This window comes from Columba livia, chromosome 2, assembly GCF_036013475.1.
Source record: "Columba livia isolate bColLiv1 breed racing homer chromosome 2, bColLiv1.pat.W.v2, whole genome shotgun sequence".
NCBI lineage: Eukaryota > Metazoa > Chordata > Aves > Columbiformes > Columbidae > Columba > Columba livia.
In genome coordinates, this window is record NC_088603.1 from 63,319,289 (window position 1) to 63,522,222 (window position 202,934).

Genomic DNA, 202,934 nt, shown 5'->3' on the forward strand with positions numbered 1-202,934 from the left:
CAAGTGAATGTAATTTCATGCACAAAGTGATATAGAATTATGTGTTGTGATGTGATGTGATGTGATGTGATGTGATGTGATGTGATGTGATCTAGGGGAAAGTTAGCTGGCAAATAATTTTAAAAAAATTTGTTTCAGGGGACAGCATACTAAAATATTTATCTTTATGGATTACGATTGCTACTGTTTCTGAACAAATAAGTGTGACAGGAAACCTAGGTAACAGCACCACCTATTTAAAGATATGCTACCTATAGCTGGAATTCTTCATGCAAGATCATGATACTGAAATGAAGGACAGCCCAAATTGAACTTTTCACTCACCTCCAAGTAAGGGCATATCCAATATGTCTTTTGGATATGTCTTTTGGAATCTAGTCGGAATTTTTGTCAAAGATGTTATTAGAAGTAGAATTGGGCCCTAAAAAGGAATAAGGAGAATATTATGGGATTTTACAGGTTAGCCTCTGTGAGTGATGGCAAATCCCCATAGTATAAAGACTCTACTATCAGTTGTGTACAATTTCACTAATAATCAAAGACATCCACCATGGAGAATGGTGAGGAGGTGGGATTTATTTGCTTGCTCATTGCAAAAACATTTCTGTTGCTTCTAAAAATGAGATTAGGGAAAACATATCACTTCACCCATATTAATTCTGAGTAGAGCTTTTTCACTGAGATGTTCTTATGTCTTCATGGTTAGGAACAGGAACTTGAGGCTTGACATGGCACTGCATCATTGTCTTTCAGGGATGTGATTTTTGTCATTCTTGCACATTAACTACGCAGATGTGGCCCCCTTACAAGTCTTTAGAAAATATCAGTCTCCACATGCTCTGCACAGTTGTTAGGCTGGCTGCTCCATTCATGGAAGGGCATGTTTGCAATGAATGTGCACTAGCCTTTTCCAGATGTTCTTCCTGACTCCTGTGGTACTGGAAATGGGATGAGACACATCCCATCTTGCCATTTCATGGCCTCCCATGTACAAAGGAGAAAGATGGCTGAGAGGAATAGGAGGGACTAAGAATGAGGATGTTAAAGAGGAAAAAAAATGGGTTAAGGATATGAAAGGCTAAACTGGCAGGTCTTGGTGTTGACTTTGATTGAAAGAGTAGGGGAATCTGCAATTCAGACTAAGGACAGGGAGGATGCCTGAGACTTAATTAATTCAGGGGCATGATCAAGGAAAGCATCCCATCCACATAACTTAAAAGACTAGAACTGGTGCATCAGAGGTGAAGTTTAGCACAGAATGAAAGGTATGGAGAGCCTAACAGAGTTGCCTGATGTTAGCTAAGTCAGTAGTTTTAAGAAAAAATAGTCTGTGTTCAATGTAGCTAAATGACATCATAAAATATATAGAGCTGCACTAAGACTGTGTGGGTTTGGATGTCAAACAATTATGTTATTTTTGTCTTGCTAAACTAGACTAACAGAGAAATTATGGGCTTTGTTGTGTTTGTTTGTTTTTTCTTTGTGCAAATTTGAATTTTTTTTTTTTTTTTTCCTGACAAGCATAAAAAATTCCTGCTCCTCAAAGTGCAAGCATTTATGAAAACTCATGGAAAGCAAGAGCCTGAAAAGCCTAGGAACACCTACAGTGCTTGCCTTGGAGCATGTGTTACACGCTACATGATACTAAGCATCTAGAGGACTCGTGTACCACAGCACATGCAGTGACACCCTGCAGTGTGGTCGCTTCTGATATATATGCAGCCTAGAAAACACAGAGACTCAAGGGAGAAATGATCACAGAATACAAATACTTTCTGGTAGAATAAGGAGCAATGGCCTGAAACTAAGAGAGGAAACATTTAGACTTGCTGTTAGAAAAATGTCCTTAGTGGGAAAAGCAATTGGGCAGAAGAGCAGATTACAAATAGAAAAGATCAAGGAACTGCTGCTATTTTAGACAGCATTAAGTTGAGAACAGCAAAAGCCAACATTAGCTGTGGTAGTTCACTTTAAGTGTTTCATACTTGTAAAGGGTAGGATCCCTTTATTACCATATACAGTAATTAAGGAATTTCTTTTCTCTTAATTATTTTTCAAAGCAGTAGGTATCATACTTAATGATTGCAACCAAAGGAAAATGGATGGGAAGAAAACCATAGGAAACTGAAAAAGTGACTGAAAAGGTTCTGCAAATTCCTCACCAGAACGAAGATACAGAACATATACCCATGGTATTTTTTCGTTACCACCTCTGGAACATTCTACAGCAATGTTAAGTACCATGAACTGAACTACCTGGGAGAGCTGAGCTAGTTGTGACAGGAGGGATGTGTTCTGCAGTATCCAAATCCTGTGCAGTCTTACTCTTCCACTAGTCTGAAGCTTTGCAACTCCGAGAACTGTCTGATTAGTCATGCTGGATACTCAGAGGAGTAGCCATATGGCAAAAAAAGACTAGATGTGTCATAGCACCAAAGAGTGTGTTCAACAACTGTGCCATTTAAGCAAGGCATACCTCAAAAATCTTTGTAATGTTAATAGGTTTTCTCTTATTTGTGTGTAGCTTATGCCTTTTGCATACAGCTTTATATAGAGTCAGATTCTCAGTCATGCACTAACATTAAATTATGACAGTAGTAATAATAAAAATACTACATAGTTACATAGTTTTGGCTTACATTATGACTTTATATCAGAGAACTAATTACATTCTTTGAAACAAAGAGAGGCAAGCATAATATCCAGTGCAAGATGTTGTAGACATAAAATAATAAACTAATAATGTTGCTTTGTTTATGATTTTTAATAGCAGGCAACATCTGGAATAAATATTATCTAGTTTCATGAAACATTGGAAAAGCTACATACCAAACTCTTTCGCAATTGAAAATAATGAATTCCTGTGGAAATACTTTTGAGCTATGACAGAAATAAAATTTGTATTGTTCTTAGCTACTCATTTACACTATGATTATGAAAATTAAATCCATCTTTGCACAAAGTCTGTGAACCAAAAATAAATAATCACTGACTGAAATATCACTGATGATAACTTCCTGATGCAAATGGTGGATGAGCCAACTAGAAGAGGAGTGCTGCTGGATCTCATCCTCACTAACAAGGAGGGTTTAGTTGAAGTGGTAAAGGTTGAGGGCTGCTTTGGCTGCAGCAGCCATGAGATGGTGGAGTTTGGGATCTCATGTGGCAGGAACAGAATATCAAGCAGAACCACAACCCTGGACTTCAGTAGGGCAAACTTTAGCCTTTTCAAGCAATTGCTAGGGGAAATCCCGTGGGAAAGGGTACTTGAAGGTAAAGGGGCCCAAGATAGTTGGTTAGTGTTCAGGAACTGCTTCTACCAGGCTCAAGATCAGAGCATCCTGACACGTAGGAAGTCAAGGAAGGGAGCCAGGAGACCTGCTTGGTTAAACAGGGAACTGCTGGGCAAACTCAGGTGGAAGAGGAGAGTTTACAGATCATGGAAAGAGGGGCTGGCCACTTGGGGAGAATATAAGGTTGTTGTCAGAGGATGTAGGGAGGCAACTAGGAAAGCTAATTCCTCCTTAGAATTTAACCTAGTGAGAGGGGTCAAGGACAACCCAAAGAGCTTTTTCAAATACATGGCAGATAAAACTAACACTAGAAGCAATGCAGGCCCACTGATGAACGAGGTGGGTGCCCTGGTGACAGAAGGTACAGAGAAGGCAGAGTTACTGAATATCTTGTTTGTCTCTGTCTACACTGCCGGAGGCTGTTCTGAGGAGCCCTGTATCCCTGAGGCCCCAGAGGAAGACAGGACAATAGAGGAGTCTGCCTTGGTTGATGAGAACTGGGTTAAGGACCAACTAAGCAATCTGGACATCCATAAATCCATGGGTTCAGATGGGATACACCCACAGGTGCTGAGGGAGCTGGCTGAGGTAATTGCTGGACCACTCTCCATCATCTTTGCCAAGTCTTGGGAAATGGGAGAGGTGCCTGAGGACTGAAGGAAAGCAAATGTCACTCCAGTCTTCAAAAAGGGCAAGAAGGAGGACCTGGGTAACTATAGACCTGTCAGCCTCACCTCCATCCCCGGAGGGTGTTGGAACAACTTATCCTTGGTGCCATCTCAAGGGATATCAAAGATAAGAGTCATTAAGGGCAGTCAACATGGCTTCACCAAGGGGAAGGCATGTTTAACCAGCCTCGTAGCCTTCTATGAGGATATAACCAGGTGGACAGATGATGACAAAGCAGTGCATGTGGTCTATCTTGATTTCAGTAAAACATTTAACACAGTTTCCCACAGTATCCTCACAGCTAAACTGAGGAAGTGTGGTCTGGATGATCAGGTAGTGAGGTGGACTGCGAACTGGCTGAAGGAAAGAAGCCAGAGAGTTGTGGTCAATGGGGCAGAGTCTAGTTGGAGGCCTGTATCTAGTGGAGTCCCTCAAGGGTCAGTACTGGGACCAATATTATTCAATATGTTCATCAGCGACTTGGATGAGGGAATAGAGCACACTGTCAGCAAGCTTGCTGATGACACCAAGCTGGGAGGGGTGGCTGACACGCCAGAAGGCTATGCTGCCATCCAGCGAGACCTGGACAGGCTGGAGAGTTGGGCGGGGAAAAATTTAACGAAATATAATAAGGGAGAGTGTAGAATCTTGCATCTGAGCAGGAACAACCCCAGGTTCCAGTATAAGTTGGGGAACGACCTGTTGGAGAGCAGTGTAGGGGAAGGGGATCTGAGGGTCCTGGTGGACAGCAGGATGACCATGAGCCAGCACTGTGCCCTCGTGGCCAAGAAGGCCAATGGCATCCTGGGGTGTATTAGAAGGGGTGTGGTTAGCAGGTCAAGAGGGGTTCTCCTCCCTCTCTACTCTGTCTTGGTGAGAGCACATCTGGAATATTGTGTCCAGTTCTGGGCCCCTCAGTTCAAGAAGGACAGGGAACTGCTGGAGAGAGCCTAGTGCAGAGCTGCAAAGATGATTAAGGGAGTGGAGCATCTCCCTTATGAGGAAAGGCTGAGGGAGCTGGGTCTCTTTAGCATGGAGGAGACTGAGGGGCAACCTCATTAGCGTTTATAAATAGGTAAAGGGTGAGTGTCATGAGGATGGAGCCAGGCTCTTCTCAGTGTCAACCAATAAGACAAGGGACAATGGGTGCAAACTGGAACACAGGAGGTTCCACTTAAATATGAGAAGAAACATCTTCACAGTGAGAGTGACAGAACACTGGAACAGGCTGCCCAAGGGGGTTGTGGAGTCTCCTTCTCTGGAGACATTCAAAACCCACCTGGACACCTTCCTGTGTAACCTCATCTAGGTGTTCCTGCTCTGGCAGGGGGATTGGACTAGATGATATTTTGAAGTCCCTTCCAATCCCTAACATTCTGTAATTCTGTGTAAATAAAGTGGTGACTGATTAAATATAACAGGTGATAGTGGTATCGGGATGCTTCAAAGCCGCAACAGAATTTATGGTTTAAAGAGGATGTTCATAAAAATACATATCTAGATATTCTTTACAAAGTAATTGTGCTTTTAACAAGCAACTTAAGTCAATTAACACCCTTTACAAGAATGACAAGTAAAAAGTACCTATGGAAGTTAATAAGCTGCAAAGGTAGTTCTTGTGCTCAGAATGTATTTTCTCAAGACTAATGTTTCACTTTAGATGTGATGATCCAAAGCGCCTTATCTGCTTTTCCTTACATGAAATAGATGATGTTGCAGGCATTTCAACTGTGTGTCACAACAAGCACAGAAGAACTTTATTCAACCTCCATCATCCCTTGATTACCTGCCATGCATTCTGTGGCCTGAGCTGAACTATTTCTTTTTATGATTTAAAAATATACTTAGGGCACACATTTTAAACAAGATTTTGTTGTTGCTGAGATTGTATGTTTAACTATGCAGTCACAACTAATTGAGCAAAATCAATGAGGATTTCATCATCATCACAGAAAAATAAGCTTATTCCTCTGTCATGTACTCCTGGAAGCTTAAATGATGAAAGTAGCAAAATTAATTTGTTCTTATCTAGATTGTCCATATTTTTATGGTGAGGAGTAGGGTTTTTTTAAACGTCATTTAAAAGTTCTGCTACGTTACACTGTGGCTTTGTAATAAAATCTCAGTGTGGGGAAGAGGAACAACTGTGCTATCTCAGAAGCATCTTAGTGACCCTAGAATTTCCTCACTCAGATTTTTTTTCTTTGTCAGAAACTTTGATAATGTGGCTGAAAGCAGATGGATTTTTCTTTTAGTTTTCTCAAAGCTCTTTCCTTTTATCTATGAGAAAAATTTTTCAAAATATGTATTTAATTGAGAATCTATTTTTCCATCAAAACAATTTTGTCTATATGTTTTTGATCAACGTAGCTTAGAACCGCAAATCATATTTTGCTTGCTGCAGAAGGGGGCTAAGGTAGTATTTCCATTTGCAGATGCTGAACTGTGCTGGCAAAAGGAGTAAAACCTTTCTTCCAGCTTTTCCTTCTTGCTTTTGCTTTATGTACTAGTCAAACAGGGAACTTAGAATCTGTATGCAGTAGTGGTCTGTGTATACTGTGCGCAGGGAGTAAGATACTTTGGTTTGCTCCCTTACGCAAACACATATGCAAAAATTGGTCAATTAGCATCTTGTATTTTGATTCCTTCTTCATTAATAAGCATCCTTACCCCTCAAAGGTAAGGTTTAATCAGCTTAACATGTGCATATAGAAGGTGGGTGAGAGTTCTGGAAGAAGCACTAATCCTGCATAGCTCTTAGAAGAGAGTAGGTGAGAAGCAGACTTGCAAAGAAAGCAAACAGGTCCACAAAATGTGCCAAATCACAGGTCTGCAGGGTAGGTTTTGTGGACAGATACAAGGTCACAGACTAGCTAACATCTGCCTTAACTCTTGAATGTGAAACACTGGGAATGTCCATCAGTGAGATGAGCTGAATCATATTGGCTCTGCTCAACCTACACAGAGCAAGGAGGGGTGTCTTGTCTACTCATATGGTGGAAGAGTGTAACATTGTGCTCTGCAGACTTGTGTATAGCATAAGAATTATTTAGCCAAACACAAACCATAAGAAAAACAAATTTCTAGCAAAACATTCAGTGACTTCAGTATGGCAGGACTGCAACTGTGTACAAGAAGGGCATGGTTCACAGTGGCTTGTGAATGATAGCTGCATGTTATATTGAATAAGATATTTTTAAAAACTTTCCTTAGTTCATTCACAGGGAAAATATAAGAATATAAGCAAATGCCTGCAGTATACTGAAGCTCTAAAAATAATAATAGTACAATATTCAGCACTGCAAAGCTGTTTCCTGCCTCCTGGGACCCAGACACTGGATAACCGCTGATTGTCAGATCTGTACAGCAACACGATGAGACTGGCAGTTTGTGGCTATGTCTCTTTGCTGAATTGCATTAAAAAGAACAAGGGTTCTTTTGGTCATGTAGAGCAATCTTTTTTTTGCATGGCTTTGTAAGAATAAGCTTAACACTGAGACAGGCTCTATGGATATGTTTATTATTACTATCATAAAAAATAGTTCAGAAATATGCAGTTTATAAAAACCTTTTTTTTTGTCCACTTCTGTTATGTTTTCCCATTGATTTGGAAAAAAATATCTACTCATATAAAAATAAAGCCATAGCTTACAAAAGTGTGAGATGTTTACACTTCGCGGAAGAAATCTGCGTTTAACATCTTAAAGGTTTTCCTTAGTGACAGGGAGAAACTTCTGCCAATTAAATGCAGAAGATTTTTTCAGTCACGGGTCCTCAGAGAAGACAGACTTCGCAAGAACAGCATTCTTAATTTCTTTTCTTAAATCAGTGAGAAGGCTGAGAATCTTCAAGGAAGACCTCAGCACTGTACAGACACAGACATGAAGGCAGAACAATTTACCCAATATATTTGTGCTCTTCCTACTTTTTGCTATTTATTTAATGCATGTTCTTGTGATCTATACTTCCATTCGGGTCCTCACAGGAAAAAGAGATGTGATGCCACCATCATAAATGTTTTGTGAGATTTATTCTATGTCAAATCATCAGTTGCTTGGAACCTCTTAAGAGATGGGATTGCATGAATAGAAAGAAGGCTAGATCCCTCTCATCTTCTCTGCCTTCTTCAAGAGGGTGTAGCCCTGCAGTATTCTAATCTATTAATAGGTCCCACTTACCCTGAATGTACAGCACACTTACTCCAGATCATGATTTCTAGACTCTTATCCTTTGGTCAATCAGTAGTGCAGCATTTCTAGTCTTGTGGCTGACCAGACAAGCTAAATCACTTGAGTCTACCTCAGTCTTAACTATTTGTTAAGGGATGGAAGTATGGATGATTTTTCCTGTTTGTTACTTCTCCAATGCAATACAGGACGGAGGTTATCTATTCTAATGCGCTCCATGAATCTGAAGCATGAAATAAATGGAAATACCATAATCTCCCATTTGTAAATGAAGAAAGATTTAGACAGAATAATTACTGAAGCTGGAATTTAGTCAGGATGCCAAGGCTGAACACACTTCCTGCTGCAAATACTACCACGGATCCTTTCCTGACTGCTTGTGGCCAGGACCTAATTTTTTGTATGCATTATATCGATCTGCCATCTACTTTCAGTCTTGTCCTAAATTAAGAATGACATATTACATCGAAATCATAGACCTGCATTATCAACAGCTCATGGAACAGTCTTCAGCACAATCAGTGTAAGTAATCTACCAGACAAAAGAATGTTAATAGCAAGTACAGTATAATTTATGTGGACACAAATAGTACCTATCTTTCAGAGGAAGAAAGGCGCTGCTGTGCACAAAGAGTGGATCAAGAGCAAGGTCAAGTGTAAGCACTTCTGTTTAACATGCACAGCCTGAAAACAGCAGGCGGAACTTTCAAAGACTGATGGAAATTATACAAAATAAAGTTATTATAAATAATTGCTGTTTTTTCTCTCCTAGTGGGTTTGATATGGGAGAGGCAGTTATAAATGGAAGACCTATTCATTAGAAGGCACTTGATGAAGACCTTCTAGTTTCATCAAGTTAGAGTTGAAAGTTTACAACTTGCAACACTAGAAAGAAATAGTCACTTTAGTTAGCTAAGTTTCTTCCCTAGCACATGCGCTAGCACGTGAAACACAGTTACAAGAGATTTTGTTCATGGTTCTTGCGTATCACTTATATATGTCCTGAATGCAAATACAGGTGAAATTTTGTGTTTGGATTTAAAGAGCATCTTCTCTTTCTGAAAGTATCAGTGCTTATTACATACTAGGAATGGGCTAGATTGTGAAAAGCAAGTATTTTCTTGATGTGTACCAGGGCTTGGGATTTGTTAGCTGCACAAAAGATTACATTTTGCCTAGATATTTTTTCTCTTTCCTCTTTAAAACTTCATCTCAAAAGTAGAAAGATTGAAATAAAACATTCAGAACTACCATGCTGTATCTTTATAGTATCTAACCACAAAGCTTCCCCTTCTCAAAGAACCTGCTCTTTGCAACATGAGGGCTTGTCGAAATCTAGCTCCTCAGCAAGGGAAGAATCCTCAGGCTCTTCACTTGGTGATGGAATATGGACTTTCTGACGCATAGGAGAAAATGGCACTTTACTAACTGGCTTTCAGAAGCCTGCTTGAGCCAGATACACTTTGTAATTGATATGATATGGAGAATCAAGTGTTGAAACTGTTCTCTGTGTTGTAGGGAGATCACCCCAAAAATGTGTTGTCTAACATTCTGAAAATGCTCATGCTTCAGAGATCAGCAATACAATGTGGTGAATAGAGGCCAATTTCTGCCTTAGGATGCTCCATGTTTTCAGCAAGGTAAGCCTGGAACAAGTTGTCACACATTATTTTCTGGACAAGATGCAAGACGAAGACTGAGGCAAAGTGGGTTTTGTCACAGAATTCCCCCACATATCTTCTCAGTGTTCATTACTGTTCAGTTCTGTTCTGCTTTTACTGCTGTAGACAACTTCCAGCTCTATCCCTAAATTCACTTGGGAAAAGCAGAGAATGAATGAAGCCAGATGTGTCACACTGATACTACCTTGTCAGCGTATTTAAGTTCCCTTAACTTGCTTCTAGGTATGTACTAATTTTCACTCCCTTATCTTCACTTTCTTGAGTCAACTCTGTGTCCAACCCCTTGTGTCTCGGGAGTTTTGCACAGCTTGTAAAATATCTCATGTAGTAAATTCTCCAGTACGAAGAATTTGGATTTCCCCTAAGTATATATAGACTTTCAGTCATGCTCTGAGCAATAGTGATGGTGAAGTGGTCCTAACAGGCAGGTGAATAGTAAGAGATGTAAGCACTCTGCAGCAATCATAATTATTGTAACTCTCCTGACCCCAGAAATACTGCTAGTAATACAGGGGCACTTAAGCTGATTTCTTCTTTTTGAAGTACATGCCACAGCATGCAACAAAGAAAAACCTTCCAAACCTCATAGATGGAACAGAAATACCAGTCACAGTACCTCAGACATATTTATAAACATATCTATATATATACATACATACTGAAAAAGGGTAACTGAATTAAAGTGAGCCTTCCACAAGTCCCCTTAGAGGTTGGTCACACTAAAGGCCCCATTTCTCACCATCCTCAACTGTGTTCCTGCCTGAGCTCTCTGCCAAAATCCTTTCATGCTGTATCTGCTGCAAGGGAGTGAAGACATTAGCACAAAGGCTCCTTGCTGTAAGGAGGCAAGGAGCTGACCAGGATGACTGAGGAGAAATTCAATTTCAAATCACCCATATGAACTCCATTCACCTCATAGGTATTTTTCTCTCTTTCCATAGTTTATTCTCTCTGGTAGCACTGAGGGAAAAATAAGTGTTGACATTTTAGAGAGCCTAGTGGGGTTGAGATATCTGCTGAATGCTTTGTTGAAATGAAGGCTAAGGCCACAGGCCCATTCCGAACTCCATCTTTTGTGTACAACCGCACCCAAATTGTTCATTGTTCAGAGAGGGCCCAAGGGTACTTTTATTCTTCCTATCAATGATGCTTTCATCTCAGCCCAGACTGAGCCCAGCTCAGTCCTCAAAGGGAAATCTTCTAATAACATCAGTTTTCTCTTCCGATAGAGGCCATGTTGCACGTAACTAGTACAAAGGGAAATGAACTGTAACACAACATTTCTTTTTTTCCAGAAGAAAAGTCTTCTGCCTTAAAGTTAAGTTACCTTTATTTTCTAAAATGTCATATAAATCTGCTAGTGGGCAGATCATTTTAATCTGTGTTGCCATACTGTGAAATTATTTTCAAGCACCTCTGTTACGGAGTGAAAACTGGCCAATCATGTCCTTACTTGTTTTAAATGGAATTTGTAGAAAGGCAAAAAAAAAAAAATCAAGAAGCTAGAAAAAAGCAACTTGAAGCCATTTCCTCTTACCCTATCGCTTGCTACTTGGGAGAAGAGACCAACACCCTCCATGCTACAACCTCCTTTCAGGTAGTTGTAAAGAATTATAAGGTCTCCCCTCAGCCTCCTTTTCTCCAGGCTAAACAGCCCCAGTTTCCTCAGCTGCTCCTCATCAGACTTGTGCTCCAGACCCCTCACCAGCTTCCTTGTCCTTCTTGGAACTGTCTCCCACACCTCAATGTCTTTCTTGTCGTGGGGGGCCCAAAACTGAACACAGGATTCAAGTGCCCAGTACAGTAGAATGATCACTTCCCTATTCCTGCTGGCCAGAGTTTCTGATACAAGCCAGGATGCTGATGGCCTTCTTGGCCACCTCGGTACACTGCTGGCTCATGTTCAGCCAGCTGTTGACCAACACCCCCAGGTCTTCTTCTGCCAGGCAGCTTTCCAGCCACTCTTCCCTGAGCCTGTAGCGGTGCCTGGGGTTGTTGTGACCCAAGTGCACCATCCAGGACTTGCACTTGTTATACCTCATACAGTTGGTCTCAGCCCAATGATCCAATCAGTCCAGATCCCTCTGTATGGCCTTCCTACCCTCCAGTAGATCAACACTCCTGCCCAACTTAGTGTCATCTGCAGACTTACTGAGGGTGCACTTGATCCCCTCATCCAGATTGTTGACAGACATTAAACAGAACTGGCCCCAATATTGAGCCCTGGGGAACAGCACTTGTGACCAGCAAACAACTGGATTTGTCTCTGTTCACCACAAGTTCCTGGGCCCAGCCACCCAGCCAGCTTTTTACCCAGCATTGAATACACCTGTCTAAGCCATAAACAGCCTGTTTCTCCAGGAGAACACTGTGGGGTACAGTGTCAAAGGCTTTACTGAAGTCCAGGTAGACAACATCCACAGCCTTTCCCTCATCCACTAAGTGGGTTACCTTGTTGTAGAAGGAGATCAGGTTAGTCAAGCAGGATCTGCCTTTCACAAACCCATCCTTACAGCTGTACATACGGTCTACAAAAGAAATTCATGCAACATGTTTTAGTTCTCTTCCCTTAGCTGTCTGTTTCAATCTTGTTGCATCTGGTACTTATTTAATAATTTTGATTATATCATCACTTTCACCAACATCATGGACTATGACTCCATGCCTCTGTAGTCCAAGAAATTTGATCCTGATGACTTCAGTCTCTATGTATTTCAGACTTTATGTATTATTTCTAACCAATGCTCTAAAAATAGGTATGATCACTGACAGTTTTTGTGAATAACCTATTTTGTCTGCTATATGAAGCACATATTCCACCTCAGTCTTAAGGCTCTTCACAACAACATTATGTACTTTCACAAACAGTGTGTTTGGTTACCAATTCTTCCAGATATAAATAAGTTAGAACCCGTTAACAATAGTGCAAGCTGCAGGTAACTTGTCTTTGTAGAGTGATCAGTCTTTATCCTGGTACTCTGCCTGGATGCCACAACTGATGTTCTTCATCCAGTGTTATTGAGGGCAACCTCGGTTTCAGTTTGCATTGTGAAAGAAGCTGACCCTTCCTAGTTCTGAAAAAGACCAATGAACCCAATTTTTTCCACTTATGGAGAATTTGTCAAGGAATGGGAAAAAACATTTGCAAATTATACAAGTAGGCAAAAAGCAGTCAAATTGTCTGTTGATTAATGATGGGAAACAATCTCTAAGTGAGAAATAATGAGTTGAGTGGGAACAGATTGCTACCTCTGCAATACTGGGGAAGACGCTAGAGGAAGGGCATAGAAAGAAACAAAACATTGAAAGTGATGAGCTGGGAAAATTATCTTTTCAGCTGATGCCAAGTTGACCTGAGAGTAGCTGCTATTCTCAATACCAGAAAAGGGGTGTGGTAGCAGTCATGAGGCTAAGAATGTGTAAAATTACATTTCCGATATGGATAAGGGATGCTAAACAGGGACAAATCTGTAAGATTCAAACTGCTGCTTGGAGTGAAATCAGTAAACAAAGAGGTAACGTCTACGTTTTAAGAGGAGACAGATCTGACTGGCTAGAATGACTGAGAGAAAAGGGCTTTCAGAAGCAGGTCTGAGGCAAATAAGAAACCTTTTAGCTACAAGCCTGGGCTGATGGCTGGGACAAACATAAAGAGATATCGGAGAAAGAGGAGATTTTAAGTAATTTCTGACTTTTGGAGGATATGCTATGCATGACACTAAGTATTTTGTTACTTACCATCTGGGAACCTTTTTCTTCATCTACTTCTGTATAGATCTCCAGACAAAAACCCCTTAATCCCAGTTGAAGCTTTCAGTCAGTGTTGTAACAGAAACTGCAAAAGGAAATCAGATCCAGTGAGTCTGATACCAGCAATCACAACTGGATATTCAAGTTTACACTTGGGCGTTGTTTGTCCTTCCATGACCTTTCCAGTAGCTCTGAAACAACACAAAATTCGTAATTGATTCATGGGTGCTTTTTTTGTTTCAGCTTCAAGGAGTAGTTAAAGCAGCCGTATTTATTTATTTGAAAGATCAACAGCGCGGAATTTGTTAAACTAAACCCACTGAGAACACTCACAAAAATGGTGTCCTTTCAAAGTGCTGGTGTGCTTTGCTGTTGATTTTGCACCACAGATCATGGAAATATTTTATTTGATATGCTCTGGTTTTAAAAGATCAGAAGTTGGTGATCCAGCTCAAAATTTTGAGTCCACAAGCTTTTTTCTCCAATTACAAATAAAAATGTTGCATTGAATTTAGATACATTAAAAGGATGAGAAAGTATCTCAGAAACTAGAAACTAAAAAGCACAGGATTTTTAAACGTACATTAAAGCAATTTTAACTTGGAGTTTAACATAACTGAAGAGTTACTCTGAATGATTACTGGATGCTTCTCACTGAAGGGTCATTGTGAAAGCTCACTGACATAATAAGTGTTGTATTTTTAATTTTCTCCTTTCATTTATCCACAGTCAACAATTAATAGCTTAAATGAAGGCAGGACTGATATTTGTATCGGAAGTCACCAAAGTGTACTTTTATTTCCAAACTAATTTGATTTACGTACTTTAGGATTTGCTTGGATATTTTTGCCTCATTTGTTGCCTTTTCAGACAGAGTGTTATTGGCTAGAAGATGTAACCCTAGCAAAATCCAAAATACAACATATACATTATTTTGCTGATTTAATTGGAGAAGAAATTTCTGGTATTTTATTCTGAAAGAAAGTTTGGGTGAGGGTGGCACACAGCTGGTGTGACACTGGCGGTGCAGGAACTACAATTTGGACTATAAAACGAGGAGCAGAGATTTAGCAGTCCATAAATCCTCCAGAGCTGCAGAGAGTCGTCATTTATCAAAGAGAAGACCTTGAAGGAAGGTCTGAAAGAAATGTAACAGCTGGGAGCACAATTAATTGACAAACATTGAATGCTATGAATATTAAAAATAAAATGTGTAGAAATAGAAATTTCCTTCTTGAACTTACGTAGACAACGTAATTTTTTTTTTTAGTATGCAATTAGTATTTTGTTTCCAGTACCTACTGCATTCCAGTTGGAATTTATATTATAGTAATATTTTATATGACTATTTTTACTTCTTGTTGGTGTTTTTAAACTCAGTGATTTTGGTGTATAACTGAACTACATGCAGCTTCATTGTCTGAAGTAACCTTTTAAAACAAGGACGCTCTCAGAGAAAACAGGTTCTCCAATTTTGTTCTTTCCCAGATGAAGTTTTGTTACATCCTACTGACATGGACTGAAGATATGAAGGCACTGCTATTAGAATTATTTAAACTCATAATTGTAGCCATTTCATTAATACCTTCCTCTATTTTGTATTTGTTCTGCTCCCTCACTCTGGCATTGTAAGAACTTGTGGGGTTTACGTGGTTTAGTCTTCCTTGCTGCCTTCAGCTCTTCCCATAAAGACAACAGGATGCTTTTTGTGTTGTTGTGCTCAGGTTTTGCCGTGATTTTTTTTTTTTTTTTTTTTTTTTTTTTTTTTTTTTTTTGTTAAGCCTCTAGGTGTCTTGGACTGATTTTCCATTTGCTGAAAATTTGAAGACAGATACTAAGCTGGTTCATCACTGATGAAAACAGTTCCACAATTAAAATGGAAATGCAAGGTGGTTTGAAGGATGAGGTGAGAAAATACCTAGTATAAAAGTAATGTAAATTTTGGATCATGTAACATTATGTGAGGCTTATTGAAAATAATTTCTTTTGTTTTATATTCAACTGATTTTAGTATCACTTCCACAGATTTACTCCAGTAGAACTGATTTTATAATTTGGCTCCAAGAAGGATAGCGAAGAATCAATTATCTTCAAACTGTCTTTCATTTCCTCCCCTTACTCTAGCCCAAACTGGATACATAAATAGGATTAGGAGGGAGGGAGCACTTAACCTTGAGCATTTACAGCAGAAGTAGAATGGTAGCAAAAGTATAAATTATTATAATATGCCCTCTGGGGACATCAGGCAGAACTAGTTACAGATAGGTTCTGCACCTGTAGCAGAGATATGCAAAAATGCAAAACAATTTCCATGCCAGCGCATTCCTAGTTAAATCAAGATTTCACAAGATCCATAAATCATAGATTCTGGAACTCTGCCACTTGTTATAAATGCAAAAACATGCAAAAAAGAAACACGGAAAGGATGATACAGAAAGTTTATTTCAGAATGGTAGTATATTTACTTATTATCATAAATGTATGTTATAATGATATTTAAGTAACAAATGCTATTTAGCCAGTACTTAATATTGAATGCAAAAATATATCTTTCCTGAAATGAAAAGCTTTTTTCATACAGCAGAATAACACCTGCCCAAGATGCCTGACTAGCAAAATCTGAATCAAAAGCAAGTTTATTCTTTGACCTTTCAAGATTTCTAAATTGAAAAGGAAATATTGTTTTCAAAATGCAGGCACATTTGCTACAGGCATCTTGAAAAGTCCTTAAGTACCATATGCCAAAGCCTCACTTTTAAATTAAAAAACTTTTATAAATTTAAATATTTTTCTTTTAAAAAACATAAAACAGGATTACATCATAATCTGGAGGCAGAACTGAATGATAGATGCCACACAAAGTCCCCACCCTGAAGCTTTTACCATTTTATGAAAACACTGATGCAAAAAGGCAATTAGATCAAGAAGCTGAGATCATTATAGATGTCCAGCAACGGACTTAACTGCAAGTTTTAAACATACATTTGAAGTAAGAAAAACTGCATGCATTTAAAATGATAACTACGTCATTTTTGCAATTCTCTTGGCCACTCTCATTTTCCTCTTCCTAGAAGGCTTTCTGGTTCAAAGCCTCTCTGCACACAGGTAATAGTGAAGTTTTTATCTTCAAAAACCTTAAACTAGTAATAAATAAAATACTAATTTACAGAATACACCAGTTATCAGTAAGAAATCAAGACGCTAAAGGCATTTATGGTTCCTAATGATTATCCCATGCTGAGGCATTTACAAGTCTGCAAAATAAACCTTTTATTATATGCACTAGGTCATGTATTTGTCTATACATACGGAATTTACAAACACATACACACAATTGACTAAAATTAGAGATGTTAGGCCAAATAATATGGTAATAACCAGAAATACAAACAAATAACCAGAACCAAAGTTCTGCAGAGGCAAGAAGATTAGTCTTAGGCTGCTAACTTGTGAATTAAGTGTTTTCTGTTTTGTTCAAAAACTGCTCTGTCGCAGGCTTGAATCAAACGGAAAACTCAAAGAAATCACTTTAATTCTCTTGGCCTCAGTGACCTGCAGGATTTCAGTAGCCACATGACGGTTCTGAATATATAGCTGTTAATATTAAAGTTGCGAGATGCACAGAATTGTAATAACAAGGGCCTTGGAAGCACCTGGGAGTTACATAATTGTTATATTGAAATTTTTCTGGGTTATGTTTGATTGTTCAAAACACATAAAATACAGCCATCATTGCAGAGCAGGCAGGAGGCAGGCAGTACCTACCACACCATAACCTGCTACACTGCACATGAGACAGCAACATGTCCTTGCAGCAGAGTCAGTCACCCACACCCTGGGCAGTACTAGTAAACATGTAGCCAGCAGATTCAAGAGGGAAAGGATCCTTCCTCTCTGTTTGGCCCTTGTAAGTCTGTATTTGGACCCTTAAGACTGTATCCATTCCCAGTTTTTAGATGGAGGTAAACTTTTCTCAGAGGTGCACGGTTATTGAATGGGAAACAACAGAAACAAAACTGGAACATGTGAAAGTCTGATTACTTATTAGCATTTTTTTTAATCACAAAATAAACACTGCAACAGGTGACCCAGAGAAGTTGTGGAGACACTGTGCTGGAGGGCTGGAGAACCTGCTCTGAGGAAAGACTGAAGGAGGCCTTTTTTCTCCCTGGAGATGAGAAGGCTCAGGAGGACCTCACCACAGTATTTCAGTACCTAAAAAGTGTCTACAAAGGAGATGGCAGCTCTCTCATCACAAGGAGCCACATGGAAAAGACATGGGGAAATGCGTACAAGTTGCACTGGGAGAGTTTTCATCTCTATATAAGAAAGGAATTCTTACAGTGAGAACAATCACTGGAACAATCTCATCAAGGACACAGTTGAGTCACCATCACTACAGTTTTTTGAGACGCTATTGGACAGGGTGCTAGATAATTTAATCTAGACTTCATTTCCTGTGAAAGGTCCCGAGCAGCAATATCCCACTCCAGCCAGCTACCCCTGTTCATAAACTGAGCATGACATCATATGGTGTTGAATATCCCTTGGGCTAGTTTGGGTCAACTGTCCTGGCTATGTCCCCTCCCAGCTTCCTGTGAAAATTAACTCTATCCCAGCTGAACCCAGGACATTGTTTTTGATTGTCGGTGTTCCCATTACCACACCACACTTTTCAGGTCACAATCCAGCAGACCAAGGGTTTTGCCTGTACCATGAACATCATGAACATGTTCTTGGTGACCACGTATGTATTGGCTGACATCCAACACAGGTGACAGCTAGTCCTTGCCATCCAAGAGGTGAAAGGGGAGCCTACCTAGACCAACTTAAAAACCAGAAGGCCTCTGCAGGCTGAGGACAACCACTTTGGGGTTTGTCTCGTGCAACTCCTGTCCATGCCCCGAACGCTCGGTTTCCCGTGAAATGCCTGTGTTCCCTGTGCCGCCAGGCCTGCGCAGCCTCTGCCTTTTCCTCGTCTTCCTCCTCGTGGCTCACCCGTGTGACGCTTCAGAAGCCGAACTACTAAACTTCACCAGCCTTAGCGAAGGCTCGAATGAGTCCACCCCGCAGGCGCCCAAACCGCCACCAACGGCCACCAACCGCCCCGTGCAAGCCTCCCGCAGTGCCAATCCCCACCCCGCCCTCTCCACGAAGCGCTCGGCGGGCCTCCCGCCCGGCCCCGCGCTGCCGCCACGCCCCCTCCCTGGGCCCCCGCCCCCTTGTTTACCCCGAGGCCCCGCCCCACCGGCGCTTCCTTCCTGGCGGTGGCCGTGACGTCAGGGGTCCCGGAGGCAGCGCGAGGGCGGCGGGGGTGTGGCGGAGCGGAGCTGTGACGAGCGGGGAGGAGGGGAAGAGAACGGGCGCGAGGCGGCGGGGGTCGCCCCCAAGATGGCGGACCAGATTCCGCTGCACCCGGTGCCGCGTAGCACCCAGCGGAGAGCGGCCTATTACACCAGCGCCGCTACGGCGCAGAGACACAACAGGTACGAGCAGGGGAGGCACGGCGGCTTCCCCCTTTTTCTTCCCCCCATCGTCTCGAACGGCGGGCAGGGCGGCCTGTGCCCTTCGCCCAGCCCCGTTGCCCTGTGGGGCTTCGGGACCGCCTACTTGGTCCGTGGGGAGGCCCCGCTGTAGGCCGAGAAGCGGGGTGTCCGCAGCCCATGGCTCTTCCAGGCCTCCGCAGTCCTGGCCGCCCTCTCGGCCCCCGTAGGGGAGCGCATCTCGTTCTCCCCGTGGCCCGGCGGCGGGGCGGGGAGCCGGGACAGGCCGTGGTGGTGGCGGCGGTTGATGCTGCAGGGCCAAGCGGGAGGATGCGCAGGGCGCCGTCTGCTCTACCGCTCCTGCCGCCCACCCCGCGCACACCCGTGCGGCCTGCGCTCCCTCGGCCCCCTGGGGCGCCCGCAGCTCCGCGGAACTCGGGCCGCTGGCCGGTAGTTTACTTATGAGCCGGATGCTCTCGGTGGGTGGCTTCTTTAGGCGTCGATAGTAAATATGTGAGGTAGTTATTGTGTATTAGCACGGTGAACGTTGTTGAATGTAGGAATTACAATAATGTTACCTGAAAAGTACTATGTCGGTGGTTACAGCAATTTGAAGAAGCCAGTTTAAAGGTCTGACGTCAAATTAAGTTTTCAGGCAAAGACTGAATGTTTCTTTATTTCCCATTATTCTGAATAATTTCTGGGTGTACTATTATGAGCAAGGAAGAAATTTGCTCCATTACTTTGGTTTGTCCATTGGACAGCACTTTTGCTGGGCAGGATATATGATTATAGGTAGTTGTTTAAGCTTTGTGTTTTTTTCCCTTGTTTTTTGTAGAACGCTGGTTGTGGACACAAGAACTGAAGGGATCAGCTGTAGGATCTGAAATAAATGGACTTTCTAAAAACACAGTAGTTGGTGCTGTTGTTTGAATTCAAGCCCAGTGATAAATCTGTTTGGTCATGAATACGGTGTATTTACGTCTTTGTCTGAAAAGAGTAACTAACACAAAAGGTAGTTTCAAACTATGCAAAATATGTTAGGCTTAAATTATGTTGTGTTGATTCTTAAACTAGATAAAAATATTTTCATGAATGTTCATGACCTTGTAGGACAGTCTGCCATAGTTGTAGTTTTCCCCATCTCACTAATACTGGAATGTCCGATAATTTGTAGTAGGTTTGTCCTCTGTTTTGAGGTAGTGTTGTAATAATCACTGTTCCTCAGAGAATTGAACCAGGGGAAGCTCTTGCTGGAGTCTGTGAGCTTCTCAGTAGATGTTGTGCTTTGGAAGTAAAAGGGAAAAGGGAAGATTAGGTTGGCAAAAACTTAGTGCAGACCATGAAAGGTATCAGGTGGTTCTATTGTAGCTTACCCAGGAGTGTTTTGGTGATTTGAAAAATGCTATTGATATGACAGGTTGAGTTCATAAATCAGGTAGATGCACAGGTTTACTGAAGGTATGTCTGCAGGCAGTAATTACAGTTATATATACATACTGTTTAAACCTCGCTTGATAAGCAGATTTGGCAAGCTCTAAGATCTAGCAAGGAACTGCTATTTGTTGTGGATCTGCTTCTTCCCCTCTATCTTGTCTGATCAATATCATCCTCCAAAGATTGTGGATTAAATTATTTTGGTTTAGATTACATTTTTTACAATTACAGTCTTTCATAATCTATGTTTTTTTCAAGTGATGGTGACATGTATTTCATTTACTGATCTGCCACACAAATGATTATCTATGATTCTCATTACTTATGTTTAACTAGTTGTAGATTTATAAGACCTTTGACATTTGACAGGTGTTTTATTATGTTTCTTTATTTTGATCACTTGATTAAAAACATTGCTTTTTTGAGCTCTGAGGATTAGAAGAGATATATAAGCCTTTTCACTCACTTTAATTCTTTATATTTTTCTTAAGATGAGTTGAGTAGGCTGGTAATTCTACTTGAAGAATACTGTACCCTGGATTTGTGAGAGCACCTGTCATGTACTTTGGAAGGTGTTCTATGGACCTGTAACAAAAGCATGGGAATGCTTATGTAGATTCTGCTGCAAGTGTCTTGTGTAAAGTCAAAGAGGAAGTTCAGCAGTGCAGAGAGTTGAACTACAACTTGTAAGTCTTACAACTCTAAGCTAGTAATTGAACTACAGTTCGTATGTCTTTATGAATGATTCATCCTGCTTTTCTAATCTTTATCTTCAGCACAGACTTCGATGAAGCCTTGCATTCCTGTGGAAACTGCAGCAAAGGTCCCAATGTTGCAGAAACTTTTAAGAATGGTGAAGTCACTGAGGTCCCTGATATGCATAAAGTTATCACATGCATATATACAGGCAGATTTTGCCTAAAAGAGCGTAATTCATACTTCTGAAGATGTCTAGAAACAAACACCAATTAAAATATAATAGAGTTGGTATCTCAGTACTGCGTTTTGGGGTCCCGCAAGAGTCTCTGACTTGCTGTGATTTATTTCTTCAGCGAAGAACTTAGTCTTTTGAAAGTCTTACACGCAGATCCTTAACTTGATTGTGGTAGTGTTTTTAACTCATATTGATTGCCCTGCTACTGTGCAGCATCAGTTAATACAGCTCATCTGTTGCTGACCTTTAGTGGCCTCAAAGCTAGTTTGTGGGATGATTTTTTTTGCTTGAGCTAAGCAGTCTGCAGGAGTCTTTGCCAGTGCTGCTGTAGTTTGCTTTGTAGTGAGGATAAGGACTTTCTCATTCAGTGCTTGTTGCTAATGTGCTTTGTGCTTATTTTGACATACTGATAGCTTGTATTTTAAAACTAGAGTATGTTTTTCCTCACACACCTAAAGAAATTTTGATACATACCTGAGACTGAGACCTTCTGTATAAAATTGTAGTCAGTTAAGAACCATGAAATGTCCAAGGATGTACTTAATGATTGAATATGACAAGATTAATGTGTTTTTATATATTCATTTTGTATATATTAAGACCTGTTTGAATAAAAATTACAAATACATATTAAATGTTACCTGTGGTTCAGTGAACACATGCATCCTTTTTTGCTTTTATTTCTGGTGTTTAAGGGCAACTTATTCCTTTTGCAGTAGAAATTCAGGTTTTTTATCTTCTGCCATCTCAGATGGATGGAGAGCACTTGTTTCAGCACTTTGTCCTTCAGCATGAAGGATCTGCTATCTACAGGAAAAATAGCTGCTGCTTGGTGTTTACAGTGTGAAGGGAAAAGAGGACCAAAAAACATCCAGCCTCACCTTAATGTGCAATGAGACTTAATATACTTGTTCTCCTGTGTTTGACTTTTATTTGTCATCATCAGCCCCAGAGTAATCAACTGCTAAACACAGGGAGGAAATTAAGTGTGCAGTTCCTGTTTTGTCATGTGAAGTCAATGGAAGGAAAACAAGAAAAAGTAGACAACCCTCATTTATCCATAAGCAAAATACCTGGTTTGCTCAGGTATCTTGCACTTGCTGTTGTCCGTGTATGCTCATATTCAGCTTAATAGGGCTAAGGTGTGAGGTGATGCAAGTCCTGAGCTGGTACCAAAAAATCAGGTCTTAATAGCTGTGTCCAATATTACATAAATTCACTTGCACTCTGGGTATTCACGAAGGTAATGTAATGAAAAACACTAGCTCGCTGGAAGGAATCCTCTTACATGCTTATTCATCATATGGATCACAGTATCATACTTACAAATCACCGCAGTAGATATATTAGGTGGTTGCAGTAGGGCAAATTGTGGAACAGATCAGCTGCTGTCGCTTGTTTCTGTGGTTTGATCACTGATAGAGCCACTCTGTTTTAATGCAACTGGCTATACTGTTACTTTTGATTTCTCATTCTTTTATGTCATTAGTGAAAAAGAAAATTACACAAGAAGGAAAAAAGAACAAAGTAATAGGATAATATGTCCTTTGTCCAGGTAAACACAGGATATTTGTTGCTTAACAACTGGTGGATTCTAGCTTTTTTCCTGTTATACATATTTCACATAAAATAAAAAAAATCCAGGCAAAATGGAATGGAAGTCTGCAGAACTCAGAGTTTGCTGAGAATTCACGTGCTTCCCTGATAGTTACAAATGTCAGATTTTAATATTTTGAAGAAAGTAAGCTGATTTGATATAGTGATTACTGTTCTAATGCTTTTCTTTTGAATAAAAGCTGTTCCAAGTGATTGTGTAGTTCTTCTGGTTATGATTTCTGAAGGTCTTTGACTAGGCTTCACAGATATACAAATGCCAACAGATAATACTAGGTGCATGTAGAGTAATTTTGTGATTTCTTTTAATTTCTAATGTTATGAAGTGAGCTTTGTTAAAATACTTCGATACCTAGTGCCCGCCTTCAGTTATTAGAAGTGCATGTCCTAGTTCTGAACTACAGTGTGATTTTTCATAGTTCAGATGTTATTCTTCATATTCCACTGGCAAATGATATGCAAGGTTTTTTATATCTGAAATGTAAGAATTAAGAATAAAAACTTCCTCAAATAACTCAACGTTATTTACTGAGATCAGGTAACAGTCAGAGCTAATAGGACCTAACAGCTCGTGTAGAATGGTGTTCACAGAAAGCTCATAACTTCTTTTGCCATTACTGTGGGTCTGGAAAGTCTTGCAAAATGTCCATAATTGTTAAAAATAACCTAACTTTGATACGTATCAGTAGATTTTATCTGTAGCATGGGATCTATGCAATGATACTGGGTATCTCTTGCAGCTTTTCTAAAATGTTGCTAGTTCATACAAATCTCCGTGCTTCTGAGTGTTAAGAACAAAAGTTCTTACAATATTTGGGCAAAGTTTTACAGGTTTTATTTAAATCTGCGCTTCCCCTCCACCCCCAATTGAATGGCTGTACATATTTCACCCTGAAAATGAGTTTGAAAATGGTGGATGAATCTGAAGGATTGACGATATTGATATTAATTCTGAAGATGGAACTGAATTTACTTTTGAACATTTGCTTTAAAACCGCTGTTGCAAAGTGATAGTAACTTCTTCAAACATTTGTTGTTTGACTAGAAGCAGTAAATTGTTTAGTCCAGGGACACAAACTGTAAATATTTGTTCCTTTTTTTTGGTAGAAATAGCATTGTTAATGCTATTCATCCTACTGCTCAGGATATGGTCACAGAAACTCCTGAAAGTTAAGCAGCTGTGGGAGTGTGGAGGACTGGGTACTGCTTGTTGATTGTCTGCATGTGTACTGGCACACTTGCACTTGCTCTTGGAGAAAGCTCATAACATCATCCTCATTCCTATCTTGTGATGCTTTGTTTAAATCAGAGCCCCTCTCTTGCGTTGTTTATTATTTCCATGACGCACCCCCTCAGCCTCTTCTGTGACACATGTACAGAACTGGCAACTGAGCGGATGCACTATTACAGATTAGTCTAACCCACTTCTCTGTAGGACAGAGATTTCTTTACTGGAGGTAGCAACCTTCAGTAAGGGGATGTATTGATTATTACCATGATACCAAAAATAGCAGATGCGACAGGTTCAGCTCATACTTGCTGGAAGTGTCGTGAGCTCTGAACCGAAAGTGGTATTTCTGATAAGTGTTTTACATTACAGTTACTAAAATAGGGATGTTGAAGTGTATTGGAAATAAGAACACGTTAAAATACAAAGCTGTATGTTATGCTGATATATTCAAATGTTCATTAAAATATGCCTCTGTCATTTGTTTCAGCATATGGAGGAATGGATCAAATGCGACGCAAAGAAATCTCTGTAGAATTGTAGCTAGAAAAATTCTCTATACCGTTATGCCATTTTCAATGCCATTCTTAAAAAGCAGATCAGTTCCCTTTTACAGGATCATTATCACACTCCTGTCTTTTACTGACTTCAGCTGAAATTCAAATTGTTTCTCTGTTTTGCAAAGAAAAATTACTTTTCATTTAAAAAGAAATAAAAATCAATGTCACTGTCTTGGACAGAGATTCAGAGTTGTTGTTTAGAACTACATCACTGAGTAATTTTTAGTCTGAATCTGAGATGCCATCTCTTAATTCTGATTCTTCCAGCAGAGTTGATTGCATGGCACCTTTGTACTTGGGATGTTGTATTTGTATAACAGTGGTCGGGTCTCTGTTTTCAAGACTCTCTCAAATTTTGTACCACTAGTTTTTAGAAAAATAAGGTAGCAGTGTTTGTGTTTGCCTTTTTTTTTTTTTTTTTTAATGTATGTTCTGTGCCCATTGTTCACATATTCAGTTTCCTGGATAGCATATTGCTTTGTTTGCTGAGGCCTTTACTCATAGGTTAGCATTGCTTGTTGAATCTGGCACCTGATTTGGGATAGGTGTAGATTCTGAGATTATTTTTTTTTGCCTGGGACAAAGGTCAAAGATAATAACTTTTGAAAGATGGCCTTGCCATGTGTTAATGTTTTCAGAATTTTAATGCAGTCTGTGTTGTCATTATTTTAGTTTTTGTGACTTTTGCTTTTCAGAGCAATTTTTGATTTAATGGTGCAGGTAATAATATTTCATGCATATAGAGCTGTTCACAAAAGCAACTGTAAAATATTTTTATATACAATGACACTTTCATTGGTGTCATACCTGAGAAGCAGTTTAATATTTTGCAGATATAAATTTTGATGGCAAAGGACCTTTAAATGATTTTAGTAATTAATTGCAGTTCTTCGACTTAAAATTACTTAGAACTGTGTACTTGGAAAAAGTTCTCCTTATGTTTGTTTGTTTGGTTTTTTTTTGCCCTAGTAATACTCTTTCACGCCAAGATAGGTTTATAGACAGTCATAATAATTAGCATGAATCTTCTTAGAGTGATTATTCTGATCTGAAACATTTTAATCACTGGGCAAAAAATGTTTGAGAACTTCAAATTGCTATTGCAGATGATGCTGTCTTTTGCAATGAGCACACGTGACTGAGTGTGCAGTGGAACAAACTTTGTCAACATATTTCCAAGGTTGTTCATGTTTAAACTATTGGTTTTGTCCTATACTTGCATGCCTCCCTGATTTGTATGTGTAGTATCTAAATACAGAGATTTGTGGTGCTTGAGCAGGCATTTAGATTGCAAAGAACAGGGAGAGAAAACAATTGATGGGGCTACAATGTCAATAACAATACCCAGTGACAGTTATAAAATGGTCCCGTTGTTGGGATCAATATTGTACCCTACTAATTAAAAATAGGGTTCTAGTGAATGTAAATGATGTTTACTCAGGTTCTGCTGTGTATTTAGGTATTTCTGGTACCTGTTTGTTAAATGCAGAGACTTGCTCATCTTGTCACGGGTAGAAAAAGATCTTATATTAGTGCTTTGTAACATAAACAATGGGGAGTAACGAAGGGTGCCTTTTTTTCGTTAGGGCTTTATTATGCAGATCTGAATTTGCTGCATCTTTATACAACTCTGGTCAGAAAGTGTTAGCTAGGAGAGAGAAGGCAAATAGCATTTAGAATATTTCCTTTATGTAAGTGTCTGGTGGAACCTGTAGTTTTTAGTACCTATGATTTAGCAATTTTTGGTAAGCTACTAATGAAAGGAAGCTGCCTTGGTTATAACTGTAGTCTGCTTTTAGATCTTTATCTCAACAGCTATAAGGGTTTTTCCCTCAGCTCTGCATGGCAAAAGCTACCAGCTTTTTTTTTTTTTTTTTTTTTCATTTTTTTAAAATTGTACTAGTTGATCAAAGGTGCTGCCTTGTATTTTTCCAGAACGTCTCTCTGCATCATTTGTAAAAGGCTGGGGGCAACTTGATTTATTTGGTCTTATTGTAGTAAATATTATTAATCTCAGTGACATGGTCAGTAGTAAACTTGCTTGCATACAGTAGAAGTAGTTTTTCCTTCTGTCTATTTTGTCATCCAATGGGTAAATATGCACTGTGATGGGAGTGTTGTAACAGGCTTTTAAAGATCCTGTTATGCTAGGACACAAAAGCACTGTTGAAACTAGATATAGATGTTCAGCTTTACAGATCTTCAGCTTCCTTAAAAGCTGTCTAAATGTGTGTTTGGTGGTGTTTGTTGTTTTTTTACGTTTGTTTTTTGTTTTGGTTTGGTTTTGTGTGTTTTGTTTTTGTTTTTTTTTGTTATAACTGTTGGATTAATGTGGTTAGTGTCATCTTCCATGTAGACATCTCTGACACATCTGTCTCTAATAATGCATATAAATTTTTAATAGGTTTATTTTGTGTGTATGGATTTTTTTTAGGCCAGGACTTGGAGTCAGAGACTTAGAAGTAATGCTAATTAGGGGTGCACTTGCATTAGAGGCACAACTGAAACTGTATAGAGACAAATAGTGGCAAGCTCTAATCAGTTCTAAAAACTTCTGAAAGAGTTTTTTTGTGTTTTGTGTTTCTTTCAATTTCATGCATTTACCTGTAGAAGGTTTTTCCATTTTCTGCTTCTGTTGTAATCTAGGAACAACATGATTGTTTTGTAATTTAACTGAATTTACTGCTGTGTAAATCATAGAGGTGTTTGAAATTATAGGGTAAAAGTAACTTACAGTCTTGAGAAATGAGAAGAATATTTGCAAAAGTAAGTGTCATTTGATTTTTCTCAGGTTGCTTATAGCAAAGCAATCTGTTTTATGGAGACACTGGATATTTGAATAAGAGGAGCAGTTCAATGAAAATGCATTATATACTTATAAGCCTGGTTACGGATGAACCTACATTTCTTAATAATTTTTTTTTGTGCTGTTGTGCAGTTTCCTAGGATTTTTTTCCTTGTTATAGATTAGGGTCTGAACAGTTATGACAGTGATACAGGCAACCTACAGCAGCTGCTGCTTTGGTGGTTTGTCCTTTAAGAAACAATTCTTGCTCTTTCTATAAATATGCCTGTCCCTTTCATCGTTATTCCTATTGCATCTCTACAATTTGTCAATCTCCTTTATCCTCAGACTGGGAAGGTGTTAATCTGGTTAACCCTTGGAGGAATCATTGGAGGTAGAGCAGGACATGCCTCAGACACATTGTGCTGCCTACTCCCTGTCGTGGTTTAACTGCAGCTGGCAACCAAGCACTGCACAGCTGCTTGCTCTGCTCCACCCCCTCACCCCCCCCACCCCCACCCCCCGCCAACAGTGAGATTGGAGATAGAGTGGAGAAAAAAGTAAAACTCCTGGGTTGAGATCAAGACAGCTTAATAGGATAGCAAAGTAAGAAAAACAATAATAGTAACGATAAAAGAATATACAAAATTAGTTACACACAATGCAGTTGCTTATCACCTGGTAATCAGTGTTCAGCCTGTCCCCAGGCAGCAGTTCCCCTGGGCAGCTTCCCCCAAAATATATGCTGAGCGTGACATCATATTGAATATTCGTTTGGCCAGTTTGGGTCAGCTGTCCCAGATGTGCCCTCTCCCAATTTCCCATGCACCTGGCGTGGCACAAGAAGCTGAAAAGTCCTTCACTACTCAGCAGCAACTAAAACATCAGTGTGTTATCAACTTTATTCGCATTGTAAATCCAAAATACAGCACTATAACAGTTACTAGGAAGAAAATTAACTCTATCCCATCTGAAAGTGGGATGCTGCCTCAGTCTTTCCTCTGTCCATGGCCAGTGCTTGGTGGGATGGGCATGGTCATACTGGGAAGCAGTGTAGCTCAGCTGCCAGTAACTTTCTCAGCTTTTCTACTCAGGTGCCCAGGTACTTCCCCTGCTGCTTCTCTTCCGTGCTACTCTGCATCCCACAGCCATCTATGTCCAGTTCTTGTGTAGACTCATGGCTGCACATTCCTTTTCCTTCCCTCACTAGGTTTGAGAAATACTGCTTTAAGAAATCAGCTTTGTTTTTCCTTCTTGTGAATTATGGTATATAGCGCAAGTGGTAGGTGGCAAAGAAACAATATTTATGCAGTATCTGACAGTGCTTCTATCCTACCTGGGTTTTTTGAGCAGGCAGGTAGAAAAATCCGTAATAGATACTGCTTCTGCTTTTGTTGAGTAAAACCAGAAAATCAGGCAGTCATGATTGCCCTGCGCTTCACACCTTTCTGCTGCACCCTTGAATATTGCTCTTTTAGAACAGTGGAAGGCTGGCAGAAAATACAGAAATAATTATGGATCCAAATAGGTAGCCAGATTAAATTTAAATTAATTAAAATTGTTTTCATTACCAGTTATGGAACCCATGGAACTTAGCAACTGCATCTAATTTGGCAAACAGCTATCGAAGTGGAATGATGGTGATACAGGTAACTTGAGGCATCGTTTTCATAGCAGGGTTTTGATTTTAAAATGTTTATTTTACATCGTTTCTTTTCACTTTAATCTGTTAAATGATATTCCTAACAGTAGTCAGATTTTGTTGAAAGTTGTTTAATATTAATGTTCTTTTTTTTCTTGGGAAACCAAGATTTTTGTCAAGATAGTTGTCTTCATACCTGACTTAGCACTCATGCTGAGAGTTTTGATGTATTCACTCTGGCTTCTTTATTCATTTTGCTTTCAGTGCTTCCCTATTTTAATAAAAGTTTCTAGGATTATACTTAATTGATTTGTCACTCAAGGAAAATCAGCACTTCAAGCAATTAAGTGCAGAAAAATACTAGGTAACAAAGGCATAAAGATTTTTGTCCTCATCCTGGTTATGAAAAATCCATTATTCATTATCTTATTGTTTTTAAATACTGAAGTACAATTTTCCAACACAATAGCAAAATTGCTTTTGAAACAGAATAAATTGCTTGCTAGTTCAGAGGCTGTATTTTGAAGTCAGGATTACTAAACATGATGGTGCTTATGTACATTATCTTCACTACTTGGTGAAGCTCCATATTTAAAAGTGCAAATCTAGATACTGATTGTGGGAAAAAAACCCATTTGTTTATAATATAATGGAAAAAAAAACCTAAAGGAATTACGGTATGAATGTACTCTGCAAATATTACCACACTTACAAAAGTGGATTTAAATATTATGTATGTCTGTGAGTGTATTTCTCAGCCAAGTCTCTCTCCCACAATTCTCTTGCATTAGCATGTTCCTTTAAGAGAGACTTTAACCATGTTTGCTGTGTTACCTTTGTGTAGAAAAAATACTATTTTCTGAATCGGACACTTGTTAACTTTGTACAGAAGTCAAAGGGATCTCTTAGATATTACAAAGTATCTCTAGTACAGCTAGCAGATTGTGATTTCACTGGATGGTGTTACAAATACATTATTAATTGTTTGGATGTCTAAAAGCAAAACACAATGCAACAGAAAGCTCTGTATTAAAACTGATAATGTAGTTTTCAGATTTAACCAGGAGAGATTATATTGGGTTTCTCTATCAAGATTTTGGGCTGAATACTGCTCAGAGTGCTGTTCTGTGTCAGCAGAACTTCCCCCTGTTCAAGTGGGGCCACCTGGAGCTGGTTGCCCAGGATCATGTCCAGACAGCTTCTAAAGATCTTAACGGATGGAGATGCCACAACCCTTGCTGATGCTTAGTCATCCTCACAGTAAAAAAGTGTTTCCTGGTGTTCAGACAGCACCTCTTGTGTTGCAGTTTGTGCCTATTGCCTCTTGTCCTATGACTGGGCACCAGTGAAGAGAGCCTGACTTTGTCTTCTTTGCAGCCTCTCTTCAGGTATTTGTCGATGTTAATAAGATCCTGCCCATGCCTTGTATTTTCCAGGCTGAACAGTCCAAGCTCACTCAGCCCTTCCTCATAGGAGAGATGTTCGAGTCCCTTAATCATCTCCATGGCCCCTCATTGGACTCTTTCCAGCATGTCCATGTCTTCCTTGTATGGAGGAACCCAGAACTGGATGCAGGAGTTCGGTGTGTGGCCTCACTAGTGCTGAGCAGAGCGGGAGGGTCTCCTGCCTTGACTTGATAGCAATATTTTGCCTAACACAGCCCAGGGTACCAGTAGCTTTCTTTGTGGTAAGGGCACATCACTGGCTTATGTTCAACCTGGTGTCCACCAGGGTCCCTAGGTTCTTTTCTGACAAGCTCCTTTCAAGCTGGGTTGCCCCCAGCACATACTGGTGTGTGGGGTTGTTCCTCACCAGGTGCAGAACTTTGCACTTGCTGAGCTTCCTGAGGTTCTTGTCAATCCATTTTTCCAGCCTGTCGAGTTTGTGCTAAATGGTGGTACAACCATCTGACCTGTCAAACACTCCTTCCGGTTTTGTGATCTGCAAACTTACTGAGGGTGCACTCTGACCCACCATCCAGATTGCTAATGAAGATGTCAAATGGGACTGGACCAGTACTGACCCCTGGGATTTACTGCTAGTTATTATCTAGTCCAGCTAGGCTTTGTACCAGTGGGAGATTGGACTAGATGATCTTTTGAGGTACCTTCCAATCCCAAACATACTGTGATACTGTGATCACCACTCTCTGAGCGTGGCTGTTCAGCTGGTTTTCAGTCCAGCTCGCTGTCTGCTCATCCAGCCCCTGCCACAGCTTGTCTATGAAGATTTTATGGGAGACAGTATCAGAGACCTTACTGAAGTCCACGTGGACACTATCCACTGCTGTCCTTTCATCTACCAGGCCAGTTATTTCATCCTAGAAGTTTATCGTGTTGGTCAAATATAACTTCCCCTTGGCGAAGCCATGCTGACTATTCCTGAGGATTTTCTTGTCCTTAATATGCCTGGAAATGGTTTCCAGGATGAGCTCCCCCATGTCTTTCCTAAGGATTGTGGTAAGACTGACAGGCCTGTAGTTCCCTCAGTCCTCCTTCTTGCCCTCCTGAAAGCCAGTCTTGCTAGTAAAGAGTGAGGCAAAGAAAGCATTCAGTACCTCAGCCTTTTCCATGTCCTGTATAACACTCTCATTCAGCAGTGAGCCCACATTTTCCCTAGTCTGTCTTTTGTCACCTATGTGCTTACAGGCTTGTCTTTGCCATCCTTGTGCAGATTCAATTCCATTTGGGTTATGGCTTTCCTAGCTTTGTCCATGGATGATTGGACAATGGTTTTTTGTTTTTGTTTTTGTTTTTTTTTTAATTCCTCCCAGGTTACTCATCCTTACTTCTACCCTAGCTGTGCTTCCTTTTTTGTGTCTGAGTTTAGACAGGAGGTTCTCGTTCATCCAGTCAGGCCTCTTGACACTTTTGCCCAACTTCCTATTCATTGGGATGGAAATCTTTTGAGCTTGGAGGAGCTGTTCCTTGAATACTAACCAGCTTTTTTGGGCCTTTTGTTCCTTCCAGGGCCTTATCCCATGGGAACTCTTCCAAGCAGTTCTTGAAAAGGCCAGATATGTTCTACTGATGTCCAGGGTTGTGAGCTTGCTTGCCAACCTCCTTTCTGCCCTAAAGATCTTGAGCTCCATCATCTCATGGTCACTGCAGCCAAGGCTGTGTTAAGCCTTCACATCTCCATTGACCCCCTCTTTGCTTGGTGAGTACAAGGTCCAGCAGAGCACCTCTCCCTCATTGGCTTCTCTAATTACTTGAAGGAGGAAATTATTGTCAAAGCACTTCAGGACCCTCCAGGATTGCTTATGTCCTTTTGTGTTGTGCCTCCAGTAAGTATCAGGGTGGTGAAAGTACCCATGAAGACTAGGGCTTGCAAATGTGAGGCTGCTCCTGTCTGTTCGTAAAGGGCCTTATTGCTTGTCCTTCCTGTTCTGGTGGTCTGTAGCAGACACCCACTAATGTCACCTGTCCCTGCCCGCCCGTTAATTCTAACCCAGAAACTCTCAGTTGGCTCCCCAGGCAGAGCTCCACACACTCCCAACTGCTCTGTCACTTAAAGGGAATGGATTTTTGCTTTTGTTAATTACTATTTATATATGGATTGTTTTGAGGCTGCTGTGAGGAAAATGGGACAGTCCCAGGACACACATTGTAAGAGATGATTATACAATACAGCTTCATAAAAGTCCAACTTACTGATACTGTGCCAAACACTTTTTTGTGTGTGACTCAGTCCTTTTCTTTTGGAGTTTTTTTGCTTGTTTGTTTTCTCTGAGCTCTAGGAATTATTATTCACTATTCCCAGTGCAAGAATAATTTCAAGGTAGATAAATTGCATATTACACAAATAATTGATGATAGTCTACTAGTCTCCCGAACTGTAAAGTATTTGAGAAATTCTAAAAATACATATGCAGAACATATGTTGATTTATTCTGGTCAGATACTTTCTTCATCAGCTCTTTGAATTTACATACTGCTTAACTACCATTACCAATAGTGTCAGGTAATATTTTTTCCTATTTAAAAGCTTTTGCTTTTGTGTTCAGTTTGATGTGTTCTTTGTGTGTTTCGTAAGCATTTATGCAGCCAGTTTTTCTGAGCATATGTTCTTCTTTATGGTGCATTTTTATTGATTAGGTTTGTTGAATGTGTTAGAGCATAAACATAGATGATCTTTGCTTGACTATAATGCTAAATTATTTTTTTTTCTAATTAATATCCTTATTAGCCATTTTAATAGTCTGTGAAAGGAAACCTAATAGTGCTATTTCTTTCAGTCATTTTCCCAATTATATAAAAATATGAACTGAGTAAGTTACTCAATTCAGATGCACTTAGGGGAATTTTCATATCAAATATTCCAGTGTTTCGTCTTGGCATAAAAAGCATTCCAGAAATGTAAAACTGAAGCGGAGAATAGTTTCTGGAGAGGAAAGGACTTTCCTTAGCTTGGTGTTGTTTCCATAGGTCATACAGGCGAATCTGTTTTGACTTGCTGAATGTTTTTGTGCAGAATTAAAAAAATAACTATAATGTTTAAGTAGTTAAAACTAAGATACCAATGAGTTGTGTAAAAGTGTGACTCATGTAGAGGGTTGTGCACACAGAACTAGGTATCAGGAAAGCAAGCTAAAGAAGCTCAGTAGAAATCTAGTCTGTAGTTCCATGAAAACTCAGTCATTTGCATCTGTTACAAACTATGCCAAGTAAATTCTGTGTAACAAAATCTTACAAGGAATCCTTTGAAAAGTATGAAGCTACAGCTCTGTATGTACAAATTACGTAAGAAACAAGAATTTCTCTAGAGTGATATATACTATGATTGACAATGATTGCAGGCCTTTTTGCTGTATCACACGTTTTTAACTCAAATTGGAATTTCTTGTTGATGTGTTAGCATCAGTACCTGAGCTATTTAGATGAAAATATCTCTCTAATAAAGTTCTATATAGCTAAAAATAAGTTTTTTACTTCAGGAGATTTCTAGTAATAAAAAATTACGTATTGGCTATTTACTTAGTATCTTTATTTCATTTTGCCAGGTACCAAGTGGAAGATGAGTCCTCTCATTTGGATGAAATGCCGCTAATGATGTCAGAAGAAGGCTTTGAAAATGATGAGAGTGATTACCATACTCTACCAAGAGCTAGAATTTCTCAGAGAAGAAGAGGCTTAGAATGGTTTATCTGCGGTGGCTGGAAGTTTCTTTGCACTAGGTTTGTTACATACCAGTATTTTTAATGAAACTATTAAATGAATTAAGTAAATAGTAACTGTGTGTTGTGCAATATGTACAGAGTACCAGAACACAATAATTTGCTTGTCACACACCTTTTTGATTATTTTGCCTCCATTTTCCCTACTACGATGTTACCAGCTATTAAAAAAAGAAGTTCTTAAGAGCTGCTGCTGTGTACTTCTCCTGTCTGCTTCACTGACTTGCAAGAGAGGCTTTTAAGAGAGGTCATGTGCTGAACTTGTACTAGTCTGAGATCCATAATATGGCATATAAACCTGGTCCTCCCTTCTACTCAAAACTACATCAGGGTATAGGGGTTGAACTTTATTTTGCTTTTGATGGCATTAGTGTTTTAAGTTGACTATATATTTTTTTTGTGATGCCACTGAAAAGAAAAAGCAAATTCATTAACTGATGATTAGTTGACGCTTCAACTTTAAAGGTTAAAGGATATGCGTAACTTGTGGCCTTGGAGTGAATTACAGCCGGAATTGGCTCTTGTGATTTGGTTCTTATTTAGAAGCTTTTGTACTAAACCCTGCTGCATGCAGTTGCATTGGAATAGTAACTTTCTAATGAATTGATAGAAAATGTCTAAATACAGAAATTGCTATTAGGATAATTGAGATACATGAGATTTTATCTCACATGTTAAAATCTGAGAATCAGTCAAATGAGTGAAAAGAATAGCAGATGATTTTAGAATTGATTTAGATAGAAGTCTTCACAGGTGGTTTTTATGGCTCTTAATAAATTCCAAGAGACCTGATACTATTTTTTTAACTTAAACAAAGCTGTATTTGTGCACTTAGATAAGTAGTTTTGTTATATGGGGTTTTTTTTAATATGGTTTTACTGTTGGCAGAAAAATAAAATCATTGTAGAAGAAGTAGTCACCACAGATTAAACAAACTTATCTGTTATTAATTTTATTATAGGGAATAAGTGTTGGGAAAGTAACAGAAAGGAAGTAAGGTAGCAAAGTTCACAAAAGTAGTGCCTGTATGTGCAAATGATTTTTGGAAGCAATGTTTCTGTTAGAACTACTGTTGTTTAAATGAAAAAATAAACCAAACCAAAAAACACAATACATTTTTAAGTTTTTAAAGAGGCTGTTAATCTTTCAGGCATATGCAATACCTTTCAAACAATACACTTCAGGTGAGTTTAGCTCTTAAAGTATTAGCTACTGTGGTTAGATTCCTGTAAGTTTCATGAAAATAGGTAGACCAGTAAAGACTGCACCCTGTAGCTCCCCCAACAGAAAGTTTACAGTGTTTTGATAGAAATGGGCAATTGCAAGATGAGTTTATGGTGGAACGAATTAACAATCATAAGAGAATGTCACAAGAAAGTGACATGGATACCGAGGATTGAAAAATTCCATGTTCACAGAATTACAGAATGGTTGGGGTTGGAAGTGACCTCTGGAGATCATCTAGTCCAACCCACATGCTAAAGCAGGTACACCTAGAGCAGATTGCACAGGAATGTTTCCAGGTGGGTCTTGAATGTCTCCAGAGAAGGAGACTTCACAACTTCTCTGGGCAGCCTGTTCCAGTGTAAAATAAAGAAGTTTCTCCTTGTATTCAGATGGAACCTCCTATGCTTCAGTCTGTGCCTGTTGCCCATCATCCTATTGGTGGGCACCACTGAAAAGAATCTAGTCCCATCCTCTTGATATTCACCCTTCAGATATTTATAAGCATAAATAAGGTCTCCCCTCTCAGCTTTCCCTTCTCCGTGCTGAACAGACCCAGCGCTCTGTCTCTCATCGTAAGAAAGTTGCTTGCTTTTTAAAATTGATAGGTAGATCTCAGCTTTAAGTGTACCTCAAGCCTGGAAACTTTCAAAGTTATTCAACTTATTAAATAGAACTTGAGTTGTATTTCTGATGGATTTTTGAGAATAAAATGAACAAGGAAATTGCATTATGGATTCATTATTTTGCCACATGTTTTACATATGTTACTGCTAATGTAGGTGTGTGTAAAAGAAAAGACCTCACTAAGACAAAGGCCTTAGAAGAATATGACTTCTGCTTCACTGGTTTCCTCAACTGAATTTGGATACAGTCAAGAGTCTATTCAGCCTTGGATTTATACCTAGAGGCATTTAATCACATTAATGTTTTCTATAACAGAACATCATAGCAGATAATTTTAATTCCTAGCAGAAGCTTGAAATTTCAGTAGGATGTTAGCAGCCAGAAGATACTTCCACAAGAAAGGTGCAGTTATCTGCTTAGATAGGATGGGGAAAATTAGCTCAAAGGAAGGTGAATCACATGACATCTTATGTATTGGTCCAGTCAGGCTCGATAAGAACCTCATTTTGGGTGACCACATCTGAGTGAGTATAGTGAGTCTCTAAATACCTGTCACGGTGATAGGGATGTTTCTTCTGGGCTGAGAGCACCATTGAGGCTTTGTTACTGGTGGAATTCAGGGATGTGCAGTCAGTGTTACGTTATTCTTTTTGATGGTTTCTTGTTATAATAGATCTTCTGAAGTTTTGCTGGACCCCATACAGTACCAAAATTTTTGAAATGCCTGTTTTGCAGTTCGTAAAGTTGCCTAGGGTCATGCCAAAGATCATACAGAAAACCTGAAGGCTACTGTATTGTCATACATCCAGTTATTGCTTACACTGTGTAGTAGGAGGAGTTACGATGTTTTTAAGTGGTGTGAAGTATCAGTTTGGGATAGAATTGGGTGTTGATTCCTTCACACTTGAAATGGAGAGGAACGTGTGAGAAAACAATTTTCATTTGTGTTGATGGTGGATTATTCATGTCATGCAAACAACTGAAACTTATTTCCAGAATGCAAACTGCGTTCTTTTAAGTGTAATGTGAGATTAAATACAGCGTAGCAGTCTGAAACATGTTCAGCTGAACAGAATTTAAAATTTCACTCTCTTTTTATGAAAACCACTATCTCATACCTGAAACAGGGCAAGGTTGAAATCTCAACTTCCCCATCCAGAATTTAGTTTTGTTCTTTAAACTAAATAGTAAATTTTTCTAAGCTGCAACAGAAAGATGAACACAATAAAAGACTGGGCATTTGTCCAGCTCAGGGGCCCCCGATTTCTGTTGGGTTCTCAGTGAAAGTCTTGTGTTTGTGTTCAGAATCACTTGTTGCAAACAAACAAAACCATACCCTGTAGGGTTTTTTTTTTTTGTCTGTCTTGCATTGCTAGGATTAATTGCATTTTTGTGAGAGGAAGTTTTCCACCCTTTTACTTTGTGGCTTCAGAATTTTATATTCTATAGATTTTTGTTGCTGCATCGCAAACTGCTACTGTTTAGTTGAAAAGGTTTCACTCTTCTGGCAGGAGCAAAAACTGAAGATCTTACAAAGTTCACTATACTTTATAATTGATTTTGTTAAAATCCTTTGTTTGGCTTTTAACTTCTGTTTAGACAATAGACTGATTGATTGAAGTTGTAGTGGCATGAACTTTATTTGTAAATCTGCAGCTCTTTAAACAGTTTTTTACATTTACAAGAAAAAATAATAATTAATTAAATATTTTCTTTGAGTTTGAACAAACTGAAGACTTAATTCAACCAATATAGCTTTTAACTTCAGGAACTTATTATTTCTTGCTTTCATAGAACAGTTAAAATAAAACTTTGTTATAAAGGGGGGCTGTTTGGGGGCTGTAATCATTTCACCTTTAACTTACAAATTCTCTTCAAGCTTGTGAAATTATAGTGCACATAGATCAATACTCCGGAGTTCTTTTGGCTGGATTGATTTCTTTCTCATGAGATTTACATTCCACTTGTTATCAAAAAACACTTTGTCCCTATGAAAATGGTGCCATTGAATGGCATTTCCATATGAAGTGAAGGGGATATCAAATGCTCGGATTAATTTAGGCTCTAAGATGGCCTGTACGCTTTCAATTAATCTGCAATGCATTTGTTATGCAGAAGCATGGGAAAATGCTGATCTTTTAAGAATGACATGACCACTGTGTTGCTTTTGGCCTGATTACTGAAGCTACCTGTTGAGTACAATAATTACAGTATGTTTTCTTTGCAGAACTAGTTTCTGCTACTTAAAGCCTAATAAGGAAAAGCTGACCCTTGCAGACAATATAGAGCTTTTGTGCTATCTTTCCATTCTGATGAAAATGCTGTTTTGTGAAAGATACTGGCAGTTAAGCTTGTAGGATAAAAGTAATGAAAAGAGAAAATAAAAAAAGCCTTTATGATTAGAGCTGTAGAGTCAGTCAAGGCTTTTACTTTAGCTTTTGACTTGGAAAGATACTCTCTATTTATGAAAACGTTAAGTGTCCTTATTTAACAATTACTCCAGGCTTTTTTTGTTGTTGTTTAATATGGCATCAGTTACTAATACGAAGACTGTGGTTATTGTTCCTTCAAATAAAAAAAAAAGTGCGTTAGGAATCAGGTTGGTAAAAAGCCATTTAGTAGATATTTCTTAAAGTTGTTTTATGAATTAGTTCATTTCTTCATATATGTAATCTGTTGGATTGATACAGGCAACATGGCTTGTAGGTAGCTTAAGAAAAAAAGCTTTCTGTGCATGTGCTGAGTTTTCTAGGCAATGACATTTGAAATAAATGCATAAATCAATGTGATTTTTTTTAATTGCTGAATCCACAGCATAAGGTGTAGTTTTTACATTAAAGATTTCGGAAAAATCTGCTGCTACATTATGTTTTTAGGATATTTTAGCTATTCTGATTTATCTGCTGATGATTGTTTCGTGCAAATTTAATAGGTAAAAGAAGCCTATTACAGGGTCCATAGCCTTGCACAAAAATAGTTTCTATATTGGGGAATGTTAATTTGCAAACAGATTAAGTGTGTGTTGGTATTGATAATCTGAGTTTCAAAAATAGTGGGTAGACTTTGTTCTTAAAAATCTACATTAATTTAAATTTATTAGGATTTCTGAGGCCAGCACGTCTGTCTCTTATTCTTCTTGTGATATAACAGTGATTACTGCTGAGACTGTAGAGTCTGGTTTTTTACTTTTAAGGTAGTAAAACTCATCTAAACCATTACAATACTGATTTCAGCATAACCTGTAATATTTCCATCATCTGACGTTTCCTTGTGTCTGAGAACTTGAGTGTTGTCAGCTCTGTGTCAATCAGATCCCTTTTATCAAAGATACGACATTTGTTTTCTAGTCAGACATCATTCTTGTCTTTGTAGTTTTTGTTATTTGCTAAAGTGATGGTCATTATGGCATCTGTTTCAGCTTCTCTGTCAATCTGTAATGGAAAAAGTCTTTTCAAGAAGGGGAAACTCCATGGCAAGGAAGGCAGTAGAGTTCAGTTGCTTTAGTCAAATGTGTAATTTTAGCAATAGAGAAGTCCTCAGTGTCTGAGGAAACTCTTCTGCAGAAGAGACTGTGCCTAGTCACGTGTTGAGTCTATTTACAATTTAAATTCAAAAACTGATTTAAGCAATGCCAGATTTTAGAGGCTGTCAGGAAATTTCTGCCTGTGGCCTTGTAGACAGAAGCTGTCATGCTTGTTCATTTTTCTGGGAAAAAAAAATATTTTCCTTGGAACTTTCTTGCTATGTTTCTGTTTCAACACTTCTTATTATACAGCTGAGCTGTCTTTTCTGTTTGTATTGTCCTTTCCACCCCCCTGCCCTGGAAGCTAATACATTTAAAGCTTCACTTCATGAGCAGTTTTATCAAGTGTAAATCTGAGCTGACACTGAGTGGAATCATTCCACCTTTTCCTGAAAGCACATAGCCTGTGTTGTTTCAGGTATTTTTACAGTTTGATAGATTCTCAAGATTAGGAGGGATCTAACCGAAAATACTTGCCCTTTTTATTGTGTGTTAGTTTACAGCTGGATGCAGTTGCATGAGTATTTGAGTCAGCACAAGGGAAGGGGCAAGAATTCACACCTTTGTTGTAGGAAGAGGGGGGTACTGACCACTGCAGCAGGATAGGGTCGCAGCCATTAAACTGATCGTGGAACTGTGACGTAGAAAGACTGCTGTTCATTTTGTTTTAAGTAATGATCCAAGTAATTTGATTTTTCTGACTTGTATGTTACTAAAAAAACAGAACTGAATTTTGAATGTTGAACTAATATTGTTACAATTTTTACAATAGAATAATTCTTGGTTTCTCTTTGAAAAGGATGGGGAAAGTTGCTGAATGGTTTTATATTTGTAAAAAATAAAATGCCAGTTTACATGCTATCAAACCAAATTGATGTCCATCCCATAGTGAAAATTTCAGGGAAGAAATCTTAGGAATCCAGCATTTAAGAATGAAGTGTTTTAAATGTCAACTTGTGTGTATTGGTCTAGTGACATTTCCATAACAAAGTGAATGTTGCTTTGAATTATTTTATTTATTGCATAACTTATAGTTTTCTTTAAAAAGAGCCTGGAACTTGGAATTCAATTTGTTCTTGGCAAAATTAGTTTTTAATTGGCCTGTAATAATGTAGGCTACAGACAAGAACATTTTGAGCGGGACTGTGGCGAAGCTATCAGCCTTCCTTCCTTGCGTATTTGTGTGTACCATGATTCTATAATTGTGGAAAAACAATGGGAAAGGACCTTAAGAGTTCATCCAGTCGATCCGTTGCCTGCACAGGATGAATTACATCTGTCACTTATGTCTGATCTAGCCAGATCTTAGAGACCTGCAGCGGTGGCAATTCCAGCCTCGATAAGTCTTTCTTTCCACCCTAGTTGTTAAAAACATTTATTCACACCACCCTCCCCTTTATTTATGTGCCACAGTTGAAGTCTGTCATTACTTAATCATGGTGAACCTAAAAAATAATTGTCCTTTTGCTCTTTCTTTGCTGTTTCTTACATACCTGAAACTGTATAACGTCCACACTCAGCTTTCTGTGCTCCACTCAGCTTTCTGTGCTCAACTCTGTTTCTTCTGGTGTATCTAGTAGGCAAGCCTGCCTTGCTTTCTAGACATGTAGTAGTTCTGTTGCTCTTTTGTGTGGTCTTTGTTTCCCCAGTAGGCCTGTTACTTGAAATTGAGTATTCCAAATGCTACTGTAAACCAACTGACATCTTGCTAACACTGGATTGAGAAGAAGAAATATACTCATGATTTGCTAGCAGTGTGCCTGTCCATCCTGACCAGATATATGGTGTGTGTTTTTTTTTTTTTTTTTTTTTCCATTTCATGCAGAAACTGAGTCCTTTTCTTCTGGGCAGTCATCTACTAGCTCTTTTTCAATTCTGTATTTGCGTAGTTTATTATTTCTGTGTAAACGTACTATGTTGCTGTTTTGCCTTTTTAACTGTGTTCTATCTCTTCGAAGTAGTTTTTCTAGTCTGTCATGACAGCTAATCTCCTCTTTGCATGTATTCCTGTCTCTTCGAGCTTTTTGTTGTCTGAAAAATGAAATATTTGATAGTCTAGTAAGTAAGTTCTGGATCAGTAAGTTCTAGATAGAGCTTTGCAGAATTTTACTGAAATTATTTTGGTTTATAACAAGCTATTCTGCAATTATGACTTTTCCAACTGTGTCAGTTCCAAGAGCATGTTCCTTACTTTGCTGATGAGAAATATCTTGACAGCTAAGTTTTATTAGAGACATAGAATCATAGAATGATTTGGGTTGGAAGGTACCTTAAAAGGTCATCTAGTCCAACCTCCCCAGCCATGGGCAGGGACATCTTTCACTAGGTCAGGGTGCTCAAAGCCTCAGGATTAAAGAGAGGACATGTACTCTTGAGCAGTAATGCACCTGGTTCTTCTCAAAGGGAAATTAGTTCCATTTCAGAGGTTGCTCTTGACACGTCAGTCAAATGCATTGACTATACCAAATTCATTCAGGAAAAAATGGTGAGGTGACTAGATTGTAATTTTCCTCTCCTGTTCTCAGTAAAATCTGTTACGTTGGTTGAATACAACTGGTAAAAGATTCCTAATGTTTACTTTTTTTTTTCTTCTGCATCAAAAACATTATCAGTATACTCAAAAACCTCAGTAGAAAATGTGTCACTTGTCTTTACCTTCAACTTCACCTGCTGATGTGGCTGAAATCCATTGTGACTAGCGAAGTCTGTGCTTCATCTGCAGCAGGTGCTCGCAGAAGGTCTGTCTGATCAGTCTTCCTGATTTACTTGCCTAAAACAGACTCCTAGCATGATTAGGACACCTTCCACCAATATTAAAAAATACAGGTAAATTCTTCTGTAGCATATGGGATTGTATAACAAGCATATACAATATTCACCATTGCAGAGATCATAGAGTCACAGAATATCCTGAGTTGGAAGGGACCCACAAGGATCGAGTCCAACTCCTGTCCATGCACAGGACAACCCCACAGTTCACACCATGTGTCTGAGGTCATTGGCCAGTCTCTTCTTGAACACTGTCAGGCTTGGGGCTGTTACACCTCCCTGGGGAGTCTGTTCCAGTGGTCCAGTTTTGCGCCCTGTGTTTACATAGTTGGTTTTTTTTCATAGAATCATAGAATCATTTTGGTTGGAAGAGACCCTCAGGATCATTGAGTCCAATCATAACCTAACTCTGGCACTAAACCATGTCCCTAAGAACCTCATCTAAATACCTTTTAAACACCTCTAGGGATGGTGACTCCACCACTTGCCTGGGCAGCCTGTTCCAATGCCTGACAACCCTTTCCATTAAGATTTTCCTCTTGTCCTATCACTTGCTACATGGGAGACCAATCCCCTCCATGCTACAGCCTGCTTTCAAGTTGTAGACAGTGATAAGGTCTCCCCTCAGCCTCCTTTTCTCCAGGCTAAACAGCCCCAGTTCCCTCAGCTGCTCCTCGACAGACTTGTGCTCCAGACCCCTCACCAGCTTTGTTCTTCTCTGAACTCTCTCTACTACCTCAGTGTCTTTCTTATGATGAAACATGCTTGAAGATGGTTGACTGTGACATTAGGTATGCTTCCCTGTTACGTCTGCTATAGGCAGCCCTATGGAAGAAATTAAGATTTACAAATTATGTGGTAATTGTATACAAAGGTAACAGAAGCCTTATTTCCTCTGCAATCATTAGAATAATTTGAGTGTCAGTAATAAAAGGTAAAGAGTTTAGCCAAAGGGCTGTAAGGTATGATGGATGAATTAATTATTCAACAGTGGGAGAATTTAGTTACTACTAATGTAGTTTTGTATTAACTAGATTTTTTTGAACCTCTGTCAGGGCAAGGTGTAGTGAAACTTGTTATTATGTTATTGGGATTTCCTGTAAACTGTGTGCAAGCGTTTATATATATGTCTGAATGAGTTGAGTACGGTGTGATTGCCCTAACTATTACAAGTCAATGTATCCTGCTTACTTATTTAGATGTGGAAAAAAAAAAATTAAACCTGGTATTTTCTTTTAGGGTTCCAGGTTTCTAAACAGTGATCACACGTAGTAAATTTTTAGTTTTAAAGTGAACAATTGTTTTTCTTTTCAGTTGTTCTGATTGGCTCATAAACGTTTGCCGAAGAAAGAAAGAGCTGAAGGCTCGCACAGTGTGGCTTGGGTGTCCTGAAAAATGTGAAGAAAAATACCCCAAAAATGCTATAAAAAATCAAAAATACAACGTCTTTACCTTTATACCTGGGGTAAGGCTATTAACCATTTTTTGGTGTTGGGCTGACTGTATGTTCGGTAGTGATTTTTGGTACCTCTGCAAAAAGATAATTTTATTTGCCCAGATTCTTCTTTTTCTTTTTACATTTATCTCCATGTCTTCAATTAAAATTGACAGTTGAGAGCAAGGCTGCCTTTTTCTTAATTATTTTCTTTTCAAAGGGACATTTACTAAAGAATTGCCGTGTGTATGATTGAGTGATTGAAATTCAGTGAAGCTTTAAAAATTAGAGATGGGTTTCCTTGCACTTTTCTGTTAATCATCATACTTTAAAAAAAAAAACGAAACCAAAACAGAAGCACTTCCACATCATCAGTTGTGAAACTGCTACAAAGCACTGACTTCAGTTGAGAAATAGTTGAAAATCACAAGTACTCCCATACATATTTTTTCATATTCCCTGCCATTGAAAGCATAATAAATAAGTATTCTGAACCAGGCAAATCCTTAAAGGACAAAAACCCAGCCAACCACAAGGAAGACCTAGTTTAGTAAACCAGTACTTTTCAGAGTTAGTGCAGTTTTAGAAAAAGTGATGTCTTTTTAGTTTTTAGTGCAGTTTTTCAGGCAATACTTTTGTTGTGGAATGGACATTTTTTTTACACACTTTATTCTAAGAAGCCATATTGCATCTAAATTTCGTTTTTTTGCCTGTAATGTTCATAGTATATATGAGGACTTAATACTTTTTAAGAAAAATGGTTATAATAAAATGAAAATAGAGAAGACAAATTTTGAAGCTTCAGTAGTTAAGACTGTGATATTGCTGCTGTGATATTGTAAATTTTACTAATACACTTCTAGTTATACTTCACTAATACCGTTCGAGAGTCCTGTGTCCTATTGCAAAAAACTAAATGTTTTCTACATTTGAATACAGACATACTTTGTCTTAAATTTTTTATTTAAATGATCATGCTGGTTTATAACAGTATTGATTCTATTATTCTGGTGTCTTTGGTCCAATGACTGGCAAGTGCTTTCTAATACATTTCTTTATTAAAACAAAAAAAAAAATGACTTTGTAATTAAAACTGATCTCCTGTCAAAGAAAGAAAATGTCACTTACCACAGGTGGATAAAATATTCTCATCTCTATTGAACAAAGTAAATGTTTTCTTTCAAAGTTTAAATTATTAAATACACTGAAATTGGTTAAGCAACATATGCTTTCCTAAAGGTCACAAAATTCATTAAGCGTAGAGTAAGCCATTGATTATTGTGACTAGAAATCTGCAGTGTAGATTACAAATCTTAAACTAGACTCATGTTTCCTATAGGGAGCAGCCACAGCTTGCAACTACCTGTTGAGAAAGAGAATGTTCTTTTTTGATCTCTTGAAAATCTTGGTTTTTTGCAGTACAGGCAGAATCAGATTTTTATTTTGGTGGTAGTATTTGGAAACTCAGTAGTAACTTCAAAATGAAGTGAGAACCAAAACATAAAGTCCAATAGTTGGTGAAAATAAAATGTTTCTAAATTTTAATATTAGACATAAAGCTTTTCACTGATTAGAAATACTGTGTAGCTATCTGTGTGGTAGGGGTTTTTTTTGTTTGTTTTATTTTTTTTCTTATGCTGTTCCACTAGAAGTAATTTGTAGGGAACATAGTTGTATTAGTTCAAAACTCCTAAATGTGACTAAGTCATAAATATTGCCTCCAATTATTGACTCTGGTTGAAATTTTCAATGTGAAATTTTGTCTTCTGTTTAGAGTTGTATCTTTTTTAATATTGCAGCTGGCAATGAGTAATATTCAATGTTTTCATATAAAAATACAAGCTTAAAATAATGTTTTACTTAATGGCTAAAAGTGCTGTAACATTTCGAAAATAGAATCTAATTTCCTTGCTTATTTATAAAATACAGTTTCTGCCTTTACATCAGTTTGTTCAATTTCATTCATATTTCATATACATCTTGGTACAGCTGCTCAGGAATTTTGTGTAAATTTCCATGAAGAATATCTTCTATAATGGCATTTTTTTTTTAAGATACCCCTCTTGAACTTCGAAGCAGTAGTTTATTTAATCAGTTTTGTGTAACTGGAGACTTTTCAATGTGCTTAACTAGACTGAAGTGTTTAGCTTTGTATTGAATGGACTGTCAGTGGTCTACTAGGGTTCAAAAATTTGTAGGAAGGTGCTTTTTAACTCCCACCTTCTCCTGCAAGATGGGTGTTCTTGCAGATCTGCACTTCCCAAAGTACTCTGTGGATTTGTCTTTGACCTGGTTTGTCAAGTCATTGTAAACAGTTAACATACTGTTAGGAATGAGTATATGAGCTTCATCAGTATTAACATAAAGTAGAGGTTCAAGCTGAATTAATTGCATTTTGGAAGAATGCTCCGACGTTCCCCGCAACTTCAAATTTGACTTTTGTGGTTGTAGCATTTTGTTGGTACATAGTGGAAGAGAGTTCTATGCTTTTGACAAATTATTTGGATTTCAGGCTGCTTCGGTAGCTTTTAGCTGAAAGTAATATAGCATTCTTGCAAGAAACTGTCAATTTTAACATACTGCTACTTTGTTGTGCCTGCCAGAAAGACACTTTGAAATGAACTTTACTGAATATTTTCTCCTAGGGCATAGGTTTTTCATAATTGAATAATAATGTTGGACTGATAAGAGCAATAGGTAACTGACCAATAACTTTGATTTTTTTCATGGAGAAGTCATTGTAATATTAATGGAATTAGGAGACTAAAAGATGGATACACTCTTTAAATGTGGCTTTTTGATTTATTGAGTTTTTTAGCTAGACACTTTTTATTGAGTTTTTTTAGTAGACACTTCTGATCATCCTGCTGGAGATGCCATGTTATCCTGGCCTACTAAAGAAGCATGTGAAGTCTTTGAAGATTCAGAATTCTATAAAATTAAAAACATTTTTAGCATTGTAATTATAACTGAAATGTTGTTGAGAACATGCTTTTAATTACTGAAGGAATCTCTGCATCTGTCATTCCTTTAGAATATGGGGCAATGTATTCTGTGATAAAGTTACAATGTCATAAACTGATTTATTAATAAACATATATTATGTACCAATATTTATAGCAAAGTAATATTTTAAGAAATTTAATGCTGAGCATTTCTTCTAGGTTACCTCAAATGCTGATTTTATTCTTTAACAATTTTTTTGGTAGTTTAAACAACTACTGTTGTGTTTGTAAAAAGCTTCTCTTGCTATGGAAACTGAAGAATACTGCCTTATTCTGAGATTTCCACATGATAGCCATTTGGAAAGAGCAGTGTCACACTTACTCACTAGATCTTTTCTGTAGTGTTTGTTTTGTCTTCCTAAACAACATTCTTGGATGTTGGGTAGTTTCGCTGTTTTTAAGAACAGTGAGAAGGGTAATTTTGAAGGAGTGTGCCTGACTTGAAGGTAGCTCTCTGAGAGCCAAAGGACTTCACAAAGAAGGCAGGTGAGTTGTAGAGCTTCCATCTCTGCAAGAGGAGCAACTGCAGGGCGCGTGTTGAGGAGAGAGTGTTCTGAAGGAATGCAGGGAACAAAAGTAATGAGGAGTTCATGTCTAGTGTTTTCTGTAGGTGCTGCAGGCAGGGCTGGAGTTTTAGGGTATTATCATAGAGATGCAGAGTAGTATGATAGAGCCTACTCAGTTTTGTTACTCTGTAGAAGTTCAAATGACAAAGACTAGGGTGTTTTTGTAAATGGTTTCAGTTCATTTGATGCCAATGATTTATTTATTTATTATTATTAAGGCCTTAATATGAACATTTTTATGACAAAAAGACATTGTGAGACCAATAAAACACAATTTAAGTATTGGTACTTCAGGAAAAATTAAGATTTACTTTTAATGCTGTATTTTTAGGAAGAAAAGGTTTAGAAGTTAAAAATGAAAACTTAATTTAAACAATAAGTTCAGACACTCACAAACTTATTTTGCTTTTTTTGATACTGTACAAATGATCTTCAAATATTGTTTCAACTCATAAACATAAAGGTAACTATTGTGGCTATAAAATTATTGCAAGATGCTTCTACAACCATCTGAATTCTGTTTATTGTTAAAACTTCAGAATTTGCACAGGGACTTTAATGTATATTTAATGTTTGTAAAGATTGAGCTCACATAGTCCAGGTTTGAAAATATCAAAATTTTTGCAAATTGCTTTTTCAGAGTGAAAAGAGGCGTTGATGTCAAAGAATTTTTCTGAACAAAAATAGCAGTATAATATTAAAATAACTTAGAGTGTATGCAGTAGTTTGTGTTGATATATAGCATATTGTGCTAGATTGTATTATAAAGCACATTGTGCTAATAGTACTATAATAGTACCATATGTAATAGTATGCCATATAATGGTTTTAAATCTACTGTCATGAAAAAGTGAATTTTATGTATGTTATGGGTACAAATTTTAAGGCATTTATCTATTTTTGTGTTTTTCATTTTAGGTTTTATATGAACAGTTCAAGTTTTTCTTGAACCTCTATTTTCTCATCGTGTCCTGCTCACAGTTTGTACCAGCATTGAAAATAGGCTACCTGTACACATACTGGGCTCCTCTGGTAAACAGAAAAATATTATTAACTGGAAGTTTTGTGGTTTTTAACTTCAGATGAAAAGTTCATGTATGCATACATTCCATAACTACGATTTGGTAAACTACAGTGATCAAAGTATGTAACAGAAGTAAAATGACTATTTGAACTGACAGTATTTTACAGCATATACTCCAGAAGGTGTTGTTTGATGGCCCTCCCTTCTACCTGCCTACCATACTCCTGCTCTGCAGGCTGGAGATAATTTTTGTTAACCACCTAGTCTGAGTTAACTGGCTGCTGCTCACTGGAGAGGTTTAAAAAAAAAAAAAAAAAAAAAAAAGAAAACAAAACACCACAAACACACACAAAAAAAGCAGACAAACAAAAACAAACACAAACAAAAATAACAAAAGAAAAACAACAACAACAAACCACCAAAAACCCAACCATCCAACAAAAAACAACCAAAAAAACAACAACAAAACCAAAAAAATCCACCAGCTAGTGGTGAACCTTATTTGGTAACATAGGTAATTTGTGTGTTAAATTTCATTCAGTTTATTGTGATTTGCTCACTATTTTATGTTTTCAGGCTAGGTCAGGGTTGAAATAATACATTTTTTTGCATTCCTTCTCTATCAGTTTTGATCATGTCCTTTTATTAACGAAGTTGAAATAAAAGATTTTAAGCCGTGGATAAAGCAGGAGAAAACTGCGTCTTGAAAATAAGTTACTCATTAAACATGCTTTTCCTAATTTATTGCCCTGCCAGTAGCACTGTCTTTCTTTCAGTATGTCTTTTTATTATTGAGCCCTCTGCAGTATTTTCTTGGGAAACTGTTCAAACCAGTTGCTTCGGACTCAGATTTCTTAAGGTTTGAAAGTTTTATTCTCTTCAGAGGAGGTCCTTTTGGTAGTCTGCCAGCTATATTCCTATAATTTGGAATTCTTTTCTTGTTTATGACTAGATCATTACCTTCTCTTTCATCTTCCTTCCAGCCTGGGTTTAAAAGCAAGTCAGGAAGAACAAATGCTATATTTTCTAAATTGAAAAAAAAAAAAAGGTATTTTTCAGTAGCATTTATTCTCAGTGGAATTCAAGAGGAACAGTGACATGCTGATTTCTTGAGTAAAGGTCATTCTTAACAAGTCAACAGAGTAAATAGTCTGGATTGATCTTATTGTTTTAATTGTTGCAACATGTGTCCTTTTAAGTATTGATACATGGAGGGACTATCCTGATGGTTCTTCACACTTTTTTTTCCAGACAACTTCTGGCTTCTGCAACAAAAAACACTTAAAAGACAGAAAGCTTGTTCAACAGTGGGATTTGAAATGGATATTTACCAAGGCTTTTGTCAGTGACCCAATAAGAAAAGACAGAAGTCAGCCTTGTCTGGAAGTTGGTCTCTTTCCAGTGAAGTGCTGTGTATGGTTCTATACATTAGTGGGGCAGTAAGGAAAAAATCATTTGGCGTCTTGGCCCATCTCATCCCTGCCCAAAGAAGGGAAAAAATACTTTATATTGCGAATACCAGTAATCTGTTCCATATAGATGCATTTGTCTTAATGAAGGATATTTTGAATTATGTTTCCCAGTTTTCACATACAGCTTTAAAATACAACATCATCTCAGTGGTAGTGGTACCCTTTTTCTGAAAAACTCACTTGTTTCTACTTGAATAGCTTTTCTACTAATGATTAACCTCCAGGTAAAAGAGATTAATTGGATGGTCAGTAAGGCTCCATATGTATGATGAAAATACGAAACATTTAAGTCACACACATTGGGCCTTGTTGCTTAAGAGATAAGTTTGTTTTTCTTGGAAGAACCTGTAACTGCTGATAGATTTTTTTTTTTTTTTTTTTTTTTTTTTCCGGTAATAATCAGAGGAGTAGCTATGACTTGGCTTATATTTTCTCTCAAGATTTTAAAGGAAAAGAAAAGTTGTTCAGCTTAATAATTTAAAACCGACTGGACAGAAGTTGACTGCTAAAAGGTTTATAGTTGTGGGTTGTGGTTCTTTGTTTTGTTTTGTTTGGGGTTTTTTTTTGTTGTTTTTTGGTATGTGGGGGTTTTGGGGAGTGTGGAGGTTTTTTTTTTCTTTAATGTTTTGATTTTTTTTTTAATTTCAACAGTTTTTACAACTTAGATCACACACTGGAGTTCTTCAAGACTGTGTTTTACTGGTTTACCATTTGCACAGTAGGGAACAGACTTCCCATTTCGTGTCCAACATACAAAGGATGCAAAGCATACAAGTTTGATTGTAAGCAGTATGCTAAAGAAATTTAAATGCTTACAGTTAAATAAAGTTACAGATTTTATTGTAAGACTGGCTTCAGAGTTTCAGCTCCCCTTTGGAAGAGTATGAAGTTTCTCTGAGCAAATGACCAAAAAGGGAAATGTCTTTCTTAAATTGTTTCTTATAGTCACAGTCAACTGTACTGAGCTGCATGACAAGGTATGGTGGCTAGGGGAAACTCTTGCAATTAACACCTCGCATTCTGTGCTTTGATTATTGTGTAGTTGATGAGATGTGTGCAAATGGGGGATATATTTGAAGGCTTCAGAAAAGGGGAAGGTCCTGTTGCTCATTCAGTTATACCCTAGGAGTGAAAAGGAGTGCATTTTGCAAAGGCACTTTTTTGTCCTATGTAGTTCTAATACAAGCTAATGTAAGCTTCAACAAACAAGATGGTTTTGAACTATAAGTTTGCAACAGAGTCGGTCTTGGAATTTTGGGCTGGAACTGCAAATCAGCCCTTGCTACTGAAAAGGAGAATTTTAGTCAAGACTCCTTTAGGGGAACTCTATACCTTCACTCCTTTCTTTTTGCTGTGAGGTTAGGGGAAGGTTGGCAAACTGTTAGTCTTCTGCAAGAAAAGAACTGTAATGGTATAAATTTTTTTCTGTAGAAGGAAAATATTGTTGGGTGTCTGAAGCTAGATAGATAATCTAGAACCTTATCTGTTGGAGGATTTTTGAATATTTGAATTTTTTAGACATCTTAATGTAACCATAAGATGCCTTCACTATCGAAAATTTTATTTCTCTTTCACTGATGGAGAAAGACTAACCACTTGAGTTTAAGAAGACAGAAGAACATAGCTGAGGGGGCTTAGAAGGGGAAAGAGGAAACTCTTACGTGCTTATCCCTGAATTGTTCTGTATGCTTTTCAGCTTACCATCTTTTGTTGCCAGAGACCATCTTGGTTGCATGCAGCACACTCTGCGCTTGCAGCAGAAGTTGCAAGTGGCACTATCCTGTGAAAGCAGCAGCCAAAGCATTTAGATACTTGTTTTTTAAGAACAAGCCCCATTTTTCTTTTTTAATATTTGTGATGTATTGATAAATAAATACATTTAAGATGGCAAAATTAATTAAACTAGCCATCCACTTACCATTTCATTTCTGTCTGTTAGGAAAAAGGCAGTGAACTCAGAATTGGAGACTTCTGAAATGTTTCTGGTAAAACCCTAAAATTTGCAGGAGATCAGGAGATATGCTTATTGAACTATAAAGTCTGTCCAAAGCATTTTAATTTTTCGAATTTCGCATCATGTATATTTGGAGATGTAGTTATTTTAATTAGATTTGTACAATGTAAAAGTATGATTTTACTTTTTTTTTGGACTAAACCAAGATATTATTTTAATATTGAAGAGAATGCTAAAATCCAAATGAAGGGGAAAAAATCTAAATGTTCTAAGCACTTGTTCTTACCCCGTCTAGTATTCCTACTCATGTATTTCTATTCTAGCAATTTGAGAATTCTGAATTGCGTAATTATATCTTTAACAGGGATTTGTTTTGACGGTCACGGTGGTACGGGAAGCTGTTGATGAATTTCGACGTTACAAGAGAGACAAGGAAATGAACTCACAGTTATATAGCAAGCTGACAGTACGAGGTTAGCAAGACATAAAAATATTTCATTTTTTTCTTATTTCTACATTACAGATTTTCAGTTCAAAGACATTTCTGTAGTATTAAGCTGTACTAATCAAAATGAAGCTGATACTGAACTAAATGAAGTGCTTGATTTCCCTCAGATAAATGTGACTGTTAAACCTGTTCTATTTACAAAGTATTGTAAATCTTTTCGTTTGAAAAGCAAAGTTGTATGTATATACTTGTATATATTTCTGAAACATTCTGCTGTTGAGTACTATTACTTCAAAGTGCAGTTCTCCTCTGAAATTGATACTGAACAGGAACTCAGTAACACCGTCAGCGATGTATCAAGCGTATACAGGAAATAAGGGATCAGTAACTAAGAAATATGATCTAATTAAAATTCACTAGAGCCTTTCAGACTTGTTGGATATATTTGTGCTTAAGAAAAGGGATATGTATTGTGAGACATCTTCAGTATCAAAAATATTTATTTCAGTTTTTGCCAATAATTTTAAATCTATATGATCATGCAGTTGGAACAGCCAGTTTTCTTTCCAGAAATAATTAATAGGAGAAATCACAGACTTTTTGTGGACTCAAAACCTTTGACAGTTTTTCATGAAGACTTTTAAGGAAATGAAGCACTTCAGCTGTGAAGTGACAATTAAATTTGGTAGGATATTGTAAATTTTAAGTGTAGGCATAAGAAAAAAAAACTATGCGCTCCTCTCCACTTTTATGTTGCTTGACACATCTTACTGTTTAGATTCACAGCAGACTGCGATATAGAAAGGTGCCAAAAATGATGAATAACTTATTATCAAGTTGAACTGTAATGAATAACCTTACAAAACAATATGACCTCACTATTACTTTTCAAAGTTATTTTGCTACAATATTCTAGAAAGTCTCTGTTAAAGATTTTCCTTGGCATAGAAGTTCTACAAAGTGGGAGGTTAAGGAATGTGAGCTAGCATCTCAAGCAGTTAGGGTATATGGCATACATTGTGCCAAGTGTCAGTTCTGTTCACTAATTCCCAACGTCCATTTCACTGCACTTTTTACTATATATTTGCGTGTATCTTCTGAGAGTCAGTGGGAAGAGTAACCTCACTAGATCTGCGAGTTTTAATTAGAAACTAAACTCTTGGACTAGCTCTGGATAACTTTCTCTCCAGAAAAATGGATTAAAAGGTCATAAGGTAACACCAAGTATGTTCTGTCTGAATATTTTTAAAAGTAATTGGAAGGTAAATAAACAGGCAGCAGCCTCAGTAGGGATGATATAACCTAGCAGCTGAAAGGAATTTCCACTGCTTCCTCACTTTATGGAGACTTGCATTGTTTTCTGGAGTTTGCATACAGAAGGGAGCAACTGTAGGGCATATTTGCCTTTGGTTCTTGCCTCCTTGTCAGCCTGAAATGGTTTAATCAACATTTAAACATACCACTGTGGAAATTTGCAAATGGGACAGCTAGCATTTGTTTAATACAAGTGGTTGCATTGCTGGCCTCCAGATCTTTACAGACTTTAATACAATCTGTAAAGAAACTGACTCTTAATGGCTTTTCTTTCCAAGTTGTAATTTAACCTGCTGGTTGGTTTATTCATTTTTTAGATCTGTTATGGTAGGCCACTGAACACTTACCTTTGAAACAGATAGTACAACCCTGTCTTATTCGCAGTAGTGTCAGTAATCTGAAATTCTTAGTTTTGGAAGCACATGTATTGTTTATAGTTACCAGTGTGATGTAAAAGTCAAGACCGATGTTTGCTGTTTTAAGAGCTAAGTTTTCTGCCTTTTGTGCTTCTTTTTTTCACTTAACTTGTTTAGAGTTAATATTGGAGTTTCTGGTAAATTTCTAGGTATTTAAGCAGCATTTAAGTAAAAGTTTTAGACTCTTGATTTCCTCTTTCCCGGCTCATGAAATATTTCATGAGGTCTGTGTGTGTTTGAGAAACTTTTCCTTTAGTAGCTTCTTCTAGAAATAAGAAAGCTGTAAAATTAAAATTGGATTGGGTTACCTTGACACAGCTGTTTTCTACATAGAGAAGAGAGATTTAAAAACAGTATACAATAGTATACAGGTAAAGCCAAGCAGTTTCATCAGGAACTGACACGTAGAGAGCAATGACCTGTTCAAAAGAAGTTTTAAAAATGACATTTTTAAAAAAGGATATCAGCTTTTACCCACAAACATGTATGTCTATTTTGACTTCCAGGTTTTGGTGTTGGTGCCATCATGAGTTCATACTTGCTTTCTCTTCTGTTTTGTGTGATGGTTTTTTGTTTGTTTGTTTGTTTGTTTGTTTTTTTAAGATCATGATATTCTACGGAAGATTCAAGATCTCTTTTTACAATGATCTCTGAATCCTATGTTGACTATGGTGTGATTGAGCTAAGAATGTTTTGGGTTGTGGTAAATTTTAAGAACGAAGACATTGCAGTCCCCTCTCAAAGTTAAGTTGTATTAATAATTGCCACAAACACATAAATAAAATAATGAATAGATGATAAATTGCACCTTTGTCATAATATAGGATTATTTCATAATAAGGCATTCTGAAATGGACAGGTATCATTTCGAGGCAAAAAATGGGACTTTCTGCTATGATAAAATTAGACCAAGATTTTTTGCAGATTTTGAGAAGGATCAAAGTATTTATCTGTTTAAATTTATAAAGTACTACACATCTGCAAACTATTTTTATAAATAACTTTCAATACAATCTACCTAACTTTTAATATTGGCAGTACTCTTCAAATGGAAAAATTCACTTAGGCTTACTATACTAACCTACAGGTTAATGGCTTGGAGAAAGAAGGCTTTGTTACTTGTGAATGAACAAACTTGATACTGATTTAATTGAAAGTCTGAAAATCGATGCTACTCTTAAGAGTCACTTTTCAGAGTGGAACTGCACTGCTGCACTGCTGTTCTCCCACCCTTCCCCCAACAGCCCCATAATGTTATGACTTGTATAGGTTTTACAGTCTTTTATTTGAAATAGTTTGTTGTTTTTTTTTCATCTCAAAGATGGAGAAGCTGACATAGAGAGGTTAAGCAGGTTGCCTTTGCTCAAATTGGACAGTAGGAAGACTTAAAGTTAGCAAGGTACAGCGTTGGCCTTGGTTGAACTGTACCATTTATGGAAGATAACAATTGTTTGTTTACTCTAGGGAAACATACATATTTGTAGCAAGAGAAGCTACTGGGATTTGAATTGTGATTAATTACTTGTATAAAGTTAATGTGATTAGGCTGATTTGTAATTTAAAATCTTTTCACGCAGTATTGTAATAGATTAAAATCAGGATGTCTTTGACTACCTAGCAGTGTTGACTTTCTGTGGAGTCATTCTTAGGCTCAGGAACCCCTAAACAGATAAAATGTGAATGTCATCTTATGACTTGTGTGTTGCTGTGTAGGAAGTACCAGCTTTTTGAAGATGGTAGATTCACATTAGTGACTCATGAAGACTTAAAACTTCTTTTTAGTGATTCAAGACCTGGTATAAGTATTTGTTCTAATCAGTAAGTCTTAGCTTTTTGAATAATAATGAGCTGTTCTGAGCAGGTAATCAAGAGAGAATGGGACATCTGTTTTAAGCGTTACTTAGTTGTACTTAGGCAGCAATGGACAGCTTTATGTCCATAGGCTAATTCTGAGCCATGAGATATCCAGTGTTACGCCATTTTCTATTTGTAATGTAACATGGCAAAGTTCAGTCTTCAGTCATCCCTTGGTGAATTTGCTGTAAGTAACTTTGCACTTGTCAAGAAAGTGAACCTGCTACATGTGAAGTATGAATGGCTTCTGCTTTTGCAACCCTTTGTGGCAAATGCTGAAACATGAAAATCAGTAAGTATATTGAATTTTTTGTGAGCAAGTCAATTAAGTATACCTGTCTCCATGTCTTTCATGTGAATCTTCTCCTTTGTATGCTTTCATAGATTACGATGCTCAGTCTCTTAAGTTGTTCAGTTTATGATGCATTCTGCTGTCTTAATCTTTTTGCTAAGGTGTTTTGTTGCAAAATCTACTTTCCTTTTTTTATATATCAATGTCTGCAAATCTTTAACAGGCAGTTTCAGTCAGTATGCAAGTTTAAGTTGGAGGGAGGATCTGCAGGTAGAATTGAAATTATCTTGCTATTGAAGTTCCTGTCAATTGCCTTTTTCTGCTTCAGAGCACCTCACTTGCTTATCCTTTTGTAGAGCAAAAAGTGCAATGGAAAAAATTTAGTCCTGTACATGCTGTTTTGGGAGGACTGGATTGGGTGGTCCCTAAGGGACCATTATACTTTTGGGGCAGCTCCCTGTCTCTTGCACTTCAGTATGACTATGAAAAAATGCTTCTCTTCTGCAGAAGAATCGCCTCAAGTTCATAAACAGGCCATTATCTCTTTCATTAAGCTGCCAGAAGTCAATTAGATAATAATATTGTGAAACAATTTTGACTTCTTCCCTTCACAGTGTTGAAGTTGGCAGTCCTGCCCTAAACCCTTCCTAGTTAGCATTGCCCATGAAGCATTACTGAAGTTTTGAAGAAAAAATATCAAGAATAATTAACTATAATAGTCACAACAGTGAGTTGCAGAAGAGGCATGCGTCTATCACTTGATCTCCAGATGTTTAATATGATTTTTGGAAGGGTTGCAGAACTCTCATTTTACAGTTTGCAAAGCAAAAGGAAATATGAATGTCAGGATAGATTAATCAAATAATTCTGTGCAGGCTTCAAATGTGAAAAACTTATGTCTTTGCTCAATCCTTAAAGGGTGTTTAAGAATGTAGTGAAGTTGAAAATACATGGCAATACTGTGTGAAACTGAGAAAACAACAATCACTGCTATATATAAGAAGAGAGCAAAATGTGAAAGCTATTATGTTTCCTTTAAAATCAGAGAATTAATAAGTTGGTTTTTGAGAGCTATAGTGGTGGTTTTTTGTTTATTTTTTTGAACTTAGGTTTATGCAGTGTGAGCTGCTCTGTTCCTAAAATGCCACATTACTGAGTTTGTATCTCAATTGACCTTTGTTACAGTTGCAAAATGGTCTCTGTCAAGAGGCAGTGGTTTTTAATCATTCATACCTAGTTTATCTGAAACTTTAAAGTAAGATGTTTGTCAGAATGTCTTGATTATTGTAATATTATTCTTTTGCAGTTATTTGAAATCTGTATTGAAACCTCTTATTCAAATTTCACCTCTTCAAGAGCAGGTCATCCTTCTGCTCTTTAAAAAGCCACTGCATTAAAACAAGTATCATTATTTCTGCATCTAGAGGTACAAAATTAGTTTTTTATTGCTTGCGATATTTCACACCTACCATCAACTTTATTCCTGGTACTTGGACCGTTTGGAACAGATATATTTTTAAAGAATTGTATTAATTTAATCTAGCTGATTAGGGGAAGTAGTAAGCAACAGCAGAAACATAACATGGAATTTTTATGCAAGAAAATTCAAAAAGAGACTGGAAGAAATGTCCGGGGAACTGTTTTCTTCCACATTTTTTCAGCATCCAGGAGATTGGATAAGAAATAATGAAGGCTTCCCATTTTGCCAAAAAGGAGATAGTATGCAGAGGAGCTAGGAAGCTTCTCTCCAGGGTTTTATATTGGTGGTTAAAGACTAACCTCCAGTCACTTTTTGTAAGATGGAATTTGAAAGAAGGACCTGAGGACAACGTTTCCACTGAAAGATCAGCATCCTCACTTTGGCCTCACTGTAGCTTTAAGCTTTCCCCTGCTGCCCCACCCAGCTCCCCATTATATTATGTATACTCTAATTATGCTGACAACTCAGGCTAATAGATGCCAGGTAAAACTGTCATATGGCATGTGGTCTGTATTTGACTCCTTTAATTCAAAAGTTTTATATTTATGGGTTAGAGACAAGCTTTCTTACCAACTCTAGAAGCAGTGCTTCAGACAGTACTCAAGGTACCATGAGTAAGATGTGATAGCAAATTAAAAAGAATCTGAAAATGCTATCAGGATTTCTATCAGGAGTAGCTTGCACACAGGTAGTAGAGACACTTTCTAATAAAAAGATACGATGTCGTTTCTGATATAGCATATACCCACATTTTGTTTACTTCATTTCTTAAATTTTTATGTGAAGTACTGGTTAGCACGTATGAGATATTTATTAGTTTTTCAAATCATTGCAATTCATTTCAAAAGGCTTGGGAGTATAATGAATTACTACAGACACATTTCAGTGTTCCAGTTCTGCATAATTCTATATGTTGCTTTAGGCGAAAGTCTTGCGCTATGGTGGACTATAAAGTCTGGATGCACAGCTACTTCTCACAGCTTTGGACTTTTTATCGATAATTACACAGATGGTGAAGGGTGTTTAGCTACGGAGATGTTTTTAGAGAAGAAATAGTTTGCAAAAATAATTTATGCAGTGAATAAAATTCAGTGTCTTTTTTCTAAGTGCATCTTCACTAAGATGTAGTATTGCATTATTTTAGTGTTCTCTGAAATGGTATCTAATGATTCTCATTTTTGCTAGTCTAAAGGAAAGTGTTATTTGTTGACTTCTTAAAATTTAACCCACTTTTTGAGTTACAGCCACATTTTCCATTTAATTTCTAATAGAATATGCCCTGCCATTGGCTTGGATGCCGCAGGCCACTTCTTTATGTGTGGGGATATACAGGATGCTCTAACAAGACATGTTAGTGTGTAATAAAGACAGTACTCTGCAGTATTAGATTACACCAACTAGAAAACAGTCTGATAAGGAAACTTCAATACCCAATGTGAGATTTCCAGGATTGCTACACTGCGTACAAGCAAAGGTGCAGTGTGGGCTCCTGTTGGTTTACTCAGCACCAGGGGTCATTGCTTTTTGTCTGCCCTACATCATGTTGCAAATGTATGTTCTACCTTCTCTTATCCTCTGAGGCTTACTGTTGTTTGATCTTTACTATAGATGCTGTTAGAACAGCACTGTGGAAAATTCAATTGTTTAAGTTGGTAAAATTGCTAGTAGTTGCATTTGATTACTATCTCTCAGTGGTTTCAGTTGTACATGACTGAGTAGGTAGCATAGATCTAAGACTTAACACAGCTGGTACTGGTATTTTTGTGAGTTGATTGACTAGATTATCACACTGATAAACGGATGAAAATTGGTAGTGGAGGAATTGAAAACAAGATAGGAAATACTGTCCTTTTGGTAAAGCTAGCAGACTTGGAAAGCAAGTAAACCTTATGATGTTTTTCTGGTATATACTATTCACTTCTAGTCAAAACTTGAGAATTTATGAAGAGAATTCACAGGCTCAAGTAGTTAGGCAGACTAAGTGTGTTGATTTGGTATCAGACTGTTCTTTTAGTGGTTGAGCTTTATTATTAGTTACTTTAGCTGAAAAAAAAGAAAGTTATTGAGAGATTGACACTAACTTAATTTCCATAGGTATTTTGGGACTCCTGTAGAGAGCTGCTAGTGTTTCTTTCTACAGCTTCTTGTACCTTGGTCTTCTGCTACTCCCTTTGCCCTCACAAATGTGTTATGGCAGAGTTAGGAGTCAGACTGAATTTGAAGCTGGGAGGGTGAAAAATTGAACTGGTATGAAAGATCATTATCAATAACAAAGACTGGCTTTCAGAAATAACTTTGCAGACAGGCCAGACAAAAGTTCTGATTTTCCTCTGGCATTATACATTTTAGAAGTGCTAATATAATGGAAAAGGTATTTAAAAATTAGCTATAGGAACACATTGTTGACCAAATTAAATATAAACCAACTGTTACTTTTGCATGAAGCGCAATTTTAAAGAGCAAGTACTGAAAATAATTACTCATAACATGAATCTTAACTACCTTAAAGTAAATACACATATAAGTAGGTCTAAGGAGTTTTTGAGGTTAACTACCTGAGGGTTATGATGGGGAGGTCTCATGGATTTGGAACCCATATTAGTTTTTGTTTTATGCTTTGAGGGATGATATAATGCACATTGACAGATCTCGTATTGATAATGCTATTGATTAAACTCCAAACTGATTGACACTCATCCTATGCTTTTGGTGGTCTCCTATTCCAGTTTGCTTCAGTCTGATTTTTATTTAGAACCCTAACACCTTAGCATGTTTTGACATACTTGTCATCTAATACCTGCTGATCAGACACCTGCTGCTTGGAATCATGATAGTGTTTCTGATGGGAAAAGATATTTCGTATAGGTATGTGTTTCAGCTTCTCAGGCTGTGTAAATATGTATGTGTTTATATCCTGAGTTAACAGGTTCTGAATTTGTCACCTGTTATATCTTGGAAAGGGATATTCCTATGTCATCATGACTTATTTGTCTATAAGGGGGTTTTGTTGTTGTTTTTAACCCAAGGAAGCAAATGTTTCTACGGTTGTAGCAAGGACCTGGGCCTAGAACTCTTGAATTCTAATGAAGTAAAAAATAACTCGTTTTGGGAAGTAGCTTAACCTCTCTGTCTCAGTTTTTCAGTCCTTCAAATAAGAATGTTAACTCTTAAGTCTTACAAATATTAAAACACTACAGAACATACAGAAATTAGATTTGTATGTGTGCTGTGTATAGTTTTGAATGAGTTGTTCACAGCAGTTACTGAATGGGCAGCTCTAGAGAATGAAAATGCTCTATTTCAGCTTTTGATATTTCGCTTTTCTAAAATGAAATCTTCAGGCGTTCTTCTGACTCAGGAGACCTCTTTTCCGCTAAAATTGCCAACAAATGTCAGACAATGCCAATGACACGAGTAACTTCTGTGGCCCAGCAAAGCTACCTGTTGGTAACAGGGCTGTGACAAACAACTCGTACGTGTGAGAATGAATGCTCCATGACTGTAAGCCTGACAACTCTTGACTTGTCAGAAATAGCAGCACTGTCTGGTAGCAGTTGTAAAAGACTCCTTTTTCCAATTTTAAAACTTCACTATTGATACTATGGATGAGACCTGAGCACCTCCTGTACATTTTTTTTTTTTTCCTCTGATACTTCTACAGTAGCTAACTGGTTATAAAACTGTAAACTTTTTAAACCAGTGAATGACTTATTCAAACAGATGAAATCTATTTATTAATGTGTTCATCAGAGATCCATTTTGTATAAATTGTAACATTTTCACCGAACAGTAACATCTTTAACTTTTATTCTTGGATTTATATTCTTGTGACTCTTTATTAATGTCTGCCTAAGTTGATTACATTTCTTCTTTTTTTTAAGGTAAAGTGCAAGTTAAGAGTTCAGACATACAAGTTGGAGACCTCATCATAGTGGAAAAGGTTGATACTTTTTAAATATATTTTAGAGACTAAAAATTATTAACATGCTAATTATCTTCTGAAGAAAAGTATGTTGAGGTACTTATCTGTGAAGTACTAACTAGCTACTATTTTAATTCAAGTCTTATTTGAGAATCTTCAAGGAAGTCTGGTTTTGGATTAATTATAAGCTTAATTGAATGTAAGCATTTTTATTTTACAAGTTGGTATATGTTTAAATTTATCTAGTAGAAGGAAATACAGTTACTGAATTAAATTCTCTGGCTTGTGCTCTGGTGAATGTTCTAAGCTGTCTAATTATTGATATCTTCCTTCTGTTGCTCAAATCAGTGTTTTTCTATGTCTGAAACCTTCAAGGATAACTTTATTATTATATTATATTATATTATATTATATTATATTATATTATATTATATTATATTATATTATATTATATTATATTATATTATATTATATTATATTATATTATATTATATTATATTATATTATATTATATTATATTATATTATATTATATTATATCTAAATAATACAGAAGTATATATATATCTATTTTTTTAAAAGGAGAATAACCTTTACAGTTTGATTGCAAATGGTGAGTGAGAGCTATGAACTTCTTTCCTGTCTATGTTAGTATTATAATAAAGGCAGTGTTGCTTATTTCAGATGGCTTTCTGGGATGTTAAGAAGTTATTGTGACCTTGGAAGTCAACATAATCTTCTTGTCAGAGCAAACTATTTTACTTAAATTCATTCTGGAAAGGTGAATCACTTTGTGGGTGCCAGCAAGTGATTCTCATCATGCTTTGTATCAGAGAGCTGATCCTTGGAGATGCTGGAATGAGGCACCTCAAGCTGAGGCTTGTATCTACAGCTTTTTTTGAAGTGTTGTATGCCCAGCTTGGCAGAAGAATCTTTAGTTGGACTCAGTGACTAGACTTTTCTAAACTTCTCAGTGGTTTTGTGCCTATGTAGTGGAGTAAATGTTTTTATAATAAAACAAAATCCTTCGGCAAATATGCCCTCCTGATACCTTTTTTTTTTTTTTTTTTCCCTTTCTTGTTGGTAACTACTCCTTTTACTTTAAGAACTCAAATTATTACTGGATAGAGATTACTTTCTTTTTTCAGCCCTACATTTGTTTTGGAAAATGTCTGTTTCCTTCCTTTCTGTTTCTTCTATAGTCCAAATAAAGAACAATACAAATGAGTCTCATTTAGTTTCTTGCTCTCAGTTTAAAATATATCTATTTTCATGTAGTTTGTACTATTTCTTGCTTTTTTCTTTTCTCTCTTTTGTCTGCTATCTGTACCCAATATCTTTTTGGGCCTGTCTGAGCAGCATATACTAGTGTAGACAAGATTAGCACTAATGTTATTAGATCATATATTGTGAGTACCTGAAGTCTCTAATGAAAAAAAGTAATGTTTAAGGATTTAGGGAAATAATTACTAGAGTTCTTTTGATGAAGATTTTACTTGGGTATTTCAGTAAGATGCACATAATTGTTTGAATGTTGTATTTCAGTTTCAAGCTCCCTCCTGCGCCAGCAGAGCTTGCTTTACTTTCGGCGTAGCTGGGAATGCCTTCAGACTAATGAAATTAAATGTTTTCTGGTTCTATTGAAAAGTGTATTTTGTTGGAGCAAGCAGTTTTCAATTTCAGAGTATGACTGCTAAGCCAAAGAACCAGTCAGGAGTGAAATGTTCAATTGCTCACTCTAATGGCAAAGAAACAAGTTAACATTGTATTTGACTGGAAGATGCATCAACAGCATTTCTGCAGTGAAATTAATGACTCATTTGAGCTAAAGATCCATATGTTAACTAGTGACTGCATCACAAATACTAACAATTTAAGTGAAAGGCTTTTCTATATTTAAGCCTTGAATATCCTTCAATTATTTTCCTTTTTTTAATAGGCCTGATTAATTTCAAAGCAGCTCTAAACAACTGCACTGTGCTTAAAACAGTTTTGTTCCAAGTAATATATCTATTGTTTCAGCTTAAAAATTTGTAATGTGCTAATGCTAGGGCATGAGGAGGCCTGAACAGAAGAAAATATTGCCTGTTTTTAAAAGCTAGAAGACATTTGTTCATGTTAGCTGGAAAACAGTCTCTTGCCTCAAGCAGACAGGCTACTTCCTAGATGTTCTACTTGGCTTGTGTTAAGATATATTTTTAGTTTCCAATAGGAGCACGGGTGTGCACAGTGTTCCTAAAAAACACAGTTGAAGAGTTGAGTTGATGAGTTCAGATATTGTTATTTAGACACAGTACCTTATTGACGTGTAGCTTATTGACAGTTTGGAATACATTTTGGAGATGTGAAAAGGGCATGAAATTTTATAACACATTCAATTAACAACATGTAGTTAATAACATTTAATAATACATCATAATATTTTTAAACATGTGGACAGTAATGCCTTATCTGAAAACTGAGAGCTTCTCTTGGAGCTGTAAAGGGACATAATTGTTTTTTATTAATCTCAGGTGTAAAGTGAAATTAATTCAGTATTTGTAAAGATTGCAGTTAATGCTAGCATGCAGCATTGCACAGCATGAAGATGCAAGAAAACAACTGGGAAGTCCCTCTTCTCTTTATAACTCAGAAGCAAGCAGGTATATTTTAGTCAATGAGAAAAGTACCTTGGAGAAGAAAGGACAGTAAATGCAAAATTCTGAGGGTCTGTAGCTATGGGCAGTTGTAGGGGAATCGAAAGACTGACTGGGAGCTGAAGCAGCTTATGTAAATAACAATTTCATTATAGTAGCCTGAAAAAAATGAAAAGTAATTTCAAGGCTATTAGAACTGGTATTTTTCAAGTGAATATTGTAGCCTGTGTTGCAGGGAAGTAGAGGTGAGTTTGTGCGTAGTTTTCCAATCTGGCTGGTATTCTTGGATGTCATGGAGTTCACCTGAGATCCCAGAAGCTGGGGAAACATTTACCTCATGTTGAGCATTGTCTTGCCGTAGTTAGATCTCTATAAATTAATCTCTAAGTCCGTGGCATAGATAAACACTGAGAGAAATACAAGCTCTCCTTTCCTTGAGCTCTGATTCTGCCCAGACTTAAGCAAAACAATGTATTCAAATCATTTTCATGACTTATTCAAATTTCAGTGTATATCAGTAAAGATTTCTAGCTTCATCTCCGTGGTAATTGAGATTACATAGTTTCTTCATGGGTTTCTGAATGCTTGAAGTTGTATGTGTTGTCATTTTAACTTGTTCCAATTTGATAAATATGACATGAGAGGGCTAACATGATTGACATATTGCTGCTGTTTGTCTGTGATAATGTACAACAGAACTTAATTTTCTCCATAATGAGGTGTTAAAGATTTTTGTAGCATGCTTGCCATCTGTTTCTGCATTGTCACTCTTTTTTAGTGACTAGGTATGTCTTTGGAGGGGGATCTTTGCTCTCCAGTGTTAGAAGTAATAGTGACAACGTTTTTTGATATCTCAATACTTCTCTAGTACAGTTCTGCCCACTTCCAATATTTGGAAATCCTGATGAAAAATGAGATAAATAAATACTGTTGTCTTTTTGGCTTCTATTTTTTTTTTCCTGAGGCATGAAGTACCAACAAGACAGTCTCTGGCTTTCCCTACATGGAAGGATACATTCAGATATGTTGATGCAGAAGAGCTTATGTTGTTTTACAGAAAAGCAAAAAAAACAGGGAACACATTAAAAAGACATCAAATCAAGATCCATTTCTTTCTGTTAAAATGTGAAAATTATGACATAACTAATTTGATTGCGGTCTGCCACTTCCTCAAGGGGGCCGATCGCCTCTCTCTGGTGACCAGCAACAGTACACAAGGAAGTGGAATGAAGCTGCATCAGGGGAAGTACAGGCTGGATATTAGGAAAAGGTTCTTCACTGAGGTGTTTGGTCACTGGAACAGGCTCCCCAGGGAAGTGGCCACAGCACCGAGCCTGTCAGAGTTCAAGGAGCATCTGGATGACACTCTTCATCAAATAGTTTATTTTTAGGTAGTCCTGCAAGGAGCAGGGAATTGGACTTGATGATCCTTGTGGGTCCTTTCCACCTTGAGATATTCTACTCATTTTTTTCAGGCCTAAAGTCTTGAACATTGGATAGCAAGTACCAAATAAATGTTTAACTTTCCCAACGTGAAACATGCATTCACCATGGAAGCTGGCAATCGTTTCTAAAAACCCGATGCCTCATTTGGATTAGTATTAGAAATTCTATTTAATGCAGTACTAGATGACTTGACCGCTATTTTTGCAAAATTTTTGGCTGTTGGTCAAGTGTTTTTGCTTGTTTACAAGTAATTGAAAGTTTGTAGGCATGAAGCCAGTAACCTGAAACTTACGTAATGGATTTATGTCAGAGCTGTTAGGGAAGCTGCAAAAATGTATGGCTAATCTATATGAAGACTGGATATCTGTTTAATTGCTATTGTCATTTAAGGATAGATTTATTTAATTTTCAAGCTGCATTTTTCCCTTCTTCTTTTTTCTTTCCTCTAATGGGTACACAATAATATATATATATATATTAAGGTTAATGTTTTTACTGCATTTTTTTTCCAAACCTGAATATAACATTTCTGGTTGAATCATGGATAATACATTTCATTACATGTTTAATTGTTTTCTATTATAAGACAAGATTCCAAAAAATGCTGTACTAGCTGTAGCTGCAGGTGAGCAGCCCCTTTGAAGGTGACTACTGTTGACAGACAGGCACATTCATTTTTAGCTCTTTGTGCTTTTATAAATAAGCAACAATTGGTGCAAATCAGGAAGTATCCATGCATGAAAATGCATAATTTTGAGGTATGCATAGGGGTTTTTCCCAATCACATAGGATTTTTAGGTAAACCAGAACATGCATATATTTTCCAGTGTTTCCAAACTTGCTTGTTTTTCAAGTGTCTTGTTTACTTGATATAGTACCATCCCTGTAGCACTTCCTGGCACCTCTATATGGAACTTCCCATCAGCAGAGTACACAGTTACAGTTGCTACCAGTCCCACTTCTGAATCTGAGTCCTTGAGAGTAGGTTATAGAGAGTGGACAACAGATACCTGCCTCCCAGAGATTTGAAGAGCTTACGTCATCTTATTTTAAAAGCTGAGCCCATAAAACTCAGATTCTGGCAGTTGGCTCTGGCAGATCTATTCAGATCACACTATTCTCAATGGCACTGTTGTGGCTGCATGTTGGTCTGGGAAAGCAATGGAAAAGTTAGGAGTAATGGAAAAGTTTGACTGCAGTATCCTGGATATTTTGTGGTCAGATACAATATTGCTATATGAGTATTGTTTCTCAAGAACTAAGGCAAATGTTAGAGTACGGCATTATATGCAGGGGAAAAGCACCAGCTTCTTCAGTGTTGTTTTCTGGTGTAAATACACATTCTCCATTACAAATGAGACTGTGAAATTTTTCACTCTCTGAACTGATTTTTATGGATAGTAAGGCATACTAGTTTGAAGGTCCCACATGCTAGGTGTCTGTCATATCCATCAGATAAAACACTGCTTTGTATATTTTTAGCTGTTTTATTGGAAGGGACTATGAGTGTATGTCGTTCTAAGATTTTGTTGTTGTTTGATGTGCAGTGATGAAGTGGAAGTGCTGTCTTCAAAAATTTAAAAGGTGGAGGGTTAAAAATGAGAAACTACATGTCTGGTTTCAAATCAAACCAGCCTGAGGATGCTAGGTTTCTTTCTGTTTGTACCAGTGTTGTGTCCTTAAATGTTGAGAGTCAGACTGGCTTGACTCAAATGAACAAAAATACCCCTCTGTGTTTGCGTTGATTCTTCTAGGAGGGTTTTGAATGTGTTTGCTGTGGTCTGGACTATTACCTAGCTTACTGTTTAAGTACATTCAGAGCTGCTACATGCTGAACACACTTGAATTTCTTGTAAAGATCATTTCAAACCCATTAAATTTTTCTTTGATAGTTACATCGTTATAATAACACGCAGAGTTTGTGTCTTCTGCTTTGGTATGGTGGATCAAAGTATTATGACTAGGATTACCCTTATAAAATTTATAGGCGGGGTTCTATGCCACTTTCAGTATGTGAGATGTTCCGTTGCTTAATGTCTTGAAGTTGTCAGAATAGCTTGACCCCACATTCGTTGTTGTTTCTTCTAAATAAAGTAACTAATCGGTTTTCTATAGCTGGTAGTTTACGCACAAAATAGAGCCACAATTGAATTATTATTTCTGTATTAATTTTGCAATTTGATGATAACTGAAGCGTGAAATGGGAAGCGTGTAGCTCTGAAATGCTTATATACTGACATGCTTCTTAACTTTTTGTGTTGAGTAAATTCAGCTAAGTTATAAGGCTGAAATGTATGAAGTTTGTGTGTGCCACATTTATTTTCTTTTCCCCTTAGACAGTTGAGCTCTTAAAAAAATAAAGTATATCCTTAGCTATTCACTGCCTTTCACAGTAATATCAACCAAGTATAACAGGAAAACCTGAAATTTATTCTCTAACGGAGTTACTTTCTATGTGAAAAATATCTATGTTATATCCTCTTAACAAGTAAACTGAGAAATATTTTAGCATGAAACTAGTAAAACCATTGCTAATAATCCACTGAGGCAAATGAACTGCAAACTCTGTGTTTAGCTTCAGTATCAAACAGTACAACCTGTCATACTGGACGTAAGATGTGATGGAAGAAACTGCAATTCAATATGGTGTCTTTTCTCATTGTTCTGTCCACTGTTCACTCTGGTCCCTGTCAGCTTAGTCAGTTGCCTTTTTTCAAGTCCTGTATCTCTTTCAGGTTTTGACATGTTACTTATTTTTACTTCCTTCAGTTTTTCATTCTTAAACATTCTGTTGGCAAGGTATAACTGGTGCTGGTAGATCCCTTGTTAACAAGTGATGGGAGAACCAAGGATTTGGGTAGTCATGTAGCAGACAGGGTGTGGGTGGGAGAGTGGGATTGTTCATTTTGTTTAATATGCAAAAGCTTAATTGCCTTTTCTGTGGTCAACAAAAAATGATTTGATACAGATAGTTTTGTGCTTGAAAGGGAGTAGGCAGAACAGGTGTGCAGATGTACCTGAGTCTGCATATGGCTCTATGCCTAGGTACAGATGAAGAAATTTTATTAATTTTTGTCTTTGAAAATGAAAGGTTTATAGGTATGTGAACTAGGATAATGCTGTTCCCTGATTTGTTGTTTTCTCTGGGAATGTATGTGTGTCTTGGGAGAGAGAATACTTGGTATATACATAATGTTTGCAATTAGAGCACCAAGACACATGTTTTAAATTTCTTTGTTTCTTCTATTATGTATGCTGAGTGTCAGAGTTCTGCTCTGTGAAGTTATTTAAGATGTTTCAATTAGATATTTATATTCTTGAAGTATTGTTTTCAGTCAAGGAAATGTAAATCTGTTGTAGTTCTTCAGGTATTTATAATTCATTTATAAAGAACATCTGAAAGGATTAGCCGTTGTCTGCTTATTGTATAATTTTTCTAAAATATTGATTTCTGAATTGCAAATGTTGAATGTAAAGTGCTGTTAGAAATCCTATTTTAATTGAGTTTCAATCCAAGTGTGACCTTTCAGTGACAGATCTTACTGGACATTTGATTGGAATTCACTTTTTTTTCCTACTTAAAAAAATACCTATTTTTCCTTTCCTGTTCTCCTCAGAATCAACGAGTCCCATCTGACATGGTGTTTCTCAGAACATCGGAAAAAACTGGTATGTTGTAATAATTCAGATTGGTTACATGATAAAGTTTGTGATTGTGGTAAACCTTTAGAGTGTGCATTGTGACGAATTTGAAGTGGTCAAATAGATTGATGGTAGATCTACCACCTTCAGATTAATGGGAGAAGGTCTATATGTAAGAAATATAGTATGCTTGGACTATAAAACAAGAGAAATCTTACTGCAAGTGTGCAACCTTTATAGATATGTGCCTCTAAATAGATGATTTTTATAAATTGTTACAACAAAATGTTTAGATTAAGCAAATATTAAGACACTTTATATTAAAAAGACTGTACTTGTTTAATATGACTTGACAGTATTTTAAATTATTTATGACTAATCTTTATCTTGCAACACACATATAATCTGACTGCATGTCAGCTACTGAATTGAAAAGAACTGAAATCTGAATCTACTAGTATGTGATTAAAACATTTTTTAAAAATATTACAAGGATATAAAAACCTGAAATAAATTATTTTTTAAAAACTTAGAAATAATACTTCCTTTTTGGTCAGTCAAAAAAAGAATCTTGAGTAAGAGAAAGATAAGTACTTCTCATTAACACTGGTTTTTTTCACATGGTGACAGGGTTAATCTTTGAGAAACAAACATCTCCTTTATAGGAACCCTGTAAATTATAGCTTTTTTAATTAAAGTTTAGAAATTGCTGTTGGATGCCCCCAGTATAATGCATAGGAGTTTCCCTCCTTTATGTTTACTATTTCTCTTCATATCCTGAAGAACTGTCTGATATTTGTCAGACAGCACTAAATTTCATGAAGCTAATAGCTGCGATATTGGTAAAGCCTGGATTAGTGGCACTTGCTATTTCACTGTGGCACTAGCGTACTGTATTTCAGATAAAAAGCTAAATTTGCAGAGATGATTTGCAAGAGAAGACAGAAATATTTCTGACAACCTACAGAAAAATACTAGAGCTATATATCTGCTAAAAGAAAAAGAAATTACTGTATAGTTACTGTGTTTTGCTAATGACTTCCAAATGCTGATTAGATGCACTGGTCTGAACTGAAAAACTTTTGTAATAGTTGTTGGGAAGGAGTGAGTGAGGGTCCTGCTTGCTGTAGAGCAGTGTTTAGATCACTTAAAGAAAAGTGTGACTTGAGTTGGATGCAAGGTTGCCTCTATTACTTACTGCATGGAGGAAATATGCCAAGCAGAATCAGCTATGAGTTGGTTTAGAATGATTATGATATGGGACAGGAGATGTGAAAGGGTAGAGAGAGGCACTCCCATCGAGTGACAAGGTTCAGAATGGGCCCCCTTGCTTTTTAAACTCCTCAGAGAGTGGTTTAGGTGTGGCTGGATCCAAACTTAGCCCCAGACTTGATCAACAGTTCGTGTCTAAGAGACATAGAGGGTAAGGGAAAATAGGTAAGGGATTATGTATATTTAAGGCCAAATTATTATATGTGCACACCCAATTCTTTATATTGTTTGGCTAGGATTTCAAAGTTTTGTCATTCTTCATCTCAATCTCCTTGCCTCCTTTTGTAGGGGGCCTGGTGTCAGTTCACTCCAAAGTCTGGTCCCAGGTCCCTTGAAGCAAGCTCTCAAGCATCGAAGTTCATTGACAATGAGGATGGGATCTCAGGTCTCTCCAAGCAAACTCTTCAGGCATCAGAGTTCGCAGAAATAAATAATTTAATGGACTAGTACAGCAGCAGGGTGGGCTTGAGCTGGGTGCCTTCGCAGAGGTCACAGCCAAGCATAGAAATGCCTGGGCTTTTATACCTTTACAGACTATTTACCTGCCTCTCGCACCATGATTCAGTCCAGTAGTAATATTTGAGTCTGGGGTCTTGCTTCTCACTGGATCATTTTCCTTGACCTCAGACAGCCCCTTGTTTTGTTTAGCTGTAGATATTGTTTACAGTCCATATCCACTTTGTGCCTACCTTGCAGGTGTTTTTTTATCTGAATGAATCCTGTTATGCTCAGCAAAGTGCAAAACAGGTGTTATAGTGCAGGTGCCCATGATGGTCTGTAGCTTCATGCTTGCTTTGAAAGCGTTTTTTTGCCTGAGAAAATTCTGTTCTCAGTAGAGTGCAAAACAGGCCTTATCTTGCACGCGGTTGTGATGGTGTGTAGCTTCTTTGTGTTCATTAAGTACATACAAATTGAGTGAATGTGAGTGGAACTTTACAACATACAGTTCAAGATGTCAGCAAATTTAGCTTACTAACATGAAGCAGGCAGTATATTAAAAATCACGTGACCATATAATTCTGTTTAAAACCATTTACTTAAGCTAAATAATTAATATTAAACTTAAATTTGGCTCATCCAGTGATCTGTGAGTAGTAAAAGATCATTGCCACACAGCCAGCCTGTTTAGCAGAGGGAGCTCACTGTAGCTCACCCAGGTTGTCATATTTATGGAATAAAGCATTTGGCTTGTAGTCAAATTGCACACAGTGGGAAAGGTCTTCACGAGGCTCCCTGCACCCACCACTGATCAGTGTTCAGTGCTGTTCTGCTTCTTTGTGGCTTTCCTAAAAGGAGTTCTTGGCCCAGGCCCAGCTGCAGCTCAGGCCTTTATCTGAACAAGACAAGTTCTTAAATTACATATTTTGCATATATGCGCTACAGCATGTTTTCCTCCCTGTTAATTCCTAAGTTCCTGGTTTCTGTTTGTGAGCTTATAAAACACTGTAGTCTCCCTTCCCTGTAGTACTATTAGTTGAAGGATGGATCACAGGTATGGTTGTCAATGAACAATACAGGCCAGAAATGCATTTGCACAGGATACCTCCATGTCTTGACTGGAGTATATATGAACAGTAAATCTTGAAGGACCACAATTGATGTAAGTTAAACTAGCTCTTTGTCAAGATATAGATGGGGGAAGAAGATCAGAAAAGTGTATAGAAAAACATTTTTGAAAGTAAAATTCAGCAAGTCTACTTCAGTGTGTAAATCTATTTCAGTCAGCTTTCTTAGAACCTCACAATTATATTTTTCCTGCAAGAAGCTCCATTAATTTGCTATTTAGAAAATAAAGCTACTTATTTTAAAACTGTATCAGGTTGTAACAGTAGGCTTTCTGTAATTCATTAAAAAAAAGCTTGTGAGCACTTTTGAAAGAGTTGTGTACCTACTAGGTAAACGTTGAGTATAATGTGAAGTGAGTAAATTGAGTGAAATCTTCCCAGAATTCTGATATAAATTATTTTATATACATTTATGCTGCACATGGAATGTGATTTTTAACATTGAAAATGCACTTTCTATAGGCATGCAGCAGTTAAGTAGTTATATTAGTGTTGCACTTCTTTAAAAGCAAAACAAAGAAACAAACAAAAACCACAAGAAAAAATCCCCCGAACTTCAAGCATATGGCAGTAATTGCTTTTTGACTGAAGAGTGAACACTTACATCTGTAATTGTTTCTTCCTAAATGTTGCTGTTTTGACTGATTTATGGTTTAATTTATAGCTGGCACTTTAAGTACTTTGTAAAACACATTAGTTTTTGTATGGGTTTATCTTCTGTATGTAATTTTGTTTTATCTTCTGTGCAATAAAACAGTTTAACTATAACTAGTTAGTATAAACTATAAAGAACAGAGCAAACAGTTTGAGCAAATCTTAAAATCCAACCTACCCTGTAAGCTTCTTCTGGGGCAAAGTACTGTTTTCCAACTCCAATATTTACACTATATATTAATGTAGTCTGAAGTACTGCAATATCCTATAGCTTCAGTTAAAAAGAAGCAGTTTGAGTTATAAATGGGTAGTTTACAAAGTTCAGCCGAAAACTATTCTGGCTTCTTTTCATACAAGTGTGGCACCATTGAAGAAATGAGGCAGTGGTGTGTGCTTGTTTTTTTTCCCCTTGCATTTCCCACCCACCCCTCCGAATTCACTTTGGGTTTTTCAGATACTTTAAACTCTACATAGGAGAAGCTGAATTTCAGGGAATCGAGCTTATTTTTATAAAACTGTGGGGGGTTTTTTGTTTGTTTGTTTTACTTTGTCAAGTACACTGCCTTTTATCTAGAATGATACCCTCATATAATCTGATAAAACGACGCCAATTGTGTTCATTTATGTAGTTTCTCTAGTTTCTAAGACTCCCATGGATTTTTTTAACTAGACTTTTGTCAAAGTTGGTCTAAGGACTAATGTAGGTGGGTCTTTATTTCATATTCATGTTTGACAGTCTGTAACATTGATATTCCTCTCTTTCATGAATGGAAGCATCTAGATGGCTGTTTGAATTTGGAGTTAAGATTACTTCCTGGGGGATGGAGCAGGTAGAAATCACTTCTCAGATGTGAAATTCTTTGCTGCTGTGCATCTCCTCATATAAGATGGATTTCAACAAGATCATCATTGGCTTCCAAAAAAAAATTATTAAGAACAAAACCTCTGGAATAATATATTTGTTTTACATATATTTTAAAAGGAAGTGGGGGGAAGATTAAGGCTGAATCCTGGTTTTGCTCATTATTTATGGCAGAGATGACAAGCAGCTTGGAAGCTTTGTCCCATTTATCAGCCTTCCACCAGATTAAAGGAAATGTTTATGCTGAGCTGGCTGCAGAAAATGGTTTAAGCAGACATCATTCTAAAAACAACTCACTACCTTAGTGGAAAGCTGTTACGCAAATGCAGGAAAGATCTCTGTTAAACCATCAGAAAACTCTCTTACTGAAATTAAGCTAGATCCTAAGTGGCCTTGTCAGCCCTTTGTTCCAGCTTGTCAGGGTCCCACTGGACATCCCCCATTGCATAGGTCAGTTTCTTGGATTTCACTTATGAAACTCCTTAAAAATGGTGTATTTAATCAGGCATAAATTACTAGTTGCAAACATGTTTATATTTTTCAGAATTGTATTGTGAAGAGCAATCTCACATTAAAACTTGTATTTAAGGGTTTTCACATTTTCAAGTTTTTACTTTAATAACAATGGTATCAGTAAGATGTGGGAACAAAATCAGAAAGTAATTTTTATTTTATTTATTTTGAAGCTTTCTAGCAATTCATTTCTGTAGCAATATAATGGCCTCAGATGTGATATTTTTCAAAAATTTTAACTGTTTTACTAGCATAAACAATGCAATGCAAGTACAGGCTAAGTCATTCATGTAGCTTGATTTGCTCTTGGAAGGAGCTCTGAGTAAACTTGTAAAGCCTTAATCCAGAGCGTGCTTTTTCAAAGGACTTAATTTGAAAAGGGTGAATCCTTAAGCATTTCTCCACAGAAAGAGAGTTTTGTGCTGGCAAGTATGTTTTACTTGTTTAGAAGGTCTAGGTTTGTAGATCTCAAAAAGCAATTATTAGTAGAACATTTGTATATTTATACAACACGCCCAACTCACTGCAAGTAAAAATATAATAAAGGCGATGCAAGCAGTATCTATTTATTTACAAACAGTTAGGACTAAGTGATCTACTAACAGCTTAATTGTCTGAGCCCCAGCCTGTTCTGGAACTTCAGATATTTGAAAATCAAACTAGAGGAAAAAATGTCAGTTTGGAGTTCAGTTGTGCGACTGATGTCACTTTCTATATCTTCATAAAACCAACTACTGCAGAATAATACGGCTGAAGGAGTTACATTTGTCACACGTCTGGAATTCTCTATGTTTAGAAAACAAGCCTTATAATACCTACCTGTCTGGGAACTAAAACGCTTTGAGAATCTATTGCTATGGAGAGTGATAAATGACTAAGCTTAGTTTTGCACATACGGCCAGATAAAAGTTTATCTTCAGGGCATGAGTAGCTGCCAACAATCTGTCCAAACTACTTTAATCTCTTTCTATACTTCAACTCCTATTCTGTTTTTAACATTTGATTTAACTCAGGCTTGAAATGTTTTGGTATCTGCTTTAGGCTACTGAGTAATACTGATTCGATGTGATCAGCTACTTGTTTAAGGTATAGTCAGATAGTATGAGTGTTATGTAGTGGAAGGAGGAGGCCTTGGCAGGCTCCTAATTCTCTCTGTCATTGATGTAAAATTAGTCAGTAAAATTTAATTAGAAGACATTATTATGTATTTCATCCCCTAATTATTTTATTTTCTGTGTGTACTTTTATGACTAGCACAAGGCATGTGCTTAATTAGATTTGCAGCAAAATAATCAGTAACAGAAATATTTTACGATTTTTTTTTTGTAGAAGAAAAAATACTAGTAAGAGTTGAAAAATTTGATCTGTAAGGAGGTTGTGTATTGTGTCAGACCTAAGTTTGCCTGTTCCCACTTTCTAGTTGTACTTCCCCAGAATTTCAGAGCGATTGATGGCTTGGCTGGAGTAGCAGTTTGAATATTTTGCAATCCCATTCAATTCCCCCAGTTTTGGGAAACAGCATAGGAAAGCTGAAGGTGAGAATCATCAAAGCAGATCTCAGAGGCAGGGCAAGTCAAGCAAACAAACTATGTATGCTTATAAGTGAGAGACTGTGGATATGTTGTCAAAGGCTTTGAAAATAAAAGACAATTAATTACCTGTGCAGAAATTAGGCTCAAGAATTCTTTGTGTAGCACCAGTTTATAATATGTTTCCTATAAACTATCTGTTCATAAGGCTGATGCTTTGTTATGGTTTCTTAGGGATATTGTCATCTTTACTTTCTGTTAGATTGTTTTTGGGTTTTTCTGTTACTTGAAGGCTTTACTAGGCAAGCTGTTAATGTTAACTTGCTAATTCTTTGAAACAACTGGAAAACGTCTCTTGGTGATCCTCATCTTTATTATGAAAAAGAAATTTCTGCATGGCCTCTGAAGTCCTGATTATCAGGTCTAAAGAGGAGTGATTTTTTGCAGTAGTTTTAGAGTTGTCTCACTAAAAATTTAGAAACTATCTTCAGATCAGTCTTAATGTATTCATACAGAAAGGTTGGCTCGCACATGTGGATCTGATTCTGACTTTCATATGGGGCTTGAGGTGTGTGGGTGGCAGGAGTTGGGATGGAAGCTTGTGTAGACTTAAATTGCTTTAGTCTAGTGACTCTCCTTCCAATGGTAGACAACCTAAGGTGGAACAACCTGCCTTGTGAGGTGTAGGCAGCTGAGGAGGGCACTGAGTTCTCCTGCACATTTTTTTTATATGAAAAGTGAAGGGAGAAGTTTTTCAGTGTTCTAAGCATGCTGTATGGCAGAGTTTTTGATTCGGTCATTAAACTGAAGATGTAAATAATTCCCATTATCTTTTTTCTATATCACTGGATTTCTTCATAAAGAGAAGAATAATGAAGCAAAGTGGTGCATCACATTCCATTAAACAGAAAAGATAAAGTAATGCTTTTGAGTATCCTTCTGTTTATCTCAAAATAATATCCATCACTATGTTAGAATTTGATAATTTGAATATGAATATAGATGCTTGTGGCTTTTTTGTTCTTTTGTGTGTGCTTGTGTGGGTTTTGTTTGGTTTTTTTTTGGTGTTTTTTTGGGTTTGTTTTGTTTTTTTTAACATGGAACATTGTTTGCTATATATAAGAGAATTCCGTTATGTGTTTAATAAAAGTAAATATAAAAATTCCTAAAGCGTACTGAATCAATATAGCAATTCAAAAAAGATGCAGTGTGATCAAGTTTGGATTTAAAAGCGTCTGTGTACTTGTCAATAAGGAACTGTGATGAGTTTGGGGGTATCATATTGACTGCGTATTAATACATGGTATCCTATAAGACCATCAGCTGATTGTTTAGAATGTAAATGAATCTGTTGATGGATCCAGTGACTGATGGCTTAAATTCCAATTAATCAATTGCTTCATCGGTTTCTTAATTCAGATCAAATATCTCAAGTACACACAGTTCTTTCATGGTCTTAAGAGAAATTAATGCTTTAAAACTAATTTAATCAGTCTTGTATAAATGCCACTACATTTTTTGATGTTGTCCTATGTGATGGCACTGTAGCTTAAATGTTTCAGGTGTCTTGGGTTCTTATTCTCCTTAAAAGCTGTCATAATTGAAAACATCTTGTTATATTGATAAATGAAACTCTGTACTCCAACATGTCATCATGGTGCTGCTATTCATCTTGTCATCAGTTTAAAATTTTCATGCACATAGTCACTTAAGTGATATAAATGATTTAAAAATTAAGTTGTTCGTAAATGATCTGCTGTTAGGTGTGCGAACTCAAGGTCCATTTTTCTTTTCTTGGGTGTATTCTAGTAACCCATCTCTTTCAGTGCTTTCGACTTAAAGCAGGAAGGCCAGTAATATTACCAGGCAAGATACAGCTTTTTATGACACCATGGTTCCCTGTGGCCTATTTCCCAGTGACCTATCAATTAATTCATCAACACTTGACACAGACTCTTCACTGTGACACTTACACCAGTTGATCTTAATTTGATTGCCGTTAAAACCTTCCTTTCCTGACAACTGTTGTCAATTATACAAAATAAAATCAAGTATTCATAAGTAGGCTGTAATAGGATATAGGCAGACAGATTTAATAATTCAGTTTTGCTGAGCCTTGAAAGGCATTTGTTGTAGCTGTTGTTCTCATTTGTAAAAAATTCATTGGATAGAGCTCTTGAGAGAGAAGGCACATATAGTTTTATTTATTTGGATTTGACTGAGAGGAGCCCAGACGTGGAGTGGTGGTTTAGCATTATCTCTGATTAAGAATAACTGACATGAATTCTTATCAGTTACATGTTATAGAAAGTAAATGTAATTTAATTTTATGATTTTTTTTTTTTTTTAGACTAATTTAAGTGCACACGCTCTACGATTGTTTTTCAATGGTATCTCTGTAATGTAGTGTGGAATTCAACCCTGCGTTTATGCAGGCAAAACAATACCTTTTCAAGACTGGAGTGCTTGGTCTTGAATATGCTTGTAAAATTTGCATATTCCAGCACATCTGCTATATACAGAGTGTTTCAAAAAGATGGAGCCACTTTCAAAGCACTATACTTTGAAAGTGGCTCCATCTTTTTGAAACACTCTATACAATTAAATTATACTTGTTTCCCTTTGATGCATCTTTAGCACAGTATAACGTTAAAATGTATTCTATGGCATATTTGAATTATACCTAGAAGTTCTCTTTAGTGCTTAGTGGCAAGTCTCTTTTTTTAAGCTTGCTGATATTTGGCAAAAAAAATGCAAGCAGAAATCTTTTAACTGTGATGTTCTTCAAGAGAAAGTTAAATATGGTTTTCTGAACTTCTGTGTTGTTAATTGGCTTCTTATATACTATTCTTTACTGTGTATACTGATATTTGTAACAAATACTGTGAGTAGGTTGCCTGTTAAAGCTCTGTGGAACAGATTTGAATGTACTTGTGAAATCTAAAAATGGAAATACTTCTAATCAGCATTTTACAAGTGAAATTATTTTTTAAATAGGTGTAATTGAAGAGATCATCTGCTGTGAGTGATTCCTCACAGCAAGAGCAGAAAAGTGAAGGACAAAAGTGTGGAATTATTTTTATAATTATGTCATTCATCACCCTCCTTTGCACTCTCTCTAGGACTTCAATGTCCTTCTTATGATGAAGGCCCAAAACTGAACACAGTATTCAAGGTGGGGCCTTCTTGATCATGAAGTCTACTGTTTTGGGTTTTTTTTAAAAAAAAGAGAAGATGGGAAAGCACTTGTTTTCCAGGACTGGCCAGGTTTTTTGGCTAATAGCAATATGAAAAATTAAGATGGTTCACCTCAGATGGATAGGTGAACACAAAAAATAGATTGTAGACCTAGGAAATCCCTAAGCTTATAAGTTTCATAGATATCAACTGAAATGGTTTAAAAATCAGTTTTGTTGCCCTTGGGCAGCACCTTGCATGGACATGCTCTAAATTGATAGATGCCTGTCTCCAATTGATTAGGCTAAATGAATATTACATGCTTGTAAATTAGTTTAAATGTGCTCATGTTAAGTTTGCACCACTTTTGATAAATGATTAAGCTCTTTAAGTATAATTCCATTAAATTAACCCTTAAATTCTAATTCATATGATTCCATAAAAATTAACATGCCATGTTCTAAATGCTAGCCAGAATAAGTTATTCCTCAGGGCTTTTTCCTCTGAATTTGGAATTCTCTCTCTTCCATTTCATCTTTCTTCTTGGCTGGGAACTGGGCGTAGGGAAATGAAAATTAAGTTCTGCATACAGGACAAGTAGGATAGTTTAGTTTCTTACAGTAAGAAAACCATCTTAATTTTTCATATTGCTATTAGTCAAAAAACCTGGCCAGTCCTGGAAAACAAGTGCTTTCCCACCTTCTCTTTTTTTTTTTTTAAAAAAAAAAAACAAAACGGTAGACTTCATGATCAAGAAGGCGCCACCTTGAATATTGTGTTCAGTTTTGGGCCTATCATCATAAGAAGGACATTGAAGTACTAGAGAGAGTGCAGAGGAGGGTGATGAAGCTGGTGAGGGGTCTGGAGCACAAGTCTGATGAGGAGCAGCTGAAGGAACTGGGGCTGTTTAGCCTGGAGAAAAGGAGAATGAGGGGAGACCTGATCGCTGTCTGCAGCTACCTGAAAGGAGGTTGCAGCATGGAGGGTGTTGGTCTCTTCTCCCAAGTAGCAAGTGATAGGACAAGAGGAAATGGCCTCAAGTTGCACCAAGGGAGGTTCAGATTGAATATTAGAAAAAAATTCTTCATGGAAAGCGTTGTCAGGCATTGGAACAGCCTGCCCAGAGAAGTGGTGGAGTCACCATCCCTGGAGTGGTTTAAAAAGCATTTAGATGAGGTTCTTAGGGACATGGTTTAGTGCTAGAGTTAGGTTATGGTTGGACTCAATGATTGTGAGGGTCTCTTCCAACCAAAATGATTCTATGAATCAGGGGGGAAGCTCTGTCTTTTCATGATGCCATTCTACCTACATTTTTCCTTGCCATTTTCAGAATCTGATTTGCAGGGAATTGAGGTATTTGGATTCAGTTCTTCAGTTCTGGATTATTGAAGAATATTATTCCCTTACAAAGAACATGAGGCCATACTTGTGTAACTAGTAGGATATTTTGCTTTTGTCTGATTATTTTAAGACACTATTAGGCTACTAAGAAAAGCCCTGTTGCAGTCTCCTGCTAAAAAGCACAACCTGTATTTAGGTTGAAAATGTTCGTTCAGAGCCTTTTTCTTCAGGATTTCTAGAGGTAGGCAGGCCCACAAAAGTGGTTACTGATGCACATGTAAATATAAACCATTCCCAGCCACATTTGACATGTACACGTATGTTCTGAATAAAGGTGTAAGTCTAGCACACACTGAGTAAGTAGGATTCTTCCTGTATTCAGTACATAGCTTTGTTTAATAAATCTAGGCCAGGCATATCATGGCCCTAAATTAGAGCCTTCATATATGAGCTTCTGTACCTCTTTTTCAAAACACCATAAAATCTATTGAAATAACCATAAACAGGAAGTCTCTTAATAGTTAGCAATGAATCCTTACATTTTAATGTTATGTACTTGCTTCAGGTTCTTAAAATGGTTTTCATAATTTGTATTGCAGGTGTTGCTTTTCCACAGAATTTCTGGACAGGCCTCAGATGGATAGGTGAACACAAAAAATAGATTGTAGACCTAGGACTTCCCTAAGCTTATAAGTTTCATAGATATCAACTGAAATGGTTTAAAAATCAGTTTTGTTGCCCTTGGGCAGCACCTTGCATGGACATGCTCTAAATTGATAGATGCCTGTCTCCAATTGATTAGGCTAAATGAATATTACATGCTTGTAAATTAGTTTAAATGTGCTCATGTTAAGTTTGCACCACTTTTGATAAATGATTAAGCTCTTTAAATATAATTCCATTAAATCAACCCTTAAATTCTAATTCATATTATTCCAAAATATTAATCATAAAATCGGAAATAAGTCAGACATGTTCCCAAAGTTCACCTTTGTCCACGAATGTTGAATGACTGTGTATTGTTATGGGAAAAGTCCATCTGAGTGCCCTCACTGTATAAAGCTAAAAGTTTAATTTTATTCGTTCTCCTTTATATGTAGCCTTATGAAAAAATATTTATATCCTCTTAGAAATTTTTTATCTTCAGTATGGATGTTTTTTAAAAAAGCTGTGATTTGGTAAATATTTAAAATACTTCATGACTTGTCCTGTAAGCAGCACAGAACTTAAAAAAAAGAACTCTGATTCTTTATGTGCTGTGAAATAATTGTCAAGTTCAAGAATTATCACTGAGTTCCGAGGGAATGGCAATTCCTGATGTTTGTATGGATTTTATTTTTTCTTTGCAATTCATATTCAGCTTAGAAATGTAAGAGATTTTAACACTGATCTAAAACATTCTGTTGACGTACAGTTAAAAAGTAGTAAAAAATTGTGTGGTTGGTTTTTTTTTAAATTTTTGTGAATGGGAGAGGGAGGGAGCAATGCTTCCATGCGTTTCAAAACAGAGCAGTCACAGTACTTATTTTTTTAGATGACTTTGATTTTTAGAAGTTTTATGTACTGCTGATTCAAATACCTTCAAAAGGTAAAGTATGTGTGATTTCCACACACTGCACAGTGTTGGAATATCTAGGTTTTTATGGGTCCAAGAGCTTGGTAGGGGTGAAGAGTTGTTTTTATACATTTCTAATTAAATGTTTAATCTCTCATGTTTATAACTTATTTAAGACAGGTTTAAAATCAGTATCTCATAGTATAAGTTACGTAGTCAAATCTGCTGAAGTATTTGAGGTGGAGATGAGGATTGTATTGCTTCAGGTTCGCTGTTGTGATCACTATTGGAAGCTGACTTGGCAGAAAGCAGTCCGTTTTTCTGGATAAAAGGGAAACAGGCTATGAGATAAGTTATTGATGAAATTAACTGCTGAAGTGGAGAGGAAATGCAGTTGGCCAATACATGTCATAGTGTGAGCTCTATTAAATGAATATATGTGCAGTCAACCATTCACAGGAGCCACACTGGTCTTGAACTGCATTGATCTATAGTATAATTCCAAATTAAGTTGATGGAAGAGAGCAGCTATTGACAGGAAGGGTAAAGAGAACCATGAAATGTCTTGTACAGGAAAAGTATGATGGAAAGTAGGCTCATCTATGCTATGGATAGAACATGCAGTGAAATGGTGGTATTTCTAGGTGTTCCTAGGTAACTCGCCTTTAATTATAATGCAGTGTATGTCATTGGACTCTTCAAAAAGTGCTTTATAGTATTCTATTTTTAGAAGGAAACCCATAAAGAATCCTGTCAACAACTTAGAATCAGCTTTTCAAGAACTTTAGATACAGCTTTGCAGCTTGTAGCTCTGAGCTTTCGGTGAAATTTAGTTGTGATAGTGTGTTCTGAGATCTGTTTACATTAACATTTAAAGATTTGTTTACTTAGTATGCACTTAATTTAAATACAGCTGTTACATGAAGGCTTGCAAGCTTTTCAGGACCGTTATACAAAAATGCTACTTTGTAGTCAGATATAATGCTACCTTCTAGTCACATAAAATTTCAGGTGGCTTCTTTCTCAGGCATGTGCTTTCAGACCGTTAGCTCATTAAACTGCTTAATTTACAGACCTTGATGAATAAAACATCAAGTTGTGTTAGATTTTGCCCACAACAGGGTCCATGTGTCCTATAAAAGAAGCTGTCTTTTAATTTTTTGTTCACTTATAAGTGCTGTTTATATATTGCCTGTTAGATTCAAAGCTTCTAGCACATTGTCCTGTTGTCTGTGTAAGAAGACTCAAACCTGGATAAACTCATTTGCCAGTGTTTTTTTCAGTTTAATTGTTACTATATCACTTCTAGTGATGAAACTACTTTGTTAGTTTTTATTGGACTGGTTGAAATTTAGAAGGAATGATGGGTATCTATACATCTATGTCTATACACATCGTTTAAAGTTTACAAATAACTTGAAAAAAAATCTATTTTTATTTTACACTCATAGCACACAGTAACAGTAGTGTATACAGTTGTTAGGCTATAGTGTAATGGAAGCTGTAATTATTACCTAAGAAATATTTAAGCTTGCTTTAGTGTAGCAATTGTGAAGCGTATTGCTAAAATTTTACCACCTTTTTTTAAAGCCTTCCAGCTAGATGGAAATTGTAGCTAATTGTAAATGTTTTAATAGGCTTACAATGTTTGTATGCAGTTTTTTTTAAATCTGGCATTAGTGACCTATGTAATATTCCAGATTTGGTCATATCCATCAAACTACTTACTGGGGCAGGAGGAGGCTCTGCAGTGGTCTTGATTTTCTATTTCTTGAATACTGGTCTTCTACCTGTCCAGCATACTGATTCTCTTCAGTATGTGTTAGTCTTTACCTTGAGCTTCCCTTGTATCTTAAGTACAGTGCATGTGTTGTCAGGTTTTTTTAGCCATGCATCCTTGTCAATTACAGTTGATTCAAAATTATTTAAATATAATACATTTGGACCCATATTGTTTTGAATGGTATCCATGTTAAGGATTCATTTAAAAAAAAAAAAAATAAAAAAAAAAAAAATCAGAGAAGCCAGGAGACTGTCAGCAGTGCAAGCTGTGATGGGTCATACCAGCAAAGAGACAAAAATCACAGGCATCAGTTCATTGTTCTGTTGTGTTGGAATTGTACAAGTGACACAATTTCATCAAGAAAAATAAAATTAAACCTGTTTCAACTTCAGCCAGTGAAGCTGTATCTCTTGCTGATAACATTTGGAAACCTGTTTAGAAAATGTTAAGAAACTTGTGAAGTAGGATTTCCCCTCCTGTCCATAAACAGGCATATTGTTAATTTTATTAGAAAAATTGTGCTATCATGAAATCTGGAGCATTCCTAGAAGAAAGCACACAGACATTGCAAAATATAAATCTTTTTATATGTAGCACATTTATTTAGAAATGGTTGTGAATTGCTTTATTTTCACTCTTCTAAATTTTTTAACTCAAACTGAATTTTTTGAGATCTAAAAAATTGGTTTTTATCCCTCTATAACTTCAAGGGTCATGTTTCATTCGAACTGACCAGCTCGATGGAGAAACAGACTGGAAACTGAAGGTTGCTGTCAGTTGCACACAAAGATTGCCAGCTTTGGGGGTAAGCATTTTTATCTGTTTGCTTTTAAAATATCTTCCACGTTTGCATATATGTCTCATATATGTAATAATAATTGTCATAATACTGGAAAATATCTGCTACCACAGTCTTAGTTTTTGCAAGAGATATTTCACTGAATGCTGAATGAGAAGTTGGTTGTGCAAATATTCTTGGTTTTGCATTGAAAAGAAACTGAGACAGTACTGGATTTTTATCTTTCAACTTGGTGGTTCTCATTGTGGTCCCCACTGAGATCCACATTCTGCAGAAGTCTATCACAGTTGTAGTGTTTTCAGCCAAGTGTTACACTGCAAGTGCAAGCCATTCTTGTCTCAGGAACTGTTGCTTTCATCACAAACTTACAAGCCTGGGAAACAGCAGTCTCCTCTTGGAAGGTAAAGTACCATTTGTTTTCAAGATGCTTTCTGATCTGACCAGGTGCAGTGTGCAAGTTCTTGCAAGGGGCCTCTCTAGGAGTTGCCGGAATGTGGGTATTTTGAGTGCGTATATGTCACGTAATGCTGTTAAAATTGTGAAAAAGGACACACGAATGTGCGTGTATATATGTATACATTCGAAATAGACACTTATCTACAAAAATGTATGTAGAATTGCAAAATATCTCCTCATGAGAAGCTAAATTCTGTCCATTGTGCTGAGGAAGCTTGTAATTTTACAGGAGAGCTGGCTTGGTAATAAGAGACTTCTCTGAAAACATACTGAAGTTACAAGCTTGTGGAAATCTACCTGTACAGAATTTCTGATGTTTTGACACTAAATCTTTTAGGTGTTTTATTAAAGGCAAACATACCTTAAGAGGACTATTTGTATGCCGTCTCAATAGAAAAAAGTGCTAGATTATATGCCAGATAATCTTAGCAGATTTTCTGCAGTTATTCTTCCAGAATTACAGTTTTGAAATTAGCAAAAAGGAGAAGTTTGGGGTTTTTTTTTTTTGTGTTGTGTCTTGTTTGTGTTTTGTTTTTGTTTGTTTGTTTTTCCTGTATTCATAGTGCTTTGGCTACTAGCTTTACCTGTGACAGGAGAAGGAAAAAATAGTTAGGTTTGAATTTAGAGGATAGGGCACAAGGGATGGAACTAAAGGTTGGTCATGGTAGACAGAGTACCAAGTCGGGCTCTAAGACAGGAGTTCTGGTGCAAGAGCAGACTTCGAGTATTCTGTAACCTGCAGATGAAATTACTATTCGTAATAGTGCCTTTCCTGTAGGTTGCTACCATTTAATCATTGGCCTATCTTGCTTTCTGATGAAAAAAAAAAAAAAAAATAAAATCATGTCCACATTTGAGACAGAGGGATACATTTAATTAAAATCAAGTCAGTTTCTATCTTGCTTTGATTTTTTAAAAATTAATTAGTGCTTTTCAGATAGTTAAAACTGTGTCCAGCTTAGCTATCAGTTTTTATTTCTTTTTGGGTTTGGAAGCATCACTGACTGCACTTGGCAAATGCAACTCTTGATGCAGAGCACTGTTTCTTTGAATTCTGTTTGATGGTTACACATTCAGTGTTTTGAGCTTGGAAATTTCAGTGTTCTGAGACTGGACTAAATTTACAATGCAAAGGTTTTTCTACACTCTTTTGGAAAATAAAAAAAAAGTTTTACATTCTGGGTGTGTGTTTGGTTTGGGTGTTGTGGTTTTGTTTGTTTGTGGTGGTTTAAAAACAAAACAAACAAGCCCAACACGCAAATCCAGGTCTGAAGACTTCCCTCCTTGCTAGGTAGAAATAGACCTAGTAGAGCAGCAAATTATGTTCTTAAAAAAAATGAAAGAAACAAAAAACCAAAACAAAACAAACCAGTTTTCAATAGATTTGACAAACAAATTGTTAAGATGCTATGAAGATAGTATAAAATTATGGTTAAACCTGTGCATTAGATTTGAAAGAAATAAACGTTTTTAGTTGTTTACAGTGGAAATAAGTCAGAGATGGTTAAATTGGGGAGTCTGCATTTGAATTGTAGGACTTACAACATAAGCTTTCCCTAGAAGTGGAAGTTTTGCTTCAGGTGGTGGTTCTTTAAGGCATGTAGGGGAGGGAAAGGCAAAGTATCACCAAGAAATTATTCATGTGTCTTGGCAAGAGTATACAAGAGTCAACTGTACAACACAGTAACCATTCCTTGCTCACTTGTTTCCACTTACTGCTATAAACCTACCTCTGACAGATCTGTGCTGCTTGCAAAATTTGTATATTCTCCCTCTTCTGGAGCTGCAGGTGACAGACAACCTGTGTTGTGTCATCAGCTGTGGTTAATCAAGGAGCTATGTACACTTAACAAACCTTCCCTGGCTATCAGCAGCAAATGGAAACCACTGAGCTGTTGATGTGGCACTGCCCTGTCTTGCATCACGCAGCTATTGGTTGTTAACTGTGCTCACCAAGACTTTGTCTGCATTAAGCTGACATGTCATCTTGAAGTAACTGACCCTGAGTATAATACCTCCTGTCAACTAAACTGTCTGTCAGCTAAACAATTCTGTCAGGGATAATAAAAAGTCCTTCTTCAAATATGTTGATAACAAAAGGAGGGGCAAGGAAAACCTCCATTCTCTGTTGGACTTTGAGGGAAATATAGTTAACAAAGAGGAGGAGAAAGCTGAGGTACTTAATACCTACTTTGCCTCAGTTTTTACCAGTAAGACAGGTGGCCCTCAGGACAACTCATCTCTGGAGGTGGTTGACAGAGATAGGAAGCCAAATAGGCCCCTTGTATTCCAGGAGGAAATAGTTGGTGATTTACTGAGCCATCTGGATCCTCACAAGTCTATGGGACCAGATGGGATCCATCCTAGGGTTATGAGGGAGCTAGCAGAAGAACTTGCCAAGCCGCTCTCCATCATCTTCCAACAGTCCTGGCTCACTGGGGAGGTCCCATATGATTGGAAATTGGCCAATGTTACCCCAGTCCACAAAAAGGGCTGCAGAGCTGACCCTGGCAACTACAGGCCTGTCAGCCTGACCTCAATGCCTGGCAAGGTTATGGAGCAGATCATCCTGAATGGAATCACACAGCACCTTCAGGATGGACAAGGGATCAGACCCAGCCAGCATGGGTTTAGGAGAGGCAGGTCCTGTCTGACCAACCTGATCTCCTTTTATGATCAGGTGACCCAGCTGGTGAATGAGGGGAAAGCCGTGGATGTGGTCTATCTGGACTTCAGCAAGGCCTTAGACACTGTCTCCCATAATATACTCTTGCAAAAGCTGGTAGCCCATGGCTTGGACAAGCGTACTCTACGCTGGGTTAAGAACTGGCTGGAGGGCTGGGCCCAGAGAGTGCTGGTGAATGGGGCTGCATCCAGCTGGCGGCCAGTCACTAGTGGTGTTCCCCAGGGGTCACTGTTGGGTCCAGTCCTGTTTACCATCTTTATTGACGATTTAGATGAGGGGATTGAGACCATCATCAGCAAATTTGCTGATGACACCAAGTTGGGAGGGAGTGTCGACCTGCTGGAAGGCAGGAGGGCTCTGCAGAGGGATCTGGATAGACTGGAAAAATGGGATGATTCCAATGGGATGAAGTTCAATAAGGCCAAGTGCCAGGTGCTGCACTTTGGTCACAACAACCCCCTGCAGTGCTACAGGCTGGGCGCAGAGTGGCTGGAGAGCAGTCAGACAGAAAGGGACCTGGGGGTACTAATTGACAGGAAGCTCAACATGAGCCAACAGTGTGCCCAGGTGGCCAAGAAGGCCAACGGTATCCTGTCCTATATCAAAAACAGCGTGGTCAGCAGGACAAGGGAAGTGATCCTTCCCCTGTACTCTGCATTGGTGAGGCCACACCTGGAGTATTGTGTTCAGTTCTGGGCCCCTCAGTTCAGGAAAGACATTGAAGTGCTGGAGCGGGTCCAGAGAAGAGCAACAGGACTGGTGAAGGGACTTGAACATAAGACCTATGGGGAGAGGCTGAGGGAGCTGGGGTTGTTTAGTCTAGAGAAGAGGAGGCTTAGAGGTGACCTCATCACTCTCTATAACTACCTGAAGGGAAGTTATAGCCAGGTGGGGATTGGTCTCTTCTCCCAGGCAGTTGGCAATAGGACAAGGGGGCATGGGCTTAAACTCTGCCAAGGGAAATTTAGGCTGGATATTAGAAAGAAATTCTTTACAGAGAGAGTGGTCAGGCATTGGAATGGCCTGCCCATGGAGGTGGTGGGTTTTTTAACTGAGGAGGTTTTTAAACTGAGATTGGACATGGCACTTAGTGCCATGATCTAGTAAACGGACTAGAGTTGGACCAAGGGTTGGACTCGATGATCTCCGAGGTCTTTTCCAACCCAGTCGATTCTGTGATTCTGTGATCTCCCAGTTTTCTGTACTGTGTGGTTGGGTCACACCATTGATGCTTGGTGTTTTTTTTTTAATGACATCACTTTAAGTGGCTCCTTCCTGGCTCGTCTTAGACTATTTGCAACGGTCATGTCATATGTTGGCTTCACTCCTAAGCCCTGTCTAAAATTATTTTGGGGGAATGGTAGCCTAATGCACCCAAATGTAAACGCTTTTGATGGGATCTCCACATCCTTCACAGAAGGTAATGCTCAGTGCACATCCCAGAAGGTGGTTTTCATTCCTGTGGGAAGCACATTGATACTTCTTTAACTTCTGCCAAGACATTTTTACCTTTTCTGGAATGGCAGTAATATATAAGAGTATCAGCCATCTAAAGAAACTCTGTGGCTGGACAACATCATAAGATTAGTATGAAGTTCTAAGCAAGCTGTGAATTTCAAACTAGTATTATGGAATTATTTTATTATAAGCCTAGTTTTTGTAGTTGCTGATTGTGCAACCTATCTTATTTACAGCTTATGGCTCTTTTTTTAAGTTAAATTAGAATGTAGTGGGCAGAATTACTTTGTTATAGTTACAGTGAAAATAATAGTTTTGGAAAAAAGTTAAGAGTAAAAATAGGATACATGCTTTAAACATGCTGTGATAGTGTTTGGCATCCTTTGAAACCTGACACTCACCTTAAAAGGGATGCTTAAAAAATATAGTTGTGCTTTTGTCAGCAAACAGTATTCAAGCCCTCTTGTACATGCAGTGGGGAAAAGAATTGAAGCAACTTGGTTAAAAAGGATCATTTGAGAAACCCATTTCAAGTAGACTTTTTATCACTTGAGATTTCTACTGTATCCTCTGATGAAAACTTTTTATTAAAACTGAAAAAAAACAGGCAATTTGCTTTCCAAATATTAATTTGAAAACATCTGTTGTTTTGTGAAATGTCCCTCTGCTTGATGTTCCTAGCTTGAAAAATCACTATTTTACAGCAATTATCTCACTAACTTTTGCAGTGTGTAATAGGGACATATGCTTTTTGATAGGCTTAAAATTACTTTTGCAGAAACTTGTTGGGGTTTGAAGCAGTCTGGCAAAGGACTGAGCTTTGTGCTCCACTCTGGGATCAGCTTTGGTTTCCTTTCCTCTACAAAATGTGAGGAGAATGGGGCCGTGATCCTTCCTTCTGCTAAAAGGAATCACTGGGATGTGATCCTCCTGTCATTTTGTTTGCATTATGTGCTGTGCAAGGTGAGCACCACATCGTATTTGCCTCCAAAATAACTGATGTGGAGAAAATACAGCATTTTGGGGAACACCTGTCTAAATGTTTTGCATTTCTTTTTTTTAAACCAAGCCATTAACAAAAACTATTTTGCTTTAAGGAATGTTGGAAAATAAACCTTTCCGAATGCCAGCTCACTCACGCCTGTTAAGGGCCAGTTTGTATCCATTCTGTGTAATACTCTCAAACACCACCGCCATTTCCATAGGCAGTACACTACTGAAATTCTTCTCATGTGCCCGTTTTCTTGTACACGGGGCGGTACCGCACGCACCGGTTAGCAGCGGGCAGGCCGAGCGCCCGGGCCGGGCGGCGCTCCCCGCTTGCCACCTGCTGGACGGCCGCCGGCGCAGCGGCGGGAAGGCGGGGCCCCGCCCCTCGCACCCTGCTGAGGACAGGTCCCGTCTGAGTGAGCAGTCGTGTCACGGGTGTTTTTTCGGATAATTCGCAAAATTAGTGTGGGATTGGTTGAAAGACACGGTAGAGAAAATGGGTAGAGCACGGTTTATTCTGTGCCTTCGAAGAACTAGGGAGAGAACTCGAAGCTGGGTTGGGCTTGTCCGTTTGCAAGAGACGGAGCTTGTGTTTTGAGTGCTGCCTTTAAACGGGATGGGAGATTCACGTTTGCGTGGGCGGCTACAGAACTGGGTGAGGCTTCCCAGGTTGAGTTTGTGGGTGTGCAGGGGATGCGGCCGCACCTCTGAGGCCAGCGTTTGGCTCTTGCAGTCTCTGGGCTGGCAGACCTTACACGGGTGTTAGTTGCAATGGATCAAATCCTTGCAGCCAACTTGCTGTCTGTTCATTTCCATAGTGTTTTTCCTGAATTCCAAGGACTCTCCAAACGTAAAAGCAACACCTGCTACAGTGTCTTCTGCATGTGTTTGTGGAACACTTTCAAAGCTGATGCTTACAGTTAATATTTACATATTAAACCACATTTTTTAATAATTTAAGAGAATTGTGCAAGTACAGCGTAAAATAGATTCTAAACAATTTGATCGTGTGTTTGACAGAACATACTCTCCATAATTGTCACTCATTTTGATTTCTTTAGTTATGTGCTGTAAAGGCGAGAAGTTTCTTGTGTTGGCATGAGCTGTCTGCTGCATCAACAGAGCAGCACTGTAACCCAACCCTCTGTGACACCCAGAATAAACAAACCTGCAGACCTTCAGGGATTTTCTTAAAGAACAGATGACACCACCAAGATCTGTACAGATTTTATTGTCTTTCTGAAGCACTTAATGTGATCAGAAAATTAAAATTTCAAGAAGTCATTTAATGATGGCTGAGCTGCAAATATTGTGACACCTAGATTAGGTTTCTTGTGCTTTTGTAGCTATAGGTGGGGCAGTTCTGGTGATACGTGTGTTCTGAGGCATTCTTCTCTAGCTTGTGTGACCACCTAAATTTATTAACAGCAATGAGGTCACTGTAATTTTCAATAAATGGAGACTTGCTGATTTATATCAGAAGATCCATACAGCAGTAAACAATACCATTTACATTTAATTAGTTTTATTGAACCAAAGGCAATTTTATTTGTAATGAACTACATGTTATGATTAAGAATGTATTTTAATGATCTTTAAGTAAGGTGAACAAATGTTGCCCTTGACCTAATAGAGGAGATTTTTCTGTTATTGATAACTTTATGGTGATTTTTAAATTGTGAAATGCAAAAGATAACATTTTCTTTTTTGTACCATCATCAAATCATTTCCTGACCTTCAGCGTAGAAGGCTGAAATGCATTCTTCTGAATGATTATTTTAAAGTATAATTAAATGCATATCAAGTTTTTTTAAAATCTTATCTACTATTGTATAAAAGTGATTTTTATTGCTGGAGATTCAACTCACTCATACAGTTTCTTTAATCTATAACTGTTAAAATCCCCCTACCCGAGTGTTTATTTTTCCTTGAGTAAGAAAATAACTGAGGTAATTTGCTATCACTGTTTCCTAAAAGCCATGTAATTTTCGATGCAGAATACTGTTTCTGTTGAACATATCGATAGAACCATTGGCGTCAGTAAACCAGCAGTTTAATGCTTTTAGTATGAAAATAGTTCTTTACTGAAGCTAAATTTCACAAAGATCAAGTCCCTAATTAGTTAAATCATTAGTAAAAAATAGTTGTCTTAAAAAATATATATATGCGCGTATATATATATATATATATATAAAGTTAAATCCTTTAAGGTAATCTCCTGTCTCCCTGCTTTTATATAGGGGGAAGCAATGACATAACCTAACCAGTTAAATTTTTCTTGCTCAGTGAGCAGAAGCTATATTGATGTGTAGTGTTGTGTAGAAATCTTGATGTCTCCTTGTTAAATTCACCATCACTTCTTTGAAGACATTGAGATGAGAAATGCATAGCTTCTACTACTGGGTGAAGGAACATCTTTATACCCTTATAGTAAGCTTTATTGTTGAATGCAGTTCATATGTAATCAGTCTCCTATAAATGTATAATTCTTTGGATTTGTCTTTCCCTTGTATTATAAAATGTCAGCTGCTGTGTTTTATTGGTCTGGGAATGATGTCCATTTGGAGTACAAAGCATTGGACTACGGAAGAAAAATGTCTGTATCCCTTTTCTTTTACTTAATAATGAAAAAATACTTTAGAAAGCTACTGAGCACATGTAATATGTTTGTATGTCTTTTCTTTTAGCTTCTCATGAATGAAATACCAATGATGAAATACCATCCAGGATTTCTCTGAGTGTAGGTTTTTCTTAGATTTTTTTTAGTCTTAGGAAAAAAACATGCACTTTTGGAATACTCTGCTAGCTCTACTTCGTGGTATTCCAGAGTAATGCCACAAATGTGTAGAGCATGTTCAGATCTCAGTTTTTCAGAAAGTTAAGTGAGTTTGTTTCAGAGTTGAATTTCAAAAGAAGAAAAAAAAGGAACACATGAAAGCTTAGGTGTTAAGTCAGGAATACAAAAGGAGAACTAAAACATCAAACAAAAGACACCAAAGGAATGTGGTAGAGATTTTTACATTTAAAATGTAACAAAGGAGAACATCACAGTATAAGACAACAGAAAGATTAGAAAACAGGAAAATATGTTACTGTACAAATGCCAATATACTGGGTATTTCTGTTTCCTTTTGTTCTAATGTTGCTTCCCACTAAGGCATTCTTTGAAAAGAGAGTTGTTCTTCGTTGACCCATTTCACTAGCAGTTTTTATTGTGTATATGAGTATGTGTGTGGTATTGGTTTTCTGCTGTGCTCTCCACTACTGAGAGACTCTTTATTTTTATTTGCATAATAAAACACATAATAGCCTGGATTAGCTAAATTGTAGGTGATAACAGATTGGAAAGAAGTGAATGATGAAGATATAGTACACCACATGTGTATTAGTTTCATATTAATTATTTCTCATGAACCTGATGAAAGTAGGTTGGAATAACAAGAATGCAATGAATGAACTTTGTGTGAAAGACCAATGGTTTAAGAAAAAGATAATTTGTGAGAGTTTCTATTTGATTCATTTTTTTAAAAACATACAAAATAGAAAGTCTGTGTGTTTTTGCAAGATATGAAGTGAGAGATTTCCTGTCTGCAGACTATAAATAGAAAAACAAATTCATTACTTAGAGAGCTATACATTTTGAAACAGAAGTCAAACATGTTTGATAAGTATAAAACAGATTTTTAAAAAACATCCATTTTGATCTGGAAAAGCAAAAAAATAATATTCAAAAATCTGTAGCAATTTTATTTTAGAAACAAAAGGATACAAATGTGTCAGATTTTAAGATGTTAACACAGGTTAATTGCACCCTTAGTTAATTTTTGTAATGTTCGAATTATGTAGTATTCAAATGTAGTTATTTCTTCTTATATTCAAAATTATGAACAATACATAACTGTATGCTTTTAAAAATAGCTATGTTTGAACCAATGTGTCATTACACATCTATTAAAGGGGCTGTAAAGTTAATTCTGCTTTTGAAGACAGCACGTTCTGGCTAGCTTGAACAGGGTATTGTAGCCATGTAATCTACTCCCTAGAAGTGGTGTCTGATCAGCCTTTTTACAAGATTCATTCAGTTAATAAAGGATGGAGGTAACCCAAATAGGCACTGTGTATAGGGAGAAGGTAGATGCTCCTGCATTCTATCAGAGGTTATGATTCTTTGGTCAACTGGAATTTGTTAGCAAGCATCTGTTCCTCTCCAGAGTAGAAATTGGAGTGTGGGTCCATGCATGACCAATTAGTCTCTGGTATTCTGTCTGTAGGAGGTGAATGTTTCAGAACCATTTCCTGATTAAATAATTGTTTCAGAATTTTAGGTGATCCTCTCTTGGCCTCTCGGGACAGCTCACAAGATCTAACAATCATCAGATTGTTGTGTTTTGGTGTTTTTTTTTCCTTTCCCCTTTTTATACCATACTGCCATCTATTTGTAGAACCTGTTACTGTAGTATCCAAGAGTCTCTTCTTAATTTTGGGGTAGGAGTGTTCACGGGTTGTTTGCTGTCATGAGTACTAGTGTCATCTATATTAGACCAAATTTTATCATACTAGTTTAGCATATTCCTGACTCTAAGCATTTGAGTAATCCTGTTGATATATCCAGGCTTTCTTGAAGCTGATGGTGTTTTCTGGTGGGTTGACTGCAGATTTGCTTGAGCATTTAAGAGACCTTGAATCAATTTCAGTGTTTTTCATTGTATTTGGTTGGCTTTGTCTTTGCTGAAGAAGCATTTTGTTTCCAGTTTCATTAAAAAACAAAACAAAACAACAAAACCAAACCAACCAACCAAAATCTTTATTTTTAAACAAAAAAATATATGGAAAACATTTTAAGATTACACTATTATAAATTAAAATGGGGCTGCTAAGAGAAAATAAATTAAATGACATTTCTAACTCATGGTAATGTAAAACAGTTTAGTATTTGAACTATCAACAAACTTGGAATATATTATTGAATCTGGTTTCTTTATAGTAAGGTGTACTGAAAAAACAGCATGTTTCTTAGTTGGGTAAAAATTGCATGTACGTGGAGTAGGGTGGTGGGGGTCATAAACTGCAGTCTTCACTACTAAAAAGTTCTTAAAAATATGTGATCAAATTTAATTTTAATAATAGCGAGTACATTAATCTGTTTTACAGGATCTCTTTTCAATGAACGCTTATGTTTACGCTCAGAAGCCACAGCTGGATATTCACAGTTTTGAGGGCACCTTCACACGGGTAAGTAGTGTATGTAAATACGGTTCTACTTCTCTCTTCCCTTTCTCAAAGTAAGCGAAACCTATACGTGGTGTCAATGTTGTATCAGATCTTTTCTTAAGTTTACAGCAGTATTTTTTTCCATGTTCCTGCCATGGCAGTACTTCATATAAAAGATATCCTGGTAAGCGTGTGTTGCAGAAAGCTAATACAAAAAGTATGTCTGAAAAAAAGAGCAAAACCAACCAACCAAAAAACCCCAGAATCCAATAACTGCATATTTGTTGACATTGCTATAATATTTTTATGTGAAACAATTTGTATAGTATTATATATTGTTTTTCTCTAGGCATCTAATGTGTTGTTCATATGTGTCAAAAAAAATGGCATGTTGAATATAAACGGTAGCCTGAGAATGCAACTGTTAGTTTATGAGCAATTAAAAGGTGCTGTCTTTTACAGCATTTCTGTTCAAGAGAAAGCTACTACTTTCACAATTCAGTTGTATCAAAAAGTAAAACTAAAAGCTACTTATGAGTGCTTTATTAAATCTTTTTTCCAGCTGTAATTATATCCGAAACCAAATAAGATAATAACAGTGCCATATCTTCTGCAACTTTGTTATTTTCAAAAGGTGGCCTGCTAAAGTTAACGCTTTAAAACAGAGTGTCCTACTTGGTAGTATTTTTTTTAATCGCTATACAGATTTCTATAATTATATTAGCAGATATAGTGATTGTTTTGTTTGTTTTAGCCAAACTCAGTGTTAGTAGACTCATTCCTCTTGATAGTTTGTTTCTAAAATAATTTGAGAGAATGAATTACTATTGAGGTAGACGGGTTTTTTACCCAAGTGACTCAAATTGGTAATAGATTTTTTTCAGTAATTGGAATTCCACTTCACAATTCCAAGTACTCTGATGAATGTGATATTGCAGTTGTTGGCTCTCAAAGACCAATTTATACCAGTTATATAGTTCATGCTGCCTACAAAGCAAACGTCATTTTCCCACACCTTCTAAAGCTGTAAGCAACAATGTTTACTTAAACCTTTTATTGACCAATTGTCCAAATGAAACTTCTGTTAACATCTGTAAAATTCATGTTATTCCTGTCCCAATAGCTAAGCATGTACTTTTTTAAATATAAATTGAATTCTTTAGAGCCTTTTAGCAACCCTGGTAAGTGTAATTGAGACATTGGGAAATCATCACTAAACAGTTACTCCCTGTTGTGGGTTCTGTTCACACATGTAGTAAGAGCTGTATGATTCAAGCATCCATGATATGTGTAAATAATCATGATGCAATTTATGCTTTCAGGTTTGCATATGTATTGTTTTGACCACTTCAGTGGAAGGGCAGTTTACACTGATCTGGTGTGTGCATGCTTTTGAGGGCAGTGCCCTCAAATTTGGCTCACAGTGGATTACGGTGCAGATGTTTTTAGAAGTTTGTTGTGTGGTTTTTTGTTTTTGTGTTTTTTGTTTTTTTTTTTTAAACTGTGTATCTTCTGCATAGTAAAATGTTGGTTTAGGACACTTATTTACTACGTTTGCATGTAATTTCTATTTTATGTTAAAGTAAGAAAAAATAGTGCGTTTAGTGATGCTAATGCATACATTTTTCCTACTTGAGCATTGACGTTCAAAGAATTCTTGCAAGGGTTGGTTGACAGGGTAATAGCACATTGATTTTTCTTTTCTTTTTTCTCCCATTATGAAGACAGAGTACTACCAATGTGGAAGACAAACTTAGATAATTTCAAAAAGTGCACAACCATAAAACAAAACAGAACCCTAGATGCACAGCTCTGGAGTTTTTATGAGGGAACAGCTTCTCTTAAGTACTTCCTTGTGAGAAATGTATCCACACCAAACCTGGTAGCTGACAGAAGATCTGTTTTGCAGTATACCTGCATAACGGTGTCAGGAGGAGTTAAAGCTCTTCTGTACTCTGTTGATGTCTGCCAGCTTCATGTGGAGTCATTTTCCATTGTCCTCCACGAATTGTGGTGCTTCATGTGCAGTCAGTACATGAAGTGAGTGTGTGTCATTGCATGGTCATGCAGGAAGTATCATGTATGGCCTGTAAAGAATGGCATAAGTTAATTCCTCTCCTTCTCTACCCACTTCCAGACATTCTACCGAAAAACAATAGATGACCCAAATCAGTGTTCAGTGAAAATGTGCAAGATGGTTTTATTTGTTCTCAGGGCATTATCCATGCCTTGGCTGAGCTTATTTTGAAATAGTGATACACAGAGCAGGGATTTACACAGATGCAACTACTAGAGTTTCTCTTCTGTCTGATGTAGGCATGATGAATTAGGAACCTGTTTCATCGGTTCTGAAAAAGCATGAGAAAAACATGTCTATAGAAAGAGGGTAAAAGGTAGCCATACCTCTTAACCCAGCTTTTACCAGCTGGAACCCAAAGAGTACTATAAAGCATTACATCAATGTGTACTGGCATGACCAGTATCATTTCCCTTTTGCTTACAGCTTCTGTACAGAATCATGGGAATAATCTCTTCTGCTTTTGATCTTTGCTGTTTTTTGTTTAAATTTGATTCCTTCTTCCATCATTCCCTTTAGAATCTTTTTCTTTAATTTTTCCTATATGACCACTCTGTGCTGTCAACTAAGTCTCTACATTTACTTTGGGAATCTCTCTCTCTCTCTCTCTCTATATATATATATGTATATTTATTTTTTTTTTTTCCAGTAGAAATCTCAGATCACTGATTCCTTTGAGTTTAGTTTATCTACTGTAATAAACTTTTTTCTCCTATGATACAGGACTATTTGGTAGCATTTTTTTCAGTATAGTACCTTGTAATGGAACTTCCTGAGTCAGAGCTGGTTTCTGTAAGTAACCTGCAATGAATTTTCCTTCTTTAAACTTACCCAGGCTCCCTTGAACCTGGTTCATGACATATTTTTATGAAGAGCAATTGCCTGTTGTTTTAATTTTGCTAGGTTTATTTATGACTTCTTTTTTCTTTGCTAAGAGATAGCAGGATCTGTCCTCACTTTCTAGGTGGCAATTTTATAGTTGTCTGTCATGTTCCTCATTAAAAAGTTCAGGTTTATTTAGTCATATCTAGTATGGAAGCTATGGTCACCACCCTTGTTGCCTTTCTTAAACATTTTTCAGTTATTTTTATCATTTATTATTTATTTACTCTCTGGAATAAGGGGAAGAGAGAAAGGATTTAGAACTACATACTTAATTTGGGCAAACAGTGGATTTCTTTATAGTGGTGTTATTTTTGTTCTTTATAGTGGTGTTATTTTTGTGTTTTGTTATTCCTCTGGAAAAACTAGTATTCTTGGATAATTTCTACTTAGCCTTACATGTCTATAAACTGCTTAGTTAGGCTTTCAGATGGCCAAAATAATCACAGATTAATAGTCCAAATAACGAAGGAACAGTCATAAATCAAACCAGGAATCTAAGCATTATGAAGTTAGGAAAAATTATCAAAAAGTTTAGGCTATGCATGAACCCTCTCTAAGGCACTAATCTCAGAAGGAAGTTCTTGAATGTTACAAAGGTAATAGATAATTGCCACAAATGATACTTTTTTGAGCTATATTTGAATACTCTTCTTGTATTTAATTTTTCAGTGATCAAGACTTTATTTGTTACTGCCAATAATTTTGAATATTGCCATAGATGCTAAACCTTTTTTACCCTAAGAGATATATTTTCAGTTCTTTACAGCTGAATATTCCTTGGCCTGTCACTGTCAGGTACTACTTCTGTTATGTAGCAGCATCTTGGAATTCACTTCTGCTCTTTATCATGCTTCCCAACTACTGAAAATTTCTATGTGCTACCATATTACTCCATTACAGTGGGCCTGCCGTTGCTATTGTTTCAAACCTATATATATTTTAATTGTTAGATGTATGGCAAATAATTCTTGCAGTATTAATTCTTTAGGTAAGAATTAAAAAAAAAATAATTAAATCAATGGCTATTCTCATAGAACACAGATGATTCTTGACAGAGTATTTATTTCTTGTATGAGTCTTGATTCAAAACTTGTATTGTGGTTGTGGTTTTGTGTGGATTTTTTTTTCCTTTATAGCTAATTCCATATTCTCAGTCTCTTCCCGTCTATTTTTGACAGAATGGTTTTCAATGGCTTTTAAACTTAAGAGAATAAGAGCTGTAGTTTCCTTGCTATGTTGGGATCTTTTGAAGTACACACAAAAATTTATCTGCTTAGTTTGAGATTTTTCTTTTTTAGGAACAGAGATTTCTAAGTAGCTCATCCTGTGCTTGGTGGTGGTTTCAAAGTAGAGATGAAAAACTGGCATAGGTTTTGATTATTGACGTTATGTAGAATTTATTTTTCCAGAACATTTTTCCTGCAAAATGTTTAGCACAATCTGTAATTTGATCAAATACGCTTGATTATCCTACCTCCTAAAGTTTCCTTCAGTTGTAAACAGCACATTTCACAGCTGCTAATGAGTAAAAAATCCGTGCATGCTTCAAATTGATTATGAGAGATTAAGTCTGTTTACAATCTGTGGACCATTATTGCTTGGGAGGAGAGAGGGAAGGAAAAAAAGGAAAGTTTTAAATATTAATCATGGAAGCAATTGTCTACTGGAAGTATTTTTCAGTTGGATATGCATTTTATAAGTATGTGGAAGGACAAGTGTGCAGTTATTTTTAAAAGTCTAAATATTTCCTATAGTTGATATGATGTCACTTGAGTTGAAAAATGATGACAACTGTAATTTAATATATGAATTACAGATTATTTGAATTGTCATAGATAACATGGTATGAATTTTTGGTGGTTAGTGTTCATAACTCACTTTGCTTGATATAGCAAACTGTTCTGCAGTTAGATACATCTGTGGAATAGTGTATGTTCCTTTTAAAACACTATTGACTTCTTTGAAGATAATTTGGTTTAAGTAATATGAACTTCAATCAGTATTTCACTTTTTGGAAAGTTATTTTTTTGTGTGTATGCAGACAAATAAAGTACATGCAATTAATACTATTATGCAGTAATTGGTACAAGGACCAGACATCCTATGAAAGTTATTCAGATGGTTTGGTGTTGTTCTTAAGTATGACTGTCTGTGATGTCAATCTACTTACTAGCTGTTTGTATTTTTAACAGGAGGACAGTGATCCAGCAGTTCATGAAAGCCTAAGCATAGAAAATACATTATGGGCAAGCACTGTTGTTGCTTCAGGTAAGTGTTGCAATATCAAAGCTGATAATGTATCTAAGAACTTTTGTGGAGTGTATATTTTTACAATGTGGAATATTAATGGCTTTTGAAAACCTTTTGTTTTCCAGGCTATTAATCTCTTACTTCTTTGTTGTCTGCCTTCCCATTGGTTTCATCATGCTACTCAAGATTTTTTCATACCTTTTTAATCCTCCTTAATAGTTTACTTGCTTTTTGTGTGTGGTTTTGTTTTGGTTTTTTTTCCTGTTTTGTTTGGGGTTTTTTGTTTGTGTGTTTTTGATTTTTTTTGTTTTGTTTTGTTTTTTGTTTTTTTTTGCTTAAGTTTTGCTTTTCCAGTAGTGCTGTCCCTTGTACCCCACTAAAGTCACTGACCTCTTTGTTGTGATTAAAACTTCAGGATGTAAAATGCTGTGTTCAGCTCACTGTGGGTAGGGCCTTGCTGAAAAGCAAGGGAGGTTTTACATGTGTTAGGAGTTTTATGTATACTCCATGCTGTAGATAGTTTGCTTAAGATATTTGTTCAGCCAAAATCTTTATCAGAAAGTATATATTAGCTATACAGTTATGTAATTTTAAAACAATGGTGTCTAAATACTAGTAATGTTTCATATATGCCTCAGATATTATAAGGACTAGCTAGATACTGCATTCAGAATTTAAGCAATTCTAACTTTTAAGAGCAGAAAACTAGTTTCTTCCATTTCTTGCTCTATGTAAGAAAAGTAAAAAGGACTGCAGAAAAAAGGGCTGTGCTTATTTTTCTGCACGAAAAGAATGAGAGTAAGGAGTAAGGAGAGTGTGATTTCTGAAAAGGGTCAAGGATTCAACGGGAATTGGAACAGTAGGAAACACAAGCCAGGAGGAGGATGGATGTGGAGAGAGGGGAAGAAAGTAAAAAAAGGTCTCCACCTGGCTTGTAAAGTTGTTCCCTAAAGTGAAGGCTTCTTACATCAGTGAGGGGCCCGCTGGAGCTTGGTGGGGAAGAGATCGAGTTTGAGGCGGTGGCAGAGGAGTCTGTGACTGAGTGCTCCTTTCTAGAGCCTGAAAAGATTGTTGTTTTCTTTGGTGCTCAGTGTTTGATTTGATTGCAGTGAGAAACTGTTCTCTCTAAAACTGCTTGGTCAAATGAATGATGCTTAAAACTGATGTCAGTTAGGCTGTTAACTTGAGTAGTGAAGATCTTGAGTAGCGAAGAACTGTGTGTAAAAAAGATGCTGCTCATGAATTAGATATTTCAATACTGTAAATTCATTTTTAGTTTGCTTTTCCCCCAGATTTATATACAGGGGAAAACTACATTATCAAAGTCAGTAATTCTGAATCAGTAATTTTGAATTTTAATTGAAAAGTGTTCATGTTTTCATTTCCATGGTAGGTGACTTGATTTTGTTTAGAAGTGTAGTTAATGTCTGAGGCCTCTTATCTACCATCTAAACTTGGCACCCAAATTAATGGTAACAGCGCTCCTTAAAATTTATGCCTTGGCATGTGTTTGGACTTCTTTATTTCTTAGGGGTCTTGTGAAGGTTTAGTTATTTATGAAGGACTTGAGTTCATTATTAATGATGGCAGTAGAAAAACAGGAGAAGATAATTCTCTTGTTGGAGTGTGGTGGTGAATAGTGAAATAAGACTCCAAGGGAGACTCAGAGCAACTCATTGAATGATACAAAGTAAAAATATTGAATGGCTCTTGGAAACTGCATCCGCTTCTGAAGGGAAAAATGACTCGATCAAGTAATTAAAACGGTAGCATGATGTGCATACAGACCTTGGTTGAGCTAAGGTAGCAGAGAGAAATAATTACCTTCAGTAACTGATTTTGTGACACTGTATCTTCTTAATCTAAACTTTTACATGTCATTCATTTTGCTTATGTTATCTCATATTAACTACAATATAATACTGTGATAACGTATCCCTTTCATGTAAGTACTGCAGTTATCAAGCTTGTAAGATTTCTCTTTGGATATTTGCTTGTTCTCTATGGCATCATAAATCCAGATTTTAAGAATTACTCAGCACCTTTGGGGAGGTAGTTTTAGCATTTGATGGGATTAGGCTTTTAAGAAAGAGGAGGATATTGTTGCCTTCTGTCTGTTGCTCATTTAATGTATAAGATCTTCTAGGTGCACTGTGCATATAGTCATGAAGAACATTATAAGGCAAAACAATTAACAGATAGTTAAAACTAAGATGTTCTAGATTTGATTGATAACTGATGTATCATTCAGTTGTTGTCATCTCACTTCCAAGTCACGTTGTCATCTCACTTCTAAGCCAAGCAAGTCACGTATACATAGCTAAGTTACGTACTTGATGCTAAGCTAGTTAAATTTGAATTTTTATAGTGTTTTTTTTATTTTTTTTTATTAGTCTTCATAATTGAATTTCCAAGATTTGTGAAAAATGAAAATCTTGTTAATAAAAACACTGGTCACTGACTGCATTATAAGCACATATAAACTGCCTTGCTTAAAGCCTGCCATGGCAGAATGTCAGAGGTGGACTCTGCTTCCAGAAGTTTGCAGGCACCTCTATGTCCCCTCCACTACCATGGCCTGTCACAGTCCTTGATGATATCTGAAAAAATTAGTGGAAGGTTGCGCTTGCCCACAACCTCTGCGGATGAGTGCCACTCGGATTCCATGAGGAGAGAATAAACAGCCTGTAGCATGTGAAAGTCTGTACTGTTTCTCTAGTTTGTAGGTAGCTACCTTACCTCAACCATACTTGTATCTTATTTCAGTCTGTTACATGCAGGTATTTTTCACCCAAAAGTATATGACGTCTATAAGCAAGCCTGATCTTCTGTTACTTTGCCACTTTGATTCAAGAAAGTGTGTCTGTAGCCTGTGCCCAGATGGTCGGGGTGCAGTTCTGCCTTGCAGCGTCGTCTGGACATCTTTCCACTTCCCTGAAGTAGGGTAGTCTGGAAGGCATCCTAGCCTAGAAGGCTGTTGCCTCGAATACTCTTTAAGCAGCCTGAACATCATCTTTTTCTAAGCCAAGCAAATATGTGATCTGTTGCTCTTGTGACTATATAATACCTTTGTCAGCCCCTTGAAGGTTGTTAAAAAGCATTTTGTCTCAATCTGCACTATTATCTTGATGTAAAACTGACCAATGCTGTCGGTCTCGGGGATGGAAATAGGGAGCTGAATCACTGACACCAAGGAAAGGAATATGTAGCCGAGTTGCAGGTACAAAGCCTTATTTAATTTTTAAAAAGGTTTTGCATAGGACATGCAGGACAATTGTTGGGTGAAGGGGTTCTTTCCATTTTCTTCCTTTCAGTGATTAAATATTTGCTGAATATCCTGATATTCCCTTTGTCATATGACATAAACTACATTGTATCGGCTAGGAGAGTCCACTATCTCTAAGACACTTGCTGTTGCTATTTGTCAAGGTGAGGCAGAAGGTCAAGGTCAGGCCAGGAAAAGTGTTTGGGGAATTATGTGAGGAATACCTCAGAAAACTTGATCTCTGGTTGCTGATGTCCTAACAATTTCAGAGGAGAGAGACCATAAATCAATCATCTTGCAGATCAGTAACAGTAAATGTAAGTCTGTAAAGGTTTCAAAGAATTCTATCAACTATGTGTTGAATGCAGATTGCCAAAGCTCATGAAAACATCATGATAACTACAATAGTGGATTCTACAGGAAAAAAAAGCACCTGTTGCTAGATCTGTACAAGTGACAAAAATATTTGTTATAATTTAAGACTTTTTATTTTCTTTTTGAATTTTGGAACCCAAAATTTGGTTCAACAAAATCATGTAGTTTCAACTCAAGAATAAACAATTCCACAGCCTTTTTATATCAACAAATAAAGTTCAGGAGAGAAAGATTCCTCAAATTTGTACATTTTGAAGGTGTTTATATTCCTTGGATTCAGTGCGTCTCCTTACTTGTTAGAATAGCAATAAGCAAAATGTGTGTGGGGGGGGAAATGACCCACCTAATATGTATTATATACCTATATGTTGTTGTCTCAAAATTGATAAGTTTAGATATCTAAATGGAGATTCCTACTGCTACCATACCACATCTGAAGTGTTTTCTGTACCTTGCTGTAAAGCCCTGACAGAGATCTGGTTACTTTGTGTATGATGTTTATCATAACTACAGAAAGTATAAAGACTGATTTGCCAAGATCACACCAGAAGCTGCTGTCTAGAATGGCAATCAAACCCCCTCTCTCAAGTCCAAAGCATGTAGCTATCCTTTTGCTATTCTTTAATAAGTGAGATAGGAAAAAATATTCTGACTTACAGGCAACATCACACTGAGTTTCAAAAAAGGTACAGAATATGTGTCATTCTTAATATCTCTTATTACTGTGGAATTTTTACTTGAGACATGGTTTATTTCTTACAGTGTATGTATATTATATGATTGAAATATCTGGGGAATTCTGGAAAGGATTTTTGACTTGTTTTTTGGATACTGCTGTTCCACACTTCAAGGCATCTTTAAAATAATTGAATTTTCCCTTTGCTTGTTACAGGTTATTCCCTTTGTTTTAATAATAGTGCTTGAAGGAAAGGAAGTTTTGGTTAGTGGAAACTTGAAAAACTGCTATTGCTGAAGAAACAACTTTAAATATAACCAAATAATTTAAACTACTGAGTACTTAGGTTATTTTTAATAAAATTACTTATTTTTCAAATCATTTGTATTCCTGACATCGCCGACTGTGGTGTTTGTGTTTATTGAAAGCTTTGGCAGATTTCCTTTTGGAAAGGGAGAGAGGAAAGTCAGCAGTTAAATTTTAAAAAGGTCCACTACAGTATGGACTTTTTGCACTCCAATTACTGTAATGATCAGTGTGGTTCAAACTCTAAACAAGATAATACAGTTTTCTGAGAGACCTGCTGAGATATCTATTAAGAGGAGTTTTGTATTAATGGAATTCTGTGATCATTTGGGCAGGTGTCTAAAGTGATTGCAAAATCACTTTAGATAAAATCAGAACAATTTGTATAACTGCACAGCTGTAAAAAGCACTATTTGTGCCAAGTCCTACACACAATTTCAATTAATTTGAGCACTCTCTTCGTTTTATATGGTTCATGTAGTGCTTGGGAGATACCAAAAATTATATAATTACACACTGGATTTCGGAGTATGACTATTTGTGTGTGTTAATTCTGCACAAGTCCTCTTTTATCTCTTTTCCGGGTCCACATGTTTATTCTTGTGGTATCTCTTGCAACTCCGCTCTCCTTCGTTAACTACTCTGCCCTTACAAATTGGTCATTGCCCGATGCACATGAGAACCAGTTTGCATAGAGGCCCATACATAGAAATACTTGAATCATTGCTTTTAATAAGCCCAGGCTTGTAGTACAGCTGTGCTTCCAGGGATCCTGAATTGGATTCAGTTCTTTCTCTTGTGGGCCAGGGTGGAGTTCAGTGCACGAATGAATCTTTCTTTGCAGCTGGTACTAAGCTTAGATTTGCTGAAGATAATGAGAGAGGATAGTGGGTAAAAAACCAACCAACCAACCAAACAAAAAGCGTCTAGAACACCAAAAGTGTCCCAGTGCAGCCACTGTGGGACAACACCAAAATTAGGCTTGGAGTTCCCTACACTGATGTAATTCAGGTCTAAGGAATCCTAGATTTACCAGTGATAATGTGCTAGTAACTTAACAGCCTCAAAAACCTAAAATCAAAACTCAATGCCTCATCTGGATTTAGCCAAAATTATGCCCAAAATTTAGTAGTCAAAATGGATTTTATGTGACTTTCACCTTTGAAACTGTCTTTTCAAGGAACAAAATAAGAAATGAGTAGGAGAGATTGTGTTCCCAATCTGCAGCAGCTTAGTCAGGTGAAATACACTGGCAAGGGGTGTCACCTGGAAGAGAGGTGTCCTCCCCAGCTTTTGGAGAGCTGAGGAGCTGCAAAAGCAGAGCTTGGTGGGGTGTGTAGGAGGCAGTTCCCCACAGGGTGTCCTCCAGTATGTTGTGACCATGGGTCGGAGGTCAGCTCAAGGGATCACTCCAAAATCAAGTGCTCCAAAGTGACATGGGCATTGGTTGAAGACCAGTAGAAAGAGTTCAGAAATTATGGATCAATGACTCTTACAAAATTCAGGAGGAATTTTGGGGGTGTGCTGCCTATATACTAATGTGCAGATTTGTACACAGAACTGTCAGCAGAGGCAAACTAGCTCTGTTATTTTATGTCCTGCCAAGAGAAGTCTTAAGAAAAAGGTTTACTATGGAGAAGAACATAATAGAACTAATTTTTAATTGTCCAGAAGATGTAATGTATCACCCTGTTGATTTAGAGTTTTCCCGTATGTTCTCATTTTTGAGTAAATGAAACTTCCGTTCTTTAATGACATCGTTAACTGTCATCTTTTTTCCTTTGTATATTCTTTCAATTTTTTATGACCCTGTTACGCTGCAAGAGTAGTGATAGCAGATCTTGCATGTGGTGCTGATTGCCAAAGAATAATTAAGTTACTTAACATTAGACAAATGTGTAATCCTGCAACAATTTTTAAGGTTTTCTGAGCAGGGTGTTTCTGACAAGTTATGTTAGTTATTTCTTTATCGCATAAAGACAGCAAAAAAAATCACATTATTGGTTGTACTGCCATAAAGCCATTTCAGGTAATTCAAAAAAGTAATAGAAATAAGGTTTCTGTTTTGTGCTAGAAAGTGTGATACTGGCATATTAATAAAAACCTACATTTTTATTTAATGTTTTAGTGATGCTGAAGCCAAGTTTTCCTGTAGTATCCAGCAAAAAATGACTAAAAGATAATTGGAGCTGGGGAATCATTTTTAGAAGTTAATGAACAGGAGAATATTTTTATATGGGATTCTATCAAAATAATGCATTGGGTGAGCTAGATTTTACATCATTATAGATGGCAGAGCTAGCAGGCAATTTGTGCATGGTGTGTTCAGCACCATTGTACTCGTGTTTGTATTCCTTGTGAAAGGCAGTTATTTATGCTGCGTGTTAACTAATGAAAACAGGTGGAGACAATTTTAAGTTTAAACGTAAGCTTTTAACCAGTTACATTGAAAGTATTTTTTCTGTTAAAAAGAAGGAAACCATGTTGCCTCCTTCATGGATATTAATTAAAGAAGTTATAATGATCCTTCATAGTCGATTCTGAAAAACAACATTCACGATACTATGTACATTCAATAAATGTTTGGGCTTTTTCATACAATTGATTTGTTTGAGGAAGTGTAAATTACTGCAAGTTATAACCCAGACAAATTTTCTTTTAACTATTTGACACCATTTGTTTTTCAGGAACTGTAATTGGCGTTGTCATTTACACGGGCAAGGAAACTCGAAGTGTAATGAACACATCCAATCCGAAAAATAAGGTGAGTTAACCTTATGGTGGCATTTCTTACTTCTGTTTTTATAAAACTTAAAAATAGATGTACCTAAACCCAAAGGTTGTTACTCCGATGTATTTCCTGTGTGCTGGACTGATTTAAACTTTGGTATGAGAAGTGAATTTGACCTTGGTCTCGTTTTGGAAGTAAAATTGTTCTTCCTTGAGCTAGGAGCGTTACAGGTACTAATGGAAACATTTGTCTTCGAAGTATAAATGCACTTCTTCAGACTTTCATACTTCTATCTTATAGCTAAATATTCATTCTCACTTCGCTTCTCTCAGATTATTTTACTGTAAAATATTTGGTCGAAACTACATGGTAGTTCTAAGGAATGTTTATAACAGACTACTAAAATTTATTCAGGCTCCCAGTGGAAGTAGAGCAAGATCACTGAGGTTCCAGTCAGTACCCAGAACTCTCTTCCAGGGATTTTTTTAAGCAATGAAAGCATTGTCAAGAGATTTGTCTGTTCAAAAGATACCAGAAGTTTGAGTGCTTCTGTCTACAAGGTTCTTTCAGTTCAGAACAAAGCAAATAGCTTTTTCATTTCATCAGTAATGTTTCTAATGTGAATTGAGGAGGGGCCTCAATTATAAAGAAATGACACTTCAGTTATAGGCTGTATCTTGCAACCTAGACCTGTGTTTAGTAAGAAGTTACTTAATTACATTAAGAAAAGAAAAAATTCTTGCAAGAGGTTTAGAAAAAATCAATTGTGACAGGTTGCCATTTTCACGCTGTTCATAATAAGTTGCTCTGAGTAGGAATATCAAGAATGAAATGATAATACAAATTGCTTGAAGCAGTTATTGCAGTCCCCTGAGTATATTGATTTGTGTCTAATAAAGAGATGCTTTTAAATGTCTCATTGACAGAGACAGGTGATATGTACCATTACATGGATTAAGGTGGCCTTTTATTATTTTAATCTTTGTAACATACATTTTAAAGTAATGTAAAATGGAGTAAAATGGAACCAGAATTTTTATCGTGCGTAATTATTTCCTATTCCATCTGATACAAAGATGAGCCCTTTAGCAACAGAATCTTTCTCTAAGAATTCTGAACAACTTTTGACTAATAAATAATTCTCAGGGGTGTTTAAATTAGTCCCCTGTCAATTCACTATATTAAATACACATAAATGTTATATGCTTTAGCCAAATTCAGCAGATTTTGGCAGTATATTAGATTCTCAGTAAATGTTTGTTAAAACTTTTTAGTACATTAATATTTTGCACAGAAAACTATGACGACAGGTAAAAGGTTTTGTGCTTAAAATTTCCCTGATGTTTTGAAAATGACTATTGAAATAGTTGCTCCAAATTTTCATCAGCACAAGATGAAGTAGCAGATAAACCTACTGAAAAAAGATCCAGCAGCATGTTGACAAGCTGCAGCATGGTTTTTACTATTATTTCAATGCATGGACCACCTTTGCTTGCATAATACTTTAATGTTGTAGCTGCTAACACTTAAATGTTTTGTTCTTTCATCTACAGTGGGGAACCTAAATAAACTTAGAATTTTCATGAAGCACTAAGAAGAAAAACACGTGTACACATACACACATGTGCACATACACAAACTAAGCCAAGTCCTAGTAATAATATCTGACATATATTACACTATCAGTATATGAACACTATCTAGAATAATTAGCTTAGGAACAACTCTTGAGAGGTTTGGCCTTGACACGAGGAGGCATTTCTTTACCTGAGAGGGTGCTCAAACCCTGGAACAGGCTTCCTAGAGAGGTGGTCGATGCCCCAAGCCTGTCGGTGTTTAAGAGGTATCTGGACAATGGCCTCACTAACATGCCTTAACTTTTGGTCAGCCCTGAATTGGTCACGCGGTTGGATTAGATGATCGTTGTAGGTCCCTTCCAACTGAGATAGTCTATTCTAATCAGAAATCATGCTTTTAAATAGCATTTTATCTGCCACTGATAAAACAGGTGATGCTTGTGTAACTAAACTGTGCTCATTAGTTCCCAGGCCTTTCAAGGAGTTATTGACCAATTAAGATGTTCACTACTACAAATATGTATATTCATTTATTCCTTGGAGGTGCTTAGTTCTTTGCACCATAGTTAGCTGATAGGAATCTACTAAATGTGAAGACTGAGGCTTAGTATAGTGTATGTAAAATTACCTGCTCTAAATGTCTCTGCCTTGTTAGTTGTGCTAATAGAATATTGCAAAAATTTAAAGATTAATCTTGTACTGAACAGGTGAAGACTTTCTCTAGAGCCTATTTTCTACATCAACTCTGCATCGTTGTTCAAAATACTCTGTAAATGTGTAAATGAGTCTTGTGTGTACCAGTTGCTCATCAGTAATATTGGTGTGGGGGTTTTCTGTCCTTGGAGTGACCATTCTTGTTTAAAGCAGTAGCCTACAAGTAACATGACAAGTAAGGATGGATTTGGGAACTGAAAACAGTTAAGTAAGTGATGAAATGCAGCACTTGTAAAAATATCATTGGCAATGTTTTTTAACTTGTAGTTTTAACTCTGCCTTTCTGTGGAGTTATCTTACTGTCTCTGTGTCTTTTATTTGCGACTTCAGGGTTTTTATTATAATACGATGGCTTGAGGTAGGTTTGCATACTTCTATAAGATTACATCATTTGCTGCCCAGAGGTGATACTGGGTGCTAGATAGCCTTGCAGCAGGTAGACAGCAGCAGTCAGTTCATTCCTCTGTTGTGTATTTGGGTGGGAGTATCTCCTGTGTTTTCTCAAGCTTGACAATAAAGATGACATGTTGGTTAAGGATAAGTAGCATTAGAAGCCAAAAGGAGGGCAAAGTGAGTCTTAAATAGGTTTTGAGATTAGAAGATGCATTACAGCTGAAAGATTAAAGATGCAAACATTAAAATAAATAAATATGCACCAAATTCTTAATGAAACAAAATTTAAATTAAGTTGATCAATTGTGATATTGCTGCAAACTGAAGAGGAAGTAAGTCTGTCCCTTCTTCTGCTTTAGAGAACAAGTGTTACAAATACTATTTAGAAGTGCTTTGAAATGGCAGATGTCACTCTGCTGCTACTTAAAAACAAATAAAAATAATATTTTAGAGATTTTCCAGTAAAATGTGTTGATATGGTCTTGTTGGGAATGTATTTCAGTGAGGCTTGTATCATCTGGCTTAGGAAGAAAGCAAACACTGAGATCTATGATTCTGAATTTACACTGTCAAACTGAAACTTCTAGGTCAAGAAATAAGCAAGAAATACATGGGCTAAACTCTTGTAATTCCTCTCATCATTGAAATACACATAGATGCTTCAGTTGTATTTCTTGCTGGAGTATATAACATTACTTCTGTACTTAGGACTATTAACTTGGTATTTCTAATACCAAATTTTTAGTTTTCCTGCTTAAGGGTAGATGCTTTTTGACTAAAACAAAATTTAGAGATGCATACCTGTTCTATAAATGCTGAGTCAAAGACTGAAACTGAAATAAGTTTAAGCAAAATTGCATATGAAAAACAGTGACATGTATGTACCTGTTCAAGCATGTCACTTATCTGTACATTAAACTTAGAAGGATTTATTGTGTTTGCTGAAGTATTTAGTCATTTAACCAACAATTTTCTTAAAGTCAACACTTTGTTGTTTTATTACAATTATAAAAATTGTTTCATTGCCTAAGGATGCAGACACGGTCTGAAAAACACAAAGATAGAAGAGAATTTTCTTAATGGATCAATTCAATATGCTTTTAATTCCAAACAGTATAAAGAAAAAATATATCTGACAAGGTTTAATTTCAGTCTAAAATGATATATGTTTTGTGCTTTAAATAAATGCAGAAATGGTAACATTATTATGGTGTAATGGTGTAATTCTCTCTGCATTTTACCTCATTGGCAGTCACATCAGCTTACTTAGGAATGCAGTTCCAGCCTTAAAAAAAAAAATCAGATTGAATTGTGCTCCTCACAATACAGTAATCAGTAATCAATCCTATTTGGATAGATATTCTTAAACCTTGGCTTTCTGGATGAAGTTGAACTTGTCAATGCTAAAGGTCATTTATAGGTGTTAATTAGCCAAGGGGGAAATTAACAAACTAAGGTTATTTATTTATTGTCTGGCATTTTGCAGTATTCTCATTCTTGCGTATTTAAAGTGCATAATAGGGTTTTGTTATCTAAATTTAGAATTGCTTTCTCAGTTTTGATCTCCATAGAGCACAAGATTGCTAGCACAGCCCTTCTGGAAATGTGACCGGTTTCAATCAGTGGCAGCAGATTTTGGGGGTAAAGTTAAAAAAACCCACAATATATTGGAGGGAGATGGAAATGAATTAAAGGGAATATATTTTGTGTACTAAGACTGAAACACTAAAATTACTTGGACTGTGCAGTCTATCTATCTACACTCAGAATGTACACAGTAATGCGTCAAAATGAGTAGAAATTATCTTCAATAGAACTGAGAAATCAGTAGCCTCTGTAAAGGAGCTACAGCATGTAATCTGCCTAGTTTGCTTCAGATCAGTACAAAAATAGTGTTTATATTGCTAATCCTTACTAGCAGCATTCAAAATAATATTTTTTTTTTGCCTTGTATTATGGAATTCTACATCTGCTGTTATGCTTTGACATCAGAAGTAAAGCTTCATAGTAACTATTCTGTGTTCATCAAAATAGTGATAATATTTTTTTTTTCTCTAATCCTTAGCTAGCCTGTAAGCTAAATACCATGTCTTGTGGTTGATGCTTTGCTGATTTTATAAATGTTGATTGTTTGGGGTTTTTTTGTTTAAACAGATGCAAATCTGAGAACTGGTATTGGTTTTGTGTGTGTGTTGCCCTTGGTTATTTGAAAATGGCCTCACTGTGGTGAGCCTTGAAGTAATAAAAAAGTTTTTATTTTCTGGCAAACTGAGGAAAAGTCACATTGCCTCTCACTCTTCCGTCCCACAAAACTGCACTTCCAAGTATTTTGTGACCAAATTTACTTCTCCACATAGAAAAGGCTTCCGTATGCTTGCCCTTCTCTCTCCCCCATTCTGTGAGAATTCTTAAAAAATACTTCCTGAAAAAGAACACTCCTCCCACCCTCACTTCTTTATTTAGAGTGAAATAGAGTGGCTGAAGCAGATTAATGTGTTATGAGAAACTGATACCAATTTACCCATTCAGCACAGCATTTTCAGTACTCAAAATACATGCTTCTCTTGCCTTGATGCACTTTTTTGAACATCCATAAATTCGGTTGTCCAGCATCTTGTAGTTCATTAATAAGCCATTCTTACCTGTTCTGCCTCAAAGGCTGACATTTGTGAGTCCAACTGGCATTTCTGTTCATGAGTACCTGTGTCAGCAGTAGTAGCTCTTCTGTACTATGCCAGCAGTCTTCCCAGAACAGTAGAATCAGATCATGAATCTTGCATGTTCGTGTAGACAGAGGGAAGAAAATGCCCCATGAAATCCCCTGTCAGATAACAAAACGAAGAATTTGCTGCTACGTAAAGACCTTCAGAAGGGCCTTAGAAATGCATTTACTTTATCCTGCTGCTGTACTCTTGTGCAAGGGCCAGTAACTTGACTTGCCTGTTTTTCTTATTGAATCAATCATCGATGTTCATAGTCTATTTGAGAAGAATGTCCTTCTGTGGCTGTATGCCTGGAAGGCCTAGGATAAAAGCAAAACCTTGAAAACTGTTTTGTGGCTCTTAATGACAAATTTCAAGGATTTATAAGAAGAAAGGGGTTTATGCAGCACTTTTTATTGGAGTATGGTCTGCTGTGCTTAATTCTCCTAAAAACTCCTCTTGGTATGGGATTAAATTGATAGAGTTGTCACCGGCAGGTAGTAAGTAGTCCCCAATCTCAGTTTGTCCCCTGTAACCAGAGCTTCTGTCTGAGAATGTGCTTAACCACCAGCTTCCCTTGAAGTATGAGAATCCCTCTTTCGGTGTACAGGAGAATTGTTGGGATCAGGCCGTGAGTAAATACACGTAGTACTGGTGCTTCTCTCTGTGTCCTCTTTCATCTCTGAGCAAAGGAATGAAAGTAGCAAAAGCCAGAAAACAGAGCATCCCCTCTCAAAGTCTAGAGTGTGTCGGTGAGATGGATGGAACAGTGTGAGATGAGAACAAAAGACATCTTTCCTGAAAAGTTTGGAAGGAAAAGGCTGAATGGCAGAGCAGCTACCCTTGTCCTTCTGAAACTGGATGAGAACATTGATGCTTGGAAATGATCAGCAGTGTTTTGGCAAACCAAAAGCAAAGTTTTTTGTGTCCTTCACTCTGAGCCAGAAAGCATGTCTACCTGCTATCATTACTAGTAACTCCATTACCTGAAATAGCAAAAGTGTGGTAGTGGAGTTTTCAATCCTCAGATGACTAGTATGGAAAATATGTAAATGAACTGATGTTTTTAATTTTTCTTTCATATATAGGAAACCGGAAGAATACTAGATTTATACCACTATATTAAAGCAATAAGAGAACAAGACTGAAAGTCTTGATTGACTTCTTTGAGTGTGTATGTGGACAGAATTTACTAAATGCAAACTAGTACATCGTGCCAGGTTTTTTTTTCTATGCTCCTGTATTTACCTACAGCACACTCTATAACTTTGTAATTGCTTCTTCTCAGAGACATAGTAGGGCATTTTTATGCACATTACCAGGGCTTCTCAAATAGCAGTGTAATTTTTTTTGTACTCTTCTTTATATTCTTCTTTCCAAAAGTAATAACATGGTAACTGTACAAATGGGAAACTGGAACACAAGAGATTGGTAGAAGAACAGGAACCACAAAACCCAACCAAACAAAAACCCAGAAAACCCACAAACAAATAACAACAGCAACAAAAAACACACACACACACACAAAAAAAAAAAAAACAAAACAACCACAAACCACAAACACCCCCCCCCCCCAAATAACCGAGAGTGGATTGGACTTCACTTCTCATACAACTTTGTGTTTCATAGTACTGTTATCTCAAATACTGCTAATGTTGGGTTTGCATGCACATGATGTCTGTAGCCTTGGAGCAAATTTGTTCCTAATGCATTTTCTTTAGCATCTTGAAAATAATATTATATCATTACTTATCTACTTCTCTGTTACATCCCTGGGCTATAGAGTAAGTTCTTCCATGCTGTATCCTGCTATCAATTCACAAGCTAATGTCTCAGAATAACCTCTGCCCTGACTTCTAATTTGTTCTGAAAGCAACAAATTAAACATATTACGCAATTGAAATACCAAGTCATGTGATAGGTCTTTTCTGGCTACATGTAATTTAGTGTGGGGCGCTGTGTTGCTGTACAGTGTCTGAGTCACCCAGCCTGACGGCTGCTGAAGTACAGAACTGAACAGATCATCTTCCGTACTGTGTTACGGTACTGTGCTGCTTGGGACATGAACGTTGAATCAACATTTCTATTTCACCTGATACCACTTTCTATTTACAAGCCTACTGCAAAGCAAAGTATGTGCAACAATATGTGATTTAGTTCTAAACAAAGTAATTGCAGTACAAGAACATACAAAACAAGCAAGGGAATGGCTCTTCAATAGTGAGAAAATTCTCACTGCACTCTGGGTAAATTTCTGGGTATACTATGTATTTTAGAGTTAGTGGCAAACTCTTCCATTGGTTTCACTAAGCTCAAGACTTTTTTTCAGAGCTGTATAATTCCTGCAATGTTAAATCCATTCTGTATTATAACAATATAGGAGGATAAAAATTGATATATTCCAGAATGTGAATGACTAGCCATAAGCCGAATGGTTAGCCATAAGCCATGTCTAACTCATAGTCCTACATTTTTGTTTTTGTCATCACTGGGAATTTTACTTGATGATGTTCTCAGATCACTTCCCATTTTGGAGACTCCCATTAAAAGCTTTTTGGATTTTGTTCCCTTTTAGTATGTTTTAAATGTGAATGTGTTAGAATTTGGCTCAGCAGCTCAATGTCATTTCATACCAGTGTTTGAGGAAGGATCAGTGGTGGAGTACACGATAGTCCCTAAAGCAGATTAATCTCACAAAACAGTCTAAGCAATTCTACAATAGATCAAGTACAGAATAGTAACAACTTTTTGCATATTCACCAGAAATAGTGTATTTTACCTGTAGTGAGCTAGGCTAAAATGAATGAGTTGTGGTAAAATGTGGAAACCATTTGAAATTTTTCCATTCTACAGAAGACAATGCAAAAGGGAGATTCCTTGTGTAGTTGGCTTGCATTGGGTATCCCAGTGAGCTGTTACAAGAGGCAGTCCCTGATGGCTGTTTCCTCTCAGATGCTGTCTCCACTGCTGCTCATTAGTTGCAGGAGTTTGCTTGTTTACTTGTGTTGTTGCCATTGGCAAAAAGCAGCTTCTGGGAGGTGGAGAGGGTAGGGGCAAAGGGCACTGCCCTCAGATGATAATTACAACCTCATCTGGTGCCCTGGAACTGTCCCACCTTCCTAATGTGCTTCTGGCGGGGCTGTGCTGGCAGCCTGCAAGACAAAGTGCTGGGAACCACAATATTGACAGTGTGGAAATAGATCCTTACATGGTTTTGGATATTAGAGTTATGCTGAGTGTTTGTTAATAAGAGCAATGTACCACCGTTGGCACTGATTTTCTTCTGCGTGTGTACTCTTACTGGGTGTGTTTTACTGGAAATCTGAAACCTCTAACTTAATTGTGGAACTGTGCTATATGCTTTTCTTTGTAAAGATGCATGCACGCATTCCTGAAACTCATGGTTCTAAAATCTCTAGACTGCAACTGTGTAGAAAGTCAAATGTGCCTCATAACTTTATTTAATAACTCTAGCAACTGTTAGAAAAGTGTATATTTTTTTTTTGCATAATTTTCCATAATTAGTACAGTTATTTTAATATTTTTCTGAATTTCCTCAATTGTTTCCAATATGGAAAGGAATTACATAGGAGAAATAGATTAGTTTTTACAGTGAGTATATTCAAAGTATGTTAATTTTTTTTAATTATGAATGAAGGATGTCAGAAATTAGGATCTTTCAGAGACTTACAAAGCATTCTTGAAACAGACACTCATCTCATGGTTATGTCTTTTATTCGGATGCCTTGCAGGCATTATTTAGCTGGCTACCTTTCTTTTTATGTAGATCAAGTACAGAAAAACAGATCATCTGTGTGTCTTCATTTTTGAGACTTCTCAATTTATACATCTGAAGTCTGATGTTTTTCCTGAAGTACTGGAGGCTCAGTAACCATCATGATTCACATTACTTTAAATCTTAGTTTACAGTGATGAATATCTAGAGGGAGAGGAAAGTACAATACATATCAGGACATAATATTTTTTTTATATAGGCTGAACATAGCGATCATAACTTAAATACTTATTTCTGTTCGCACCCTTAAAGTAACAAACTTGTCATGTTCTTAACAAATACGATCTTTGCCCTTCTGTTTTACCTCAGCTCACAGTGCAAACCTGTGGATAGATTTAGCATTAAAATCAGCATTCCAGCTTGTACTGGATGAAAATAATGTGGTTTAGATTGTAGATTATTTTGCAAGAAGTGGATTGCTCTTCATATTCTTAAGGCTAATTCCCTTCCCATCATATCTTTTGGAGTGTGTCCCAAAACACTGTTTATACAAAACAGCATTCAGTTTCATTTCTTCTATGATTTGGAGACTTTGTGGAATCTTTTGTTAATCTCATAATCTCCAAGGAATCCACTCAAATATTTTCTTTTATAAAAGCAAAGATAGATGACTTGTGACTCCGCTGAAAATAAGATTCTTACTGATGCCTTCAGGGTTTGAGGGATAGGCTGGGTTTTTTTTTTCCTTTTTCCTATCACATAGATTTATTTTTCTGGTTTCAGATTGAAAGTGGTTGGGCAGTTGTTCACTTTTCTTTTGAAGAAACTCTCGAAAAAATTTTTGATGCACTGTTGTAATTGCCTACTAGATGTATTGTCTCTGTTTCTCAATGTGACTCTGCCAGCACCAGTCCTCTCCTTTGAACTGCATATCCCTTCTGACTGCCTTCCCCCTTGGCTTGTTCTCTTCTCCACCTTGTTATTCTGGTCTCTTTAATATTTTTCGTAGTTCCGCCTACCCATTTCTTTCATCTCCACATAAATCTTATGTATCCTTGCATTTCTCTTTCCATGCAGCACCTTTGTGAAGAAGAAAGTTTAATTCTTTGATAAACTCAAATTGTCAAAGAATATTCTTCCTCTGTCACAGTTTGTTTACCTTGAAAAATACTGTCTTGGTTAATTTGCACCCATTGTGCAACAAAGAAGATCATGATCCTGTTTTACCTCTTCAGCTCTGGCTGCACCCTTCTGTGTGCTGCTTGCTCCCCGGCGGTTCCCAGTACTGTCACCTCCCTTTTAAAGCGGCTTTCAGTGCACTGGTCATCTGCTCTGCTGTCAAGTTGTTGGCTTCAACTTGTGAATGCATGGGTGGTTTCTTAATGGTTTTATGTGTGGGAAGAGATTCACCGTAAATAAGTAGCTGAGTAGCCATTTCACTGACCTGCTCTAAATACACCATTGAAATTCCCTGCGGTCACGCTTAGCCAAAGTTTCTCTGGCTGTATGGCCACATCTTATTCTCACTTCTGGCTTTTTGTTTCAGCTATTACTTTATCATTATTTTCCCCTTTATACTCAAATCAATTTGGCTTGTTGAGGTAGTTTATGCAGTACCTAGTGCAGGGCTGTGCTCTGTGTAAGGAGACCTCTCTCTGGATTTGCAGGTTTTTTTTTTTTAAAAAAAAAAAAAGGTATATCTGTGTGTATTTAGAGATTCAGGGATGTGGTTGGGGAGAATTAATTTTTATGAATGAGATGCATCTAATTGTGCTTGAGCAGTGAAACAATACTCTGGAGAGCGCTGGGCAGAAGTGTGAAGGGTTTGCCCATTAAACCATTTTGTTCCATGGATGCATCTTTCTTTGGTCTTTTTTTCCATCTATGTGAAAGTATGTATTCAGTCAGTTTCTTACTCTTGAAATGAAGAAGTGTGTTTATATAGCCCTTCCCTGTGACACGGTTTGAATTGTTTAACAAATACATTGGCTGGTGTTCTTACTAGTTTTGTAATGACTCTCCCCATTGTGAAATTACATTCACTCTTTATGTACTATTTTATTTTAAAATATATTTAATTCTGTAAACAATAGATGAGCTTTTAATGCCTTGCATAGTATTTTATATTTGACTTTGACCTTTCAGTTTTCTTTAAGAACCTGAGTAATTTATTTCTAAGTGCTTAGGAGTTTTATAGTTGTACTACACAACAGTTTCCTTGTGGAAGGTTTGCTAGCTTCCAATGACCCTTAGCTGCCATCTGGTACAAATTCAAAGTGCTTCTGTCATCTGCTGCTAATTGCTGTCACCTGCATATTGCAGTCACTCTGAGCAACTTGGATTGCAGTAAAGCAGGATGCATACTGCTTTGTATAGCTGCAATACCAATTATTTCTTTATTAATTTAATAAAAAGAGTACATGCATCATTAAATGGCATGAATTAATATAAATGGCATTTCATGTTTATTTTAATGACTTTCAGGGTTTAGTCTGACATCCAAAAATGTGTGTAGATTTGTATTATGAATGTAATTATTATTTCAGTATTCTTCAGCCTGTTTATTCTGGTAAGATTGTTTCAACTGAATCCTGCAGAAGAGTTCTTTAATCTTTTCTGTTAGCTGATAAGCTTTAGTCAGGGCACTAGCCTACAGCACCATATTATATTAATATATTTTACTTGTAATTTAGAGAACAAGAAGAATATCCTGATCTGAAGGCTAAACTGTCCCCTGTGGCACTTGCACAGCTGATAATCGTGAACTAGAAAGATGTGTATATCAAATAGTTTACAAAATGAAGCCAGCTGTGTTTCCCTACATACTGTGGCTTCCTGACATGCATCATTAAACCTTATTAGCTACTTCCTTTTACAAAGATTCTGGTAGTCTTGAACATTGCATATTAACATTTTCTGCCCCTCCAACTGGAAATTATTTGCTTTATTGTAGAGTGTCAACTTGCTCTAGTTTCTGATGTGTTCTAATTGGTACTTTAGAGTATAATCATAGTGAAATACCACTCCATGCATTTCTTTATTTGGAAATTAATACAGACCTTTTCACTTTATCTGTCAATCTGGGCAACTTTTCTCACAATTCCCAACTGTTGGGATTGCTTACAAACCATTAAGTATGAAATGGTTCACAAAATGTCTTTAAGAATACAAACGTGAAAAGCAGGAGTTCGCTTCTGTGGTAAGATCTTTTTTGTTGTTGTTGACCTAGTAATAAGGCGGTTAGAGCTGATAAGTTTAATGATGTAAAAGAACCCTCTATGTAGTGATATAATTAAGTTCATTTTTTGCAGATGAGATTTTGTTTAAAAACTTACCACTTGGTTACTGAATCCTGATATTGAATTTCAGCTCAGATCTTAGGAGAGCAGAATTTTTGAAATATTGAGCTCTCTGTGGATAAAACCAGATTTGTAATTAGTATGAAACTAACAATATGTATTACATATATATGCATTTGTACATGTTTACAAGTCTTTCAGGTGTATGAACAAAAAAGCAATTAATTGCTTCTGCTCTCCATGAACAAGATTGTGGGCAATATTATTCCAGAACCTTATTTGTTTGCATGATCCTTAATAAGGATAATTTCAAGGCAACATGTTCTACTGAATTCTCTCTAAACATATTTCGTGTTTACTTTAGGACAGGAGGCACAAATAGCATAGAAATTTTATAAAATCTGAATAACATGTAACTGTATAGAGAAGACAACTAAATACCATCTTAATGGTCTTTTTGTTAATATTCCTCTTCTGAAAATTTGGATACTTATTCCAGAAAGCAAATTTTATTTATAAATACATTAGTGTATCAAAGTTGAGCTAGAAAAATCTACATTTCACATAATGATTTCTACCACATGGTTGAGTCTGTAAAATGATGTTTTTATACAATACTTGTGAGAAGTTGCACATAAAATCTGATCTAGAAGTCTTCATTGAGAAGAGTTGTTTTTCCTGTGCCTTAAATGGTTGTGGACATTTACTCCAGACATATTTTGGGTATTTCCATTTAAACTTGAAGATGGCTTCCCCCATTCCCCCTTCCTTGGCATTTTCTCCTATATTCTGACTTTTAATTCATCTTCAAGGAGATTACTGCTTCTTTTCCATCATATTGAACAGCTTTCAAGCTCCTCCTATTTAATTTTAAACTACAAATAAAACCACGTACAACTTTTTCTTCCAAAATGCAGCTTAGATGTTTTTGAAACATTTCTTCACAACTTGCATACAAGCACAATTTCATACTCAAGAATAGCTAGGGACAGAGACAAGTTTGATGCACTGAAAATACACTTTTTTTTTTTTTTTTGGCTGGAGTTCTGTTAGCCAGAAATGAACTTAGAAATTCCCTTTTCATATTTTTTTGCATTCTTGAATGTTATTATATTTAATTATATATTCATATTACTTGTGAGTAGCATTCAGATATAAATGGATTGAGGCAAACTCTGAGATGTTTTGTGTTTGTTTAGTTTTTTTAACCTGATTTCCAGTGGAAGAAGGCCCAGGTGATTTTTGTTGTATCCAGACCCGTGCTGAGGCAGGTTGGATGGTGGAGTTGAGGTATAGACAGCAAAGGAGAACAGAGAATCTAGAAGTGCTCCGTCAGTGAAAGAATCACTGCACACTGCCAGTAGGGATCACTTTAATTTCTCCTTCAGGTTTTATTGATTCACGTGAATTTCTTGGTGAATCCATCTTCAGAAAGTTGTTTCAGTCACTTCAGTGAGCTGTGTATTGTATGTACCATGCTATTTCAACTATACTTCCATGAAGAAAGGTTGCAGCTCTGATTGCCATGTATTTTTGTGGCATAAGACCAACTTAATGTGTGCCACTGTTTCCTGATGAAGATTTTTTTTTTCCAACATCTTATTTTTAATGTGAAGCAAGCAAATGTTGGATTTCTTCAGATACACATTTTCAAGGGTTTGCTTAGTAGCAAAAGATATTTTTTAAAAAGCTACAAGGTTCAGGTACCATTTATTAAAATAACGTTAAAGATAAATTGTGACATATATAAAACAGGAATTCAGTCCCTATAGCTACAAAAATTAATGTGCGCAGCTTTCTGTATGAAAAGTTATTTAGACCAGTCAGCCACATGGTCTGAAGTGCAGATATGTTAGAATTTCCAAAGTTTAAGCAAATGAAAGAGCTAGCTGTTGCTGTGAGTTTGTTAGGTCCCTTGTATACTTCTTTTTCTTGAAGGAAGTAATACCTCTTACTGAGCTGTTTTATTTACTTTTTTTACATACATCGCATTTTTAAAATATTAATATAATTACAAATTCTATACAATAAAAATTTTGGGACTGGTTCTCCCCATGCTAGTTTTGTGGCTACTTTCGTAAAGCTAATTACTTTTATCTCAGAGAGAGTTAAGCCATGTTTTTTTAATCCACCTAGATTTGAAAAAAACAAAGCCACCACACACAAAAACAAAACAACAACCAAAAACAAACAAAAAAAACCCCAAACCAAACCCCCAAAAAACCCAAACCATGCTCTCTCCACTGAGTATGGTTTAATAATAGTGTGTAATGTTTACAGCTGCTTATTCTGTATTCTGACCATTAAAAAAACTGATTATGTGGCAGTATGCTAGAAGAGTCTTGAGTGGAAGCTGATGATGATCAAGGTTAAAGAAATAAAACAAGCATTTTTAAAAATTACAATGAAATAGAAATTTGAAGATAGTGTTCCAGTGTAAAATCAAATGTCTTTAAATCCTGATTTTGTTTTCCGCTCAGAATTCCACGTCTTTCCAATTTTGATCAGTTGTAAGGAGGACTGCGAGTGCTGAGCAAATCTGTTTCTGTATGAAATCGTGTGTACCTAGACTGTTTTAAACTGAAAAAATAGGTGTCTTGAGAGTTTTGCTGTTTTGAATACTTTTGGTTGTTGAAGTCTCGTGTATGACTAGTTAGCTTAGATTATTGAAGTAATTGTTCTAAATTGAATGGTGATCTTGAGAAACTGTTTCCATTTGATATCTTCTAATAGGAGGAGGGTATGTTACTAATGCATGCCAAAATTTAAGAAGCCATCAACATTTTCATTTTCTTAGTAGGCTTTGTGCATGTTTTTATCATTTTCGTGTATGACAGGTGCTTAGTGAATTTGGAGAACATAGGGTCGCATGGCATCTGACTACTGGCACCTTAAGGTGCGAGTCTGACTGCATAAAGGTATAGGAAGTGTATCTTTTTGCTAAGAAGGAAATGTCATAGTTGGAGTACACGATCTGCATTGTTAAAGTCCTTCGAATAATTACCTCTGAGCATTTCAAACTAAACGAGGTAGATGCTGTCAGGTAAGGAAGATAATACGGAAACACAGGTGGTCCTGTAAAGGTTCAGCTTGGTGCTGCGTTACCGACAGCTTGTGAGGAACAGTGGCCAGCGCCAGTCTTGAGCACCCTCTACTGACCAAACTGTATATAGCAGTTCTTTAACGGCTGCGAGTCTCTTTTTCAGCGTTCTGTCAAATTAGAGCGAAGTACTGAAATGAGGTAGAGGCAAATATCGGTGATTCGGCTTCACTATTTTATGTAAAGACTGATTCTACAAAGAGTCATCAGACTGAAGAGTATTTAGACACGTTAGGATAGTTGAGCAAACTGCAAAAGTGTTAATGGAAATCAGATTTATAGTCAACTTCTATTCAGTTTCTCTCCTTTTGATCTTTTGAAATATAATGTTTTACTACAGATATAGCATTAGGATAAATCAGGACAAAACTGAAAAAGAAGGCACTCTTCAGAAGGCTGTGAAATCAATGGCCAATATTTGTCAAAATGAGTGCCTTACTTCAGGCCACTGAGCCCACTATTTAAGTAAAGTTGTGGATATAGCTCACTGATATTTTTTTTATTGTAGTAGATGTAGCTAGAAAGGCCTAAACACCTCTAAAAACCTGGAGAGGGCTTTCAAGTTTCCCTTTGAGTATCCAAACTCTGATGTTGAGTCTGGAAAAATCAGTGTCATAAAATAGACAAATAAAGGAGGCAGAGAGAGAAAGTGTTTGAGTCTTCATCTTCTTTTAGCATTATAGATATTACCAGCTACAAGAAGGAATTTTGTTTCTAAAGTGATAAGTTTATTTCAAACCTAGATATTATGCAGTTATTAAAAGCTTGTTGAAGTAAAAGCAGGCAAGTCAGAAGGGTATTTCAAAATGTAATAGACTTCTTTTGCTTTTAAGAGCATTTAAATTTCTGGTTTGAATACACATCAAAACATTAAAAAAAAAAAATCTACTTGCAGCTTATTCTTCTTCCCTTGAGTGATAACCATGTATTTCTTCTTGAGTTTTAAAGGTACTTCTGTATTAAATGCATGTCTCTTGGATATGGGCTGATTTTTTTTCCTAAGAATACAGACAAGTAATTGTAATTTCTTCCTTTGGGGATACAATTAATGCTAAATATCTAAAAATGTTTCTTGAAATCATTGTAGAATAGACATAATTCAGTTCCATAAATCTGCAGTATTAACATAATGCCAAATATTTGTTTAGTCAAAGTGTTGTTTGGTTGCATTAAAGCTAGCATGAAAAATACATACTTTTTGCCAAAGAAAATACAAAAATGTTACTGGAATCAAATGGACTATTTTCTGGTTGTTACTTTTGTATAACTCCAGTAGAGTGGACTCAATAGCTAAAGTTTATTTTAGTTTTACTAAGTCAGGTAGAACCCACACACAAACCACTGTGATTATTGCTCTAATTCTAAAATGAATAAAACATATAATAGATTTTTTTTTTGGTGCTTCAGAAGATGTTTTCAAAGTTTGTCATTGTTGCTCTTGCATCTAAACAAGTGATTGGGATGTTTGAAAGTGGATTTGAGAAAAAGCAGGAATAGGTGACTACTACTTTTTTCACTAAATTGTCACTTTATATATTTCAGTGTTTTCTTTGCTTTTCCTATCTTTGAATCTGCTGCTTAAAAGAATGAGTAAGATACAGGTTAAAAACTGTAACATACTATATGCAAGTTTGGGTGAGTTTTATGTTACTCAGGATAGGCCTGTAGGGAAATGTATTTGTCAAACTGTTACTTAAGGACAGTGAATTAAGGAAAGATGCTTCCTAAACGTGAATTCACTTGCTTTATTTGTTTTGATTTATATATTAGTTTAATGTGGTTACCTGAATTCCTGAGCAGTCAAAAATTTGCTATACATGTTTGTAGTGTCAAAGGTTAACATATAATATTGTGTCTCTTTATTTAGCCTTTAAACACAGATTAATGATCTGTTATTCCTAAAGACTATAGGAAATGTGTAATGGATTACTGAAGAAAGCCTTAGGTGTTCAGCTATATGCAGCTAACTGTATATAGCAATCTATATAGAAGTTATTTTTTAATAAATGATGAAATCCCATGAATCATTTTTCTTAGGCATTGTCAGCCCAAAGAAAAAAGATATACTATTTGAATTTTACTAATTTTAAATAATTACCTTACTGCTTGCATAGCTGTTACATCTAAGCTTAGACTAGAATTAATGAAAACATGAATAACTGACTAGTATTCAAGGTTCAATGAAGTTAAGTTCAGAGCATGTGTTAAGAATTGGAAAGAAAATTTTTATGTTTATGGTGCAAATTAAAGCCAAAGTCTATCTCAAACATACGTACCATGAAATTTCATTGTAGTCAATATGGTGTTTGTCAGTGCAGAACCAGACTGATTACTGGAATATAATTACTTTTGTGGAGGAATTTGGTTGGAGGGGGAAGCCTTTTCTAAGATAGTGCCTTAATACTTCAACAGTATTGAAGTAGGGTGCTTAAAAAAGGCTATTTATAAGCAATTATTTCTGATGCACTTTAAACTGTAATTGAATAAAAAATGACTGCACTAGACTATTTTGAGAAATCTTTACCATTGTGCAACATTTAGGGTTTCTTTCATTTAATATTCTAGCATTAAAACTTTTCCTCATTTTCCAAGTAATATACTTTTTAAAATGTTAGAATAATTATTCTATTACTACAATAATAGCTTCAGAGGATAATCTTTCCCCAAAGTTAAGCATCTAGGGCAACAGTAGTAATCTTACTGTTCGTGTTCTATTTCAGTAATTAGAAAGGGGTTCTTTTTTGTTGCTTTCAACTTCTGCTAGTTAAATTAAGATTTTTCTTGTGATCACAGAATAGTTTGGGCTGGAAGGGACCTTAACGATCATATCGTTCCAACCCCTCTGCCATAGGCAGGGACACCTTCCACTACACCGAGTTGCTCAAACCTCATCCAGCCTGGCCTTGAACACTTCCAGGGATGGAGTGTCCACAACTTCTCTAGACAGCCTGTTCCAAGGCCTCACCACCCTCATGGTGAATAATTTCCCCTTTATATCTAATCTAAATATACCCTCTTTCAGTTTAAAACCATTACCACTTGTCCTATCACTACATGCCCGTGTAAAAAGTCCCTCTCCAGCTTTCTTGCAGGGCCCCGTTAGGTACTGGAAGGCTGCTAGAATGTCTCCCTGGAGCCTTCTTTTCTCCAGGCTGAACAACCCCAACTGTCTCAGCCCATCTTCATAGGAGAGATGCTCCATCCCTCAGATCATCTTCCTGGACCTCCTCTGGACTCATTTCAAGAGGTCCACATACTCCTTATGTTGAGGGCCCCAGGGGTGAACACAGTACTCCAGGTGAGGTCTCACAAGAGTGAAATAGAGGGGTAGAGTCACCTCCCTTGACCTGCTGGTCACACTTCTTTTGATGCAGCCCAGGATACGGTTGGCTTTCTGGACTGCAAGCACACATTGCTGCTTATGTTGAGCTTTTCATCAACCAAGACCCACAAGTCCTCTTCAGGGCTGCTCTCAATCTGTTCTCCGCTCAGCCTATATTTGTGCTTGGGATTGCCTCGACTCATTTGCAGGACCTTGCACTTGGCCTTGTTGTACTTCATGAGGTTTTCATGGGCCCACCTCTCAAGCCTGTCAAGGTTCCTCTGGATGGCATCCCTTCCCTGCAGTGTGCTGACTGTACCACACAGCTTGTTGTTGTCAGCAAACTGGCTGAGGGTACACCCAGTCTCACTGTCTGTGTCACCGACAAAGATGTTAAACAATGCCAGTCCAAATGTTGACCCCTGAGGAACACCACTTGACATTGGTCTTCATTTGGACATCAAGCCATTGACTGCAACTCTTTGAGAGTGATCATGGAGCCAATTTCTTATCCAGTAGCAGTCCCTCCATCAAATCCATGTCACTCCAATTTAGAGGCAAGGATATCACGCAGAACAGTGCCAAATGCTTCACACAAGTCCAGGTAGATGATGTCAGTTACTCTTCTCTTATCCATCAATACTGTAACCCCATCATAGAAGGCCACCAGATTTGTCAGGCACTATTTGCCCTTAATGAAGCCATGCTGGCCATCACCAGTTGCCTCTATTTTCCATGTGCCTCAGTATAGTTTCCAGGAGGATCTGCTCCATGATCTTGCCAGGCACAGAGGTGGGGCTGACTGGCCTGTAGTTCCCCAGGTCTTCCTTTTTTTCTTTTTTAAAAATTAGGGTTATGTTTCCTCTTTTCCAGTTAATGAGAACTACACCAGTTCCCACTGATAATATGTAATATAATGACTAATACCTTGTGGTCCAAAATGTGAAGTTTAGACCTTTAATCATTCCCTCATTCAAAAATAAAGCATTTTTAAAATGTGTAGGCTTTTTTTTGTGCAGGTAACAATGATATACTTTTTATTGATGATATAAGTCATTATTTTACTGAGAACCATTATCTATTTAAAACTTTGTGCATAAATTAAAGAGACGCTAAATGGATTTGCAGTTGTTGCCATTAGTAGCATTTTAGATTATACAGGCAATTATTGTGTTCATTATCGCAGAGCAGCCCCTTTGCAAAACTATTGTGGTTGTCTTAGACATTATGTACAAATTTTCCCTTGGAGATTAAAATTTCCAGTGGTGTGTTTAATTTTGTTAACATAGTTGTTTCAAATAGAACAAATATTTCGACAAGTAGAGGAAGATTTGCTTTCTAACGTAGCAAATAGCAATAAATGTAGAAAATTACTTCAGTTCTTAAGTCATCTATTTCTTATATTGCCATCATTATTCTAGTTATGATTGTTTTCAAAAGAAAGAAATCACTTTCTTAAGATGGTATATTTTACAAATGCTTTGATAAAATCACAATGTAGTTAAAATGAAGTTTACCCATTTTTCCAATATTCAGATGAATTTTAGAGACTGTTGGTGTATTTCTACATTAAGTTATCTGGATAATTCAACAGTGTTTCATTAGTTTGAGTGCAGAAGTTGTTTAAGTGGAAAAGCACAGAGTTAAACTAATTAAGTATATTTCAGTACCTTATAGTAACTAATTTTGCGGAAATGGAGAAGGCGTTTCTATTAAAACTTAGATTCTTTGTGTGCCTTCTGAAGTAGGGTTTTGCAATTGCCTTCACTTGCTATAGTAAATGAAAATGTTAATATTTACTATGGTCAGTAGCATGATCTATATTAAAAAGTATGACGTTATTAGTAACAAACCAAAGGTTCTCGAACAAGAGATCTATTGCATGAAAATTTTTCATTGACTTCTTTATCTCTTAATATCTTTCCAAATACACTTTTGTTGGATTCCAAATTAAATTTGCATCTGTCTTCATCAATTATAAAGGTATTAATGTTTTGAATTAGCTGCGTATCAGTGTACAGTGGACTAAATTTAATGTTTCTGTCCAAAAAGTGGCATTCTTTCCAAAGAAGCTCTTTGTTTGTTTCTGGGGTGGGGTTTTTACAGGGTGCAGAGTGGGAGCTGAGGGGATAGATAGGCTTTTACTACCGTGATGGAGGGGAAAAAAGTGTGAGGTAGTGGTTATGTATATTGCAAGACAGTGATTCTTTATTTTATTACAAAAAAAGACCAACTCTAGAAGGCCAGATTAAATCATTCCTTTCACTTTTTAATGGGATTTGGATGAATAGAGTAAAATATGCACTTTGCATTCATTGATAGCATCTTTAGGTTGAGGTAATTGAGTCTTTTTTCCCTGACTGAATGAATAATGACTTCATCTGATCCTCAGCGAGGCCTGAAACTTAGGCTGCCTTTGTCAACACAAAAAGATCTGGGCTTTGAAATATGCTCTACTTCCCTGGCTTAATTTTTCTTCATTTTAATCCAAAAACCTATTTTTCTCAATAATTCAAGCATAAACTATGTAGTAGTTGAAGCAGCGGAAATTGCAAGATATTTGTCGTCGTTGTGCGGCTTTTGAAATGCAGCTGATAAATCAGTCACTGTGGTCTTCAGCTGCCTGGTTCTCTAGGGAAAAGACAGCCCATGTATAAGCAAGATTGCTGGAATTTTTAAGAACTATATTTAAAGTGGTTCTTGTGCAGACTTTTTGTTATCTAAGGAAGTGTTATGTTTTACTGGTCTTACTGGCAAGACTTGGAGATAAAAAGGGCATCTGTGATGTGGCCTAGGAAACTCTTCCTGACATAATTTTCCCACGTATTTTAATGGCTACAAGAGCATCCCAAAAAGTAGGATATAAATACTTAGCTTACAGCATACGTTATTGAAATGGTGAGAGTCTTAGTTACATAGCTTAGAAACATTTTTTCATGAGAAACAGTGGATGAAAGATACCCTCTTAATGTATTTACTAAAATGTTTATAAATCAAATACCTTTCTACTCATGAAAATTTGAAGTTTTGTTGTACTATTTTGGTTTGAAAATTAATATTCCGCTTGATTATTGTTATTATATTAAATAACTGAAAGCTTCATACTGTTAAAAATTGTTTCTATGAAATCAGTTCACATTTACAGACCAGTGTGGGAATATAGTTACAAGTTACAGTACACTACACAAACAAGAAGGTAGCTCTGTTGCATTTGTCTGATGATTCTTGAATATAAAAGATTTTTCATCTTCTAGCAGTAAATGAGCAGTAGCCACCCTGCAAATATAATATGCAGTGCCAGTATTTTTGCTGCATGCATGACAGAAGAGAATTGTTCCTGCTGATTTGTTCAACTTTAACTTGTCTTTTCTCCTTGCCTTCCTGTGTTCCTGTCCTGGATCAAGGGATGGGGGAAGGATGTGTCAGATATAAAGGCATTCAAAAGGCCTGCCTGGGGCAGTTCATGCTGGTTTTGGGAATTGTTATTGTCCTGTAACCAGGGAATGTCTATTGCATGCAAGCATAGGAACAATAATCAATTCAGTTATCAAAATGTAGTTAATTATTACAAGTGCATGGATTTTTAATAAGTAGGAATAAAAAAGCCAATAATAGCTAGTTGTTCTACAAATGTGTCAATTTAAGACAAAGTTATTACTATCTTGACTTATACTTCTTCTTCTAGGTTGGCTTGCTGGACCTGGAGTTGAATCAACTGACCAAAGCCCTGTTTTTGGCGTTAGTTGCACTATCAGTTGTTATGGTAACCTTGCAAGGATTTGTAGGCCCATGGTATCGCAACCTTTTCCGGTTCCTTCTTCTGTTTTCCTATATCATCCCAATCAGGTATGTATAAGACTGAAAGAAAAACACAGATGTCTCATTTCATTGAATGTGGTTTTCTTGAAATTTATACTTGCTTATCATTGCAAAGGAAATTGATCTTATCAGGAAGCCGAAGGAGAAGGTGCCAACAAATCTGCTGATTCTTGAAGGATCACTGTACGGAAAACAATACTGTTGTATTTTTTTTTTTTTTGTATAATGTTCATCTTCCTGGAGTAATCAGGATATCTAATCCTTTACTTGCATAAATGTATTAATAAGGATACAATCTTGGTATATTTGAGAACATGGTCTTAGGAAACATATTGGAATGAACTGTTAGGTATATTTTTGAATTTTATCTGAAAAGCCTTAAATACTGAAAACGTTCAATTTATTTGGTTAAAATACAGACTTCTTACTACAGCAATGATTAATTTAAAATGAACGACTGAATAATGTAGGTGTGCTTTTACCGTGAGAGGACTTTTAACATGTGTAACCAAGTAGAGACTAGCCCTGAATTAGTTAATTCATTAAGCATGAGTACTGTATATTCAAATTGCAGGTAAACTGGAACAGGAAATAATATCCCTGTGTGTAATCAGGTTTTCTGTGGGCACAGAAGTGAGAACACAGACCCTTAAATGTTGTGGTTTTTTTTTTCCTTGAATGGGTATTGTCTTTGCAAAATGGAAATACTCTCCCCTGTTAAAATACCCAGTTTTTGGATTAAGGTGATTGTTAATTTTAGATGCTCTCTGGAACTCTTCGATTTGAGGTAAGTCATTCAGTAAAGCCCAGTGGCTCACTACAGAGTTAGCAGCAACTGAACTGTTGGTAGGTTTAAGACCTGTCCCCTCAGTTTTGCACACAATATTTAAATACATGTAGTATAAGTAAAAATAACAAAGGAAAATAGGAGGATTTCGTTAGTTGTTTTCATCTAAGCTTACCTGACTTGTGTGTTACCATGTTCACATTTTTTCAGTATGTGTCTATATGAAGGGAACTGTATCATATTTGACCAATTTGATACTCAGGCAGTATCTGTCTTAAGGTTTTATAACTTAAGGGACCTGTACTTTTATACTTGTGTGTTATAAGAGCAACTGATTCCGTTGGGAGGTTGAAGGAGAAAATTCCAGCAGATATGCTGGGGAGTTGAGGGGATCTTATTGTAGAAACTGGTCATCTTAGAACCATTCATTGTCATAACTCCCTTAATGCTTGTGTGATGTTACTGTTCAGGTCACATTGTCATTCCCCCTATAAACACACAGTTCTTGAATATTAAGCAACTTATCCATGTGAAGAGGCAAAAAGTGTTGCATTCAAGTAATAAGAAAAGTCTGTGTGTTGCTGAAAGATGCACTTAGTCATCAAACACGTGTAGGGGAAGGGAAAAATGAGCTAAGACTATAAAGGATCACTTGTTGTTGGTCACTGTGTTCTTTGATAATAAACATACTAAGCCAAAAGTTATTAAAATGGTTAAAAGACAGATATATCTTTGTTACTGGATGCAAGAGGATTAAGAGCATATAGGTGGTGTAAGTAAATTTGACTCTGTATTGACAGTTTGACATATGCCACTGAGAAACATGTTGATTGAGCAGCTTATTTTCAGCTCTTAAGAGACAAGTTTAGTGGACTTGTGAAATTGTTCTTTTCCAAAATTATTTTCTAGGATATACCTACTCCCCTTTTTCAGTTGCTTGTGAGAGATAATATGCAAAGTGAAATGTTAGGGAATGTGATTGATTTAGTTCTGAAATGGACCATATTGTTACTCTACAGAAGAACAGGCAGAAATATATCAGAGAATACTTTTCTCTCTAGAGGTTTATCTATTTCTATACCAACTTTTCTTCAATTCTCAGATCATTTGTATACAGGGTGGATTCTCACACAGTCAGCAAAATAAAAGAACTTCAGTCATCCCAACATTCACATATAACTACACTTCTCTTCCTCTCTTCTGGATGTTAAGCATGGAAATTACTTACTCTTCAGGCTGTATTTGGAGTGTAAACTCTTGGAGATAAAAGTTACAAATGTAATGACGGTGAAGCACCAGGTGTTGTGTCCTCTGATTATTTTAAAAATAGCCATATTGAGAAAACAATGAACTTTTCACAGGTGAAGGACATGCATGTGGGAGATCAGGACTGGCTGATACAGGAAAAGTATATCTGCACTCATGCACACATGAAATGTGTTAAATGATGGGTTTAGAGAATTCAGGAAGTTTCTAAATGTGGAGCGCTTTTTTTGCTGTTGTGTTTGTCTTTTGGTTTGCAGAGCAAGGCAAAATTACAGGTAGACAATGAAAATAATTTTCCATGGCCAGACATGTTTGCTGAAGACCTTCAGGAGGAGGTAACTACCCTGTTTCCCTGGAAATAAAACCTGCCCCCAAAATAAGCCTCAGGATGATTTTTCAGGATTTTTGGGAATGCTTGAAATATGAGCCCTAGTTACAGTTCATTAAAAAAGTCCATTTAAATAGCATCCAGGCAGCTATGCATGTAAAAAAGTAAGCATCTTTTGGAGCAAAAATTAATGTAAGACTCCGTTTTATTTTTGGGGAAACAGGGTAACTGTTAGCAGAGTTTAACTGATCTCAGCACAGCCTTTCCTATAATTAGTGGGACTTCTGGTTTTGCTCCAGGGAGCAGCTAATTCCTTGAGATCAATCTGCATCCTGAATACTCTTATAGATGAATGTTGCTTCACTGTGCAAAGGGTGTTACTATGGGGTATGTAAGACTTCAGAAGTATAAACATAAAGCAACTGTAAAAAAACAACACCACCCCCCAAAACAAACAAACAAAACAACAACAAAAAACCAAACCAAAAACCAACCACCAACAACAAATGCAATGACCAACACCTACTCACCCCTCTTCCCCCCAAAACCCCAGCCCACAACATTGCACACATTCTGCAGAGTACAAGGAATCAAGGAAGTAGTGGTAAACAAACATTGAAAGCTCAGCCCAGCTCTTAGTGGGTTGTAAGTTAGAACTATTATGCACAAGGTGTTTTGAACAGCCCCACATCCCCAGAAACATTTGGCCCTCTTTTAGAATTGATGTTTCTTTTTCCACTGTGGAGGAAGCATAGCCCAGGGAGCCTCCGTAGACAATCTGCCTCCCTACAAAGTTAATCTATTTGAATTTCTTAAAATATATTGGGAAAGACATTTACTGTACACATTTAAAATTCCAGTACAAATCATGTGAGTCTTGAGTTTTTCCTTCAGTCTTCGTAGCTTCTAATTTTAGCAGTTGTTTTAGCTTTATTTTAAAAAAAAAAAAAAAGCTGTCAGAGACACAGTTACCAATAGTTGTATGTGTAAGTACAAGAGAACCAGAAGATACTTCAATGTGGGATGTGAGATACCTGCTCTCAGCTACTGAGCTGGAAATCCTATTGTGTGTGTGGGTGCAGGAAAGATGACCGGGCTGTTAGAAAGCCTTGCCACAATGCAATTCTGTCCCTTCCTCTGGCATTTAGTTGTAGCATCTCTTTGTCAGCGCACTAGAGCTGCAATAGTAATCGCTTCAGAAATGACAGCCAAGACCAAAGAAAAGGCTTAGCCTTTGTGATGGGACTGCACCACCTAACTGGATCCTCTCCACCATCAAGTAATGGGACTTTGTTTATTCATTGTCCAGTTTTCTTCAACGCCTTTAAAGTCAAAGTGAGTTGTGCTTTGACTAGAGTCCTTTTTTGTGGTTGTGTTTTGTTGGTTGGTTTTCGTGGGTTTTTTTGTTTTCCCCCAGAAAAGGTAGCCAGGAAGTTTTTCAAGACAATTTAGGCTTAGCCAAGCAGTGTTTGGTGAAATTACTCCTTCACATAAATGGACATGTGAATCCTCTAACTTCATGTGCTTCTGCTATTAAGAAATGTAGAGGTTTTACTATAAAATGATAAGGTATTGACTGGGCATCTGGTAATAATGTGTATCATCCGGGCTCTATATTTAGTAGAGGTTTAAAGCTGGATTGATGGGGCTTATTCAGCCATCCTCTAGTTTTGGTGTACACAGAAGCCAAAATGTCTTTTGTCCTTCATTCAGATGCTCCAAGGCTCCTGGGCACTGAGTCATTCTGCAAAAATAAGCTGTCCCAAATATCTAGAAGGAACTGCCTTACACTTGAGTAGTAAAGTTTTGGGGCACTGCCTGACTGCCAGCTGCTTTTTTCTGGATCTTCAAGAGGAGCATGCAACGAAAATCATTCAAGTTCAGTAGACAGCAAGGAAAACACTGCTAAGAAGTTTTGTATCTGAAATCCAATAATATCCACTCAAATCGCTGATTGTACAAATATGAAAAAGGAGGTTTCATTCAATGTGCTTCTGTGTATTGCTGAGATCCAGGGAATTCACACCTATGCAGGACTGTCGTGTCTGCCTATCAGCAGCAAGCAGCTATGCTGCTTTCAATCATATTGCCATTGGTGCTTGTCTGTATAACATACAGATGTGAGAGTATCAGTATATGTAGTCTCACATATACAGAAAGAATATATATTAGATATGTGATGCAAAGCTTTCAGTGTGGAAGAGCTAAAGAGCTACTCATGAAGTAGTTTAAGGAGTCTTTATAAATGAGCATTATGCTTCTATACCATACCGTGATATATAATGCAATCTATATAGAGATTGTAAAATATTAAATAAAGTTTCTTGATATTTTACAAACTAGTTTTGATTTCTTCATGCAACAGGAGCTGTGGTGTGTGTCTTACATGCTAAGAGTAAGTCTTACTCTGCCCAGTAATGTATTGTAGTACTGCCTGAGCTAGATCTGTGCCTTTCTTACAAAGTCAAATATCCGTGCTACATAGAGAAAGCACAATCGGTTTTAAAAGTCATTTTTAATTGATCTGTTGCAGTAGATCTTTTTCCTTTTTAACCTTTCAGTATTATCTATTTGGTCCTAGTTGCTTTTCTGTTTTTAATCTAATAATATTGCAGTAAGTAATGCCCAGTTTGTCTGGAATATACTAAAAATATTCATGTTTTTAAAAGTATTTGTATTAGACATCTAATGTAAATATTGTTGCCATTGTATGAGAGGCTTAATGAAGGAAGGTATCTGACCTGATGAATGTGAAAATAACAGAGAAACATTTTCAATAGAAGTAATTATTGTTATTATGAGCTGCATATGCTACATCTCTTGTACCAGTGTGCTCATTTGACATGTGTTCTATTTGTATTTTGCACTCTACTGTTTTTTTCAGCCTGTAAGAAATTCATAGATTTCTCATTAATTATTACCCAGACTTCCTCCTGAGGTTTTAAGTTCTACTTAAGTTACAACATCTAATTATCTGTACCTAGGTTGCATGTGGCCCTTGAAAAAACTACATGTGCCATAGTCGCTATAGCAATACAGGGTTGATGTGCATTTTTTTGCCACACCTATTTAAGCGTAAATGTGTGGGATTGAGTTCTCTATTAAAGTTGCATTCATTGCTTGTGTTTTATGTAACGTGCTGTGTACACTTTCTTTCATTTTCTTTGATATGCTTACATAATAGACAAAATTCAGGAAAAAAAAAAAAAAAACACAGAAAAATTGGGCTGAGAGAACTAGTGAGACCAGTTAGGAAGCAAACAAGGACACAGATCTGAGTCTCTTCTTTGGAGTATCAGACAGGTAGTAGAAAAAACGAAGTTAAAATGTATATAGTAGACTAAACATAAAAGGAATATTACATTCAAATTTCCTCTCCAGATAAAATATGGGGTAAGGGGAATTAGGGGAAATTAAAGGGATGATCTATGGGGTGATCTATTTTTTAAATTTATTTAGATCTTGATAGAATGCTATTTTTAAAAGAATTAACTTCTATTTTGTTCTATTTTTGTCGGTTTAGTGCCAGGTAATAGAAGTTGGCAGGCTCTAAAAATCACCTTCTGTGAAGATTTACATTTCCAGGGATGTTGAAGTTAAAGCACCTGAGCTTGTTTCTTGACCAATGATTTCACAATTATTCCATATATTTTTCTAGCTTGTAAATAATGTGTATATCTCTGTACAGTTTATGGCTGTTGGAAGCAGGTAGGAGTATGGGAAGGTTAGGGGGCATAGCCATAGGGTATTTGGTACTGTTTTGGTTATTAACATGACCCATAAATGATCTTCAGTATTTCACTTAGAAAGAAGTCCTGAAAATAAAAAGACTACATCTCAATTAGTTCATTTATTTGGATACGGTTATGGGTACTCATACTGTATCTGGAGTTTTGGCAGTGCTTTGTTTTTTGGTACAAAACTTCTGCTCAGGAAGTTCCTCCTGCCGGCCAGACCTCAAATAAAACTATAATAGAAATGTGATTCAAATTCATACTTGAATTTTATTCAGCATGGTTTCACTTTGTTCACAGAATTGTCTTTGCTAACATCATTAGGTCTTGATTTCTTTTCCCCAAGTCATGAAAGGCAGAAATTTCACTAAATATGCCCGTTCTCTGCAACAGCCTTCTAATATCTATATTAATATTCGCTGTCTAAAGATTGCATGTAAATTGGCTTGCTAAAATTAGTGTTACTGATGCAACAGTGTGCTAGTGCTATGTATGGCGTTCTTCTGTGCATTTCAGTTAATAAGTGGTGTGTATGGAGTCTTTTAAATTGGATGAAACTGAGAAGGATTTAAAAACTGGTGAATGTAAAATGCTTTTTGGTTATTTAACGAGGTTTCTTAAAGTCCACAAAGGATTTATGAGAAATGGTAGCTAATATTGTCAAGCACTCAAAGTGGCTTGGTGTTGAGTAAGCTTAGTATCTCCTTGGTTTGTTGTGTATATTCTTGGACTTTTCAGTCAAGTATTTCTACCCTTTCCAATGCAGCTCTTTTGGAGGGATTTCTAGTTTTGAAAGCAAGCTTGGTAGTAACAGGCCTCCATAATTTTTGGTGTTACAACAATGTCTGTGATGTGCTGGTGATAGCTGCAATGACTTCACAGAGAAAAATTTCCTTGAAGACAGCAAGCACCAGGGGAAGGAAGTAAGAGCAGGACATAGAGTATTCAGAACATCAAAACCAGTTAATGTGCATGCTTCTGAAAGATGCAAGTAAAGATATGAACTGCACTTCAGCTTTGAGAGACTTCTCTGATTTAATCTTACTGAAGTACAGTTTTTCCTATCTGGATGGCTTTGTAGGTCTCCATCTTTAGAGCAGCCATGTGGATTTCCCTCTTTGGGTGCCATGTACCTGCGATTGCAGTTCTGTGATATTCATCACTGAATTACTGCTTCAGTAACCCAGGCTGAAAAAAAATACTTACAGTCCAAATGACTTTGAAATGGGGTGATGTGCAGCTTTCATCCTTCACTTAACTCCAGTTACTCCTGGCTAGAGCAAATGTCTGACTGTTTTTAAATAAGGTGTGCTTGTGTTTATCTTCTTGAGCTAAACAGCATCCTTTGTAGCAGACTGACCAATCAGCAGGTTCTTGTCCATAAGAGTAGTAAATCTTTTGCTGTTCTTTCTGTCAACTAACACGTCAGTGTGAAGTGTGTTACATTGGTTCTTATATATTGTCTAACTCTGCAAATTCACAGACATACAAAATACTAATACTGGTTGTTCAGTACCAGCTCTGGACTGACTAAGGGTAAAACTGAAGTTAACCACTGTGAGGCAAGTGACTTCCAGTATTTTTCTCCTTGTTATACTGTAACATTTTCAAATAAAAAGAATCTGGTAGAATCCTCCCTCTGTCTGTCCTAACTTCTTTCTTATATAGTAGTATTTGCATGTCTGAAGACAGCTGAAGCTAAGTATAATATTGTAAAACTAATTGGGGTATATCACCAGGCAGAAGGATGGCTTTCTGCTGCTTCTGACTTTGTTGGGAAAATAAGAGCTAGTTAAAGAACAAAATACTGTCTTGAATGGTTGAGAATCTGGTATCAAAAAGGCTTGTTTCTTTTTGTGCTGGACCATGCATTGTTTTCTGCTATACAAATTCAGGAAGGAGAGCATGTGGAATAAACTCTGTGTTGAAATTCCCAATGTTCTCACAGTTCTAGTTAAAAGCATCTCTTTCTGGGATGTTGCAGTTTCTGACTCGCTGTTCTCTCTGCTGTTGCCTCAGGTGATTCACAATCACTCTGTTGCTGTGATTGCAAGAGGACAGATGGAAACTATTTGTGGCTGTTGTTTTGGTTATGCACTTCAGGACTGTTAAAAAAGGTCTGAAGTGCCTTAGTAGTATTTTGACTTGATATATACCTTTGAACATTTTTAAGAGTTGTATTACTGTAAACCTTTTACTAAACTTGGGACTTTTGAGTCTTGTGCCCTGGGCACGTTAGCTAGGAATAGTTCATATAGCCACTGTCTTAGCTGGTTTTCCAATATTTCTGTTAGAGCAGAGTCAACAGAAATGAACATGTGCCTATTCCTTAATCACTGTTCCTCTGATGTGGTAGTGGGAACACGGTGAATAACTAAAGAAGAGCAGGTTTTTTAAGTTTTAGAACAAGGTGGCACAGAGTTTTGTGTCAGACCATTTAATTTGGGGAAAGGTCAATGTGATTAAAATGTTCTCTGACCAGCATGAGAGAAGAGGAATGCATGGTGCAAGGGCAATTAATTAAAATATGATGTAGACATGGAAATATTAACAAATAAATATACAGACATGGAGTGAAATGGGAAAAAAAAAAAAAAAAAAAAAAAACTTTCACTTTTGTACTTCTGTAAATGATCAGTAAAACTGCTGCACGTTATAGTTTCTAGTACAGAGCTACTCGAAGTTTCCTTATTGCTGTTGACAGTGGCAACGCCAGCCCATATGCTGTCATGTGAGGGTGCATTTCGCTGTTTGGACGCTATTCCCATTTTGCAATAGAGAGCCTCTGTAACTATATTTTGGGAAGGACAGCAACATTGTTGGTTGGTTTTGGTGAGAAAAAGAAGTTGACAAATATAGGTGTACTTTCATACAGAAAAAAAAATTAAAAACAAGTGATTTGAAGAGGTACAAAAATATTTTACTTTCACATCATAAAGAAAATGTAGGTGTTGGGGTTTTGTAACAGATAAGAACTGTGACTTGAACAGCAATCTGGTTTTGTTGATAAATTGTATATAATATTCTCATCTGTGTAAGTGTAGTAATGTAATTATGTTGAGAATTTCCACAAAGTGTTGCAGTGTGTTTCATGCAGAAGCTATGGTATTGCATTTGTTTGTATTGCAGTAATTTCTAAAAGTCTGAGATGGAACCTTCATTTGTCATGTGATATGTACTCTACAAACACATAACAACAACATCATTCTGAAATTTTTGTTGCATATAGTTTTAAGATTACTTTTTGCAAGTATCCTAAAAAGAACTTCTTAGTTTATTTTTTTATATATATTTATAGCTTTCACTTTCCCTAATATTCACACTGATTATGGTATAAATTTCCTTTGCAGTTTGCGTGTGAACTTGGACATGGGTAAGGCAGCCTATGGGTGGATGATTATGAAAGATGACAATATTCCTGGAACAGTTGTTCGAACTAGCACCATACCAGAAGAGTTGGGAAGATTAGTTTATTTACTAACGGATAAAACAGGTATATCAGGCTACAGTTCTGAAATATGATGACTTTTATAAAGTTCCTAAACTTTCCTCTACATTTTAATATGTTAATATAAGAGTAGATTTAGTCTACTGATTCTTATTTTTCAGTAAGATTTTAAGCATGTACTTGAGGACTTTGTACCAGTACCAATAGGCTTAGGCTGGCTGGTACTTACATGTGAAAGTCACTATTTGGTAGCAATCTTATTTATTCCAGTGGGAACACTCCTGCTATAGTAACAGGACACTGGATAGCATTAGTAAGAGCACTATATATCTTACTCTGCAAAGACTCTTGATTAGCACTCAGGATGCTATTTAAATGATTCTGCACCGTTTCTACTGCAATATTGTATGATAGTAAGTTAGGAATGGCCTTCGAGAGAGCAAGTCATTTCCAAAACAAGACATAAGATCAGCCTCCAAAATGACGTCTGTTATCCCCATGAAGTTAGTTGTTCTTTATGTTACAAAGACTAGTTCTAGAGCTGCTGTACGTTTTCATCTTCATAACTGTAACCTGTTGCTGTACCTGCCCTGGTATACTGGAAAACCCGATGCTTACCAGGATTGGAAGGCAGGTAAGTGTGTGAAGAACTAACAGCTTGTGCTATGATACTGTCTGCTGTTGTGACTGAAACTTGTTGCCATCTTAGCATGCTCTTGGTTCTTGATATATTTAAGAAGTCTTAAAGTTTATTTCAGAAAATACTGTAATAAATAACAAGATAAATTCTGTAGAAAATACAGTATTTCTTCTCCTTTCTTGGTTCTTTCTGAGACTGAATAAATCAGTTCTGGTAGACATGCTGTTTTCTACAGAAGTTGAACTCTTGAACTGAGAAAGGTGTTTCCTAAACAGCTGAAGAAAATATTCAGTGTTTTTAAGCAAAATACAGTTCCAAATGGTGATAAAGCGGTTTGGCAGGGGGGCAGAATGCACAGGGTGGCCTCTGTGCTACTGTTCAGAAAGCATAACACATAGTTTGCATCTGGTTGAAATAGGTGCACATTCCTTCCCATGCTGAGCACTTCCATTACTGCATATTTTTAAATGAAATGTAAATTTCATATATGGTCATATTTTCAAAATATACTTTCATTTTTTTCTATAGGCACATATGTTACTCCATACACTTCTAAATGCTGTTGTTCTATTCTGTAACAGATAAAGACAACTGCCACCTTTTTTCTTAGCATGTAGAAAAGTTTATTGCTGATTATAGTGTGGTAATTCTTCAAAGCAAGTGAACAATTCTTTTAACAAGTTTTATTTCAGTTAGCTAATTATTTGTATGCTATTTGAAACTGCTTATTGATTTTAATTGCACCCTTCATCATTATAATTTATGTAACTTTAAGAGTGCTGCCTCATCGTAGGCTTGAAATATGTAGTTTACAGCATATGTTTGGACGAGAGAAGTATGTTGAAAAATAATGAATTTTCAAGACAATGCAGTAGAGTTCATTTGCCCAAAGCACTACTTGGTAAGCAAAATCAATGTATATTTAGATTTTTCTGATAGAGAATCCAGTTACCATATCAAACTGGGAATGAGATTTAAGTGTTGAGGTATTCTGCTTATAGTTAGACTATATGGAAAATTTTAAGAGGTTTGCGAAATAAAATCCTGAGATTTCATTCATCTAACGCTACAATTACAGAAGTTATATTCTGACTCTGGTGACCAGTTTATATTCTGAGGCACGACACGAGGATCAGTGTACTATCTTTGTTTCCTCAAGCTGTATGTACTTACTACCTTGTTGGCAAAATAGAAGATGGTTTGGAAAAGAAAAAAGAAAAAAAGCTACTGGAGTTCTACTTCTATAAAGACCACTGATACACTTAACCTAATACAACGGTAATTAAAAACAGTTTTTCTCCTTAAAAAAAAAAAAAAAAGGCAACATATAATTTAGTGATACTGGGTTTTTCAATTGAAAAAATACTGTATTACATCTGTAAACTTTGAAAGGATACATTTTATTGATTTGCATATATGAAGAGAAACAACCCTGTTTTGCTTCTAATTTTGTGGTAGTGGTGGTGTTTTTCAACCCACATCATGCCACTTGCAATCATAGTAGTTCTGTTTAATTTTAAGAAGGAGCGCTTCTGTTCTAGCCTTTCAGGCTGCGTACTTAAAAAGGGCTAAACAGACAAAAGACTTTTAGCAGCAAATGTGTTTATGTATAGTTTGGAAGACTGTAAGCATTCAACCTCAAAGGCTTTTTAGAGTACTGAAGTCTACTGAGTTCTGTAAGTTAATGATGTAAAAATGAAAATAAAAGCAGTATTTTAGGGCAGTGGTTCCAAAATGTTTTGGAGCAACAGTCAGCAGTCTCACCCTGTGTGATTTTTTACCCAAGTGTTAGATCAAGGCTTATATAAGTGAAAATAAGCCTGGAGTCCAGCAGATGTGACTAGCTTCAGAACAGTGACTGTGGCTTTGCAGACCATACTCTTCAGATTGAGATGGGAAACACTGCTCAATTTTATTAGTCTTAAATGCCCTCCAAATTTTAAACTGTTTTTAATTCTGGACTGACATGTAGCCAATGTACTTTTTACCTGAGTGTCTCAGTAGTTGCTTCCAGTTTCCTTTCCTGAATACATTTGATCTCATTCTGCATTTTATCGTAAATGTGAAACATACTCTTATGTAGTGAACAGAATCTGTACAGTTAATCCATGATTGCCACTGGGTGATTATACACTGTTCATGAGAGCTGGCTCCAGTACTTTCTCACTTGAATTTTCAGTTACAGTCATGTGAAGCAGTTGATTTTTCTGCTCAGTTAGGGCTTTGCTGTCAGAGGAGAAAGAAGAGAGGCAGTTTGGTAGCTGTCTGTCCAAGTGGGTGCTACTAAAAAGAAGGACTAAAGGGCTGGTCTAGTTAAATGTGAACAGGTAGAAGTTTTTCTCCATATTGAAAAACAAAGGGAATCCAGAGAACTGCCTACAAAAGTCTTATATTGTAGCCCAAGCTTCACTGGAAATGGTTTAGAATTAGTTGTTGAGTCTAAGGAGCATTGCATTACGAACATAATTGCAAGGTAGTCCTTTGTATGATTGTAAATTGGGTTTGTACTTCATCAATAAGCTTTTTGACAAGAAGCGTCCATCACAGTGGCGCTCTCATTTGCCACAGTAGAATAGAAAATGAAGTATCCCAATAATTGCATTATAGTTTCCTTATTGTGGGACAAGAAAGCAATGTGGTATAATTAGGTTTGATTGGAGTGCATGTTTCCGGTAAGATCTGAAATTAATGATGTTGCTATAGTGACACATCTGCGGCCACCAGTGCGTGAAACATAAAGTAATTCATTCGACAAGAGAAGACATCTGTTAACTGCAAGGATGCAGAGCATATTGACACTGACCAGAAATACTAGCCGTTATGTGATAAATGAACAAATGATGCTGAAACAGGAGGACAGATAATTTGTACTTAATCTGCTGGGAGAACTTTAATCTTCTCACTGGTTGCATTTGACAATGCCATTGTTTAAAGAACAATGCTGCAGAGAACTCATAAATTTTAAAACTTAACTCAGGGTGCAGCCTATTAAAGCAATACATTAATTCCTTTGTTAGGGAGTTTTTATCTTCATGTAGAACAAAGCCATTAGTAAAAACACCCACTAAAACAACAGGTTTTTTAGGACTCACATTTTAATTATAGCATCTGTTACCCAAAACGCCATGTTGTTTGGACTTGAATCACATCTAAGTTTGACAGAAAGGCATCAGCCATTAGGGGGCGGGAGGGGCAACTATGGGAGGAGCGATTTCGAGCATTTTCCAACGGCAGCTGAGCGTGAGATCCTCTTCAGGGTACGACAAGATTCTAATAGTGAAAGAAAAATGAAGATATTTGGCAATATTTATTAAACATTTCTGTTGCTTAGGGTGTGGGATGGCAAACCTGCCATTCATGACAACTACCAGAGTATTCAGCTAAAACAAATGCATACAGTTTTCCAAGCGTAGTTATTTACTAATGCATACAGTTGTATTTGAGTTCTGTAATTAACATTTTAGCGGGTGTTTGGACCAAATGAGATACTTAACAGATATAGTTGAACAGATGCATAGAGCAATGGGATTCTTGATTTTCTGTGAAAAAGCCTTGTGTTAGAGGTTGATGTATATGGGCTTCTTCATTAAATGTGCCTAATGTAATGTACTATTAGAACAGCAAATTTCAGTAATTGTTTCTGAAAATTAATCTTTTAAGGTATACTTTAATGTACTCTTTATCTGTTTGACATAAGCTGCCGCAGATAAAGAGTAGTTATTCCATCAGCATTCTTTAATGTCTCCTCACTTCGCTTTGATGAATGTATATTCACACTATTGCCCTTATGTTTCTTCTACCTCTATGATTTTTAGGACTACTGAAGTTGCAGGATGAGTAGAGCAGGCTAAGAGAGGAAAGTTTTGATGGAGAGATCCTACAGGAAGCTTCCAGACATGCACTCAGAGTAAAACAGTCAAAGGAATCCTTACTTTGTGGCTTCTGTTGGACTCCCATTGACTGAAAATACAGGGTCTATCCAATGAGCAGGGATACTGCTCTTGGGTATTGCTGTCCTTTTTACAGGAGGCAGAGGCACAGCGGAAATAGCTGCTGTTATTCATAACTGTGTTAACTGTTGCTTCTACTGTTACCTTCTGCCCAGGAAAGAATAAACATATCTCGTCTCTCTTTCTTTACCCTTATTCTTAATGGGTTGTATTGGAGTTTGTTTGGTTTGAGGTTTTGTGGTAGGTAAGTTTATGACCTCATGCTAAGTGGAGCAGCTGAGTGAGCAGACATATTCTGCATATGTGTTTATCATGAGTTTTTAAATTTTTTTTTTACATTCTGTACCAATTCATATTTTTTTCCAGGGTTCGTAGAAAGAATTTGCATCTCAAGATTGATAGCAATAGTATAATTATTAAGAGTGTTGGGCCTAATCAACCTTGAAGTTTACATAGAAATGTTTGCATTTATACTGGCTTTTTATCTGTTTAAGCAAGTAGCTTGAAGTATTCATATTTTATGGAAAGTTACCCTCCCAGAATCTCACAAAGTTAGTAATTCTTCTGCTGTATGTATTTTCTTGGGTTTTTGTTTCGGCCTTTTTAGATTGTTGGTATTGGTCCACATTACGATCTAATAATATTGGATCAGAAAGATCTGCATCTGCTTCTGGAGAAAAAAAAAAAATCTACTGCTCTGTTGGGAATCACATATGTTGCCACCCAGGGAATGATGCCTTCAGGACTTTTTTCTTAGAAATCAATTTCCTCTTTGCCTGCTTTACTCTGTGTTTAATGATACAATTGGAGGAGGCTCTTGGCTTCATTAAAGAATATTCTAAATATTTTTTTTAACAATTCTATACTGACTTTTTGTCAGGTTATTTTTGTTATGTGGTGCCTACATTCCAGAACAATGTTTAAGTATGTGTAGTAGTAGTAGTATATATTATATTAGAAAATCTACCTCTAGATGTTTGAAAGGCTTGCATTTTTGGGTCATAAAGTGAAAGATGTGTTGTTTTGTCAAGGTGTATTAGTCTTCAACTCAAAGACTAAAATTTGAGACAGAATTGCTGCTAAAATTATAACATGACTGATTGGCATAATGTAATGTCTGGAACAAGTTGTCAGGAATGTTTCTGTCCCACTTTGGTGTTTTATCCGTTGGGAGAATTTAGAAGTAAATTCTTAATTTGCGCATGTTGTGAAATTTACCTTCCATGTGGATGACCAAAACAGGTGTATTTTGGTTTATTTTTTTGCAGAAATTTTTGGAATCACTTTCATAAATCCAGCGACCTGTATTTGTCTTGCACATCAGGTTATTCTGACTATTATTGAAAGCCTAACACTAGTCTTAAGAAGGATGAGCAAACTGTAACTGTTTTTTTTCTTTGTCCTTTTTTTTTTTTTTTATTACAATTTTGCAGCCTTTTTTCCGTACATCATAGATGTTTCCTATTACCGTAGTGATAGAAAGGATCATATAAGTAATGTATAAGATGCAAGTATTGAATTAGGATTGCTGGTTTGTTTATTTCCACGTCTTTACAAATTGATTCTTTCTTCTCACCCTAAACTTCCTTCCCTGGCTCTTGATTGTTGCAAGATAGGAAAAACCATGCTTCTCTGCTCAGCAGCTCTTCTTCTCTGCTTGCTGAGAAGGGGTTGGAGGAAAACACAAAAATTTTCAACCTCTCTACCTTTCCCTCACCAAGCATGATTTGGAGTTGGATGCATTTAACGGTGTCAGAAGAAATAATCTTTCCATACAATAATCATAGGTCTAATGTTGTTTCCTGCTCAGTTTTCCCAAGCAGCAATTACAGAACTAGTGGGAAGCATGTTTGGCAGTCACCTGCTGTCTCAAGTTTTGAGTAACATTTAGCTTCATGACTCCTAGGGAATGTTTATTTTAATTCATGGGCTTGGCAAAGCTAAGGGCAGTGAAGAGATATTAGCATGCCTAGAAAGTAAGGAAAGTGGTGCAGAGTTATTTGGAAATTTATTGCAATAAGCATTATTGAACAAAGTGGATGGGTTTTGATTTTTTTTTTTTTATATGTATGGAAATTTTAGTCTCTCATATTTATTAGTGGAAACTTTTGTGTTTCTCATGCAAAACGGGGATTGGATTTTTCTAACCAACAAATTTAACTAAAGGTCTCAGTATACGTACAGCTTCTAAAGGCAGAAGAAGTAATTTCTCATGACTTCGTATAATTACTGTAAAACAAAAATAATTTTCTTATCCCTTGTATAAAAGTAACCAAAAAATTCAGACTTTTATTTCTAGAGATCAGGAACTTTGTCTTCCTGGACTGTTTTCCACCCTTGGAAATATTCTTCTTCTCATGTGAATTTTTGATAATGTTATGGATATTTTATGGACAATTAATGCATTTCACATAAACATTTTTAAAGTATGTTTTAAAACTCAAATAATATGACTATAGAAAAAATTCCTCAAAAACATATATGAAAGAGCGAATGGGCAGTGTCTTTTTTTTTTTTTTTGTGGTAGAGGGGGAATTTGGAATGATCATCTCATGCTGGTAATACAGGAAGACATGGTTTGATAGTGCAGAATGACAGAATAACAATTGAAATGAATTGTCAATATACAGATATTACTAGTGAGTAGGAGTGGTGGATATCTCAAGAATAAGTAAGAAAGACATGAGATTCTTACAGCCTTGCTGAATCTTTGAATATCACCGATGGTTCTACCCTGATTGGATGTATAAACTGTATGCTAACTGTCCAAACAGTTCTGTTTTCCAGATAGTAATTATAGCATATATCATTATTTTAGTCTTCTCTGTTCCTTTGGCTTACTGTTTTGGCATACTGGGAAAAAGACACAGTATAAAAATTGTCTAGATAAATAAAATTATATGAAGTATTTTACTCTGCAGTTTTTATTTATAGAAAATTATCACATCCTCCATACTAAGAATATTGTAGAAACTTTATGAATGTCACTGTTGGTACTATGTTGTTTTTTTTTTTTTATCATCAGATTTATATATTTTAATGACCCAAAACTGTATGGCTAAATATAACAATGAGTTTATATTCTATTAGTTTCACTTCGGCTAAGTAACCATAGAAAAAAAGGTTATGAATGGCCATTATCAAAGTAATCTTTGGTGAGCTGACCAGGGGAAGCAAGGCAGTAGCGACTCTTTTTGCCTGATGTGCCCCATCATGGAAGGCTGAAGCCCCCACGCCTCAATTGGAGCTTTTCCAAACCGGAGGATGCAACTCCTTGGCAGAGGTGGATGCAAAGTGTCAGTCCAGGAGTGACACCCTGTAGTTTCTTACAAATGTCAAGTGAGCTCTGAAAACACTGACTTCATTCATTCTGGCTTGTTCCGGTTGGAGGCTAAATCCATCAAATTTGGAAGTGATGTTAGGTCTTAATGACTTACTCTAGATAACACTGAATGTGCCACAGTACGGGATAGATGTATGAATGTTGGGGGTTTGGTGGTTTTTTTTTAATTTGATTTTCTGTTTGGGTTTTTTTGTGTGCTATTTGTTGGGTTTTTTTTGGTTGGTTGTTTTTATTGTTGTTGTTTTTTCTTTAGCTTTTTCTGATACGTGATGTAAACTCTTGCATTGTCTTTTGAGGGACAGTTCTATCCAGATACTGCATTTTCTGTCTTTCATATGAAGAGAAAAGTTTGTGTTTTTTCAAGCTTGTATGTTTAGTATATTAGTATTTTGGGAGAATCAGCTTGGAGGTGGAACCAGTGATTTCTTCTAGTATGACTAAATCTGATCTTTCTCCACAAACATTCCTTTAATTAACTAAACTGGTGCTAGCTAATGATTCATTCCTTCTTTCCAAAAGAAAGATTTTGGGGGGTTTTCTGTGGCCTTCTCATGGTATTTTTTGCTGCTTTGTGACATACTACTTCTTTATTACAGGAACACTTACACAGAATGAGATGATATTTAAGCGCCTCCACCTGGGTACTGTGTCCTATGGAACAGACACAATGGATGAAATTCAGAGTCATATTATAAACTCATATTCACAGGTATCTCATTTAATAGATTGTTTACCTTTAATATTGAGATTTTTTTTTTAACAGCATTGAAGCATTGTTGTTACTGATTATGCCTAGAAATTTGAGATTCTATGAAAGTTCTTTCATTTATAGGTGTCTCTTAACAGATGAAAGGGCAAGATGTGAGACAATATGTAGTTCTCTCCTGATTCTGAAATTCCTCATAATACCCACTTGAAGGAATTTACTTTTCTGTTCCCCACTAACAGAAATCTGTGTTAAACTGTCTCTGCAGTGCAGTCTTTCTCCTGCTAAATCATTTAAGAGAAAGCTATTTATTACTAAGACTACAAATTACAAGTGTCCAGAACAAGACAAACAGTAACTGTATCTTTGGAGATATTCATGAAGTATAGAATTGGAAAGCCACATTAGTTGGTATAACCAAGAAGAGAGTAAAGTGTTCGTGTGATATACAAGTGCTTGGTCTGGACAGTGTAGAAGAGGATTGTGGCTCTCTGCCTGTAGGTCAGTTGTGGGATGAAGGAGGAAGGTGGAATTCTGCAAGCATCACTTGCGTCTCCTATATATATATCTATTTATAAATAAACTATTTGGGTGCTTTCTGCAAACCTTTCTAGGCACCTGATTCTACTCTGAGATTAGGAAGGATTTTTTACTTTATTTCTTTATTTCTATTGTTTGAAATAAAAAAGAAAAAAGTGACAGAAGAGGATATATATTATAGGTTAACTAAAATTTCCGTATGTTGCTTACAGTATGATAATAAAACTTTATATACAAGTTCTTTTCCATAGTTAACTTGGATACACAAACATGACTGGCTGACCCAGTTTAATTTGTAGACTGACCTCCTTGTCTGTGTCCTCATTTTCTCATATAAAAGGATTGTAGGAACAACGATTTATTTGAATCTTTAGTTGTGCTCTATTTTGAACTATGGCTCCCTTTTCATTTGCTTAAAATAAAAATTTAAAAGTAGCTGTTTGAACTGGACTCAGTTAAAATTATTTAACTTTTGGGAAGAGAGACAGGAAGGAAAGCAGTGAAAAAGCAATGTACATTTCAAGTTTTTAGTTTGCAACTTCAATTTATTTATTATTTCCCACTTCATCATAGTCCTTTGTCAGTACAGCAGTGAGTAATTGAGATGCAATAATATTCCTTGAGATGAGGATGGAGCTCTTTTACCTAAAGATCAGCAGTCCAAATCTGGTTCAGAATGGGTTACTGAAATGACTGTTACCTTACAATGTGTATAAAAATAACCCAAAGATAGTTTTGTTATAATAGATTGTTTGGGTATTCACAGTAATAATTGTAGTAATAAATAATATTAACTGACAGTCTTGAGCTGACACACCTAGGTCTGACTGAGTTTGACGACTAAGGGCCAATTATTTTCTGGAGGAGTCATACTTATTAACGCTATTTTTGTAGTTTGCAGTTAAATAATATGCTATCTGAACAAAATTGCATAATTCCTGGAATTCTTAGTTGCTTACAGCTTTTACTAGACTGCTGTAAAATTTAGTGAGTGGTACCCATGGTTAATTTAAGTTTTTAGTAACTGTGACATATTTGGCACTGAAATTTTTAAAGAAGTAAAAGAAGTAAGAAGTGTGAGGGAGTCTTGTTGTTGTGGCGTGTTTTTTTGTTTGTTTGTTTCCCCTCATTTGTGGGAAAAGATTTGCCAAATTTAAGCTTGTAGATGATGAAAACTTTCTTGGAGCTTCCTATTTTTTCAGCTTTATATAACACTACTTGATGTTTAAATAATGCTTTAATTGTGTGTGTGTTGGTAGCAACTCTTTTAAACAGAAAAATGAATGTGTCTTGGTAACAAAACAAGAAACTATTAAACAATTGTTTCAGTCTGAAAAAGTATGGTGAGGTTTTTATTTAATCTATGATAATAGAAGCTGCCAGTTAGCTAGGCAGTGGTTCTTGTGTGACATTGATTTTTATCCCTTGTTTGTGTTCTGTTTTGTTATTACAGTGGACCTACTAAACTATTGTCATCTTAATGTAACACACAAATCTATTATAACCTGATTATATTTCCCCACTGGAAGCATTTTGTGATAGAGGGCATAATCTTTAATGGAATTTGTGTGAAATTAAATTATACAAGCATCAATAAACATAACATAATTCAGAAGGAGTAAATCAGCTTAATTTATTTGTGGCTGTAATGGCATCAGTGTTAGCAGAATGCAAATGCAAAGGTTTAAAGCAGTAGCTGAAGAGCAGTGCCAGATGAGCAGAAAGTTAAACCTTTTATTAGACAACACTGTAATTTGATGGGCAGAATGTTCACGGTTCAGCAGGTTGCAGTTAGGAGGAAAAAAAAGAGTGGTTTCTGAAGAGGTTTTCTGAGTTACCCTGGAGTGAAGAGTGTTTGGTAGTACTGCTGATATATTTAATGTGCTGGGGGGGGGGGGGGGGAACATAGGGAGAAAAAAAAAACAGAAAAAAACAATAAAAAAACTTAAAACAAAGTTAAAAAAAAAAAAAACACACACCACCACTGAAGCCCCAAAAGAAGCATGTTGTTTTCAACTAGTTATACTAGCTACATAGTACTTTCTCTTAAAAGATTAATTCAGTCATATACTTGAGCATTTCTGAAGGAAAACCTAAAATAGTGCTAGTTTGCTGGTTAGGCAATAGTAATGTGGTCTTCAGATATGTGTCAATCTATTATTTTGCTTTATTATTTTATTAGATTATTGAATTCTTGTAAGAACAAACAAATTTCAGCCTGCAACAAAAGCATACAAACTGTATTAGTTCACAAATAATATAGAAATTGTGTAGGTTATAAATTAAATCAGCAATAGTTGTATTTTAATGACTCCTAATATTTATACTTAATAATGATAGCTTGCTTTTGTTCTTTTGTTCCATACCAATGCAGTGGTCTTTAAAATACAGAGATTTGGCTGAAGATTTAAAATAAAAGGTGGGGTTTTTTTAGTTTAATGGCACTGGAGTTTCCAATGTCTGAATGTAGGCAATGTGACAAAGAGACTAAGGAAGAACAAAAACAAAACATCACCCTTGCAATTTTGTTTTGGCATTTCTGAACTCATCCAATTGATTTCTGGCGCAAATACTATTTAAAAAATAATTATTAGAATGTAAAGGACAATTGAGGTGGGTCACTGAAGAAGGTAAATTCCGAAGTGAGGAATCAGGGTGTCCTGGAGAATCCAGTCAGCCCGTTCACACCTTTTGCTGCGTATGTCTTTTCGTTTCACATTTTTCAATTGTCTTCAGGCTCTGTTAACTGAAATCTGACTACAAATGCGAGGTGACAAATGCACAGTTAAGTATTTATTCTACAGAAAAGTAGATGAGAGTTTTTATGAATCACAAACTGAATGAGTTAACAGTAGGTTATATAAAATAAATAAATGGTTACTCCCCTTATCATTTATCAACCTTTGTAAAGGGAGCAATCATATGCATATGTTAGTAGTCACATTTTGCTTCCATTATTGGTCTTCGTTTTGCTTATCATTGTGTTGGGTCTTAAAGGTACACTCTCAGAACAGTGGAAACAGTACAAGTTCAACACCATCCAGGAAACCTCAGTCGTCTGCACCCAAAGTCCGCAAGAGCGTCAGCAGTCGGATACACGAGGCGGTGAAGGCCATTGCACTGTGCCACAACGTGACCCCAGTATATGAATCCCGGGCTGGTGTGTCTGGAGAAACAGAATATGCAGAGGTGGATCAGGACTTCAGCGATGAAAATCGAACTTACCAGGCTTCCAGCCCTGATGAGGTTAGTATGCAAGGGTGAAAAAATGAACCTCTCCTAAAGAGCAGGATAAGCTAAGTTAAAAAGAGCAGAACTGTGAAAGGAGAGTGTTTAGGCCATGGTTTCTTTAAAATTAGCAGTAATCTGGTTTTATTTCCTCTACAACTGTAGGAATATTGGTATTTCTTTGTTACATAAAAGTGTTTTCAGTTATTTGACCAAAAGGTCTGTGAAATCAGTGTTTGGGATCAGTACTGTGTTGAGTATTAAGTATTGAGTATTCTCAAAACATGAATCCGTGTATGAATTATAGCATATACATGCACAAGGGAATATGAAACTGCTTTGAGTGATGGACAACTAGGTACATTAGCTAGAGAAACTACCAATTAGTGGAATGTATAGATTCTTAACAGGAAAAAAAAAAAAAAAAAAACACACACAACCTCAAATACTGCTATAGAAAAGCTTTTGAACTTCAAGCACTAGGCAGCTTCATAATCTTCAGAGTTCAGTCAAAACTGCATCAAGTGTAGCACAAATTTAAAACCCCATTTCAATAAAAATAAGCATTTGACTTCTATTGAAATCCAAATTTTAAGCAAATCCCACTGCTCTCAGCAGATTTTAGTTACTGTTACAAGTAATCCTGTTTTGGGGCCTAACTTGATTTCCTAAAATTCAGTCTAAAAATATATGAGAAGAGAGAAGCAAAGCTCAAGTTTCAGAATACTGCAAAGTAAGCATGAAAAATACATTCCATTTGGTTTATTAAAACATGTATATACTTGATACAGAAAAATAGAGGTATTGAGTATTTTGAGGTTGGTTTGCCTCTTAAGGTGAGGACGTTGAGGGATGTCTTTCTTTTAAATATATTCTAGCAGTGTCTGAAGCTTGGATGTCCTGTTAGAGGTGTAGACTCAGTAGCTTAGTCATAATCAAAGCAAGGTTGTTCTAAGACATGAAGGAGGGAGCGTGTATTTGAAAGCCTATATATTTTTCTAGCTATACAAGTTGATCTAATACAAGATAATATCTCTTCAACAAACCTCTTCTTGCCACAACATAGTCTTATTATTATTGGTCTATATTAGGTTTACACGTATAGCACCATATGTAATACTAACAAAACTTCAGCAATTTAAGCTACAAGCTGTAATTGTTAAAAGTAACAAGCTTATAACAAGTATTTTTAGTAATGTAAGAAATAAAATTAACCAAACTAGCAGGTATTGCATGCATTTCAGATTCTATAAACACAGTTCATAGTGTCAAAGGACTGTAGAATATAAAGAAGTGGCTGATTCTCAGTGATTAAAACGTGGCAGTCAGAACATTTTTTAAAATAAACTTTGGCATGACTTGAGATGCTGCTCTTTGGCTAAAATCAATAATCCATGATATTTTATGTGTTGTTATATAGTGTGTGTTGATCTGCATTATGAATTGAAAATACTGGAAGTAGATTTGTTTATGCCATAGATACACTGTAAATATAGTTTGTTACTGTAGTTGTATAATGTTTGACTTGTATTATGCACATGTATACAAATTTTTGTAGGCCCATTCATGTTCACCAAATAGATCAGCGTAATGAGCCTATGAGGTATTATTAAATATAATGAGAGACTGCATAAGCACGTATCTATCTCTGAAGGTATGATGACAGCTATGGATTAAGTAAACGTTTTGTTTTAACAGCTCAAGGTATCACTAAATCAGATGAAGAGACGTTAAATTAAGAGAGGCTGAGTTTTTCCTCCCACTTGCTGTTTTGTCCCTCTGAGCCTCTGCATATTCATTTGATTGTTTGCAACCTGAAAATATTACCATAAGGAGCAATTTTACTCCTGTATTTGCTAAAGGAAACAGCTGTAAGACAAGAATTGTGCAAGTGATACCCTGGGAAGATAGTAGGGAATTTGAACTTGGAAAGAGAAAAGGAAAGTTCGTAAGTGTTAATACGACAGAACTGGGGCTTCAGGTGGAAAGGGAAGTGGAAGGGGAAATAGTCAACAAAGAAACTGTTAGTGCTTCAAGGAAGAGGAAGCACGGGTATCCTTTTAATAATGGTATTTTTTAATCATCTTGACCCGTACATTCAAACTACCTGACAGTGAAATAAAAAACTTAAATTTTTAGAGCAGACGGCATTAAATTTCATTTTCATTTCTGAAAAATAATGCTGGAAGCACTAGTAAAATTATCATCTTGAATAAATATGCTATAATATAGTGAGAAATTGATGCTAAATGGAGTCTTATAAAAAGATGAAAAAAAAAAAAAAAGAAAAAATCTAAACAGCGTAAAAATTGCAGCATGACAGCAAAAACCGTAAGAGTCGAAAGACTAGCAAGCCTTTATCATAATTTTTTAAAGAGTTCTATTGATGCAATGTTTGCAAATCACTGGAGCCTAAGGAAAATAATGTAAATGGTTCATTATTTAGCTTATTGAACTTTCCTGCACTTAGGTTGACGGATGATGCCAATGTTTCCCAATCACCAAAGTACCATTTTAAAAGCATTTTTTATTGAGTAAAGTGCTTTGAATATTGCACCCTGGAGCTTTATTTAGGGAAATGGTTCAATTGATGTTTTCTTTTTAACCTCAGCACTGACCTATCACAACATATTTGGTTAATAAGCAACATTATCATTTAATAGACTTAACCAGTTTTATTCAGTTTTACAACTCTCTTCTCTTAGATTTTGTTTATGGATCTGGTTTGATTACAGTTTTTTGAAAAAAGATGTTATTTGCAAAGTTGTCTGTTACTTATATAATATTGCATGATATCACAGTAGCATATAAAGAGCAGAAAACAATGTGTAAGTACAAACTATTCTTCCATGTAGGAAAGTATAAGAAGCAGTTTAGTAATATGTTGACACACTATACACTTAAGGAATTGACTTGAGGAGTTCATTTGAAATTCTTCACATCTGTGTGTCTATGTGTACATCCATATACAGATAAAACATAACCATAACAAAGTATGCACATTTAGAAGTAGGTACATTGATCATAAAAGATGTATTTATCTATTGTTAGAGTATCCTGAGATAAGCAACTGATTTTGTATTCATTATGTGAACCCTACTTATACCAGGCTCTTTGTTTCTTATGATAAGTGATCAATATTTCATTTTCTCTGAAAGACTGGAAAGTTTCATTTGTCTGTCACTTGTCCTCTACAGCTGTAACATAGCAAACAATAAACATTCACTGAGAACTCACTGAAAAAAAGTGAAAACAGCTCTTACTTGGCCATCACGGATGTGGGTTCAGCTCATGTGTAGAAAGCCAGCTACCCTAATGTAATGAACAATCATAAAAGGATATAAGCTAAGTAGGTAAAGGAATGGAGTTCAGAGGTCACAGACCCCAGCAATTCAGGGGCATGCTGTGAAAAGGAGCCTTTGAAGACCTTTACTCCCCTTTGGTCAGAAAAGATTGATCAGTCACGATTCCTAGTAACTGCTTACTCTCATAAGCCAACTATTTATTGGTAATGCTTTGTCCTGCACTGTTATATTCTCAAGCATTTCTAATTCTGAATATTTAAATACTACTTGGAAGTGCGGTCAGTTGTTTAATTCCAACATTTCTGTCCAGAGACAACAGAGTTGCTAAAACTAATTACAAGGATACAAAGCCAATCATTTAAAAACAGACAAGGAAATTATATGCCTGTGGTGAAACAGCTTTTGTGTTTACAAAAGTGAAGCTGTAATGTATGAGACATGTTGTATTGTTTAATTCATTTTATTGTGTGTGCTTATTGAAGCGAGACTAATTGTGTTGTTTTGTCAATGTATTGTGAAAAGCAAATCATTCAGTAGCATAAAACCATGACTTTTGTGACCTTCGAGACCTACAAAGAATAACTACTTCATAGCTTGTCTTGAATATTGATCAGCAGTTTTTTCACATAATCAACCTGTATTTTTAAGTTAATAATTTTAGTTTAATTATGAAGTTTCTCCATGAAAAGTGGTGAACTGCAAATGTTCATTATCAAATCATTGTTCATAAATACAAACAAATCAGCACTGATTGGAAACATATGTGTGTCGTACACTCAGGCAGTAGGAAAAATAAATCTCTCTGCTTCTTCCCTGTTTCCAAACCAATATCCCTAACTGCTAAATACCACACATACCAACTCCGTATACCTTACATGGCAACCTCATTTTGAAAGTAGATCGTATTGTCTGAAATGAAGATGCTCTTAAATACTCTGAAATAAATGAAGGTTGGTTTCATAAGAATTATTCTAAGCAGCAAAAGTAGCACAGAAAATTTCCATCCCTAGTCCTTCTTTCTCACCCTACAAATTGCTCCCTCATATATGACAAAACTTTCAAAGCCTTTATTTTTATGGGTCATTTTTCAATTTAAGTGGTCAGGTTCATAGCATGGCTCCAGAAAATCTGTCAACACAACTGTGGGGAACTCCCAAACTGCTGGATGGGGTGGAGAAGAGCTGCCAACACCAGCTGTGAGGTGGTGGATCTTTTTCTTAAATGGATATTGGCTCAAGGGGGAATATTGTATGTTGAAAGTGACAATGAGTTGGTCATAAATTGTTTTGAGCAACGTTTGGGAAATATTGAGCAGTTAGATATTTCTGCAAGGGAGCAGCAGTGGCAGGCTGGCCCGCCAGGAAAGGGAAGCAAGGAGCTAAACTTGATAGCCAAGTTGCTTAGAGGCAATGACCTCAGTGAGGAGGTGGACAGTCTCACAATATTCAAGCATGGTGAAAACATCATGTATTATGATAGAAACCAGAGACAGTCAAGAGTATTGATTGTTGTACAGGTCTGTGATGATGAGGCATGTCTGAATTCAAGCCAAGAAGTCAAATAATTAAGTCAGGATCAGGTCCCAAGACAGGAACCAGCATTAGCCACAGTCTGGTGATTGCAAGGGGAGTTCATGGCAGTGAGGTCCTGCCTGCCTGTCAGGGCCAGGTCAGCAGGTACATGGCCAAGCATGGGCATAGCTGCAACATGACTGCAGTGTAGCTCTCACAGGACCAAGTGTGAGAGCCAAGTGAAGGGGAGGGCAGCCTCCATGGAGGCTTCTTCACACTTTCTTCATCACAGCTCTTAACAGCAAGCTGGCCTTGAACACAGCTGATTAAACTCCTAGGTAGGAGGATGCACTCAGGCCCTTGACAGTTTTGGTCTAAATAGGGTTTTGAATATTTTTTTTTTTTCATAGAAATACATTGCTGTTCTGTCTTGGTTGAGAAAAGATCATGTTTGAGTCAAGTAAATATTCAATCTCTGTTTCAATTTACACAAGCTAAGAGTGGGGTGGGTTGTTTGGTTGTGTTTGTTGGGTTTTTTTCTTCACTTCTGCTTTCTATCTCAAACTATTCTATTATAAAAAACTGAATGAGTGGATTAGGTTCCTAAGACCAGCTAATTTCCAAATAGCCCAGAATTCAAAGGGAGCGGTAGTAGTATGGTGGTTTGTGTATTCCAGTTCTGATTGATGTAGTATCTAAAGCAAGGAAGAACAGCCTTAAGGCATTTTTTGGTCTTCTGCCAAGCAGAAACATCCTCTTAGGATTGATCCAGTAACTGAAGGTCTTCAGGATTCAGCAGGTTGCTTCAGATACCTCACTGTGTGCCCAAGGCGAGTTTCATTTTTTCGAGTAACGGTATCACGTTTCCTTCAACTGGGACTTCTTCATGCCGTCATGCTCCCAAGATGACAACTGGAGGTAGTTACATTTTCCACAGAGCAAATGGACTCAGTGTTGCGGTTCCCCAAATGGAGAATTAGTAAGACATGGGTGATAACCGATATTTCTTGTTGGTCCAGAGGAAGCTAAGGAGGATATTAATCTGAGAGGGAATGTGAGTGACCTTCCTTGTCTAAGTTATTCACCTTCACAGGGAGAGGTCAGGAGAATTCAGAGATGGGCCTTGAGCTATGTAGGGAACAGTCCTGAACCTACTGATTGAATGGCCTAAAGCCATCTAACACCACTCCAGAGAGGAGCAAACTCCTGTTATTTGATAGGGCAGGGAGGTACTTAACTCTTTCATCCTCAGAGTTGAAAGTAAATAAAGATATGGCTGATACTTTCAGTGCTTTCTACAGATAATCTCATTTATCTTATTTTGATTATTGACTTGTCTGCTTAGATATTTGTAGCATTTTCTGCTGCATAATTATTTTCATTAGAGTTATTAAATGGGAGCCATAGGCTGAGAGGATTTATTGTAGAAGAGACTTTTTCCTTAAAAAATGATTTTTAAATGTTGGCTCCACAGTTTAAAAAAAAAAAAACAGAACCACTTAGAATGTAATAGCTTTACCATAAAATTAAATATACCAAGGTTTTTGTGGCCTATCAATTTACATGTTTTCTAAAGTTTTAGGGTTTTTTTTAATGTCTATTAGTATTTATTTTATATTAAAATCAGTGTAATTAAACATGCAGTTCTGAATCTACAACAGGAATAATGGGTTTGGGTTTTCTTCTGTGCTTGATATGGGATTTTGTGGCTGATAAAATAGGTAACTGCATCGTTGTTACTTAACCTTGTGTACTTTCTAGGACTTTCTAGAAACTACCCAAGATATTTTTAAGTGGCTTGTTTTGATTTGGTTCTGTAAATGAACATTACTAAGAAAATGTGATGATTATGTCCCCCAAACCTGGAACTAGTATGCAGGGCTGCCGTTGCCTATAACAACACTGCTTCTGAAGTTTCCCTTCTTACGCCTCTCTCAAGACACACACATTTCTCAAAGAAGCTGCTTCCACCTCCTGTGCAGATACGGCTTTAGGTTATGTTGTGAGCTGCGCCATCACAGCTTCAATTGAAAGGGTTTCCTTATGAAGTTTCCAAATTTGAGAGGAAATCTGAGCTGTCATGATTGAAGAGTTTGATATATGAGGCTGTGATCTATGGAAGCTCTGAGGGTCAGCTGGGCTCTAGTGAAGAGAGACTGTTAGCACAAGCAACCAGAGCTCAACAATGGGCGTGTGGTAAATAGAAATATCTGAAAGGTCTTTGAGTAAGAAACACTAAACAAGAGGTGTTTCTCTTCCATTCCATAATGCAGGTATTTGCTACCTTCATTCTTAAGTTGGAAGTTGCTCCTTTGACTTTCTTATGTGAGAGGTGGACAGCTGTCCCTACCCTTTGGATTGCTACTGAGTGGAAGACACCACAGAAGCTCTTGGTGACTCCAGCTACATTACCTGTCCTGGGTACGCTGCACAGTTAAGGGGTTCAGGTGCACATCTGTGTCTCAGTAGTGGGACAACCCTGTGTCTGCCAAAGTACTTCTGTCTCCTGGGCTGCCCATTTCCATAGAAGGAAAGCTTGGTGATAAGCCATACAAGATCCACAAAATATTCAAATAAGTCTCTAACCTGAATTCAGGAAAGTTGACACATTTCATCCTTGTGTGTTAGGAAATAATTGGTTATTGACAAATAAATATTATAATTAGAATAGATTTTTTGAAGCAAAACGGTAGCATCACCAGCGAAGACTTTTGTATTCATCCAAACCTTTGGTTGTTTCATCTGACTGCATCCAATATGTCAAGCTCTGTAGAAGCCACAGTCATACCTAGCATTTACCTGGCATTTTAGGGTCTCTTGATGTGTGCACACTAGATTGCAAGACTATTTTAATGTAAGATTTCAGAAATATATTGGAGAATATACTTATAGAGGGAAAACCTTATGAACAGAGACTTACCTGAGAATCCTTTTTCTGAACTCTGTATAGCTAGCCATTCAGTATATATTTATTTGTTAAGATTTATAATTTAGATTTTCATGCCATCTGTGAAGTACTTTTTTTTTAATATATATATGTTTATTTTAAAAGCTTCAGATATTTAATGGTAAGATATGGCTATGTTCTGGATGCTGTTAAGATCTAGCTCTTCTGGTTCATTCTGAATCATGAGAATTAATGTCTTGCTCCCATGTTTGTTCCATTGCCTTTTAGACATCTGTTTGAATTTTGAGCCTTACTGACTATTTCTGCTGTAGTAGTTGCACTGAACAATTTTAAAGAAAAAAAAGTGTATATATATATATATATATATGCAGTTGTGTGTAGGCCAGGTATAAGAATCCAAACTGACTGTGCTACAAAATGCTAATTCAGATGGTAGGTGAAACCAAGCAGAAATGAAATATTAAACAGATGTGAGTCACCAAATATAGAACACTTAAGTCCTAGTTGCAAAGGGACACAAATAAGATGATAGGGTGTTAGTAGAAAGATGCAATTTACAGGTCAGAATGTAATAGTAATCTTTCACTGTGAAAATTGAAAATTAACCTTGGGAGTATTGGATCATTTACAGCTTATGTGGTACTTCTACTGAAGAAGAAAAATCTCTGAAAAGACTTCCTGTGATTTTCAAGATTTTTAAAATGGTGCTTTTCAAAGGGTGTTCTTTTCTGTAGCTGCATCTTGCTGTATTTTCTTTTGGTGATGCCTGTACAGATGACACTACTAGCGTTTCTTAGGGGGTCATACAATTTGGGGTTTTTTTTCAATTTTAAATTTTCATAAGAAGCTCTAGAGATTTACTTGCTTTGGGTGAAATTTTTAGTGACCATTGGTCATCATGTCTATTGAACTTATCAAGGGATTTTGCTAATTGCCTACCTTTTATCAGACTGCTTGTTTGTTGTTGGTTTTTTTGTTTTTTTTTTATTTTGGGGTCTTTTTTGGAGATTAATAGCAGAGGCAGGTTCCATAAAAATCATGTGAACTTCATTGTAATTACCTCTCTAGTAATTTAAAAATCTGATTTCCAATAATGATTAGCATTTGGAAAAATAAAAATAGAGTTGAGGAGGAGAAATTTTTTTTATCAAAAACTTCTTCAGCTATGGAATATGGCTTGTACATAAAGAAACAGCAAAGCAGTTTTCCTAAAGTGTTTTTTTTAAGGAATAAACCACCTCGTGATAGAAAAATGTCTAGTGCATTATCCAAAGCATGACATAGAAAAAGCAGAATCTAGATGTCATGCACTTTAAAACAGTAATTTTTTTTTTTAAAGTGAATCTGTAATGTATGCATTTAAGATGCCATGTAGTAGTAGCTAATAGTTATTATTGTATAATGTAGCACTTCTGGGTTTGTAAAAGGTACTTTTACAAGCATGTTGTGGGATTTGTATTGTAAGCTTGGTTTTCATCTCATTTGATATCGTAAGAACTCATATTATTGTTGAAACAAAGTAATAAAATTACACATGTAAACAAAGTAAACTAAAAATAAGATCCTTTTCTTCTCTATTTCATATTACAGTGTCTCAACTTGCATGTTATTGTAGATTTAATAAAATATTTTATATGGAAATACCCCCAAAATCTTTTACTTACATAGTGGTGTCGTTGGTACAGAAATTGTATTCTAGTTTTACAGAATTTCTACTGGATGTCCTTTAAGTATCGCTGAATATATATCTGGGTTTTAAAATTAGAACTGTTATTTTTGAACGATATCTTCTAAATACCTCATTTTCAGAAATAAGTTCAAGTAAGTCTTTATATTCTTCATAAGATTTTTTTGTAGGCTTCTGAAAGAAAATACTCATTTGCTGTATTCAGATTTTGTACTCAGTCTACTGCTATTCATGGGGTTTTTTTCCAGATTCTTGGAAGAGTTTAGACTTTCACTGTAGCAACAGTTGTTTGGCTTTCACCTAATTTATACAACAGTATAATAGAGCATTCACACTTAAACATTTCTCTTTTGTCCTTTTCTTCCCCCGTTAGGTTGCCCTGGTGCAGTGGACAGAGAGTGTGGGTCTGACACTGGTCAGTAGGGACCTGACCTCAGTGCAGCTGAAGACCCCGGGCGGACATATCCTGACCTACTATATTCTGCAGATCTTTCCCTTCACTTCAGAGAGCAAGCGCATGGGGATCATAGTTAGGGTAATTTGGGGCGTATTCTGGGCGTTGGGTTTTATTTTTCAAAAATGTTTTAACTGGATGTTTATTTTTATAAAATATAATAGCAACTTGATCCTTCAGGGAATGCATTTCACAAGATTTTTCAAATGGAAAGTACACCTTTGACACAGGTACACACGAGATACTAGGCAAGCAATTGCAGAAGAATCAGGCTAAGGTGATGTTGCAGAGAGCTTTGTAAAGGACAGACTTCACTTACATGGAAGCGTGTTAATTTCCTTACTTCACACTCAGCCTTTGCTGCTGCATTTAATTTTCCATTTTTCTTTCATACAAAATATGTTGCCTCTTCAAGAGATAAATTAATGGCTGAAATTTCTTAGAATAGTGGTTAGCAGCTTTCTATATTACTAGTGCTGTTGCTTTTCCAGACCTAGTACTGATACCTGAAATGGCATGCATACAGAGCACAGCCCACAGGGTCTAAGATTTACAAGACAGATGCCCAGCTGGGAGTGTGGTAAAGATCATGAAAACCTCAAATACAAGGAAGCCACACCACCATGCTGAAAGCAAGGTTTAAACCTCTGTGAATGTTAAGTCATCTACACCACATACTTCTACCTTCTCCCCGCCTAAAATCAGACACTGTAGCAGAACAGCTTCAGACTGTATTGTTAGATGGTTAGATCAGTGCCAAGACCTAGTTAAAGGGGTGTCAAACTCATCCCAATTTTTATTTGCTCATGATGACAAACCAGATGTGCCATCAGCCTTAGAAAAGGGTACTTCTCGCAGAATATGTGCATGCTCAGGTCTGAGGAGAGCTGGTTAAGTCTATATTTCATTAGGTGAGGTTGGCACTAAGAAGCTTGCAGATGAGACTAATCCATTCCTTCTGCAACAGACTATACCTCAGAAAGTCCTGATTTGAATTATATTTGCCTGTGTATGAGTTCTCTGAATATGCAATGTGGTTTTCATCATTAAAACATCTGTAGCAGGCATTTACACTAAGTTATTTGTGAACTTTTAATTACTTCTGTATTTGAAAGACACAGAGAAAACTTTCTGTTGTGGGTTAGATAGTATGTGCCAACAGAGAAACAAAATACTTCAGTAGTTACATGGGGCATAACAGTGATAAATTAGAACTTAGATGGGCAGCTTAGGGGTGCTGAGAATGTTACATAGACTTCAGTTAGAATGGATTTTCTTCTATCATTAAGTAGGGAATATGGATCTCAGTGGAATCAGAGATGTTGTCATAACATCAACTGATAAAACTTACCTGCCTCTTGGCAACTTACCTCATCTTTTTATAAATGATAATCTATTGACTGCTTCAAAAACAATTAGGTTATTTGTAGGTAATTGTTTTGGCTGTATAAACAGATTTTATTTTTTCCCCTCTATTTCTTTTGTACAATTTTAGGATGAATCTTCAGGAGAAATTACATTTTATATGAAGGGTGCAGATGTTGCAATGTCCACTATTGTACAGTACAATGATTGGTTAGAAGAAGAGGTAAGAAACAAAATCAAAATTTATAAGAACTAAAAATTTTTATTAAAAAAAAAAAAATCCCAAAAAACAGGTTTTTTTCAAATAGGTTTAAAGGAGAACCTGAGCCAATGCAGTAGTGGGGGTTGAAGTTCAGTTATATATATCCTGAATGGGTTTTAAGGGATTAGAATTATTTCTATTCTTGAATAACCCACAGGAAAAGCAAAGCTAGTAGTCATAGTAGAACACGTTCCTACTTAAAACAAAGAAATTTGTTTTTCATTGACTGACCTTTCGTATAAAACCTAATTACTTCTAAGATGTATTCTGCTATAAACCTATTTATCCTGAAATGTCTTTGTTTTATCAAATCCTACAGTGAGGTATGATTATGAATTACAAAGCTCAATAAGGGTTGCAGCCAAGTTAATAAATGTGGCAAAAAAAAAATTCAAATGTAAAATAGCTGGTGACTCAATTTCGAAACTGATTAATTTTTTTCACTGTGTGGCTCTAGTAGGTACCAGCAATCATCTTATTTTGACCCTACATACAGACAATATGTTAATACAATGATTACACCATGTATGTTCATAATGGTATTGGCAATATGAATCAATATCTGCTGCAGGGCAGTTTGATTTATTTGGGGACATGAATAAATTAAATTCCCTCAAGACCTAGCAAAATGTCATAAAAATTACTTTTGGCGATAATGATGCACAATTAATTGTAAAATACTTGTTTAATTTATTTGGCTTTATGAGGTCAAATCAATAAGTGTTTTGCACTGGACAGCCTTGTTTTTCATTAAGACATGCTATTCCATGGCTATTTTTAATGTGTAGATATTTTTCTGATGAGAGGTATGTTCAGAGGAAAAAGAACATGTAGCTCTGTTACATGCCTCAAATAGTTTTTAATTTATTTTAAAGCTTCAACCTAAAAGAGTTTTTCTTTAAGGTAGGAGAGGAAATCTAATTGGCATACCAGTAGCATACGACTTCATTTGGGGGACCTGAAATGTAATTGCTTCTTGTTCTGTTTGTGGCTTCTCCAAAATAATCTAAGAGTCTAAAGAAACACCAAAAGTTATGGTACAGATATGCTCTTTTAGCATATAGTATTAAATGTGTTCATATGGTTGAATATTTGCGTAACTGTTCTGTGGTTCGGTCCATTTAGTGTGGTAATATGGCACGAGAAGGACTGCGTACACTGGTTGTGGCCAAGAAATCACTGACTGAAGAACAGTATCAAGATTTTGAGGTATGAAGGGACAGAGTGATCTTGTGCTTCACCATATTTAGTTACTTCAAGAGGAAAATTCCTCTTTTTTTATTCTATTTAGGTGGCAAAAACATGATTCATATTTAAAACACCGATAGTCAATGTATGGCGCACAATATGTTAGAGGTTATATCATTCTTCAGTGATTCTTCTGCAGTCATACGTAGAATACTGTCTTGCTTTATTATGTGATTGGACAGTATTTTCTCAGAAGGTAGCGTAATGTTAATTCTGTAGCTTCAGCATGGCCTTTCTTAGGTCATTCTGTATATCTTTTTTTCATGTACTTGTTCTCAAAGATAAAGGCAGTTCCTGCTTAGATTCTGTGATGCCTCATTCTTAATAGTTGTTCAGAAGGCATTCTCTTGAACTGATTTGTCAAAAAACCCATGTCTAATATTGGGTATAAAGTAAAATTTGATCTTGTAATCTTGTTCTTTATTAAAGGTATTTGAAGATAAACATCTAGCCTAATGAATCCATATAATAACTGACTGGTAGACTGAATGTATACTTTGAGTCATAGCAAACTAAGAAGTTTTGTGTTTTTGCAAACAGAGTCGATATAACCAAGCAAAGTTAAGCATACATGATAGAAACCTGAAGGTTGCTGCTGTTGTAGAGAGTTTGGAGCGAGAAATGGAATTGCTGTGTCTTACTGGAGTAGAAGATCAGCTGCAAGCAGATGTTAGACCAACTCTAGAGATGCTAAGAAATGCTGGAATAAAGGTACTAAATACATACTGCTGGCACAACAGGTTGTTTTTTATTATTTTTTTTTTAACAAGAATTAAATTTGTCTGTAATTAGGTCCATTCAAAGTAAGAAATGTCTTCCTTGCAGTTCTGTGTGGTCAGTGGGCAGGTTCTCTTTTGAGCTTTGGGACTGTAACTCTTCCTCCAGGATCTGCTGTCCCATTGCTTGGCGGCTGCTTTCTAATGGATCCTCACTAGGGTCACAGACTGCTGTGTCACGTAATTTTGCTGACAAATGTTCTTTCTCCTGTAGCTGTCTGCATCCTCACTCTTTTGATCAAGGTAGTACCAGGGCTATAGGGAAAGGCTTTTATGCTTTCTATGCTGTTCAGCTAACACCACTGGGTTTCCCCAGAGTTTCATGTTGTCTTCATGTAAATTGAGACATTGGCGCTTGTGAGAAGGGAAGGGGAATGGAGCTGCCTGCAGTAAAGACAGTTTTCTGCTTTGTGTGTTACTGCAGTAAAAACTGCTCATGAATTTTAGTTTAAAATGCATTTATCAGTATATTTTCTCTGGTAATCTAATCCCAAAAGGTACCAGAAAAAGGTTGGAGAGAGATGTCATTTAGATTTCGAGAATGGACATGTTAATGTCCAGTGGACTAAACTTTTACATTATTTTCCAGATATGGATGTTAACAGGAGATAAGCTGGAGACAGCAACTTGCATTGCAAAAAGTTCTCACTTAGTGTCTAGAACTCAAGATATTCACATTTTCAGACCTGTAAGTATAATTCCAACTTTTTTGTTGGTTCATTAAAGGACAGCTAATAACAATGTTGCTTTATTTGCTTAGCAGTTTTCTGCTTGTTGAAAATTGATGATTTATTGTGCTGAGTGTCATAATAATGGTTGAGTGGTACTTAGGTCTTTATTCAGGAATGTAGAATTACAAAGCATTGTTTTTCTGTAAGGGTGTTTGTTTCTAGATTTGTTGGTATGCAAGAGAAATGTTTGTATACATGTTCAAGTGACCCAGGTTCAACGTGCTTTTTACATTCTTCACATACATGGTGGACAGACATAGTAAAGGCACCTCTGAATAATAATGGAGAGGGGTCTATGTGAGGTGCTTGAGCCAGCAGGAAAGTGTCCAGTACTTTAGGCTATCTGAATATGGTTCTTGCTTGTTTTAGCATTTTCATTAGTAAAACTCTTTAGATGCAAGCAGGGTTAATCCTGAATTAAACTGTGATGCCAACGTCCTCTGTATAGACATAGTTCAAATCAGTATGAGAAAATTTGATTTTTTTTTTTTTGTATATCATTATGTGTATTTGCCCTTTATTTACAGACTGTTTAAGATAGTTGTTAGAAAGATGAACTGAATATCTTCTTATATACATTCTGATTATATTTGCATAGCATCAGCTCTGCTGAAGTCAAACAAAAATAGGTTTTCTGGATGTTGATTGATGCTCTGTGATCAGACATATGTCTGTGTTTGTTCTAAATGAAGCACTTGCACCTACAGAAATAATTATATGAATATAATTTACATGTAAATGTAGGTTCTTCTGAAGCATCAGACTGGCAAATTAGGCCCTGCAGACTATTATTTGCAATTAAATTATTAATGCTTCTGATAAAACTTAGATCAATTTTTGTTGACCTTTCCATGTTGCAACACCGCAAATTAAGTCTTCCTGAACAAAATCTATTTAGTTGAGTCAGACTTTTATTTTCATTACCTCGACTGGTAATAAGAGATCAGCATAAAACTGTGTTAACTTAGAGTGTGCAAAGTTTTAAATTAGTTAGAAAATGGATTTATACGGAATTATTTCTGTCGCTGTATTTGTTGCAAAGAAATAACTACTGGATTAATGTAAGAAAATACCAGCCACTTTAATGCTTCTATTTTAGTTATAAATTAGTAAATAAAAAATTATTTACTACTTTGGCTTCCCAAAAAATGCATTTTGATTTTAATGCTCTTCCTTTTTATTCTTAGAATCAGCTTCTTTATTTTGTATAGAAATTAACTGATACATTTGTCTAGAGGTACTTAAAAATGAAAAAATAGCTCTGTTAAGTGAAAGGTAGAACAGAGAGGCAATTACCACTGCTCAGTGTGCACCAAGTGCTTACATCTCCTAATCGCTTTAATGCAAACAGATTATAATAGGCCAATGCAATCTGGTGTTCCTAACAGTTGGCAGACAAGGAACTTTTTATTTACATGTTTAATTGTGAAAAAAAGAGGAGAAAAAATTCTGAATTAGGGCGTGTGCATGGGTTTTTCTGTTTGCAGGTGATTTTTGATGTAACTCAGTTATGTGTAGTAGTAGAGCCCTTCTGGAGAGAGAAACATCTTTGGACTGCATCTGATTCTGGGTAGTGGTGGGCCAAAGACAAAACTTCAGCTTCATTGTAAAAAGACTCATATATTTTAAAAGTTATTTAATCAAAGTACTGACAGAGCCGAATTAGACATGTAATCGGAGTTTGTGTTTTATTCTGTTCTTGGAACTTTGTGTTGCATGATAGCTTAAAAATATATTGAACTTTTATTGAAAAAAGCAAACAAACAAAACACAAACAAAACTGCCAGTCTTTTCAAAATCTGATTATAATGAAAATTTTCCATGTTCTGTGTTCTAGGTCAAAACCTTCCAAAATCCATTAGGTAACCTTTGACCATTTTTTGCATTTCACAGCAGGACCTTTCTGAAACAATAATAATGTAAATTAAAAAAATCTATTATGTTGGTTTGTATTATGCCACTTGATCCTGCTTGCACATTCATGGAAGATCCAAAAGGATTAGTAGTAGTGAGCATTTTTACGTGCCTTTTGACATCTGTGTCTGCTTACCCAAACTGAAGCAACTATTAATGTGAACATTTTGCATGATTCTAATAACAGATTTTACTGATTAAATAAAAGGATTGGGGTTTGCTTGGGGTTTTGTCTCTCTTTCCCCCCCCCCTACCCCCAGCCCTGCCAAGATAGAAAGACTCAGGTCAGCTTGGACTTAAGTTATTTCAGTGTCATTAATTCATTAATTTTTTAGCCCTGGTCTACTTGGTTGAAGAACCAGTTAAGCTGACTAGATAAATTTTTCTTGTTTGAGGATTACTTTTTCACTCCGTAAGATTTGAAGCTTGTGGTCACATCCCATGGATATTGGGTTTGCACCAGGATGGAACACTTGTTGAAGAACCAAGGCCTTCTGAGTATGAGTTCTCAAAAGCTGATTTATTGAGGCAGCTGGTTTTATTGAGAGTATAACAATCTTTTAAGTGAATGGGTTTTCTTTAATTGAAGGTTACCACTCGAGGAGAGGCTCACTTAGAACTAAATGCCTTTAGGAGGAAGCATGACTGTGCCTTGGTGATATCTGGGGACTCACTTGAGGTAAGAACTTGGTTTCTGTCAAATTACACTTATCTATATGCTTGTGTTCAAAAAGTGAAGTATCAGTTTCTTCATGCTCTTAAAGATTTGTCCAATGTTTGCCCATACTTCACGTTGTGCTTAGAGATACTTCTGGTTTTCACTGAGTGCTAATTAGAGGATATGCATTCTAGATGGGCAAATATTATTGGATCTCTGGTCTCCTATATGGTAACAGAATGGGATTTGTAAGTAGTGTGCTTTAGTTTTGCTCTCTTAGCCCCAAAACATGTTGGCTCTCTAAATGAAAGAGAATGTCAGTTTAAAATAATAAAGCCACAGTTAGGAGAAAGTGGCTTTTTTTTTCTCCCAGATGGATGTTGTGCAAGCAAAACTTCATAAAAGAATTATTTATACTGTGTTTTTATGTTAGACTGCATGTAGTAATATTTAATAGTAAGTAAATGCAAGTGTATTTTTTCCTTAGGTTTGTCTGAAGTATTATGAGCATGAATTTGTAGAGTTGGCTTGTCAGTGTCCTGCTGTAGTGTGCTGCCGATGTTCTCCCACCCAAAAAGCTCATATTGTGAAACTGTTACAGCACCACACTGGAAAACGCACATGTGCAATAGGTAACTGTTGGTATGATCTTCCTTTGCAGTAGCAAAAATTTGTAATAAGCAGTAGATGGCACCATTGAGAAATAGTTGAAACAAAACCAAGGAGAGTTCTTTAGCAACAGCCAAGTGTTATGTAGCTGTAGCAGAAAATGCCATTCCATGAGAAAGGTGTGGTTATCTTCTTTATTCTGGAGGAAAAAGTCTTGATTGCTGAAGGAATTAATCATAATCCATAGAATAGTTGTAAGAATTTAAAGGTATATAAGAGATTTCTGAAATACTGTAAGGCCAGGAGAGTGAAACCTCTGAAGAACTGAATATTACAGTGACATTTTCCAGGTGATGGAGGAAATGATGTCAGCATGATTCAAGCAGCAGACTGTGGAATTGGAATTGAAGGCAAGGTAATGTTAACAGTTTCATTGTCAAATACGTGGCACATAGTTGTATACTAACATGGGATTAGAAGCTCTATTCTTAAACAGTAGTGAATTGATCATTTCTAATTAGAGTATGCTGTAAGATAATTAAAATACTTCATCTTCAAACTAATGTTTTCTTTTCATGTCCTCTGCTTTATATTTCTAAATCCAAAAAGCAAGAAAAGCAGAAAACACTACCGTCATTTCTGTGTAGAACTTACCTGAAAGAAGCTAGATAGGTGATTAAACGTATTTGTTACAGCCACTGTGTCTTAGGATGTGCACAAGAAATTGTCTCGTGTGTCTTGTTGCAGGTTTGATTTCTGAAGCAGGAGCAAATTTGACTTAGCATTAATTGTCACTTAGAATTTTGAAATTTGAAACACATCCTTTACACTCGTTTCCATATTTGAAATATTTTTGGTTTGTTCTAGGAGGGAAAACAAGCTTCCCTAGCAGCTGACTTTTCTATCACACAGTTTAAACACATAGGTAGGCTGCTGATGGTACACGGTCGAAACAGTTACAAAAGATCAGCAGCACTTGGTCAATTTGTCATGCACCGAGGCCTTATTATTTCAACTATGCAGGTATTTAAACTTTGTTTTCTGAGTAGTTAAAACCATTATGTCTGTCTTTGAAATGTCACAAAATCTTAATCAACCAGTGTTGTTATTTTTGTCTTTATTGTAATATGTTGTATATAGAATTATATTAAAAATATATATAATTATCTGCTTTTGTAGGCTGTATTTTCATCAGTCTTCTATTTTGCATCTGTTCCCTTGTACCAAGGATTCCTAATGGTAGGGTAAGTCAAAACCAAAAGTTATGATCTCTGGTAATCAATATATTAAACTAACTTTTTAAATAATATCACGCAGTTGACGTCTGCCGTGTTTTTCGCACATTTATCATTGGTATGCTACCAAAACCTGGCATGAGTCTACAAAGAAAAGTCAAACTAGGTTGAATATGCACTATGTGAGGGGGGGAAGCCTCATTATCAGTTCTCTAAAGAAAGGGATCTGCAGAGCCTTAGAAGGTACCATAAAACTTTTTTCACATATGGGGTGAAAACAGTAGAAGTCTCCCAAATTGGTGTCAGCTGTTCCACAGATTGTCAAACAAGCCTCAGTGAGAATCACAGATACTTCTGTTCAAAGTGGAGCTGCAGCTACTGACTGTGCCATTTCCTCTGAGGCTGCACTACCCAAGTCCACCACATGGGTTTCCCTTCAGGTGAATGGATGCGGCATTAGGAGCACCCTGGTCTTGTTGCAGAAGCTGCTGTGCTAATATGGTTCCCCAAGTCATACAGCTGAGAGACGTGCATATATTCATGTGTGTCCCTGTTCTCTGCCCCTTCTGGCCTAAGAGCTTCTTTTTATACTCCTTGTAAACAATAACAGCTTAGATGAACAGTAACTTAAATCAGTCAAATCAGGGTCTGATTACACCAGACCCTGCAGAGGCAGGCAGTAGACCTCTCCAAAATGTTTGTAAATTGTTGTGTACATTTGAAAGTATATATCTGGCATGTGCATATACACAGCTGTTAAGCCTCTTGTTCATCCACCTACCTATACCGTGATGTTTCAAATATAGTGCTTGTTTTTTTCTCTAGTTTTCATGCCGTCATCTATGAATTACTTGAAATGTCAGGTCCTTGAACTGGTTGTCCAAAGTGCAAGTGCTGAGGGAGTGTGGTAATAGGTGATAAGCTTTGGTGATATATGTAGAAGAAAAAATACTGGTTTTGAATGTATAAAAGCTCCATAACTTCTCAAAACTGGCAGCTCTCAGAAGCAGAAGAACAGGTTGCAGTTGTAGAGCTGTACTGGTAAGCTGCCTCAGGACTGTGTAGAAGAACCAGTTTAATTCCACTTACATAAAAGGAATAATTGCACTCAACAGATCAGTTTAAAATCATTGTGGCAGGAACAGAATAGCAAGCAGACTTGCAACCCTGGACTTCAGCAGGGCAAACTTCGGCCTTTTCAAACAATTGCTAGGGAAAATCCCTTGGGCAAGGCTGCTTGAAGGTAAAGGGGCCCAAGATAGTTGGTTAGTGTTCAGGGACTGCTTCTACCAGGCTCAAGATCAGAGCATCCTGACACGTAGGAAGTCAAGGAAGGGAGCCAGGAGACCTGTGTGGTTAAACAGGGAACTGCTAGGTAAGCTCAAGTGGAAGAGGAGAGTTTACAGATCATGGAAGGAGGGGCTCACCACTTGGCAAGAATGTAAGGCTGTTGTCAGAGGGTGTAGGGAGGCAACTAGGAAAGCTAAAGCTTCCTTAGAATTTAACCTAGTGAGAGGGGTCAAGGACAACACAAAGAGCTTTTTCAAATACGTGGCAGATAAAACTAACACGAGAGGCAATGCAGGCCCACTGATGAACGAGGTGGGTGCCCTGGTGACCCAAGATACAGAGAAGGTAGAGTTACTGAATGTCTTGTTTGTCTCTGTCTACACTGCCGGAGGCTGTTCTGATGAGCCCTGTACCCCTGAGGCCCCAGAGGAAGTCGGGACAATGGAGGAGTTTGCCTTGATTGATGAGGACTGGGTTAGGGAGCAGTTAAGCAATCTGGACATCCATAAATCCATGGGTCCAGATGGGATGCACCCACGGGTGCTGAAGGAGCTGGCTGAGGTCATTGCTGGACCACTCTCCATCATCTTTGCCAAGTCTTGGGAAATGGGAGAGGTGCCTGAGGACTGAAGGAAAGCAAATGTCACTCCAGTCTTCAAAAAGGGCAAGAAGGAGGACCCAGGTAATTATAGACCGGTCAGTCTCACCTCCATCCCTGGGAAAGTGAAGGAACAACTTATCCTTGGTGCCATCTCAAGGCATATCAAGGAGAAGAGGGTCATTAGGGGCAGTCAGCATGGCTTCACCAAGGGGAGGTCATGCTTGACCAACCTCATAGCCTTTTATGAAGACATAACAAGGTGGATAGATGATGGCAGAGCAGTGGATGTGGTCTGTCTTGACTTCAGTAAAGCATTTGGCACAGTCTCCCACAGCATCCTCACAGCTAAAATGAGGAAGTGTGGTTTGGATGATTGGGTAGTGAGGTGGACTGCGAACTGGCTGAAGAAGCCAGAGAGTTGTGGTCAATGGGGCAGAGTCCGGTTGGAGGTCTGTATCTAGTGGAGTCCCCCAAGGGTCAGTACTGGGACCAGTACTATTCAATATATTCATCAGCGACTTGGATGAGGGAATAGAGTGTCCTATCAGCAAGTTTGCTGATGACACCAAGCTGGGAGGAGTGGCTGACACGCCAGAAGGCTGTGCTGCCATCCAGTGAGACCTGGACAGGCTGGAGAGTTGGGTGGGGAAAAATTTAATGGCATATAACAAAGGCAAGTGTAGAGTCTTGCATCTGGGCAGGAACAAGCCCAGGTTCCAGTACAGGTTGGGGAATGACCTATTAGAGAACAGTGTAGGGGAAAGGGGCTTGGGCGTCCTGGTGGACAGCAGGATGACCATGAGCCAACGCTGTGCTCTTGTGGCCAAGAAGGCCAATGGCATCCTAGGGTGTATTAGAAAGGGGGTGGTTAGTAGGTCGAGAGGGGTTTTCCTCCCCCTCTACTCTGCCCTGGTGAGACCACATCTGGAATATTGTGTTGAGTTCTGGGTCCCTCAGTTCAAGGAGGACAGGGAACTGCAGGAGAGTCCAGCACAAGGCAACAAAGTTGATGAAGGGAGTGGAGCATCTCCCTTATGAGGAAAGGCTGAGGGAGCTGGGTCTCTTTAGCTTGGAAAATAAGAGACTGAGGGGTGACCTCATTAACAAATATATAAGGGGTGAGTGTCACAAGGATGGAGCCAGGCTCTTCTCGGTGACAACCAATGATAGGACAAGGGGTAATGGGTTCAAACTGGAACACAAGAGGTTCCACTTGAATTTGAGAAGAAACTTCTTCTCAGTGAGGGTGACAGGACGCTGGAATAGGCTGCCCGGGGAGGCTGTGGAGTCTCCTACTCTGGAGGCATTCAAGACCTGCCTGGACACCTTCCTGTATAACCTCATGTGGGTGTTCCTGCTCCAGCAGGGGGATTGGACTAGATGATCTTTTGAGGTCCCTTCCAATCCCTTACATTCTGTGATTCTGTGATATCATACAAAAATGTCAATTTATGTGCTTTCCTTTCACCTAGATATGCAACCATATATACTATGTTTCCAGTCTTCTCTCTAGTATTGGATCAGGATGTGAAGCCAGAAATGGCACTGCTATATCCAGAACTTTATAAGGATCTCACAAAGGTATGAATGTCTTCAGTGCTCAGATATGAAGAAATGCTGAAATTTCTGGTGTGCAAAACTGGGAATTCTTACAGTCACTTTCTTAGTGTATTCCATGCAAGATGGGTGCACAACTAACGTAATGTAGAATTTTGTACTATGAAAATAATACATGGTACCAAATGTTCCACTTGATTTTATTAATACATTTGTTAAATTACCAGTGATTGGACTGAAATAATTCAAACATGAAGGTATGTTGATGTAAAAGTTGCTTTCAGTATGGCCCCAGAATCTCTGATCTGTAGTTATTTATGCTTACTGTTTCATAGCTTCTTTTTTCCTTTTTAACTGGCAGATTAATTTATAGTTTTTGTTTGCCTTATATTTTCTTTCCCTGAACCCCCAGGAATTGTTACTGGCCTCTTCAAAAGCTGGCTTTCTTTAAATAACAGATATTGATAACTGAAATATTGTAACTGACTCAGCTGTAGACACAGCTTTCTGTGTGTTTGCACATACATGCAAGCAAAAAAAGTGTATAATTTCTTTACCCACAAAAGTGAAACAAATCTCAAGACTCATAAGTTTCCCTAAGTTTTTAAAAAATCCTTCTGCTCCATCTTAAGCTGTCAGCTAGAAAAGTTATGATCCAAGGCAGAAGCAGGTCATCTTTTTAGGGATAGTAGATTTGTTCAAGATGTATCTAAAAATTTAAAAGTAGACTGTAGACAAAAAAGGTCCAAACTTTGTATTTTCAGTTTTGTTAAATTAGCTAATAGTTATGTTAGTCTAGGAGAATTTTTTTTTCATCTCTTGGAGATCTTTGTTCTTTCTTTCTCTTCTTCAGAATCTTAGAAGTTTCTTTGTGAGATTTCAGCCTATGATTAATCTCCAGAAAGCATGGCCTCACACCTGCTACAAGCAGTTGTAAGCTTGCCTGTGGAAAACTGTTGATGGAACTTGGAAGCATCTTATTTCCAGAGAGAGAAGTTAATCTGCGCTCTGAAACTGCCCAGGATGGGTAGATGAATACAGGCTAAATTTTTGTTTAGGCTTAAATGACAGTTCTTGGAGATGCTGAATAAAAGTTTGCCCAGTTTTTATCGCACCCCTATGAATAGTAAATAAGTAGAACCCAAATAATTCTCTTCAGAATACAAAAAAGAATGTGGAGAAACTGGAGAGTACAGTTCAGTGCATTGTGTGGTGCAGAAGATGATCAGGGAGTTATTATGGATGAGCAGTACAAAAAGTTATTTATGTGCTTTACACAGACCACATTTGACTTCACTATTAGAAACTAATCTTATTGTGAGTGTTTATTACAACAATTTATGATCATGCTGCCTTATTCATGACACTATGAAGCCTACATATTTCTGCACATAATTTTTCAAATTATGGACTCTAAATACAAATCTCTACCAATGCTATTCAGCTAGTGTTATTCAGATGTGTTGACATGGACTATAATTCCTAGGAGTTGGTTTCTTTTCTGGGATATGTTAGTGATGAAAATGCTTTTTAGATTTTAAAAATAATAAGATAGTTCAGCAGAAGTCATTGGCAGACTCCTGCTCCAGTGCAAGAAGAGGAAAAAATTAGCAAGGTTCAGAGAGACAGGTGTGGCCACATACCCTGAACGACACATTGATCCGGTATTACAGTTTCTGTATCTCCTCTGGAATTACAGCTAAAATATATATATATTTATAAGATTTGGATTGCGCAGCATACCCTAGAGCAGCAGGAGTGACTTGCCCCTTCTATTTCCATAAAGATGAACCAAAACTCAAGCTCATTCTTATTTCACAAATCTCACTAATTGGGAGCTATGGTTTAAGGTAGAAGCAGTGTCCAGTACTCAAAGGAAAATGAGCAGGCACTCAAAGGAGAAAAAATATATAACTTTGTGCTTGTATGATATGTTCAGTGTGTCACCAACATTCTAGGCTACATGCAGAATTATGAAAATGTCTTTAGCACCTTGCCATGAACTCTGTCTGCCCAATAATATGTTTTAGCCTCCACTGAACTAATAGAGTTAACTCATCACTTTCTATAACAGTGAAGCACGTTTCTTTGTAAAGTGCTGATTCTTCCCTGTTCTCGAGTGGTCACCTCCTTCGTGCCAAAATAACTGCTTTGTTTGTCATTTTATCTTTTTTAAGTGTGCATCCTTTCAGCTCTGCAGTTCTGACGTATTTCATTAGTACCCTCACAGAATGGAAGAGTCATATGCATATGTACAGCATTTATTCTTTGATTTATGCATATGTTTCAATCTATAACATTCACAATCACAAGAAGATTTAAAATGTATTTGGTAATAATTGTTTGCTGAAAACTTACAGGAGTCATGTATTTATTCGATGAATGCAAATAGTTTATCCAACATTTAGAAGTGACTAGTAACTAGTTTTGCTCAACATTTAGATCAGTAGGTACAAAATACTATTTTTCTTGAAGGCTACGTTTTTGCAAAACAGACATAAAAATATTTTAAATTAAAATCAAACTAATTTTACTTTAATTATCCCTCTGAAAACCAGCCGGAGCATTGCAAGGTAAAGTATCATTACTGTTAAACGCCTTAACTGTCCTACCTCCAAACTTACGAGTTTGTGCAATTTCTATACAAGTTTGCAATGAAGACTCATAAAAACAAGTAAACCTTTTTAACCTGCATCAATTCAAAGGCTGCTTATTTTACTTATAAAATGCCTCTCTAGTGGTTAGCTATGAAAAATATATGAACTGAATAGATTTTTTTTTTTTTTTTTGAAGTTGTGTGTAATTGTCCTCTCACTTGTTTCTCTTAGGGAAGATCTTTGTCATTTAAGACCTTCCTCATCTGGGTTTTAATCAGTATTTACCAAGGTAGGAGAAAGTCCTGATTTTCTGAACTGAGAATTTTTTGTCTATTATTAGCAATATTGTTTTTCAGCTGCAGATTGAATTCCCAAAGCTTAACGTTTCTTCAGCAGTTTTATATATTGCTTTCCGTTTATCTCGTAAATCGATATTCCTGTAGTGCACCAGGCCTATTCAAAACATGGCATGGATTGGTATTTGTATTGATGCATGTCACCTAAAAAAGGACATGTTTTTAATTAAATCCTAATCCAGAAAAATGTTAATGAGTGCTTATCACATTGCGTATATTTACACAGTAGTTTTCTTTCATGAAATGACAGAAGTACTGTTGAAGTAATCTGAATTATGTAATCAGTTAAAAGTAATTACACTTTCAACAATATCTCATTTATTTGTAGCACTTGACAAAATGAGGTTAATTAACACTTCATCAGATATATTGCACTAAAAGATGTTTAATTTTCTAATAGTTTTGTTTCTTGACAGCTTTACTTTGGTTGTTTAATTTCACATGCACAAAGTACAGTAATTATCACTTCTTTTAGAATGATCAGTGTTGTTACCTTACAAAAATAACACTGAGCAGGTTTTCATAGTGAGCAACCAAATGTTCAGTGTGCAGTTGTAAAAACTGGTACAGAGAAATTTCATGTTGTGGTGTTAACTTTGTGTGCCTTTCCTAGGTGGTATTCTGATGTATGGAGCCCTGCTGCTTTTTGAATCTGAATTTGTACATGTCGTTGCCATTTCTTTCACTGCCCTCATCTTGACTGAGCTCTTGATGGTTGCACTGACCATACGAACATGGCACTGGTTAATGGTGGTGGCTGAATTCCTCAGTCTTGGCTGCTATGTGGCCTCTCTTGCATTTCTAAATGAATACTTTGGTGAGTAATAGTAAAAGTATTTTAGCAAAGAACTGTGCGCTTTTTTTGGGGGGGTTAAGTATAGGTGGTGTTATGCTTTGTGAAATACAGCTCTCTCCGTAAGAAATGACTGAGTTGAAATCAGGTTTAATTTATGTTGGTTTTAAATATTTTCTTATCCTTTTCTCGTAGAATTTGAACAACCTTTGTTAGTATGATTTAACTAGCTGATAAATTTTACTCAAACTGCGCGTGCTTTTCCCATCCTTGATCTAATATTGACAGTCCGAACTGCATACCTTAAATTGACTTTGAGTTTTGCACTATTGAAATAGATATGATTTCTAAAAATCAGGATCATTCACTGAGCTGGTGAATGATTAATTATGCCGGGCCAAGTGCACCTCATTAGATCTAAGCCATGAGCTTGAAAGAGCTGAAGTACTGCTAGAGAGGGTGAGGCAGAAGGCTATTAGTACAGATACTTTACATAAGAATCATTGTTTCATAGTTACATTAAGCTTTGCTTTGCTCTAAATTGCAGTATGCCACACTGTTTCTTAAGGTTCTAATTGTTCACAACATGAAAAAACAGGTTTTAATTGCAGATCTTAACAGTCAAGGATCTGAACATTAAAATAATACATGTTTCCTCTTATATCAAATTATACTTCAGTAAAAACTTCTATCGCAGTCTCTCTGTTTTCCAAGAGCTCATGAGTAAGGAGTTGCCCTTCTTCAATTGTCACTTGTCATAGCAGAATTAAATGTTATATGGTAGTTTCTAGGAGTCTCATAGCTCTGCTTTCACTCTCTCATGTCCCAAGTGTTCAGTAAATCAGTAAATGTTTCACTGCCTGTCCAAGGTGTTCTGTTACTTCCCAAATTTCTCAGGAGCCTAACTTTAATGAAGAAACAACACTGCTGGGCTTGGTACTTGTACATTATTTCAGGTTTGCTAGAATACTTTTTTCTTTTCTCTGACACTGATACACAGACTCTTTGATAGAGATTATTGGATTAATTCCTGAATCTCCACAGCTAGCTTACACAGGGAAGGAACAAGCAAGAACAGATACAGGTATTGGGTCTTCTGTCCAAACTCCCAGGGACATCATAAAGCAAAACTTGCTGTTTCACCTTTGTAAGTCTTTAGTATTGCTGACAGCCAGTCCTTCCATCCTCTGTAGGTGCTGCTCAGTGAGAAGCACCTTTAGGTGGTGTTCACAGATGTGTAAAAACTGCAGGGACCTTGTTTCCTGCAAACCTTTCTGTGAAGGCGAGTGCTTTACTATCCTCTTTTATTTGCTTTACAAGTTCAGCATCTGAGTACATCAATGGTTGCACAGTTTCCTGTAGCCTGTGAACTTCCGTATTTTTCATCTTTAAGAGTACGGAAAAGGCTGACATTTCATGAGCTTCCGTAAAGATGTATTTTATTCATTAGTTAGTCTGAAAAAATGCATTTCAGTTAGTCTCACTTCTGCTTAACGCTTTACTCCTGTTTAGTCTCTCACATTGTAACTGGGGGGAAAGACCCTTTTTTTTGTGCGTGTCATGTAGTATAAAACTAAGTGATGGTTTACAGTTCAAGGTATATATCAGCTGCCATGTATCAGGGAAAACAATCCAGTCCAGTCGTGCTTGACTTCATCTGCAAATAAACTGTTTCTTTCAATGATGTTACTTACAAGCATCATCTCTTCCTAAAGAAATTATATCACAAGTATGACATGGCACTCAAATTAGAAAGACAAAAATGTTTGGTACTGCTTTACAGCTCTGACTCATGGAAGTAAATAAATTCTCAGGTTTCTGAGCTAATTGCACACAATGACCTTATTAGACATGGCTCTACAATATGTTACATAGGCTTTTAGTATGTTTAAGCAGGCTTAGCCTAAAACCATATAGTAAGTTTATACGTTGAAATCTAATATGCAAAGTATTTTAATGAGTAAAGTTGGAGCAGTAAAGCATTTCTTTACTTCATTTTCTGAATTGAATTTTCATTCACATTGAAACAGTTCTGATCAAGTTGTTTATACAGTAAATTATACTTTATAAGAAAGCTGCCTACCTACTTACAACCTTCAAACATGACCAAATATGAAATCTCTGTATTTTCAAATCAGTTTGGTTAAATTGTTGTTTAAAATGTTCTCATTGTTGTATGAAAGGCAATAATATTCCAGTTAATGCTACTAACATCTTTTCATTGCTTTTTGTGTAGCTAACCTGTTTGTTGGGGTGTTTTTTTCACATAACTTTCATATTGTCTGTAGATCTATCCTTTCATTTTCATTCTCCCTCTTTGTGAAACAGGTATAGGCAGAGTGTCTTTTGGAGCTTTCTTAGGTAGGTAAAGTTTAACTTTTCTTGAAGTTTTCAATTAAGTATTTAAAAAATAATTAAAGAACAGGAAAATATGTAATATACACATCTGTAAATAATGGGGGAAAAGGCAAGAAAAAACATTTATTCAGGTTACCTGTGTTCTGGGATCTTTCCATGATAATTAAGTATGATCTGACCATCACAAATATGGTCTAAAAATTTCAGCAGCAAGTGTAGTGTCACCATTGTTAATGTTTGTCACAAAAAATGGCCTTTCAGTGCACCTTGAAGCAATATCACTACATTGTTTTCCTTTTAAATTTTTGGCCTTTAATTTAATCTCTAATGTTTTAAGAATCATTCAGTCTAGTTGTTGTGACTGCTTCAGAAAAAAATAATCTGAGTAATAATCAGGATAAGCTGAAGATGCAAAATGGTAGCAGGATTTCTGGTTGGGAACTTCTATTATAGTGAGTAAAAATGGTTCTTACTAGTAGAAAAATAAGGTGGCTTAACTTTTTAGTATGAGGAAGTCTTGCTTTTAAACTAAGATTCTGTTTCCCCTAAAATTACTTTGTGCTGTAAAACAGTGTAAGGACCATAAAGGAACTCTGAGTTCCTGTCTAGATAATATAGTTGGCAAAAACAAAATGTTGAGATTAACTTTCTGCTGTTTTGTTGCTTTTTTTTTTTTTTTTAATTTTGCAAGGTCTGGAACAATATAATAAGCTAACAATTAAGAGAGTTTTATTGACTTTGCAGTATGGAAATTCTAGTTTCCATGTTACCGGCTGCCATAACTTATTTTCCCGTTTTGTTTCCCCAGATGTTGCCTTTATCACAACTGTGACCTTCCTGTGGAAAGTGTCAGCAATCACTGTTGTAAGCTGTCTTCCACTTTACATTCTCAAGTACTTGAAGCGCAAATTTTCTCCTCCCAGTTATTCCAAGCTTACCTCGTAAAAGTAATTATATACCTGTGGTTTTTCATTCATACCACTCTGCAAATTGCACATACACTGTGCTTTGGTGTTTATGTTGGACTGTAGAAATTTAAAAAAAAAAAAAAAGTGATAGAGTGAGTAGAGCACAAAAAGAGTAAACATCTGACAGGTACAAAAACACAAGTACACTAACACAAGACTATCAGAGAGAATAAATTTTCTTCATGTTGATTTTTTTTTTTTTTACTTTCAGTTGCTATGATTATAAAATAAAACTGGATTTCCTTTGATTTGACAATGTTTCTGAATGGTTTCTGAATGGTTTCTGAATGGTTTCATTGCTACTGTAAAGGATTTTTTGGTACTGTAAAGGTTTTTTTCCTATTGTACTAATCTTCTGCAAGTTGATTGAAACTTTGTTATTTATTATAATACATTGCTTCCCTTCTTTAATTATTACATAACTTTCTAATTCAAGTCCATTCCTTTATATATGGAAAAGTTCACTCCTCCATACTTACTGTAACAAACCTGATGCCTGTAAATGCCCGTGTCTGTATTAGCAGCTGTTATTCCTCATCAGACATTGAGTAATATGCACTATTTGAATTATGTACAGATATCGGCATAGCACAGTATTACTTTAGGAGCTGTTGTCCTATTCTGTACTTTCCATTTCTGGCATCAGTAAATTACAGATCTGTGATGTTGACAGCAGTTCTTTAAATGCACATTACAGTCAGGTTGCACAAAAGCTGTTTAAAAATTAAATTATGAATTCTGTACATAATTCCACTGCACCTATTGATCTGTACAGATATCAAAGACATGGCTGCTCAGTAAATGTTTTAAAATTCTTATTCATTTTGTATTGTAAAACTGCGAATAATGTCAAAGTACATTTCTATATATGAGAAGTCCAGTAAACCGTGTATTAGCTGATATGTTTAAATTGCCTTGTAATCTGTTTACTTAGGTTACTCAGGTAAAAGAAAATAAGATGATCACATGAACATTATGGTAGGAAAATCTGTCATCTTCCAAGTTGTAAATGTTATGTTTTTATAACTTAGTTTTGGTGCAGACTTGTTTTAAAAAAAAAAAAAAAAAAAAATCAGAACATTTTTCCTTGTTGTAAACTGTCAGAGTTGAGTATTTTGGCTGAGTTGTGACACTTTACAGTGGTTGAAGAGTTGTTCCAGAAACTCATGTACTCTGGTACAATCTGAAGGGTCCAAATTTGCATACTGTACTGGAAAGTAGGATATATGATTTTAGTTTTCCGTTATGTTATAACTTTGCTTTCTCAAGAAGTACGTATAACAAATTTGGCATCATCTCTTAATCAATGGAAAGGAACAGCATAATTATCCATGCTTTATTAAATATTTGTGTGTTTTTAAAAAACACTTAATATGGATGTCATTTTCATGTTTTACTGTATGCCTTTACAACATAATTCCTTGTTTAGTCTCTTATAACTTCGTCCTTATGCCATTATTATATTGGATGAGTAATATCTAAGTGATAAATATAACTACTTCCTGGGAGAGCAGAGGAAACTGCTGCAGAGCTATTTGGACTCCATTCCATTAATTTTTGTTTCGAAAGTTTTTCTTACTAGCTATTTATCTGCTTTTTTTAAATTTTTTTCATTCCTCATTATAAAAGCAATAAAGCCTAATTTCTACCAAATATTATTAATGGTATATATATTAAATAAACGACTGAAGTAGTTTCTTTGAATTATGCAACGTTGCAGACTAGTTTGCTCTGTCCCTCTGTAAACTCCCTTCCATGAAACCCCCACAAGATGTCACTGTTCTTGCATACTAGCAGAAGCCTTTCTTCATTTTCTGTGGTTTTGGCAAGACACTCTTGGTTTATATTTTTAGTTTAGTCCTGTGATATTTTTGTTGCTGATTTGCTTTAATTTTATTTTTTTCTTCCATAAGTGGCAATTACTTTGGATCGGTTAGGAGAAGTCACAAGTGTGCAGTTGTTCTAAAATGATGTTTTCTTCAGACCTTTTTGTCTTATACATTGTGAGCTTGCAACCATATGCATAAAATTCAGCAGATAAGCAACAGCTTAGCATTGGTCATTCTTCAGCTATACATCACATCATTGACATTAGGCAGAAATTTAGGAGAAAAAAAAAAAAAGATAAATTAAACTAGCAGTATGAAAGTGATCGTGTTACCATAATACAGCTGTATGAGATATCATAGTATCCATGTGTACAGAATTTATAGTGTACATATATGAATCCTCAGCATTAAAACTGTGAGGTTAGTGTGATAGCAAATGTATAGATCTATGCACAGATATAAGCCTTTCAAAAGTGGAGTTGATTCTCTAGAGTGCCTGCTTTCTTGGAGTATTTTCAATATACAGCAAAGATCTGGTTTCAGCTAGTACTTTATTTTGAAGGCTGTGGAAGTCTGATGCAGGTGACTTACCTTGGTTTTTAGGTTTGGTCACTGCAAAGTCACATACGCTGGGAAAGTCTGTTTTCTGTTCTTTCATATCACTCAGCCGCAGCCCTGTAAAGGGGTAGCGCTACTGTATCACTATGGTTTACAGATAACAATATAAGTGCAGAATTTAAGTGTTGTAATATGACTTATTTCAGTAGAAAGCTTTAATGTATGTTGGATTTCAGTACAAAGTAAGCTAAGTACCATCACAATCCCTGGCTCTTAAAACAGATTAGAATGGTAACATGTCTGGTGTGAAGGTGAATAAATTATTTTGTAAGAATCTCATTCTGTTGTCATTTCACATCAGTGTATGTCAGGAGTAAGTCTGGAGCACCGTATCACCTTACATAAACACACATTTAGGCCTTGGATCTGCAAGTTACACCCAGAAGGCCCTTACTTTTATCCAGTATTAAATAAATGTTTACTTTTGTGAGCTGCTATGTCAGAGATGTATTCTGAAATGATAATCATGTCTCTTTGAAAATATATTTGGAAAACAATTTCAGAATTGGGATATGACAGGGAGGCTAGATGTGAACAGAAAGCATATATTTACCGAAGTATTATTCATAACAGTATTGACCTATTTGGACCATGTTTAATAATCATGTGAGCCAAACATCTGCTAGATTTCATATGTAGTTTGATGGGAGAACACAAGGAAAAGGAGAGATCCTGCAAAAAAAAAGATTACTGGTAATTACTATATTGGTTTCTTCGATGCTACTCTAAACTTTTGTGTTCATGTAACTGCTGGAAAACATTTTACTACACAAGGTATTAGTTTGCAGATGAAAGCCAAAATTAAATCCTTGCATACTTAACATTTAATCTATAGCACTTTTCCATGAATGCAAGTGTTTAGAACAGCGCTTCTATGTTCAAACTGAGCTTGCTGAAACATACCATCAGAATTCAGCTGTTTGATATCTCCTGTTTTTTTCCTAGAAGTTCTGAGTGGTTATCCAAAGATATGCCATTGTTTTTGTACATACGTAGGAAGTGCATGTTACCTTGATGAGCAGCATCCACTTGAGCCAAACTGTATGATAAATGTCCTCCTACCCTGTGTCCACAAGAGGGTGCGAGCATGAATATTTTTCAGTCTCCTTTTAAAACATGTCTGCAAGAGGAAGCTCTGCAGTTGGGAACCTTTTTGGAGTGGACATCAGTACTGCAGGTAGTTAAGCAAAAATATTAATATTCGCATATGTAGTTAAACGGCTGTGAGTCACAGGGATCAACTTCTGTAAACAAAGAGGAGATGATTTCCCTACATATTGCTCTTACTTAGGCCAATCTGATCATGTTAGAGAGTAAACCTAAGTCATGTAGTTTCCATACTCCTCTACAAACTTATTGCTGTCTCAAGGCATTCAGATTATTTGAAGAACTGACTTCAGATCTTCTGCATTCCTGGGATCATCCTGCATCCCTACACTGATGTGCACCTCTGCCTTGCTCATATAGCCTACACCAGAGGGTTCCTTCATCACTGAAGGCTGAGGCTGTTCATGCTTGATCCATCTTTATTTGCATATTCACCATGGGAATGATGGTGAGTCAGGCCTGGGGGAGGGCTTATGGTATAAATGACAGTATAGACTTCCTTAGAGGCTTTGGAGATGTGCTGTTAACAAAGATACTCCAATATGACCTCTTTTCCCGCTTCTGCAGAGCTTTGTATTCCTGGGTTTTACATTAGCAAGATAACTTGAAAGAGACTTGCACCTTTTTCACACTCACATCCCTTCATGTGTCCAGAGGTATTAATGTGGCTCCAACAGCCCCGACAGGGCAAAGGAATTTAGTGCAGAGTATGTGGACAGACAATACTCCTTAAAAAAGTGACAGCCGCAGGAGGAGAGGTGGCTGTTGTGCTTTCACTGCTGCTGCAGAAGCTGTTCTTGTATGTCCTGCTTACTCTGACATCCATTTGAATTTTAGCTTTTGTGGAGTTTCTCCTTATTTTTGCTGGCTAGAAAGAAAATAATTGGGCCAGGAGTCTCTTATAACATTTCATTTAATAATCTTTCTGTATCTGGGCTGTTATCATTATAATTCAATTGAAACTTGAAGGCAGTCAAAAAAAGCCCTTCAATATGGTAGCCCCCTGTAGGGAGGAAAATCAGTATGAGTCAACAAAGACAACATGGATCAAACATTATGTGTAAACAAACAGGAGTCACAATATCTTTAACACTGCATTAGAAAGCATAGGAATTCTTTTTGTAAACAAAACACACTTAAAGCAAGATACTTCCCAATAAGTATTAACTACCCAACAGATGCCCTCAGCAGGGTTCACAGCTGTTATTGTGAGTGGGAATTCGCTCAGCCAGTTGCTAACAAAATCCTCAAATGGGGAATTGCACTATTCACAACTTCATCGACCAAAAGAATAGTTTTGATTGAAGTGTTTTACAGCAGAGGCAGTGAAAACTGGGTGCCTTGAACACCGCAGTTGAGTTGACAAATTCTACTTTGTTCTCCCATTCCTGACCAGGTTTTAGCGAAACTGTTGTAGTCTCCTCCTGTCCTCCAGCATGCCTTCAACTTGAGATCATAATCAGCAATGGTAAACCTCCAAATTGCTCTAGAAATGAAAAGTGGGTTTGAGGAATACTTGGCCTTTTTTGTATTACTGGGTTATAAGAAAGATCATCATCTGTGGTGCATGATAAGTATTTACGGCCCTGCCTTTATTCTTCTAGCAGTAAACTATGTTTATTTCTTCTTCTCTTGACACAGGCAGTAACAATAAAAAGAGCATTGGTTATAATGTTCATGTAGCTTTAAGCAAGCAGTACACAAAGTAGACCATTGTAATTTCTTATTTGTAGAACTGTTTTCCATTTTTTCTCTATAATGTACACATCTATTTTTTTCCATGGGTCCTCTGTGTTTTGCTCTGAGTTCTAAGCATGAATTTGATTTTGCAAAGTAAACACATGTTGCGTGGAAGCAAATTATAGGTAACTACTTCAGAAGTCTGTTGAAAATGAATTCCTGGGCATTTGGGCTGTAAGGCTGGGGGATGTTAATAGTTGAGCAGACCTGTAAGGGGTAAGTTCGTGTGCATACGTTTTGTATTTATTGAAATCATCTATTGCCTATTTGAAGGAGAGATCTGGGAGTCAAGATGCTTCCTTAAGGAAAACCTCTAAGCCGTATGCGCTCAGTAGAGGAAGCTGAGCTGTTGTCTCCCCTGTGTATAATTGCTGGTCGCTGCCTCTCTATGCAAGAACACGGTTCTGTATGCACTTCTCTCACAGCTTCTGGTCCCCAGAGGACCTTCTCCCTTTATCAGAATACTGACTCTTCCATGACAGTCCTTTGAATACAAGTCTGTTGCTTATCTTGATCCCAACTGAACTGAGTTTATCCTAGCTGTAGGAGGTAATTTTCTGAGTGTCATAAGCATGATAGATGATACAGATGTGGTCTAGTTCATATGTATCTCTATTCATATGCAACTAGAGCAATTGTAGGCAATCAGTAATTGAAAAAAAAAAAAAAAACACCACCAGCCAGACAAACATGTACAATTCTATCAAATTCTAGAAAGGAGCTGAAGGGAAACAAGAGTTAATGGCTTTGAGACTTTTCCCCTGTGGCTATAGTGGTTTTGCCTTGCTGATAGATTTTTGGCATAAACTACTTCATGTGAGAAAATAGTAAAATTTTTAAATTATTAAAAAATTCAGCTGATTTTAAAAATATCCTAGCTGGAGGCCTTCACACATTACCTTCCTACCTGTGTGTGGCTACTTGTAGTTCTGCTAGGTCCTTTTCCATTATTTTTGGTATTAGAGTTGAGGAAGGGTTGAGAGTTGGAAGTCACATGTGAGGGCATCTGTGTATTTATTAGGAATTGGATGTTATAGTGAAGGATGCCAAAATATAAGAAATAATTATCTTGAAGTGTTTTAAGCTTATTTAGATTGTGGGAACTTAGGGGGGGGGGAAGAAGGAAGACGTCTGCTGCTCACAGTATCTTAGGTTTGTGATGTCCTTAATTTGTGCAGACTTAAAAGCAAACAACTCCACATGGCAATCTTATTGATTTTTTTTTTTTTTTTTTTTTAAATAACATTTCAGAAAATAAGCTTTTGAAGACAATCTACACCTGAAAGCCTGGAACTACTGAGGGAAATCACGTTTTTAACACCTATCTCAGGAACACAAAGCTGCAAGAAGTAATTTCAGACAGTCAAAAGGCTGTGCATTTCTGTCTGGCTCTGCTGTCACGTCTGGCCCTGCTTGTGTTAGAAGAGATTTTTCCTGACCAGCAATGACCAGGATGGGCTCTGCCAGTAACATCAAGCAGGATCCCTGCACATTTGGCTGTTTTTGCACTGCACGTGTGGTGTGGCGCTATCCTGAGAACAGCAACCATATGGAGGTGCGTCTGTGCCCTGGTCCAGCTGTGTCCACTTAAATGTCGAGAGACACAGGTGTACATAGTACCCAGCCAGAGCAGCTCTGCAGCTGTTGAAGCAGCCAGCTGCTGTGTAAACCAGTTTGTAGTGCTGGAAGGGAAGCAGGGCAGGGAAAAATAAGCTCTCGATAACCTGAAGCAGATTTCTTTTGGGGGGAGTGGGAAGAAAGCCAAGCTGCTAGTCACATAACCATGCTACTAGCTTACCATCTGTCCAAAAGCAATTACTTGCAAATGGCAGGTAAGGTGGGAGAAGAAGGTTATAGCTCAGCTGTAAGGCAGAGCTGGCCAGAGTCACTGATCTAGTGTTCAGCAGCACAAGAGTCTCTCTTCTTGACACGCAGGTAACTCACTCTGCCGATTCAGACATACCAGTACGGTGAGTGATGGAGTTTGCTGCTGAATAATCAAGGAAAGCTTCTTAAAGCAAAGCCTGCCCTAGAGGCAGCTGCCTTGGGACACAGGAGTGGAGGTGTCAAAACTGTAGAGCTTCACATGTTCTGTTCAGCCACAGAAAATGCCTCTGGAGTCAGAAGGCTGGGAGAGAAAATGAAAGCACATGGGGAAACTTAATTTTGCCTGAGACCCAACAGAAACGTCCCCTCTACACTCACCCTGCCACCCCATACTGCATTGCCCAGTGTGGTGGGAACATCTGGGCTGTGCCATGCTGTGGGGTCAGTGCAGCTCTCAGTGGCTTCCACTTGTGGTTTGCTAGCATGGCAGGAGAGGGCGTACTGTTAGAAGGTGTTGAACTCCCGTTATTTTTGTTTTACCCTGTACCCAGTTCCTTTGCTGCCTGCCATGGTTAGCAGAAGCCAGTGACTCCCAGTCCATCATGGCATGTGAGTGTCTAGGGCCTCTTTGAAATTTCAGCCTGCTGATCTTGTAGCTGTTGACTCATGAATAGTCACATCTGTGTGTGGGTCAGGTTTGGTGACTATAATCAAGAATTTGTGTTGTATTTATTTTTAAAGATGGGACACAAATTCCATGAGAGAGAGACTCATCTGGTGATCATGTGAAGAGGGTGACCAAGCAGCTGCTCGTGGCTGAGCTTCTTTTGGGCAAGCTGAATTCGGCACAGGTGCTGCCAGTTCAGCTAAGGGAGAAATTTTGGAAGGGAGACACCAAACAAAGAGCCATCTAGCAACTAAAGGAAAACATGAAAACATGAAAACAAAGGCCTCTCCAGAGGCTTTCTTGTTACCTGCCAGTCCTGTTTGAGTCCCAGACATCTCCTAGCTCTTCTGCTTTGCTGGTTTGAATAAATGGGAGCTGCTTGCAAGTCTGCAATACAGCAGAGTTAATCAGCTTCATATTATGTAGATTTCAATGAGAATATCAAAACTCAAGGCAGGAGTTAAGAACTTAAGAGATGTGAGGTGGATGAAGGAGGAAGACTGATAACTGCCATGTTTTCATCCACACAACGATTTCTAGTTCCAGTTGGAGGGGGGTTCCACCAGAAGGGACTGGTGATTTTAGATGCTGCTATTTTTAAGATGTTTACTTTGTGAGCAGGAGCTTGGTTTCCAAAACATGCTAAGTACACACTGTTGAAGCCTTTAGTCTCTTAACATATCTGAAGCTGCTCAACCAAAATGATCAGTCAGAAGGGAGCAAAAAGAAGAGTATGGGAGCAACAAATAGATAATCATTGTTGATATCATGTTACAGGCCCTGAGCGGGATACTGAAGAAGAGAATCCAGGTTATTCAGAGAGAAAAGAGCCCCTTTAGCTGTTCATTAAGAGATGACAAGGGAGTAGGTTTTGCTGTCACTGAGAATGGATGGAAATGAGGAAAAATGACAAGAAGAGTGAGATGGGGGCAGAGCCAGTGTGGCTCCTAGGACCTCATGTATGTGGAGGCTTGATGATGTCATTTCCAGAAAGTATGAAGGAAGGACTTCACTTTTAACCTGAGACTTGATCATTCTACTTTTGCTTGAGTGGCACTTCGCCTTAGGGTTCACTTCACATGTGTTTTATTATTTTTCATGAAAATTGTCCTGGTTTGGTTAAAATGCAGGTTGGTTGTTGCCTATATTCAGGAGCGGTCACTATAGAAGTCAGTTGATTAACTTCAGTGTAATTCCATACCTGTCACTGTTTTCTCCTTATCCTCCTGATTAGTGCAGTCTTACAGAAATATGTGCATTTCTGACTATAGGAAATATAGATATAGGGGCTCCTGCCCTGCTCAAAGCTCGGGCTTCGTACTCCATCTTGGTACTGTTTTGGACAGGTCCCACCTCCTGCTCTGCCCCCTTACATTGCCCCAAGAGTTCCCCTGCCAGAGCCAGGCTTTTTTTCCTTTGCCTGTCTTCCAGCCCATGAGCTCCTGGAACACTGCTTGTTAACCCCATCGATAGAATGCACAGCTGTGCTGTCAGAGGCGATTAGCATGGAACTTAATTGATAGAGCTGAAGTTTCTTGGCACAGCATTGTGATCGAAGTAGCTGTAACCTCGTGTCAAAGGTGGAGAGAGAGAAGGAGCAGGACTGCACCACTCTCCGTGCCAGCACGGTTTCAAACGCCACCTGCCCTTTTAACTTGTCAAGAAGCAGCACCTGCATCCTTTCCCTTCTAATCCAGCACCCGCACATCCCAAATAGTAGTCTTGGGTTCTGTTTGAATGACTGATGCGTTTAAGTAGGTCCGAGTCAACAACAATAAATATGGGGGGGAGGGGGAGGGTGCTTGCCTTGCTGTGTGATTTCTGAGGGAATGAACAGCAGGAAGTGTCCTGTGAAAGCTGGTATTTTTCTACAAACCAGAAGAGGGCGGTGGAAGCTAACAAAAAAAAAAGTAGAATCCTGCCTTCACTGTCATAAAAACCATAAAACCCATGTTCTTTCAAGGTACACAGTGCCCGTTTTCTAAAACCGTGTTTCAGTAGTATGGGAAAGAAAAGTTTCTTTAATGACTTAGTCTTAATTCTTCCAGACAAGACAGAAATCACTGTTATGGAAAGGATCTATTGTGCATTGTCCAGTACAGTGTGAGGTACTTTGCTCCCCCAATGCATGTGAAGATCAGGTTTGTGACAACTTGAGGAACCTGAGCATACATGAGTCTATGGGACCTGATGAGATATGTCCCAGAGTCCTGAGGGAATTGGCTGGTGTAGTTGCCAAGCCACTCTCCATGATATTTGAGAAGTCATAGCAGTCAGGTTAAGTCCCTCGTGGCTGGAAAAAGGGAAACATCACACACATTTTTAAAAAGCGTAGAAAAGAGGACCCTGGGAACTACTGACCTGTCAGGTGCATCTCTGTGCCTGGCAAGATCATGGAACAGATCCTCCTAGAAGCTGTGCTAAGGCACATGGAAGACAAGGAGGTGATTCAAGACAGCCAGCACAGCTTCACCAAGAGCAAGTCCTGCCTGACCAAGCTAGTGGCCTTCTACAACGCAGTAACTACATCAGCGGAAAAGAGAAGAGGTATGGATGTCATCTATCTGGACTTCTGTAAAGCCTTTGACACGGTCCTCCACAACATCCTCCTCTCTAAATCTGAGAGATATGGATTTGATGGGTGGACTTTTCAGTGCATGAGGAGCTGGCTGATGATCACATCCAGAGGGTAGTGATCAATGGCTCAATGTCTGAATGGACACTGGTAACAAGTGGTGTCCCTCAGGGGTCTGTACTGGGACCAGTGCTGTTTAATATCTTCATCAATGACAGTGGGATCGAGTGCACTCTCAGCAAGTTTACAGATGACACCAAGCTGAGTGATGCAGTTGAAATGCCTAAGGGACATGATGCCACCCAGAGGGACCTGGACAAGCTCAAGATGTGGGCCCAGATGAACCTCGTGAAGTTTGACAAGACCAAGTGCAAGGTCCTGCACCTGTGTCAGGGCAACCCCTGGTACCAATATAGGCGGGGCAATGAAGGAAATGGGAGCAGCCTGGCAGAGGAGCACTGGGGGTACCAGTGGATGAAAGATGGACATGAGCGAGCAATATGTGCTTGCAGCCCAGCAGTCCAATCCTGTCTTGGGCTGCATTAAAAGGAGTGTGGCCAGCAGGTTAAGAGAGGTGATTCTGCCTCTCTGCTCTGATGAGACTCACAGCTGGAGTTCTGCATCCAGCTTGGGTGTCCTCAGTACAGGAAAGTCATGGACCTGTTGGAGTGGGTCCAGAGGAGGCCACCTAAATGATCAGAGATCTGGAACACCTCTGCTGTGAGGACAGGCTGGAAGAGCTGGCGTTGTTCAGCCTGGAGAAGAGAAGGCTCCAGGGAGACCTAATTGAAGCTTTTCAGTACTTCCAAGGGGCCTATAAGAAAGATGGGGACAGACTGTTTAGCAGGGTCTGTTGCAATAGGACAAGGGGTAATGATTTTAAACTAAAGGACGGGAGATTCAAGCTAGACATGAGGAAGGAATTTTTTACAATGGGTGTGGTGAAGTACTGGAACAGGTTGCCCAGAGAGGCGGCAAATGTTCGCCCAATCCAGGGAGACATTCAAGACCAGGCTGGACAGGGCTCTGAGCAATGTGATCTAGGCCGCAATAAGGTCTCCCCAGAGCTCATTGCAGGGGGTTTGGACTAGGTGAACTCTAAAGGTCCTTTCTAACCCAAACTATTATTTGATTCTATGATTGTCAAACCCTATCATCCCAACATCTGCCACTGGGGATGCAGCCTGACAGGCTAATTTATCAGCACAAGTGGTGAAAGGTGGTGGGGTTTCTGTCAGAAGTCCAGTTAGCCTGACTTCAAACAAAAGTGCTGGGCTTTTAGAGCCTTCACTGTCTGAAGCAAGTTTGTGGTTTCTATCAAATTTTTAATTGGGTGAAGGAAGGAGAAAAAGCTCCTTAGAGAAAAATACCCCAAGTAGTGTTTATTGTGATAAACTTTGGATGGCATTTCAGTAGCCATGGAGACAGCTATGTCAGGACACACTTCATATCAAGGCCCACATTAACCACTTTTTACCAGATTTGCTGGCCAGTAGTGGCTGCTATCAGAAGGAAGATGTTCCTGTGCTCCTAGCAGGGCAAGACATTTTATCTCAGCAAGACATTTCCCTCCTTGTCAGTTCCAAATCATCAAAGTCCATGGGACTGCTGTGCCAGAACCCAGCATTGTGGTTGGGTCCATGAACCAGTGTCCTGGCAGCCCTGCCTACTCCTGCCTCACTCCAGAGCATCACACCAATGTTCCTGAAATACCCTCATTACTGAACTGGGAGCTCATGTATTAGCACCTCCGTACTTAAGCCAGGCTGATCTCTTACTACCCTGCCTTTACTCTCCTTTGATCTACCACTGATAACAGCCTTAAACCCTAACTTGGATTGTTCATCCAAGCCAATTCCAGGCTACAAGAAGTGTCTTTTCCTGGGCTTTGTACCCAGGCAGCAGTCATCCTGAGCCACCTTCAGATCCCTCCTCAAGACTAATTTTTACCCTGAGGTCACCAAGTCTAGCCAGCCATGAACTCCAAGTGGAGGAGATAGTTGTGTGTGTGTGTGTGTACCTGTGCATGCACAATTTCTGTCTGGCCTCTTTCTGTCTAATCCCTTGGGTCACCCTCTACCTGTTGAGAGTCAGAGAGCAGTGACCAGAGATTAGGTCCTCCAGATGATGTGGTCCAGACCTCTATACAGCACTGGACCTCTGCAGCCCAGCAACAAGGGGAGGAGCTTTCCAGGAGTGGGAGCAGAGGCTATGTGTGGGTGGGAATGGCCTTTCTTTGTCCTGCTAGAGATTGCTGACCATTTCTCTAAAACCACTCTGCATCCACTTACTGGAATGCAGCCAGCAAAACTTGCATCCAAATCCTAGACTTCCAGATTTGACAGCTTTGACTCAAGTAACTTGAGAAGCGCCAAGAAAAGCATTTCATTGTGGCACAGCTCTCATGGACTGCTCAGTACATCAGTGCTGGGGAGCAAGCAGGCAGCAAGCCCTTTCATCAGTAACTGTAAGGGGCTTTAATTTCAAAGATTCACCTCTAGGAATGGATTTCAGCAGAAGTCCCAAAGTGTCCCATGAACCAATTTTCAGTCCTGGTCTCTGGTCTGTTTCTTCACTCCTGCCGTCTCCAGAATAAGCTGAGTGGATAGATCCAGCCTGCACCAGTAGGTCAGGGAGGCTGTTCTGCCGTTACTCTGCCTCTTTGCTTCCCAAAGGCATTACTGTCTGTGTGAATCTGTCCACGTAGTCTGTTTGCCTTTGCACCACACACATCTGTGGTGAGCTTCATTCTCACACACCACAGTGGACAGGGTTCTTTAATTTTGTAATTTACTTAGTGTGCTTAAAAGCAACCTGAAAATAAGCTTAATTGGACTCTTGGGAAGAAGGGAGTAGGAAGAGGAAAGTCCTGGAGGCAGAGGAAGAAATTCGATTGTGTCATCTTCATGGCTTTTATTTAGCAGGTCCAGGCTTGCATTTGACATATCTGCATGAACTTGAGGTGGAATGGTCTGATTATGAGACCTCAGCCACAAAGCAGATCCAGTGCCTGGCATCAGGAGGTTGTATGGTTTCATAACACTTGTACTTACACATTTTGGCAAAAAAATCCCCACAATCTCACAATCTGTGACAAAGCACACATCTTGTCCAGCCCTAGCAGAATATACATGGTCTTCAACTATGATTCTTGCACAAGGTGAATAAAAAGCTGAAAGTTTCACACAAACAAACACATGCATGAGTACACAGTCATATAACCACTGATTGCAGTAAAGCTGCACCAATTTACTCCTGGTGAGAAAGAGCTTTATACCTGTTGTGACTGCTGTCATCTATTACTTTCAAATGTGGTTTTTGTCTTTTTAAGAATGAGGACAAAGGATATGTTTCCTTCTTCCAAAACAGGATAATGGAAGGTCAGTGAAGAAGAATATAGGTATCGTTTGATAAATAAAAAAGTTACATAGATTTGACATAGCAGGAAAATATGTGTCAGTTTAGAGGGCATTTCTAGAATGTACTTTAACATATAACTACTACCCATGGAAATATCACTTCCAATATTTACTGTTATATCTCCACCTTTTAAAAGTTGCACTCAGGGCTGAAATATCAGTATGTCACACAGGTAGCAGACATCACAAATTATGTCAAGGGTAAACCAATATATTATATTATTTAGGAGTTTATATGGAAACACAAAGCCAAGGGGAATAAACCAGCAATTCCAATTATAGGTGAACAGGAACGTGGTTTAGAGCAGAGGAATTGTGAGGTGCTTTCTGGCATTTTTCTTGTTGATGAGGAAGATTATTCTCTGGCTTTGCAGACCTGAGAGTCTCATGTTTGAACTGCTGGTGCTGAAATAATCCTGAAAAACTTTTGCATGGCCTTTGAAAAGTCCTGCTCTGCAATGTGTGCCAAGCAACTCCAATGACTTAATACAACTGATTTTCAGATATTTGACTGAGGAATCCTAGATGGAAGTTTGACCCTGCTAATATTTGCCATGTGCCTTGTTCTAGTTGCTAGAGAATTTGCACTCTCACATACAGCAACAGATGCAAGAGAAGATGGAGTTCTCCCTGAGACTTTCTGGTTCTACATACTCATTTGGAAATCAATTTAATGCATTTTAATTGCCTCTTTTTCTCCTTGGTTTTCTCTTTACAGCTACACACCAACAAAAAATAGTAAGGTAGAGTCTAGCCAGGCAGGCTGCTAATGAGGAAGCTTGACTCAAGAAGATTTTAATTTTCAGCATTTGTTCTTCAAGATAGCTATTTCAGCATGCAGGGATGTCACAAAACAGGAATGCCACCTGGATTGGAACAAAGGCATTGGGCTCATACATCATTTTGCTATGTGAAGAACCAAACACTTACATCCTTGACCATACTTTAGGAGTCTGGCAATCAGTTTCAGGATGCCGGTCCCCTCAGCCAAGTCATCTCTATAAATAAAACATCCATTGTGCATGAAATATGGTGTGAAAAGAATGAGCAAGATAAAATTTAAAGAGTTAAAAGCCCAATCTCTTGCCAACCTGTCATGATTCCCCTGGTAAAGAGAGACTTCTGTCTCTGCCAAGCTGATGAAAGGTTTTCTCAGAAAACCCTCATCCATGGAACATCTCCGTGAGAAACAGGATTTAGCTGAGATCCTCAGCATCCCTGGGCAGCCAGAGCAGGCAGGGTTGCACGAGGTGGGCCTGGGATTTAGGATCAAAGCCAGCCCACCCCTGAGGTGCCCCTGACTGCAGCCAATGTGGTTCAGCCATGACCTGGGTGCCTCTGAATGCTGTATCTGAGACCTGCCACTGCTTTTGCAGTATTACACTGCAGGCAGCTGGAGACATCTGCATTCAGCATCTCCATCATAACCCTTCCTTTCCAATAGCACGCAGTTTCCTATCATTTCATCTTTTAGGCTCAAAAGCTCCAGGTTGCATCCCTGTCCAAAGCCACTGTGTTTGGAAAGGGTAAACAGCTCGATGTTCAGTGAAAATAAGAGAGAAGGAGAGTGTATTGCTTTACACCATCATGCTGTAATTTGTCACTACCTACTTTACATGAAATGTAAAGGATGGTCCTCAATAGTGCATAGCTACAAGTGAGTGAATAAAACCTTGGCACTTCATTTCCTCACCTGGAAAACATTTCCTTTCTCCCTCAAAACCTCTCATCCTATCAGGCTGAAAACACTGGGGAAAAGGGGAGCCTGGACTGGTGGTTACAAACATCTGGCACAAGGGACCATAGTCAAAATTGCCACTAGAGTAGTCCAAATCCTATTCATAAAGTTTGTGAGAGCGAACCCAGAAACGTTTAAAGCAATAATTTTGTGTTTGCTGGAGTTTAACAAGGTTACTGACTGTGCATCAGAAAATTAGGTCAGTAAAAAGTATACAAGTATTAGAGTATTGACATTAGAAGGACAAACTTGGGTTAGAGAACTGCAGTAAATAGGACCATGCATATGAAGAGAACTAACAGACCAGATCTCCTGGGGCTCAGTGCCGGGACTTGTTCTGTTTAAGAGTTCTGTAGAAATGAGCCTGAGGTTGGCGCAAGCTGCTGGGTGTCCAGACGTGGATGACATCATCATAGGAGGGAAGTCTGCTGATAAATTTCAGGAATGCACCAGGCTACAGGAGGATTTGGAGACGCTGGGGAAACAGGCTAATACAAAGGAATTCAATATTACACAATGTAAGGTTATTAGTTTAGGGAGAACCAATAGCACATTTAAGTGCAAGTTTAATGAACTAGAGCAGGAGGAAACTAATGAAGAAATAGATTTGGGCTGGTTCTAAGGAGTGGTAGGGATAGCAGCAGCCTGACAAGAAAATAATTTTGCAGCTGAGATTTTTGGAAAAGAGGGCTCACGCTGCAGCTGAAGAGTCCAGGAGTCCACATCGGGTTGCTCACTTCATGTGCCAACAAGGATGGTCTCGGCATTAAACTTGGAGACCAAAACAGGCCAGTGCTTGATTACAGGGAAAAAAAGGTTACCGCTGCCGAATCTGCTCTGTGCATCAGAACGTGGAGCCTCAGACCCAAAAGGAGATGCTTCTGAGGAACATACCTTTGGCAGAGACGACTAAGGATGTTTTGGCCCCCAGAACACTTGGTTGTGACCACAGCTCAACAACACTTGCTGCCTTTGGTGTAAATCAGATTGGTCTAAGTCTCCTCTGGCTGGAGAGAAAGATGCACTCAGGGACCAAGTACCAGCAGAGGGGAGAGAACAAGAAGGAGTTACAGAGGCCTGACACTAAAAGTGGACTTTCCAGGGGATATGGAGCTTACAGGCTTGTCAAGAAGGAGAGGAGCCCCTTTTGCCGTGGAAGATCCACATGCAGCCCTTCTTAACTCCCAACCACCACAGGCTCAGCCACTGGTCCTTGGGGCTCACGTCCATCCTCCTGGGTCACTGTTTCCACAGAACCTCTGCAGCAACCCTGCTCCTACAGATGAAACACAGACATCTGGAAAACAAGCTACTTTGCACTGCCTGAAAATGAAGGTGTGATCCTGCACCTCAGAGGATGGATGAGGTGAAAAGTGCCATGTAGGAACTGATACCTACCATGGGTCCCACTCTCCCACAGATATCGTAAATCTGACATTTCCCTTCCCCTGGAGAAGGGTCTGCTTTGCTGCCAGCTACTCCCTGTGTACCCAACCAGCCTTTCCTTCATTAAGTACTTTTGAGTGAGTCAAGAAACTTGTTATGATACTCTGTACTGGGAAAGTCTGGAACATATGAAATATTTCCAGACCTAAAATACATTGTGTGGCAGAAAACTTTGTCACTGCACCTTTGCAAGTCTGTCTATACTGCACAAGTATAAAAATTGCCAGTTGTTTAGTATTATTTTACATAGAGAGTGTTACACCTCCTCTAATTTTTTAACTGCGTGCTGTATCGCATGTTTCATCAGTATTGTCCAGGAAGAAATGCAGAGTATCAGTATTTTCACTCTTTACAGTTGTTTTAGCATTGGAAGTGCCTGAATCACCATGGAGGGACCCCAGGGTCATACAACAGAGTCGGGATTCAGCCCATTGCCAGCACCCACCTCAACCTGGACCAGCCACTGAGAGAAGATGCTGCACGTTAACCCCAGGCAGCAGTGAGGGGTCCACCCAGAGCGGAAAGCGTGTACCAGCCCACAAGTCAGGTTTGTAGAAGGGGCAAAACCACAGCAAAACAAAGCAGCACCAACACAGCATGTGTCAATTATTTCTCTGAACTAACATCTCAGTTTAATTCAGTCGTAGCTTTCTGTATATGGGTCTGGTGTGGCTGTCTGATGTCTGTCTTGATTTTAAAAAGTTGGTGTCTGAACAAGTGACTGTAGCTCCAAAAAGGTTTAAGGTCTTTCGCCTGCAGTCCCTGGCTGTGTTCCTAAATAGTCATTTAAAAGAAGTCCACTAAATCAAAAGCCAGGTAAATCAAAAGAGATCTCAACGTCATAATGAGGCCGGTTATAAGGTAAATTACCACATTATACAAGCACACAAAATTCCTCCTCTGGCATCTGTCCTGCTAAGTGCAATGCACCTTAAAAGTGGTGAAATGATTTCTGGCAGCCTGTGAAAGAGTCTGTGTCTGGGGGATGGAAGGGTGAGCCCAGCCCCTGCCTTTGCACCAGCTTCTGACTATGGGGACTTCAGGCAGCAGTTGGCCGCTGCTCTGGTGTGCTCTGTACTTGAAAGGTTCATGGATGTGTGTTCAAAATGTTGCGGTACCAGACATGAAACTGGCCATGTGCTCTCTCACTTTCCAGCAAATCTTGTTACAATTTTCAAAGGTGGGGATTAGAAAGACTCTAATTAGAGACTTGGTTAGGAAGGCTAGAGACTTATAAATCTTTTGTTACAATGAATGAAATTCTGAACAGATGCTCATGCTTTTGAAGCTGCCAAGACCCAAGGGATGAAAGCACAAACCCTAAGGAGATGGCCATTATTGTATGTATTGGATATAAAAGGCTATAAGGATATAAGGGCAAGAAACCCAAAACAGAACAAAATTTCTGTGCAGAGCATGGGTGGCTTTTTCTGATCCATATCTTGGATTATGGGATTCTGGGCATTTATTGTAAGAAAATATTTTATATTGGTGAACACTGGAGAGAGAGATGTGTCCCCCCCCGCTTTCAAAACACTTTTGTGCAGATGAAGCTAAGAGATTCTCATTTTACAGGACACCACACAAAAAATTATCCAAAGTCTTGCAAGTATATCAGAGTAGAAGTCAGGAAGAGCAGCCCTGCCAGTCTGTTGAGCCATGCTACTAACCTGCATACTCCAGTGAGGAGATAACCAAGGCATTTTGGTTGAATTAGGGGTTCCCTGAGAAATACAGTAGCTACTATGTACAAAGCGCCATGCAAACTATCCCTCCCAGTCTGCTGATGCCCAAAGAAAAGGGGAGAAAAGCAAAATGCAGAAGGGAATAAACACACTTACACGACTTAATATAGGGTGAGACTAATCTAGTGAGCATGAATGTGATTAAAACATCCTGCATAAATACTCTCCAGGTTTGGGGTGTTTTTTTTTAAAGGATAGCATGACATCTACATGCAAGAGCTGAGGACAGAGGGCAAAATCACAACTTTGCTTGTGAAGATAAGAAGGGGTAAAAAACAAGTGAAGTGTCCATTCAAGCCTGCATCATTTGGCTCCTTCCTGCAGCACAGGAGCAGTGTGTGTGGTTCGGAGAATGTGCATATTGGACAGCCAAGTTGCCACAGGCAGCTCCAGCATTGGAGGGGTGCAGCCCAGTACAAGTTGATAGCTTTCAGGGCAGTGGAAAATACATGGGAACCCAAAAAGACAATGTCGTAAGAGAGAGGCTCCATGGCCTACTCTATTCCCCGCTGTATTTCATTCTCTTCTTCCCAAACTCTCACCCCAGTTTGGCTGCTTCCAGCAGAGGAGAGCAGTGCCACACCACCTCCCACAAACATTGCCTCAGCACACAAAGACATGGACAAGTTCCTCTGCCTGACCCGGTCCACACAAGCCACCACGTCAGCCAAGGTGGAAATTAGAGTGGGACAGAATAACTCTCCCTAGCAATTAACCTAATTACTGGCTAAACGCAGCAAGCACTTTGTTTTCGAGCATAGCTGCCTATGCCGCAGTGCAAGGGAAGGGGAGTGCTGGCTTGCCCCCTCCTCCTTGCTGTGGGATGCAGGGATGGAAAGGGAGCCCTTACAACTGTCTGTGGCGGAGATGGACCATGATGAAACAGGAACCAGCGGAAGCTGGAGAAGGCTGACTGCACACTGGTGAAGGGGGATGAGAGCACAGCACCAGTGGGAAGGGAGGGTTTATTGCCAGGATACACATTTGCTCAGCCCTGTGTATCCTGTCTGCTGAAATCCCACCACATCAGCGGTGGCCAGTGAGTGACCAGACTTGTGCATGGGGAGCCCTGTGTTTGGTTTTAGTGTCTGAGCTGCCATGTGGTGATTCCCACATCCGGAGAAGAGGGGTGATGGGGAGCGAGGCAGCGGGAACAGTTGCCTCTCCCCATTGCACACTGCCAACCTCTTCCTGTGCATCGACTGCAGCGGGCAGTACTGTCAGCCTGTGGCCCAGGGGACTGTTGGAGAGGAAGCTAAATGCAGAGACCTGCCCCTTTGATCTTGCACCTGGGAGGCGAGGAAGTCCTATGGGTGATTGAGCCGTGCCTCAATAGGCAAGGGGGATCCCATTTCAGGTCCCTGCTGACCCAGCACTGGAGGTCATTGTAAAGTGCTCCAAATACTCAAAGATATTTTTTTTTCTTGTTCTTTTCCTCTTTCTTTTTTTTTCTTCTGTGGAAAGAGTTGTAGGTTTGTGCGTTAGAAAGTCCAAATTAATTAAAACCAATTGTACTTACAGCAATTACGGGTAAGGTTTAGCCAGTAGAGGTAGGAAAGGGAAGCAAACAATGAAGGGGCCGGCACGGCTTGCACGCCTCGGCGGCAGCGCAGAAGAAAGGACTTGGCATCTGGAAGTGCCTTTTAAAAACGGGCAGGGTGCATTTGCTACAATAATCCACCGAAACAACAGCCGTCTAAAAATAGGGTTGTTTTCTGTACTAAGCTCCTTTTAACTTCGTTAGTCATCACCAGCTCCCAAAATAAGCTCCGTGTAACAGTCTCTCCTAGTAGCGGCTGTAAACAAACTTGGGGAGGCACAGGGGAAAAGGAAGAGGGGCAGCGGACGGAGGCGGGGCAGTGGCGGGCGGCCCCAGACGGCAGCGCGGGGCGGCAGGGACGGCAGGGTCGGAGCCGGGACCTGGACCGGAGCGGAGGGGCCGGCCAGGGGGCGGGGGGCGGCCGCGGGCCCCTCGCTGCGCCGCCGCCGCCGGCTGCCTGCGCTGGCTCGCGAGGCCTTGGAACGGGGCCACGGTGGTCCAGGCAACGGCATTAAACAGGAGGAAACAGACGGGGGATTCCGTCATTTCAGCGGGGAGCGGGGGGGCGGGCAGGAAAGGAGAGTCCGGCCGAGGGGAGCGCGGCTCCCGCTCGCCCGCCCCGCGCTTCACCCACGCTCCGGCCTCCCGGGAAGGCGCCGGGATCTCCCCCGTGCCCCCACCCCCGTCGGGCAGCTCCGGCAGCCGTCCATGCGCACGCGGGACCGGAGACAAACGGCCCCCGCGCTGCCCCAGCCGCGCCGGCAGCGTCGAACGCGCAGCGCCGAACGCACCGCGCCGCACCGGGGCTGCGCCATCGAGGGGGGGCGCTGCGACACCGCCCCCGCGCCCGCCCCGCTCCACAGCGCCCCCTGGCGGAGCCCCGGTGCAGCGGCGTCCCGGCCAGGCCCGCTCAGCACCCGCGGCCGCACCGCACCTCAGTGCGGGCGGGGGGCGCCGAGTTCGC

At 37.4% G+C, this 202,934-nt stretch overlaps 1 protein-coding gene across 13 annotated transcripts; it reads left to right on the forward strand.

The window, feature by feature from the left end:
* Positions 1–18,833: 18,833 nt before the first annotated feature.
* On the forward strand, positions 18,834–183,372 carry ATP9B (ATPase phospholipid transporting 9B (putative)). 13 transcript variants are annotated; one of them, XM_065052255.1, is made up of 32 exons: positions 18,947–19,067; positions 32,234–32,423; positions 34,267–34,440; positions 43,898–44,048; positions 48,508–48,621; positions 50,737–50,867; positions 52,404–52,512; positions 61,725–61,783; positions 69,464–69,515; positions 84,450–84,544; positions 95,280–95,360; positions 100,494–100,569; positions 107,861–107,937; positions 130,433–130,593; positions 140,032–140,174; positions 148,659–148,771; positions 152,306–152,554; positions 162,321–162,482; positions 163,897–163,989; positions 165,154–165,237; positions 165,817–165,987; positions 166,642–166,740; positions 169,287–169,376; positions 169,843–169,987; positions 170,315–170,379; positions 170,832–170,987; positions 171,144–171,208; positions 174,563–174,671; positions 177,476–177,533; positions 178,214–178,417; positions 180,722–180,754; positions 181,560–182,617. In XM_065052255.1, the coding sequence occupies exons 7-32, from the start codon at positions 52,476–52,478 to the stop codon at positions 181,694–181,696; spliced, it is 2,814 nt and encodes a 937-aa protein (XP_064908327.1). In that variant the 5' UTR covers positions 18,947–19,067; positions 32,234–32,423; positions 34,267–34,440; positions 43,898–44,048; positions 48,508–48,621; positions 50,737–50,867; positions 52,404–52,475; the 3' UTR covers positions 181,697–182,617. The 13 variants fall into 13 exon arrangements, with proteins under 13 accessions (XP_064908329.1, XP_064908322.1, XP_064908320.1 ...); XM_065052249.1 differs by lacking the exon at positions 50,737–50,867 and having other exon boundaries at positions 18,863–19,067; XM_065052253.1 differs by lacking the exons at positions 32,234–32,423; positions 50,737–50,867 and adding an exon at positions 29,197–29,271 and having other exon boundaries at positions 18,953–19,067.
* The last annotated feature ends 19,562 nt before the right edge of the window (positions 183,373–202,934 follow it).

Excerpts from the sequence above, each read along its gene's own strand:
- ATP9B (XM_065052248.1), top strand. The coding sequence starts at position 18,973 with ATGGCGGACCAGATTCCGCTGCACCCGGTGCCGCGTAGCACCCAGCGG. Across the intron at positions 84,545-95,279 it reads AAAGATTGCCAGCTTTGGGG|GATCTCTTTTCAATGAACGC; the intron begins GTAAGCATTTTT and ends TCTGTTTTACAG. Across the intron at positions 169,377-169,842 it reads TATCTGGGGACTCACTTGAG|GTTTGTCTGAAGTATTATGA; the intron begins GTAAGAACTTGG and ends TTTTTTCCTTAG.